Source organism: Pinus tabuliformis, chromosome X (assembly GCF_031772625.1).
Source record: "Pinus tabuliformis cultivar Carrire ecotype Pingquan chromosome X, CPIR1, whole genome shotgun sequence".
Classification (NCBI taxonomy): Eukaryota; Viridiplantae; Streptophyta; class Pinopsida; order Pinales; family Pinaceae; genus Pinus; species Pinus tabuliformis.
The window spans coordinates 1,611,711,031-1,611,999,388 of NC_142308.1; the positions used below are offsets into that span (position 1 = coordinate 1,611,711,031).

The window sequence follows — 288,358 nt, forward strand, 5'->3', positions numbered from 1 at the left end:
CGTTAGCGGGGGTATGGGGTAGATGACGTGGAGGGTGATGTCAGCAAAAGGGTGAATGACATCAGCGGGGGGTGACGACAGTAGAAGGACGGATGATGGTGGTAAGCGGTTTGGCCCGCACCGCTTTTGGGGTTGGGCGGTTTCGGGCCAGGGAGGAGCAAGCAGGTTAAGCAGGTGACGCATGGCAGAGTACAATGGCAAAACCACCCTGTCCCCACAAGCTAACGTTTGGTGATGGAAGGGGTCGTGAAATGATCGTCTCCCATTAGATGGATGGGTGAAGATCTGACGGCGGACAGGTTTCAGAGATGGCGGGAGGTTAACACTATGCGGGCCCAATATAATTAACGTTGATAAATTATATCGGGCGCATTTCTATTGGTTCAGGATGGTTTGGCTATTAATTGACCAGAGGTTAATTGATCCCATTTGTGCGTGGTGGGTTTAGGTTATTAATAAATTCCAAATAAATCTATTAATCCCCGGCAAAACGTTTACAGTTATATTTCAACCGGGGGAGGGAATATTAATAATACAGGGTTTTTGTTATATATTTACATAGTACGGGATGGGAATATAGCAAAGGATTTATATAATAAAAGTTAGTATTAATATGACTTATGAAAATGAACCAGCGCTAAGTTAAAATGTTTAGGAGTTACACTTTAAAACTTAGGCTGTAGTGGGAAAAAAGGGATTTATGGGAAAAACTTGCCAATTTCCTAAGCAAAATAGGGTTTTACTTAGGCATTTGATGAAATGGAATGAATGGCTTGTGAGTGATATTAAGCAAATCTTAATATTTGAGGGGGGAATTAATAAGTGATTTAGGCAAAAGTATGTAGGAGACTTAGTTATGAAATCTGCCTCGCTTGAGTTGCATCAAAAAATATCTGCCTTGCACTTGTGATGGGAGTGAAAGTTAACACACATTTTTAGAAACATAATCCATCACAAGTCTAATTCTGCAACACCAATCTACCTACCCTGCCTACTTTGCCTAGCATTTTTTCCTTCTTTCTTTGGGTGCATTTAGACTAGCAAATCCTCATCAACTTTTATTTTCTTTTCATGGTAAGCCTACCTAAGTCTGCACTTATTACATCGAATGGCTCAGATTAAACTGTTGAGCTCCTTTGCTTCTCTACCTATCTACTTATCTGCCAAGATTGAACAGTTTGGTCAGATTTTATTCTCCATCTCTAAAACAGGAAATTCAAAACATGAACTAGCCAAGATTAAGCTGTTTGGCCATTCAACACTTGTGGCATAAAATAACAAGTTGTGCACAATGCTTTATTTACAGAAAATGAAAAAGTAGTGGAATTTTGGACTTGCACACTTTCCCGGTCTTTCTTTGTTTGGGGTTCATTTCTTTCACTTTTTTCTTTTGACCATTTTATTCATTTTACCCTTTGATTTTTCTTTTAGGGTATACCCTCTTTAAATTTTTTACATTTTTTGATTTTTTGATAATATGGAAACCTTTGCAACAAGGAAAGGGATGAACATATTACAGAGCTCAACCAGTCAATCATGAAATATGACACCTATGGGTATAGGAGTATAACACTTTCCACTTCTACTTTATTTTCTCCTTGCTCTTGCTTACAATGGGTTGGGATGGTCCCCCAACTTCTGGATTTCCATTCTTTCCTATAGCTTCTAGATGAGTAGCTTGTACAAATACCTCATCTATACTAGTGGGATTGAACATGAGGATGGTATGCCTCATGTAGCTGTGTAGACCCCCAATGTACTTCAAAAGAGTCTCTGGTGAGTCTAATGAGATACCCAACATCAATGCTCTCTTTCTGAATTCTTGAGTATACCCTTGCACACTTTTCCCTTTCAACTATCGAAGAGTTTTCCAACTCATCATGGCTTGTTGCATGTAGGCCAATGGATAGAACTGCTTTTTGATTGCAGAAACAAATTCACTCCAGACAGAGATAGTCTTACCACGTCTTTTCATATCAGCTTGGGTTCTTCCTTCCCACTAAACCCAGGCAGTGCCTCCTAGGCATAGGCTTGCCAGCTGAATCTTATTCTTTTCTGAGTCTATGTTCTATACACTACAATACATATCAAGTTGTCTAATCCAATTGTCCAACTTTTCAGCATTTAGCTCTCCATAATATATGGTCAAATCAAATTTAACATATAACTTGATCAAAGATGCTTTCTTATTATGCACAGGGCTATTAGGAGGTGTGAGAAAGCTTTCCTCTTCCCCTTTTCCCTTGGAGTTGTCGTGGAAGTGAGACTCATCTTCTTCTTTATCTTGTTTAGAACCTGAGGAGTCTTCAACCTTATGCTTTCTAAAGTCCTTATACATTTCTTCTACCATAGACTTTATAGCTAGGAAACTTTCTAGGAATTGAGGGTTTGGCCCCACAGAACCTTCCTTTGACATTGTCTTCCGAGGATAGACTCTCCCGATTTCAGGATTAGTTTCCACCAACTCTCCTTCTCCTAATTTGAGCTTTGATCTAGTGAGCATTCAACAACTAAACCAACAAAAGCTTGTCTAACCTTACAACCTAAAGCTCTGATACCACTTGATCTGATAATCACCCTATGAGTGACATCAGTTAAAGATTTATTGAACAAGGTATTACAGACTCATGTGTTGGTGTGTGTTCTGTGTTATTTAAGCAACGGATCGATCAGATTGCCAATACATAGACATTTAAATGGAAAGACAATAGAGAAATACAGTAAGAAAATACAAGAACACAAGAAATTAATATGGAGTTCACCCTATTCTCCAGGGCTACGTCTCCAGTCCAACTTTCAGTGGTGGCCTTGTTTTATTATGTCTTAAGCAGAGAATTACAATGCAGGAGCTCAATATGAGTCACTTGAAGCAGATTTTCTTGGCAGGGTGGTTCTTGGATTCCCCACGCCACTGGTGTGCATAGACTATGTTCTCCCACCAGCTCTATGACCTTCTGGTCTACAATGGAGAGAGCCCAATGTGGTGCTCAGTCCGGACAGATCCTCTCTAGGATGGCTTGGATCTCTCAAGCCTCTGGTGCTCGACGCTGCCTCTGGTCAGCTCGGCCCTCTATCCTCCTTCTGCTTTTCTTTGCTTCACTGTCTTCTTCTCTATGTTTCGATCTCCTCTCGGGATTCTGGTTCCTCTGTCTCTCGGGGTTCTCTATCCCTCTTTCTGACTAACTGATTGACTGACCATGTATTTTGTCTATGTTCATGGCTTAAAGCCACTTGTTTCCATGTCTGTTTGGTTCCTCTTCCACCTCCATCGAATCACCTTCTACAGCTGCTTGGAGTTCCCTGGCTCAGCGTCATCATCAACTCGCAGGGAGTGGCCACATGTCCTCCTATAACTCGCGCCAGCCTGCTTCGTCGGTTGAATTCTTCAATTACATTCGTGGAATGAGTCTTCCTCCACCGTGGCGGTCAAAATGGACCTCAAATCTTTACAAACAGCGGCTTAATCCCTCATCGATTCCACTTCTCCATCGGGCGCGATCTCGGCTGTTAGATCTGGGGCCTCTAGATCCGATGCCATACGCACATTTCGCGCGGTTGACTTGCTCAATCGTTAGCGCACAATCAATGGCGGTTTTCTCTCTCCTCCGCTTGCCACATGTCGATCGTTGAGTGGGATCGCTCCACTTTCACCCAAAATCGCTTACCGTTTGAGGGCACCCTGATCAATACTGCTGGTTTTTCAAAGCGCGGGTCCCGCCTTGTCCTTTAGTGCTTTTTCACTTTTCGCCCTACGGTTCTCCGACTCTCCACATGACCAAACACTCAGGGCTACTCCATTTCATCCCTTTTTGCCCAGCAATTGCGCATCAAAAACCTCCTCTATTTCCCGATCTGGGCCTCCCACGCAGTTTCCATGGGCCTCGGTTAGCGCACTTTGACCAGGGTCCTCGTCGTTCCACGTTGGCTTCCATCACCACTGGTTTAGGGTGTTTTGATCGTTGTTTTGGAATTCTTTGATGTTTGTCCCGACCTGATACAGTCATGGTTCCTTTGACAATTCTTTATGGATCCAATTCAGATCATCCTAACATCCCCCCTTAAGAACAACTTAGGATAGGATTGAATTATGTACAAATATGACACAATAGGAGAAGGAAGGAGGCATTAGAACCTATCCCCCCTTAGTGACAACTTCCTCAAATCCAACTATAAATCGAAGTTTAGTAAACTTCGTCTCTGTGAGAGCCTTTGAAAAGATGTTTGCAACTTGATCATCAGTTGAACAATATTTCACTTCAAGAACATGGTCATGAATGAGCTTTCTAATGAAGCACATGCGTAGTTCAATGTGTTTAATGCGCTGATGTTGGATTGGGTCTTTGCATAGTTGAATGGCACTTTGATTATCACACCAAAGTGTAGTCGAACGCTGTTGTTGAAAGCCAAACTCTGACAGGATCTGACAAAGCCACAGGGCTTCCTTACTATCTTCTATGGCGCCACGATACTCTAATTTTGCTGAAGAAATAGAAATGGCACTTTGTTTCTTGCAAGCCCACGTAATAGGTCCAGAACCAAGAGTGAAGACATAACCTACAGTAGACTTCTGATCATCAGGGTCACCAACCCAACCAGAATTAGTGAAACCAACCAATAGAGGAGATGCTTTTGCACTGTAATGAATCCAAAACTGAACTATACCTCGAACATAACGTAGTATTCTTTTAGATGCTTTCCAATGATTTTCATGTGGGTCTTACATAAACTGAGCAATAAGGCCAACAACAAAGAAAAGGTTAGGACGGGTATAGGTCAAATACAAAAGTTTTCCTACAAGCTGACGGTATAAGGTAGCATCAATTTCAGGGGAAGTACAAGTGACTGAAAGTTTGGCTCTGGATTGAAAGGGAGAAGGGGATGGCTCACAGTCTTCCATGTGAAAGTGGCATAGAAGATCACATGCATACTTGGGCTGAGAAAGGGAAATACCTTCCTTGGATTACAAGACTTGAAGACCAAGAAAATAATGCAAGTATCCTAAGTCTGTCATTTCAAACTGCTTTTTAAGGTTGGACTTCACATGGTCTATAAGGTTGGGATCGCTACTAGTAAGGATAAGATCATCAACATAAAGAACAAGAATAATAAGAGACTTACCCACTTTCTTGGTGTAGACAGTATTGTCAGAATAACACCTAGAAAAGCTAGTATCTAAAAGAAAGCTATCCATTTTGGCATACCAAGCCCGAGGGGCTTGCCCGAGACCATAAAGGGATTTCTTAAGCCGACATACAAGGCTGGAGTTTGTTTGTATAAATCTAGGAGGTCGTTCCATATAGATTCCTTCATCCAAGTCCCCATGCAAGAAGGCAGATTTAACATCCATCTGATGGACTTCCCATTTGAAAGAGGCATCAAGGGAAAGAACAAGGTGGATGGAGTTCATTTTGGCAACTGGGGAGAAGGTTTCAGTATAGTCAATGCCCAACTTGTGAAAAACCCTTAGCAACAAGACAAGCTTTATGTTTATCAACTTTTCCATCTGGTCCAAACTTGGTTTTGTAAACCCATTTACATCTAACAAGTTTTTGTCCCTTTGGAAGAGGAACAATATCCCACGTATCATTTGCCAATAATGAACGATATTCTTCATTCATAGTTGTGTCCCACTTTGGATGGCCTGAAGATTCTGCAAAGGTGTCAGGATCATAATTCGTTGAAGCTTGAGCCAGTAAAGAAGAGTCTCTATCGAAATGAGAACGTGTACGTCGCTGATCTATAAGATCACTTGTTGTATCTCGAGTAGCACAGACCCATTTTGGAAGTTGAGGAGTTGAAGGAGGATCCTAAGAAAGTGGGGGAGGATTGTCATCCTTCTTGTCATCATTTGAAAAAGAAACATTTTCAGAAGTAGAAGGGATAGAGAGAGGTGGCACATCCGCCGAACTAGGCTCATAGGCCGATATATTTTCAGCAAACTTTACATCTCTTCTAATGATAACATTTTTGGATTTAGGTGGAAGAAGTTTATATCCTGTGACATATTTAGAATATCCAACAAAAATACATTTTCCACTCTTAGGTTCCAAGGCTTTATGTTTCTCATCAGGAATATGGGCCCATGCTTCACTTCCAAAAACACGAAAGTGACTTACATCAGGTTTAATTGAGCTCCATGCTTCTTATGGAGTGATATTCTTTAAAACCTACTAGGAGTGTGATTTACTATGTAATTTGCACAGTTAATTGCTTCTACCAAAAAGCTAAGACTAAGTCCTTTAGATTGAAGCATACAATTAGCCATTTCCTTTAAGGTGCAATTCTTCCTTTCAGCTACACCAATTTGTTGTGGAGTATATGGAATAGTATGTTGCATTTGAATTCCATGCTCAGTGCAAAAGTTGATGAATTTGTTGTTAACATATTCTCCGCCATTATCAAATCTTAGCTTAATAATTTGATGTCCAGATTGTTTCTCAGCAAAGGCCTTAAAGGCCAAGAACATGTTGAAGACTTCACTCTTGAGTTTTAAGAAGTATACCCAAGTGCGTCGGGAGAAATCATCAATAAAGTTAAGAAATACTTGTAGCCAGAGAATGAAACAACTGAAAGTGGACCACATAAATGACTGTGCACAAGCTGTAAAGGGGCTGAGGCATGCCAAGAGGCACGTTTTTCAAAACTATTCCGATGATGTTTTATGAGTACACATCCGGAACAAACACCATCTCTACAAGATACCATAGGAAGACTTGTCACCATATTTTCTTTACATAGATTTTGAAGGGAGTGATAATTTAAGTGACCAAATCACGCATGCCAAAGTTTGCTCACTTAATCATTATGAGCAACAAATATCGAGGGAAGAGTTGATGACCCAAAGTTGTTAAACTTATACAACCTTGTATAATCATCAATAATTCCAGTAGCTAAAATCTGTCTAGGATCTCTTAGGTCCTTAATTACAACATCGTGGAGTGAGAATTCAACGATTTTACCTTCACCTGAATGATTTATTTGATATACAGATAGAAGGTTGTAGGATAAGGTTGGAACACATAATACATCAATAAATTGACCATTATCTAGATGAATAGTTCCAGTCCCTACAACACTAAGAGATATATCATCACCAACATATATATTTTTGGTGTTACCATCATTTAAAGAAGAAAACATGGCTTTGTTTTTGGCCATGTGATAAGAAACTCTAGAATCAATGAGTCACTCATGAGAATGAGAAGAAGAAAATACATTTAGTGCATAACGAGACCGAGATGCTTGACAACCACATGCAGAAAGTGTTATTCCTGAAGATGAAGGTGAAGTTGAAGAGTGCTCCAAATGGAGGTTATGCTTCTTCATTGCTTCTTCCAAGGCTTCCATCTTCTTAAAGCATTTGGATTCTAAGTGGCCATCTAGATTACAAAAGTTGCAATGTCTATCAGTCTTCTTCCCTTTGTTTTTATTTGCCTTATCATTTTGTTGAATTGATTTTTCATTTTGAGACTGAAAGTGCTTAGGACCCTTGGTTGGTTTAGGACCATTCTTTTTAGGATACTGCTTCATAGGATTTTTTGAACTTGGTTGTTGTTGGGCAGCTGAGCCTTTCTTAGAAGAGTTTCCAAGATTAAGAAGATCAAGATGTAAGAGTTTTTCTTGTTCTATTATTAAAGAATCACAAAAGGCATCAAAAGAGGGCAACTTGTAGTCTTGTCCTTGAGAAATAAAGGCTTCTCTAGTAGAATGGAAGGTGGAAACAAACACATAGTAGGCTGGTCCCAACTTAGTAAAAATGGAATAGATAAGGCTATCATCTTCTTTCTCAACCTTAACACCTTCCAATAAAAGTCTAAGGGTCTTGAACTTGGACCAAAAACCTTCAATGGAAGTAAAATTATTGGGGTTCAACGTAAGCAACTCATTTTCGAGTTGATGGGCTCTAATTTCATTTTTAATTCCAAAAACTTTATTGAGTTGTTTAATTGTTTCATCAGGGGTATCAAGTTCCGCGATTGGAATCTAAGGTCTCGAGAAATAGACATCCCTATCAACCCACGTGCTTGATCTTGCCTATTTTCCCATTTGGCTTGCTTATCTTCATCTTTACTTGTCCTAAGTCTATTCTATAAAGACATTTACTTATAAGTAAATCCTCCATGTAGGACACCCATTGAAAGTAGTTGGTGTTGTCAATAATAACTTGGCATGGACTTTCCATTTTAACAGAAACTGAAGCTATAGATATTATAACTAAGTGTTCCAATGGAAAGATCTTGAGAAATTAGACCAATTAAAAAAAAAACGTCTCTTAAAATGACTTTCGAATGAAGAAGTTAATGTTTTTTGAAGAAAAATTGTTAAAGATGCCGACGAAATACGTGAATGTTCGGAAGTGATTGATAATGTTATATTTATAAAAAACATCTCCCCTATTTCCAAACTTAATCTAATTAGCTCACTTTAAAAAAAGATTTTATGTGACCAACTTTTATAAATAACTGAAAGTCACGTTTACAATGGTACTTTATGAGCTACCCGCTATATTGTAACTTAAATAAAAGATAAAGTGACTTTAGAATTATAATTGATTCACTTTTTATAATGGGTGGGAACATTTTTACATAAAATAACTTTAAAACATAAGTTACATGTGTTTTTTGAAAAAATAACTCAACAAAAAGAAAGACTTGAACCCAAGACCTCTATTCTCATAAAGTAATTGTGGACCAAGTGAGCTAGTTTAAAAAGTTAGTAATTTTTGGGAAAGATGAAGTTCCTTTTTTTTAGTCACTGAAGCTTTGGAGTGCATGTTTATTTGAAAAAACAATTTTTTCCTTCAAAACAAAAAACCACACAACCCAACACAGACATGCAAAAAAAACAAACCTTATGGCTTGAAGTTGGCTTTCGTCGGAAACTAAATATTTTCCTCAATGTTTATGATTTGCCTAGATCGTACAGAGTCGCGGGGAAAAGAACATACGTGGAAATTAAATGTATAGATCCGATAATAAAAAACAGAGAGATAAATAAACCGAAATAAACAGAGAGATAAATAACTAAAAACTGCAAATAAACATTGTATACCTCCAAATCTTAAAAAAGACGTAGCTAGGGCTACCGGAAACCTTTTCGTGTAAAATGAAAAGGGTTCCTCACTACAACAGATGATCCTAACACAACAGAGCAGTCCTCTTGGCCCGAAAGCGGCCAGAAACAGTAGATTTAGGAAATGACAGTCGGATGCAGTTGTATCAGCTTCAGATTTGGATCACCAACGAATGTTGCCCTCAACTTGGCTTTGATACCATGTAGGAATTTACAGAGTAAGTTCCTCAGATAGAACACCAAATGACACCGCTCACAAACATATCACATATCAATACACCAATATTCTTGACGTAGTTAAAACCCTCAAAGAGGGAAACATTCCACAGCCTGAGCCAAGAATACTGTTGTATTGATATGTGATCTGTTTGTGAGCGGTGTCCTTTGGTGTTCTATCTGAGGAACTTACCCTGTAAATTCCTACAACTTTATATTTAGAACCCAATCAATTTGTATGGTATCGATGGCTTTATTCTCGTAAACCACTTATCATTTGGTTAATTTTTACGAAGGAAATGATAACACATTATGAGGATAAAAATAGCAACACCTTCTTTAGCCAGATGATAAATCTCAAACAAAAGGGTTCAATAACAGAGCACATTGAGGACTTCCTAAAATTGAATATAAGGGTAAATTATATTCCATAGGAGCATAGGATTGATGTGTTCCTAGGGACTTTAAAGGATAACATCCAACATGAGGTTTGCCTTTGGGAACTTGATTCAATGGAGAAGGCATTCAGGTTGGCAAGAAAAATTATGACAAAGAAGCCTACTAATCACAACTATAAAGATGGAAGTGTTGTTGCCCCTAGTCTTCCACAACCTATAAGGTTGACACCACAATAATTGGAACAAAAAAGAGAAAATTTAGGGCTTTGCTACAGTTGTGATAGAAAATACACTAAAGGTCATAAGTGTGTTGAGAAGAAATTATTTTACATAGATTGTGAAGATGAGGAAGAAAATGAACAAGAAAGTTCAAAACAAGAGGATATACACCAGGAACCAACCCTAGATAAAGAAGAAATGAATTTGACCATATCATATAATGCATTGGCAGGAATTACCACTCCTCAAACTCTCAAGAGAGAAGGACATAACAAGAAGAAAAAAGTAATAATGCTGATTAATTCGGGTAGTACCCATAATTTTATTCATTGTAAGATAGCCAAGGAATTGAATTGCTTCCTATACCCAACACTAGAGTGTCAAGTGATGGTTGCAAATGGAGGAACTATAAATTGCTCTAAAAAGTGTCATAATATCATGTTAACTATGGGGAAATATGTATTGAGTATTCCAATGTTCTCCATTCCAATGGGCGATGTTGATGTTGTACTAGGAGTCCAATGGTTACAATCTTTGGGTATGATAGATTTTAATTTTCAAGGACTTTTTTTGAATTTTTTTTGGGAAGGAAAGGAAGTTGAATTAAGGGGTATCGCAGGAAACCAGGAAAGATAATTAGCTCTAATAGCATAACAAAGCTTCTAAAGAAATAACAACGGGACATAATTGCACAATTATGCTCACTAGAGGTTCAAACATCGAAATTATCTATTTCTCCAGCTCTCCAAAAAGTCTTACACAATCATTCCAAGGTATCTGAGACTCCCAAAGGCCTCCCACCTATTCGTGACCATGATCATTCTATTCATTTTATTCCAGGAAGTGTTCCTCCAAACATCAGGCCTTACAGATATCCCTATACCCAAAAAAGTGAAATTGAACGTATGTTTGTAAAAATGCTAGAGGTCGGTATAATTCAACCTAGTCAAAGTTCTTTTTCAGGTTCAGCAGTATTGGTGCACAAGAAGGATGGATCATGGCGCATGTGTCTAAATTATAAGGAGCTCAACCAGCTCACTATTAAAGATAAATCTACCATTCATGTCATTGATGAATTATTGGACGAATTACATGGAGCAAATTAATTAACCAAGTTGGATCTTCATTCAGGATATCATCAAATTAGAATGAAGACTGAAGACATTCCGAAAACAACATTTAGTTCTCATGAGGGTCATTATGAATTTTTTGTCATGCCTTTTGGCCTTACCAATGCACCTCATACATTTCAAGGTTTGATGAATTCCATTTTCAAAACCTTCCTTAGAAAATTTGTTTTAGTATTTTTTGATGATATACTAATCTACAACAAGTCTTGGAAGGATCATGTTCAACAAGTTAACAGGGTGCTCAAACTATTGGAGGAGATATAATTATATGCAAAAACCTCTAAATATTTCTTTAGAGTACATGAGGTGGAATATCTGGGTTATATTATATCTCATGAGGGTGTTAAGGTAGACACTAACAAAATTAAATCCATTAAGGAATGGAAAATCCCCACAACCATAAATCATCTATGAGGATTTCTCGGGTTGATAGGGTATTATCGCAAGTTTTTTAAGAATTATGGGAGAATAACAGCATCCATAACAATATTACTAAGGAAATATGCATTTTGTTGGACTCTAGAAGCAACTAAGGCCTTTGAAAATCTTAAAGAGGCAATGTTCTAAGCACCATGCTTAGCTACACCAGACTTCACAAAAACCTTTATTTTGGAATGTGATGCCTCGGGGAATGGAATTGGTGTTGTTTTAATGCAAGAAGGAAGACTCGTTGCTTTTGAAATTCATCTAATCAAAGAGAAGTATTTACACAAACCTATTTGTGAGAAGGAAATGTCGGCAATACTACATGCACTAAAGCAATGGCGAACTTACTTAATGGGAAGACACTTCAAGGTAAAACAGATCATGACAGTCTTAAATATTTTTTGGAACAAATATTAGCTTCACAAGAGAAGCGAAAATGGGTCACAAAAATGCTGGGTTATGATTTTGAAATCATCTACAAAAAAGGGAAGCAAAATGTTGTTGCAGATGCACTCTCAAGAAAGGATGAGGATTTGGAAGCATTGCTTTATGTCATTTCTACTATCCAACCAGATTTTATAACCGTAGCAAGGGATGAATGGAAGAATGACAAAAAAGTGTGGACACTAATTCAAAAATTGCAGCAAGATCCTAGTACATCTGATAGATTTAGCTGGAAAGATCATTCATTATGGTACAAAGATCGCTTATACCTTTCTAAGAATTCCCAACTCAAACAAAAGATTCTTTTGGAATTGCACACCTCTCCCTTAGGAGGTCACTCAGGATTTTTAAAAACTTACCACAGGGTCAAGAAGGAATTTTTTAGGGATGACCTTAAATCTAATATTCAAAAGTTTGTGGTGGAATGTTTGGTTTTCCAATAAAATAAAGTTGAGACAATTAAGACCCCAGATCTATTACAACCTTTATCCATTCCAAGTCAACGTTGGGAGGAGGTTTCAATGGATTTTATCACAAGTCTACCCAAGTCCAAAGGAAAGAATTTCATCATGGTGGTAATTTATAGATTTACCAAGTATGCACACTTTTGTGCATTATCTCATCCATTTAAAGCTAGTGCAATTGCTACTACGTTTACGGAAACAATTCAAAAGCTACATGGAAACCCAAAGATTTTGTAAGCGATAGAGATCCCATTTTCACTGGAAATTTTTGGATGGAATTTTTTTCTTTCCTAGGTACTCAATTAGCTCATAGCTCATCTTATCATCCTCAATTTGACGGGCAAACTGAGATAGTAAACAAATGTTTGAAAGGATATCTTTGTTGCTTTGTATCTGATAAGAAAACACAATAGGTCAAGTGGTTACTTCTAGCTGAATGGTGGTATAACACTTCCTTCCATACAACAACAAAAATGACCCCATTTATGGAAATTTATGGATATCGTCCACCGTCTGTCACATCATCTTTAAGAGAAAATTCTAAGGTTCAAGAAGTGTAAGATCACATCGATCATCAACAACAAGTTCTCCGACTCTTAAAGGATAACCTCACTTTGGCGCAGAATCAAATGAAACAACAGGAAGATCATCATCACAGCGAAATAAGTTGTGATGTAGGCGACTAGGTATTTTTATGGCTACAACCATACAAACAAATGTCCCTCAAGAAGGCTAAGAATGATAATAAATCATCGCCAAAGTACTATGGTCCTTACAAGGTGTTGCAAAATATTGGTACTGTGGCATACAAATTGGATCTTCCTGCATCTTCCCGAGTGCACACAATTTTCCATGTTTCATGCTTAAAGAAGGTTATAGGTGACAAGCTCCGAGTTCAAACAATATCGCCAAAACTTGACGAGGAAGGAAAAATCATATTGGAACCTGAAGCAGTCACGGAAACAAGAACTCGACAGCTACGAAATCGATCAATTTCAGAGTATCTCATCAAGTGGAAGAACTTACCTACTGAAGATTCCACATGAGAGGATGAGAATTTTATACAAAAGCATCCAGAACTACTCAAGCGTTGAGGACAACACTTTTTTGAGGGAGAGGGGCATGTTAGGTCCCTATAATACTATTGTAGCCCCTTATTGTTATTTTTGTGCCCATGTAGTCCTCATATTGTTATTGTTGTGTCCCATAAAAGCCCACTATTGTTATTTTTGTGCTCTTACATTATTAATTTTATGTAGGCTCGGATTATATTGTGACCCCTTAGACTCCTATATATAGAGAGGAGGTTTTGTCATTTGAATCATCAAAAAAATGTTCATTTATGTAATGTAAAGGAGGTTTCCCCCTTGAAGAGGAAATTTTTTAAGTCGTTGATGTATCAATTGTTCTTGATGATTTTCAGATAAGTATGAGACCCCCATGCTCAGATATGTGGTTATGACCTGTAGATTACATGTTTGTGATATGTTTGATGAAATTCTTGTCTTGGCTAGCAGGGGTCAAGTTAATTCCTTGTACCAACATTTGCATTATTAGATTTCATTAATTGTTATTTATCATTTCTATAAGTTTCATGAAGTTCTAGATAGAGGCCTTAGACCTAGCCCTGAAAAAGTGGCACATAATCTAGGGTCGCTAGCTGGGAGTGAAAGGAGGGTCTCAGTCGCATGCATGGCTTGTCATGGGAGCGACTGGGGTCCAACTTAGCAAAATGAAAAGTTGTCTCAAGGGTTGGGCACCTAGAATGGTTGGTTGTCTCCTGAAGGTTTCGTAGCTCCTGAGAAAGGTCATGTTAGTTTTGCTTGGTTGGTTCCACTTCCTTAACTATACATGGGGAGTTGAATCACATCATAGTAACTCTTCGTCACATGTTTACCCCAGTGGACCAATTAGCTTGGGTAAAGGTGGGAGGAATGTGTTACAGTAAAAAAGGTAAAACACGAAAGATGAGTCCATATTCCATTAAGAGTGGGATTTATGAAGGTTGATTTTTTCCAATGCTCTATGGTATTAGGGATGTTGCTTTGATTGTGATTTGATTAATGCAATGTGGCTATTGTAACTGACCAAATACATTTTGCAAAGGGTCACCCTTAAACTTATGCTTTAAATATTCAAATTCATATTTAAAGGTGTGACACTAAGAGGGACCATATAATCCTTCTTCAAGTAGCTTGTCCAAGCAAGAGTTTTGCCTTGGACCATAAGCCATAGAAAGAAGGAGATCATTGGCCATAGATTCTGACAGCATATGTGTTTCATATTTCCTCTTCAGGATGCTCTTATGTACTTGCCTCTAAATGGTAAGCTTCCTTAATGTTAAAGGAGTCATTGGACCTATGATCGCATCTGATCTTGTTTGTCTCTTGAGATAAGGGGTTGCTGCGAAGCTGAAGATTATGCCAAATTGATTACCATTTTCTTCCTTCTAGCTATAGATGCCAAGATTCTTGAGGGACCCATTGCCTCCATTGGATGTGATGATTGTGAGGAGTCCAACAATCCACCACCTTATGCTTGTAAATAGCCTTCATATTGGTTCTTAATTACTTTAAATCAATTAATTTAGAGAGTTTTGGGAGTTGTTGCCAATAGTCCTGTCAGGAAAGGGTTGTATGGCAATTCCAGGTTCCCAAAAACAATGTCGTTGGATTAGGTGCATGGCCTTTTAGGCTAGGTTCCAAATGGATGATTAAGGCTAAGTGAATCTCATTCGGATGAGAAGATTTGTGGGCATATTGTTGCCATAGTTGCGGTCCAGATATGTCTCCATAAAGCTAACCCACCATGTTTCCACCTCCACCATATCCGCCCCACCCCCCCGATAATAATGCTTATAATGCTAGGATCTCACATCCCTAAACTTCCACAAAGTTTAGGAAGGTATATTTTATCCCATGCTATTAGAGGTCACTTATGCTCCCCTTTCGACCCTCTACAAAGAACATATCTATAAATGCTTCTTAAGGTATAGAGTATTGAGTGGGAAGCCACCAATGTTGGGAGGAGATAGAATGGAAGAGCATGTATGAGGGGATTTTACAACATTGTTAACCAAACATTTTGGCTATATGAATCTACACTGTAAGAGGAGTGTTAAAAAAAAAAACAAACTAAGAATTAGATTGATTAATTTACATAACTAAGGCATTTAAGAAATCATCTAATGCTCTGTGTATGGCTCAAGCTTCTTGGATTGTTGGGATGCCCAAACACATAGTGTCATCCACTAACTGTTGATGGATGATAGGAAGATCTTCTCCATAAAGTTTGTTTCCTTTCACTTTTTTTTTAGATGCTAATTTGAGGACACATCCTAGTACTTCAATTGTTGGAATGAATAGGAAGGGAGGAAGGGGGTCACCTTGATGAATGCCTCTTGAAAGGGAGAATGCTTTGGAGGGTAATCCATTCAACAACACCAAAAATAAGGTTGAGGAGAATAGTGCTTTGATCCATTTAATCTAGTCACTAGAAAAACCAAATGCAGAAAGAGTCTAAAAGATGAAGGACCAATTGAGTTTGTCAAAATCTATATATATATATATATATATATATATATATATATATATATATATATATATATATATATATATATATATATATATATATAGATATAGATATCTTAATGAGCATTCTTGGTTTTTTGGTATTCTTTAAAGAGTGGATGAATTCATGAGCTACCAAGATCCTACCAAGAATTATCTTGCTTTCTACATAAACCATTTTCTTTAGTGGTGCAAGTTAGGGAAGTATCGGCTTCAATCTATTGGTTATCACCTTGGAAATGACTTTGTAGACCACATTGCATAAAGAAATGTGCCAGAAGCCACTCAAATCATCTACTCACTCCATTTTGGGGCTAAGGTGAGAAAGGTAGCATCTAAACCCAGGAGGATAGAAAAAGAACTACAATATCCCTCAATTACTTTCCAAAGGTCCTTTGCCACTATAGGCTAACATGTTCGAAAGAAGTATGAGGTGAAGCCATATAAGTAAGTTGCCTTGTTCTCAAGCATTGATTTGACCACAACTTCCACCTCTTCACTAGAAATTCTTCTTAATAAAGTGTCACTTTGTTTTGGAGGAACCATAGACGGGATATGCTAGGTGATTCTTTTAATATCATCGTCCCTATATGGATGTAGGTTTGATAGAAAATCTTCATAATATCATACTAACCTAGCTTCGATTTCTTGCATGATAAGATTTGTGTCTTATGCAAGCTCCTTTATTAGAGGTACATGAGAAGCTAGTGGATCTAGATCCGCTAATGGATCAAAACTATTTCTGGTTTTGGGCCTCTCACTAAAGTGTGGGGGCAAAGGAATTTTGATATTTCTCCTCTGAGGCTGAAGTTTGGTAAACCCATATGAATCTTTGTTTTCCTATTGTGGTTGAGGCACAACACGAGCCATTAGTAAACATTCTCTTAATAAGTGCTCATATTCAAGACATCTCCTGCATTTGAAGGGGATGTTCTCGTAGTCTAGATTTTGCTTCCCGACTATGTCCTGATAGTATAATATCAATTGATTATGGAAATGGATCTACTATATTCACATATACACCTATCCTTTCATAGGAGATATATCATGCTTGTTTAGTGGCTTCGGAAATTTTGACAATATCTCCTAGAGCATTTCTAATGCCTTCAATGTCTCTTCGTCTCAGAAATTCCTGTGTAGGGAGTACATCCAAATCCAAACAAGGGTTTCTTTGAAATCTTATTTTTTCCATAATAAAGTGATTTGTCCAGAAATATAAATATAGAACTACTGAATTATAAAAGTGGGGGTTGCTTTCAAAGATCCACATTTTATCTTTTATATTGGAAAATATTACTATGAAGAAACCTTTTGCCCTTGGTTCAAGCTTAATATGACCTTTTGGTTTCCATTTCTACTGGATCCACTAGTTGAGACTTTCTTTATAGGCCATGTCCCCAAAAAATTCCTAATCAACACATGGTCCTTCATTTATTGGATATAGTCTCTAGTTTTATTCTATTTTACTTCAAATTTTAGGTCTACCACTGCCTTAGGACAACAATTTCTTGATGATTTCCATTGAAAGTACAGATTTGTGGGAGCGGAGGCTTCTTTGTTGGTGCCTTCATCCTTGCTAAACAAGTGAGAGGTTTTTTTTTTTTTTTTGGAGCTGTTAAACACACATGGGTAGTAAGAAGCATATGAAAGATAAATCATGCAGTACGATTTTATTAATAAATGGTTTACATTTATAGTACATGTAGTGACCGTTGGGTTTCACATCCCAAGGTCTCTTGGACTCCTTTTGTCCATTCGGCTTCCACACTAACCCATTTAGGATTAGGTGTCCAACATTCCCCCCCTTAATCCGAAGGGTTATGTATGAGTCTAAGAAGAGAGCTGTAATACAAAATGTGCAAAAAATGCATGGCAGCACTAGGCTGAATGTGCTCTATGAAATGTTGGTATAAAGGGCGGTGGTTTAAGGATGACCACCAACACTGGAACGCTTAGTGCAGTTCCCAGAACTCTTCCAAAACTGGCAAGAAACTGAAGTTTTCTGCTGGAGGAAGTGATCCTATTGTTTTAAAGAGGGAAACCTTCAACCATAAAAGGGAGGTCTCACCCCGCATAAAAGGTAAAACTTCAACCTGAAAAGGGAAGTCTCAACCTGTGATGGTTTAAGGATGACCAACAACTCTGGAATGCTTAATGCAATTCCTGGAACTCTTCCAAATCTAGCAAGAAGCTGGTGTCTTCTGCTAGAGGAAGTGTTCTCAATTGTGTTCCTGGAATTCTTCCAAAACTGGCAAGAAGCTGAAGTCTTTTGCTAGAGGAAGTGTCCCAGATTGCCAACTGAAGGCATGTTCACGGGCATCTTAGTCTCTGGCTACAACTCTGAAACTGGTGTGGCAGGTTGTGGCTCAGGCTCGCTTGATGTGGCTTTGAAGCTTGTAGATGACCATCATTCCCCCCCTGTCAGATACAAGGTGAGATGATGGAGAAAACTCAACTGCAAGACTGTTCAATACTCTGGAACAAGTTCTGACATGTGTTTGGAATATCTTCTTGGCTGTTGATGCCCATTGCCAAGAAGCGATCCATCCAAGATGAATCTTTGTTCTTGCAGGACGTTTATTTCTGAAGCATCTGTGTGAAGAATGGCTGGTTTTATGACAGTGCTTACATGGATGAAGATCAAAACAGTGATCTTTCAAATGGCCAACTCGGTCACAGTGTTGGCATTTCACAATGTGTTTTTGTTGTTGTTGTTGTTGCTGTGGAAGAAGGGTAGAGTCTGGAACAGCTGAAGCTGAACTGTCATGAGGAGCAGCTGAACTGTCATGAATGAATCCAGCACTCTGAAACTGAATGGGCTTTGAGTAGTGTGGAATATGAAAAGACAAGTCCTTGTCATATCCAAGACCAGTGCTGTGCTTGTTGTGGACAAGTTGTTCCCAAGGTCTGATGATGGGCTTGGGAAGTGCAGACTGAGTTTCTGCATCTGCATGTACAACTGCTGCTTTATGGGAGTCTGTTTCAATCTTCTGAACAGAAACAGGTTCAGAATGATGACTCCTCTGTTTTAATTCTTCTTGTTGTAGCTGAGTTTCGAGCTGCAAAAATTCTATCTTCTCTTGTGCATTTTGCAGACAAATTCTAATGTCAGCTAGAGAGGATTTGTTGATTTTTACTGTGTCATTAGTAGTAGACTGTATCAGAATTTTCAAAAACTCTAATACTTCATAAGCTTTCCCCATTTTCTCCAGTTCAAGAGTGCCAAGAAAAGCGCAGAATAATGACAACAAATTTAAGCACTTGAATTCTCTAGAAAGAAATATGTAGACACTTGCAGCAGGGTCGATATAAAACAATCTTGTGCCCTTTGAAATAATTCCCTTCCTCCTTAATTTAATGGCTTCATATTTCGAGTATTTGAAGGAAATGAACTGCTTGAAGGAGACATCATGCGGAGACTGAAGTGAACTGCTAATACATTGGATGCACGCTGTAACAAAAACTTTTGCTGCAAAATTTTACTCTTAATGGGAGAAAATATAATTCTGATATGACTGGTCAGCAAATTCAACTGGACAGCAAATGTCAATACCCGAGACTACAAAATTGTACAGCGTACTGAACTGAGGTATATATAGCGCTTAACATTTGCTAATATATAAATAAGCAATTACAATTGTACAAGAATTAACATGCTTATGTTTTCATCCAAACATAAAATGTTATCTAGCAACTCCCTTTGACTGCATTCAACATTTTCAACGCCAATTCAACGTAATACTCAAAAACTGATCACCGTAAATGTATGTATGGAGCAACGTTAAAGATAATCAATCGAGAGCAATGTGGGTGTATACCAACAGCGTGCAAATGCGAGATGCATCTTTACATTTCATTAGTCGATATCATAATTCAATTGCAATCACTGGAATCAGGCGTATACTTTCCTCTTTCAGGGTTCGAACCCTCAACCTTTTACTGTCTGATACCAAAACTAGCGGTACAATTACAATGTCAGTTTGCACTGTAGTGGTCGGCCATTTTCTGGGTGTCCAGCTGATGACGGCTCAACGAAATCTAGAACAGGAGCAGCCTCACTCAGCCTCACTGTCAGATGGAAATCTTGATAGTATGGACACAGGAGCGTATCCACCAAACAAAATTATATATATATACCACCGCCTTTTTATAATAAGATTTGACATTTAATGAAGGATGTAAACAATTGTACGCATCATTCTTCAAAATATGTGCCACTACAACATGGAATTCTCACCGCTAAACTATGAATTATTTCAGCCGCCTAAAAATTCGAGAGTTGACAGGTAAGATACCAAATAGTAATTGGGATTACCATTTACGACCCTTCAGCTATCCTGCGCACGGGGATCCTGTAAGCGCATTGGTCATAGCACATGATATGATATTTGTTGTTTTTGTTGAAGGCAACGAATCGTATATTATTCCATTCGGCCAAAAGTTTCAAAGCACAGTTTACGGTCTTCAAAACACATTCAACACATTGCGAATATCAGTGAGCAGGTTGTCGTCAGATTCGTGTTCGTTCCAGCGAAAATTTCGAAGGGTTTTATTTCTGCTTGGCTAAGACGAAATGGCTACTGTAGCTTCTGCAAAGAGTAATGACTTGAAATCGATAGTTCCAGCCGTCAAGAAATGCCTGTTGCCTTCGGCCCGTCCAGGGGATTTCTGCTGCCTTTGTAATGTGTCGGGGCTTGTCAACGGAGGCAGTGAAATACAGGCCTGAGGACGATTCGTCGATTCAAGTTGACAGAGAAGGGCGTCAGGCTCCGGAAATCCGCCGCGGGAGTTGGCCTAATATTCTTGAGGATTCGTTTTTCTTTCTGAGGAGCTTGGACAGAGGATGTGATCAGAGGCGGGCCGAGAAAGCCGTGGGAAGCTGTTGAAGATAAAGAAGCTCTGTATCTGCGGGTGGACATGCTGAGGAAAATGCCCTGGTGATAAAAGGGGAATCCCTCTCAGAGGCAGAATTGGACGGCAGTAAACAGAAATACAGTAGCCGCATCGAACTTCCCCCAAAAGTGTACAAGCTGGATCAAATCAAAGCGCAAATGAAGAATGGCGTGCTTAAGGTCATTGTCCCCAAGTTTACAGAAAAGAAGAGCTTAGAAATGAGGAAGCAGTTTCAGCGACACAACTTGGGGCATTCTTTGCTGGAATGACAATACGAGCTAATGCTTTCCCTGGAGGAGAAACACGAGCAATGGGACTGTGACAGTGGATTGTGAGGGCCGAGGGAGCATTAATACCAACGTTCATACAATCCAGGCCAAGATAAACTCATAACTACGTCCGTTCGATTCTTCTGCTACAGCTTTGAAGTGCGCTCAATGCAAAAATGGGTATTGATTTGACACAGAGAGAATCAGGCAGAGCTGTCAGATACGTTAGGGTGGCAAGGAGAATTTTGGTGTATCTGAGCGACAGAAGTCAGAGAGAAGGAACGCTAATGGAACGCTGACAACACTGTAGGAGCAGGTATTCGATGGGAATACCAAGCGTTACCCATTATCACGCAGAGGGCAGACTCTGATTATCATGCAGAGGGCAGATGTGTCAGGCTACAAAAATGCACAGCATGGGCAGAATAGGTAGGAGTGCAGGTGCGTGTCAGCCAGACAGTTTGCAGCATGAAATAGGCATGCACACAATAATGACAATTCTATCTGCAGAAATACAGAACTGACATGCACAGAGAGGCCACAACAAGTGGCTCAAATTTGGGCAGGGCAGAAATTCGCCTGCAGCTCTGATACCATGTTAAACACACATGGGTAGTAAGAAGCATATGAAAGATAAATCATGCAGTACGATTTTATTAATAAATGGTTTACATTTATAGTACATGTAGTGACCGTTGGGTTTCACATCCCAAGGTCTCTTGGACTCCTTTTGTCCATTCGGCTTCCACACTAACCCATTTAGGATTAGGTGTCCAACAGGAGCCATAGGTGGCATGATGTTGATTTAGGTTAATATGCCTATAACAATGTCAAAATGCTTGTTATCATACATATAAAAATGATTGCATATGTTTTTTTTTGTATTTTTTGTTTGTAATAAGCTTATTTTTATTAAATTGATACCAAAATATATGGTCTTCATTGGGAATCAAACCAATGAAAAAAGTTAATGTCTTTTGTCCCAAATGTCCATATACTAACCACATACATACAAAAAGGTTTATTAACCAAGACTTCATTATGCAAGACATTATGCCATGATACTGGTAAATTCCAATTGAAGTGGAAACACCATAAGTTAATTGAAACCATCAAGACCATACGGAAATATTAATAGTGCCCAGAATGGTTGGAGTGATTGAAGGTGTGTGATTTGGGTTGTTATAGAGTTGCTCCTTAATTCAAGCAAGTTCTTTATGTTATTCCATCCCCAATGGGGTTAACATTAAAGGAGGAAACATGGTGGGATTTAAACCAATTATGTGTGCACGAGTGAATAAACCATTTAATATGGTTTTTCTTGGTGCAACCACACATTTGACTACTACCTCAAGGTGCCCCCATGTCCCTAGGTTAAACCTCATGGGAATTGAACCTTGCCCAATGGTGAAAAACTCCCCGCTTTTCACCATTGGATCCAACCTCTTTGGATAATAAATATTTTATATATTACTATTATTAACCGATCTAATTTTATTTTAACTTTTTAGTTTTTTAACTGGAATGAGTATTTGTATTTTATAATTTTGTGCTTGGTTCACAACAAATAGATTATGCATTAGAAAGCTAATTCATCAAATTTTTCCAATTGTTTTCTCCTTTCCAATAGGAATACATGATTTTCCTGAGGAGAATATATCTGAGCAACAAAAAGAGGGGTTTTGTAGGTGAATACCTTACAAAATTTCCCCAACAAAACACAAAATTTACAACACATAACCGTATTATTTGTTTATGAAATCTTTCATGACAATTTGTTTGCATACATGTGTTTCCTCGAGGTTGCCACGAAGTCACTTGGGTCCCCTAATTTTCCATTTTTATATTTTCTTGTATCAACCAATTTAACTAATTTTTTTAATAAACTTCATCCACCATTAAGGAATTATAACATGCTTGATTTGGCCATTAATCTTTAATTCACCTATCTTCAATTTACACCCCTCGTTAGCATACTTGTCTGCTTCTTTGTTGAAGTCTCTTAGGACATGGAAATATGCTTTGGATGAGATATCTTCGCAATTTTCCTGATTCTTTTCATGATGTTTTCCATAAATTTTTCCTTTGGTAAGGAGCCTTTGACCAGATGCAAGATTATGAGATAATCTCAGTTCCCATAATTATAAGTGTGTCCACCTGATGTTGTTTGGCTAACAAAAGTCCTTAGTAGAGACCATATATCTCTACCCCATGAGTACTTAAACACTTTTTCCCCCTCGGGACCATAGAGTACCCCTCCCCCTCCTACCACTCTTTATTTTTAATTTTTAATTAAAAATAATTTAATTAAGTCATTTCTAATTCTTTTCATAATATTAAATACTAAATTAAATTTGTTACTAATATATATATATATATATATATATATATATATATATATATATTGCTTTAATTTTCAATTTTTATTTAACTAGCTTAGATCCATCTTAACTCTGGATCTACCAAGAGTCTAGAGGGATCAAATCTCTTTTCACTTTAGAAGAGATTTGCATCTCAAGAAATTTAGGCCCTTGGTAGATCAGGAGTTAAGATGGATCTAAGCTCGTTTAATTATTATTTATAATTATAATTATAAATATAAATATAATTATTAATTTTATGTTTTTTATTTTATTTTTACCAAGTCAAAATGTTAAAGATTACAATATCTCTACCATACTGGGATCAAATGTTTACATAGGAGTTAAGTTTACTTATGAACCTCAAATATAAATAATTTTTTTAATAAAAAGTGAATTGGGTGAGGGGAAATCTTGGATAAAATATAATATTACAATATTTATTACCACCCCCACCCAATAAAAAGTGGAAAGGGATGAGGAGAAATACTAATTAAATTAATATTATTACATTTTACCTAATATTTCCGGACACACCTAACCCTAAATATTACATTTTACACAATATTTCCCCTCACCCTCAAACTTCAAATATAAAGAAAATTTACAATAAGAAATAGATAAGTTGAGGGGAAATATTGGGTAAAATGTAATATCATAAAATTATATTTTACCTAATATAACCTAGTAAAAAGTTGATGGAGGTAGGCAAAAATATTAGATAAAATGTGGTGTTATGCCCAGGGCTAACATATCAATAAAAAAGTTTTACCTTTACAGGCTATATGGATTCATTGCTATAATTTTCTACAGCTAATTGTGTATATCTAAATACAACATCAAACTAAGATGGATCAAGACTACTTTAATTCCCCCTAAAATATGCTATATTCCACATGAATACCATGGGTCAATAACATGGATTATTAAAATCGTGAGTTTTTTTTTTTTTTTTTTTAGGGTTATTTTATTTTGCAATTTTGTTATTTTTATTTTATTTTTCACTAGTTAAAATATTTACATTACATTGCACATTTATAACATACTATAGGCATTAGATTGAATTACATATATCTTTCATTCTAAAAAGTAATATATATATTTTTTTACATTGAATTTTAAAGTAACGTATAACTTTATTATTATTTTTAAGTAAGTTACACACAATATCTCTCTCATATACATATATTAGCCGACACACATAGTGTGTCTGCTTATATATGTATATGTGAGAGATATTATGTGTAAGGTTACTTTAAAAATAAATAATAAAAACGTTATTTTAAAATTTAATGTAAAAAAAAAATTTACTTTTTAGTATGAGAAATATATGTAATTCCTTTATTGAAAAGAGATCTAATATCTATAATATACTATAAATGTGCAATATAATATATATAAAAAATGCAAAATTAAAATTTACAAAATAAAGTATATTTTTTTTCCAAGGAAAAAGGCGCAATTTTCATTAATAATATTAAGAAAATTACATGTTGTATCATTCAGCATGTATGAAATGCATTCACTGTTGAAACAATTCATAAGAGTTCGAGACCATATATACAAGCTACAACATAGTTGCAAAGAGAAAATTATAAACAACAGAGATAACTTAAATACGTAGCAGTGTCAAAAAAAAAATTGATAAAGACATAAACAAAAATAACCATGGAATGATCAAGGTGATCATTCTGAGTGATTCCCATTCATCTCAATGAATGGACGGTGGAAAAACTGATAGAAAGCACCATCTCTGAATTCCTGAATTAACCATTGACCCCTGTTCAGCTGCGCGGCCTCTTTGGATAGACGATCAGCGATCTCATTCCTTTCCCTGTATATATGAGAGCATACAATAAAATCAAATTGTGATTTTAGAGTAATGACATCATCTAGTGTGTCCCTGAGTGTGTGCAAGTGACAATGATATGCATCGTTTATCCAATTTATAACAAGTTGTGAATCCCCAAAGATCTGAATCTTTTGACAATTTTGTTCCCGCGCAAATAAGAGAAGGTGTTTTAAACTGTGAAGCTCAGCAAAATTATTTGTGCCCCTGCCAAGACCAACTTTGATTCTGAAAGAAAAATGTTCGTTGATGTGAAGGAAAACTCCCCCCTACAACCCTCGACTTGGGCAGAGCCATCAAAATAACCCCACGAGAAACTGGTATCAAAGAGTTCTGGAGTGATGACCCAAGGAGGTTTGTTGTCCGGGGTGTCTGGAATCATATTGAAAATGGCAACAGAGTTGGTACAGGTGGTTAACTAGTTGATCGGAGCATCCTAGAAGATCAGTCGGTTCCTGTTTAACCAAATGCCCCAACAAACAATCAGGGGCAGATTTCTGTCTTTTTGAGTATGAGCCTCAAACCACCAACGGTGCCATGCTTCCTCTAAATTTTGGCCAGACCAATTTGTATTTAAGTTAAGGGAAGAAATTATATAGGACCAAAACTATGTCGTAACCGGGTAGAGGAGGAAGAGATGGTTCGTATCTTCAACATTGGATTTGCAGAAACAACATCTGGAGGGACCGTGAAAAGCCCATTTCATGAGGTTTAATTCAGTTGGGGCTTTGTTTGTGAGAATACACCACATGAACAACTTTGTTTTCAGGGGGGCTTTTAGTTTCCAAAGGTGGCGCCACCACCAGCTGATTATGCCATTTTCCCAGGCTGTCATAAGAGTCGCATAACCTACTTTTGGGGAGTATTGCCCATGAGGGACAGTGGCCCAGATGAGCTCGTCCTCTTTCTCAGTTAGCCTGATATTGGCTTCCTCTAGTGCCCCAATGAAACGATTCCAGACCCTATACCATCTGTCCAGAATGTTCAATTCTTTGTGATCCAGCCATCGCTAAGGCACCCAGAGGTCGTAACCGACAACAACAATATGGGCGATCTTTGTGATTCCTGTCCCAGAGAGGAAATGTCGAAGGGCCCTTGGTAGGATATGGGCATTCCCACACCCGGTCTAGGCATTTGTGCCTAAACGCACCTGCGCTCCATTTCCAATTTGCCATGCTAGCTCATTCTTGATAATACTGAAAGATTGGGAGATTGCCTTCTAGATGATGGAAGCACCAACAAAGGATATACTGGGACTGTGAATCCAATCCATAATTGAGAGGGGGTGGATGTATTTGAAATAAATTACCTCTTGCCAAAGGCTTTTGGATTTGATTAAATGCCAACCCATTTTTGTCGCGAGAGCCATTGCAAAGGACTGAAGGTCTTTTAAACCCCAACCACCCAGTTTTTTAGGCTTCCCAATCTTGTCCCAGCGGACCCAGGCAAAATTCCTCCCCGTATTCTGACCCCTCCAAAGGAATCTACAACATATTTGTTGTATCCTGTTGAGAATACCTTTTGGGATCCAAGCGAGAGTCATCCAGTATACCGGAATGGCCTCGAGCACCAATTTTATCAGAGTGAGCTTGCCCGCCTTGGAGAGCCAACGTTGCTGCCAAATGTTTATTCTGCTTTCAATTTTTGCAATGAATCATGCCCAATTACGATGTGATAACCATTTGGTTTCAATCTGAACCCCAGGTATTTTAGGCCAGCATCCAGTTCTTGTCTGACAAAGGCAAATTGTTGGGACACGTACCTTTCCTCATTTTGGAGACAGGTCACAAAGATGATCGTGGATTTCCCATAATTTGGTTCCATACCTATTTCTTTGCAAAAGAGAGATAATATGTTCTTGAAAACATATGAGTCACGAAACGAACCATTTAGAAATATAAGTACATCATCAACAAACAAAAGATGCGAGAGAGTAGTCATATCCAATATCCAGACTCCCCCCAGGTCACCAGCCTCACGAGCATTTTTTATCAGTCTTCTTAGACCTTCCATGATTAGAAGAAAAAGGAGGGGGGAGAGAGGGCACCCCTATCTCAGACCACGCTCAACATGAAAAAAAGCTGCACCATTGATAAGGATACTAAAGGAGGCAGAAGAGAAGCAACACATAATCCAGGAGATAAAGGAGTGGGGGAAGCCGATATGAGTGAGGATGAGCTGAAGGTAGGACCAACTAGCCCGATCAAAGGCTTTGGAGAGATCAATCTTTAGAATGATGGACTTTTTGTTCTGTTTTTTGATCGAATGGAGGCCTTCCTGGGCAGTCCCTATAGCTTCGTGAATCTGACGATGACTAAGGAAAGAAAATTGTTCCTTGGAGATCATCCTAGAGAGGATAGGTTTAACACGAAGGGCGATGGTTTTGGATATGATTTTGTAGATGTTGTTGCAGAGGGAGATTGGACGATAATCATCAAAGGTAAGGGGTTTGTCAATTTTGGGGATGAGGGCCAGGAATGTCGCATTAAACCCCTCATACATTCTGCCTGTGATTCTGCAATCCTCAATAGCCTTAAGAAGATCTGACCCAATAAGCTCAATGAAGGTGCTATAGAATTCCACCGGCCACCCATCCGACCCGAGGCTTTTATATTTTTTGAAACATTTCAGCACAGCTTCAAGTTCCCCCTGCGAAACCGGTGCAATTAAGGCCTCCACCTCTTCTAGCTCGACAAATCTAGGGAGTGCCTCTGCAATGTGGATGATGTCAGGGAGGGTAACACCCCTTGGGGCCTTGTATATTTTTGAAAAATGACGAACACCCATATCTGCCAGTTGATTGTAGGTGTTTGCCTCCCTGCCTTCTTGATCATGTAGCTCCCAAATAGTGTTGATAGACTTTCTCCCTCGGGCATATTGTTGAAAAAACTTGGAATTCTCATCCCAGCTTTTAGCCATAATGCTCTACTTTTTAAATGTCAGGACTCCTCTTTCTGTCTCAATAGTCTAATCTTTTCCGATTCTAGATGGATTAATTGTGCCTTCATTTTAGTCGAAGAAAAACTAGTAAGCCTAGAGGCTTCCAATAATTTGAGGTCTTCTTCAATCCTTTGAAGATCGGCCTCATCCTTTCATTGTTTTTCCTTCACCCAATCAATGGTTTTTTATTTTAGGCAAGCCAAATTTTTTGCAATTACCTCGGCTAGGGAGATAAGATCGCTCGGGCTACAATGTATTCAAGAGTCAATGATTATTTTGGGGAAATCGACTTCTGATAATCATGTCGAGTTGAATTTAAAAGGCACCTGGGGTTTGAGATTGTCATCCCTAATCTCCAAAAAATTGGGGAGTGGTTAGATATCCCTCCCAAACCCACCCACTAGCGAAAACGATCCAATCTGGATAGAAGAGGGGCCTTTATCATAAAGCGGTCCAGCCTTCTGGCCAAAGCATCCTCCCCTGTCCTTCTATTCCTCCAGGTTGGCATAAGCTTAGTTGAAACAATGTTCAGTAGGTCGTGGGAATCCAACAAAGTTTAAAAAAAACCAAGAGGGGATCACATTAGGCTCTGCTGCCCCAGGATTCCGCCAGCCCAAGTGAGAAATTTAAATCTCCCCCAATGATCAATTTTTTTGTTTGCATAAAATCGGCTTCTAGTAGTCTACCCCATAATAGTTCCCTGTTATGGCATGGCCCATAAATGTTGACGAGCCTGAGAGGGAAATTGAAATCTGAGGATGAAATGTCGGCACCCAAGAAACCCTCGCCCCCCCATACATTGTGTAATTTTATTGTTCTTTTATTGAAGCCCATGGCGCAACCACCTGAACGCCCTCGAACATCCAAGAAGTGGAAAACCCAGTCCGGAAGGAAATTCATGAGCAATTTGTTTACCAGGCTCCCTTCCCCCAAAGTTTCTTGCAAAAAAATAACATCTAGTCTCTCTGAATTACATAACCTCTTTAGAGCTAGTTTTTTGTTCGGGCTGGCCAGGCCCCTGCAGTTGAAGGAGAGACACTTCATGGGGTAACTTTTTGTGGGTTGCCCTTTTCTCTAAGGACCCAGTCAATGGGGGTTTGTATGCCCGAAGCCACTTCGATGCCAGCCCTCTTAATGGCTTTAGAAAGATGAGATTTTCTACCATGGGGGGTTTTAAGGGGATGGAAGGGAGGGGATCCTCATCCAATCCATAGGCTAGGGTCTGAGAGGCAAGGAGGGAGCGAAGGTAATAGCGGTGAGAACCACTAGAGGTTGGGCTGCCTCCAAGAGTCGGAGAGGGTGGAATCGGGATAGTAGAGGGGTTTGTACTGAGGGGAGGGGGAGGGGTTGTTAAAACAGGGCAAATAAGGGAACACAACTTGCTAACCTCAAAAATCGAACCAGACAAAAACATAGATGCAGAAGCAAATTCAGATATCAAACATTCATTTGAAAACAGAGGAGGAGGGGGAGGAGTACCTGAGAAAGCTGATTCTCTGGCTTGAGCTCTAGTGAGAGGTGTCATGGATGTCACAGAGTCTAGTTGCGATGATGACACCCCAAAATCGTGTTGTTGAGGCCCCGTAACCTCAAGAGGGTCCGCCTGTGGATGAAAATCTGCCTCCATCGTTTGTGTACTTGCTGAAACCAGAGACCTTGGAGGTTCCTGCTGCTTCCCAAACAACAAGGGACAGTCTTTGTACAAATGTCCCACCTCATGGCACTGCCGAAAATGAAAGGGGATACCCTCGTAATCGAGAATTTGTCTCCTGGTGATCTCTCCCATCTGAAGTAGATAGCTCTCCACTAGGCCCTCTCTAGTGTCAAGATACACCAGTATTCTGGCTAAAGCCATACAACCTGTATCCTGATATGCCCTATCATGGTCAAGATACACCCCCATGTCATCTCCAATAACCTTGAATATGTCCTCAGCCCAAAATTGGAGCGGAAGACTAGGAAGGCGAACCCAAATCGGACCAACTCCCATGTTTTCTTTCTCAGGATCAAAAAGCGGTGTCCACCTCTTAAGCAGGACTAGAGTCATTTCAATATGCCAGTACCTCATCAAGACCCAATCCACCTAGTCCAGTTGCGGGAAGATGAGTGCGAACCACCCCCTAGACAGAGTGATGACACCAGGTAGTTGCACCATCAGGTTCCCCCAGACCTCCGCGGTCCATTCCGTAGTCGAGCAGGGGTATAATTTCTACCCCGAACCTAACCAACTAGAATAGTGCTCTCTGTTAGGGTCGCTTGAGCCATTGAAATTCCATCCCCAAACACTAGTCGATGGTATCGTTCCCGAACTTTTGAGTGTTTTGATTTTTTCTTATCCCCCAAACCTTTTTGTTGATCTGCAAGAGCACCCTCATCTTGTGGGTTGATGGCAATCCCGAGACGGTTGCATGGCAAGATTTTCGTGGCAGCTGACCCATCCTTGGTCCTTCCCGTGCTGGCAAACACCGAGGTTTGGTGAGGGTTTATGGTGCCTTCAATGCGCATCCGGCCTGAGGTTGGTCTCATTTTGTGTGAGCACGACGTCTATGGTATGGCTCGACCTGGGCTCATTTGTGTTGTTGTTCGTTTGAGTTATGCTTCTGTTCCTCTATGGCTCGTCTGGTTCGGCTCTGGAAGAAAATGGGTCTCTGTTTCTCGCTATCCTCTTGGTTCTTCTCTGGTTCCGATCCTCTATCGTTTTCTAATTATATGAATGTTTTTCGTTGGACCTAGTGGCTGTTGTACACCTGGTTTTCCGTGGAGGTCTCAGGTTTGGTTTGTCATTCTGGGTATGCCTTATTTCGACTATCTATGAACGATTCTTTTACAACTTGCAGGTGATGTTTTCTAACTGGGTTTTGGTCGCATTTCACAGGCCCTCTGCCTGTTACACTCGTCGATGGCTTGGCTGCTTATTTTACAGGTAAAAACCCTGTTATAATTCCATTGTTTCGCCTTCATGTAGTTTTTATTAACGACCTTGCTCCTGGTGAGTAGGTTGTGGTATCATGGCACTTCGGCCGTTGGTTGCGCTTAGGTTGGGGTTTCAACTTGTGGCTCGATTGTGGAGTCTGGCCTTCCCTTCAGGTATTCGTCGTGGATCAAGTTCCTTGTTTTTTCTCTGGTGTTGTTGTGTGTTATATAGCTATGCTTCCTCTCTGACAATCTTCTTGTCACTGTGCAGGTATCCCTCTCCTCTTTGTTGTGGCTGCAAGGGGTTGGCTCTTGGGGATGAAACATCGTGGTCTCGTCCTTGAAGATTCGGGTCCAATCTGCTTAAATCGGGTAGGGTCCTTCCTTGACTACACTCTGTGGTTGCATTTTGGTTTCGGGATATAGTTGTTTAATCCTTGGGGTTTTAGTTTGTTGGTTTGTCGATACTTGGTTGCCTCTTATGCAATGAGCCCATCTTGTCCATTTTGTTTTCTGTTTTGGGAATGTGTTTCGGCCTTCTGCTATTGGTTGTCATGTCTGTTGTTTCGTCTGTGTATTTCTTTCGTCTATCTGGGTTGCGGAAACCCTCCTCGGCCTATCTCATTTGCATGAAGGACTGTTGGTTATTTTTTTAGGGCTCTATGTCTTGAGGCCTGTGTGGAATTTGGAAGTTTTATCTTGTACTTCCGTGGACTCGATGAATATATATATATATATATATATATATATATACTGTAAATTTCTAATTTAAATCAAATAGTATGTATTTGGTAATGTACCTAGATGGTTTGGCTCTGTCGTATTTGATCCTTTCAATCTTGGTGCACAGTTTGACTGTTAATCACACAATTTGTTGTCTAATTGCTATGCACAATAATTTATACTTGTTGCATCTGAAACAGTGGATACCTGTAAGCTTTCTTTAAATTCATTAAAAAAATAAAATTGTGCAGAGTTATGCTTTCTTTATTTTTTTCATCTAGATGGTAGCAACCCTACTTTTGATTCTAGGTTGCCTATTTATGCTTGCTGGAAGCCTCATACCGTTGAGGAACCACCCTCAGTTACATTATAGTTATTTTCCAATTTCATTCAGTTTCATTTATAACTTATTTTAAACTAATCCTATTCTAGCTACTATTCAGTTTATAAATAAAAACATTGGTTGTAACAACCTTCATTTAAAAATAAAAATAAAACTAACTAAAAGTGAACTTAATCAAAACAACTTATCCAGCTGTCGCCTCCCTAGTTGAATGCTCATGCATCAGGCTCCCGGGGTGAATGAATCTCATGGCTCCTGTCCATGAGCTCTTCAATCGAGTACCCAGTGCTTTGAATCCGGCCTGCATCCAACCAAGAACTGTCCTTAATTGGACGATCCTTCCATTTGAGCAGGTACTATAAGTACTCTTGCCATCGAGTCCACCTGGCCACCTGAGTATCCAAGATTTGTTCGATCCCTAGAGGTTTGGCCGGAGGCATTTGTTTGACTTATGACTCAGTCTCTCCCTAGGTGTCTTGTGTGTGTTCTGTCGAACAATCCTCCACATTAGTAGTAATGTAAGGGTACAGGTCTGCCACATTGAAGATCGGTGAGATTCCTATACCCGGGGGTAGTTGCAGTTCATATGCATTTGCAAAGAACTTTCACAGTATCTTGCAAGGTCCTATTTTTTTCAATTTCAGTTTGTTATATTCACCTTTAGGAAACCTTTCTTTGCGTAGATGTGCCAGTACCAGGTCCCCTACATTGAATTGCACTTCCCGCCGTTTTAAATCTGCCTTTTGTTTATACCTTTGGCTGTTGTCCTGTAATTTGGATTTCACTTGTTCATGAAGTTCGCTGATCACCTTCACGAAGTCTTCACCATCAACACTCCTTCGTTCCAACCGACCCAAATCTCGTAACTCGTGCACACCATGGGGGTGCATCCCATATAGGATCTGGAAAGGACTTATGCCCGTACTCCTGTTGGGTGAATCATTATAAGCAAACTCTGCTTGTGCAAGTATGTGATCCCATTGTTGTGAATTTTCACCAACCAGACTACGTAACAGATTCCCCAGACTTCGGTTCACCACCTCAGTCTACCCATCAGTCTGTGGGTGATAAGCTAAGCTGAAGTTTAGTTTGGTATCTAGCTTTTTCCACAAAGTCCGCCAAAAATGACCTGTGAACTTCACGTCCCGATCTGAAACAATAGACTTCGGCAAGCCATGTAATCTAACAATCTCTGTGAAGAACAAGTGTGCTACATGTGTGGCATCGTTGGTCTTCCTACATGGAATGAAATGCGCCATCTTGGTGAAGCAATCCACCACCACCATGATTGAATCGAACCCCTTCTATGTTCTTGGCAAACCTAAGACAAAGTCTAAACTGATTGAGTCCCATGGTCTGTCCGAAATAGGCAGGGGTGTATATAATCTTGTATTTTGACTGTGTCCCTTCGCAAGCTGACACATCTTACACCTAGCCACAAATCTTTGTACGTCTCTACGCATTTTCGGCCAATAATAGAAGTGGCTCACTTGATCCAAAGTCTTATCAATGCCAAAATGTCCGGCTAAACCCCCACTATGTTTTTCCTGGATTAAGTTTTCCCTCATCGAACATTCCGGAATACACAACTGTCCTCCCCTGAACAACAATCCTTCCTGTATGTTATAGTCTAGCCATGAACTGTTGTCTCTCAACAGCGGATTCTGGCAAGCTTCGTACGCTTCCTTAAAGTCTGCATCTGTTTCATACAGATCCTTAAGATGCTCAAATCCTAACACCTGCACTCTGCTTTCCTGTAAAATCAAATTTCTCCTGCTTAACGCATCTGCCACTTTGTTGGCTTGACCGCTAATGTGTTTCAATACAAATGTAAAACTCTGGAGGTACTCCACCCACTTCGCATGTTTATGGTTTAGCTTGTGTTGTTGCATAACATACTGCAATGCAGAATTGTCTGAAAACAAAACAAATTCATTCACCATCAAGTAATATCTCCAATGTTTCAGTGCTTGGACCACTACATAAAATTCCTTGTTGTAAGACATATACTTATGCCTACTCTCATTCAATTTCTCACTGAAAATAGGCCACTAGCTTGTCCTCTTGGCTGAGTACTCCTCCAATGGCTGTCCCACTAGCATCGCAAAGAACTTGAAAAAGTTTATTGAAATCTGACAACCTCAAAATTGTTCTTTCGGTGATCTTCTTTTTCAGCAGCTGAAAACTCTTTTCCGCTAAATCTGTCCAATGAAAAGGTTGATTTGCCTTTTTAACAGTATCCACCATGGGTGCACAAATCCCACTGAAATCTTTTATAAATTTTCGATAAAAACTCACCAACCCATGAAAACTCCGCACTTCAAACAAACTCCTGGGGGATGGCCAGCTAACTATGGCTGCAACCTTTTCCGGATCCATCTTTAATTCGTTTTCTGAAATCACAAATCCTAAATAAATCAATTCTTTCTTTAAAAAAGTACACTTCTTCAAATTTAACAACAATTTGTTTTGCTGCAACTTTTCCAGGACATACCTGACATGTCAGAAATGTTCTTCCTCCATCTTACTGAAAATAAGGATATCATCTAGATATACAATCACGAACTTTCCAATGTATTCCTTCAACATCTCGTTCATCAAGCGCATGAATGTGCTGGGTGCGTTGCTCAGTCCAAATGGCATGACCAGCCATTCATACAGGCCTTCATTGGTCTTGAAAGTTGTCTTCCATTTGTCCCCTTCACGAATCCGAATTTGGTGATATCCGCTTTTCAAATCAATCTTTGAAAAATATGCCACTCCACTCAAATAGTCCATCATGTCATCTATCTGCGGTAAAGGAAACCTGAACCTAGTAGTGATCTTGTTAATTGCTCGAGAATAAATACACATCTGCCATTCACCTCCTTTATTGGGAGCTAAAACAGTTGGGACCACACAAGGACTTAAACTCTCCCGAATCAACCCTTTATCCAACAACTCCTATACCTACTTCCTGATCTCTTCATTGTCCTTTGGACTCATCCGATAAGCAACTTTGTTTGGTAAACTAGCCCTTGGAATGAAATCAATATGATGAATGATACTCCTTTCTGGTGGCAAGTTATCTGGTAGATAATCCATCACAAAGTCACTAAACTCCTGCAACATATCTTGTATCTCCTCAGGTAAGTCAGTAATCTCAGTATGGATTAACACCGCTCTTGGCCTTCGCACAATTGCATATTTTACCTCATCATCTCCAATCTGCTGTAGAAACTCTTTTCCTCCTAACAGTAATCCTTTTGTTCCACCATTTTCTGCCGTATCCTCCTCTTTCATTGGTATTAGTGTATGATTTATCCCATCCTTAGCAAACTTGTAACAGTTTGTCTTCCCATCGTGGACAAATTTCCTGTCATACTGCCATGGTCTGCCCAGCAGTATATGGCACACATCCATCGGCATGATATCACAAGTTACTTTATCCTTATACCTACCAATGTGAAACTCCACTTCGCACTGCTCATCAACCAGCAGTTGGTGTCCTTTTTGTAACTAAGACACCCTACATGGTGTTGGGTGCTTCAATCTTTTTAAACCCAGTTTTTCTACCATTTTAGTGGCTACCAAGTTGTCAGTGCTCTCACTGTCAATAATCAATTTGCAGCATTTCCCATGTGATTTACACACAGTTCGGAACAGTGCTTTCCGCTGTGTCTGGTCCGCTAACTCTTTAGCCGGTTTCAACAATACCTTGTTTAAAACTAAGGCTTCTCCCGTTTTAGGCATGTTCTCCACTTCTTATGGTGGTGCCTCTTCTTCTTCTGTTTGAGCAACATATTCTCCTCTTTGCCCTGCTTGATCACTTTCAAGACATTCAAAAGACCTGTGTCCCCATTTGTGACACTTGTAACACTGATAAGCATTTCCTTTGCCTATGCCATTACCTCTTCCTCGTTGGTAAGGCCTTCCTCATCTAGTGTTACCTTCTTTTTCAGTTGGTCCTGCAGTTTTTGAATTGTTTCCCTCTTCATTGCTGTTGACAGTTCTGCCTCTGCCAAAAGACTATCCTCTTCCTCTGCCAGATCCACGTCCTCTTCTGGCATTCTGCTTTCTGGTGATCTTTTCTTTTGCCTTCAAAGCACTTTGATAGGCTTCCTCTATGGACTTGGGGGAAATAATACTAATCTCATCTAGTATCTCCATCCGTAAGCCATTCACAAACCTTGTTGTCTTTTCCGGGGTATCTTCAACATAACCTGCTCGCAGGTTCACTCTGTAGAATTCTTTCGTATACTCCTTCACAGTCATTTCTCTTTGCTTCAGGTTCTGCACCTGCCTATACAAAGCAATCTAATAATCTTTGGGTAGAAACTTACTCTTCATCTTGGCAATCATCCTGTTCCACTTTTTGATCAATGGTTTATTTGACCTTCTCCTTTCTGCCTACACACTGTCCCACCACAGTGCTGCATGTCCCTTCAGTTTGGTGGCTGCAAACATGACCTTCTTATCTTCACTGATTTCTTCACACTCGAAATATTTATCCAGCTCACTAATCCAGTCCAACAATACCTTCGTAGATAAACTACCATCATAATTCGAAAGCTCTGGCTTCGGCTTGCTACCTGCCAACAAAACTGATCTCAATAATTTTATCTCTGGTCCTGCTTTGTCTGACCCATCCGTTGTGGCTGCAACTTCTTCTTCACTGTCATCACCACCTTTTGGATCCCTACGCCTCCCTACTTCCACTGCTGCCAATCGGGCACTTAGGATCTTGATTTCTTCTCGCAACCCTTCATCGGCTACTCTCTTGATAGCTCTACCTCGACCTCTTCTTCCTACCATTTTTTTCTTTTGAGAAAAGAACTGGCTCTGATACCAAAATTTGATGGCAATCCCGAGACAGTTGCGTGGCAAGACTTACGTGGCAGCTGGCCCGTCCTTGGTCCTTCCCGCGCTGGCACACACCGAGGTTTGGTGAGGGTTTATGGCGCCTTCAATGCGCATCCAGCCCGAGGTTGGTCTTGTTTTGTGTGAGCACGACGTTTATGGTATGGCTCGACTTGGGCTCATTTGTGTTGTTGTTCATTTGAGTTATGCTTTCGTTCCTCTATGGCTCGTCTGGTTCGGCTCTAGAAGAAGATGGGTCTCTGTTTCCCTCTATCCTCTTGGTTCTTATCTGGTTTCGGTCCTCTATCATTTGCTAGTTATATGAATGTTTTTAGTTGGATCTGGTGGCTATTGTACACCTAGTTTTCCTTGAAGGTCTCAGGTTTGGTTTGTCATTCTAGGTATGCCTTATTTTGACTGTCTGTGAACGATTCTTTTACAATTTGCAGGTGATGTTTTCTAACTAGGTTTTGGTCACATTTCACAAGCCCTCCACCTGTTACTCTCGTCGATGGCTTGGCTGCTTATTTGACAGGTAAAAACCCTGTTCCAATTCCACTATTTCACCTTCCTGTAGTTTTTATTAACGGCCTTGCTCCTAGTGAGTAGGTTGTGGTATCATGGCACTTCAACCATTGGTTGCGCTTAGGTTGGGGTTTCAACTCGTGGCTCGGTTGTGGAGTCTGGCCTCCCCTTCAGGTATTCGTCGTGGGTCAAGTTCCTTGTTTCTTCTCTGGTGTTGTTGTGTGCTATATAGCTATGCTTCCTCTCTACAAATCTTCTTGTCACTGTGCAGGTATCCCTCTCCTCTTTGTTGTGGCTGCAAGGGGCTGGCTCTCGGGGATGAAACGTCATGGTCTCGTCCTTGAAGATTTGGGTCCAATGTGCTTAAATCAAGTAGGGTCCTTCCTTGACTGTGCTCTATGGTTGCATTTTGGTTTCGGGCTATAGTTGTTTAATCCTTGGGGTTTTAGTTTGTTGGTCTGTCGATACTTGGTTGCCTCCTGTGCAACGAGCCCATCCTATCGATTTTGTTTTCTGTTCTGGGAATGTGTTTTGGCCTTCTGCTATTGGTTGTTGTGTCTGTTGTTTTGTCTGTGTACTGCTTTGGTCTATCTGGGTTGTGGAAACCCTCCTTGGCCTATCTCATTTGTATGAAGGACTGTTGGTTATTTTTTGAGGGCTCTGTGTCTTGAGGCCTGTGTGGAATCTGGAAGTTCTATCCTGTACTTCCGTGGACCTGATGAATATATATATATATATATATATATATATATACTGTAAATTTCTAATTTAAATCAAATAGTATGTATTTGGTAATGTACCTGGATGGTTTGGCTTTGTTGTATTTGATCCTTTCAGTCTCGGTGCGCAGTTTGAATGTTAATCACACAATTTGTTGTTTAATTGCTATGCACAGTAATTTATAATTGTTGCTTCTGAAATAGTGGATACCTGTAAGCTTTCTTTTAAATTCATAAAAAAATATAATTGTTCAAATTTATGCTTTCTTTCTTTTTTTCATCTAGATGGTAGCAACCCCACTTTTGTATGGGTTGCCTATTTATGCTTGCTAGCAGCCTCGTATCGTTGAGGAACCACCCTTAGTTACATTATAGTTATTTTCCAGTTTCATTTCTAACTTATTTTAAACAAATCCTATTCTAACTACTGTTCAATTTATAAATAAAAACATTGGCTGTAACAACCTTCATTTAAAAATAAAAATAAAACTAACTAAAAGTGAACTTAATCAAAACAGCTTGTCTAGTTGTCGCCTCCCTAGTCGGATGCTCTTGCATCATGGGTTCTCGTCCGAATCCGAGGATCTATTTTCGTCCAAACTCGTGTCTTATCTGGAGATACCGTCAAAGTAGCTAGAAGGATGAGTAGAAGCAGAGACCTGGTGGGCGGAGCCCTCAGGCGCAGTATCGAGAATACCGAGATGGGGAGGAGAAAAGCCCCACCCTTCGGGGAGCAAACCACTGAAATCAGCCATAGGGACGCCAAAACCACCTTGTGTGAAAGCAAAACTCTTATGTGCCTGAGACGAGGCTTGAAATTCTGATGGAGATGGGATGGAGAGGAATGGTGATTCAGAGCCCTCACCCAGACAAAACAAACCCTCAGAAATGACAGTAGCCAGTCGTGTATTACCCAAACCCTGGAGTGTGACCTCCATATCATCCATTAAAGAGGAGAGTTCCGCAACCTACGTAGTCGGTAGACTGTTGTTGTCTGGTTCTTCCCCAGCTTTTGATGGGTGTTTGTCCTCGACCCATATGTCTACTAGGGTCAATGAGTCAGAGGAATAGTCTAGGAGGTCCTCTTCCATTCAGACACCAGAGGTTGTTTGTATAAATAAATTGTTCTAAGGAAAACGGCCAAAACCCTTCCCAGTCCGCTAACCCCTGTCAAAACCGCCTCAGAACCCGAAGACTGGCTGGTAAAAACCCCTTTCACTGCAGCCTAAACACCCGTAACCGTCCTCGTAAAAAACCTCCGGCACAAATGGTGCCTTCCAACCGCTGACAGTGCTCGGGAAGAAACCCGTGGAGGTAATAATGTCTATAAAATAAACAACCAAACTTGAAAAAAACAACTTTAAAAACGCCACACCTGATGACCATGAGCAAGATAAAACAAATACAGCATCGGGTGTAGGGTCAAGTTATGGAGTGAGTCGCATAATATCCATGAAAAAAACCAGTGGATGTCACTACCTCAAAGCACTAAGACTCAGGTTTTACAGTAAACTACAAACCCTAACCCAACCATCGAAACCACCAAGGTTCTTCCTCCATTCCACTCCTATCGAATTCACACATAATGTTTTATCAAATAAAGTATATTTTTATATTATATAAGTAAAGTATATTTATCTCACACCATCAAAGTATATGTAAACAATCTTTTATGTTTCATTATTCATTATTGAAAGTAGAGTATTTATATAAGGTTTGATTTTCAAAAAAGTGATTGAAGGTAAGGTGTTGTTATTCAACAATGACTTTTCTGGATGGTTAAGATAGTCACAATTAAAAATGTTGTTATTTAATAGCTAAGTTTTCTTGATGGTAAGTTAGATAGTTATTATACTAAATTATAATTATAATTTTCAAACCTTATATAATGCTTTACTTTTATCACCTATTTATGATACTATTCTTTCTCGCAAACTGAAATATTTAAATTGTAAAATGTAATATATGTATGTTTTTTTTTTTTAAATATTTTATTGTGTAAAATTGTACTCTTATATATATATGACATAAAACTATTTTATTTTGTAAATTTTATTTGTTAGACACAAAATATGTGTTTATTATATTTTCCAATAATTATTAATGAAATAGTTAACGAGATCATGTGAGTTGTTAGTTTTGAGATAATTAACATTTCTAACCTGTGGTTTGAGTAGTTATGGCGCAGGGGTATCTCCATCAAAATCAGCCGCTGTGGCACAGGGTATCTCCATCAAAATCAGTCGAAGATTGCACTCGATCTTGACCCTTAGCATGGATGAATTTTTGCCCACAGAGATTTGAACTAGTGATCTTTACACCATAAAGTGCCTTAACATAACACCATGTCATCGTCTATTCTACGCCCGTTAGCTTTTATTTGAATTTTTTATAATTAAATTAAAAATTATAATTTTATAATTACAAAAAATAATAATAATAATAATTTAAAAAAAAAAAAAAACAATATTTTATTATAATATAATTAACAGTGTTGGGCCTGGAGTATGTCCTAAAACTACTTTTGCTTGGCTAAGAGCACGCCTTCCTTAGACGTAAGGGAACAGGTTAATGGTTCAAGACCTAGAGCCATTTGGCAAGAGTGAAAGCTTACCACCTTCTGGACTACTGGCGGGTAGTTCTAGGTAGCATGGTTTTCCTAGAATAACAATGATGAATCAACCTGCATTCATTAATAACAACCAATGATAGTTATCCTCTTTAACAACTAAATTATAATAACTTTTCCCGTTGTTTAAAAAAATGTAATTTTTTCCCCAAGGATAAATTGTAATTTTGATCAAGGTTACTTGGGAGCAGGATTGTCATTTTCAAAAGCTCTGAGGCTGGGAGTGAACTTTTATATAATAGATATTTTTATATATTTTGATGCATATGTGTCAACAAAAGCATGTAGTATGATGAATTCTTTAAAAAAACGGATTAAACCATATAACGTTAAGTTATAATCTTCATCAACCACAACCACAAGTTACAAGTTCTCATTTATATAGCATGTAAGGGTGCACATAACCAAAATAACATCGAGTCCAATCCATTTCTGAATCGAAAATACATCAACAAATAGGCTCTAGATGGCTTCAAATATCCAAAAAAATCATGCTACAACAAATAGCTATAGATCATCAAAATCACTGCCTATATTGGGATCTTTATCATTAATATTACCCTCTAAGCAATTAACATAAGATCGAAAAATTGTAGCATGTCAAGTAAAGATTTTGTTTGAATGTTGGGTACATTTTTAAGAGGGGCATGATAGAGGAGTTCAACAACCAATGTCACTAACATCAAGGTACATAGAGGGCTTGGTGCTCTTGATTAAATATGAGTCCCATACCCTAATACATGACGAAATCCAATGGAAACATTGCAATTCGCCCAATCCCGAATTCCTGAAAAAATTGATAAATCTGTTGGATTTTGAGTGAGATCTGAAATTCTACTTTCTCCATATGAATATGAAATCCAATGAGGTTGGAACCACTCTCAAACATCCTGAGTCATTTGATGGTAATGTTAAAAATTTAAGTAAAATGATGAAAATGAAAGATAAAGGAGAATGCCACTTTTACTTTAAGAATTTAACATTACCATGAATTTCATATCAATAGTAGGGCCATAAGCTTGAATATTAGGCTGCCCTACTCAAAGGCTCCTGTTTTTTTGAAAAAAAAATCGTGTTTGCAACATCTCTTTGACAATTTTTTTTTTTTTTTTTTGGCGGGAGTGCACTCCTAGGTTGCTCCTGATTCGTTCCCGCTCGGAGCTCACTCCAAGAGTGATTCGAAGGGGGGAGCCGCTCCCCCGCAACCTTGATTTTGATTAAAAAATCATAAAATTACATGTTGCAGATGCCCACTGACATATCAGAAAAATACGTATGACTACCATCAATGGTAGTATCAAAACCAAAGTTCCAGTACTATCAAGCCAAATGAACAAACAACAAAGGTCATGTTAGTATTAGCGTGTGTAACAAATTAACTTAGATCAACAATATTTTAGAGTCTTCTTAGCTTAAAAAATATGATAAACATTTTCTTCTTTGCCAAAACCATTAAAATTGAGTTGTGTATAAGTTTTTAGTCCTTGACATCAATCGCCTATAGAAAGAAAGAAAGAAAGAAAATTATTTTAATGTCCACGAGGCTAAAGATAGCCTATGGACAGATTGCTTCTTCATCTGCTTGATATATTCGACCCTTTTTCTATGAAGCCTCACAATAAATGCTCCCAGCGTCTCGACAAACCCCTCGCTAAATAGATTATCCCAAGAGCTAGCTGCGAGCATATCTACATAACTTTCCCTGTTGTCTTTGAAGGCCTCACATTCTAAAATGAAATGCTTTTATGTTTCCACTTTTCTGGAAGAAAAAAAAATGCATACTCTTTCCTCCCACACTTCTTTTGGCCTTTTCCAGCACCCTATTTCACAACAGAGTTGATAAGAATTAGTCCTTAATTGAGTAATAAGAATTTTGGCTCTCCAAGAGATATTGGCTGCTATGTATGCTTTTGGTTGATGACTATGAGTGAGATTAAACACTTCAATATAATACTTTTTCTTTCTTCCTAGCTCCATATCTCAAGTACGCTTGTGGAATTTATCCATAACAAAAGCTTTTAACTCTTTGTTGTTTATGGGACACGTGTTCAAGAAAATACCCCATTTACTAAACCATTTGTTATTTTGATGCATCCAACGCTTTTTTTTGTTGCATGATATGTCATTAAAGACAACCTTAGGCCATCTACCCTCTTCCATTTGCTCAATTTTCTTTAAATACCTTATGACTCGCACTATAGCAATTGCTTCAATAGAAACAACCCCTGTTTCACTTAATAAGATAGCATAAGGAACTGCACTTTTAATCTTGAATTTGTTTGTAATCAAATGATTCTGAATTTTCTCAATTTGTTTCCATTGCATGTTGGATGTATTATTGGCCCATAGTTCACAACCATAGAGAATCACTGGAATCACTAGAAGTCCAAAAAGAGTTTAAGTGGTTTTCTAGTCCCAGAACTCTGAATCTCTACACCTATTTTGAAAAGCATAAAATGCTTTCCAACCCCCCAAATTTCTTTTCTTTCTACAACCATCCCAACTTAGATTTTTGTTGAAGTCAATTCCAAGGTATTTGTAATCCGCAACTTCTTCCAGAATGTTGCCTTCAAAGTAAAACTTATGTTGGTTATGTTTTCTTTTTTTAGAGAAAACCACTACTTTCGTTTTGTTGATATTGACTTGCATCCCCACACTTCTACAAAAATGCTCAAGGGATAGTAAGTGCTCTTGCAAACCAAGAGCCGATTTAGCAATCAGAATAAGGTCATCTGCATACAAAAGAATCCTTATAACAAACTTGCCCAAATAGATACCATCATCCCCTTACAAATTTAACCACTCCTCAAGCTTTTCAATATATAAACCAAAAAGGGTAAGAGAGTGGGAAACCTTGCTTGACCCCGATATCGCTTCTACAACTTTCAGAAATGCCTACTGAAGTTCTAATTTCGACTTTCACCTCTTCATACAGCCTATGCAGAACTTCTCTCAAGTGTTTAGGAACCCCAGTTTCCTCCATTATGTGCCAAAGCTTATCCCTAAGAACCGTGTCAAACGCTTTTCTGAAATCAACAAAGCAACAAAAGACTTCTTCCTTTTTCTCCCAAACTTTTTCAATGATGTGCCTTAAAGTAATACAATGACCAATTGCGGAATGTTTAGGTCTAAAACCTGCTTGCCCTTTAGCACGCTTATCTCTTTCTTTTTCCCACTTGCTATTTTTATTTTCTAGCACACTTCTAAATAGCTTTGCAAACAAAGGGTTTATCATTATGATCCTATAATTAGATGGATTATTGACGTCACCACTCTTGAAAAGAGGTATTGCCAGACTAGTAGTCCAATCTGTGAGGAGCCCTTGTTGTATGATGTTGTTGAAATTTTTTGTAATGTGAGGTGCAAGAATATTTGAGCCCCACTTTAGATATTCTGCTTGGAGTTCAGCGAAGTCTTTTGCTTTTCCAACACCCAACTTCTTGATACCCATCTCTACCTCTTGCATCGTAAAGAGTTCAATATCAGTGTTGACCAAGGGGGGAGAGTCAACTTTGGGATCGTGCTCATAGAGTTGTCTTGCATAGTCAAACCATTTAGAAGCTGTAATACTATTTCCAGTTTGTATCTTTCTCGGTTGGAGCTCTTTCCAAAATAATTTGGGATTATTTTTCCCAAGGAAGTTTAGTTCTTCCCTCCTTGAAACCATGAAATCAACATTTTTCTTGTTTAATATATGCTTGTAAGCTTTGAGCTTTATGTTATCCTTGTTTGACTCATTCCACATTCTCCTTGCCTTTTTGCATTCCTCATCAAACAAAACATTAACCAAAAAGAAATTTGTTTCAGACTTCTTAATTTTTGCTCATTTGCACTCTGCAAGTGCCAATTGAATTAAATGTGTTAATTCATGACTATGAAGGCAGTGAATTGTGATTTTCTACTTCTTGAAGAGCCTCCCTAGTGCCATTTTGAAGGTACTACAATTTTTTGGAGTCAAAAGAATTATGCCCTTTGGGAGATTTTGTTGGACATGTTGAATTTTTTACTCTAATTGTTTTTTCCCAGTCCAAGAGAAACTTAAATAAATTGGCTTGTGATCTGGATTTTAGGTCCCAAAGCCGATCTCCAATCCATTTTCTCACAAAAACCATGCGAGCAAATTACATAACCTACTACACTTGCTCCATTGTAAGTATTGCAAGTGAAATTACCGGACTTTGCCCATCTAGTTAAGCCATTACAAAAGAATAAATCAAAGGCCCCACATAGAGTAAGCAATTGTTCACCAAAGAGATTGCAACCCTTGTCCTCTGAAATTCTTTCCCATTGATGATTACTCTCTTCTGTAAGCCAAATAGGTTCGCAGTCTTCTTTACAGCAAAGAATGCTAGCTTGCTCACTTGCAGTCCTAACATTGAATCACCTACTATAAGGACTTCACCTAGCTGAGAATATGTTGCAATATTTTCTTTTAAGGCTGCAAAGGGATCTTTGTGGTTAAGCCCTCTACCTTTGTAGATTTTTGAAACTTGCGGCATAAAATAACACGTGGCAATTATGATGTGGTTTCCATTTTTTGCAATTTTAAACCAAATGAACTTTTTATTTGAGTCTTCTTTTTCTAACTGAATGAGACGAACTTCTTTATCCCTCACTAAAACCATGGTACCCTTGTGCCCTTTGTCATTCCCTATTGCCTTGTTCCACATTGCCATCTTCCAGTATCCTTCAAATAGAGGTGCCTTGCACCCTTCATGCTCATGTGTTTATATGAGGCAAATTATGTCTCTATCTTCTGCAATAGGCCCTGACCCAAGTCCTCGTCTCCATGGGTAACCTCTGCAGTTCCAACAGACTAATCTTAAGGAAACCTGGGTATGACTTAAATGCTATTTATTTTGACATGCAAGACTCACATTTGAGTCTTTGCCTCTGCTTTCCCATACTAACATTGCTTCCTGATTTCCTATTGAAGAGTTTGTTGCCTCTTCTTTATTACCATCTTGCTGCTTTGCTTTGGAAGGAGGTCCAAATCGCGATATCACAACTTTACCTTTATAAATCCATGCTCTCTTGCCTTCATCTCTTGATGCCCTAACCTTTAACATTTCCTCCCTCCTTTCCTCTTATTGTCTTACAGTGAAATATTCTTCTAGAAAAAAGTGAGAACCCCTTAAGAGATGCTTCTTGCCTAGAATGATATATTTATCACGCAACCTAAGCATGATGACGTTTATGGGCCTCGCTCTCCCACCGTTAAACTTACCCACCCTCCATGCTTGGCATATTTTGATCCAGGTGGATATTGGTGGCCACCTGCCAAGTCCACCTGGACCCCCACCATTGTCTTTCTCAGCATTTTCAGTTTCCTTAATTGTAGCACAACTTACTATTTTTAGCAGTTTTTCGGGTCCTGAACTTCCAGAGCCGTTTTGAGGCCCTAAACGACGTTTTTTGGGGAATCCGGAGGCAACACGAGTCCATGCAATGGACTGGTGTTGCCCGTTCCAACAATGATAGTGCTCGGATAGATCTTTCTAATGAGCTATTGTACGCGTCAAACGGAGATCATATGCCAAAGTTACGACCCCGGGAAGTTGATGTACCAACTTACCCCCAAACGGGGCCCACAGTTTGGCGTTTCATCTCCTAGGGTTAGGTTTTGGAATGTTAAGGGGTTTTCCATTGTTTCTCAACAATAAATAGGCCTTCGAGCCTCATTGTAACACAGTTTAGAGGCATGTAGCCATCACATCTCTTCTCAGAGATAAGCTACCATCGCCCTAGCTAGTTTATTGTCATTTCTGTTTGTAAGCATATTTCAGTATTTTCCATTAATGAAATGAAGTATTATTTCCGCTGCATCTTTGTGTATATGGTTATCTCTGTAATTTGTTGCGTTCCTGTTTAAATCCGGATCAGTGGTATCAGAGCGGTCTGCTTTTTCTTTGTTTTTCTTTGCATGTCCCCAACAAGGTCGGGATATAAGGAGTTAGGGCTTGAACTGGTTGAACCTTTGCAAGACCAGCCTCACAAATCCCGACGGCCTCCCATGGCGGACGAGAAGAAAGACGAGGGGGCAGGAGATCCCATCAAAATCTTGCTCGAAGAAGCGCTCGAGCGACAACGGAATGCGATGATGGACAGCTTTGCGCAGATCCTTCAGCGGCTACCCAGAAGCGGCGCATCGGCTTCCAGCAGCTCCTCTGGAAACGCCACACCCTTTAAGGTACAAGTTAATTTTGAAATCCCCATATTCGAGGGTCAGATAGACGCCGATGCCGTAGATAAATGGTTAAATCTGCTAGAGGGTTATTTTTCTGTTCATGAATTTTCGAGTTGGGAAAAGATTGTTTTTGCTCTTCTCAAAGCAGCCCCCCACGTCAAGGACTGGTGGGAAACCTACTGCGAGCAGAAGGATGAAAGTACTGGCTCACTATTTTCAGCCGCACCCACCTGGGATTCGTTCCGGGATGTCATCAAGGAGCAGTACTACCCTGTCGGAAGCTATGAGGATGAATACATAAAGTGGACCACGCTGCGGCAGGGAAGGGACCAAGACGTGCCGGAGTTCACCAATCTTTTCCATACCTTTCGCACAAAGTTGGGTATCAAGGATTCAGAGCAACATTTGATACTCAAATACTGTGGCTGCCTGCACAAGTACATCCAGGAAGAAATACAGTTCCTAAACATCCCCTCGCTCGGCGCAGCATACCGGTATGCCGTCAAGGTCGAGCAGAAGTTTAAACAAAAGAAGCGAGACTTTGGATCTGCGAATCCAAAGCAGGGGAAAGGTGCCCCTAAACCACAGAACAAAGGACAAAGCCAAGGTGGGACAACCCAAGACAACCAGCCGAAGCTGCAAGCAAAGAGCAACGCCGCGAAGCCGAGAAAGGACACTGGAAAATGGTGCGAGTTCCATAAGAGCTCCACTCACAACACAAGTGAGTGTCGGGCCAAGCAGTCACTGGTGGCTGAGCTAAAGGTTTCAGAATCAGATGCATGTTCCGACTCTGAGTCAGAACCCGATAAGGGGTATGAAAAAGGGAAGCAGATCATTGATGCGGATCCCAGCGCCACTGTTGCTACCGCAAAGATCCAGAAAAATGAACCCAAAGATCCAGAGGAGGAGGAGCGTCTCTTCCACTCCCAGATGTGGGTAAAGGGCTCTCCGATACAGTTCATTGTTGATAGCGGGAGTCAAAAGAACCTCATTTCGGCAGAGGTTGTGAAGCGGTTGGGCTTACCGACCACATCACATCCACAACCATACACCATTGGGTGGCTTCACCAAGGGCGAGATCTTCGCGTGAGCCAGCAATGTCGCCTTCCATAGAACATCAAGCCCTTCACGGATGAGGTATTGTGTGACATTGCTCCCCTTGAAGTTTGTGATGTATTACTAGGACAACCATACTTGTGGAAGCGACATGTTGTGTATGAATCAAGGCCCCATGCTGTTATTATTACATTGGGAAATAAGTTGTTCAGGATACCAAGGTAGCACCACCTGCCGCCATCTCTTTGATTACTGCAAAACAATGCAGTAAGATCATTTCCAAAACCAGGAAATTTGTTTTCCTGATGATACGCCCTCAAGGGAAGAAGAAGACAGTGGCCGCGGCCTCCAAACGGGGTCCCTCTGCACGGCAGCTACAGATGGACAAGATTGTGGAGGAGTACGAAGACATCTTCACCTCCCCGGCAGGGGTTCCTCTGCACTGTCAAGTCAAGCACTCCATCGATCTGACCCCAGGTGCGCCGCTACCCAATGGACCAATTTATCGGCGCTCCGTTCTGGAGAACAATGAAATCAAGAGGCAGATTCAGGAGCTCCTGCAGAAAGGTCACATCCGTCCGAGTTCTTCGCCCTGTGGGAGCCCGATAGTGTTGGTACAGAAGAAGGATGGGACGTGGAGACTCTGTATTGACTATCGGGCGCTGAACAAGATCACTGTCCGTAATAGGTACCCGATCCCGCGGATTGATGACCTCCTAGACCAACTAAAGGGGGCGAAATATTTCAGCAAGATCGATCTGAAGTCAGGATATCACCAGGTACCAATTGAACCCTCAGATGTGTGGAAGACTGCCTTCAAATCCAAGGAGGGCCTCTTCGAATGGTTGGTCATGCCTTTCGAATTGACGAATGCTCCTGCAACCTTTATGAGGCTAATGGATGACATCTTGCGGCCATTCACCAACTCCTTTGTAGTAGTATACTTGGATGACATTCTGATCTTCAGCCAGAGTTGGGAAGAGCACCTCCACCACATCCGACAGGTTCTCCAAACACTGCGGCAACACAAGCTATGTGCCAATTTGGAGAAATGCACTTTTGGCATGACCGAGGTTCAGTATCTGGGATACATCATTGATGAACAGGGGGTGCATGTCGATCCAGCCAAGGTCCAAGTCATTCGGGATTGGCCCTCTCCAACCACTCTAACAGAGCTCCGCAGCTTTCTAGGTCTTGCCAACTTCTACCGCAGGTTTGTGTTGGGATTTTCTCATATTTCTTGGCCCTTGAGTCAAGTCACCAAGGGCGGGGCGAAAGCAAAATTCTTTTGGTCTGAATCTCAACAGAAGGCATTCAGGGAGTTGAAGGATCGCCTCTGCACGGCACCAGTGCTCGCGTTACCAGATTTACAACAACCATTTGAGGTCGAGACAGATGCCTCTGACTATGCTATTGGGGCAGTCCTTACTCAACATGGACATCCAGTGGCATATCACAGTGAAACACTTTCAGACACAGTCCGGAAGTACCCCACTTATGATAAAGAGATGTATTCCATTGTACAGGCCTGCCGACAATGGAAGCATTACATTTTGGGGAAGGAAACGGTCATCCACACAGACCACCGACCTCTGCAGTTCATACAGACCCAAGGGAAATTGCAGAATGATCGCCATCAGAAGTGGTCTACATACCTGCAACAGTTTCACTTGAATATCAAGTATAAAAAGGGCAGCACCAATAATGTTGCAGATTGCCTCAGTCGACCACCGATCATGGCGCTAACCACCGTGCTCAACTCTTGCGGGCACGAGACTTCTGATTGGCCACTTCTCTACAAAAGCGACCCAGAATTCGGCCACACATACCAGACACTCTTGGAGGGTCGGCAGGTTGCAGATTTTCACCTCCAGGATGCCCTATTATGCCACCTCGGTCACCTTTGTGTTCCTTCAAGCGAGCGTGCCAAGATGATTTGGGAAGCACACTACAGTCGGGCTGCTGGGCATTTCGGGGTCGAGAAAACAGTGGCAGTACTGCAAAACTATTTCTATTGGCCGAATCTTCGACAGGATGTTGGGAAGTACATCCGATCATGTACTGCCTGTGCCATTGCCAAACCGACCATTAAGAAGCAAGGCCTCTATACCCCGTTGCCTACCCCTAGTCGACCTTGGGAATCCATCTCCATGGATTACATGTCAGGCCTTCCTTCCACTAAGCATGGAAATGACTGTGTTTTTGTGGTCGTCGACAGGTTCTCAAAGATGGCCATTATGATGGCCTGCAAGAAGAATATCACAGCAGAAGCCACTGCTAAACTCTTCTTTGAACGAGTGTGGGTGCACTTTGGGATCCCACAGTCTATCATCTCAGATCGGGACAGTCGGTTTCTCAGCACATTTTGGTCCAGTCTCTGGTCAATGTTGGACACCAAACTCACGAAGTCCACAGCCTTCCATCCTCAAACTGATGGCCAGACAGAGGTTGTCAATAGGATGATTGTGCACATTCTGCGCATGTATAACTCAAAGCATCCACGCACATGGGACGAGAGCCTCCCCTACGTTTAGCACAGCTACAACCGAGCTCTTCACAGCTCCACTGGCCATAGCCCTTTTCAGGTGGGTTTGGGATTCCAGCCACTATGCCCCATTGATGTGGCCATGCCACTTGCAGCTACTCACATGAATTCAGCTCATGTCCAGTCCGAAACAGATAAGGCCACCAGCTTCATTGAGCGCATCCAACATATTCGCCAGCAGGTCCATGACATTCTTGAGAAATCAAATGCCAAGTACAAGCAGCGACATGATCAACATCGGGTGCCACACAAGTTTCAGGTGGGCGACAAAGTTTGGTTGCATTTGCAAAAGGAACGCCTTACTGGAGCCTATCGGAAATTGAGACCACTCCGATATGGTCCTTACACCATTACTAAGGCTATGGGAGACAATGCATTTGAGCTCAGCATTCCCCCATTCCTTGGCCTGCACCCAGTATTTAATGTGGACCGCCTTCGGCCATACTTTCCACCATTGCTAGACACATCCGACATTGCAGAACAGCTCAAACCCACAGAATTAAATCCAGATTGCATGGAACAAGCTGCAACTGATCGGATCATGGACACACAGATCAAGAACACTCGCCAACAGAATATCCAACTGTATCGAGTTGTCAAAGCGGGCCAACTCCTTCAGCAGGGCAAGTGGCTCACCAGGGAACAAGTTCAGCAGAAGTTTCCTCATCTCATGGAGGAGCTCAACGCAATGGGGACCATTGCTTCCTAAGGGGGGAGGAATGATCCAGGTGGATATTGGTGGCCACCTGCCAAGTCCACCTGGACCCCCACCATTGTCTTTCTCAGCATTTTCAGTTTCCTTAATTGTAGCACAACTTACTATTTTTAGCAGTTTTTCGGGTCCTGAACTTCCGGAGCCGTTTTGAGGCCCTAAACGACGTTTTTTGGGGAATCCGGGGGCAACACGAGTCCATGGAATGGACTCGTGTTTCCCGTTCCAACAATGATAGTGCTCGGATAGATCTTTCTAATGAGCTATTGTACGCGTCAAACAGAGATCATATGCCAAAGTTACGACCCCGGGAAGTTGATGTACCAACTTACCCCCAAATGGGGCCCACAGTTTGGCGTTTCATCTCCTAGGGTTAAGTTTTGGAATGTTAAGGGTTTTTCCATTGTTTCTCAACAATAAATAGGCCTTCGAGCCTCATTGTAACACAGTTCAGAGGCATGTAGCCATCACATCTCTTCTCAGAGATAAGCTACCATCGCCCTAGCTAGTTTATTGCCATTTCTGTTTGTAAGCATATTTCAGTATTTTCCATTAATGAAATGAAGTATTATTTCTGCTGCATCTTTGTCTATATGGTTATCTCTATAATTTGTTGCGTTCCTGTTTAAATCCGGATCATATTTTTCCTTGCCATAGCAACTTATCTTTCATGAAGTCTCTTGCAGGGTCAAGAGTACATTCATTTTTCCCATAGTCTTTCACCCCTTTAATAATTATGTTTGCTGCTCTATTTTGTCTTTCCTTGCCTGCTCTATCTTGCATGTTGTCAACCTGAATGTTTGTTTCTCCTTCCTTATTAGCAGAATTGCTAATAAATTGAGCCCATGTTTTGGAAACTTTGGTGGAATCTCCTTTCTTTTCTTCTCTTGCTTTCTCTTCATGGTTGTTTATTTGGGCAACCATTTTCCCTGTATCCTAGGATGATTTTGCATTCACCACCTTTGTACTTTCCACTAAAGATTTCTTTATGTTTTGGACATCCACCTTCATGTGTTGCCATTTTGTCTTCCCTATCAGGGGAGCTTCCTGTAGCAATGCCACTTGTTCTTTCAAAACTTTATTGCTTTCTACTAAAGCCTTGTTCTCAACTGTTATTATATGAATTTTATGATCTCTTTCCTGCTCTTTAGCTTCTAAAACCTCCAACCTTTGTTTTGCATTTAACAATTCTTTCACATAAAGATCAGATGACCAAGTGAGAGGTGTGGATGTGGGACTATATAAGGCAGAATCATCAATGACTTTTCCTCTGGACTTCTTGTTGCCACGTGCTTGTAGAGGGGACTTGTTTGAGTGCTTATTGCAAAGGGCTCGAGTACTTTCCTTTTGAGACCGTTTTTTCCTTGTCTGCTCCCATTTTAGATGGGCTAGTCTTCATTTTAAAATGCCCTGATATTGTTTGGCATTGACCCAAACCCACTTCCCAGCTTTGGCGGATGAGGCAATTTTCACTTGTCCTAAATCATTTGTCTCCACATGTTCTGAAATTTCTTGTCCCATTGTCATGTTTGAATGCATTTTCCATCCAACTTGTTCCGAGAAAGATGTAGGTCTATAAAATGCCAAGATTACTTCACACTACTCCTTGTAGTTCAAGTTATCGCTACTCCTTGCTTAAGCTACGGACTAAAGTATATTTATCTCACACAAGCAAAGTAGATGTAAACAATCTTTTATACCGATTACTTTCCCGCGCTAACCTTTTCACAAATTTATTATAACATATATTCTTAATATTTCACTATTCATTATTGAAAGTAGAGTATTTATATAAGGTTTGATTTTTCAAAAAGGTGATTGAAGGTAAAGTGTTGTTATAATTTATTATAACATATATTCTTAATATTTCACTATTCATTATTGAAAGTAGAGTATTTATATAAGGTTTGATTTTTCAAAAAGGTGATTGAAGGTAAAGTGTTGTTATTCAACATTTCAGTTTTCTTGATTGTTGAGATAGTCACAATTAAAAATGTTTTTATTTAATAGCTAAGTTTTCTTAATTGTGAAGTTAGATAGTTACTCTATTAAATTATACTTATAATTTTCAAACCTGATCATATTGCTTTACTTTTATCATCTATTTATGATAATATTCTTTTTGGAACAATGAAATATTTAAATGGTAAAACAATAATAAATGTATTTTTTTCAAAGAAAAATATTTTATTGTGTAAATTTTTATTTTTATCTCATATATAATATTCATATGACATACATATATATATATTTTGTAAATTTTGCTTTTTTAGACTTAAGATGGGTGGTTATTATATTTTTCAATAATTAATAATGAAATATTTAACAAAATCATGTTAGTTGTTAGTTTTGAGATAATCGACATGTCTAACTTGTGGTTGGGTCCATATTTTGTGGTTATCACATTTTTCAACAATTAATAATGATATATTTAAGGAGATCATGTTATAATAGAGTTGTTAGTTTTGAGATAATTGACATGCCTAACTTGTGGCTTGAGTAGCCATGACGCCGGGGTATCTAAGCCATCAAAATCAACCAGAGATTGCACCCGGTCTGGGCCACACTAGCCCTTAGTATGGTTGAATTTTTGCACACGGAGTTTCAAACTAGTGACCTTTACACCTCAGAGTACCTTAACATAACACCCTATCATTGTCTACTCTATGCACTGTGAACTTTTATTTTGAAATTTTTATAATTAAATAAAAAATTTATAATTTTATAATTAAAATAAAAATTAAAATAAATTTAAAAAACAATATTCTATTATAATACAATTAACAATTTTGCCCTTGGAGTATGTCCTAAAACTACTTCTACTTGGCTAAGAGCATGTCTTCCTCGGACATAAGAGAATAGGTCAATGGCTCAAGACCCAAAGGCATTTGGCAAGAGTGAAAGCTTTACCACCTTCTCGACTACTAGCGAGTAGTTCTAGGTAGCGTGATTTTCCTAGAATAATAATGATGAATCAACCTGCTTTCACTGATAACGACTAGTGATAGTTGTCCTATTTAACAACTAAATTACAATAGCTTTTCACATTGTTTAAAAAAACATAATTTTTTCCCCAGGGATAAATCGTAATTTTGATCAAGGTTACTTGGGAGCGGGAGCAACATTTTCAAAAGCTCTCAGGCTGGGAGTGAATTTTTATATAATATATATATTTATATATTTTGATGCATATATGTCAACAAAAGCATGTAGTATGATGAATTATATGTAAAAAACGTAAAAACATGGATTAAACCATATAACATCAATCATCTAGAAGTTACAATCTTCATCAACCACGGCCACAAGTTACAAGTTCTCATTTATATAGCATGTAAAGGTGCACATAACCAAAATAACATCGAGTGCAATCCATTTCTGAACAAAAAATACATCAACAAATAGACTCTAGATGGCTTAAAGCATAAAAAAAAACATGCTACAACAAATAGCTACATATAATCAAAATCATTGCCTATCTTGAGATCTTTGTCATTAATATTACCCTTTAAGCAATTAACATAAGATAGAAAAAATGTAGCATGTCAAGTCAAGATTTTATTTGAATGATGGGTACATTTTAGTAGGGGCATGATAGAGGAGTTCGACAACCAATGTCACTAACATAAAGGTACATAGATGGCTTGGTGCTCTTGATTAAATATGAGTCCCATACCCTAATACATGACAAAATCCAATGGAAACATTGCAATCCCCAATCCCAAATTCCTAAAAAACTGATAAATCCATTGGATTTTGAGTGAGATCTAAAATTCTACTCAGTCTGAAAATGATTCGAAGAGAAGAACCGCTCCCCACAACCCTGATTTTGATTAAAAAAAATGAAAATTATATATTACAGATTCCTATAACACATTAGGAAAAAAACATCCCATTACCATTAGTAGTGGTATCAAAACCAAAGTTCCATTTCTATGAAGCCAAATGAACCAACAACAAAGATCATGTCAGTGATCAGCGTGTGTAACAAAATAACTTAAATCAAGAGTATTTTAGAGTCTTCTTAGTGTAAAAAATATGATAAACATGTATGCCAAAACCATCAAAATTGAATTGGGAATAAGTTTTCTGTCCCTGCCTGTATGATTTCTATCAATGGCCCGCCCATCTTATAAAAAAATATAATTAACCAATCCAATTTTATTATTTTATATTACAATTTTTTTAAAATAATTTAATTAAATTATTTTTTAATTTAAAATTAAAATTAAAATTATTTGTTTTTCAAAATCTTTTCATGGTTTTGTTGTACATCTTTGAATATAAATCCGATCACGAAATTGAAATTGAAGTAAAGTCAACAAACGCATTAACCCCATAAAATATGCTGTCTAAAAATTATGTATAACAATGTAATCTGACAGACAGCCCTGACAGACAGCCCTGTTTGACAATCTCGCAGTGTTCAACAGAGGAGCCTTGTTTGACAATCTCACGAACGGAGCCGGAACTGTGTTCAGTATAAATATAGCAAATACGGCGGAACGCTAGAGCCCTTTAGGTAAATGTAATGCGAATCTCTGTTATACAGTTATTTCAATGAATCTCATATTTTTTAGGTTCTGTTGAATTCACTCTCTATAGCCCATGAATAGCAATGAAAATTGTAGTTTGTCTGAAGTTTTGCATACCAGTGATTGTAATATTAATTTCTTCACCCTCCCACAATTTTCCCAGCCTCCGCACTGTTCACGACCTGATCCGAAGCACTTTGTTTTTCGGGGTTCTTGGTAGCGAACAGGCTCCAGAAAGCCACTCTCCACTTTGGGCTGCGAACAATGCTCAGAATTAGGGCTTTTTCTTTTGGCCATTAGTATAACGGAAAATCATGTTCAGTTTTATTCCATCCTCACCCCCATTATGACCAGCCACTTTTAATAGTATATGCCGGGAGATTGTAGGCCGATGACAAGGAGGAAAAGCTCGAAGCTCTAAATCCTGGAGGTTTTTCGTGAGAAATTTGAGAGGTTTAGAAGAAGACTCATTTGCCTTGGAATTGCATTGTGGTGCCCGCTAAATCTTAATTATCTGGTGCAAATGGCTGGGAACAGCACGCCTTTCATTCCCAAGGTAAAATTCTTCCGAATTGTCAGCATTAGATCTCGAATTTCGAGCTGGGAATTGCGTTCCAGAGTTTGAATTTGGGGTTTTGTGGAGGATTTTAGCGTTAATTTACGCATTTTACCCATCCTTTGCCACAAATTCTCAGCGTTTGTGGGAAATTGGGGATGAAAAATCTCTTCTTCGGAGAAATGAAGGGTTTAAGGCCGAGAATTCAGAGAATTCGCCATTTAAATGTAACCCGTGACTCCATTGGATGTCTGTCCATTTGGCCATTGTGAAATTATTGTGAATTTTCTTTTTGCTATGGTTCCAATTCTGCTTCCCTTAGTTTAGAATTCAAAGATTTTTGCCATCGGTTGTCTTGTCCATCTGAAAGCCCGAGAATCTAATATGCAAGGTCCTCATACTCTACAAGATCATTGATCTATTCTACAAGAAAAATGCACATAAGCTCGCATTGAACCAGATTGTGGAATGCATATGATGGGCAGCATATAGGAAAACCTGATACTGTATAGGTTGTCTTGTCCATCTGAAAGCCCGAGAATCTAATATGCAAGGTCTTCATACTCTACAAGATCATTGATCTATTCTACAAGAAGAATGCACATAAACTCGCATTGAACCAGATTGTTGAGTGCATATATGATGGGCAGCATATAGGAAAACCCGATATTGTATAAGCTATGATAGCGTTACTCCAAATTAATTTAAAGCTGATCAAATATAACCCCTAAAACCTTCAAAGATGTTTAACTGACCGAACTCGTGGGGTTTATAAGCTGTAACCATCTACTCAAAATTATTTTCTATAGACTGCCCTCGCTGAGTGTGCAGAGTGATTATAGAGATTTAATCCTGCAAGCTTATCCTTTATTTCAGGAAAAGAAGCTTCTTTTTAATGTTGTAAATTGAAATCAAATTCATAAACAAAAATGTTCTGAAACATAAAGATAAATTACTTAAATTCAAGGGCGAGAGTTTTAATCAACAATGAGATTTTGAAGGTATGCGATATCATTCTAATGCATGGTAGAGAATCTAATTATTAGTTCTCCACAAAATAACCAAGGCATTTGCAAGGGATGAATCCAACCGAAATAGAAATTAAGAGGGCATTACTTACTTCGAAGTGAAGGTAATGCAATTCTTGAAATTCTATCATTTTCTATTTTTGAGTTTCCCAGAAAATTTAAATCAAATTCAATTTGTGATTTCTGGAATTGTGATGGTTTATTATTTTTATTATTACAATAATATCATCAAAGTATACCCTAATGTATCTTTGTCATTTCCATTACGATGACCAGTTAACCGTCGCAATCAGAGAGAAGAAAAACAAAATTCCAAAAAATTATTATTTTGTTTGTATAAAAAGGAACATCTTCTGAATTATTAATTTATTGGTATAAAAAGGAACATCCTTGAATAAAATGTTAAATCTTTTTGACCGGTGAGACCTCTTCAAGCTGCTCCCTATTCCATTAAAAGGTATAGTCTCCTAGCTGTGATCCAAGTTTTCCAGCATCATTAGACATCATTAGCACTTATGTCTTGTAACCCTCCTAAAGGTATGATACCAAACTTCCAAATCCGAAATCTCCGTACAACTATTGAGCAACAATCTGCACATGCATGTCTCATAACCCCAATGAAGTATAGTTTCTCCAATTCACAATCATCCTGGAATATTGCACAACTGTCTTTCTTCCACTGCTTCTCTCCTTGTCTTCAAAGTGAGGCCTTATAAAAACACTATTTCTCCTGCAAAGTCCTCATCATTGTTTGTATCCGGTGGATCTTCAGTAATGACTATATTTCCTGATTCCTTAAGTGTCTCTTTTCGAAGTTCATTGGCATGAATTTTACAATTAATTGCTGTATGGCCCATTTTACGCCAGTAGAAACATTCTATCTTCGTCTTTAGCTGATTTGTTATGATTGTTTCTTGAGTAAAAATGACATCTCATGTTGAATATCGCCTTCTGTATGTCCTGCAATGGCTTTCCTTTCTTCAGCTAAGAGTACAACAAATATATTTCAATCATTGCAAGCCCAGAACTGTTGTAACTTTTGCAGATCGATTCTTTGGATCTAATTTGACTGTCCCATATATGTCCTGAGGTTCTTAACTGAATATTTGGCTGTTTATATTCATGTGCATGGTCCATGCAATTTATTTAATTACTATTTTATTCTTTGAAAAGTATTTTTTTATTTGCATGCTTTTATTTATTTTTACTGGATATTTAAGAATTTTACCCTCCTTTTCTTTCAAGGATATTTTTTCTTGTTCCAAACCCCATTTATTTTCTGGCAAAGTTAATAGTTTAGAGGAGCACAATATTTTCTTATAAATAGAGTAGGAGTTTGGCAACATACATCTCATAGTTTCTGTTGAGATTTGGTAGCTTGGGAGGTACTCCAAGCCCTAGGGTTCGGGGTTTGGAGGTTGGAGCAACACAAAAGTGCTTTGTGGGCTTGGAACCCAAGCTCAAGGTTTTGTATCGAAAGGTGTGGGGCCAGAACCATGAGGAGATTTTGACATGTGATGATTTGAGATGATAGAGGTCCTTTAGACGAGCAAGGGGCAATGCAAATCTTCCAAATCGGAGGTCTAGAAGTTGAGATATGAATTTTTGAAGTTATGTGTGGGTGAAAGTGGCTAAAGAAGAAGGGTCGGCTTAGCTTAAGGAAGACCCTAGACGGGCTAGAGGTTGCCCTAGAGAAAGGTATATAAAGAGATGAGGAGGAGACCTCATTCTTACATCCAATGTGCAACTACATTAAGATACACCTCTGAAAATTACAGCGAAGTCTGAGGCTAGTGTGGAGGCAAGGAAGATGAGTTTTGGAGTGTTCTTGTCACTGTTTGTGAAGTGAATTTCTTGCAGAGCTAGGCCGTAGATCTGAGGTGAGTTTGGGACTGTTCTGTGCTTGTTTTGGTACTCTGTTCTGGGCCGCATTGAAAGGCTGCTACAGCAGTGTGTTGGAGGCATAGTTTGAAGGGCCAAGGGGCCTAGTGAGGGCTCTCTCACCCAGCCGCAGACATTAGGTGCAGGCTGAAGTCAGAACAGGGGTGTTTTCCCTTTGAACAGAGGTCAGATTCTTTGTTGTTGCGGGACAAAGTGCTGTAGGGTGCCTTGAGGAGGTTTCTTGGGCCCAAAACAGTGATTTGGAGGCCTAGACATGACAGCGAAGTAGGGCAGCCAGTTTGGAAGGGAAAATGCAGTATTTGAGGAGTGGTTTAGGGCTGCTGGTGTGCCCTAACCAGACTGCTAGAAGCACAGAACCCGAGGCAGGAGGACGACAACAATGTGTTGCAAATGATCTCTTGTTGATGGTGGTTGCTAGTGGGTGTAGAGGTCCAGGTTGGACAGTTTGGTTGTTTTTGTATTGGACACTTGTGGACTGATGGAGTGTAGCGTGAAAGTGTCCATATCTGAGCCCTAAGTGCAGTGACCTAAGAAGGACTTTAGGCCTGCTAGAAGTGGCAGAGTTGGAGCAGCCTAAAGAACAACTTGTGGAGGGTTGTAGAGGCTTGCTTCAAGCCCTAAGAAACAAGTCTCTTGAAGGACTAAGGGATTGTTAGAAGTGGCAAAAGAAGAGCTCATAGGTCTGATCAGCCAGGAGCAATTTGTAGCCCTAGACTTGCCTTGTGGAGAAGGACATCTACAACAAAAGTTGGGTAGTCCTCCATGCCCTAAGTTCATTGTTGGAGAAGGACATTCGACAGTGATAGTGGGAAGCCCTCTGGCCCTAAGTGTGTCTTCATTGAGCAGCACAGGAAGGCACTAGTGGGAAGAAAGTCCCAAAAGAGCTGAGGAGCAACAGTGGGCAGTTGAGAGTTGTTCACAAATGGAGTTGTGAACAACTCGATAGGAGTCTTGATGTGTTGATGCGTTGAAGGACTAATGGTCAACGAGAGAGCAGGTGGAGCCGAGTTTAGTGACCTAATGGAGCTGGTTTATTGATAGAGGCAGATTAGAGTTGCTACAGATCGAGAGCCGAAGGACTAGACAGATGTGAACAGTGTACGACTAAGACAACTGCGAAGTTGACCACATCAGCTAGACGGTCAATGTATCTTGTTCAGGGTAGATTGGTTGTCGAAGTGACCAACCCCAAATGAGGGCCATTATCCCTGGTACGGGAGCCCTATACTGTTGTATTATCAATTTGATTAATATAACGAAGTTGAATTGTTGTATAAATTTGTAAAAAGTTGTATATAGTTTGTGTACTAGTAGATTTACTGCTGTACAGTGTATATTGTTCGACTGTTTAAGGTAGTCTTGTTGTGATACTTGGATTAGTAGCATCAGTGATTTAAGATTCTATCCTAGACTAGTGTTGTGGAAAAACAACATGCAATCAAAGCTACTTTGAAGGGCTAGTAAATCAGAGTGTGCACAACGAAGTGAATCAGAGGGAGCTAAGATTTTCTAGATCATGGAGTAGAGGGTTCAACTGAAGACATGGAGATGTGGTCTTGATTGGTTTGGCAGTGAGATTGGTTGGGAGTTTTGGTGGATTGGTGGTGAGCTTGGTGAACAACTCAGACTGGCTTTGTAGGACACGAGATTAGTGACAGGTTGAACCAGTGGAGATCATAGAGACTTAGAGGGAGTCTAGCTTCAGAGGGAGCAACCCTATGGAAGTGTTGAGGTCTTCAGGTTCATATGAGATGAGGCAGAGGCACTACCGAGATTGTGTGATTTGTTCTACAAAGTATGCTGAAGTGATGGACTCCAGATGGGCAAGTGTCACCGGTGATGATGATGATGGACACTTCCTAGTGTTGGAAGTACCACCCTCGCTAAGAGGGAGTGTTGAGATTTGGTAGCTTGGGAGGTACTCCAAGCCCTAGGGTTTGGGGTTTGGAGGTTGGAGCACCACAAAATTGCCTTGTGGGCTTGGAACCCAAGCTTGGGGTTTTGTACCCAAAGGTGTGGGGCCAAAACCATGAGGATATTTTGACATGTGATAAACTGAGATGATAGAGGACCCTTAGAGGAGGAAGGGGCAACGATAATCATCCAAATCGGAGGTCTAGAAGTTGAGATATGAAATTTTGAATTTATGTGTGGGCAAAAGTGGCTCAAGAAGAAGGGTCAACTGAACTTAAGGAAGATCCTAGATGGGCTAGATGTTTCCCTAGAAAAAAAGGTATATAAAGAGTTGAGGAGGAGACCTCATTTTTACATCTAATGTGCAAGTACATCAAAGATTTACAGTTAAGTCAGAGGCTAGCATGGAGGCAAAGAAGACGAGTTTTGGAGTGTTCTTGGCACTATTTGTGGAGTGAATTTCTTGCAGAGTTAGGCGTAAATCTGAGGTGAATTTGGCACTGTTCTGTGTTTGTTTTGGTACTTTGTTTTGGGCTGCATGGAAACGCTGCTACAACAATGTGTTGGAGGCATAGTTTGAAGGGTTGAGAGGCCTAATGAGGGATCTATCACCCAATTGTAGACATTAGGAGCAGGGCATAGTCAGAACAAGGGTGTTTTCCCTTTGAACAAAGGTCAGATTCTTTGTTGTTGCAGGACAGAGTGCTGTAGGGTGTCTTGAGGAGGTTCCTTAGGCCCAAAACAATGCTGTGGAGGCCTAAAGATGACAACAAAGTAGGGAAGCCAATTTGGAAGGGAAAACACAGTATTTGAGCAATGGTTTAGGGCTGTTGGTGTGCCATAACTAGACTGCTAGAACCACAGATCCCGAGGCAGGAGGACAACAACAATGTGTTGTAGATGATCTCTTGTTGACGGTGGTTGCTAGTGGGTGTAGAGGTCCAGGTTGGATAGTTTGGTTGGTTTTGTATTGGACACTTGTGGACTGATGGTAGGCAACGTGAGGTGTTAGAAGTGGCATAAGAAGAGCTCATAGGTCTGATCAGGGAAGAGCAGTTTGAGTTGCCCTAGACTTTCCTTGTGGAGAAGGATGTCTACAACAGAAGTTGGGAAGTCCTCCATGCCCTAAGTTCATTGTTGGAGGACATTCGACAGTGATAGTGGGAAGCCCCTGACCCTAAGTGTGTCTTCATCAAGCAACACAGGAAGGCACTTGTGGGAAGAAAGTCTTGAAAGAGCCGAGGAGCAGCAGTGGGCAGATGAGAGTTGTTCACAAACGAAGTTGTGAACAACTTGACATGAGTCTCGATGTGTTGATGCGTTGAAGGACTAACGGTTAGTGAGAGAGCAGGTGGGGCCGAGTTTAGTGCCGAGTTTAGTGACCTAGTGGAGCTGGTTCATTGATAGAGGTAGATTAGAGTTGTTGCAGATCAAGAGCCAAAGGACCAGGCAGATGTGAACAAGGTACGACCAAGGCAACTGTGAAGTTGACTACATCAGCTAGGTGGTTAGTGTATCTTGTTCAGGGTAGTTTGGTTGTCAAAGTGACCGACACCAAACCCTAGTTGTATATTTTTGTATCAATGGCTGTATGAGGGCCATTATCCCCGGTATGGGAGCCCTAGACTGTTGTATTATTGGTTTGATTAATATAACAAAGTTGGGTGGTTGTATAAATTTGTAAAAAGTTGTGTATTTGCACACTAGTAGATTTACTATTGTATACTGTTCCATTGTTCAAATTAGTCTTGTTGTGATACTTGGATTGGTGGTGTCAAATTCTACCCTAGTCTCCTGTGTCGTGGAAAAACAACAATTTCTACAACATGAGTTCTCACCATGCAGATAATATTAAACAAAAATATTACAGGGAACCAACAGTTGAATCTCCATAAGCAGTAAAATTTGGGTTCACAAACTATGTTATCATGTACATATGTCAGTAGTCTATATAAGGAAATCTTACTCCAATGCAAACAAACATGGAGGTAGTCTAATTTTAAAATTCACAATGTGATACACACTTCACTCTTAATTTTGTTGATTCTAGGCTTCCAACTTTTTATTGCCAATTTGTTGTCAATTTTTTTGTTCCATTGTACTAAAATGCATATTTTATTCCTTCCATACAATCTGTTTTTTCCAGGTAACATATTTTGGGGATAACCCTTGGGCACTTCTTATGGGAATAAAACATTTGTGGGAAACATAACACTCCATTCCACAACTACTCGGGTTGGATGCAATGGTATGCAATTTTAGTTAACAATGGTATGTTCTATGCTTAGCACAATTACTTAAATGTTCCTTTAGCAACCCAATGACAATTTCCAATTTAGATTTCCAATAACAATCACATTAACCATAAATCACGATAGTAACTGTAGATAGAACATAAAATAAAATGCAGAAGACAAGCCAAGACAAGAGGACACCAGATTTGGCGGATGTTAGGGAAAAACCCCAATGTGGGGAAAACTCTTTGATCAATTCTTCTTATTATTATATCAAATGTTTAGTAGAGAGAGAGAGAGTACAAAAAGTCAAAGTTGACTTGCCAAATCAAAGTCAAAACAACCCTGTCAAATTTGCAGTCAACTACAGTCAAATTCAACCCTAACTAGAAAGTCAAAGATGGTCAACGTAGCAACAAAATTTCCCCTTTGAAGCTCAGTCAAAGGTAGTCAAACTCGGCCTCCAGAAGTGGTCAAAGTCAACCCAAAACAATCATAAAATCTGCGGTCAAACTTGGTCAACCTGAAGTCAGCCCTGTGGTCAATGCAAGTCAATGCAAGTCAAACAACCCAAAAAATCTTGGTTTCTATGCCAATCAATGCAACTGTCAAATAGAGTCAAACCCTCCAAAATTGTAGTTAAACTTGGTCAAACAGTTCCTGGTCAACGTTGGTCAAACTTCAGTTAACTCCTGAAATTTTCGGCCCTGTACTTATGTCTAAAATTCGTCCTTGCCACATGTGTGAGAGAAAGAGAATGCCCAATAGCTGTTGATCCAAAATGGATCATAGAACCTCTAAGTCTAAGTCTTTAAAACTATCGGAAAACACTATTGTAGAGAAAAACCATGAAGAATGGCGGAAAACAGAGTAAAGCGAAGGTTGAAGTATCATTGAATTAGAGTCGTCGGATCGGACCGATCAACGGTCCAGATCAAATTGGCGGATCGCATCGGAGGGTTCGCCGATATTGCATCGACGGAGTATATCGGAGGCAGCCTTATGGGAAATGCGACTGCGACCCAGCGACACAACGTGGACCGTTGATCGAGCGCGCAAATCAACGGCCGAGATTACATTATCGTGTCGGAGGTTTCCAAGGGAAGGACTTACTAAAGGCTCGAAGACCACGCGATATGTGATTGCGATATGTCGCATAGCAACAATACAAAGGGGCGAAGACTCATAGCCCGTGTGATTTGCGATAGCGATCAAGGCGGACCCGAAAGGGTTTATAAATGCGGCTCTATAAATTTTGAGTTCCAATATAAAAGTGTTTGTCGGGCTTTTTCTATGTATTGATGTATTTTTGTTATAAAATTGAAATACAAAGGAGACATGGCATATGGCCCTACAACGATAAAACACGGACCCGAAAGGATTTATGAATGCAACTTTATGTTATTTGGGTTCCGTGGTAAAAGGTATTTCGGGCGGGCTTCAGGCGGTAAGTGGTATTGGATGGGCTTCGCTCGATCCCATACACTGACCGACACGTAGCACGCAACAAGGAGAGAGAAAACCGCTTTTTTGGGTGGGTGATCTCCGCGCAAGTAAGTCATGCGAAATGCACATCAGCCGTTAGATCAAATGGTCGCAGATCAACGGTGCAGAATGCACAAGTAGGTTGGATGGTCGGGACGGATGTGAACCGTCGAATGAGAACAGATCTACGGTGTGGGATGCCAAAGGACCAATAACGGACGAGGCATAACAGTCGTTCGATTCCTCTGTTTTAGAGTTTTTCCTGTGTATTTCTCTATGTAAACAAAGAAGCAATTCTTTGGGGTTTTTCACCGCGCCAGTCTTTCTGTTTGAAAACAGGTGGCCACCATACCTTAGAGCGTTTTGCAATGATTGTTTAACGCTCAATAGGGATTTGAACGGACAGCGGCCGGGAGTCAGAGAGCCCGAAAAGGAATGCAAACCGACAACGCTGATAGGCTTAAAAGCCATTCAATGGCAGCACATAAAGGAGGTCAGTTGAAGACAGTCAGTCAGTTAGATTGAGGCAGATTGAATAGAGGAACAGGATAGAGGGAGAGTCTGTGCACTCTTTTAGACTCGAGGTTTTCAAGCAGATCCCTCTTTGATGTCACTGTTGATTGAGACTCTGTTTTGAGCTCACCCTTGTAATAATCTGTTCTTAAAGACTTAATATAGAGGTCGATACTGAAAGCTGGACCAGGAGACGTAGCCAGGAAGTCTAGTGAACTCCTTGATTATTTGCTGTGTTGATGTGTGTGTCTGTTATGTTTTCTAACTTCTCATTGTTTATATTATTCGCAATCTTTTTGATCTGTTGCACTAAGTAATATAGGCATTCCTGCACATGAGTCTGTAATACCTTAATATTGATTTAAGATCTCATTTTCAGATCAAGTGGTATCAGAGCATTTGGTTTTGGTTTTGTTAAGGTTAGACAAGCTTGTGCTGGATTTTGAATGCTAACTAGATTAAAGCGCAGACTACGAGAAGGAGAACTTGTTGAGGCTAATCTAGAGATTGGAAGAGTCTATTCTCAGAGGAGAATGGCAGAAGAAGATCCATTGGGATCATAATCTCAGTTTATAGAAAGTTTTATGACAATCTGAGCCATGGTGGAAGAGATGTATCTAGTATTTAAGAAGGGTCGAGGTGAAAGCACTTCAACACCCAAACCAGACAAAGGAGCAGAGGAACCTTTTCTAGTGGCCTATCCAGAAGGCAAAGGAAAAGGAGAAATACCTCCTCCACTATCTCCTCCATCATCACCTTCATCATCCTCGTCATCTTCTAGCTCTTCTAAGAAAAAGAAGAAAACTTCCTTAATTAAATTAGATGTGAAGTTTGATTTGCCAATTTATGATGGAAAACTTAATGCAGAAAAGCTAGATAATTGGATAAGACAAATTGATGTATATTGGAGGGTACAAAACGTTGATTCAGAAAGGAAGAAGATTCAGCTAGCTAGCCTTCGACTTGGAGGAACTGCACTAATATGGTGGGAAGGCAAGACACAAGCTGATCTGCAAAAACATGGTAAAATCATTTCTACCTGGAATGAATTTGTTTCTGCTATCAAAAAGCAATTCTATCCTTTAGCTTACATGCAGTAGGCAATGATGAGTTGGCAAACTCTTCGTCAGTTGAAGGGTCAGAGTGTACAGAGTTATACTCAGGAATTTAGAAAGAGAGCTTTAACTCTAGGCATATCATTAGATTCACCTGAGACTTTATTGAAGTATATAGGTGGTCCTCATAGCTATTTAAAGCATACTATTCTCATGTTTAATCCCACTAGCTTAGATGATGTATCAGTTCAAGCCACACATCTAGAGGCTAGAGGTAAGAATGTAAACCCAGAGATTGGGGGATCATCTAAATATTCTGTAAGCAAGAGTAAGGAAAAGAAGAAACTGAAATGGAAGGAGAGGAAAACAAACACTGTAAAGAAGGATAAACCTTCATGCACTCATTGCAAGAAAGAAGGACACGATGAGGCACATTGCTGGTTTTTGCATCCAGAACGGAGACCTAAGAAGTTCGGTGGAAAGAAGAAAAAGAATGCTATTGCTATTCAGCAGGACTTGGGATCAGATTTAGGCGATGAAACAACAGTTACAACCACAGATATTAAAGGTAAAGATTCTGAAGCATCCACAAGTAATTCTGCATAATCTGTTGACAATGAAAGTAATGAGAGGGAAAGAAACGAGCTTTTTCGTATTAGAGTAATTTCCAAGCACAATAAGATTTATACTTTATTTGATAGTGGATCACAAGTAAATTTGATTTCTGAAACAATTGTAAAGAAGTTGGGATTACAAACAAAACCTCATGAGAAGCCATATCCATTAGGTTGGGTGTGTGATAAAACAAAGCTACAAGTAATGAGACAATGTAAACTTAGGTTTGCTATTGGATCAACATTTGTAGATGAGGTTGAGTTAGATATAGTTCCATTGGATATATGTGGTATTGTTTTGGGAAGTCCATACTTGTATGATAGGAAAGCTATTTTCTATAGAGTTGAGAATAAGTATCAACTCACTAAAGATGGAATAGAATATATTGTAAGAGTTCATAAACTCAAAGATAACTATTCTCTCATAAATTTAGGATAGATGAAAAGAATTGTGAATTCAAGTAAGAAGTTTTTACTAATGGTTGTAAAGGCAAAGGATCCTGAAAAATCCAACGCATTTGAAGGCTGTGATCCTAAACAGAATGCTGATTTAGTTAAAGTTGTTTTAGAGTATGATGTTCTCTTTCAAGAACCAAAAGGTCTGCCACCCAAGCGAGAAATAGTACATGACATTTGTTTGCAGCAAGATGCTCCATTACCTAACATTGGAATGTACAGGTTGTCAGCGTTAGAGAATGCAGAGATAAAGGAGCAGGTACAGGAGTTGCTCAATAAAGGGTTTATACGACCAAGCACATCACCATGTGGATCTCCAATCGTGCTGGTGAGAAAGAAAGATGGTTCATGGAGAATGTGCATTGATTATAGAGCACTAAATAAAATAATGATCAAGAATCATTATCCTTCCTCGTATTGGTGATTTATTAGATCAATTAAAAGAAGCAATTTACTTTTCTAAGTTAGACTTGCGAAGTGGTTATCATCAGGTCAGAGTTGCAGAACGGGATGCATGGAAGACTGCTTTCAAGACAAAGCAAGGACTTTATGAATGGTTGGTTATGCCTTTTGGCTTAATTAATGCTCCTGCTACATTTATGAGAGTTTTGAATGATGTACTCAGACCATTTATTGATGACTTTGTAATTGTTTATTTAGATGACATTCTTGTTTTTAGTAGGACATGGGAAGACCATGTAAAGCATGTGAAGCAGACTTTAGATGTTTTAAAAGGAGAAAATCTCTATGTAAAACTGTCAAAATGTGAATTTGGCAGAACATCTTTAAATTATTTGGGTCATATTGTAGGTGGTGGTGAATTGTAGATAGATCCCTCTAAGGTTGAAGTCATTGTGAATTGGCCTAAACCCAAATCTGCTACAGAGGTTAGGAGTTTCCTAGGGGCAGGACAATACTGGAGAAAGTTTATTGCTAACTTTTCATTGATTGCAGCTCCATTACATGCTTTAACAGGATTGAAACAGGTGTTTCAGTGGGGAGGCAAACAGCATAAAGCCTTCGACACCTTAAAAGAGAAAATCAGTACAACACCAGTACTACCACTGCCAGATCTTCAACATCCATTTGAGATTGAGACAGATGCTAGTGACTATGCCATGGGAGCAGTGTTGATGCAACACGGGAAACCCATATGCTATCATTCTGAGACATTTACTTCTGCAGTAGTTAATTATCCCACATATGATAAAGAATTGTATGCATTAGTACAAAGTGTGAAAAAGTGGAAACATTACCTAATGGGTAAAGAAACAATCATACATATAGATCATCAACCACTTCAATATTTGCACTCACAAACTAAATTGCAGCAATCAAGAAATTATAGGTGGATGGGTTTTTTACAGCAATTTCATCTTGTCATCAGATATAAGAAGGGCATACACAATAAGGTTGCAGACATGTTGTCAAGACCAATCATAAATGCATCTACTATACTTGAGCATAACTCAGTAATGCATGAAAGTTACATTGAACAATATGCTCAAGATGTAGATTTTAAAGATGTATATGCAACTTTAAGTCATGGCAAGCAAGTAGAAGAATTGGATTATTATGTAAAGGACCAACTCTTATATCATTTGGGAAAGTTATGCATTCCACAAACTGAAAGAGTTAACATAATCCGAGAAGCACATACTTCTCTAATATCAGGTCATTTTGGTGTAAGTAAAACAGTTGCACAATTGCAAAGGTTCTGTTATTGGCCAAGAATGCATGAGACAATTTCTAGATATATCAAAGGGTGTACTATGTGTGCTACAAGCAAGCCCAGTAATAGAAAATTAGGCTTGTACACTCCACTTCCAATTCCTTCTCGTCCTTGGGAAAGTGTGTCCATGGACTTTGTTGGGGATTACCAAAATCTAGGAAAGGTCATGATTATTTGTATGTTGTTATGGATAGGTTCAATAAAATGTGTATTTTGATACCTTGTAACAAACATGTTACAGCTGAACAAACAACAAAGTTGTTCTTTTAGAATGTATGGATTCATTTTGGGTTACCCACTTATATTGTATCTGATCGAGATTCTCAATTTGTTGGGAAGTTTTGGTCAAATCTATGGGAGTTGATGGACACCAGGTTGAAGAAGAGCACAACATTTCATCCACAAACAGATGGTCAGACAAAGGTGGTCAACAGGACAGTGATCCAGTTGCTCAAAGGCTATTGCAGCAAGCATCCCAAGCTTTGGGATGAGCATTTGTGTTATGTGCAGCATGCTTACAATCGTGCCAAGCACTCTTCTACTCAGAGATCTCCTTTTGAGACTTGTTTTGGTTTTATACCAAAGTCTCCCTTGGATTTTGTCTTTGGTAAAGACATAGCAGTTGATGGACACAGTGATGTGGACAAAGCAACCAAGTTCATTGAACAAATCCGAGAAATTCACCAGGCAGTACAGGAACAATGGGAAAGAAGTCAAGCCAAGTACAAGGCAAGACATGACAAGCATCGGGTTGAGCACAATTTTCAAGTTGGTGATCAAGTCTGGTTGTACATTAGCAAAGATAGAATGCAGGGTGAAGGTAAGAAGCTAAAACCAATAAGGTATGGACCTTTCAAGATACTTTATAAAATTGGTGAAAATGCTTTTCGCCTTGATTTTCCAGCTTATATGCAGATCTATTCAGTCGTTAATGCAGAAAACTTGAGATTGTATGAACCTTCATTGATTGAAGATCCTGAAGAGAAAATTTAGTTGCCTTCTAATGGGGATTTGTTGCCTGAGTATCTCAATGAGTTACAGGAGGACACAGTTTTGGACAGGAAGGTGAGAACTATGCGTCGAGGGGATGTTGAGTACCTGAGAGTGGGACTCAAAGGTTCAAATCCAAGCAAAGCACGATGGATAGAAGTTAAACAAGTGAGGGAGTTGTATCCTCACTTGATCGATGTTTAAAACCAACTTTTGGTGGTCCAAAAGCTTTTCAGTGGGAAGGCGTGATCTAAAATGGATCCTAGAACCTCTAAGTCTTTAAAACTATCGGAAAACACTATCGCAGAGAAAAACCATGAAGAATGGCGGAAAACAAAGTAAAGCGAAGGTTGAAGTATCGTTGAATTAGAGCCGTCGGATCGGACCGATCAACGGTCCAGATCAAATTGGCGGATTGCATAGGAGGGTTCGGCGATATCGCATCAGCGGAGTGTATCAGAGGCAACCTTATGGGAAATGCGACTGTGACCCAACGACACAACGTGGACTGTTGATCAAGCACGGAGATCAAAGGACTCACCAAAGCCCGAAGACCATGCGATATGCGATTGGGATATATCGCATTGCAATATCTCATCGCAACAATACAAAGGGGCGAAGGCCCATAGCTCGTGCGATTTGCGATAGCGATCAAGGCAGACTCAAAAGGGTTTATAAATGCGGCTTTATAAATTTTGAGTTCCGATATGAAAGTGTTTGTCAGGCTTTTTCTTTGTATTGATGTATTTTCGTTATAAAACCGAAATACAAAGGAGACATGGCATATGGCGCTATAGCGATAAAACACAGACCCGAAAGGATTTATGAATGCAACTTTATGTTATTTGGGTTCTGTGGTAAATGGTATTTCGGGCGGGCTTCAGGCGGTAAGTGGTATTGGACGGGCTCTGCCCGATCCCATACACTGACCGACACGTAGCACGCAACAAGGAGAGAGAAAACCGCTTTTTCGGGTGGGTGATCTCCGCGCAAGTAAGTCATGCGAAATGCACATCAGCCGTTAGATCAAATGGTCGCAGATCAACGGTGCAGAATGCACGAGCAGGTTGGATGATCGGGATGGATGTGAACCATCGGATGAGAACAGATCTACGGTGTGGGATGCCAAAGGACCGATAACGGACGAGGCATAATAGCCGTCCGATTCCTTTGTTTTAGAGTTTTTCCTGTGTATTTCTCTATGTAAACAAAGAAGCAATTCTTTGGGGTTTTTCACCGCGCCAGTTTTTCCGTTTGAAAAAAGGGGGCCACCATACCTTAGAGCGTTTTGCAATGATTGTTTAACTCTCAACAGGGATTTGAACGGACAGCGGCCGGGAGCCAGAGAGCCCGAAAAGGAATGCAAACCGACAACGTCGATAGGCTTAAAAGCCATTCAATGGCAGCACAGAAAGGAGGTCAGTTGAAGACAGTCACAGAAAGACAGTCAGTCAGTCAGATTGAGGCAGATTGAATAGAGGAACAGGATAGAGGGAGAGTCTGTGCACTCTTTTAGACTCAAGGTTTTCGAGCAGATCCCTCTTTGATGTCACTGTTGGTTGAGACTCTGTTTTGAGCTCACCCTTGTAATAATCTGTTCTTAAAGACTTAATATAGAGGTTGACACTGAAAGCTGGACCAGGAGACGTAGCCAGGAAGTCTGGTGAACTCCTTGATTATTTGCTGTGTTGATGTGTGTGTCTGTTATGTTTTCTAACTGCTCATTGTCTATATTATTCGCAATCTTTTCGATCCATTGCACTAAGTAATATAAGCATTCCTGCACATGAGTCTGTAATACCTTAATATTGATTTAAGATCTCATTTTTAGATCAGCTGTACGAACCAATGAGAGAAGGAGAGAGAAGAATGTGTGAGTGATGATGATGCCAAATGAGGTGAGAGGTCACTTGTATTTATACAAGTCATTGAGGGTGAATTGATATGTCTCTTGGGTTTCATGAGCCTGCATGATGATGTGGCTGACCTTGACAATTTACACGTGTGGGCATAATTTCAAAAACACATTTCTGCTTGTCCAATTTAGATGATCTTTAGATAATTTTGGTCCTCTCGAATAAGGGAATTCAATGCAATCATCATCTCCATCAAACAAGTTATCCAAAGTGGATTTTGGCCCTAGTTGCCAATTTTAAAACTCCTCTCAACTAGGGGGAATTCCACCTACCAATCCATCTGTCATCATCGATCATCATGCCATCATCATGTACCATCTCTGCATCTCATCTCAACTTTGCTTTGCTGAACACTGATATGAATAATGAAGAAGAATCGATCGAGAGTGAGTCACAAGACCTTACCGCTCTCCACTGACAAAAGTCAGTCCAGAGGTGGAACCTCAATCAGACTTGATCCTTTAAAGTTGTTAAACACCATGCATGCTAGACATAGGGAGTACGACAGTACACGATGTGTCCATCAATAGTGCTATGGTCCCTATCCACTCTTCCCAACTCATTGGCCATATGAGAGGTACTTACCATGAGTCCTACACTACATGGGTAGGATGTATGCATGGGCACCAACAGGAGAAGGTGAACCACTCATCTTGCTCATATGCCATAGGAGAAGGTGAACCACTCATCCTATGCATATGCTAATTGTAGGGGAAGGTGAACCACTCACCCTACACACATGTCAACCATCATGGGGGAAGGTGAACCACTCACCTTGTACACAGTGCACCAATAGGGGAAGGTGAATTACTCACCCTATGGTCGCTCATAGCTCCCAGAAGTACCCCAATCGCCCAGGAGCTCCCAAAGCTCAATGTCCAACTCAAGCGGGACCCTCATGGGAGTGTCTTTTCACGACTCCAGGTCTCTCTCGGAAGGCTAAGAATTTGACCTTCCCTAAGGGCTTGGTGAGGATGTTTGCGACTTGCTCATCAGTCTTGATGTGTTGGAGCCTTATTGCTCCCGGTTGTACCTGATATCATGTGCTAGGAGCGGTTGTGGAACATAGGATTCTCTAAAAGGTGAATCCCACTCTGGCTGTCGCAGAAGATCATGGTGGTATCCAGTAGGTGCTGAAACAGCTCACTAAAGAGCTTGCTCAACCAAACAACCTCACAACAGGCCATATTAGCTGCAATGTATTCGACCTCAACGGTGCTTAGAGCCACTGATTTCTGCTTCCTGCTCATCCAAGAAATTGAAGCAGACCCCAATGAGAAGCAACATCCATATGTGATTTTTCAATCCACCACGCTGCCAACCGAGTCAACATTAGTATATCATGTAACCTCAAATTCCTGGCAGTGTATCTCAGTCCATAGTTGATTGTGTCATGGAGATATCTCAAGAGATTCTTAGTAGCGATCCATTGTATGTGATGAGTACAACGAAGCATATATCCGGACAAGAGTTTACCAAGAACATCAGGGTCCCCACAAGTTGTCTATATTTAGAAGGGTTTGCTAATTCGGGCCCAACAATACTTCCACATAGCTTCTTGAAGTGAAGTTCCATCGAAGTAGACACAAACTTGCAATCCACCATCCCACATCTCTCGAGCATCTTCACAATGTATTTTCCTTGAGAAAGGAAAATCTCACTTGGCTTTTGCCAGATCTCCATGCCTAGGAAGTAGTGCATCAATCCTAGGTCCTTCATCTCGAACTCGGAAGCCAACTCCCTCTTGCATTGATAAATGAGAGGGTCTGTACTTGTCAGAAAGAGATCATTTACATAAAGGACCAAAATGAGAGGATTGTCCTTTTCAACCTTGAAGTATAGGTTAGGATCAGCATCGCTCCTTATAAATCCCAACTTCATAAGATAGCTCTCAATCCTCTCATATCAAGCCCTAGGGGTTCGCTTCAACCCATAGTTGGCTTTCTTCTCAATAACTGCTCCTTTTAAGGATAAGGTGATGTGTGATGTGGTAAAACTAGATACTTGTGGAATGGTCTTGGGTAGCCCGTATTTATATGATCGGAAAGCGATATTTTTCAGGGAACAATATCAATATCACTTGTTCAAAAAAGGAATTGAATATATTGTACATTATGACCCCATAAAAGCAGATAAATCTCTTTTTACAATGAAACAGTTAAAACAAGTAGCTTATGCTAGTAAAAATGTTGTATAACCTAACGTACCTAAGCATGAGATCATTAAAGTTAATCACAAACAGAGAGACATGCTTAAGGAATCCAAAATTGTACATCGACAAGAGTTGCAACATGATAAGTTGAGTTTTGTTTCAGCTATGAAGAAAAAGCAGGGTATGGTTTCATCTATGTCAATACTTTCAATGTTGTTAATGGGTTTATTACTGTTTAGTGGTGCGTGGATATTAGTAGCAAAAATGAATGTAGATATGGGTGAAAAAGGATTCGATATACTTTGCAGTTTGTGTGTTTTACTGACGATTGTATGGATGAGTAAAGTGTACAAATTCAGAAAAGGGTGGACAAATATCGACCAAGTGGAAAAACAATACCCACATTTGTTTTATGGAATTTAAGACTTTTGGTGGTCCAAAAGGTCTTAGCGAGGAGGAAATGATCTGAAATTGATCAATGTATGATCAAGGATCTTTGAAATGCTCAGGATTTTACAATCTCAGATGCTCGCAAAACCAGCGCCAAGTTGAAGAGCTCGTCGCGCTGATTCTGGTGGTATATTTGGTTTCGAAAATACCCTCCGTATGAAGGAGAAAACGAGTTCTGAAGTTTATGGCAAACAAGTAAAAAAATGGGCCTTTGTAGGCCAAGTGGCAACCACACATCATGACACGTGGCAGGTCAAAGTCAACGCATGTGCTCAAAGTCAATGTAGGTACAGGTCAAAGGTCGGATGGGTAGGATTGAGGTCGAACCCGCGACCTCTGCCAACATATTACAAAACTTTACCACTACACCATCGTATTGCCTTTGTATTACATAGGGCACATTATTATATTTAAGTTGATGAAATATGGCAAGTGGGGGGTAGGGTTGGCGGAGCCCGCCACATTCGGTGGCCCCTCCAACCCAAAGTTGTGGTTATGGGCGCTAATAACAGTTCACATATAGCAGAGGTCTCATTAAATACCATGGTGCGGAGTATTGATATGTGGCAATAGAGGTATGGCAAGGGAGATATTTAATGCCATGTCATATGCCACGAGTTTTTGACTGAGACCACTGCTGATATGGTTACGACTTATACCATATTGATAACGCGCCAACCCATAGTATTAATACCATCAGTCATAAATATATATGAAATGCGCCATATTTAAAGCCTGTTATAACGTATTGCAAAATTATCATATGGTTTTTAACCATAAAGCACCGAGACTTATATTTGTTAAAATGATTTGCCAAGTAAAGCCTGAGAGGTCTGCAGGTTTGACCCCGGGACCTACTCATAGCCCTATAAAAACTTGCCAATGCGCCCAGGCCATAGGAGTTGTATTTTTGGTGCAACAGAGAAGCTTTGGAGCAGGTATAGGCAACGAGACTTAAACTTTGAAGGCACTTTTTGGGAGATCTGGGAAGCCTTTTTCAGAACCGAGAGTTGCTACAGGATCCTGAGACAGAGCAAATTGCAACAGGATTGTTCAGGATTGTATTTGAAGCAATTTTATTTTATGTATTTATGGTTTTGAAGTTTTAATATAAAGGCCTCCCTGCTGAAGATCAGGGCCCGAAGATGTAGGCTTGAAGATAGCCGAACTCCGTTAACAAACTTTTGGTGTCATTGTGTTAATGTGCTTGCTGTTATATTCTTTGAATTGTTGCAATTTCTATTTTCAATTTTAAGTTTTAAAGCAATTTAAATGGTGTTTTAAAAGTCAAGCATTAACACTTTTTAAAGGATAATAAATCACATTTCAATGAAAGATCGGATCTGGGATCATTTGGTACCAGAGGTAATTAATAATTGTGATTGGTAAGTGTGCATGATCACTAGGAGAAAATCAAAGCTTGGTGAAGGAGAACTTGTTGAAGGAGATCCAGAAGCTGGCTCGAGAAGGACAACTTAAGGAGAAGAGATGGTTGAAGAAGGAAGCGATGATCATCCTTTTGGATCTGATGCAGGCTTTGTGGATGCTTTCATGAGTTTGCGAGCCATGGTCAAAGAAATGTATCGAGAGTTTAAGAAAGCAAAAGAGAAGACGTAAAACCTAAAGACGAAGAGGGATAACCATCACAATATGGAAAAGAAGATGAAAGTGATCAAAAATACCCTATCACTTCTCTCTTGACTCCATGTGAAACTTCGAAACCGGTGTTGAAGCTCGATGTTAAGTTTGAGTTACCCATGTACAATGGAGAAGGTGATGCTGAGAAGCTTCACAACTGGGTCAGGCAAATGGAGGTTTATTGTAGCGTGCAATGGATCATTGAAGATGAAATCAAAATTAGGCTAGCATCGCTTCGTTTAGAAGGCACAACTTTCATCTGGTGGCAGAGTAAGTTACAAAAGGCACTCAACATATCAGTAGGATTTTGCCATCATGGTCTGATTTTATTACTACACTTAAAAAACAATTCTATCCATTGGGATATAAGGAGAAAGCTTTAATAGAATGGCAAGGACTAAAAGTTAGGAAAGGTCATTTAGTGCAGGAATATACAGATGAGTTTCGTAAGAAGGCGTGATGCTAGATATTTTTTTGTATACTCAAGAAACTCTAATGAAATACATAGGAGGATTACCTAAGTATATTCATAATACTGTATTTATGTTCAGTCCTACTAACTTGGATGAAGTGGCAGTACAAGCAACTTACATTGAAGCAGGTAAGTTAGGAGTTGGGGTATATTTGTCAAAATATATTTTTATTATTATTTAAATTGACTTATTAAAGCATGGGTTTCATGCTTGGGTCAATAGTTCATAGGTCATAGCACCCATTGTCTGCTTTAGGATTTTTCTTATTGAATAAAAGTCATTATTTTGTGTCAAAGAATCTCCTCCACCAAGTCAGCTCCTTCTCATACAAATGACAACCACCTATCCTTCAAGCCGACCTCCAAACAATTGATGAAAGGTGAACAAGTCAGCCTCAAAACAAGTTGACAAGTCGGCTCCTATGAACTGCTCATGTCGGCCTATTAAAGGACAGTCAAACCACTATATATACCCCAGTGAAGTCGACCAAATGAACAACAAGAAGAACAAGTTCGTATAGACTACAAGAGCGAAGTTAAAGTGCATAAAAGTTTGTTTTTGGATCACATTTTGGACAATGAAGTACTGGAGCATAAGGCCGAATTTCTTCACAATTACTAAGACCGAAATTTTTATGTAATCTTGAAGTAGACTACAACGATCGAGATTTAAAGTTGTAGAAGTTGCATAGAAGCAGAGGACAAGAACATGTTTGAATAAAGACTAGCTTGGTGGATGGAATGAGTCTATGTCTTTGGTATAAGGTTAGGAATGTCTCACTGTGATTTGAATCTCTTGAACGAAGAGTTCTTGACTTGGTTTTCCCCTACCTAGGGGTTTTGCCTTGGTTGAGTGCCTATATGTTGTGTTCTCTTGTGTTTTTGTGCTCTGGCAATTGTCTTGATGATAATAATGTAATAACTAAGAAGATGAAGAAATACCTAATCACACAAAATTGTCAAGTAATAGAGAAATCAAATTAATAAGAAGCCCTATCAGTATTGCCCTAGATTTCTCAACATGGTGTCAGAGCTTGGTTTGATGGCATAAGGGTAGCTAGAAGACTTATATCATGAAAGTATATTATCTAAGGATTTGTAACTGAAGTCTAGGGTTTATGACAAACCCTAGCAAATTGTTAAAGTCTAAAAAGATGTAACCTTTGTTGATTATGAACCTAACTAGGTTTAAGTATCTAAAGTATGAATGTTTTGATGACTTAATTTTGATATAGTTAATATCATGCTTTGTATATTTGCTTTTGGTTTTACTCGCTATTTAAGTTTTGCAGGTACATAATCTTCAAGATATTGAAGACATTCGTAATTGAAAATAATGATAAGCATGATGATCAAAATGACCTTGACACTGTAAGAAAGAATGAAATCGTAAAAGGTTGAAGTTTCTCTGATATTATAGAAAAGGAAAATTGTTGATCTCCCTAAGTTAAGAGGGAGCATAAAAAGAGTACATCTCCCCAGTTAAGAGGGGGGGCATGTTATGATAATCACAACGGATACCTTGAAGAAGAAATTGGAGACTAAATGAAAGGACCACAAAATAGATTTGCAATGTACTTGATATTGTTGAAGAAGTGAAAGAGGAAGAAAGCTTCTGACAATTTGTATATAAATAAGCGGCATCAAGATGATTGAGGACCTCAAAGGTTTGTGTTTACTTGTATGTATATTTGAAAGTTTATTGCTAATTGGGGTTTGTGTTTGTATAGGTAAATCTCTCCATAAGAAGGTTGAACACTTGGGAAGCATGCTTGGACAAATGGATATATCTAGTTTATTAAGGAGAGATGAAGCATCTAATGGCAGATGCTTGGGAGGACATCTGTCTGGCTTATGTTGATGTCTACATCCCAAAGAGAGAGGGTGGTGTTGGTCATGGAGCTCTAACCTTGGATATGCACCTAGATCCCTGGGTTGATGGTTAGCAAGTAAGCATGATGGTACCTAGAGTGGTTGAAAGCTTGAGTCCATCTTAGTCCCACCCGAATAGATTACCTTGGTCAGGTATCTAGTCCACAACACTGAGTGTGCTTGAACTCTTTGTAGTTCATTTTGAGATCTTCCATGTACCTCCATATACATGTAATTATGAATACCTCTCTAGTTAAGAGGGAGTGTTGAAGAATGTAACTAGTGTCGGTCTTCATAATTATACTTGAGTCATGATGTAATATATTTGTCAAAAGATATTTTTATTATAATTTAAATTGACTTATTATTTAAATTGACTGGGATTTTACATCATGTATTCATCTAGAAGAGTTAACATAGTCATGGGTCTCCTAAAATGTTATTTATACATATCATCCTTATTTTTTTGTAAGTTCACGTGTTATTCCAAAATGAAAATTATATCAAAGCATGAAGATTTTCAAAGTTAGTGATATTGCACTCAAAAATTTTTGGAAGAAAAATGTGTTATGTTTTTGAAACGTTCAATGCTTCGAGTGGACACTCCCCCAATCATCAGGGGCAAATAAAGCTGGAGTGTTCTGCTGATTGGTGGAGTGTCCTGCTTTATTTGCTGCTGATGATGGGTGGAGTGTCCACTCGAAACTTTGGACATTTCGAAAACACAACACTGTTTTCTTCCAAAAGTATTTGATGATAAAATTATATATCTTTTTTTTATATTTTTATATACTGTGTTTTCCTTGTGTACCCATTTAGGGGAGTGGTATTCCCAGGTATTTCCATTTTGGAAACTTGTTCATGTTTCCACATTTTGTGCAACTTAGGTTCATGACCTTGGCCATGGTTTCCCCAACTTTGTTACCCTTGTACTTTTCTTATTAAAACAGTGCGAAAACAAGCATATAGATTTCAATGAATGAATGAATTGATTTACATGAGCAAATGAAGCTCAATAAGTAATACAAAGATATTCACAGAAATAGAAACATCAATTTTCTATTAGGAAATAGAAACAACCAGTTTCTTCTAAGAAACTGTTAAAAAGATAAAAATAGAAACAGCTAATAAGAATGAGCATTAAACACTAAATATCATTATTCTAATACCCTCCCTTAATGCTCAATCTATTTACAACACCGATAGACCCTCTGAATTTTACAAACTTATCAGGACCAAGAGGCTCAGTGAAGATGTTGGCGGGCTGCTTCGTTGTGGGAACATATCGCAACTGAACGGATCCGTCTTCAACAAGCTGGCGAATGTAGTGACAATGGGTTTCTACATGCTTTGTTCGTTAATGAAAGACTGGATTCTTGGCAAGTTTGAGCACTCCCTGATTATCACAGAACAAGGGAGTAGGACCTGTCTGGAAAACATGCATATCCGCAAGCATACGTCGAAGCCAAACTGCCTCACAAGATGCCTTAAATGCTGCCCGATACTCTGCTTCTGTTGAGGAGAGAGCCACTGCCTGCTGCTTCTTACTAGTCCAGGTGACAACACTGGATCCTAGACTAAACACATACCCAGCTGTAGATTTACGGTCATCAACCGAACCAGCCCAGTGAGAATCTGTGTAACCACTAAGTATAGGATCGGAACTTCGAGTGTACAGAAGTCCATAATCAGGAGTGCCATGCACATAACGCAGCACACGCTTCGCTGCTATCCAATGATCAGCCTTAGGAGTTGACATGAAGCGGGAAATGTAGCTCACTGCAAAACTGATGTCAGGTCTAGTGGCAGTAAGGTAGATGAGGCTGCCCACTAATTGCTTGAATAAAGTTTCATCCACAAGGGGTGAGGATGATTGCGCTGAAAGTTTGAGCCCTCGTTCCATAAGAGTCGTGGCAGGTTTGCAATCCGACATTCTGAATCTGTCCACAAGATTTTTGGCATATTTGGACTGAGAGAGAAAGATGTTGTTCTCAGTTTGCTAGACTTCAACCCCCAAACAGTAATGAAGAAGTCCTAAATCTGTCATATCAAAAGTGTTGCACAAATCCTGTTTGATCCCATGGATCAAATGTGTTGAGCTGCCAGTAATGATAAGGTCATCCACATAGACAACCACAAACAGAATATCATCACCAGTGTGCTTGATATACAGGTTTGTATCAGATGGACTCAACTGAAAACCATGATCTGTGAGATACTGGTCAATTTTCATGTACCAAGCCCGAGGAGCTTGTTTCAGACCATAGAGTGCTTTGACTAATCTATAGACTTTCTGTTCTTGGCCGGCAACCTTGAATCCTGGAGGCTGCGTCATGTAGACTTCTTCCTGTAAGTCAACATTTAGAAAAGAACTCTTTACATCCATCTGATGGACTTGCCAATTGAACTGAGCTGCTAAGGCAAGGACAAGCCGTATGGTACTCATCTTGGCTGTAGGAGCAAAGGTCTCCTCGTAGTCAATGCCTTCCTTTTGTGAGAACCCTTGAGCAACAAGGCGAGCTTTCTACTTGTCTAGGGTTTCGTCTGCTTTGTGTTTCACTTTATACACCCATTTGCAGCTAATGGGCTTTTTCCTGCAGGAAGATCAGAAAGGGTCCAAGTGTGATTCTTCTGAAGACTCTGGAATTCAACTTCCATAGCCTGTTCCCACTCAGGTGTACCCTTAGCCTCTGAATAGGTTTGAGGCTCAAAAATACTGTGCAGGTTAGCCATAAGAGCAAAATTTACTGTAGACTGTTGTTTGCTCTTATGTCTAGAAGTTCTACCTTCAAGGAGCTCATTATCCCGAAGATCACCAATGGTTTTAGCCCACCATTTAGGCCGAAGAGTAGAGGAACCAATATCAGGAGGAGATGGAGAAGGCTCAGGAACAATAGGAGCAACAAGAGGAGGGTTATCTTTTGGAGGAAGCTCAGGTAGTGCATCATCAAATACTGATGCTGCATCATCCCTCCCATCAGGTGGACCTACCGGAAGAAAAACATTGTGAGGCTGATCCTCAGAACACTGCTTAGAAGGAGGAGACTGAAAGAATCCTCTGTCTTCATCAAATACTACATCACGACTGAAGCTAAGACGACTAGTGGCTATATCTATCAACCTATAGGCCTTGTGATGATCACTGTACCCTGTCATCATGAGTTTCTGGCTTTTGGAGTCCAAGATAGAGCGCTTAGCAGCTGGAATCCAAACATATGCAACTGAGCCAAATACTTTGAGGTGACTGATCTTAGGCTTACGGCCAGACCAAACCTCTTCGAGAGTCTTCCCCTTAACAGCCTGAGTAGGTGAACGGTTAAGAAGATAGACAACAGTAAATACTGCTTCAGCCCAGAATTTGTTCGGAACATTCCTGTGTTGTAACATGGAACGAGCCATTTCAACAACCGTACGGTTGCGATGTTCGACAACATTGTTCTGCTGAGGAGTGTAGGGTGTAGTTAACTGATGTTTGATGCCATGAGTATCACAGAAGTTGGAGAAGCAGAAGAACAAAATCCCCCCCGTTATCCATCCTAAGAGTTATGATATTATAGCCAGACTCTTTTTCAACTAAGGATTTAAACTTCTGAAAGATACTAAATACATTAGATTTATATTTTAGAAAATACACCCACATCTTTCTACTGAAATCATCTACAATAAGCAAAAAATATTTGCAACCAGTAATAGAAGATGTATGCATAGGACCACAAATATTAGCATGAATTAACTGGAGTACCTTAGATGGGCGCCAGGATTCTCCATCCTTGAATGAAGACCGATGTTGCTTGCCAGCTTGATAGGCGCCGCATACTCCCAATTGCCAAGTTTGAATATCAGGTAACCCTGACACATGTCCCTCTCGAGAGAGCTGAGAGAGATACTGCATGTTTAGATGCCCATATCGCTGATGCCACAAAGTGCTGATGGGAGAAACACGAGCTACTAGAGCCACTTCTGGAGAATCACCAGTATCAAGAAGCCTGTATAGACCATGATCCTTTAGGCCAGCAGCAACTGTAAAACTATTCTCCTTGTCGATAATGGAGCACTTGTGCACACTGAACACTACATCAAGTTGAGGAGAGTTCCTCATAATCTGGCTGACGGACAACAGATTAATTTCCATACCAGGAACATAGTACACATTCAGGAAGATGAGTGTGCGCCCACTAGACTGGATTTGAACTGTACCTCTGCCAACCACTGTGTACTCTTAACCTCCGCCGAATACCACGGAATCACTGAAAGGTGAGAAGTCAATAAACCAGTGACGCCTGTGAGAGAAATGGCGTGATGCACCAGAGTCAATGTACCAGGCCGAAGACGGGACATGATCTGAAGACCTTTTAGCCATAAAGGCGTAAAAGGCAAATTTTGTCTGCTCAGAATGTTCTGCAACATTCGCTGTCTGATGGGGCCCTCCCTGTTTCTTCTGTTCAGAAGCAATCCTCTGTCGGCAATCTTTCTTCATGTGGCCGAGTTTGTGACAGTAATTACACTAGACATTTTTCTTCCTAGCAGGATCAAAAAGCTGAGAAGAACCTTTCTGCTGAAAGGACTGAGACGACTGATATTTGGCAGCAAAAGCATTTTCTGAGGAGGCTGATGAAGCACCACTACCACACTGTTGTTTCCAACGATCCTGCCGCATGAGTTTGGTGCATAACTTCGGAAACATCAGATCAACATTAGTGGAGGTAATGTTGAGTGTTTCTATGAAGTGCTCATAAGGTTTTGGTAAACTTTTCAGAGTGATGACTACCATATCTTCTTCCTCCATGGTCCGACCAATGGCTTCGAGCTGATTTCGAATGTCTTTAATCTTGTTAAGATGTTCTTGTAAAGACATATGTTCGTCCATCATGACGGAGAACAACTCTTTCTTGAGAAAGAAAGCTCTGCTCTTGTCGGATGTCTCATGCAATTCCTTCAAATGTTGCCAGATTTCAGCAACTGTCTTGCCGGAAGGAATTTTTGGTAACTGATCATCAGTCACAGAGAGTTTGAGAAGCATAACAACCTCTCGATTTCGATCATCAAACTTATCTTGATCGGTACCAGTTGTACCAGGACTGAGCTCTTTGCCCAAAACGAGCTGGTCAAGACGCCTATATTAAAAAATGGTCAACATTCTCTGCTTCCAGATGTTATAATTGTTGCCATTAAAGTGTTGATTGCCTTCCAACATCAGATTGGTTAACGAGGCCATCAGCACATTTTTCCAAGACACGGAAAACAACAAAGGAGTCTGGCACGGATTTCAATGTAGATGCTTGCTGATCCGGACAAAAACTGACAGGTGCTGGAAACAAAATTCAAACCTGCTGACTCGAAAAAAAACAAGGTACGGAAAACGATGCACCCAAAAAAATTTTGGCGACTACCCAGTTGAGATATCACAAAACCCACATCAAATCTGTAATCAGAAAAATTTTTCGACAAAAAAATAAAATACCTGATTCCGACTGCAAACAGAACCGAGAAAAAAAAATTAGTCGAATTTTCTGATGATCAATATAATTTCCGCGTGACGCTCGCGGGTCTACTAAAGTTCACGGGCAATCTCTAGTCGTGCTGTCCACCGCTGGATTCCCGGCTTTCAAATGCCCAAATCTCGTGACTGTGACTGTGACGGAGGATCGAACCTCTTACCAGACAGAAGAAACAAAACGCCTGAACGGAGACTGGTGGCCCCTTTTAAGCCTTAAAATAAAAAACAAAACGAAGGCAATTTTCGCTTTCCGCAGGTCAATAATGACTATCTCGACCAATAGTAAGATGGCCTCCTGAACAGAACAGCAAGAAGCGTCCCTACGACGCGCAACTTCGCCCCAGGTTTCGAATCTCTGGGCCTTCCGAGACAGGGAAAGCGTAAACACCAGACGACTGCAAACGAGAATTTAGAGGGTAATTAACGGTTGATCATACGGAAATATTCAGTGCAATGTCCTCGGATGTCTGATGTCTCAGAGTATTCCAGTGACGGGTATCAAAGACCTCGATGGCCCTAATCAAGTGTCTCTAGTGTCTGTGCAGGGAGAGTTCGTCTCTTGACACGAAGAACAGGTGGACGTGCCGTCTCCAGCCACTGCTTCGCGAGTAAGAGTTGGCAAGCGGTGTGGCCAATCGTGACGCCCAGTAAACAACCACAATTTTTCTCAAAATCCACGAAATTATTCAAACAACAAAATTTTTTCCGAAAAAAATAGAACCTAAGCTCCGATACCATAAAACAGTGCGAAAACACGCATATAGATTTCAATGAATGAATGAATTGAATTACATGAGCAAATGAAGCTCAATAAGTAATACAGAGATATTTACAGAAATAGAAACATCAAGTTTCTATTAGGAAATAGAAACAACCAATTTCTTCTAAGAAACTGCTAAAAAGATTAAAATAGAAACAGCTAATAAGAATGAGCATTAAACACTAAATAGCATTATTCTAATACTTATGTGTGTCTTTCCTTTTTCAGGGATTGATCTAGTGCTTTACCTATACCTAATAAACCTGACCTTTAAACTCGCTGCACCTATAATTGTACCTGTCTCTGCACTTTCTCCTGCAGTCCTTGGTGATTATGCACAAAATCTCAATATATTGAAATTTTCAATTAAATTTCAATAGATGAAATGTTATTTGTATGGAATTCATACATTATTGTTTTTATAAAATAGATGAAGAATTAAAAAAATAGCAAACACAAAACAATATATTAAGTTATTAACTATGAATGTTATGCTTTTAATCCAGTCTTCTGTCATGTTTATAATGCAGTAATCTTAACTTTGTGCCTAATATCTGATTTGCTTTTCCTATATTTTATTTGTTATTATATAGAGAAGGCTATGTCGTGAGTTTATGTGACCCTTATTTACTAATTGGAATTAAACAAAAAGAGATGTTTTTGTTCCATTTTATATACAAAATATCTTGTGGACGCAACAATTGGAGTAGAATATTCATTTTAATTCATTCCATGTCCGACAGAAGAAAGTTACGAATATCACAATGCACGGGAGGCCCCGGAAACCCTTAAGCGATGGAGGATCTCAAGAAAAAGACATGGCAAAGGCCGCTGGTCTTCAATCTTTGCAAACACAGTTCTTCAAGAACCACCATGAGAAAATGTAAGTGCTCTATGCATTATAATCTAATGCAAATTTCATAAACTTCAATTTTTTTAATCAAATAGAATGTGCCGTGCATTTAACCTTCTAAAAATGGGTGCAATCTCGTGAATTAATAATTGTATGAATGGAAAATGTCCTTTAGTTTGAAAAAAACACCAGCCTCAATGCCATTTATGAATGTTGCTGATTTCATGAGATAATAATGCTTATATAAATGGAATTTTTGATCCCTTCTTGAATGAAAATTCCAGAGATAAATATTATTTTTCAAATTAGATGAGTTTCTTGATTATTCTAATCATATAGCTTCTTGCATTACCAAAAGATTGATTTCTTTTTTATGGCAAATCTCGAGGCTAAATAATTTTTCAAAAAAGCTTTCTTTTGTTTTTGATTTTATTTTATCATGGATACATTATTGAGGGTAGTTACTTGATGATAAATATCTGATAATTGAAGTATTTTGGTTTGCAAATATATTAAAGAAGCTCTCCAGATAAATGCTTTTCGAAATTAGATGAGAGCCTTGTTTGTTCTCATATATTAGCTTCTTGTATTACCAAAATCCTGGTGTCTCTTTTATGTCAAATCTTGAGGTTAATTTTTTTTTTTTTCAAAAAAAAGTTTTATTGAATTTTTATTTTTAGTTTATGAGGATATGATTATTGAGGGCAATTAACCAATGACAAATGTCTGATATTGGAAGAATTTTGATTGGCAGATATACTAAAGAAGCTCTCCAGTTGAATGCCAAACTTCTTGAAATCAACCCTGAAATTTACACTGCCTGGAATTATCGGAAACTTGCTATCAAACAACTTTTGGAATCTGAATCAGACAGTGCTGTGATCAAGCAGACTCTCGATGAAGAACTTCGAGTGGTACTTTTTTACATCCATTTGTATGACAGAAAGAAAGAAATAAATCATATTAATATCCAGTCATGACCAAAGAAAGGTGAATGTGACTCAAAAGTGCATTCACTACAGGTACAAAAATAAAGAGTGCCTAGCATATCTCTTAAAAAATAACAAATCTAGGCTAACAACAATACAGAAAATTAGTAGTAGAAATTCTATGGGTTTGAACCTATGTAAGCCATTGCCTATTTGCATTTTTTCAATATATATAGTTTCATTTGTTGAGATAGTTTAGCACTCTGATGTACTGCAGTGATCTTTGTTATGTCATTCAGTTTGCTGTAGCAGTTGTAGTGGATTTTTATTTTATTGGCAGGTGTATAATGCATTATTCGTAGCCTCGTTTTTCTTCTTTATGTGGCGAAGGGCAGGTGGAGAGAGCTTTGAAAAGAAACCATAAGTCATATGGTGCATGGCACCACCGCAAATGGGTGATAAACATGGGCTATTCCTCTTTAGATCACGAGTTCCAGCTTTTAGATCAGTTGCTTAAAGCTGATTCACGCAATTTTCATGGATGGAATTACCGCAGGTGAGAGATGTTACTTAAGTTATACGCAAGGGCATTTAATATCTATATATGCTCGAGTTATCTGTTTTCTTGGAATTACTTTTATTTTTTAATATTTGACCACTACCTACCTGCATATAAGGGCTGACCTGATGCTTGTCAAGATCACCTTATTCACGAACCCATTGATTTTTGGTGTTTTCTAGATTTGTTGCAGACAAGAAAAAGTCTCATGATGAAGATGAGTTAAAATTTACAACAAAGAAGATCAATGAGAATTTTAGCAACTATTCAGCATGGCATAACCGAAGGTAAGTGTGACGGCAAATTTTCTCTTTATTTTTGATTCAATTGATATCAGCTAGCTTGCCCTTACTTCCCACATTTACATTTCTGCTAGAAGCAATCATCAAAGACGTTTGTTCTGACACCAAAATTACTCAAGATGCCATGAAATGCTTTTGAGTAGAATAATCTTAGATACATAAAACAGTGCACAGATGTAAGACTGGTGAATCCTTAAGATTCCTGGTGTAATATTTGGAATCTAATAATCAAGTATCCAACAAAACAACGTATGGCATACAATTTAGTAGCTAGTCCAGTTCTGAAGTACCCCACAGCAACCAAAATAGTTCATCATGACTTCCTGTTAACATTGCCCCAAATAGACTCTGAACAATGGGGTTTCAGTATACTTTATCAATTCTGGATAGAGGTTCACTTGTTTTTTCCCCATGGTCATTTGATGATGTTATACAAGGGAATGCATCATTTTTTTTATAGAGATTTATGAAACAAAAAGAAACTTCCCCCTTGAGATGCTATTTATGGTTATCAATACATAGACTGGCATTCTATCATGGAATTAAAGGTTCAGGTGGGATTTCTTGTCTATTTCAGGATAGCCTATTGCCCTTGATATGAATTATGGGACCCAATATTATGGTAAATTCTTTTGGATATCTTTTAAGAGAAACCCTCCCTTGAATCAACTTTATGTTGCAGGCTGCAGCTTGCTACATTCATCTGGTATTCATCTTATGCCTTGACCATAAATGGAGACAATCTCTCTGTCGACTTGCATCCAGAACTCATAAAGTTCTTTGCAGAAGTGGATCTTCTCTTAATTAGTGACTTCAATGCTGGGACTGGTCAAACTCAATGATCTATTTCTGTGATACCTTGGTAGTTTACTTGCTGCTCAGAGAATGTTTTAGAGGGATCAATCAGAGGGAGAGATCTCATGAGGGTGAATTGTCTCATAGCCCCTTTTTATCTATGTTGTTGACAGTTAGAGTTACTTGGACTAGGAAGGCAAACTACTTTTGTTGTTGCTTAAAAATATGTAGAATAGGTTCTTGGCATATATGTGAGGCACACTACTTGAGTTAATTACTTGGAGAAGCATGTCTGCAGCTAGTTGTCATGCATCTGGGCCTTGGCTTATGCAAATCATTGTTGTTGGCTTATGTTACTTAAGTTTTTTGAATAGTACGAGGTTCATTTGTCTTGGCTTGACCTTCAAAGTTGGAAATGAATAGTAGACCGCAAAGAGCCCTGCAATACAAAGAGACCTTTCACTTCAAATCTCCGCATTGGAATACAAACAATCAACAAGCTTTATATATAAACGATGCTTTTTTGAATGGTAGAGCTGCTAGTGAATTGAATTCTGTGAGAACAAGTTCATGAATTGCTTGGTAAAGAGAGAAAGAGGAAGAGGAGCAAAAGTGAATCATAATTGAGGAAGAGGAGCAGAGGAGGTAAACAACTGTAAAGGGAGTAGAGACAGAGTACAGAATAGAGCCAAAGAAAAAGAAGAACTCAGAATCCAAGGATCAGGTAAACCAAGTAAATTTATAATCTTGTCAAGGGATTGGTGTCTCCTTTCAAGTAGTAGCCTGAAAAAGAAAAGGTTTTTAGCCTGTAAGAAGAGGGAGTGGGTGCTCCCAACAAGTTGTAGCTTGCAGAAGAAACAAGAGGTTGAAGCCTCCTGTAGGTAGAAGGCTACAAAATTGATGTAAAGGAGGAAATGGGTGCTTGCCTTTACATCACAATTTTTTTTGTGTGGTTTTCTCCCTTTATGGGTTTCCGCTTATATATGGTGTCTACATGTGCTGAATGTATTGCTTGCGTGTATGCTTGTGAATTCATTGTTACCTGATGAACATCTATATAACTTTGCTATCTGTAAAAGAAAAGATTAAAAGGTTGTTAAAATAATTTGAAATTGGTAATTTAAAAAGACAATTAATGATTCACTCCCCCTCTCAGTAATTTCCTAGTTTTCAACAAACCAAAGATAGGGGAGTGCTTCAAACATCTTCATTATAAAATGAAAGACAAGAAAAGGAAACATAAATTTGGCTTCTTAGTGATCTCTAGTATTTACATTCACTATATAAGATCAAAACCTAAGATATAGTGGTCACAAAATCTCAGTTATAAGGTTAAGAAAAAGTTGGTGATAAGAGTTGTTAAGGTATTATGTATTGTTGTATATATTCGACACCACCTACTGGATTTAGAGTTTGGAGTATCATGGGTTTCTCCTTATCTCTTGTTTCCCATGATTAGATGGGACAATCGAGAAGTATGAGTTGATCCTCCGACAAGTCTCTATTGAGGATGGATAGACAAAAAATAAGATATGTCTTTGGACTCTAAACACTTCTCTCATGTAGAGAGAAAGGCATCTCTGGAAGGGATAGTGACAAAAAGGTGGAAAGGGTGCTCCTCTAGTCCTAAAAATATGTAGTAGTTTCTCTCTTTGATCTCATAGTAGATGAGGCATTAGAAGATGAGATGCATCTCTATCTCTAGTTTCTGTAGATGATATAGGTAACTATTAATTTTAGGCAACAATGGTATGTTCTATGCTTTAGAGCAATTTTACTTCAATTTCTTTATTAGCCTAGTACCAATATTCAGATTAACAATCACATCAACATGATAGTAACATGCAAATAGAACATAAACATAAACAATAGAAGACAAGCCAAGACAAGAGGACACAAGATGTGGCACCAGCCAAGGACAAACCCCAATGTGGGGAAACCCTTGATCAAATCTTCTTTTAGTCTTCTATAGTTCAGCAGAGAGAGAGAGAGTAAATTTTACAAATCTGATAATTTATAACAGAAGCAAAAGAGCCATAACCAAAAAAGTCAACGTTGGTCAATAGGGCAGATTTGACCCTCAACAAATCGGTCAACTTCGGCCTCCAAACAACAAGATAAAACAACACTCAAAACAGTCAAATTCAGCCCAATCAAAGTCTGATGAAACAACCCACATGCGGTCAACCCTAGCTGCAGTCAACGTTGGTTAAACTGTCCAGAAATTCGGTCTCTCGAAATTTCGCTCTCCTGAAATTTCGAATGTGTGGAGAGAGAGGCCTAGAAATCCGTACCCAATCAATGAGGAGAGAGAGAGAGAAGTGTGAAGATGAGTGTGTCCAAATGAGGCTAAGTCACCTTCTATTTATATGCAACGTTGAGAATGAATAGACGTGACTGTGGGCTTCTGAGCCTACATAAGTCTGCTAGTCGACCTTGACAATTTGACCATAATCAAAACAAATTCATAACTTAATTTGTGCATGCCAGAATCCGATGATCTTTAGATAAGTCCTACACCTCTCGGAGAGAGGAATCCAAGAAAAAAATATCAGCTGTCATAAATAAGATGACCCATGTGGAGTTTGGCCCTAGTTGCCAATTTTAACACTCCCTCTCAACTAGAGATAACTCCATTTGCTAATCCATCTGCCAATCTGTACTATCTCTGCCATCAATTCACTGCCCTGCACTACTCTGCTCTGCTCTGCTAAACTATGAAGAAGAGGTGATTGAGAATGTATCATACCATTCTCTACTGACCCAAAGTCAGTCCCAATCAAAGGAGAGTGTGTCATACCACTCTTACTGACTCGAAGTCAGTTTCAATTGATCCCAGATCAATATTGGTCATCCTAGCATAGGGAGTACGGTAGTACACAATGCGCCCATCGATAGTACTATGGTCCCTATCTTCATTTCCCTACTCATTGGCCAAATGAGAGGTACTTCCCATGAGTCCCAAACTCCATGGGTAGGATGTCTCAGCAGGTGAAGGATGAACCACTCATCCTGCCTACATGTCGCCGAGGGGTATCGCAGGGGAAAGCTGAACCATTCACCCTGTACACAACAAACCACTAGGGGAAGGCTGAACTACTCACCTTATGGTTGCTCATCGCTCCAAGAAGTACCCCAAGCCCCCGGAGCTCCCATAGCTCAATGTCCATCTCATACAGGACCCTCATAAGAGGGTCTGTCCACGACTCCAAGTCGTTCTCAGAAGGCCAAGAACTTGACGTTCCCCAAGGGCTTTGTTAAAAAATCGGCGACCTGCTCATCAGTCCCAATGTGATGGAGCCTTATTGCTCCTCGTTGTACCATATCCTGGATAAAGTGGTACCTGATATCTATATGCTTGGAGCGATCATGAAACACGAGATTCTCTGATAATCAGATCCCACTCTGGTTGTCGCAGAGGATCACGGTAGTATCCAGCACATGTCCAAACAGCTCACTGAAGAGCTTCCTCAACCAGACAACTTCACAAGAGGCCATACTAGCAGCTATGTATTTGGCCTCGGCGGTGCTCAAGGCAACCGATTTTTGCTTCCTGCTTATCCAAGATATTGAAGCAAAAACCAAAGAAAAACAACATCCAAAAGTGCTCTTGCGATCCACCACACTGCAAGCCCAATCAACATCAGAATAACCAAGCAGCCTCATATCTTCAGCAGTGTATCTCATTCCATGAGTGATTGTGCCCCGAAGATATCTCAGAAGATTCTTGGCACCAATCCAATGTATATGATGAGGCTCAACCATATATTGGCTCAATGTGTTAAATGCAAAACATATGTCATGACGGGAATTCACCAAGAACATCAATGCTCCTATGAGTTGACGATACTCAAAGGCATTTCCCAATTCAGGTTCAACAAACTAGCTTTTGCCAGACCTCCAACCCTAGGAAATAGTGCATCGGTCCTAGGTCCTTCATTTCAAATTCACAAGCCAACTCCCCCTTACATTTGTGAATGAGAGGGTTTGCACCTGTCAGAAAGAGGTCGTCCACATAAAGTACCAGAATGAGAGGTTTATCATTTTCAACCTTGAAGTAAAGGTTCAGATTGACTTAACTTCTAGTGAATCCCAACTTCATCAGATAGCTATTGATCCTCTCATACCAAGCCCGAGGTGCTTGCTTCAATCCATAGAGAGATTTCTTCAACCTGCATACATCAGATTCCCGATCATGAACCTCAAACCCCTCGGGTTGTTCCACAAAGACATCCTCTTTGATTGAACCATGCAAGAAAGCGGTCTTGACATCCATCGAGTGGATCATGGTGTATCGGGCAACAGGTGCAAATATCTCATCGTAATCTACACCTTCCTTTCGAGAGAAGCCTCGAGCAACAAAGCGAGCCTTGAACTTTTTTGCACTTCCATTAACACCATGCTTGATTTTGTAGAGCCACTTAGAGGTGACAACCGATTTGTCCTGGGGTCTAGGGACCACATCCAGACATCATTTTGCATAATTGACTCGTATTCTTCATTCATAGCATCCTTCCATACTCGATGCTTCACGGCTTCTTCGAATGATGAAGGCTTATTTTGAATGATAGCTCATGGTGGTCAAATATCCTTGATACCTATTCGGCTTCTTGCTTTCACAGAAAGTCCCCCTTGGTGCAATGTGTCTCTCGACATCTTCGAGAGTCTCCCTAAGTCATGAGGGTCTCCTTTTGCAGGAGGAGGGCTCACGAGGAGGAGGATCAATAGGATCCATAGGTTCATCAACATCAGACATCGTTTCGTCTTATTTTGCACCCTGATTTTGCGGTGTCAGCTTCTTTGTCCTTCCTTAGGATAGGAAGGTTGTTGATCTTCTCGAGGGCCATATCTTTGTCGAAGGTGACATCATGACTTATCTCAACTTCCTTTTGACCAGCCACATAAATTCTATATCCCTTAGAATTTTCACTATAGCCCACAAAGATTCCTTTCTTCCCAGATGCACCCAATTTACTTCTTTTCTCTTTCGGCACATGAAAATATACGGGACTTCCAAAAATTCTAAAATGAGAGACATCGGGTTTCTTACCAGTGAACATTTCTTCGGGAGCCTTGGAGTCTAGTGCTTGATGAGGGCATCAGTTTTGAACATACACGACGATATTTGCATCTTCAGCGCATAGTAACTTCGGAAGGCCTTGATCATGAAGCATGGCACAAACTACTTCTACAATAGAGCGATTCTTCCTTTCAGCCACAACATTCTGCTTAGGAGTGTATGGTGTTGTAGTCTTCCTCTTAATGCTAGCTTCTTTGCAATAATCTTGGAATTCATTGGATTCGTACAAAGTTCCATTATTAGTCCTCAATATCTTGATTTTCTTCTCGGATTGGTTTTCGATCAAGGCTTTGAAGTGTCGAAACCATGTGAACACTTCATCCTTCTTCTTCAAGAAGTAGATCCAGGTCTTGCGAGAATAATCATCCGTAAAGGTGAGATAATATAAGTATCCCCCCAAAGTGTTTACGGACATCATACCAGATATGTCGGAGTGGATCAATTGCAATATATCCGTGGTCTTGCTATTACTTGAGGGGAATGGTCCCCTTGTAAGTTTTCCTTCGGCGCATTCTGGACATACACCTTCATGCTCTACTTTGAACTCGGGCATACCTGTCACCATCTGTCTCACATCGGGTAGGGCATTATAATGAAGATGGGCAAACCTCCGGTGCCATAGTTCAGATTGTAGAGATGTGTCGCAAGACATGGTCCCCAATGGACTTCCTCCAACTTGATACAAAGTGTCAACCTTGAACCCAAGAGTAAAAGCATGTTTAAAATTTATTTTCCAAACACGTACCTTTCCATCAATGTATGCCACCTTGAATCCTTTGTCCTCCATCACTGAAATGGACACCAGGTTCTTCTTGAGATCAGGTACATACAGTACTTCTTGCAGATGAATAATGTTACCTTGATTCAATTGAAGGGTAACATTCCCTACTCCCTTCATGGGATAGGTGGCATCGTCTCCAAGGATGATCTCCAAGTTTGTCTCCTTTTCTACCAGATTAGAGAGTGCTTCCTTATATCCAGTGAAGTGCCTTGAGGCACCATTATCAATCAACCAATTTCCTAAAGTGTCCGGAGGAGAGGTAGTGGAGAGGGCCGATATAAGATAGTACTCTTTTTGCTTATTGTTAACAACATTTGATTCTTCATACCTGGAGTTCCTTGATTTCTTGGAGGGTTGACCATTTCCTTGATGTCCCACATTCCTTTTTCCTTTGCCATTGGACCTGCAATTCCTTTGATCGTTGTTGCTGAAGTTGCCCCTGGAATGATTTTGATCATCATCATGCGATGTGTCCCTTATATTTGGACACTCCCTCGCATAGTGGCCAAACTTATTGCAAACAAAGCACCTTCCCTTCCTTCCTCCCTTAGATCCAATGCTCCATGGAAATGACCTTTAGACCTTGCATTATTTCTCCTTTTGGCATGAGTGGAGAATGCAGTGGGGTTGCTTCTATTAGAAGGCATTTCTTGCTCCACCATTCTTGTTTCTTCTTGAATGCATCTCGACATCAATTCTTCAAACCCTGGAATTTGATCATTGTTGAGGACGATGGTTCTAAATACATACCACTCAAGTGGGAGTCCTCCAAGGGTGGTGAGAGTAAGTTCCCTATCAGGAATGACTTCTCCATTCGAGAGTAGATCACTCTTGATCTCACTAATCCTCAAGAAATAGGATTGAATATCCTCGTCCTTTCCCTTCTTAATATCCTTCAACTTATTCTTGAGAAATAGAATTTGATTAGTATTACTAACCTTCAACATGTCGACCAACCTGTCGTAGATCTCCTTGGAGGTCTTCAATTCAGAGATGTAGGCCACCAGATGCTTGTCAATGGAATCCTTGAAAATCTTCTTTGCTTTGACTTCAACCCTATTGTACTTGGGCTTCGCAACAGCCGGTGCATTTGAATGAGGTTCATGGATTTTACCATGCACATAGTCCATCAATTGTTTTTCTTCCAAGGTCAAATCAAGAGATCTATTCCATCCATGATAGTTAGATTTATCATGGAGCTTGTCTTCAGCCGGGAAGTAGGATGAGGAACCCATTGAACCTTTTGTCCTTGTCAAATTGTCTTTGGTGATTGCTCTTTCACTCTTTCTTGGGCTTTGTCTTTACCTCAACTTTGATACAATTTAATTTTAGGCAACAATGGTATGTTCTATGCTTTAGAGCAATTTTACTTCAATTTCTTTATTAGCCCAGTATCAATATTCATATTAGCAATCACATAAACATGATAGTAAAATGTAGATAGAACATACACATAAACAGTAGAAGACAAGCCAGGACAAGAGGACACAAGATGTGGCACTAGCCAGGGACAAACCCCAATGTGGGGAAACCCTTGATCAAATCTTCTTTTAGTCTTCAATAGTTCAGCAGAGAGCGTACAATTCAAAAATCTGATAATTTATAACAGAAGCAAAAGAGCCCTAACCAGTTAGAATTTGCCCAAACCATTTCTGGGTCTTGGAGATCTCATGTGCTTTAGCCTCTCCACCAATTCCCATGGATAGAGCACATTCGATGCCACCCCAAATCAATAGGCCGAGGACCCTATGAGGGCTCTAGACCTCATGGCTAGAGCTTAGGAGGGAGGATGGCTAAGCCTTGGGGCCTAATTTTTTTATTTTTTTTATTTTTTATTTTTATAATTTTTAATTTTATTTATTTTTATTTTTATTTTTTTATTATTTATTATTTATTATTTATTTTTTATTTTTTTATGAACCCTGCAATTGCCAAAAAATGCCAAAAAGCTGGACGACTTCCCCTCTTCAGCAAGATGTTGAGTTGCTCAACACTGAGGAGGCTAGATCTTACCCACAAGGGCCTAGATCAACCTTCCTTGCTTGGTTGAATAGCCTAGAAAAATTTATTGTTTCAAATCCTTGAGCTATCACTTACAAAATAAATCAAAGAATGCCAAACACCAAATGTATATACAAAAGTATAAAACCCCAAATGCCCTAGTGTTGCAAAAATAAAATGGGTTAGGAAATGATTTACAAAATTATTTACAATTGTGCAATATTTACAAAATAAGAATTTTGGAGATATTTTTTGAGTAAATAACAATGGATGAATTAATTTCGGAAAATATCGATCTTGGCTAGAAACCCTTTTGCAAAATCAATTACCACAATGAAATCTCAAAGACCAAACATAGTCGGCTCTTCCCCACAGTTTGTGAACTTGGAGCCCAAGGGCTAGTGTACTTGTAAATCTCTATAATTTTCTGAAAGTAAAATTGTTAGATCATATGGTAAATCGGATCACCTAAGATAGCATGTACCAATAAAATGTTCTTAACACTGACAAATGAAATAACAATTTTTTAAACAATATTCAGCACAATATAGCATCATACATACCTAACACATACCACAAATCAACAGAAGAAGAACACCATGAATTGAACCCCAAAGTTTTTCTATTATGATAAAATAATGTTCCCAGCAGAGCAACAACTCAATACTAGCGTTCAAGAATTACATCATCCAAATATATGAAATAGAAGCTAAATGGCTTCTTTATATAGAGAAACCCCTCCAAGTGGAAAATAATGGCTAGTTGGCTTGATCCTCGTCAAAATAATCTCGACCATCGAAAATAACTTGATCATCTTTTAATTTTCACCGTTGAATTTTTAATTTTGAGGAAAAATTCGAATTTTTCTTAAAACCCACTTTTAATTAATCCAAAATTTAATATTTTTGATTAATTTCCTCAAAAATTTGACTTTGATTTAATGACCAAGGTCCGAGAGCTCAAATTTTCTTAAAATATCCATTTTTCCCTTGGTGGGGGACATCCAAAAATTGACTTCTCTTTGACCCACGAATTTTAGATTATTTTCCACTTAAAGAGAAATTAATTTCTCTATAATTATTTTTTGACCCAAATTAATTAATTTTCTAGCTTGGGGCTTTTATTTAATTTAGTCAAAAAAATTAATTGACACTAGAGGGGATTTAATGATTTTTCCAGCCTCAAATATTTTAGCCATAGTGTCTAACGATGAGTAACCATGCAATAAAATATTTTTTACTTCAAATTATCACAACATCAACCTTTGAAAGGGGAAATATAGATTTAGACTTAGACCCTCAACAATTTACACAATTCTGTGACACAATATGATCTAGTATGAAACCAATTGTGCTTGTAATAAAATAATTTAGCCAAATGTGCTAAATTTATTCACAAACACACTTTTACGAAGACTTGATATAACACTAGGACTCACCTAAGACCTTGTCAATGAATTCCACCCTAGCTTTGCGGTTTAAGTTGGAAGAAAAACTCTACCGATTATCCGTGTTTAGAAATACACATAATTCAGTGAGGTTAAAAAACTTCGTAGGATGAAATCCTTTTCCAAAATCAGAGGCTTACGTAGGTTTTGTTACATAATTAAATAGTCACACTGGCATCATTTACAATATAACTTGTAGAAATTGGGTTTACAATGATATAATTGTTTGGTTGATGACTTTAAATTTTAAAAATATTTCTTCACATCTTTGTATTCTGCTTCCTTGGACTGTTGACAAAGTGTGGTCAACATATGGCTCTATTTGGGGACACGTTGCTTTGATCAAGGAATGTCAAAATCCAAAATCTTCTATCCAAGAAAACCAATGTTCCACCAATACTCCGGGAAAATAAATTTTGCTGAAAACACAAATTCTAGAAATTTTACAGAACGCTGGAAAATGCAGAAATATAAAAATCAGCACATACAAACAGCGATTTAACTCATTTAAACAGAGTGATTTTTGGTCAAGGTGACCCTTGGAAAACCCCCTACAACTCTTGGGGAAAACCAGTTCGAGAGCTCTTTCTTATTTCTGAAAAATGCTTTTTACAGTGAGAAATATTCCGCAAAAAATCAACAAGCAAATTTTACAACTTATCTCGTTTTTCGTGCCTCACAACCAACTGGAAAACTTGCCAACAGCAATAAATGCTGTACGGCCTCCTAGAAAAGCGTGCAAGCTGCCATTAAATACTCTGTACAGATTTCCTCGATTTGCGTGCAGAAAAACCAGCGATCCAGCTTTACAGATTTGCTTCGATTTGCGTGCTAAGGTACATCCACTTGCTGTACGGATTTCTGTTCCTCGATTTCTGTGCACTTGCTGTACGGATTTCTAGAAAATTGTGCCCAATATCTGCCTTTCACTGTGTGCTCACTCAGCTGTACAGATTTGCTAAAATGCTCTGCCTTGGAATGTGTGCCAAGCTGCTGCCGCCTTCTCCTCCCTGTCCAGAAATCTCCCTTGCTCTCTTGCTCTCTCTGTCTCAATCTACTCATGAAAGAATGAATGACCTTTTCCTCTTTTTCCTCATTTTCCTCCCTTAATATAACCCTAAGTGACTTTTGGGTAATCCCTAAATCCAATGGCTGAAATAGATTGAGATCTAGGGCTGAGATTAAATGCTCATTTAAATCTCACTTTCTATTTTTTAATTCACCCCACTTTAATAAAGACCCACTTAGTCATTTATTTCCAAAGTCACTTTTCCTTTCTAATTTTACATTGACTTTATTAAATTCACTTTAAAATTAGACTCTAGTAACTTTATCACTTAAAGTCACTTTTCAAATTAGATTTGACTTTATAAAAATTATAAAGTCACTTTAGGAGAAAAATTAAATTCTTTTGGACACTTTTCCCTAGGCCAAAGATCAAAGCCTTAGGGAACCGCCTGTCCTCTAGTACCAAATTTCAACATCCTGTGCTACGTGTCGGCTGCTAAGTGGAATTGCGTGAATTTTCAAAATACAAACTTACCACCTTGAGACTGCGCGAGAAACAACTTTCCGCTATGAAGGCCGCCTTTCTATTCTGTTTAACTTCTGCGCTTGTTAGCACGCGAAAACCATTAGATCTATTGGATTTGTCGATCGGATGGTTCAGACCTTTTCCTGGGTTTCTTGCGCATATATCAGGTTTTCTTCATTCCGCCAAGGTTTTAGCGCTTCTGCCAAGTTTAAACTATGTCTAAGTTATATTCAGGATATCGCTAAGTAAACTTTATGGGTTCGAAATACATCTCGATTAACTCAATACACAATGAATGAAGATTTAAACGCGATAACACAAGATTATATAAAATCTAGTTTTTAAAGGGCCAAACTGGAAATAAACAACATTCAAAAATATTTCGAAGGAACTTCAAACCTCCGGGATTGACCATTCATGCGCAGAATACACAGAAATACAGAGAGACTTCAAATTTTACAGTCTAATCCTCCACAGCCAAATCCCTTTACATTAATTCAAAACTTACATAAATACCATTACATACAATCAGATCCTCAATCAATGGATCGAAACTGCCTAATCCTATTTAATCTGCATGATATTCTCCTCGAGAATCTCAACTAAGCCTAACTACTTGAATTTATTAAAAGATAATTCAAATCCCTGAATTCTAGCTCAAATCCTATCTAGAAAGCTTTGTAAATTGATAGCTAAAGGATCCCACTCCTTTGGTTGTAAACTTTTTTTGTATTTTTGGAATAAAATCGAAGTCTTTTGTTTTCAAGCCTCATGTTCCTGCATCAGACTCCTGAGGACAAAATTCTTCATGGGCTCCTGTCCATGAGCTCTTCTACAGAACTGCCCAACTTCTGTAGCATGGCATTTGTCATCTAGGTAGCATCAACAATTGGTTGATCCTTCCATTTGACCAAATACTGAAAATACTCCTGTCCCCTTGTCTTTTTAAACACTCTTTTGTCTAAAATCTGTTTTGGCTGCAATGCCTTTGCTGTAGGTAGCTGTTTTACCCAATCAACCTCTTGTTCTTCCTTATCTTCTGCTGTATCCTCTGCATTTCCACTTTCATACCTGTACAAATCAGCAACATTGAAAATTGGAGATATTCCAATATTAGGGGGTAATTCAATCTCATATGCATTTGCAGAAAATTTCCTCAAGACTCTGCATGGTCCAATTTTCTTAAATTTTAACTTGTTATACTCCCTTTTTGGAAATCTTTCCTTCCTCAGGTGTGCTAAAACCAAATCTCCAACCTCAAAATTAACTTCTCTCTTCTTCAAATCTGCTCTGCTCTTGTACTTTATGTTGCTATCCTGTAATAGCTGTTTTACCTATTCATGTATTGGTTGAATCTCTGAAGCAAAATCTTCTCCCTTAGCACTTCTCATTTTAGCTTTGCCTAAGTCTCTTAATTCAGACACTTCTCTTGGGTGCATTCCATAAACTATATTGAATGGACTCTGCCCTGTACTCCTGTTAGGAGAATCATTATAAGCATATTTAGCTTGTGCCAAACTTTGATCCCACTATTTTGGATGTTCACCTGCAGGACTTCTCAGAAGATTACCCAAGCTTATGTTTACAACTTCAGTCTATCCATCAGTCTGAGGATGATAAGTTGAATTGAAAGTCAGTTTAGTACCAAGCGTCTTCCATGATGTCCTTCAGAAATGACCAACAAATCTGGTGTCTCTGTCTGAAACAATGCTCTTAGGTAACACATGCAATCTTACAATCTCCTTAAAAAACATAATAGCAATGTGAGTAGCATCACTGGTTTTATAACATGGAACAAAATGTGCCATTTTAGAAAATTTGTCAACCACACCATAAATTGAATCATTTCCTCTTTGAGTTTTTGGTAAACCCAAAACAAAATCCATACTTACCATATCTCAAGGTCTATCTGGAATAGGTAATGGAACATACAAAGCTGTGATCAGAGAAAGGCTCCTTCCCTTTGCATACTGATAGACTTTACAAATTTTTACATACTTCTCCACTTCAGATCTCATCTTTGGCCAGAGATAAAACCGACTCACCTGCTCATAAGTCTTGTTTGCACCAAAATGTCCTCCACGTCCACCACTATGTTTCTCCTTGATTAAATTTGATCTCATAGAACAATTTGTTTTGCACAACTGATTTCTTCTAAACAACAATCCTTCTTGCAAGAAAAAATCTAGCCACTTACTTCTGTGTAACAAAACATGATTTTTACAAGCTTCAGATGCCTCTTTAAAATCTAAATCTTTCTCATACAATTCTTTAAGAAAATCAAAACCAACACTTGAATTTGGCTTTCCTGAACTAAAATGTTTTTTCTGCTTAAGGCATTTGCGACTTTGTTTGATTGGCCAGTTATATGCTTAAATACAAAATTAAAACTTTGAAGATATTCTACCCATTTTGCATGTTTCTGACTAAGCTTTGGCTGTTGCATAATGTATTGCAATGCATGATTGTCTGAATAAAGTATAAACTCCTTAGACATCAAGTAATGTCTCCACTTCTTGAATGACTGCACAACTGCATAAAATTTCTTATCATAAGAAGAATATTTCTTCTTTGACTCATTTAGTTTTTCACTGAAATAAGCTACAGGGTTGTCCTCCTGACTTAAAACACCGCCAATAGCTTCTCCACTAGCATCACATTTCACTTGAAAAGGTTTATTAAAATCAGGCAAAATTAAAATAGGTTTTTCAGTGATCTTTCTTTTCAACAGTTGGAAGTTCTTTTCTGCTTCAACAATCCATTTAAATCGCTGTTTATCCTTCTTTATAGTGTCAATGATAGAAGCATTGATCTTACTAAAATTCCTTATGAACTTTCTATAAAAACTAGCAAGACCATGAGAACTTACCTCAAAAACACTTTTCGGTGAAGGCCACTCTATGATTACCTTAATCTTCTCTGGATCCATCTTTAATCCGTTAGCAAAAACAACAAAGCCCAAATATACCAACTCTTCCTTCATGAATGAACATTTCTTTAGATTTAACAGTAACATTTCTTGTTGCAGCTTCTGTAAGACATAACTCAAATGTCTCATATGTTCCTCTTTAGATTTGCTGTAAACTAATATATCATCCAAATATACTATTACAAATTTACCAATAAATTCTTCCAAAACTTCATTCATAAGCCTCATAAATGTACTAGGAGCATTGGATAACCCAAAAGGCATCACCATCCATTCATACAGTCCTTCATTTGTTTTAAAAGCAGTTTTCCATTCATCACCTTCTCTAATCCTTATTTGATGATAACCACTTTTTAAATCCAGCTTTGTAAAATATCTTGCTCCACTCAAACAATCCATCAAATCTTCAATTCTAGGTAAAGGAAATCTGTACCTGATTGTTATTTTGTTGATTTCTCTTGAATCAGTGCACATTCTCCAGCCTCCATCTTTCTTTGGACTCAACACTGTTGGCATTGCACAAGGACTCAAACTCTCTCTAACCAGTGCTTTATCTAACAGTTCCTGAACCTGTTTCCTGATTTCTTCATTTTCTGTGGGAGTCATCCTGTAAGCTGCTTCTTGGTATAAACGATCTCTTCTAGTTCAGGTGGGACTTCTTCTCGGGTTTCCTTTGGAATATCAGTCATCAACCTCTAATTTTAGATATTCTGCTAAAACAACAGAACTGTTGAATTTACCTGAAATAAGGCAAACCTTCACTTTTCCCACGGAATCAAAAAGAATTAAAACTTTGGTTTATAACCTTGTCACGTCTGTCATTCCACAAACCTTTATCGCGTTAATTCTCTGCCGTCGATCTCAACACTCAATCCGACGGTTATCGCTTTCCCTGCTTGCAAACTAGCCGGATGATCTCCACCGTTGATCAATCCCGCTTGATCCAACGGTTGACACGTAATCTCGTGTGGATTCTTGCGCGATGTTTAACGAGCCGAGAGCACGCGAGAAAAGAAGTTTTCCCGTGCTACGTGTTGGCTGCTAAGTGGAATTGCGTGAATTTTCAAAATACAACTTACCACCTTGAGACCGCGCGAGAAACAACTTTCTCCTACGAAGACAACCTTTCTATTCTGTTTAACTTTTGCGCTTGTTAGCACGCGATAACCATTAGATCTATTGGATCTGTCGATCGGATGGTTCAGACCTTTTCCTCGGTTTCTTGCGCGTTTATTAGGTTTTCCTCATTCCGCCAAGGTTTTAGCGCTTCTGCCAAGTTTAAACTATGTTTAAGTTATATTCAGGATATCGCTAAGTAAACTTTATGGGTTCGAAATACATCTCGATTAACTCAATACACAGTGAATGAAGATTTAAACGCGATAACACAAGATTATATAAAATCTAGTTTTAAAGGGCCAAACTGGAAATCAACAACATTTAGAAATATTTCGAAGGAACTTCAAACCTCTGGGATTGACCATTCATGCACAGAATACACAGAATTACAGAGAGACTTCAAATTTTACAGTATAATCCTCCACAGCCAAATCCCTTTACATTAATTCAAAACTTACATAAATACCATTACATACAACAACGAGATCCTCAATCAATGGATCGAAACTGCCTAATCCTATCTAATCTGCATGATATTCTCCTCGAGAATCTCAACTAAGCCTAACTACTTGAATTCATTACAAGATAATTAAAATACCTGAATTCTAGCTCAAATCCTATCTAGAAAGCTTTGTAAATTGACAGCTAAAGGATCCCACTCCTTTGGTTGTAAACTTTTTTTGTATTTTTCGAATAAAATCAAAGTCTTTTGTCTTCAAGCCTCATGCTCCTGCATCAAGTTGAAACCTTAGATTGTGTTGTGATTGGTTTTGATTGTTGACATCTAAGGCTTAGTGTCTCAAAGATGGAATCTAGGGTTTCGATTAAATCCTAGTAGAAGTCTAACATATGAAGTCTAAAGTTGTTGGATGCATTGTAGAACTATACTTGTTTGAATTGCTTGTAGGGTTTGCAATATATTAGAGTATGTTAGAAATATTAAGGCCCTAGATATAATGACACTGATATCTTGATTGAGTTACTGATGTGATCTAGGGGTTATAACCTAACCCTGTTGATTTGGGGTGGCAATAAATGTGCTCTAGGCCTCAAAATTTGCAAGGAGGCTTAGACACAAGCATTCTCCAATACCCAGAAATCGTTTTGGGAAATTCCACTTGGAGACAATTTTATTAAAATAATTAATATTTTTTAATGGGACTTTAAGTCTAAACTTACGAAAATTAAAAATGTTAATGGGTATTAATCTAATTGTGGGTGTAACTTCTAGAAGAAGTCAAGGATCAAGCTAAAATGATCTTAGCCATTGATTAGCTTTTAATCTGGACTGTTGAATGTCAACGAGAAGATTATTTAAGGGAGCTTGAGAGTCATTTGGAAAACACACCGAGAGATCAAGAGATCGACTGTCTGAAGTGAGAAGTTTTTAGGAGGAAATTCTGCTCGAGTAGATTTCTTGCAGTTGAGGGGCATGGATAGTTGGGTTGGAGTATCTTCTCTAGAGCCCAGGATATGCAACAGAGAGAGGCAGAGAGACACCATAGGGGTTGATGCTGATCTAGAAGGGCTCACACAGAGACAACTCAGTCACCCATGTAGAAGTCTGAGTTTTGCAGAGGTGCTGACATTTCTGAGCTGGGAGGGCTGGAAACTGCTCTAGAAGGCAAGACATTTCCCAGTTGAGCTAACGCAGAGCTCCATGCAGGCCCACATAGTGATTGCGCAGGGGCAACTTAATTTTAGCAGAGGGCAGTTGATTCAGCTGCCGGAACAACCAGGATTTGCCAGGTAGAGTGTGGTAATCTCACAATTCTTCTCTGCCAGTTGTATTTCTCTGTAACTGGATTTGTTGAATTTTGTTGACCAAAAAAAAGTTTCCTGCAATCCCAACCCGGTCTTAATTTCACCTTATCACTCCCATTTAGTTAAATGCCCTTTCCCATAAACATACATTCAACATATAAACACATGAGACTGTCAACACATGCTAAAAATAAATATGGACATAACCAGACCAGCAACACACATAAAAATACGCACAGATTTTTGGTCAACTTAGACCCAGAAAACCCCTTCAATCTTCTCCGGGGAAAACCTGTTAGGGAGCTCTTCAAATTTATTTATCTTTCAAGTTCAGGAAAAATACATTTGCAGACAAAACAAAACAACAAAATACAACTTATCTCTTCAGCGCAAAACTCCTTGAAAACCGTGCCCACTTTGCCTCGATTTCTGTGGCCACTTGAAGTTGAAAATATGTACTGTACGGATACCATTGTATGAATTGAATTGTACGGACTCCTTACGGACTGTATAGATTTCCGTACCGCTGTACGGATTGTACAATTTTTTTCAAAAACTTATCTCGAACGGCATGCAACTCACAACATCTAATGATGTTTGTACTGTACCTTCTGCTGTCTTCTATGCCTTGATTTCCATGCCCAACTTTGCCCAGAAATCACTCCAACTTGCTGCGACAAATTTCTCCTTCAGAACTTTTCTCTAGCTCTCAGCCTCCTTTCTCCAATCTACTCATGAAGAATGAATGCCGTCTCTCTTTCTTTTTCCCCTTTTTGTTTCCCCAAACGACTTTCGAGCAACCCTAAGATCTAATGGTTCAGATTCATTTAGATCAAGGGATGAGAATAAATGTGCATGTAATTCTCACTTTCTATTTTTTAACTCACCCATTAAATAAAGTACCCACATTGTACTTTGTCTAAAGTCACTTTCCACTTTAAAATTCAACGTTGACGTTACCACTTATAAAGTCACTTTCACTTTATAAATTCACACTTAGGAAAAGAATTATTTTGGACACTTTTCCCTAGGTAGAGACTAACCCATGGGAAACCATTTGTCCAAGGTACATTAAAAATCAACAGGATTGCCGGGAGGGCATCCAGAGTTGTATTCAGAAACTATTGCTTAATAATATAAAACCCTTAGAGCTGCTGCACTGGTTTTCCTGCATTGGGTTTTTCTGGGGACATTTGTCCAAAAATAACGGTGTCCATTGTGTTGTATTTTGTATTTTCTTTCTTGCTCAGTCTCTTGTTTTTGCATAATATTTAATTAAGTGAAGGCTGCATTGTATGTATTACGATATTTGCCGTAGGAAACTGCAAGTAATTTGTTTAAAAGAATTTAACAAATAGGTGTAATATCATCAGTTGCTGCAGTAGGGATTCCGGTGTAGGAATTTTCACAAACCTGAGCAAAAAGTTGAAGTTTAAAAGTATGTGTCTCTTGCTGACTATGAACCTAACTAAGTTTACGTATTTGATGTCTAAAGTCTAATACTTCCATGATTTTGATATAGTTAAGTTCATTTTTCTATATATGTATTTGGTGGTTCTTGCTGTCTAAGTTGTGCGGGGACATAATCTTCAAGATGTTGAAGATATTCGCAAGTAAAGATGATTTGATTAATAAGCATGATTAAGGAAATGTTATGATTCTATGAATGATGATGATCAAAGAAGGATGGAAGCCATGAAAGATTCTCCAATGTCATAGAAGGAAGTTGATCTCCCTAGGTTAAGAGGGAACCTGGATAAAAGAAAGGGCATATCTCCCAAGTTGAGAGGGAGGGCATATTATAGTCATGATGGATACCTTGAAGAAGCAATTGGTGAATGTATCTTAAGGAGCTACTAAAAGAAGGAAAGCACGATACGGTTTTAGAATATGTTGCTGCATGTGAAGTAGGAAAGGAAGTGGTATGATTGAGGAAACTTCTATCAAGATTTGTTTGGGAAGCTTCTAAGTCCTATTGTGATAAATTGTGAATCAACATCAAGATGAGTGAAGACATCAAAAGTTTGTGTTCACTTATTTGAAAGTTTGTTACTGATTGGTGTTTGTGATTGTTTAGGTAAATCTCTCGAAGTTTTTGGAAGCATGCTTGATGTTACTGATCTGTTTGATTGGGAGAGATTGACGTGTTGAGGCATTGTGTGTAAAATGCCTGGGAGGACATTTGGCCAGCTTGTGTGTTGATGTCTAGTTCCCAAAGCAAGGAGGATGGCGTTGGTCATAGAGCTTTGACCTTGCATTACACACCTAGCTCCATAGGTTGATGGTTAGTAAGTAAGCTTAATGGTACCTAGAGAGGCTGAAAGCTTTAGTCCATCTTAGTCCCACCTGGATAAATTGCCCTGGTCAGGAATCTAGTCCGTGGCACTATAAGTGCCTAAATTCTTCATGGTTCATGTGTTTTGAGATCTTCCATGTACTTGAATACTTCCCTAGTTAAGAGGGAGTGTTGAAGAATGTAACCAGTTTCGGTCTTCATAAATTGCATTGAAGTCATAATAAAATGTATTTATCAAAAGAAAAAAAAGGAATTATTATTATTATTATTATTATGACTTATTAAAGTATGGGTTTCATGCTTGGGTCATCATGTTTTAGGTCAAAGTCCCCATTGAGGACTTTCTCCATTTTATGAGACCCTTCTTGGGCTTTTGAATCATGTAAAAATAGTGATTATTGAGTAAAATAAGTCATTTTTCACCTCTACACCATGTTGGCCCTTACCTGATCAAGTCGGCCTACATGAGGGTAATTCAAACTCTAGGAGAGGCTATATATACAGTGCAGTTCGGTTCATTTGGAGATCATACACACAAGTTTGATATCCAAGAAAAAGAGGCAGAAGAATACGAAATTGCAGAAGAAACAAAAGGAGATTTGTTGGGGAAGAAAATCGAAGTTTCTAGGTTGTCTCTCTCTCACACGTGTGGATTTACTGGGCTATTTACTGGGTTGAAGTTCTGCTGCTAGTAAGGGTAAGGTCAAAGTTCGGGATTTTCTGGGTCGAAGTTTTGCTGCTGGGAAGGTCGAAGTTCTGCTGCTAGTAAGGGTAAGGTCGAAGTTCGGGATTTTCTGGGTCGAAGTTTTGCTGCTGGGAAGGTCGAAGTTCTGCTGCTAGGGAGGTCGAAATTCTGTTGTTGCTTCTAGGTCGAAGTGCTGCTTCAAAATCAAAGTGTTTCCTCCAGGTTGAAGTTCAGTTGCTGCTACTAGTTGTTGCTACAAGGTCGAAGTTCAGTTGCTGCTACTAGTTGTTGCTACAAGGTCGAAGTTGTTATTAGAAGGACATCATCAGCAGAAGAAGGGAATGGCTGACTTGCTAATTGGAGGAAGTCTGTGTCTAGGTCAAGGAGTCTTGTGTCATCTCGTGAAACTAATAAAGGAAGAGTTGTTGACTGCGTTTTCCCCTAGATGGGGTTTTGCCTTGGCTGTTTGCCTACATCTGGTGTCTTGATCTTCATGTTATGGTTATTGATAATTGCTTGATGAATTAAGTTAAAAGAAGAACACAAGAAAGATAATAAGAACATAAGAATATCACAAGTAATTATCAACACAAAGAAAATCTTTCTGCCTTTCTGAATTTCCAACACAATGTGATAAAGATTTTCATCTGCTTCACTTTTGGTGATTCCCAGTCTTCTGAGATAACAATCAATCCGAGTGTACCATGCTCGGGCGCCTGTTTGAGACCATATAATGCTCTCTTGAGTCTGCACACATGCGACTCTCGATCATATGTCTCAAATCCTTCTGGCTGCTCTATGTAAATTTCCTCCTCAATAACACTGTTGAGAAAGGCGGTCTTCACATCCATCTGGTGGATTTTCCACCCCATCTGTGCAACCAATGCTAGAATGGATTTGATTGAGGAATATCTTGCAACTGGTGCAAAAGTTTCCTCATAGTCCACTCCCTCTATTTGAGAGAATCCTTTGGCCACAAATCTAGCCTTGTACTTCTCGATGCTCCTGTCAACTACATGCTTCACTTTGTAGATCCATCTCGAACCAACCACTGATTTCCCTTCTGGTCTCAACACCACCTCCCATACACTGTTCTTCATGATGGATTCATATTCTTCCACCATGGCATCAACCCAAACAGGTTGAGAAACTGCTTCCTCAAATGAGGAAGGTTCTGTCTTAATGAGCTTTGTCATGAGAGCCATGTAACCAATGTACCTATCAGGTGACCTCCTCTGTCTGTGTTGTGATGTGGGGGCTCCCACATTCTCCCTAACATCTTGCAACAATCTATCAACTTCTCTGGTTCTCTTTCTCCCCTCTCTAGAAGATTCTGGTTGAGTGGGTGCCTCCACTCTGCCTCCTGTCTGCTCCATTGCATGTGGCTGCTCCACAACCTCCTGAAGCTCATCTTGAGGCTCCTCCTTTGGAGCTAAAAGCTCCTGCTCCGATGGGATACTCAACTCTTGTTCCAGAGAGCATCTCATAGCCTTCTCCTCATCGAACTTGACATCTCTCCTCACAACTGTCATCCTCAGTGAAGGAAAATACACCTGGTAATTGTGTGGAGTTTCGGTGTATCCTACAAAAACTCCCAACTCTGTTGTAGGCTCAAGTTTCTTCCTCAAATCCTTGGAGACATGACAATAAACTAAAGCTCCAAAAATTCTGAAATGAGACACATCAGGCTTTCTCCCAGAGAAATCTTCCTCCGGTGTGATCATACCAAGTATTTTATGAGGACTCCAGTTTTGCAAGTAGACTGTTGTGTTGCATGCTTCTGCCCATAGATGTAATGGCAGCCCCTGATCATGCAACATGGCCCTTGCTGCTCCCACTATGCTCTTGTTCTTCCTCTCAGCTACCCCATTTTGCTGTGGGTTATGGGGTACTGTTATCTCTCTTCGAATACCTTCTTTGACACAAAAATCCTTGAAGGCATGTGAAACAAATTCTCCTCCATTGTCGCTCTTGAGAGTGTTCACTTTCCTACTAGTCTCCTTCTCAACCAATGCCTTGAATTCAACAAATTTTGAGAAAACTTCATCCTTTTTCCGCATGAATAAGATCCAACATTTCCTAGAGAAATCATCAAAATATCATAGTACTTATGTTTTGTTGTGGAGGCTGTAGAAAAGGGTCCACAAACATCATAGTGGACTCGCTCCAAGATTGCATCTGCTCTGCTATCTCGGCCATTGAAAGTGGATTTGACATATTTCCCCAATGTGCAACCCTTGCAGACATCCTGTTGGTCAAGGGAGCCTTTAGGGAGACCAGTGGTAATTTGCTGCATGATTTTTAAGGCACCATGGTGTAGATGACCTAATCTCTTGTGCCAGAGTTCTCCAACATCTCAACTCTGCACTTTTTCTGCCTTGCTGGTCAATGCAACACAATCTCCCACCTCAAGTTTGTATAGGTTCTTGACTCGAACTCCAATCTGCTTCACTTGCTCGATAGCTATGTGTCTCAAAAAGGCTTTATCTTTTCTGAAAATAACATCATAGTCACGATCCTCCAATATTGCTACAGAGGTCAGGTTATTCTTCAGCCCAGGTACAAACATAACATCTTTGAGGCGAGGAGGAGAGGCTTTCTCCCTCTCAAAGGTGACAATGCTAATACGTGTAGCACTGTACCTCCCATCATCCCCCAATTCGATATGCATCTGGAGATCCTTCTCCCCCAAGTTGCTGAAAAACTCCTTGCACCTTGTCATATGCAATGAGGCACTAGAATCAAGGTACCACACACTCCCCATAATAGTGTTGGCCATGCACGCTATTAGGGTTAAGTCTAATTCGAATTGTGAAGACAGTGCTTCATTTGCTGCTCCTCCCTAAGGCTTCTTGTTAGACCTTTTGTGTGGACATTTTGTTGCATAGTACCCGTATTCGTGGTAGTGGAAGCATTTTCTCTTGCTCAAGTCTTTCTTCTTGCCATTATTTTGGCTGGATTTAGGTTTGCTATGGGTCTTCTTCCCTTTGCCCTTCTTCCCCCTTCCAACCAATGCAAAAGTCTCTTCACCCTTAGCTTTGGATGATGTTCCATCTCTTTTATTTCTCATAAACTCTTCTTGAATCAAATCAAACGACAACCTTTCCCAATTTGGTAATTTTTCCCTTCCATTCACAAAGTCCTGGCAGGTGTGCCAGGATTTTGGAAGGCTTAGAAGAGCTAGGTTCACAAGGACATCTTTTGCTACATTCACCCCAACCCCTCCAAGCTCATCTCGAACTTGTGTAAATTTGGAGAGACACTACATATTAGTGTCATTTTTCTGCATCCTGATGTTTCTAAGTTTGTCTTTTAGGGCCAATTTTCTATGGTCACTACTATTTTCGAATAGATCAGTTAGTGTCTTCCACATAGCAAATGGTGTCTCTTTGCCATGGAGATTTGAGACCACTGGGTTAACTGTTGTGGATTCCACTGTGGAGATTTTGCAATATTAGTTTTAACATATTCTAACACACCATTGTCATCAAGCACTGCTTCCATTCGATCCTTCCAAGCTATGAAATTTGAGCTACCCTCTAGGGCATACTCCAATCTCAAACCATTGAAAGACATTCTCTCGATCTTGAAGAAAAACTGCTGCACTGAAGCTGCTACTTCAAAATTCCTGAGAGACAAGTTCGAAATACTGGTTCTAATGTGATTTCAGGGCTTTGATACCATGTAGAAATTTAATAGAAATTGCAAATGCTCAAGATCTTGACCTGAAAACAAGAAACACAATTCTACTCTACTGATCTGCGAATGAAAATCACGATTAGAACAACATGCATAGACATGCAATAAGCAAAACCACAAATACACAGTGATTTCTAGGGGAACCCAACTGGGAAAAACCCCTCAAGCCTCTTTGCATTAATCAGTTGAATAGAGAAACTATTACAATTGCTAGCTCCAACTCTGAGCTCAACCTGCAAAAGAATAATTGTTCTCTCTACTCAATGAGAAACTCTGGCCAACACTTAGCCAATTATTTTCTCATCAAGCCTCCTATTTCCTTGCGCAAATCTTGAGGAAATTGGCCCCTAAAAGATAGAAATTTCCTCCAAATTGATTGCACAATTCCCAAGGATTGATCATTGACTGCATGCAACACCTGTACACTCAAAACTAGTTTACAACTGATGTTACATTGCCTTGTCATCTCCACTTCAACTGAGGAATTCAAATTCCTTGCATGCACTAGCTATTTTGGGCTGATTGATCAGTTAACTGACAAATATTTGAGTTAGACTGCTATCCCACTGCACCACTGACCTTCCACTGACTCTATCAATAGCTGGAGGTCAGCTAACTAAATACAACTGAAAATAACTAAACTGGATTACTAAAATTTAGCAATCACACATGCATAATTGAACTCCAAGCCCTCTAACTTGAATTTACTGAGCTAACTGAGTGACAAGATCCATGTCACACTAGTTAATTGCCTCCAAGTTGTCCTGCTGATGTGGAAATTCGATTTACTCAATTTGATTAAGCCTAAAGTCAAATTGAGCCTTTCTTGCTACATGTTTTCAACATTTTTCAACTTTGCTTAATTAATTCCTATTAATTAACTAGTTTTCCTAAGTTACTTAGGAAGAATTTAAATGGTGGTTAATTAATTTAATTAATTCGTTTCGCAAGTTTATCTCGCGAAACCTTTTCTGGGTTTTGAAGATCTCGTGTTCCTTAGTCTCTTAGAGACAAACCGATACTAGAACACTTGTCTGATGCTACAAAAACTAATAGAAATTTGGTAGCTCAGGGAGAAATCCCCTCCTTTGGGAAGCCCTCCTCACCCTCTGAAGACCCTACTAACCCTTGGAAGAATTTAATTTGCACAAGGGAAAATATTATTTTTAATGTGAAACCCACATCTACACAATGTAGTACAAGTTAGTCTGGGCAAGGAAATTTGACTTCATCAAACACATATAAATATACATCACTTGGAATCACTTGGAGGCATCATCACATCATCATCTCTTCTCTTGATTGGTTCGACTCCTTCTGAAAATTGCAGGTCTGAGTTCAGACGTGCGAAGGAGAGTGCGTGTTTCTGTTGACCAACATTGACTTTCTGTTTGGGATTGTTTTGACCAGCATTGACTCAGGGATGGTTGACTTCGTTTGAATTGGATTTTGACCTGTTTTGGGAGACCGAGAATACTGACATTTGGACCAAAGTTTTTTGGGCACGTTGACTGTCTTTAACTGCAGACTTGAGCAGGGTTTGACCGCAGATTTGATCTCTCCTTTGGCCGAGAGTTTTGGGGCTACTTTGATAGGGTTTGACTGAAGAAAGAAGGCTGCATATTTTGATTGGTTGACCGAGCTCTTTAGAGGTTGATTTGATCATTGACCAGGTTTGGTTAGGGTTGCATTGAATACGATTGAGTTTGACCTGAAATTGCAGATTTGACTTTTGGGCTCATCTTTGATTGGATATTGGATGGTTGGTTTGGATAGTCAAGGCTTTGACCTTTGACTTGTTATTGATGTACTTGGACTATGTATCTCTCTGCTAAACATTTGATGACAATCTAATAGAAGAAGAATTTGAAAAGGGTTTCCCCCCTTGTGGGGTTTTCCCTTGGTCTTTGACCAAATCTCTGTGTCTCTATTGTTACTGGATGTCTTCTATTTTGCATTTGGTTTACTGTTCTATCTACAATTGCTTACTGTCATTGGAAGATTAAAATTATTGGATAAAGTGATTGCTATTGAATGAAGAAATTGATTGATTGTTATAGCATAGAACACTGAAAAAATTAACACAAGCTTGGAGTGATTGAGCATGTCTGTCTCAGCGAGAGGGAGTGATAAAATTGCAGCATCCAGGATAGTTATTCTCCTTGGGTTAGGTTAACCGGGATCAGGGAAAATGGTCCAGAGTGATAACATCAGGGACGAATATTCTCCTTGTGTCAACTGTGTCGACCAGATTAGGGAGAATGGTCCAACAGACGACAATCATTCTTCTTGCGTCAAGTATATTGACCAGAATTAGGAAGAATGGTCCTAGAGGCCTAGGATCACTTAGTTGAGTGGGTGCCTTTTAGCATCAGGCTTGTTGAAGAAAGTGTAACTAGGTTCGGTCTTCATAAATGTAATTTTGATCTTTGTATGTATAAAAGAAAATAAATATTATTTTTGTTATTTATATCAATGAGTTTCTTGTTCATTACATAGGTCTAGCACATGTCTAAGTCACAAGTCTCCTCCATGCAATGACATCATTAAAGGAAGCAATTCGAAGTTTAAATGTCAAGTCGGCCTAAAGGAGGGACAGACCTCTATATATAGAGGCTGTCCACTCCTCCAACAACAAGTGGAATCACCTCTGAAATCAGCAAGATAAGAAGATGAGTTAAGGGTGAAAAAGAAGCATCGAAAGGAGCCTCTAGTGCAGCAAAGGAAGAAGGAAATATACCGAGCCTTAGAGGACTGTCCTAAGGCCTACTACAGCCACACGTGCGAAGATATAGAGGGTCTCTCTGCTGTCATAGCAGCCCTCTACTGCAGTCATCCATATCTCATTGTTTGGGCTAGATAACTAGGCCTATAAGGCCTCTCACTCAAGCGAAGAAGGAAGAGGACAATCACATAAGGAATCCTCTCACACGTGTGAAGAAATAGGGCTGCACTGCTGTCATATCAAGTCTGCAACTATATCTCAAGAAAGAGCTCGGTTGGGCAAGAGATAAGGTTCTCCTCATATGTGAAAGAGTCCACTAAGGACCAAGGAGAAGTATCTCTTCTAGAGCTAGCATAACAAGGACTATCATCAGTTGCCAAAAGAAGAACGAAGTGCCGGAAGACAAAGTGCCAGAAGAAGGAGAACAAAGGGCTTGACTTGTGCTTGGAGGATATTCTTGTCAAGGGTCTAGGGTTTGGCATTGTTCAATAGAAGCTTCAATAAGAGAAATTTGAGAAAGGGTTTTCCTCTCTAAGAGAGAGAGGTTTTGCCCTGGCAGAGAGCCAACATCTTGTGTTCTTGTCTTTTGTATTTTGGTAGCAGTTTGATGAAGTAAAAGAACATACACTAATAACAAGAAGAAGATCAAGCTAACAAGAAAAAGTAAAAGTGCTTCACAAATTGTTATCATTCATAGAAGAATCCTATCATAACTACTTTGCCCTAGATTCTTCAACAAGGCTCAGATTACTCTCCAGACAGGTAGAGTGAGCCCATTTAGTGTCATGGCTAAGCGTGAGGCCTTTGGATTTTGGACTAGATTTCTCAAATGGATTGACTTTGTCCCTACGGTTTTATCAGGAGTCAAAGAGATTGACCAGGATGATAGTGCAATAGGACTAATCAGTATACCATGGGTTGGAGGCGCCGACCAGAATCATGGTGACTAGTTGATGCTAAGTGATGTACCATGTGTCAGGAGTATTGACTAGGATAATAGTGATGATGCACCATAGGTAACTCGATGCTAATGATTTACCATGTGTTACAGTTGTTGACCACGATTATGGTAATTGAATGATGTTGATGCTGATGATGAATTGTTATAACTTATAACCTTTTCTTAGCGAAATTTGTGAACATGAGAACCTCTGGATAGTCATTATGAATAACTCCCTAGCTAAGAGGGAGTGTTGAATTTTGTAGCTATGGTCGGTATTCATAATCAATATTTTAGCCCTTGAAATATATAATGAAAATGTAAGACATGTTCTTCATGTCATTCTATTGATTAGCCCTTGAAATGATTAATATGTGACATGTTCTTCATGTCAGCCTCAAAAAAAGGGAATTTGAATTTTCAAATTATATTGAATTTGCCTCTAAATTGTAAAGTCGGCGCTCCAAAATTTTAGGTCAGCCTGCCCTCTTAGACACACCCATTCGGTCACCATGATCACTATATATATGTGTCATTTATTTCTCCTCTTGGCAACCAATTTGGATCCTCTGTACATTAGCGAAGGAGCAGAAGGGAGGCCGAATTCCTCCAAAAAGAAGTATTCTGTGGCAGTTAAATTCATTCTCTGGACAGACCGAAATTGTGGGCAGATCCAAGTTCTGATCAGACCGAATTCTGAGGCAAGGAGGTGAACTCTGAGGCAGGAAAAGGGCTGAATTCTGAGGCAGGCAGGAGGCCGAGTTCTGAGCAGACCAGGCAGAATTGTTTGACGAAAATATTGACTTGTCTAGGAGGGCAGTTTGACCAGGTGTGGCCAGGGCTATGCTACTAGTCAGTTTAGCTTTATGACGTGATGCATCTCTGTTGAACTTAATGATTTCTCTAAGAAAATGGTTGCTTGGTTTTTCCCCATGTGAGTTTTAACTTTTCCCAGGGTAAAATGCTTTGTGTTTCTTGTCTGGTTGTCTCATTATGATCCTACTGTTATTCTTGTTCTAATGTTGAAGATCTTCTGTGTAATTGCTTAATGATAAATATGAATTCAAGTGAACTTAAATGAAAATCATTACAAGTAATGATCAGTTAAGAAGATTACGAAAAATCAACATTATGGAGGCAAAATAAAAGACTGGTGGCATAGTAAGCATTGCACAGAGTGTACAATGGAAAGAAGAATGAATGAATGGAACAAGAAGGCTAGCTGCTGCTCTGTGGAATAACTCTCTCACTCTCTTCGTCATGCTTTCCTATAGAACCTTACAATTCTAAATCTACTCACCTAATGCATGCATTGGTTAATTTCTGCCATGTTGCTGTTTAGTGGGTTGACCGTTGAACCACTCCAACTATGCTTCAAACCAGCCATAAATCAGTCCAAAATTGCTTAATAACATTAACGTATAAGTGGAAGAATGGCTGGTAGCCAACTAGCTTAAGACAAAACTGTTGAAAACTTAAGTCATTTAATACGATGACATAGGACATGGAGGACATGGAATACGAGTGTCTGACATGAGACACAATGACCCTGGAAATAGGACAAATAGAAAATGTTTTATCTATATATATGTGTGTGCATCTAAAATAGCAAATTACACACACAAAAATGAAATATAGTGTTAAATTTGGACAACTAGGTCCAAACTCCATGTTCTGATGCTCAGATTAAGAGGCTAATATTTTTGTTGGATTCCTCTTTCTAAGAGGTGTAAAATCCATATAAAAATAGTCTTAATCCGATGAGCAGAACTTATATTTTGAATTTATTATTCTTAATAAATTATATGTGCAAAGGTCAGCCAGTTTTGTAATGTAGGCTCACATGCCCAACAGATGTGTCACACACCCTCATTGATGGATATATATATACAGGAAAAGTTGGAGAGAATTTGATCACAAAAACAACTCACATCTTCCTCTCTCATCCTAAAAAGTACGAGCTACCTGGAGGACGAATTTCAGCCACACGTGGGAAGGACGAAGAGGATTTTTCTGCTGCTAGGGTTTCTGCTGCTAGGGTTTCGCAGAAGTTTGACCAGCGTTGACTTTGGTCAACGCTTGGTCCAAACAAGCTGAAAACTTGTGGGAGGTTCGATTTTTGAAGGCCATACTACCTGGCACAAAAATCGAGGTCAAAGGGTTGACCGTTTTGCTGCTGCGTTGACTTTTAGCTTGCTGCCCCTGCGTTGACTTTTCAGGACAGCGTTGACTTTTGTAGAACTGACTTGGGTTGACTCATCTACTGGTTGGAGGGTTGTTGTGACACATGCTGGGCTGGCTGACCAAAGGAGACTTTGCTGGTTGAAGCATCCTGTTGACCGCCAAAACAAACACATACATTTTTCTTGTTTCTGATTTGTCTTCTGTAAGATCTGCTTGTATGTTCTATCTGCATTTTGCTTATCTACTTGTATGATTGCTGTGAGAAAAGTGAAATTGCTCTTAGCATAGAACATCTACAAAACTTTACATGGTATCAGAGCTGAGGTGAAGACAAACTCTATCTATAGCAATCATCATCGAAGGAAATGGATTCCTCTAAGCTTGAATTCAGGGAGAATGACAAGCTGACTGGAAGTGATGACTTCCATGCCTGGAAGATGTTATTAGATCTCAAATTAGAAGATCATGATCTCCTAGATCATGTGACAGGGAAGATTCAAGAACCTCCATCAAATGCCTCTGCTGCTGTTAAACACAAGTATAAGAAGGGAGAAATCAGAGCAAAACTGCTGATCAGGGAATCCATAAATAAGAGTCTGGTTGCCTACATATCTGAACTAGGCACATCCAAGGAGATGTATGACAAACTGATACTTATGTTCCGAGTAAACAATGTGAACCAAGTGCTATTCCTCAAGAACAAGTTGAAGAATATGAAGAAGGGCCGAGACGAGTCTATTCAAACTTTCTTTATGAAGTTGACCGAAACCAGGAACAATCTGCTAGCTATTGGGGAGACAATAGCTGATCATGAGATGGTTCTCACCGCACTTGGAGGACTTCCATATGAATGGCAAGTATTCACAACTACCATTCTCAACAATAATACCATCCCTAACTTTGATGAGCTTCTGTCTAGATGTATGCAAGAAGAAACAAGGATGAAGGAATTTGATAATGAAAAAAATGCTGCCGATGTTGCTCATTCTCGAAAGAAGAACTCTGGTGGTTCCAAGGACAAAGGAAGGACTAAGACTCAAAAGAAGAAGGGTAAATGTTTCACCTGCCATAGGACTGGACACTATGCTAGAGAATGCCCCTTCCAGAAGAATTCTCCCGATAGTGACGACAACAACAACAACCGAAGGAATGGGAATCAAAGAAGTGACAAATCCAAAGGAAAGAGGAAGGCTCACTTTGAAGGAAACCATCCACCTTCTAAAAGGACCAGAAATACCAGGTATGAGGAGTCTAATGTTGTTGATAAAAGAAATGAGTATATTCTAATATCTGCTCTCTCAGCTGCATCTCCGCCCGACACTATGGATGTCTGGCTAATCGATAGTGGTGCCTCAAGACACATCACCGGATTCAAGGAAGCACTTTCTGACATGGTTGAAAGGGATACTAATCTAGAAATTACCCTTGGGGATAATGCCACTTATCCTGTGAAAGGGACCGGGACTGTGACCCTCCACTTGTCTCAAGGACAAGTCCTCCATCTACAAGATGTACTCTATGTACCCAAATTGAAGAAGAACCTTGTCTCTGTATCTGCCATGGAAGACAAAGGATTCAATGTAACTTTCTCTGATGGAAAGGTACTCATGTGGAAGAAGAGCTTCAAGGAAGCTATCTCAATTGGTTTTAGAGTTGGTACACTCTACCAGGTTGGAGGGAGTTCGTTGGGAGCTATGACTTGTGATACTATCCGTCAAACCGAACTATGGCACCGAAGATTTGGACACCTTCATTACAAGGCTCTTCCCGAAGCAAGGAAGGTGGTGACAGGGATGCCTGATTTTGGAAATAATCATAAAGGTGTATGTAAGGGCTGTGCTGAAGGAAAACATACAAGGGGACCTTTCCCCTCAAGTGTCACAAAGACATCTGAGATATTGCAACTGGTCCATTCTGATCTTTCCGGTATGTTGCCTGTAACATCCCTGGGGGGATGTTCTTACTATATGACATTTACTGATGACTTCTCTCGCAAAACCTGGATATACTTCTTGAAGAAGAAGGATGAGGCTTTCATGTGGTTCCGTACCTTCAAAGCCTTGGTGGAAAATATGATCGGAAAGAAGATCAAGATTTTGAGGACTGACAATGGCACTGAATATGAGTCAAATGAGTTCAAAGACTTTTGCAGAGAAGCTGGCATTAAGAGGGAGACTACCACTGCATATACTCCTGAGCAGAATGATGTTGCTGAACGCAAGAATAGGACTATTGTGGAAGCTGCCCGTGCCATGCTATGTGACCAGGGTCTTCCAAAGTTTCTGTGGGGAGAAGCTGCAAATACTGCTGTGTACATTCAAAACCGATGCCCTCATTCCGCTTTGGACTCCAAAATTCCCGAAGAGGTTTTCTCTGGTAAGAAACCTGATGTCTCACATTTTAGAATTTTTGGATGTCCTGTCTATTTTCATGTGCCGAAAGAAAAGAGAAGTAAGCTGGACGCTACTGGGAAGAAAGGAATGTTTGTGGGTTACAGTGAGACTTCTAAGGCATATAGAGTCTATGTACCTGGTCAAAGGGAAGTAGAGATAAGCCATGATGTCACTTTTGACGAAGATGCTTCCCTGAAGAAAGTAGTAGATCTTCCTAGATCTGAAGAAAACCATGAAGAAAGACCTGGAAATCTGGAAGAACCCCAGGATGAGACTATGCCTGATGTTGAAGAGCCAATGGACCCTATTGATCCTTCCCCTTCTCTAGGAAAGAGGCCATCATGGCTCAGGGACACCCTCGAAGATGCTGAGGGTCATGCTGCCCCAAGGGGAACATTCCGAGAAAGCAAGAAGCCGTGTAGATACCAAGGGTATCTAGCTGCCATTAGTACTATTATACAATCTGAACCTGGATCTTTTGAAGAAGCCATCAAGCATCAAGTCTGGAAGGATGCTATGCATAAAGAATATGAGGCTATTATGAAGAATGATGTCTGGGATGTGGTCCCGAGACCGAAGGACAAATCTGTTGTCACCGCTAAATGGCTCTACAAGATTAAACATGGATCTGATGGGAGTGCTGAAAAGTTTAAGGCAAGATTTGTGGCCCGTGGCTTCTCTCAAAAGGAAGGAATTGACTATGACGATATATTTGCACCTGTGGCTCGATATACCACCATCCGATCCATCATAGCCCTTGCTGCTACGCAAGGATGGAGTCTTCATCAGATGGATGTCAAGACTGCTTTTCTGCATGGTGCAATAAAGGAAGAGGTGTATGTAGAACAACCTCTGAGATTTGAAGTTCAAGATCGAGACATTTATGTCTGCAGGTTGAAGAAAGCCCTCTATGGGTTAAAGCAAGCACCCAGAGCTTGGTATGAGAGGATGGATAGTTACTTGATGAAGCTGGGCTTCACTCGAAGCAATGCTGACCCAAACCTTTACTTTAAGGTTGAGGAAGGAAAGCCTCTCATTCTAGTGCTGTATGTGGACGACCTCTTCCTGACAGGTGATGACCCTCTCATTCATCAATGTAAGAGGGAGCTTGCTGCTGAGTTCGAGATGAAAGACCTAGGACTGATGCACTATTTCCTAGGCCTGGAGGTCTGGCAGAGACCTGGAGAGATTTTCCTTTCTCAAGGAAAGTATATTGTGAAGCTTCTGGAAAGATTTGGGATGGTGGACTGTAAGTCCGTGTCGACACCAATGGAACTCAACTTTAAGAAGTTGAGTGGCAGCGCTGCAGGGCCTATCTTGGCCAATCCTACTGAGTATCGTTAACTCATAGGAGCTTTGATGTTCTTAGTGAACACCCGTCCGGACATATGTTTTGCAGTGAATACTTTGAGTCAACAGATGGTTGAGCCTCATCATTTTCACTGGGTTGGTGCCAAGAATCTTTTGAGATATCTTCGGGGCACGATAAACCATGGGCTGAGATACACTGCCGGGAGTGTGATACTCCGGGGATATACTGATGCCGATTGGGCTGGCAGTGTGGTGGATCGTAAGAGCACATCTGGATGCTGTTTCAATCTTGGTTCTGCTTCGATCTCATGGATGAGCAGGAAGCAGAAGTCGGTGGCTTTGAGCACCGCGGAGGCCGAATACATTGCTGCTAGTATGGCCTGTTGTGAAGCAGTTTGGTTGAGGAAGCTCTTTAGTGAGCTGTTCCAACATGTGCTAGATACCACTGTAATACTCTGTGATAATCAGAGTGGGATTCGTATGACTGAGAATCCTGTGTTCCATGACCGATCCAAGCATATTGATATCAGGTACCACTTTATCCGGGATATGGTACAGCGAGGCGCCGTAAGGCTCGATCATATAGGAACTGATGAGCAGGTCGCGGATATTCTCACTAAGCCCCTGGGGAAGGTCAAGTTCCTAACCTTCCGTGAGAGTCTTGGTGTCGTGGAAAGACCCTATGATGTGGGTCCTGTTGGACAATGAGCTCTGGGAGCTCTGGGGGGCTTTGGGGATAGCTTCTCGGAGCTATAAGCACTCATAATGCTTCTGCCCCACCCTTGTGATTATTGAGCTGGTTCGCCACTCATTTAATCTGTGCCCCGTATGCATCCTACCCATTGAGTTCAGGGCTCATGGGAAGTACCTCTCATTTGGCCAATGAGGTGTGGAAAAGCTAGAGACTATTAGCAAAGACTGATGGACGCATCAGAGATTGCCGTACTCTCTATCTAGGATGGCATGGTACAACCACTTGATCTGGGATCAAGATTTGTGAGGTCTGGGACCTCTGGACTGATTATGTCAGTCGGGGAATGATGTCTTTGTGACTGACCCACTTCTGTTCTGAAATAAAGAAGCCAACAAAGCAAGTTTCGGCGGGATGACTCACGATGTTAATTGCACTAATAGATGGAGTTCTCCCTAGTTGAGAGGGAGTGTTAAATTTGGACAACTAGGTCCAAACTCCATGTTCTGATGCTCAGATTAAGAGGCTAATATTTTTGTTGGATTCCTCTTTCTGAGAGGTGTAAAATCCATATAAAAATAGTCTTAATCCGATGAGCAGAACTTATATTTTGAATTTATTATTCTTAATAAATTATATGTGCAAAGGTCAGCCAGTTTTGTAATGTAGGCTCACATGCCCAACAGATGTGTCACACACCCTCATTGATGGATATATATATACAGGAAAAGTTGGAGAGAATTTGATCACAAAAACAACTCACATCTTCCTCTCTCATCCTAAAAAGTACGAGCTACCTGGAGGACGAATTTCAGCCACACGTGGGAAGGACGAAGAGGATTTTTCTGCTAGCTGCTGCTAGGGTTTCGCAGAAGTTTGACCAGCGTTGACTTTGGTCAACGCTTGGTCCAAACAAGCTGAAAACTTGTGGGAGGTTCGATTTTTGAAGGCCATACTACCTGGCACAAAAATCGAGGTCAAAGGGTTGACCGTTTTGCTGCTGCGTTGACTTTTAGCTTGCTGCCCCTGCGTTGACTTTTCAGGACAGCGTTGACTTTTGTAGAACTGACTTGGGTTGACTCATCTACTGGTTGGAGGGTTGTTGTGACACATGCTGGGTTGGCTGACCAAAGGAGACTTTGCTGGTTGAAGCATCCTGTTGACCGCCGAAACAAACACATACATTTTTCTTGTTTCTGATTTGTCTTCTGTAAGATCTGCTTATATGTTCTATCTGCATTTTGCTTATCTACTTGTATGATTGCTGTGAGAAAAGTGAAATTGCTCTTAGCATAGAACATCTACAAAACTTTACATATAGACATAAAGATTCAAATTTTGTTAGAAACTAGAACATTTACATGATACAAATTCAATCATACAACTACTTACTAGTACTACATCAATGATGATCAAATGACAAACATACAAGAAATTAAAACCATAAATTATAATTTTCTCATTAAGTCATCAAAAATCAAAATGTATTACATAGAAACTAAGTCACTGCTACTATATCTAGATCTTATTGTTTTGCTTTTCGCGTTGTCTCCATAAATTTTGCTGTCCTGTCATTTGGTGGGTAAGACATTTCACGATGCAATATCGGTCCTGTTTTTACCATTTCCAGGGCTTCATGAACGCTGACTGGCTTCTACCATTGACGTGGTGTCTTTAGCTATATTTGTATATAACATGAGCTGCAGGACTACCAAAAATTAACTTATACCCATTAGTCACTTTTACCATATAAGACTTTTGCCAGGAGATCAAAGATAAGTAGTTTCATTGTGAAGTTCAATGATACTAGTAATTTTGTTAATGTGAAAATTTTGTTGGTTTTGTTAAAGGTCTGATTAAGGTAAGTTTTTGCAGTGCAATCTTATCACACATGCTAAAGAACAAATATGGAGGAATCAGTGCAAAAGAACAGGAAATGACTGAGGAATATGAACTTGTTCGACAAGCACTATTCACAGATTCAGAAGATCAGAGTGGTTGGTTCTATCATTTATGGCTTCTTGGACAAACAATTGCCCCAATTGGTCCAAAATTAGAGATGTCATGGCCTTGCAATGGTTCACAACTGGTTATAGATTTTAACGAGCAGTCACATGCATATGTGTCTGATTTTGATACTCCCTTTGGTACAGATCGTTGCATGTTTTCAGAAGGCATCCCTTTAGTTCTTCATTTCAGTGAGCCAGTAAAAGGGGTAAATGCATCTACTGTTAGTGTAAATTCATTGCTACTTGAGAGTGAAAGTCTTGTCTGGAGGCCAATTTCCCCTCATGGGTTACAAGCTAAAACATGGGTTACACTGCTGAAACTTCCAAGTACAAATTTTAGGGTTGGTGAAACCTATACAGTTCAGATTAGAGTGGCAGATACACTTGGAATAATTTCATTGAATGGATACAATTTTGCTTGCCCCACTGTATTGAATTTTAGTTTGGATATCCACACAAGAACAATAAGAAGCACTGGAGGGAACTTTGAAACAGTTCCACTTGCTTGGGAAGGTGAAAATTATTCTCCTTTGTTTATTGATGAGAACAAGTTTCCCATAGAGCTACATTTGGGTAGCTTATCCATTGACGGGAGTGCGAGTCAGGAAAATACCAGATGGCAACAGGAAACATTGGACAGGGAGATTAAGGTTTGCAGGGAGCTACTTGAGATAGAAATGGACAGGTAAGATCAAAGTGGAGCTTTAGTGGTTCCAAATTTGTTTATGTTGTTACTTCTGTTTCTTGAGTTCTATGGAACCTTGAGGTTTATTGGATCAATATAGTTCCATCGTACCGTTCTCTGTTTTGTTCTATCTAAAAATATATTCTGTTTATGATTTATATTATGTTTCTTTATTGTATTTGCAGTAAATGGGCAAAGATTACACTTGCGAGATTGTTGATAGCACAGGACATGCTGTTCGGTGGTTCCATACTCAGAAGTAAAAGAATGCATACAGATGAGGTTTTGCAGTTATTTAATGACTTGATTGAAATTGACCCCTCACATGCCGAGTATTATAAGGACCAGTTCAGCTTGATTCTCCTTGATAAGGTATATCAATCAAATTCTTATTCCTAAGAATTCACTATCAGTATTACCATTCTTACATTCAATGCCAGATATTTAGAACTAAGAGTTCTCATTTGTTAATAAATATAATGCACTACAGGCCAAGAGACACAAGGTCTCAAGCCATATGTACGAATAGATAATACTGTATACATGATTGAAACTGCCTCAATTTCTCTTACATTGACACCTCATCAAGAGATAAGACAAGGAGAGGCAAAGGAGCAATCTAGATATATACTAGGATGGTGTCCTAGGACTTCATGATTGTATAGGAGTCACAGACTAACATCATCTATATAATGTTGTAGGCCCATTTAGTAGATCAGTTTTTATAGTTGGTACCTTTGCTAGGGATAGATATTGATGTAGCAGCTATTCTGATGGGCAACTTAGTTTTGGTGCTTATCATCTTAATTAAAAATATTAAAATAAACTGATTCCTATTTATTCCTAACAGAGCAAGTATTCTCTTATGCATTTGTGAATTTATGCTTGTTTCAAATCTTGCTGTCCAAATTCAGTCCAATGAAAAAAAGGGAACTACTGATTGCAGGATCCATATCACCATAAACAAAAGATTTGTGCATGAATCATCTATATTTTAGAATTTTGATATCAGAGCATGAGATCTCTGTTCCTGTATGGCATTGGAACAGAGATTCCTTATGCGAGTTGCATTTGGTCTAATACAATGGTGCTTAGTGCTGCAATAACCATCATTTTCTTGGTATAAGAAAGTATCCATCCTTGTGTTATTATTTTGAATTAAAAAGCTTGATTCTACCTATAGGAACTGGAGCTTGGTGCTATCATAATACAGGAAACTTCTACAGTTAGTTTACTGATAGTGAGTGGGATGCAGCAAGCCATTTGTGTTGGGGATCATTTAATCCATTCGTCCTGAACCTTTTATAGCTTCAAATGCTCAAAAATAAGGTTGTAGAGCTGTAAAAAATTCTTAATAATGAGACCCAAGCACTGCATAAGTACTGTCACACTACATATGCACATTTTCACGGTATGGGGGTCTCTCTTTCTTTTATGTTTGATGTTTACAAAGTGCTTATATTAACAAAGATGCCATTACCAATGTTTGATAGCATTCTCTTGTGAGAAAGAATGAATATACGACTCTAAATTTCAATAGTTTGAAGTTTTCTATGCCTGCAGTATAAGATTTGATATTTATAATGATAATGCCTGAATATATTAATCACTGATGATGAGATGATTTTTAAAGTCATTCTCTTTAAAAACATCGTCGAAATTGATGAAGCCTTGGTGTCCTTATCATTGGAATCCAAGTTTGCTTCAATACTTCGCTTCTAATTGATAGCCCTAATAGTTTTAGTTCCTGAAAACTTATCAATTGAACAGTTTTAACAAGAACAGATCAAACATACTTTATTATCATAAAATTAGTGAGAACGGGAACCAGTTTACCCCCTAATTACAAACTGGACTGGAATTGATTCAATAAATACATTAAATATTCGGATTTTCAATCCAAACCATTATATACCATATATGGAAAATTTTCTGATTTATATTGCATGTAAGGGTGCAAATAACAAATGCCGAATTTACATTGAGATATAAGTTCTGAGAGACATAAAATTAAAATTATGAGCGAAAATATGTAAATATTTGCTTCTAGAGTCCAAAAATCTTCATACAATCATCAAATGAGTACATAGCTAATCTGAAGTCTGGCTCATTAGACCTACTCAACTGAGTCTAGGAATCTGAAGTTTGCGTTCTCTTGCTCAATGTCTTGAATAGTTCTGCCATTTGATTTTTTAAATCAATTGGCACCATTGGGAAGCATATACCCCTTCTAGGTTTCAATCCTAGAATCCCACAATTCCTAGTTCAAGGCGTGGGAAGAAGGGGTTTAAGGTCCTATTCTGCATATATGCTGAAAAATTTGCAAAGTGACTTGAAAAGTGGAAAACACCTCAATTTGTATCTTCTCCATGTGAGGTCTTATGAGTCTAATTCCATTATGAATAATGAAACACACATGAAATGGGGGTGCCACTTAATTTTTAATGTTAAAATTTAAGTTGAAAGGAAAATGTAAGGTAAATGTCAAAAAATTAAAATACAATTTCTAAAATGAGGTTGACTGGTCAACATAGCTAGCTTGAAGGTGACCCACCAAGCAACCAAGGGGGCTAGGTTTCATTTTTGCTGCCTAGGAGCCTTTTACTTCCATTTTTTTTGAGGCTGAATTGGCTCACAGGATTGATTGATTGGACCAATTCTCACCAACACCAACCGATTTACATCAGAGCCAATACTGGTTCAGGCCAGAACTAGTTCGGCTGGTTTTGTGCCAAATTAATGCTGAACCAACCAGTTGTAGTCACATAGATTATTGGTAGTGAGAGACAAACGGTAATGTTATACAGCTTGAGTGGGCCTAGTGGTTAAGAGCATATGTTTCCTTTTAAGAGGTCAGAGGTTTGAACCCAGATGGGGGTAGAGTATGTACACCTCCATAGACTTTAGCAGTAAAGTCGCTGCACAGCAGTTGGTTCTTCTCCCACAACAAGGAGGTCTCATACACCAATTTGGTTTCTGGCTTGGCCATGACCTTAAAATTAGATTATTCTTATTGTTGTTACAAACTGTCATTTCTTTGAGAAGACAAAAACCAGGAAGGCATACTTATTCTTCTATTAACTAGAGTAGAGGTAAGGGGATGGATATAACAACGAGAATGAGATATACTCAATTTAATGTTTAAACACCCCAATATACTGCCATTTCTTTGAGAAGAGAAAAGCCAGTAAGGTATACTTATTATTGTTCTATTGATTAGAATAGAGGTATTGGAATAGAGATAACAAGCCAAATCGAGATATTTTCCATCTAATGTTAAAATGCCCCAAATTACTGTCATTTCTTTGAGAAGACCAAAACCAATAAGGCATCCTTCTTATTGTTCTGTTGACTAGAGTAGAGGTATTGGAATGGAGATAACAAGCCAAAACGAGATATTTTCCATCTAATGTTAAATTTAAAAATTCCCCAAGTTACTGTGATTTCTTTGAGAAGACAGAAACCAATAAAGCATACGTCTTATTGTTCTATTGACTAGGATAGAGGTATTACCATATTGGAATAGAGAAAACAAGCCAAAACGAGATACACTCCATCTGATGTTCAAATGTCCCAGATTACTGAAAGAATTACATCAAAAAGTGTCTTCCATGCAATAATCGTGTGCTACAAGCTATCTACTCCAGATTTTATACTCATAAAAATAACTCCAAATCAAATTAAATCATGTTGTATCTTGAACAATGACTTAAATATCAAATGGGCTTTGTTAAGCGTCACAATTTTCCTTCTCTATGCATGTAAGTCTGTATTGTCTTCCACATGAATATATAAATTGACAGCATGAGCATGCCAATGATCTCATAGTGCTAATTTTTTTAAGCTGAAATGGTTATCTTTTGTATTGGAAATCTGCTGCAGTTGTACTGTACATCAGGTTAATATAAAGCAGGGCTCTTCCAGATTACAGAAAAAATTTCAAGAAGTCCCAAAAACACAAAATTACTCCTTAGCAGCTGACGAATTCTTGCTGTTCTATATCTATACGAATTCTTGTGTATGGTCTAACGAACTGTACCGATGAAGGATTATGGTCACTCAAACAAGCCTCCAAATTGGCTCCCACAGGCTGCTAGATAATCTGATCCAAATCTGCCCCAAGGACAAGGATCCAACACACATCACACTGCTGTTTCAGGTCTGCAATATTGCTGTTGTGACTGTGACTGGTTAGGGCATCTTGGACTGCTGCAACAGCCCCTAAATAGTCACCCAAACAGCCCTCCTTGGCTGCAGCCTACACTTGGAGAGATGCTCACCTGATTTGATGCTGTTCTGGGCATGAACAGCCCTCAATATACCCTACGCTGCCCTCCAACAGTGAGGTAGGGCCTGCGGCCCACCCACAGCAATCTACGCTGCCTCTCCCAAGGCTTCTCCACCCAAGAACCACCTCAAACAGCCCTGAAACACATCCTCCCTGTTTCGGCCTTCAAGAACAGATCCTCGGCCCTGCAACCAGCACTTTGGCCTCCCTAAAACAAGCCTCAAACTGTCCTTCGCCCTCCTGTCCTTTGTCCTCTTGTGCTGCGGCCCAAAACAGAGCTATGTCTCTCCTCCAACAAGTTCTTGTTGGCTGTGTGTGTTGCACTTTTTGGATGATTAAAATAACATGCCATCACCCTCTTTTTATAGCCTAAAGAGGGGCTCCAACGAATAGATGAAGAGACACATCTATTGGACTAATTTACATCAGGCCTACACGACTTGAAAATCAATAATTAATTGTCAACTTCATGAATTCATTTCTCCACTTCTACATTTCGGAATGTGATGATTCTCGAAGCGTTGGATTCTCCTTTCTGCCCTCTATCGTCTCATGCCATCACATGTAGAAATGTGCCTCCGGAATTGCCCCAAACACGATTGGGTGCAAAACCCCATACTTGGGTTCCAAGCCCACAAGTGACTCTTGTGGCGCTTTTCCCTCCAAACCCTGAACCCTAGGGTTTGGAGTACCTCCCAAGCTACACAAATCAACACTCCCTCTTAGCGAGTGAAGCAGGAACTTATTGATAAACAGATTTATTTGTATAAATATTTTATTAAAAGATGAATTGACAGATGATGACTGATTACAATGGGGTTCCTGGCTTATATATCGCCATGGGCACCCTTTGGGGAAAGGGCATGATCTTATGATCATGCCCTTTCGTCTAATTTAATTTAAAATTAAATAATAAACCTAAAACTAATTAATTTTTACATAACATTGCCTTCCTCTCGAAAGAATGCTTTGTCCTCAAAGCATACGTAACGAAGGATGTTGTTGACAAAATGCTTCATTCTCCCAAGAAGCTTCTTCTTCGGGTAAGTCCTTCCACTTGATCAGATATTCCTTGATAGTACGATATCGAAGCTTTATTTCTCTAGTAGACAAAATACCTTCTGGTTCTAAAATTACTCTTCCCTCATCATCTAAGGATGGGAGCGTTGTTTGCGCTGTTTGGTTGTTACCTAGTGCCCCTTTAAGGCAAGATACGTGGAAGACGTTGTGAACACGACTTGTCTCTGGAAGGCTTAAACCATACGCAACTTGGCTAATCTTTTTGTTGATCTGATAAGGTCCATAAAAATTCGGTGCCAATTTATTTTTTCCTTTCTGTTTTAAGGATAATTGTTTGTATGGTTGGAGCTTAACAAATACCCATTCTCCAACTTCAAACACTCTTTCGGTTTTGTTACGGTTTGCTTGTTGCTTCATACGATTCCTAGCATTATTCAGGTTTTCTTTTAATATTTGGACGATTTTTTGGGTTTCTTCTAGTTGATCTTTAACGGCAGGTAAATTTGTTTGGAGTCTGGACAATAGCTAGATCCTTTCATTTCGGGGGTTCATACCCATATAGAGCTTGAAATGGCGTCATTTTTGCTGATGTATGATAAGTGGAATTATACCACCACTTAGCAAGATGTAACCATTGAGCCCACTTATTTTGTTTTTTTGTAGCATAGCAACGTAGGTAGGTCTCGAAACATTTATTGACAACTTTTGTTTGGCCATCTGTTTGAGGGTTCCTATATGGCTGAACAATTCCTTCTAGAAATTACCTTTGAACTTGGCATCTCTATCACTCACAATGACTTTCGGAAAACTGTGTAACTCACATATATTTTTGCAAAATATTTCAGTGATTTCTTTTGTTGAGTATGATTTCTTTATTGCCATAAAGTGAGCATATTTGGTGAGTCTGTCGACTACTACGAAAATATCGTATTTGCCTTCAGATACTAGTAATCCTTCGATAAAGTCCATCGAGATTTCTTCCCATTTATGATTTGGAATGTTTAAAGGGTGAAGTAATCCTGGAGTCGTAATATTTTCACTTTTATTCCTTTGACATGTGTCACATTCTGCTACGTACCTCTGAATATCACGATTCATTACCTTCCAAAAGAAGGATTGACGTGCATTGTAGTAAGTCTTAAAGAATCCTACATGTCCAGCTGACGGTGAGTCATGTGATTCCTTGAGTATCCTAAACTTAAACTTAGAATTTGTATTTAGATAGATTCTTCCCTTGTACCATAGGATATCATTCTTCCACTCAAATTTTGAGTTGTTGGGAAGGTTATTGATTATTGCCGTTATTTCTGGATCCTTGGCATACTCACTTCAAATTTCGTTAAGTCACTCAGGAACAACAACCGAAATTGCAAGTAGTGTTGCTTCTTCATCTTTCCTGGATAAGGCATATGCTACTACATTGTCTTTACCTCTTTTATGTAGTATTTCCAAGTCAAAAGCGACAATTTTTTCAATCCATTTTTGTTGTTCTTCGGAGAGTGTTTTTTGTTGAAGGAGATGCTGGAGACTGTTATGGGCTGTTCGGATAGAAAACTTACTTCCCAAAAGATATTGCCTCCACTTAGCTAGTGTGTGCATGATAGCGAGCATTTCTTGGTTGTATGTGGATTTGAGGCGTTTTCTTTTGTTGAGCTTCCTACTTTCAAAAGCTATTGGATGTCCTTGTTGCATTAATATTGCACCTATACCGAATCCGGAAGCATCACACTCAATGATAAATGGTTTAGAAAAATATGGTGTTGCTAATATGGGAGCATTAGACATAATTTCTTTTAATTTTTCAAAACACCTGCCCGCTTCTTCATCCCATAGAAACGAATTCTTCTTTAAAAGATTTGTTAGAGGTGCAGTTATATGTGCATAGTTTTTAATAAATCTTCGGTAATATCCAGTCAAACCTAAGAACCCTCTTAGCTTGGATATATTAGCAAGTTTGGTCCATTCTTTTATAGATTTGATTTTATTAGGATCCACCTTTACGCCTTCATGGGATATAATGTGTCCAAGGTATTCTACTTCTTCCTTTCCGAAGGTGCATTTGGATTTTTTTGCGTAAAATTGGTGTTCTTTAAGTAATGTAAGAACTTTGTCCAAATGTTGCAAGTGCTCCTTCCAAGTTTTACTGTAAATTAGAATATCGTCAAAAAATACTAATACAAACTTTCTAAGATGTGGACGAAATAATTCGTTCTTGAAATGTTGTTGGAGAATTGGTTAATCCAAACGACATTAATTTAAATTCATAGTGACCTTTGTGTGTTCGGAATGCCGTTTTTGGTATGTCCTCTAATCTGATTCTAATTTGATAGTAGCCTGATCTTAAGTCCAATTTTGAGAAATACTTTGCGCCATGTAACTCATCCAACATTTCGTCGATAAAGGGAATTGGGAACTTGTTTTTGATTATTATTTTGTTTAATCCTCTATAATCAATGCATAGCTTGAATGAACCATCTTTCTTCCTTACCAACACTACTGGAGCAGCATAAGGACTTTTACTTTTCGAGATGATCCCACACTTTAAGAGGTCTTGGATTAATCTCTCGATTTCTGTTTTTTGGTGATGTGGATATCGGTATGGCTTGATGTTGACCGGGTTTGATCCTGCCTTGACTTCTATTGTGTGCTCAATTTCCCTATTAGGCGACATCTTCATAGGTAGGTCTTGAAATACTTTTTCATGCTTCCGAATTAGATCTTGTATCTCGGGTGACTCTTCACTGGTCATATTTGCAGATAACATTTCTAACTGATGACATTGTACTACATAAGCGGGTGCTCCCTTTTGAATCATCTTCATCATCTGAGATGATGATACAATTTGATTTTCTGGTGCTTGGAATCCGTGTAATTTGTACTTTTGACCTCCCCATTTGAATTTTATAAATTGTACGTGGTGGTTGGCGGCATAAGTACCCAAAGCTCGTAGCCATTGGATACCTAGGACTACATCTACTCCTCCTAACGGTACTGTGAAAAACAGAGACTCTAAACTGAAGTCTTGAATCTGCAATTTAACCTTATGGAATTTCCCCACCTTTTCAATCTTCTTACCGTCAGCCACCATCACCTTCATGTTTGGTAAGGGAAATGAAAAAATATTGAGTCTCTTTGCCACGGTTGCATCTAAAAAATTGTGTGTGCTACCAGAGTCTATGAGAACCACCACATTGTTCTTCTTTATGTGTCCTTTTAACTTTAAAGTCTGAGGTTGTGATATACCTGTCATAGCTGATAATGACACTTGCGGTATACTTTCGTCATCTAATTCTGGTGAGAATTCTGGGGCATCTTCTGTATCTTCTATGTCAGAATCTTCACTGTTTGAATCATTGGTTGCTTGACAATTATATAGGTTCTTTGGTTCTTTTCCTTTAGCACACCTATGTTTGGGGTCGCACTTCTCACCACAACGCTTGCATTTACCCTCTTTTATCCTTTGTGTTTCCACATTAGATTTTTCATTTTCACGTCGATGTGGTGGAACCTATCTTGTATTTTTTACGTCTGCATACTGAGGTGTTCTTCGTCTTGAATATGTTTTTTCGGATTTTGACCAAAATATTTGTTCGAATTTCTTTTCGGCTGTTTTTGCTTTTCGTCTTGCTACTTCTATTGATGAAATGTCATGCATCTCAAGTTCTACTTGTAAATGGGTTTTGAGTCTCGAGACGTATGATTGAATTAGACGAGATTCTGATAACCCAGGTATTCGTGTTACTAAGGTCTCCCATTCTTGAGTGTATTCGTCCACACTTCCTTTTTGTCGTAACTTGATGAGTTTTGAAAAGAACTCTTCTTCTCTTACACCTTGGAATCTTTTAAAGAATGCATCTTTAAATTTTCTCCAGCTAATGACGTGTGTTGTTTTTTTCCACCACATATACCAATTATATGCTTCTCCTTCCATTTTCATGGATGCGTGCCTGAGCTTTTCGTCATCGTCATTGATGTCATATATCTCAAAGTATTCCTCTGCTTTATTTATCCATGCAACATTGTTTTTTTCGTTTCCATTGAATTTAGGCATCTCGACTTTTGCCCTTCGCTGGTATGTTGCTAATGGTTGAGCGAAAAAGGGGTGTTGATTGGTAAAGGTATCCTAGAGTTGCTTGTTTGTAAACGCTGTGTTACTCACTTCTTGGTGGGGTGTCGCTGATTTTTTTGGGGATTCAACTTTTTCATGAGAGTCTGTTGACTTTGTTGAATCTGATGAGATGTGCTCTTGATTTTCTTCATTTTCTTTTAGTAGTTGTGCGGGTGTACAATTTTCCTTTTTACACAGAAGTTTCAGCATTGTTAAAGCCTCACTGGTTTCTACTTCTGTTTGGGCATGTTGGTTTTCCATCTTTATTTCTATTCGATTTGTCGTATCTTGAAGATTTTTGATTTTGTCAGCTTGATTTTTGATATCGTCAGCCTGCCTCTCAAGCCTGATATGGAATTCATCTAATCTTTTACTGACCTCATCGTGGTTGCTATTTACCTTATGCTCTGTGTCAATCAATTTTTTTCTGAAAATCAGCCATTGTCATTGACATTGAGCGAGTATGTGGAGGCGTGTATTTATCTGCCAGCTTAAATTTTTTTATTTTATTTTATTTTTTAAATAATTAAATTAAATTAATTAATTTAGTTATATGACATAGGTTTTTGTTGTTGTTGTTTAATTTTTATTTAAATTAATTAAATTCACGTTATATATCTATATATATATATATATATATATATATACTTATATTAGATTAAGTTATATAATTTATATAACATATATATAAATTAATGTTATATATAATAATATAAAGATATATTATATATAATTAACTGAACAGGTATGTTGATTGATTGCTGGACTTTCGACGATTCAAAAACTTGAAGAATATTATCGCAGATGTGGTCGGACGGTGGTGTATAACAGGGAACGATGGAGCCACGAATGACGCCCGACAGGGAGGCAACGGGAGACGCGGATGGACATAGTGGTAAAATAAAAATGATGGGAGAGCAGCGTGGAAGGGGTCGTGGAACAAACGGAGTGGCGACGGGTTAACGGTGGGGATGAGTACAACAGAATGGCAAGGAATATCGGATGGAGTTGATGAACAACGACTTGGTGAAAGATGACCGATTGCAAAACAACAAAGAAACTGTGCAGCGGAGTGTCCAGAGAACCGACCGGCTCCGATACCAGATGAAGCAGGAACTTCTTGATAAATAGATTTATTTGTATAAATATTTTATTAAAAGATGAATTGATAGATGATGACTGATTACAATGGGGTTCCTGGCTTATATATCGCCATGGGCACCCTTTGGGGAAAGGGCATGATCTTATGATCGTGCCCTTTCGTCTAATTTAATTTAAAATTAAATAATAAACCTAAAACTAATTAATTTTTACATAACAGCGAGAGAGGTACTTCCAAGACTAGGAAGTAACTCGTCATCGTCATCACTGCTCGCAAGACTTGCCCAACTCCTAGTGCTCACAATAGCAGCCATCCCTATACGGTGAACTGTGCCCTTCTCGAAAGTGTCGTTGTCACTGTTGGAAGCACCCTGCTTCTTCTTCTTATCCTGTAGCGTCTTCCACTCTCTCCATGATTCCTTCTTGGTAGTTGTAGGAACACCCTTGCTCCCGACTGACCACATGCTCTTTTTGGATTGCAGAGTCTCCCTCTGAATCTGCAAGCTCCCTCTCGAACTTGACTCCCTCTCGAACTTGACTCCCTCGGAGTCTCTGGAACCTAGACCTTCTCGGGAAGGTGTACCTTCTTCTCGGGAAGCTATACCTGCTCCTCTGAAGTTTGCACCTGCTTTTGCTTCTCTGGAACCTGCACCTGCTTTTGCTTCTCTGGAACCTGCACCTGCTCCACCTGCTTCTTTCCATGATCCACAGGCTTTCCCGTCAACCTGTAGAGACCATGCTCTCTGTTAAATTTAGGTATGTTCTATGCTAGAGCAATTTATTTCAATTTTCACAATTATCTTTTTCCAAATTAGCAATCACATTAGCATTAAAGTAAACTGCAGATAGAACACAAATATAAATCGCAGAAGACAAGCCAAGACAAGAGGACACAAGATGTGGTGCTAGCCAGGGACAAACCCCAATGTGGGGAAACCCTTCGTCAATTCTTCTTATATGATCTTCAATAGTTTAGCAGAGAGAGAGATAGTACATATACATCAGAAGTCAACATTTTGACTTATCAAAATAAGAGTAGAGATCTTCTCTAAGAAGATGTCACATGAGGTAGCTGATTTGAACTTAGGTGAAGGCAGAGTGCTTCAACAGATCCTCTAAGGTGACTCCATCACCATACTGCACCTCACTGTGCTGCACCACATCATCATGTTGCACCCGTCACTGTGCTGCACCCATTCATTGAGCTTCTCTTGTCACTGAGATGCAACCAGTCATGGTTGTACCCATCATGGTGCACTATGTTGCATCACTCACAGTTGTACCCATACATGCTGCTGTACATACTGCCTCCACTATGTTGCAATCATTACAGTTGTACCTATACATGCTGCTATACATACTGTCATCATGTTGCTGCACTAATTGTCACCTACAGCCAACCAAAACAGCTTTTTCCCTTACCTTAAAACTACCCACATCAAACTCGGCCTAGTTGTAGCATTTAACAACCCTCCACCCAGTCACTAAGAAACCCTTGCTATGATGTTATGGCCTATGGCCTAGCACAGAGCAACTTTGAAGTAAATGTCCTCAAAATAGTTACATAAACATCATTAACGCAACAACATTAAGGAGCAGACTTAAACGCTTTCCTTTACTGTATAACTATGGCTTATCAAACAGTCCTTAAGGCATGCCTATATCAGCTTCCTTTATCACATAGTCACATACAACAAACATGCATCTTAATGTTGTGATAAGACATTTCCTTGTTGTGTTATAGGGCTAACTTTGTTGCTTCATTGACAGTGGATGAATGCTCCCTTAGGATTGTGGATAAGCGCTGCTTCAGGCAGCGTATTAGGGCCTTCATTAACAACATATTAAGGCTTCTTCTGGACTGCGTATAAGTATCTCTTTGACAGCGTATTAGGACCTTCCCTAACTACGGATTAGGGCCTATATTAGCTGTGCATAGAACCTCCTCTTAGTTGCGTATTAGGGCCCAGTTGTTGCGGAATAGGATCACTGTTTAGCTGTGAATCAGGGCTCAACAAACTGCGGATTAGGGCACCTTAGGACATCGTATAAGGGCCTATTTAACAATGAATTAGGGCCACACTTAACTGCGGATAGAGCTACCTCGTTGACTGCGTAGAGCCTTCTCTTTTAACTGTGCCTTGATCTCGTATAGAATAGTGGTTAGGGCATCTCCCTTTAGGTCAGCGTTTAGACTTCTTCTCTCCTCAATGACAACGTTAAGGTCTCTCTCAGAATGCGGATTAGGGCATGGCATATTTCATTTGACTGCGTCCAGATGTTCCTCCTTTGACTGCTGCCAGACTGCTGCTAGGGCATCCTCCTTACTGCGGCTAGGGCATCATAAGACTTAGGCCAACATATACTCTTAGGATCTCTCCTCCCACCAAAACCTAAAGACAAGTGGAGAGGAAGAGATCACAAGAAGAGTGTGTCCAAATGACTTGCAAGCCATCCCTTTTTATACTAAAGTGTTGAGCACAAGTGGGGTTTATTTGGTTGCTGGCTAAACTTGATGAATTGCCTTATAACACAAATAAATTCATAACTCTATGAATACTTATCGGAATCGGATGATCTTTAGATCAATCCTACACCTCTCGATGAGAAGGATCCAAGAAAAATATCAGTGGCCATTAATAAGATGACCCACATGGAGTTTGGCCCTAGTTGCCAATTTTAACACTCTCTAACTCCAAGCACAATCCCGTTGGAGCTAGAGCCTCTGGGCCTGAGTCTTGCCTTTCCATCTTGGAAGAAGACCTCAAACCCCTTCCTCTCGATCATTGAGATGGAAATCACTCTATATCTGAGTCTTGGTACAAACAACACATCTGTTATGAAACTAGCTCAAGAAAAAGATAGAAAAGATAGATCCACGCCTTAGAATTTAGCCTCTTCGAGGGGGCAACCTCCTTTACATTACATAAATGAACAATTCTTGGATGATACAAATGAAAAGACCTCATATCTATATATAGGAGTCTAAGGGGTCATAACATAATCAGAACCGACATAACAATAATAATGTAAGGGCACAATAATAACAATAGTGGGCTTCTATGGGGCACAATAGTAACAATATGGGCACTACATGGGTACATCAATATAATAAGTGGGTTGTACTAATAACAATAAGGGGTTACACTAGTAGTATAGGGGCCTAACATGCCCTTCTCCTTCAAAAAGCATTGTCCTCAACGCTTGACTAGTTCTTGATGCTTATGTATAAAATTTTTGTCCTCCCATGTGGAATCTTCAACGGGTAAGTTCTTCGACTTGATGAGATACTCTGAAATTGATCGATTTTGTAGCTGTCGGGTTCTTGTTTCTGTGACTGCTCCAGGTTCCAATATGATGTTTCCTTCCTTTTCAATTTCTGGCAATATTGTTTGAATTGGGATATTTTGCAACTTTTGAATAAGTGGCCATACTTCTTCATTCTTCTTCCATTCATCCCTTGCTTCGTTTATCCAATCTGGTTGGATAATAGAAATAGCACAAAACAATGCTTCCACATCCTCATCCTTGAAGAATCTTCCCATTCGGTAAGGTCGCCATTTTTTAAGTGCATGTAGTATTTCCAACATTTCCTTCTCATAAATAGCTTGCTTGAGATGTAGTAGTAAAAATACCCAATCACCTACATCAAAATCTTTTTCACTACGATGTTGATCTACCTGTTGTTTCGTTTGATTTTGCACCAAAGTGGCGTTATCCTTTAAAAGTTGGAGAACTTGTTGTTGATGCTCGATGTGATCTTTCATTGCTTGAACCTTTTTCTTCTTGATATGTCTTTCTATCTCTAGAGTTTGAGGAGTGGCAATTTCTTCCAATCCTTTACAAGATATGGTCAGATTCATTTCTTGATGCTCGATGTGATCTTTCACTTGAACATTTTTCTTCTTGATATGTCCTTCTATCTTGATAGTTTGAGGAGTGGTAATTTCGACCAATGAATTACAAGATATGGTTGGATTCATTTCTTCTTTCTTGATGTGATCTTTCACTTCTTGCACCTTTTTCTTCTTGATATGTCCTTCTATCTTGAGAGTTTGAGGAGTGGTAATTCTTGCCAATGCTTTACAAGATATGGTCTGATTCATTTCGTCTTTCTCTGGGGTGGGGTCCTGGCGTATATCCTCTTCTTTTGGTGTTTCTTGATCCTTTTCTTCCTCCTCTTCATATTCTATGTAAAATAATTTCTTCTCAGCACACTTATGACCTTTAGTGCATTTGCTATCACAATTGTAACAAAGCCCTTTTTCTCTTTTTTCTTCCAATTGTTGTGGTGTAACCCTTGTAGGTTGTGGAAGGCTAGGAGAAACAACATTTCCATCTTTATAGTTGTGAGGGGTATGCTTCCCGGTTTCCATAATTTTTCTTTCCAATATGTCACAAAGCCCTTTTAGTCTTTCCAATTGTTGTGGTGTTGCTCTCAAGAAGGTGTTGCTCTTTGTATCCTCATAATGTGCTACCATTTCCTTCGTGAAAATTGACCACGTAACAAGTTGTTTACGAGAACAAAGCCCTTCATATTATAAAAATTGATTCGGTTCTAAATATGAAGATGCAATACATACCTTTTGTAACAGTGGTACACCATGTAGATCAAAATATTGCTCCATCTGAAGTATTCAATTTACCGGATCCTTGCCATCAAACTTCCTCATCTTGCTTTTTCTTGATTTTAGGAGCTTGATCTTGAAACGACTGTAACTCTGTACTTTTGAATCTTTACTTTTTGAAATTGCGACCTGTAGGAGCCCTATGCGTCCTCTTTCCAATGCCACCAGTCTGATCCAAATTGGATTCTCCAAGAAAGAGTTATGCACAATCTCCCAAGATGACCTGATTATAGACCCTTCCAGAAGAGCGAACTTGTATGAAGTGCCACGTGTCACTGTTTCAACCTTTAGCTCTGAAAAATATATACAAGAAACTACAATCCGTCCTCTTTCTGTACCTTCTTACGAAATTTCAATCTGATGCTCAGAGAGAAAGTTGAGACGATTTTCCCCAGGTCACCTGTTTGGAATGTAATTCAGGAGTCTGCAAAAAGACCAACTTCCTCAGATCATATCTCCGAAAATATAGCGCGAAAAGCTCTGAAATTTGGACCCGAGGTTCAACGCGATGTCTTCTCAAATGGGTTTTTTTCCAACTTCTGAAACGTAGTAGAAAAAAAGTTATAGCAAAAATGCCGCGATGACTTATTTGGAGCAGCGAAACCCTAGAATCCACAGCTCTGATACCAAATGTTATGAAACCAGCTCAAAAAAAAGATAGAAAAGATAGATCCACGCCTTAGAATTCAGCTTCTTCGAGGGGGCAACCTCCTTTACATTTACATAAATGAACAATTCTTGGATGATACAAATGAAAAGACCTCCTTTCTATATATAGGAGTCTAAGGGGTCATAACATAATCAGAACCGACATAACAATAATAATGTAAGGGCACAATAATAACAATAGTGGGCTTCTATGGGGCACAATAGTAACAATATGGGCACTACATGGGTACATCAATATAATAAGTGGGTTGTACTAATAACAATAAGGGGTTACACTAGTAGTATAGGGGCCTAACAGAATTACAATGTTAATTCACAATTTAATTCAAGGAAAAATTAAATTGGAATTTTTGGATTCTATTTTTAACATTTCTTGTTGCTATTTTCAACACTACCTCTCAACAAGAAAGGAATTCAACTTGATCCCGACCCTGAAACTTTGGAATGTTCTGCATGCAACACTTCTCTCTAGTGTTGTTTCTACATCAATTCCAGAAACAAAAAAACATCCAACTTGAATTGATCTAAAGATCATCCAATTTCGATAAGTATTCATGGAGTTATGAATTTAGTTGTGTTATAAGACAATTCGTCAAGGTCGACCAACAACCAAATAAACCCCACATGTGCTCAACGATTTTGTATGAAAGGAGATGACTTGAGAGTCATTTCTCACGCACACTTCTATCTTGATTTCTCTCCACTTGTCTTGGGTTTTAGTGGAAGAGAAATCTAGGAGTGGAAGCCCAAGACGTTGGAGGAAAAGAGGCAACCCTAGACGCAGATGGAAGGCAATCCTAGACGCAGATAGAAGGCAGCCCTAACGCTATCTTAAGGCAGCCCTAGACGCATATGGAAGGCAGCCCTAACACTATCCTAAGGCAGCCCTAACCTACGTTATCTCAAGGGTAACCTAGCTGCAGTCAAGAAAAGGATATACACTGCCCTAATAGGTCCTAGCCGCAGCAAAGTCATGTGTATTTCAGAGGATTGAGTTGCTGTTAGGAGGACCTAGGAGCTGGGCTAGAAGGCAGCAATACAAGGCCTACTTCAGCGAAGGAGAAGGGACGTTAAGGTCACCCTTGTGACTACTTGAAGAGGCAGCAAGGTCCGTGTGAAAGCCGCAGGCCTGTAAGTATTGTTTTGATGGTTAAAACAACCCTCTACATGGAGCTGTAGGTGTCTCCTCATCCAGCGAGGTCACCTACATTGTAAAGAAGGGGAGGCCGCATAATTCAAGGTAAGTTATGCGCTGATCGTTGGACTGCTATAGGTTACAAGAGAGTACCCTAACCAGTGACTGAATTCTATCCATGAACAATAGTACAGAGGTGTTGGATACTGCCACATAGGAGCTGCAATGTCACTAACAAATAGGACAATGGGACAGCAACATGTTGGGACGACAACTTTGATGGGACAACACCAATGACATGGGACAACAAGGTGACATAGTGCTGCCAAGATGCATGGGACAACAAGGTGACAGAGGGCTGGTAAGATGCATGGGACAACAAGGTGACATAGTGCTGCTTAGATGCATGGGACAGCAAGGTGACATAGTGCTGCCAAGATGCATGGGACAACTGGGCTACATAGTGCTGCTAAGACTATTGGGACAACAACAAGGTATAGCAAGCTGTGATGGGACAACAACAGAACCATGATACGACAATGGCACATGGGATAGCAGAGCATCATAAGGTGCAATAGTATGATGTGTACAACATGGTCATGAGGTCCAACATTGTGATGATGGGTGCAGAATGGTACAGCACGGTGAGGTGCAACATGATGACGAGATGCAACACAGTGATAGGTGAAGGAGTCACCTTGGAGAATCAGTTGAAGCAACATGTCTTCAACTGATCTCATGTATCTTCTTAGAGATGATCTATGCTCTCATCTAGATAAGTCAAAGTGTTGACTTCTGTTGTAAATGTACTATCTCTCGCTCTCTCTCTCTGCTGAACTATTGAAGAACATATAAGAAGAATTGCTCAAGGGTTTCCCCACATTGGGGTTTGTCCCTTGCTAGCGCCACATCTTGTGTCCTCTTGCCTTGGCTTATCTTCTGCGATTGATGTTTATGTTCTATCTGCAGTTTACTTTAATGTTGATGTGATTGCTAATCTGGAAAAGCTATTGAGCTAACTGTGAAAATTGAAATAAATTGCTCTAAGCATAGAACATACCTAAAGTTAACATGGTATCAGAGCTGAGGTGAAGACAAAGCCCAAGCAAGAGTGAAAGAGCAATCACCGAAGACTGTTGGGAAAGGGCAAAAGGCTCAATGGGTTCCTGATCCCTCTTCAAATTCACCATGGGTGAAGTCGAAGCAGAGAATATTATCTGAGTGGCGCAACGAAAGCATCTGATGGCCTACCTAAAGATCACTTCAATGGGAAGTCCGGATCTAAGGGTGGAAGGAAAGGCAGATGCCTTGTTTGTAATAAGTTCAACCATTATGCGAAGGAGTGTCCGAATGGTAGGGACACATCACTTGATGATGATAACAATCATTCCAGGGACATCTTCAATGATCGGAGGAATGATAGGTAATGCAGGTCATCAAGGAAACAACCGACTCTTCAAAGAAAGCAAGGAACTCCAGGTATGAAGAATCAAATGATGTTTTTGGTAAGATAAAGCAACATTATCTTATATTGGCTCTCTACTCCAAACTCTTTGGGAATTTGGCTTATTGTAGTGCTTCAAGGCACTTCATCGGATAGAAGGGTGCACTCTCTAATTTGGTAGAGATGGAAACGATCATGGGATTATACTTGGAGTCAATGCCACCTATTTCGAAAAGGGTGTAGGGAATGTTACCCCTCAATTGAATGAGGGTAAATCGATTCATTTACAAGAATCTCTTTATGTACCTGATCGCAAGAAGAACCTGGTGTCCATTTCGGCAATGGAAGTCAATGGTTTCATGGTGGCATTCATTGATGGAAAGGTACGTGTTTGAAAATAGAATTTTCAAAGATGCTTTTACTCATGGGTTCAGGGTTGGCAATTTGTATCAAGTTGCTGGAAGTCTATTGGGGACCATGTCAGTTGACAAATCTCATCTATAGCACCAGAGGTCTACTTATTATGAGGCCCTACTCGATGTGAGTCAGATGGTGACAGGGATGCCTAAATTCAAGAAGAGCATGAAGGTACATGTCTGAGATGTACCGAAGGAAAAATCTTACAAGGGGATCATTCCCCTCATGTAGCAGGTCAATAGATTTGGAACAACCCGAGGGGTTTGAGATTCATGATCGGGAATCTCATGTATACAGGTGGAAGAAAGCCCTCTATGGCTTGAAGCAAACACCCCGGTCTTGATATGAGAGGATTGACAGCTGTCTGATGAAGTTGAGATTCACTAGGAGTGAAGCCAATCCAAACCATTGCTTGAAGGTTGTGGATGATAGACCTCTCATACCGACACCTTCTGAGGACGATCTCTTTCTGGCAGGTGCAGACCCTCTCATTTGCAAAAGTAAGAGGGAGTTGGATTCCAGATTGGGAATGGTGAATTGCAAGCTCGTGACTACCTCGATGGAGCTTAACTTTAAGAAGTTATGTGGCAGTGATGTCGAACCAGATTTGCGAAATGCCTCTGAGTTTCATAAACTCATTCGCATTGATGTTCTTGGTAAACTTCTGTCTAGATATATGTTTTGCAGTTAGCATGTTGGGCTCATATTTGGTTGAGCTTCACTGGATTGGTGCCAAGAATCTTCCGAGATATCTTTAGGGCATAATCTCTCATGGATTGAGATACACTGCAAGAAATGTGAAGCTGCATGACTATTCGAATGCTGACTGGGCAGGCAGTGTGGAGGATTGCAAGAGCACTTCTGGGTGCTGGTTCTCTTTGGGTTTTGCTCGATATCTTGGATGAGCAGGAAGCAGAAGACGGTTGCTTTGAGCATCGTTGAGACCGAATACATAGCTACGAGTATGACCTCATGTAAAACTGCCTGGCTATGGAAGCTCCTCAGTAAGCTGTTTGACACATGATGGATACCACCGTGATCTTCTGTGACAACCAGAGGGGTATTTGTTTGTTGAGGAATCCTGTATTTTATGATTGCTCTAGCATATAGACATCAGACACTACCTTATCTGGGATATGGTACATTGATGAGCAAGAAGGCTCCGTCGCATTGGGATTGATGTGCAGGTTGCAAACATTCTGTCAAAGCCCCGGGTAAAGGTCAAATTGGTGACTTTTCCGAATGACCTGGAGTCGTTGAGAGACCTTCTTATGAGGGCCCTGCATGTTGCATGCATTGAGCTTTGGGAGCTTCGGGGGGCTTGGGGTACTTACTGGAGCAACACGCGACCATAGGGCGACTCACCCTCCCCTAATGGTGTGTTGTGTACAGGGTGAATGGCTCAACCTTCCCTTGTGATACCCTGCAACGACTTAGGGACAGGATGAGTGGTTCCCTTGTCGAGGCATCCTACCCATGCAGTCTGGGACTCATGGGAAGTACCTCTCATCTGGCCAACGAGCAGGGAAATGGGGTTAGGGACCATAGTAGTACTATCGATGGACGCATCGTTGTATCTACTATACTCCCTATGCTAGGATGACCTCCATTGATTTGGGATCAGTATGAGTGGTTTGAGACACTCTCTTGTGATATTGATTTGGGATCAATAAAACTGACTTCGGGTCAGTAAGAGTGATATGGCACACTCTTTTCATATGGAATTGACTTCGGGTCAGTAGAGAATGGTATGAGACATTCTCGATCAATTCTTCTTCTTCATGGTTCAGCAAAGCAGAGCAGAGTTCAGTAGAGCAGAGTAGTGCAGAGCACTAATGGTAGAGATAGTACAGTTGGACAGATGGATCAGTGGATGGAGTTCTCCCTAGTTGAGAGGGAGTGTTAAAATTGGCAACTAGGGCCAAACTCTATGTGGGTCATTTTATTTATGGCAGTTGATATTTTTCTTGGATCCCTCTCATCGAGAGGTGTAGGATTGATCTAAAGATCATCCGATTCCAATAAGTATTCATGGAGTTATGAATTTATTTGTGTTATAAGACAATTCGTCAAGGTTGGCCAACAACCAAATAAACCCCACATGTGCTCAACGTTTTAGTATAAAAGGAGATGACTTGAGAGTCATTTTTCTCACACACTTCTATCTTGATTTCTCTCCACTTGTCTTGGGTTTTAGTGGAAGAGAAATCTAGGAGTGGAAGCCGTAGGCATTGGAGGGAAGGAGGTAGCCCTAGACGCAGATGGAAGGCAGCCCTAGACGCAGATAGAAGACAACCCTAATGCTATCTTAAGGCATCTCTAACGTAGTCCTAGAAGGAAGCCTTAGACGCAGATGGAAGGCAACCCTAACACTATCCTAAGGCAGGCCTAACCTACGCTATCTTAAGGGTAACCTAGATGCAGTCAAGAAAAGGATATATGCTGTCCAAATAGGTCCTAGCTGCAGCAAAGTCATGGGTCTTTTGGAGGACTGAGCTGCTGTTAGGAGGACCTAGGAGCTGGGCTAGAAGGAAGCAATACAAGGCCTACTTCAGTGAAGGAGAAGGGACATTAAGGTCACCCTTGTGACTACTTGAAGAGGCAACAAGGTCCGTGTGAAAGTCGCAGGCCTATAAGTATTGTTTTGATGGTCAAAACAACCCTCTACGTGGAGCTGTAGGTGTCTCCTCATCTAGCGAGGTCACCTACCTTGTAAAGAAGGGGAGGCCGCATAATTCAAGGTAAATTATGGGCTGATCGTTGGATTGCTGTAGGTCAGTGTTTTACAACCAGGCCGAGTTGACTCGGAAACGGCCTGGTCAAACCGAGCCGATAAAAAAAATTACGACCAGGCCAAGTAACCGGCTAGGTTGGCCGAGTCAGCTATGACTCGGCCTAGTCATCCAATGACCAGGCCGAGTCATAGCTGACTCGGTCAACCAGGCCGAGTCCGTATTGACCAGGCCGGGTCAATAAAAAGCGGCTGGGCAGCGTAAATCATGTTTTTTTTTTCACTTTTTTGGTGTTTTTTGGTAAAGTTAATAGGGTTTGTGGATTCCAAAGGGTAATGGTAAATTGTTAAATGCTTTTGGGGTCCATTTCCCCCTCCCAAACTCTATTTAAGACAGCCAAATGCTCTCATTTCACTCACAGCAGTCTTATGCATTTGAGTGAGAGTCTTCTTTGAGAGTTAGTGAGCAGTTCTTGAGCTTGTTTTGGAGCAGCAGTGAGGAGTCTTGGAGGAGCATTGTAGCTGGAGTGAGGAGCTTCTTGGGCAGCCATTTGGAGCAGCATTGAGGAGCTGATTCTTGGAGCAAGCTTGAGGAGGCAGTTTGTGCCTGGAGGTATTTTTTTCCACCCTTACAAATCTGTTTTTGCTTAGTAAATTTTAGGTGCATATCAAGAAAGCTTAGAGAGTGTTTTTTGTCAAATAAATGAACATTGAATCAATTTTTTTTTTTTTTTTTTCATTTTCAGATTGTTTTCCTAGTCAAAAAATGGCACCTAGAGCAAAAGATCCTGCTTGGGCATATGTTGAAATGGTTGATAGTCAAATGCAATGCAAATTTTGCCATAAGAAAATTAAGGCAGGTCCTGGGGGGATTCATAGGCTGAAACAACACTTGGCAGGGATTAAAGGCCAAATTACCGCATGTCCCTCTGATCAAATTGGGGAGATTAGAAAGAATTTGGTGGAAAGCTTTGAAAAATTTAAAGAAGATAAGGCTAGGCAAAAAGAGATACAGGATGAAATTGGGAGGAAGAGGGAGATACAAAGAATGATGGCTACCAACCCCCACTATGATTTTGAGGGTTCTTCCTCTATCCCTCAAACTGAGGCATCCAACCCTTTCCGTTATGTTCCTCCCTCTTTTGGTTCAGTTCAAGATAAGGGAAAGGGTAGAATGAAGGGTAATGTGACTATCAAAAGTTATTTCACTCCCTCCTCTCCATCAGATGCACATGGTCCTGAAGTTAGTAAAGGTCAAATTCAACCCACTTTAGATGACCATTGGAAGAAAGAATTGAGGGAGACTGCTTGCGACTACATAGCTAGATGGTGGTATGATGCTGATATCCCCTTTAATGCTGCTCGTTCACCATATTATGAGCCTATGTTTGATGCCATACATGCTGCTGGAAAAGGCTTCAAAGGCCCTACTATGCAAGAGCTAAGGGGGGTTCGTTTGCAGAAAGAAATTCAATCCATGAATGAGTATTTGCAAGAGTTCAAAGACTCATGGGCAAGAACAGGGTGTACCATCATGTCAGATGGATGGACTGATCAAAGAAACCGTACCATCATAAACTTTCTTGTCTTCTGCCCACAGGGAACCATGTTTTTAAAATCAGTTGATGCATCTGATAAGGTAAAAGATGGCCACTTGTTGTTTCAGCTATTGGATGAGGTTATTGAGGATGTGGGGGTGGCTAATGTTGTTCAAATCATCACTGACAATGCCTCTAACTATGTTCTTGCTGGTAAACTGTTAGAGGAAAAACACAAGACCATCTTTTGGACCCCATGCGCTGCATATTGCATAGACCTCATGCTTGAGGATATTGGAAAATTAGATTGGGTCAGAAACACTGTAGATAATGCCAAAAGCATAACAAAATTTATCTACAATCATACACTGGTTTTGAGTCTCATGAGGAAACACACTGGAGGCAAGGATATTATTAGGCCTGCCATCACTAGATTTGCTACACATTTTTTGACATTGCAATCTATGCTTTCCCAACATAGAAACTTGCAAAAGATGTTTTCCAGTGATGAATGGAATCAAACCAATTGGTCTAACAAACCAGAAGGCAGAGAATTGAAAAGGAAAGTCCATGATGAAACTTTTTGGAGAAAGGCAGCAGAGATTGTGAAGCTTGCTGAGCCACTGGTTAAGGTGTTGCGGTTGGTGGATGGGGAAAGGTTGGCTATGGGCTTCATTTATGAGGCTATGGATCAAGCAAAGGAGCAAATAAAGACAACATACAAGGATAGAGTGGCAAAGTATGGGCCCATTTGGGCAATCATTGATGAAAGATGGAACAATCAACTCCATCGCCCTATACATGCAGCTGGGTATTTTTTGAACCCACGGTATCATTATAGAGCTAAGGAGTCAGGAGCTTTGAGCGGGGAGGTCAGAGATGGACTGGTTGATTGCATTGAACGCATGATCCCATCGGAGTCTGATTAGCTGCAGATACATCAACAGGTCACATCCTTCAGCAATGCAACAGGTACCTTTGGGAAGAACCTAGCAAAGATTGCAAGAGAAGCAGATGAGCCAGGTAAACAAAAATTTCAATTTTCAATTTCTTAACGGTTTTACAGTTTTACTTTTTTTATTAAAGACTAAAGTTTGTTAAATCATTTATAATTTGAAAGTTAGATATAATTTGTAATTTTGTTGAGCTTCAGCCTTCATCTAACTCATAATTCATTACACTCCTATGTTTTTTGCAGCACAATGGTGGGAGGCCTTTGGTGGCCAGTGCCCTCAATTGCAAAAGTTTGCAATTCGTATTTTGAGTCAAACTTGCAGTGCATCTGGGTGTGAGCGTAATTGGTCTGTCTTTGAGAGGATTCACACAAAGAAGAGAAACCGTTTGGAGCAAAAACGGTTGAATGATCTAGTTTTTGTCCAATACAACCTTCGGCTCAGACGGAACCAATTGCTGAACAAAAGACCTGATTCAGATCCCATTGTGTTGGAAGACATTGATCCAACATCAGATTGGGTAGTGGAGAGTCGTGCACCAGAGTTTGATCCTGATGAGGATCTTGATGAACTTGACCTGGGTCTGGAACATCAACTTCAGCCTGTTCAGTTGAATGCAGATCCCGATCCACCAGCCTCAGTCTCACAGCGAGCAAGGACTCCGAGGAGTAGGACTCCAGTTGTAGGTGCTTCCTCTGCTCAGCCACGACAGAAGCACAGCCGCATATCTACTCTATCTCAGCTTGCATCTGCTAGTGGTACTGGCACCACTTCTACAGTTGCAGTTGGAGACGATGATGATGAGGAGGCATGGGGCCCCTTGTCTGACTCTGATGATGATGATGAGTCTGATTCAGAGATTGGTCGATATGATCTTGGCTCCTCTGGCAGTAGCCAGTAGTACTAGTATTGGAGTCTGGTCAGCATCACAGTTTACTTTTGTTGTAGAGGCCATTTCTAGCCTCCTTGGTTATTTGTATTTTGTTTTGAGTCTTTCACTTTGATCATGTATGACAGTTGACTATGTAGCCATTGGGTACCATTTTGATATAATGGATTGGTTCATGAGCCTACTTTGATCATATGTTGTCTTCCATCTATATTATAATGCTATGTGTTTGGAAACATGAATGAAAATCTTTAAAATTATGTTTTTTTGTAAAAAAAATAAATATTTAATGTATTTTTTACAACGACCGAGTCATTGAAATCGACTAGGCCGAGTCATTACCGATTCGGAGTCGGAGTCGGAGTCGATCCTCGGCCGAGTCGGAGTCCTGGTCGGAGTCGTAAAACACTGCTGTAGGTTACAGGAGAGTGCCCTAACCAGTGGCCGAATTCTGTCCATGAACAACAGTACAGAGGTGTTGGATACTGCCACATAGGAGCTGCAATGTCACTAACAAATAGGACAATGAGACAACAACATGTTGGGACGGCAACTTTGATGGGACAGCCCAATGACATGGGACAGCAAGGTGACATAGTGCTGCCAAGATGCATGGGACAACTGGGCTACGTAGTGCTGGTAAGACTTTTGGGAGAACAGCAAGGTATAGCAAGCTGTGATGGGAAAGCAACAAAACCATGATACAACAATGGCACATGAGACATTAGTGCAGCGGTATGATGTGTACAACATGGTCATGAGGTCCAACATTGTGATGATGGGTGTAGCATGGTGTAGCACGGTGAGGTGCAGCACGATGACGAGATGCAACACAATGATAGGTGAAGGAGTCACCTTGGAGAATCAGTTGAAGCAGCATGTCTTCAACTGATCTCATGTATCATCTTCTTAGAGATGATCTATGCTCTCATCTAGATAAGTCAAAGTGTTGACTTCTGTTGTAAATGTACCATCTCTCTCTCTCTGTTGAACTATTGAAGAACATATAAGAATAATTGATCAAGTGTTTCCCCACATTGGGTTTTGTCCCTGGCTAGCGCCACATCTTGTGTCCTCTTGTCTTGGCTTGTCTTCTGCGATTTATGTTTATGTTCTATCTGCAGTTTACTTTAATGCTGATGTGATTGCTAATCTGGAAAGCTATTGAGCTAACTGTGAAAATTGAAATAAATTGCTCTAAGCATAGAACACACCTTAAATTAACACGCACCAACAAAGGTCCTTCTTGTATGCTGCTCTAGGGCTACTTTGGGTAGCCAACGCACTGCCCTCCAATCAGATCAATGGTACCCAATCCAATCACTGTGGAATCTTCACTGATGAAGGCTTATGGTCACTCAAACAAGCCTCCAAATTGGCTCCCACAGGCTGCTAGATAATCTGATCCAAATCTGACCCAAAGACAAGGATCCAACACACATCACACTGCTGTTTCAGGTCTGCAATATTGCTGTTGTGACTGTGACTGGTTAGGGCATCTTGGACTGCTGCAACAGCCCCTAAACAGTCACCCAAACAGCCCTCCTTGGCTGCGGCCTACACTTCGAGAGATGCTCACCTGATTTGATGCTGTTCTGGGCATGAACAGCCCTCAATATACCCTACGCTGCTCTTCAGTGAGAGGTAGGGCCTGCGGCCTAACCACAACAATCTACGCTGCCTCTCCCAAGGCTTCTCTACCCAAGAACCACCTCAAACAGCCCTGAAACACATCCTCCCTGTCTTGGCCTTCAAGAACAAATCCTCAGCCCTCCAACCAGCACTTCGGCCACCCTAAAACAAGCCCCAAACTGTCCTCGGCTCTCCTGTTCTTGTCCTCTTGTGCTGCGGCCCAAAACAGAGCTATGTCTCTCCTCCAACGAGTTCTTGTTGGCTATGCGTGTTGCACTTTTTGGATGATTAAAACATGCCATGACCATCTTTTTATAGCCTAAAGAGGGGCTCCAATGAATAGATGAAGAGACACATCTATTGGACTAATTTACATCAAGCCTACATGACTTGAAAACCAATAATTAATTGTCAACTTAAAAAGTTCATTTCTCCACTTCTACAACTCGGAATTCGACGATTCTCGAAGTGTTGGATTTTCCTTTCCGCCCTCTATTGTTTCATGCCATCACATGTAGAAATGTGCCTCCAGAATTGCCCCAAACATGATTGGGTGCAAAACCCCATACTTGGGTTCCAAGCCCCCAAGTGACCCTTGTGGCGCTTTGCCCTCCAAACCCTGAACCCTTCACAGCTACCTCCCAAGCTACACAAATCAACACCTGGATGGCAAACCCTTGCTGCTTGATCGAGTCTCTGTGGCTGGCAGATGATAGAAAGACTTTGCTGTTCAAGTTAATACCTGTGGTATGCCAAAGTTTTCTTTTATTATGCGAGCCCTGATCAGAGTGCCACAGGCTACGCCCTCGCTCAGACGGAAATACCTCCTTTAATCTGCCGCAGGTTTAATCCACAAATGCCTCTGTTAGTTTAGATCACGTTCCGCAGAGTTGACTGCAGATCTTCAACAGAAATTTAATCAAGCTGGAATAGCACCCTCGCTCTTCTTGTAAAAAACTCTACACCTTAGCGCAGTCCCAGGCAATCCAATGGAAGGCCTTTCACCCGAACAAGGATAGGTATGAGCCTCGGATGAATTCTTAAGGGGGGACCGCAAGTTCTAGGCTGGCCTCAGGACACGTGACCAGTCCTTCGCTCGCTGCTCCAGAATAGGTCCTGTCTTTGATAGTCAGCCAAATCTTGTCGTCTCAGATTCTTATCTTTGTTTGGATAGGTAAGCTGTCACCGAGTGCTCTGATCCTAAGAATTCCTTGCTTCCCAAAATAGTTCACAGAGATTATGCCAAACAGATCAATAGACGAGATTTCTTCTTTGCTGGCCAGAACAGAAACCAAGTTCCTACAAGAGAATATGCTGTACAGGACAAAGAAAAAAAAAGACTTGCTAGGGTGGGATCACCTCCACCGAAACTAGACAAAGAAAATGGGGTCTTATAACCCTCAGAGCCTGAAGCTCAAAGAAAACAGATCTAATTCAAACCAATTTGATGATGAGAAGATGATTCTAACTCTCTCATATTTATAGATATATTTGTGAGGGTCTTGACTCTTTATCCTCAATTTAATGTGAGGGGTTACAAGTGTGGTACCTAATTTCGGCTTTTTGCCCCAGCTACCCCAAAATTTACCCAATGTTGCCCCAGAACATTGGATAATGGGTTCCCCCTTTATCAAAGACTATATCCTACGGGGTTGGATAGGCTACTTTTCCTTCCCTTGGGCAATTAATCCATAGGGTACATTACAGTCCTCCCTTCTTGACATTGCTTGTCCTCAAGCTATTGCACGTCTGGGTGCTGCTCAACTTGAATTTTCAAGAATGAAATGCTTCTTTCAACCCATATGGCTGCCATGTCGAGAACACCAGCACCTTCTTTTTCTTCCTGCAGCCCGATAAACATAATGTTGGTGGGTGATGTCATTGTGCAATAGTTGCTGCATCCTCTTACTAGATCATAGGTTAAAAAAGTATAGCTGTGTGCTACTGCTAATTAAATTTTACTTCAGACAAAGTTTCTTCTCCTGGTATAGTAGCAACCTTCCATAGTTCTAACACTAAGCTTCAGAAAATTGATCCCTTTGCTGGAGGTAATAAGGTCACAATAGTTTTCACAAGCTGCCTCTATTTTGCTGCTGTCTTCACATTATTTGGAGGTGATCTGTTTTCATTTTTTGAGGTATTTTTTTCTTCACATAATTTCACCCTTGTATGAGTAAAGATCTAATCAATCTTGGGAGGATCAATTGAAGCCTTTGAAGCAATTGAGTCTAGAACAATCCAAGGTAAGAATGTTTTGGCAGTCTGTAATACAATAATGAGATTTTTCCAGCTTTGAATTAAACTTGAGATGAAAAACAACTTATTCTTAGGGACCAGATTTTCCTTTTCCACAGCTTTTGTTATCCCAAGATAATTTGCAGCACAGCAAATTGCATCAACATTGTAAGCATTGAGTGCAATATCAATCCCATAACAGAATTTGGCACATAGTTCAAGGGCATGAGACCCTCCTGGAAAATCAACAGTTTTTGCTACCAAATTTTGTAAGCTGCAACTGTTACACAGGATAGGGAATTTGTCCAGATAAAACTTTGCATTTCCCACAATTATGACAATGCTGCTTACCATTTCTGTTGCTACACATCCTTTTCCACGCTTTTTACGGTGCTTCTTACAGCCAATATGTCTTGTGCTTCCCACTTTTACAAGACTCTCATGAATTTCAGGAGAATCCACTGCTGCAATCAGATTTTCTTTGTGGTCCTTGTCATCAGTCTGTGACCTGCTTTTGCAAAATGTCTGTTCCATATTTGTGCAATGCCTGGCTTGAGGGTAAGATTCTAATGTGATTTCTGCTGGTCTGTTATGTGTAGTTCTGAGGAGCCTTTTCCTGAGTGTAGATTTGGGGACAAAATATATCTGGTCTTCATAGAAAATGATCTCATCTTCTACCTTGTACCTATCATCATGGATGAGACCATCCAACAATTCGCAGGCAAACTTATTTTTGGAGTACTCTACTAAGAGGTGGGCTCTCCAATCTCTCATGCACGTGCATATGTCAGGTCCAACGTTCTTCTTGCATTCCAACTCATAAGCTTGTAAGCTGCTACTTGACGATCTGGGGCTTGTACTCCTACAAGCTGCCATGCAAATTACTTCATCCTACTTAGGTATGACCTCCATTTGCTTGGTTGTTACAACTCAGGGGCCACCATTGGTCATGCCTCTTAATACTACCTTGCTGCCATTTGGGTCTTGGAATTCCATTTCCATCACTTGGTAGTTCATTACGAATCTTCCTAGCGAGTACAACCATTGTACTCCCAGCACCACATTAGTATCTGCCAATTCTATCACATAAAAATCATCAGTAAGTGTATAATTACCTAATGTGATGCTCAAACGTGGAACTACCTGTGTGCATGTCATATTATACCCATCAACTACCCTCACTTCAAAACCTTCAAATTCTTGGGTAGGGATGCCTCTCCTTACCACCACGACTGCATCAATGAAGTTGTACGTTGCTCCACCATCAATCAATGCTATGATTCGTTGTCCTTGTATGACACCCTTGATTTTGAAGGTACGATATTTAGGGACTTTAGAAAGGGTAGTGATAGTACCTCCTTCAATTCTTGGATGGGGCTTCTTGTCTTTCTTAGCCTCTTCTAGGGATGTTACTTCTTTGGAAATGCTAGCCCCATACTTGGTGCCGGTGTTGTATCATTTTCATTGTCGCTATCAGACACTACTTCAATGTAGTGAATCTTTCCCTTTCCCAAACATCAATGACTAGGTTCCCATGGCTCCTTGCAAGTGAAACCGAGTTTCTTTCTTCTAAGCCCGTTTCGAGTTTCTTCATGCAACTGATCCTTCTTGGTTTTGTCCTTCTGAGATGTTTTCTTGTCCTTGGCCTTCGGAGGTTGTTTTGATTGCGTTGACCTGTTTTTGGTGTGTTTTTGGATGGAGGAATTCTGTCCTAGCAGGCCGCAAATCTAGGAACAAGAACATAGGCGATCTGACCTCCTGTTTGACCAGTGTTGACTGTACTAGGGCTGGTCGTAGGGTTGAATTTCGTTGACCAGTTTTGACTGGACTTTTTTCGGATTGTTTTGCGCTGACTAGAATTGCTGTTGGTATCAGAAGTTGACTGGGTTTGATTGAGCTGAATTGAGGAAGAAGTCTGCCCTGTTGACCAACATTGACTTTTCTGGTTAGGGCTCTTTTGCTGCTGTTATAAATGATCAGAATTTGTAAATTGTACTATCTCTCTCTATTGAATTATTAAAGACTAAAAGAAGATTTAATCAAGAGTTTCCCCACATTGGGGTTTGTCCCTGGCTGGTGACACATCTTGTGTCCTCTTGCCTTGGCTTGTCTTCTACTGTTTATGTTTATGTTCTATCAACATTTTGCTTACATGTTTATGTGATTGCTAAACTGAAACTAATATTGGGCTCATAAAGAAATTGAAGTAAAATTGCTCTAAAGCATAAAACATACCATTTTTTCCTAAAATTATCATGGTATCAGGGCTGAGGTGAAGACAAAGCCTAAGCAAGAGTGAAAGAGCAATCACCAAAGACAGTTGGATGAGGACAAAAGACTTAATGGGTTCCTCATCCTACTTCCTCGCTGAAGACAAGCTCCATGCTAAATCTGACTATCATGGATGGAAGATGTCTCTTGATTTGACCTTGGAAGAAAAGGAAGTGATGGATTATGTGCAGGGTAAAATCCTCGAGCCTCCATCAAATGCACCCACTGCTGCGAAGACCAAGTACAATAAGGCTGAAGTCAAAGCGAAGAAGATTATCAGGGATTCCATTGACAAGCATTTGGTGGCCTATATCTCCGAATTGAAGACCTCCAAGGAGATATACGACAAGTTGGTCGGCATGTTCAAGGTTAGTAATGCTAATCAAATTCTCTTTCTCAAGAATAAGTTGGAGGATATTAAGAAGGGAAAGGACGAGGATATTCAATCCTATTTCTTGAGTATTACTGAGATCAAGAATGATCTACTCTCGATTGGAAAAGTCATTCCTGACAAGGAACTTACTCTCACCACCCTTGGAGGACTCCCACCTGAGTGGTATGTATTTAGAACCACTATACTCAACAATGATCAAATTCCAGGGTTTGAAGAATTGATGTCGAGATGCATTCAAGAAGAAACAAGAATGGTGGAGCAAGAAATGCCTTCTAATAGAAGCAACCCCAGTGCATTCTCTGCTCATGCGAATAATGCAGGGTCTAAAGGTCCTTTTCATGAAAAGCCTGGATCTAAGGGAGGAAGGAAGGGCAGGTGCTTTGTTTGCAATAAGTTTGGCCACTATGCAAGGGAGTGTCCTAATAAAAGGGATACACCTCGAGATGATGACTATCATAACAACTCCAGGGGCAACTTCAACAACAACAACAACAACGATCAAAGGAATGACAGGTCCAATGGCAAAGGAAAAAGGAATGCGGGACATCAAGGAAATGGTCGACCCTCCAAGAAATCAAGGAACTCTAGGTATGATGAATCCAATGTTGTTAACAATAAGCAAAAAGAGTACTATCTTATATCGGCCCTCTCCACTGCCTCTCCTCCTGACACTTTGGGTAATTGGCTAATCGATAGTGGTGCCTCAAGGCACTTCACCGGATACAAGGAAGCCCTCTCTAATGTGAGAAAAGGAGACAAACTTGGAGGTCATCCTTGGAGACGATGTCACCTATCTCTTCAATTGAATCAAGGTAACACTAGTAATTTGCAAGAAGTAGTATATGTACCCGATCTCAAGAAGAACCTGGTGTCCATTTCAGCAATGGAAGATAAAGGATTCAAGGTGGCTTTTATCGATGGAAAGGTACGTGTTTGGAAAAGAAATTTCAAGGATGCTTTTACTCTTAGGTTCAGGGTCGAGAGTTTGTATCAAGTTGGAGGAAGTTCATTGGGAGCCATGTCTTGCGACACATCTGTACAATCTGAACTATGGCACCGGAGGTTCGCCAATCTTCATTATAAGGCCCTACCTGATGTGAGACAGATGGTGATAGGTATGCCCGAGTTCAAAGTAGAGCATGAAGGTGTATGTCCGAGATGTGCCGAAGGAAAACTTACAAGGGGACCATTCCCCTCTAATAATAGCAAGACCACAGACATATTGCAATTGATCCACTCCGACATATTTGGTATGATGCCCATAAACTCCTTGGGAGGATACTTATATTATCTCACCTTTTTGGATTATTATTCTCGCAAGACTTGGATCTACTTCTTGAAGAAGAAGGATGAAGTGTTCACCTGGTTTCGACATTTCAAAGCCTTGATTGAAAACCAATTTGAGAAGAAAATCAAGATATTGAGGACTGATAATGGGACCGAGTATGAATCCAATGAATTCCAAGATTATTGCAGAGAAGCTGGCATACACTCCCGAGCAGAATGGTGTGGCTGAAAGGAATACTCACTCTATTATAGAAGCTGTCCGTGCCATGCTTCATGATCAAGGCCTTCCGAAGTTTCTATGGGGTGAAGCTACAAATACCACCATGTATGTTCAAAACCAATGCCCTCATCAAGCATTGGACTCCAAGACTTCCGAAGAAATGTTCACTGGTAAGAAACCCAATGTCTATCATTTTAGAATTTTTGGAAGCCCCGTATATTTTCATGTGCCGAAAGAGAAAAGAAGCAAATTGGGTGCATCTGGGAAGAAAGGAATTTTTGTGGGCTATAGTGAAAATTCTAAGGGATATAGAATTTATGTGGCTGGTCAAAAGGAAGTTGAGATAAGTCATGATGTCACCTTCGACGAAGGTATGGCCCTCAGGAAGATCAACAACCTACCTATCTTAAGGAAGGACAAAGAAGCTGACACATGAAATCAAGGTGTAAAAGAGGACGAAACGATGCCTGATGTTGATGAACCTATGGATCCTATTGATCCACTCCCTCATGAGCCTTCCTCCTCCAAGAGGAGACCCTCATGGCTTAGGGAGACTCTCGAAGACGCTGAGAGGCACATTGCACCAAGGAGGACTTTCCGTGAAAGTAAGAAGCCGAACAGGTACCAAGGATATTTGACTGCGATGAGCACTATCATTCAATATGAGCCTTCATCATTCGAAGAAGTTGTGAAGAAACATTTATGGAAGGATGCTATGGATGAAGAATATGATTCAATTATGAAGAATGATATCTGGTATGTGGTCCCTAGACCCATGACAAATCGGTTGCCACTTCGAAGTGGCTCTACAAAATCAAGCATGGGGCTGATGGAAATGCAGAAAAGTTCAAGGCTCGCTTTGTTGCTCGAGGCTTCTCTCAAAAGGAAGGTGTAGATTACGATGAGATATTTGCACCTGTTGCCCGATACACTACCATCCGCTCAATCATAGCCCTTGCGGCCTCCCAAGGATGGAACCTACATCAAATGGATGGCAAGACTGCCTTCCTGCATGGTTCAATCAAAGAGGAAATCTATGTGGAACAACACGAGGGATTTGAAGTTCATGATCGAGAATCTCATGTACGCAGGTTGAAGAAAGCTCTCTGTGGATTGAAGCAAGCACCTCGGGCTTGGTATGAGAGGATCGATAGCTATCTGATGAAGTTGGGATTCACTTGAAGTGAAGCCGGTCTGAACCTTTACTTTAAGGTTGAAAATGATAAACCTCTCATTCTGGTACTTTATGTGGACGATCTCTTTCTGACAGGTGCAGACCCTCTCATTCAAAAATGTAAGAGGGAGTTGGCTTCTGAATTTGAGATGAAGGACCTAGGACCGATGCACTATTTCCTAGGGTTGGAGGTCTGGCAAAAGCCAGGTGAAATTTTCCTCTCTCAAGGAAAATATGTTGTGAAGATACTAGAAAGATTTGGGATGGTGGACTACAAGCCTGTGACTACTCCGTTGGAACTTAACTTTAAGAAGTTATGTGGTAGTGCTACTGGACTTGAATTGGGAAATGCCTCTGAGTATCGTCAACTCATAGGAGAAGTGATGTTCTTAGTGAACTCCCATCCGAACATATGTTTTGCAGTTAACACATTGAGTCAGTTTATGGTTGAGTCTCATCATATACATTGGATTGCTGCCAAGAATCTCTTGAGATATCTCTGGGGCACAATCACTTATGGACTGAGATTCACTGCCGGGAATGTGAGGCTCCATGGTTACTCTGATGCAGACTGGGTTTGCAGTGTGGTGGATCGCTAAAGCACATCAGGATGTTCCTTCTCTCTAGGTTCTGCTTCATTATCATGGATGAGCAGGAAGCAGAAGTCGGTTGCTTTAAGCACCGTTGAGGCTGAATACATTGCTGCTAGTTTGGCCTCTTGTGAAGCTGTCTGGTTGAGGAAGCTCTTTAGTGAGCTATTTGGACATGTGTTGGATACGACCGTGATCTTCTGTGACAACCAGAGTGGGGTTCGTCTTTTTGAGAATCCCGTGTTTCATGATCGCTCCAAGCATATTGATATTAGGTACCAATTTATCTGGGATATGGTACAACAAGGAGCAATAAGGCTCCATCACATTGGGACTGATGAGCAGGTCGCTGATATTCTGACAAAGCGCTGGGGAAGGTCAAATTCTTGGCCTTCCGAGAACGACTTGTTGTCGCAGAGAGACCCTCTTATGAGGGTCCTGTATTGTTGAAGTGTCTAAGTCTACCAGTTAGAAACCCTCCATGCACTTTACTGATTTATTCCTACCTACTTGTTTCGTTATTTAACAAGTTATTTACAATGTAAATACTGAAAATAAACACTAGTGCATGCTCAACATATTACAGATCATCAACTGAAGGAAACAAAAACAATCACACCAAATGACACCGTTATTTTTGGACCAATGTCCCCAGAAAAACCCAATGCGGGAAAACCGGTGCAACTATCTGAGGGTTTTCTTATTAAGCAATTTCAGAGTACAATCTGGGTGCCAAATCCGGCTTACCTAACAGAGAATTTCCTTGGCAGTAGTACCTCTCAGTCTGAGACAAATGTCTCGGTTGAAACCCCGGATAAACCCTCCGGCAGCTCCTCAGCTCCAATCTGCCCCAGAAACTCTAGCGTTTGCCTTTCTGGATTGTGTCAGCCTCTCTTTGCTCAGCGTTGGCCCTGCGTCACCCTGAAATGGTCTGTGTCAGCCTCAGGAGGCCTTGCGTTAGCCTTCTGGCCCTCTGCGTCAGCAACATTGGCCTCTTTGAAGCATTGCGTAGCTCCTAGCTACCTTTGCGTGGCCTTGCGTGAGCCCTGGTTGCTACTGTGTCACTCTCTCTGGCTCCTGCGCTGCTCTCCCGACACTATATCTGCCTCTCTGTCTCTTTGTACTCAATGCCCTTCAACTGCAACTCCGATCACTGATTCTATCTCTCTTAGCAAACCTCGCTCTAGAGAATAGAATGACTGATCATCTGGTCTGTTCTCCAAGCGACCCTCAAGCCCCCTCTTATACTTTTCTCGTTGACATATCAACGGTCGAGATTAAGTCCCTAATCAACGACTAGGATTAGATCTGGCTTGATCCATGTCTTTTGGACCATTCTAACACAGTTTTATATTAATCCACATTAATATTTTAATTTCCTTAAGTTTAGACTTAGGAACTCCATTAAAAATATTAATTATTTTAATGTCTCCTGAACTGTTTAGAATCTGCCCAAACCCTTTCTAGGTATTGGGGATCTCATGTGCCCTAACCTCTCCACCAAATTTCGTGGCTAGAGCACATCCGATGCTACCCCAAATCAACATGTATGAGATGGACATTGAGCTCTGGGAGGCTTGGGGTACTTCTTGGAGCAGTTAGCAACCATAAGGTGAGTGGTTCAACCTTCCCCTAGTGGATTGTTGTGTACAGGGTGAGTGGTTCATCCTTCCCCTGTGATACCCCTTTGTGACATGTGCAGGACGAGTGGTTCATCCTTCTCCTGCTGGGACATCCTACCCGTGCAGTTTGGGACTCATGGGAAGTACCTCTCATCCGGCCAATGAGTAGGGAAATGAGGATAGGGACCATAGTACTACCGATGGACGTATCGTGTACTATCGTACTTCCTATGCTAGGATGTCCGATATTGATCTGGGTTCAATGGGAACTGACTTCGAGTCAGTATGATGCAGGGTAAAAACCCGCACACACCCATAGTATGCATAACAATGCATAAACACAACTGTCCCAGGCAATTTACTCACAAAGGAGTCAAATCTTCATAATATCAATGGTTGAGGCCCTACATAACAGTGCCTTGTTATCGGAACTCAATCACTCCGCCAATACCTCCTATTGGGACTTTAGACTCTTTATAATCCTTCCTCCTTTCTAGCGGGACCTTATCATCCCGTAACAACCTTCGTTAACCTTTATTTCCCTTAAACCACACACACACATATATATATATATATATATATATATCCTTCCCTTTTCTAAACCTTCGTTTATATATGTTACAACGCTTAAAATGCTCTATTGGCGCTATTCCTTATAAAATCCATTTATAAAGGAAAATGCCCCCAAACATACCTTCCTTCGCCTTTCGTACGGGTTCTGCACAATCCCCGAGGTTAAACGGTACTTAAACCTCATCGCAATCGGCCATCGCATTCTCCCCCAGCCTTACCACATATGTGGTTCATCACCCCTCCGACTCCGATATGCGACTATTGGAGTCGTTACATCTATGTTCTAGCCTTACACACTCGGCGCAACTCTTTAACACCATACAAAGGAATTACCTTAAACTTCCGCCCGAACCAATATAAGGCGGACTTCAAAGTTTATATACTTTAGCTCAAAGCGACGTTGGGTCTGTTCATCCATTGGCCCTTTGTATTATCGCCAGCCTCGTTCCATACGCCGATTCTCGATCTTCACTCGATGCGATCATATCTTCGGACCCAATAGGGATTTAAATCCGTCGTTATGGAACTTCGGTTCCGGTTATATCGCCCTATCGGAGTTCAGCAGTTCCATAGGCCGGTCCCTCTTCCACTTGAACTGATGCGATGCGATATTTTGGGCCGATTCGATCTCAGCCGTTGATCTTCCCAGATCTAACGGTTCCTGAGCATCAATCTTCACTCCTCTGTTCAATCCTTTTACTTAGAAATTTTCCGCGTTTCTTCAACTCTTCGATGATTTGGGGTTTTCTTCAGGTTTCAGCCTTCCGTTCTTCTGCTGTTCCATTCGTTCTCGCTTGAACTTAACTCCACAACTCCATTAACCAACGTCCTTCCAGAGCATTACTCGATCCTTTGAATGGATTCAACAATCCATTACGATTTCTTCGAATTGTTCTGCACCTCTACGCAGTCTCGCTTCACTATTTCTTCAGAGCTTCACTTTGTCCATCAATTGGATTCAATGACCCATTGTGATTCCTCTGAATCACTCCGTTTCTCTGCATCCTTCAGAATTCTGCCTGCAACCTATTACAAAGCCTACGAATTCAATTAATTCATTCATGAAAACACTCTTCAATACTCTGACACAGTCAGGAACAAACTCTGCATATATTAATGTAAAAGCAAAGATTACATTTGAGACTCCTTGGTCTCGCACAGGCGTATTTTTCAATGTCAGTGGCCTCTCCTCTTTCTGACTCTGCCCGTAGGCTTACATATATGCCAGTGGTTCTGTTGAATTGTCCTGGTTCGACTCCTATATCTACTAAACTGACTCCTAAATCCTCTGTTCACTATGTTCACTTCAATTAATTCCTAAAATCTCTCTCTCATCCTCGAATCATGGACTGTTTTAAGAGTTCTGATTGACTTTGGACTCTTGTCATTTATTTCCACTCATGTTCTCATTTATTTGAGAGCACTTACAATTCCTTCCATTATCTAATTAGTTCCTATTCTATGGTCAAAAGCCTAATATTACATTAATTTATCACTTAGGAATCCAACTTCCTAAAAATACATGACCCCCCTATGTCTACTTAATTACAATGATTTTCTTTGGGTGAATGCTCCTGCATCAGACTTCCAAAGTAGAAAATATTCATGATCTCTTGATCATGTGTCCTCTGATCTTTGTCTTCCTGGATCCCACACTCTATTCTGTAACTGTCCACATGCTTTATTCCCTTGTTGTTGCTGCACTTCTGCTGTCTTTTGCTCCATCTTCTTCTTCTTGTCAATTAGGTTCAAGTTCTGATTGATATTGCTTCCGCTGTTACCATTTTCCTCCATTTGAACTGCTTCATCATTAGCTCCCACATTTCTTCAATCTCTGTTTCCAGCATATCTTTGAACTGGTTCATGTTCTGCTTCATATTTCTTCTTCTTTCTCCTTGCTTCAGGTTGCTGTTGTGCACTAATTCTTCAATCTGCTGCTGGTTTCCTTTACTTGCTCCAACATTTGCCTTGGTTGCTTTGCTGACTTCTATGTTGAGTTTAACTTTGTTTGCTGCCTCCTTATCATCCTTACCCTCTTTCATGATTGAATCATGCTTGTTCAACACATTCTCCAGTAAATTAACTTCTTTGTTCCATGGGTTGAGTTCTTCCATAGAATTCTCTTCTTTCACCTTTATTTCACTGTTCACTCGTGCCAGCTCTCCTCCAGCAATTGTAACAAAACCTGCATTCACAAAACACTTGTTAAATTTAAAAACACAAGGCTGCTGTGCCTTATTTCCCTTTGGCAACAATTCAGTTTGCTGCTCTGTTTCTTCCTCCTCTGTTAGCACATCAGTATGTTGATTTGAACTCTCAAAATAATTCCTGAGACTGTCCATTAGTCTCTCTTCCACACCATCTATCCTAATGATGTTTTCCTGCCCTTGTCCACTGTAGTGAACTCCTTTTTCTGCAATCATACTGTCATACTCTGAATTCTCTAGCAAATATTCCAGCAATGCAATTTCTCTGTGACACTTTGCCAGTATTTCATCATCACTTATGTTTCCTGCATTTACACACAAATTATTAGTTTGGAAATCATAAGGTTCAACAGTCTCAACTGTTGCTTCACATATCAGCTCTTCAGATTGAACTTCATCTCCTTCTTCCGCAAGAACTTGTTCCCGTGTTGTCACATCTTCACACACTCATGCATTATTAAGTTCCTTTTGCTGCAATAAATCACTGTTTCTCTCATTTAAGAGACATTCTTCATCCTCCTTTACTTCAGAGTTTTTATCTTCTAAAAGATACTTCTCCATACTTCTGACAGCTTCAAAAGATTGTTTATCCTCTGCAAAACATTCTTTTGTTAATGTTCTTTCTCCCTTTGCTAAGTCTTTTGCATAGACTTCTTCCTCCTTAACATCTTTCAGTAGATGTCCTTCTTCTTCACTGACTATTTCAACAACTCCCATGGCTATTTCCACTGTGCCTATCATCATGGTGAATTGATGATCCTTTACTATGTTTTCAGCTAACATAGTCTCTTCTTCTTCAGTACATTTTGTCTTTGCTGTCCTTCTGTAACTCTTTTCCCAGAGTTAACCTTGTCTCATCATCTTCATGAACATTCTCCTGCATTTGATTTTCATCAATAACATTAATCAAACTCATTTGATTACCTTTCTGAGACTATTTCTTCATTCTTCATCAGAATAAGATCTTGATTCCTCATCTCCATGACAGCTTCTATAGACTCATCCATAGACTTTCCCTTCTGTATGCAGTCAAATTTCTCCTCTTCTGAAAAGTTTTCTTTGTCACCTTTTGCTTCTATATCTTCCTCTCCTCTGAAGATATCTTCAAAAGGCTGCTTTTCTCCTGCAATATCTACCATCATACACAAACTCTCAGTTTTAAAACATAATACCCTGTGGTCTCACTTGATGGTTCAACCATCATATCTCCTTGCTATTCTAAATCCTTCATATGATTCAGAAATTCTTCGATGGTCTCCTCTTCAATTTCCTCAAGCCCTTGACTTGGTTTGATGGTCTCCTCTATCTATCACATCTTCTTCCAAAACAGAATTTAGATTCTGCTGGTCTTCTTCCTGTTCTATGACAATATCAACAAATTGTCCTTCCTTAGATGTTTTATCTGTAAACATACACAATTTGTCAGTTTTAAAGCCATGTGACCTTTTGGCCTGACTTGAAGTTTCAGTCTTCAAGTCTTCATCTTCACTCTCTCCCAGAATTTCTTCTTGTTCTGGTTCACAAATGTACTCTTCCATTTCTAACTCAACTTCTTTGAGTTTTCCCATCAGCCACTTTACTTGCATTTGCCGTAGCCTTCTCTGTATCTCTTGCCATTTTACTGGCTTCCTCCTCAAGACCCAACCTAGTCTCTGGCTTCCTCAAGCATTCTCCTTAATACATTGAGTTGTTCTTTTAACTCTGCAATCTCTTTGTCAATTTCTTCTTGACTCATCTTCTTGCCATTTGCTTTGGCATTCTCTTTCTTCATCTTTCTTCTGCTGTGGCTTCTTTCTGAACCTCTGCTATGACTATCAGTAGTCGTCTTCTTCTCTTCTTTCTTCATGAGTTTCTCACTCATCTGCAACAAGCCTTTGCTACAACTAGTCCTTCTGGTTGCAATCTTACCTCACTAAGCTCTCCTGACTCAGTATTTTGGTAATCATAGGTCCTCTATCTGGAACCTCTTCTTGAGCAACATCTTTGCCCCTTCTAGGCTTCTGCAATTTCTCATTCTCTCTTGAGAACAATTCAACTGTCCTCTCTCTATTCAATCTCTTGTTGGATTGTTCAGGTTCACTGCTTCTTTTCTTTAGAATGTTTTCCTTACTCTGTCTTCAAGAACACATCTAGTTCTCCTCTCACAACTTCTCTTGCTGTCACCTGTGCATTAATATAAAAACACACATTCTCAATTTAAAACAGAACATACTACCTCACCTTGAAGATCTCAGCATGATCTTGTTTCACCATTCCACTTGTGCTTTGAATGGATTGTCTTCTGTCTTATCTCCAAGTCCTCTTTCCTTCAGAACTTGCATTAAGTAATCTTGCTTTTTCTTTCCTTCAAGAAATTCTCTATTCCTATTTACTCCAAGCCTCTGCTGGAACTGCTACAGTCTTCCAGAACTTCAAAGTTCTCCTTACAGTGTTCTGCTGTAATCTATGCACATTACCTTCCTTAGTGTGCAACCTCCTTTTCATAGAACTCTCTTCCTCGCTCTGATACCACTAATGATGCAGGGTAAAAACTCGCACATACCCACAGTGTGCATAACAATGCATAAACACAACTATCCCAGGCAATTTACTCACAAAGGAGTCAAATCTTCATAATATCAATGGTTAAGGCCCTACATAACAGTTCCTTGTTATCAGAACTCAATCACCCCGCCAATACATCCTATTAGGACTTTAGACTCTTTATAATCCTTCCTCCTTTCTATCGAGACCTTATCACTCCGTAACAACCTTCATTAACCTTTATTTCCCTTAAACCACACATATATATATCCTTCCCTTTTCTAAACCTTCGTTTATATATGTTACAACGCTTAAAATGCTCTATTGGCGCTATTCCTTATAAAATCCATTTATAAAGGAAAATGCCCCCAAACATACCTTCCTTCGCCTTTCGTACGGGTTCTGCACAATCCTCGAGGTTAAACCTCATCACAATCGGCCATCGCATTCTCCCCCAGCCTTATCACATATGTGGTTCATCACCCCTCCGACTCCGATATGCGACTATCAGAGTCGTTACATCTATGTTCTAGCCTTTACACACTCGGCACAACTCTTTAACACCATACAAAGGAATTACCTTAAACTTCCGCCCGAACCAATATAAGGCGGACTTCAAAGTTTATATACTATAGCTCAAAGCGACGTCGGTTCTGTTCATCCATTGGCCCTTTGTATTATTGCCAACCTCGTTCCGTACGCTGATTCTCGATCTTCACTTGATGCGATCATACCTTTGGACCCGATAGGGATTTAATTCTGCCGTTATGGAACGTCAGTTCTGGTTATATCGCCCTATCGGAGTTCGGCAGTTCCATAGGCCAGTTCCTCTTCCACTTGAACTGATGCAATGTGATATTTTGGGCGAATTCGATCTCTGCCGTTGATCTTCCCAGATCTAACGGTTCTTGAGCTTCAATCTTCACGCCTCTGTTCAATCCTTTTACTTAGAAATTTTCCACATTTCTTCAACTCTTCGATGATTTGGGGTTTTCTTCAGGTTTTAGCGTTCCGTTCTTCTGCTGTTCCATTCGTTCTCTCTTGAACTTAAGTCCACAACTCCATTAACCAACGTCCTTCCAGAGCATTACTCGACCCTTTGAATGGATTCAACAATCCATTACGATTTCTTCGAATCGTTCTGCACCTCTGCGCAGTCTCACTTCACTATTTCTTCAGAGCTTCACTCTGTCCATCAATTGGATTCAATGACCCATTGTGATTCCTCTGAATCACTTCGTTCCTTTGCGTCCTTCAGAATTCTGCCTGCAACCTATCACAGGGCCTACGAATTCAAGTAATTCATTCATGAAAACACTCTTCAATACTCTGACACAGTCAGGAACAAACTCTGCATATATTAATGTAAAAGCAAAGAGTACATTCGAGACTCCTCGGTCTCGCACATGCCTATTTTTCAATGTCAGTGGCCTCTCCTCTTTCTGACTCTGCTCGTAGGCTTTCATATATGCCAGGAGTTCTGTTGAACTGTCCTGGTTCGACTCCTATATCTACTGAACCGACTCCTAAATCCTCTGTCCACTATGTTCACTTCAATTAATTCCTAAAAGCTCTCTCTCGTCCTCGAATCATGGACTATTTTAAGAGTTCTGATTGACTTTGGACTCTTGTCATTTATTCCCACTCATGTTCTCATTTATTTGAGAGCACTTACAATTCCTTCCATTATCTAATTAATTCCTATTCTATGGTCAAAAGCTTAATATTACATTAATTTATCACTTAGGAATCCAACTTCCTAAAAATACATGACCCCCCTCTGTCTACTTAATTATAATGATTTTCTCTGGGTGAATGCCCCTGCATCACAGTAAGAGTGGTATGAGACACTCTCTTTTGATTGGCACTGACTGCGGGTCAGTAGAGAATGGTATGATACATTCTCGATCACTTCTTCTTCTTCATAGTTCAGCAGAGCAATGCATAGATGGTAGAGATAGTACATATTGGTAGATGGATTAGCAGGTGGAGTTCTTCCTAGTTGAGACAGAGTGTTAAAATTGGCAACTAGGGCCAAACTCCACATGGGTCATCTTATTTATGACAACTTCTATTTTTCTTGGATTCCTCTCTTCGAGAGGTGTAGGATTGATCTAGAGATCATTCGATTCTGACATGTACAAATGAAGTTATGAATTTATTTTGATTATGGACAAATTGTCAAGGTCAGCTAGCAAACTCATATAGGCTCAAAAGCCCAACAATCACGTCTATTCATCCTCAATGTTTGCCTATAAATATACACGATGCCTCCTCCTCAGTTGGACAGACTTCACTTCTCACACATCTCTCTCCCCTCATCTGATTGGGTACGAATTTCTGGGCAGCCTCTCTCTCCACACGTGCGAAGGAAAGGACAACGTTTTGTTCCAGTCGATGACCAGCGTTGACCGAATTTGCAGGGGGTTGTTTTGACTGCGTTGACCTGTTTTTGGTGTGTTTTTGGATGGAGGAATTCTGTCCTAGCAGGCCGCAAATCTAGGAACAAGAATAGAGGCAATCTGACCTCCTGTTTAACCAGTGTTGACTGTACTGGGGTTGGTCGTAGGGTTGACTTTCGTTGACCAGTTTTGACTGGACTTTTTTCGGACTGTTTTGCGCTGACTAGACTTGCTGTTGGAGGCCGAAGTTGACTGGGTTTGACTGAGCTGAATTGAGGAAGAAGTCTGCCCTGTTGACCAACATTGACTTTTCTGGTTAGGGCTCTTTTGCTGCTGTTATAAATGATCAGAATTTGTAAATTGTACTATCTCTCTCTGTTGAATTATTAAAGACTAAAAGAAGATTTGATCAAGAGTTTCCCCACATCGGGGTTTGTCCTTGGCTGGTGCCACATCTTGTGGCCTCTTGCCTTGGCTTGTCTTCTTCTGTTTATGTTTATGTTCTATCAACATTTTACTTACATGTTTATGTGATTGCTAAATTGAAATTGATATTGGGCTCATAAAGAAATTGAAGTAAAATTGCTCTAAAGCATAGAACATACCATTGTTACCTAAAATTATCAAAAAAACATAACTAACCTCTGTTCATAAATATGTATCACCATGATTGCCAACTACTGGAATTCTATGATGTAGGATTCCGACGACCCAGTCTGCTTGAGCTATGCCTAGCTCTCTGAAGTGTATATCAGGATCCTCCCGGTCAAAACATTCTACCAATCTTTGAGTGAATTCCACATATGAGGCTATGGTAGAGTGTCCCAGTGTGACTAGTACTTGGCAATGTTTTAAAACTCCGACTCCAGTTTGGAAACAGTCGAGGGTCGACTCTGACTCCGACTTTGACTTGGTATCGACTCAGCCGATTTGATTTCAGTGACTCGGTCATTGTAAAAAATACGTTAAATACTTTTTATTATAATAAAAAACATAATTTTAAAGATTTTCATTCATGTTTCCAAACACAGTTTTAGAATATAGAGAGAAGACAACATATGATCAAAGTAGGCTCATGAATATATCCATTATATCAAAATGTAACCCATTGCACTGTCCAATACAAAGTTCATACTTAGCCACCAATGCCAGGATTCTTTTTTGCCTTAGCCTAAGGACAATCACTAGACTACAACAACAATAATACCAATTCTCTACAACCAATCATAGCTTCCCAAATGATAAGCCAATGAACTGATCAACATATGTCTTCAAATTTGTGCCTTTTCTATAGGACGGTTTGGCTCATGCTTCTACCTAGACTGCTGGAGATGATTTCAAGAAATCTGCCCTTAATGAAGTCTCAAAATCCCTGATTTAATTCTGGTCAAGCTCCAGAGGAACTAGAGGTAAATATGTATCTATTAGTCCATTGCCACAACGTTTTCGTTTTTAAAAAAAATTGTATGGCTCAATGCATTGTTTCAATTTTCTAATTCATGTCACTAGGATAACCATACTTCGGCCTTGTAATTTTCAAAACTTTCTCATAGTGATAGATTACTTTAGGGCCATAAATATGCAATAAACAACAACCCAATTGTTGATATGTAGGAGGTGGAACAACTTTTGACAAATGTGCTTTAGGATCTTTTTCAAAGAGCCGAGCTGATCGAGTTGTTACCGCGCTGGCCGAGTCGGTGACGCTCGATAACAACCTGGCTAGCCGTTCCGTTTCGACCACCGAGTTGACTCGGCCAAGCATTGGCTCGGTCTGGTTCCGCCGAGTCGAAGTCGGCTCGACCGCTTTATAAAACACTAGTCCATGGTACCACCATTCATGTGCCTTCCCTTCCAAATGTAATGTGGCAAATTGGATAGCATTTTCTTCCTGCATGGGATTAAGTCGGAAATAGGTGTCCAACGTTTGTACTCAAGCCCTTGCTGAGCATTTAGATGATCTATTAAGGGAGTGGATGGGTAGCTTTCCTACATTTTGCATCAAATATTGATTCTGTTGCTCCTTGGGTCTCTTTTTGTATTTGATGTTGCTGTATTCTTGAAAAGATATGGTTGCTCATGTGTTTTCTTCTAGTGCTGCATACTCCTAAAAGTACTCATTAAAGAGTCCATTATACTCTACTGCTCCTTGCGCTGTCGTTCGCTGGTTGTCTAAAAATTGAGGAAGGGTCTATGATTACTTCCATTGGTTGCCCTGGCGTTAGATTGTGCAAAAGTATTGAAGGGGCCAAGATTATGGCTGTTGCTCTCTTCAGCCTAGTCCTGTTACCAACATTCAAACCATTAGCAATAATGTTACCTAGATTGTTTATGGCTTGCATGAGCTGCATCATTTGCTGTTGTCTCTGGGTTAACTATTACTTCCCTTGCACTAGCAAATTTTTTATTTCTATCTGCCCATGGATTATCACATGCAAGAGGTCATTAGTATCCAGTCCCCCTCATCCTTCTGATCCTCTGTAGTTGTATTATGGATAACCATTTTCTTTGACTGTAAGGTTACTTGTATCCTCAAGGCTCATACATTGACAAGCTGGAAGGATTCACAACTCTGATACCATTGTAATGTCCCAAGGGAATTTTTTCCCTTAGGGTTCTTTTTTTTGTCTAGGGTTTCCAACAAATCAGAGAGAATTATACAACAACAATGCACATTCATATGACAATGAGTATGTTTCTATGCAATGCACAAATATAGAGATTTTAACAACAATATGGGTTCACTTTGACCTTTGTTTTTCCACCCATTTTTACTTGCCTTTTTCCCTTTTCTTGATTTTTTTCTTTGTATTACTGCTCGGGGTTCCAGGAAATGAGAGCATGCTGTGTATGATGTAAAACAATTATTACCCACTTAAGGTGGGGCAGTTCATCGCCCACCAGGGGTTGGGACATGCATGGGTTCCTTTACGATGTGGGGGCACTCATGGGGCCCAGGAACCAAGGTGACAGCCATGATAAGGGGCATAGCTCATGTTTGGCTTTTGCCCACGTGCTATATTGAATGTCCCGACCATCTTTTTCATTTTATAATATTCTTTTATTTTATTTCTTGCTTGAGGCCATGATATGCTTTTAATTTTTTTTCGCAGCATCAATCTTCGGGGTAACATTTCTAGGCCTGACCCAAACATATGGACAAGGGGAGAGGGTGTGCCAGTGCCTTGTGGACCCAATGGTCATGTGGATCCAAAGAAGGAAAATGATGAAATAGGGCTTGTAATGTGCGGAGGGGAGTGAAAAATGTGGAACTGGAAAATGAGACCACACTACCAAAATCTCGGTTTCCCAAGTAGTGCCCTTCCTAAAACCAATGGTCAATAGGGGAGATTGCACAAGCACCCAAGTGCACAATGAAAAACATACCTTTTGGGTTGGGTTGCCTACCTTCTAACATATGATCTTGACGGATGGGCGAGGGGACATATGACTGATGTAGGGAGCGGAGATCAAATGGCACAATATATCGACTACATCGGTGGCTGTCAGGGGCTACTGACTGCCAACTGAAGAGATATCTAGGAGAAAAATTCTCCTATGGGGTCCACCCACATTTGGTGGGTAACACGTTCTAACTTCTACTACAACATTAATGTGGACATCACTTGCACAAGCACCCAAGTGCACAATGAAAAACATACCTTTTGGGTTGGATTGCCCACCTTCTAGCATATGATCTTGATGGATGGGCGAGGGGACATATGACTGATGCAGGTAGCAGAGATCAAATGGCACAATATATTGGCTACATCGGTGGCTGTCAGGGGCTGCTGACTGCCGACTGAAGAGATATCTAGGAGAAAAATTCTGCTATGGGGTCACCCACATTTGGTGGGTAACACCTTCTACTACAACATTAATGTGGACATTGCTTTCACTTTCTCTCCCATGATTCCTGGATGCCAATGCTTTTTCTCTTCCAACAAATTGTTTTCTTCTCTCATTTTTCCAAACATTGGGGATGCCAAATGATTTGCTTTAACTTCCCTCCATCAATTACCCTTTCCTCTGACCAAAACTGGTTTGGATGCCCAGTCAATTTTCTCAAGCTGCCACTGAAATTGTCTCATCCACGATTATTCATCATGCCCTGGTAATCAATGTTTGGGAGGCCATTTAACTTCTCTTCCTCGGGGACAGAGGTTAGAGGTTAGAGGTAAGTCTTTCTTTTTGTTATAGCTTTGTTTCCTTACACATTGGGTCCAAGTCCCCTTTAGTTGGGGTGAAGGGTGGAGAAGTATCACTCTCCCCTTTACCTCCTACATGCTTTGTGCTGCATTGTCTCCACCCTTCCAGCCTGCTGAGTGCCAACACTTACAAAGGGCTTCACTCCACCTTATAAAGCCTTTAAATATGCAGAGGGTGGGTGTTGGACCTCATGTGCCTCAAATTATCTGCTTGTAGACTTTAAAAGGCTTCAATGCCAAGACTTTAACAAGGCTTTCTCAAGACTTTGGCAAGACTTTGTAACACTTTCTTAACCTGACTTTTTGATGAAAAATATTTCTTTTCTAAATCATATTTTACTCTGTACAACCTTTTCATTCAACATCAATTTGTTTCAGATCACTCTCTAAGAGTCCATATAAAATTTGTACCTTCTTGTTTTATTCTCTTTATCTGATATGAAATTGCAAATTCCTTGGTGCCATAGGATTCCACATTGGCTTTGTTTATCAAGATATACAGTAATGTTGGGCACCTTATGAGCTGCACTCTTGTTTTCTTTTATTCATATGCTATGCTATTGTCAGTTCTAAAGTGAATGATATTGTTTGAGCTTGTTCTACAGTAATGGGACAAGATATATTTGGAAGGCATAAAGAAATTAAATTTTTATGTGCAGGAGAACTAAATGATTAATGTTCTTATGTATGAATTTCCTGCTCTGCAAATCACTTAGTCCGTGGTATTTTCAGTATGTGATTAACCCTGTTTTAATATCACTGGCAAGGCTGTATGAAGAGTTTCTATGCTTTTCTGGATTAGTGTGGTGAAAAGTCTTGGTGGCTTCCTTCTCTGTTGAAAAGTAGGGATAACCTTCACCTGTTAAATAAAATGTTCGTGAAACAAATTCATATTTTTGTCAATTTCTGATTCGGCAGGTAAGTAGCAGAAAACAAAATCTCCAGGAATATTGCTGGGATTCAAAAGGTACAGGTTCTTTTTCAAATGGAGAACGAAACAAATGGTTAAGATTGCATGGCTTGTCATTATCCAGAATTGGGTCTCTAGAGAAATTATTATGGGTGCAGAGGCTGGATATTAGTCATAACAGGCTCCGGTCAATAGATGGTTAGTGTTTACTGTAATTTTATTTAGTTTTTGTTTTTGTTTTTTGCATTGTACATTTACTTCGATATTGTTGAACAGTGAACACCATTTAAGTTTCTGTGTCATATCTAGAAGAAACATCGATTATGTTCAAATTTGGAAAATATTATCAGGCAAGGTCAAGATACGTGGAAAGGAAGAGTAATCTCTTCTGAGAGAAAATAAAGGATGTTAATGATGAATAATGGTTCCATCAGTCTTAAAAATTAAGAATAACAATATCTTCTTATTAATGTCTACATCATAATGCCATAAAAATATCCTCATATGTAGAATGCATATCCCATTTTCTTAGGGTGCATTATTGGTGATTGTTATGAATATAAAATAACATATACAAATTTACAAATATAGGGATATAGAACTTGGGTTATAATATAAATCTTATATAATTATTAGAATGAGCAATTGTAAAGACATGATTGTATGTGAAGTGTCACCATAGGCATATAAAGGCCAACACCTTCATTCATATATATATATATATCAATTGGTCTTGCCTCGGGTGGTTGGGAGAAATGTTATTATCCTCCCCGCCTAGTTTCAATTTCCACATGTGACATGTTGAGCTCATAATGAATATTTCTGTTAATGGCTTTGAGCCTTGTTCTTTGAACAGTACCTCAAGGACCGAAACATGTATATTCCTCATATGGAATATAAATATGTTTCTCATGGAAACAGACACACACACACCCATCCGTTTTTATTCCAAACTGGAACAGTCAAATATAATAGAGAGTTTTATACTCCATTTGGTATCAAAGCCAACTTATTGGCCTATTCATGGGTTAAATCCCTCAAGCCACTAGGATGTACCCCTTTGTTGCACATACCCACTCAGTGGTCTTATTCTTCTGTACATTTCATCCCATCAGCTAGGGGCACCAAGAGACTGGCTGATGATAGCATTGCTTCAGGCTCCAGATCAATGTGGACTTAGAGGGATCATTCTGCCTTCTGAGAGACCTCAAAGACACCGCCACAACATTTCCATTTTGAAGATAGTCTTAATCCGAAAAGGGCATAACAAAATTTGCCTAAATGATGTGTTGGGGAACCATCAAATTGCATTTGATAAAGTGATGAAGCAAGAGGGTGTAAAATCTCTTTGACCAGATCTAATGTGACTCAAGTAGGTTAGGCCCCCACACCTTTGAACTGTACGAAACTGTGTCTAATGATGGTGAACCAGGTGGATATTGGTGGCCACTGCCTATTCCACTTGGACCCTCACCATTGTTCTTTTAGTTTTTTCCAGTTTCCTTAATTGTAGCACAATTTACTATTTTTGGCATTTTTTCTGGTCCTAAACTTCCGGAGCCGTTTTGAGGCCCTAAACGACGTTTTTTTGCTGAAAATGCTTGAGGATATTGCGTCAGCAGCTGTAGTCCTCGGAGAGATCTTTCCAATGAGATATCATACGCGTCAAACAGAGATAATATGACCAAGTTACGACCCCGGGAAGTTGGCTGCCCAACTAACCCCAACGGGGCCCATAAACTCTTGGTGTTACATCTCCTCAGGTTAGGGTTTTCTCTTATTGTTCAATAATAAAAAGGCCCTTGAGCCTCATTGTAACTCAGTTCAGAGGCATGTAGCTGCCACATCTCTTCTTAGAGATAAGCTACCATTGCCTGAGCTAGTCTTATTTCCATTCTGTTTGTAAGCATATTTCGGTATTTGATATTAATGAAATGAAGTGTCATTTCTGCTGCGTCTCTATATTTATGGTTATATCTGTAATTTGTTGTGTTCCTGTTTAAATTTAGATCGGTGGTATCAGAGCGGTTTGCTCTTTCTCTGTTTTTCTTTGCATGTCCCCAACGAGGTCGGGATATAAGGAGTTAGGGCTCGATCTAGTTGAACCTTTGCAAGATCAGCCTTGCAAACCCCGACGATTGCCCATGGGGGAAGAAAAGAAAGACGAGGGAGCAGGAGATCCTATCAAAATATTGCTCGAGGAGGCCCTCGAGAAACAAAGGAATGCGATAATGGATAACTTTGCCCAGATCCTTCAACGGTTGTCCATCGACGGTGCATCCACATCCAGCAACCACTCTGGAGGCTCCACACCTTTTAAGGTACAAGTAAACTTTGACATTCCCATATTTGAGGGCCAAATAGATGCGGACACCGTAGATAAATACTTAAATATGCTAGAAGGATATTTTTCTGTTCATGATTTTCCCAGCCGAGATAAGATTACTTTTTTCTCTTCTCAAAGCCGCCCCTCCACGTCAAGGATTGGTGGGAAACTTACTGTGAGTAGAAGGATGAAAGTACGACCTACTGTTTTCAGTCGCTCCCGCTTGGAATTCATTCCGGGACGCCATCAAGGAGTAGTACTACCTTGTTGGGAGCTATGAGGACAAATACATAAAGTGGACCACGTTGCGGCAGGGGAGGGACCAAGATGTGTCGGATTTTACCAATGTTTTTAATACCCTTTGCACGAAGTTGGGTATCAAGGACTCTAAGAAACATTTGGTATTCGAGTGCCGCGGCTGCCTGCACAGATACATCCGGGACGAGATGGAGCTCCTAGACATCTCCTCGCTTGGCACGGCGTATTGATATGCTGTCAAGATTGAGCAGAAGTTTAAACAGAAGAAGCGAGACTTTGGATCTGCGAATCCGAAGCAAGGGAAAGGTGCCCTCAAATCACAGAACAAAGGACAAAGCCAAGGCGGGACGACCCAGGACAACCCGTCGAAGCTACAAGCAAAGGACAACACTACGAAGCTGAAGAAGGACACGAGAAAGTGGTGTGAGTTCCATAAGAGCTCCAGTCGCAACACAAGTGAGTGTCAAGCCAAGCAGTCATTGGTGGCCGAGCTGAAGGCTTCAGAATCCAATGCATGTTCCGACTCTGAGTCAGAACCTGACAAAGGGAAGTAGAGTATCGATGCGGAGCCCAACACCACCATTGCCACCACGAAGATCCAGAAGGAGGAACCAAAGATCTAGAGGAGGAGCGTCTCTTCCACTCCCAGATGTGGGTAAAGGGTTCCCGCTACAGTTCATTGTCGATAGCGGGAGCCAAAAGAACCTCATTGCAGCAGAGGTCGTGAAGCGGCTGGGCTTACCGACCACAACACACCCACAACCGTACATCATCGGGTGGCTTCACCAAGGACGGGATCTTCACGTGAGCCAACAGTGTCACCTTCCATACAACATCAAGCCCTTCACGGATGAGGTATTATGTGACGTTGCTCCCCTTGATGTTTGTGATGTATTATTAGGCCAACCATACTTGTGGAAGCGATATGCTGTGTATGAGTCAAGGCCTCACGTTGTTATTATTAGCTTGAGAAATAAGTTTTACAGGATACCGGAGGTAGCATCACCTACCGCCATCTCTCTAGTTACTGCAAAACAATGTAGTAAGCTCATTTCCAAAATTGAGAAATTTGTTTTCTTGATGATACACCCTGAGGGAGAGAAGAAGACGGTAGCCACGACCTCTAGACAGGGCCCCTCCGCATGACAACAACAAATGGACAAGGTCGTGGAGGAGTATGAGGAAATCTTCACCTCCCCCGAAGGGGTGCCTCTGAATTGTCAGGTCAAACACTCCATTGATCTGACCCCAGGTGCGCCGTTGCCCAATGGACCAATCTATCGGTGCTCTGTTCTGGAGAACGATGAAATCAAGAGGCAGGTTCAGGCACTGTTGTAGAAAGGTCACATCCGACCAAGTTCATCGCCTTGTGGGAGCCCAATCGTGTTGGTACAGAAGAAGGATGGGACTTGGAGACACTGTATTGACTATCTGGCGCTGAACAAGATCACTGTCCGAAATAGGTACCTGATCCCACGGATTGATGACCTTCTGGACCAACTCAAGATGGACTTGAAGTTCGAATATGACTAGGTACCAATCGAACCCTCCGATGTGTGGAAGACTGCCTTCAAAGCCAAGGAGGGCCTTTTTGAATAGTTGGTTATGCCTTTCGGGTTGACGAATGCTCCTGTAAACTTCATGAGGCTGATGGATGACATCTTGCAGCCATTCACCAACTCATTGTAATGGTATACTTTGATGACATCCTGATCTTTAGCAAGAGTTGGGAAGAGCACCTCCACCACATTCGACAGGTTCTCCAAACCCTGCGGCAACACAAGCTGTGTTCCAATTTGAAGAAATGCACTTTTGGCATGACCCAGGTTCAGCATCTGGGTTACAATATTGATGAACGGGGGGGCGGGGGCCGGGGGGGGTGCATGTGGATCTAGCCAAGATCCAAGCTATTCGGGATTGGCCAGCCCCAATCACTCCGACAGAGCCCCACAACTTTTTGGGTCTTGCTAATTTCTATCGCAAGTTCATGTTGGGGTTCTTTCATATCACTTGGCCCTTGAGTCAAGTCACCAAGGGAGGAGCGAAAGCAAAATTCTTTTGGTCTGAATCTCAACAGAAGGCATTCACAGAGTTGAAACATCGCCTCTGCTCTGCACCAGTGCTCACATTACTAGACTTGTAACAACCATTTGAAATCGAGACAGATGCCTCTGACTATGCTATTGGGGCAGTCCTTACTCAACAGGGAAATCCAGTGGCATATCACAATGAGACACTTTCAGACACAATCCAAAAGTATCCCACTTACGACAAAGAGATTTATTCCATTGTGCAGGCTTGCTGACAATGGAAGCATTACAGGGAAGAAAACGGTCATCCACAAAGACCACCGACCCCTGCAGTTCATAGAGATGCATTAATTTTAGGTATGTTCTATGCTTAGAGCAATTTATTTCAATTTTCACAGTTAGCTCAATATCTTTTCCAGATTAGCAATCACATTAGCATTAAAGTAAATTGCAGATAGAACATAAACATAGATTGCAGAAGACAAGCCAAGACAAGAGGACACAAGATGTGGAGCTAGCTAGGGACAAACCCCAATGTGGGGAAACCCTTGATCAATTCTTCTTATATGTTCTTCAATAGTTCAGCAGAGAGAGAGAGAGAGATAGTACATATACAACAAAAATCAACACTTTGACTTATCTAACTAAGATCATAGATCATCTCTAAGAAGATGATACATGAGGTAGCTGAACTCAGTTGAAGACATGCTGCTTCAACTGATTCTGCCAGGTGACTTCATCGCCCATCATAGTGCTGCACCTCATTGCGCTGCACCATGTAGCACCCATCATCACTATGCTGTACTTCATTATCATACTGCTGCACACATCATACTGCTACACCTTATGCTGCACCTTTCGATACTGCAACATCTCGCTGTACCTTATCATCTTGTTGCACTCACCGGTGCTGCCTCATCCTGTACAACAATTCGGACCCCAAAACAGTGCTCCTATTCCACACTGTTCTAGCCTCCTTATGCTGCGGCTAGGGCATGTTATAACCCTCCTTGACTATGGGTAGGTACAACTCGTTTAGGGCCTCCTCTATAGCGTTATTTCTCCATCCTAGGACTGCGGCTAGGCTCCTTTAGGCAACATATAGAAGTAGGGTCTCTTCTCTTGAATTGCTGCTAGATCATCCTCCTTAGGACTGCGTTAGGGCATCCTCCTTAGGATTGCGTTAGGGCTTGTAGAGGGCAGCGTGTAGGCCTCCTTCCCTCCTCCGTCTTAGGGCTACTTCCTTCTAGATTTATCTCACACTAAAACCCAAGACAAGTGGAGAGAAATCAAGAGAGAAGTGTGTGTGAAATGACTCTCAAGTCATCTCCCTTTATACTAAAACGTTGAGCACATGTGGGTGTTATTTAGTTGCTGGCCGACCTTGACGAATTGTCTTATAACACAAATAAATTCATAACTCCATGAATACTTATCGGAATGGGATGATCTTTAGATCAATCCTACATCTCTTGATGAGAGGGATCCAAGAAAAATATCAGCCACCATAAATAAGATGATCCACATGGAGTTTGGCCCTAGTTGCCAACTTTAACAAGATGCAAGGGAAGTTGCAGAATGATCGCCATCAGAAGTGGTCCACATACCTGCAACAGTTCCATTTGAATATCAAGTACAAGAAGGGCAACACCAATAATGTTGCAAAATGCCTCAGCCAACCATTGATCATGGTGTTAACCACTGTGCTCAACTCTTGTGGGCACGAGACTTCTGATTGGCCACTTCTCTACAAAAGTGACCCAGAATTCAGCCACACATACCATACGCTCTTGGAGGGTCAGTGAGTTCCCGATTTTCACCCCCAGGATGCCCTATTATGCCACTTGGGACACCTTTGTGTTCCTTAAAGCGAGCGTGCCAGGATGATTTGGGAAGCACCCTATAGTCGGGCCACTGGGCATTTCGGGGTCGAGAAAACAGTGGCAGTACTGTAGAAGTATTTCTATTGGCCGAATCTTCGACAAGATGTCGGTAAGTACATCAGATCCTACATTGCCTGCGCCATTACCAAACCGACCATCAAGAAGTAAGGCCTCTATACTCCACTGCCTACCCCTAGTCAACCTTGGGAATCCATCTCCATGAATTACATGTCGGGCCTTCCTTCTACTAAGCATGACAATGACTGTTTTTGTGGTCGTCGACAGTTTCTCGAAGATGGCCATTATGGTGGCTTGCAAGAAGAATAGAAGAATATCACAGCAGAAGCCACTGCTAAACTCTTCTTTGAACAAGTGTGGGTACACTTTGGGATCCCACAGACTATCATCTCAAATCGAGACAACAGGGTCCTTAGCACATTTTGGTCCAGTCTTTGGTCGATGTTGGGCACCAAGCTCACTAAATCCACAATTTTCCATTCCCAAACTGATGGCCAGACAGAGGTCATCAACATGATGATCGTACACATTATGTGCATGTACAACTCAAAGCATCCACACACATGGGATGAGAGCCTCCCCTATGTCTAGCACGGCTATAACTGGGCTCTCCACAGCTCGACTGTCCACAACCCTTTCCAGGTGGGCCTGGGATTCCAGCCACTATGTCCCATTGATGTGGCCATACCATTTGTAGCGACCCAGGCAGGTTCGGCTCATGTCCAATCCAAAGTCGACAAGCCAAATAACTTCATTGAGCACATTCAACACATCCGCCAACAGGTCCATGACATATTGGACAAAGCCAATGCTAAGTACAAGCAGTGACATGATCAACATTGGGTGCCACACAAGTTCTAGGTGGGCAACAAAGTTTGGCTACATTTTTAGAAGGAGTGCCTCGGTGGGCCGCATCGCAAGATTCACCCGCTTTGATATGGGCCATACACCATCACCAAGGCTGTGGGAGATAATGCTTTTGAGCTTAGTATTCCCCCATTCCTTGGCTTGCACCTAGTGTTCAATGTGGATCGCCTTCGGCCATACTTTCCACACTTACTGGACACATCCGACATTGCAAAACAACTCACACCAACAGAGTTAAATCCAGACTGCATGGAACAAGCTGCAACTAATCGGATCATGGACACGCAGATCAAGAACAATCGCTAGTAGAAGATCCAATTGTATCGATTTGTCAAAGCCGACCAACTCCTGCACCAAGGCAAATGGCTCACCAGGGATCAAGTTTAGCAGAAATTTTCTCATCTCATGGAGGAACTCAATGCAATGGAGACCATTGCTTCCTAAGGGGGGAGCACTGATCTAGGTGGATATTGGTGGCCACCGCCTATTCCACTTGGACCCTCACCATTGTTCTTTCAGTTTATTTTTTCAGTTTCCTTAATTATAGCACAATTTACTATTTTTGGTAGTTTTTCGGGTCTTGAACTTCCGAAGTCGTTTTGAGGCCCTAAACGACATTTTTTGGGCAAAATGTCTTTGGCGATTGTCCACAGTTGTAGTCCTCAGAGAGATCTTTCCAACAAGGTATCATACGCGTCAAACGAAGATAATATGACCAAGTTACGACCCCAGGAAGTTGGTTGCCCAACTAACCCCAACGGGTCCCATAAACTCTTGGTGTTACATCTCCTCGGGTTAGGGTTTTGGTTGTTTAGGGTTTTCTCTTATTGTTCAATAATAAAAAGGTCCTTGGGCCTCATTGTAGCTCAGTCCAGAGGCATGTAGCCGCCACATCTCTTCTCAGAGATAAACTACCATCGCCCGAGCTAGTCTTATTTCCATTCTGTTTGCAAGCATATATCAATATTTGATATTAATGAAATGAAGTGTTATTTCTGCTGCATCTTTGTATTTATGGTTATATCTGTAATTTGTTGTGTTCCTGTTTAAATTCGAATCAGATGGAGTCCATGAGGTCCAACTTGGATGAGATAGCTTAAAAATGGTGTTCGAAACATTGTCTCTCTAGAAGGGCAAGGAAGCCATACGCCTTATTACTCTACAATTGGAGAGCTTCCCTTAGTCCAAATTTGGGCCCTTAAAAATAAACCCCTAGATAGGTGTATGCTATGGTAATCTCAATCTCCTTCCTTTGAAGTAGAAATGATACCCTGGGAGGGTCTTCTTCGAGCTATTGGGAATCATAATTTTGGACTGTCAACTGTTGAAGATTGCAAAAGCTTGAAAGAGAATTCAACTATATCTACAAACCCTCAAGGGTGGAGGCCGAAAAAACCTCATCATCAACAAATAAAAGTGTGGAAATCAAGACATAAGTTATTGTTTGGTTGGATGTTCTGATGCAAGAATGACAACAACTCGTCTATGTAAATCCCAAATGTGGTGGGTGAGAGAGGGCACCCTTGCTTCATCTCCTTAGTGCTCGTGATGAAATTTGATAGTGCATAGGTGACCAAGGATGACCTTGTAGAAGATCATAAAATAGTGATGAGGGTTTTTGAGATATCAATGTCTCCAAGCCTCTGGAACAAGGCATCCCTCAGTTGAGTTAAAATCTTTCCAAAAGTCTACAATGTAGCATAAGAATTTCGAAGAGCGGTGCTTTGCATCCTCAATGATGACTTGTAGAGTGAGGATATGATCCATAGTTTGATACTCTAGCCTAGACCTTGCCTCTATTTTGAAGGTATCTCAGCTCAAGTTCCTTTTATAGTGACAAATGAAGGATAGTGACATGGAGCTTGAGAAGGTGTGTTACACCATAATCATTCTGTAGTTGTTCAGAATCTCAGATTAGCACTAGACCTTGATTTGTGGACTGGGCGGATAGTATGGTGTGGGTAGACCAGTTGCAATGCCAAGCGTATATCATGGTTAAATAAATCAACAATGTGATGCACAAATGAGTATATACATTTTTGAAGAGCTCTACCTAGAACCACTACTCATCTGCACCGTTTCTAGTGTTCATCTCCTAGATTCCCATTTGGAATTTTGCATACCTTCTAGGAACCCCAGAAACCGTCCCCTTGCCTACCATCCCTAAATGTCAACTTTCGTGTTTTCCATTGGCATGTTCCCAAATTTTCTGCATGTAAAATCACTTAGGAGTTTTGCAATTTTGGAAATAATTAACAAGGAGACTTTATTAAAGAAGGATGAAGGATGATATTTCCCAGGCAAGTTGGATGTCACTTTAAATTTATAAAGTGGAGCATAATAAAGTGACTTTATAAAAGTGAATTTAGTAAAAAGAAAAAAAATAATAAAGAGAGGAAAGTGAAGGTGTAGATGAAAAGACAAAAGGGAAGGCGAAGATGAAAAGACAATCCTAAACTCATTAAAGAAGGGAGTTGAGGAGACTAATTCATTCGAGCATTGTGTGAGTTTGAAGAGAGAGCTCTTGGAGAGAGTTGGAAGAGGAAGTTGAGGGCTTTGGAGCCCTAGCTGCAATAGCAGACTTCGGTGTTGCAATGAGACCCCCTAGTCTGAGAGTGAAGTCACTCAGATTTCACTGTAGAGCTTCAATGGAGAATGAGATTTGCAAGAAAAACCGAGGTATCCAAGTTCTATCTGTTAATTTTAAAAGTTATTTGGTATTTTCTGTATCTCTTTTGCAGATGCGGAAGCTACCAGAAAATCTGAATCAAAGCCAACACTATGGGAAGACATTCCCTCCATTCTGTCATTCAAGGCATTACGAAAGGGAGTACGAGAGGATAAATGTGCACAAGGAATGAGCTTCTGTCATAATAACTCGAGTTTCCTTAATTCTGGAAGAGCACCTTCTTTCTTCACTAGTTCGAAGACTAGGGACAAGGTGGCACAATTATACTTATGTGGAGGCCGAGTTGTATACATTATATTGTTGGGACAGAAACATTGTTCACAGAACCGAGTTTCGTTGCTTCTTGAGCTGCGTTTTTGTGACAGACACGAGTGAAATAGTCGTGGGGCCTGCCTAATGTCATAATAAAGCCGTGTAGACATCTTCTGGGGCTGCGAATTGAAATCTGGGTGGAGTATATACACAGTGGAGCCCAACCACACTCAAGGTAGGGTCGTGTTGCTGACTGTTGAGCGTGCCAAGCAGTTTTGTCTTCTTTTGAACGTGAACACCTTCCAGAACAGTCTATGCGTATTGTAGAAAGGACGTGTATGCTTGGAGTGGTCCGATTCATTTTTGCTGGGGGTGACAAAGGGTTCTATCACCAATGTCCCAAGTAATTGGAGCAAAGGGGTGGAGGCGTTGTACAGGCGGGGATCACGAATAATAGCTGCTGGGTTATAAATTGATTTGAGGGCCCACGTTACCCATCTCTCACTGTTGAATGTACTTGTGGAAGTTTTATATATTTCAGGTGGTTGTATTTACTCTTGGTTGGAAAGCGTGTTATCTGCTGCTGCAAATATTCTCTGGGACCCATTCGAGCCACTACAGGAGACCAGGTTCCACTACATCCTCAATTGATGTAATTCTGAGATTAAATATTAGTAGAAATTATATGCATTGGCCACTCATTCTAAAGATAATATATGTTCCAGCTCCTTTAAGTGTTTCTGAAATTAAATAAAATAATCAGTGGTTGGGAATAAGTTGGATTCTCCTGGTATTTATCACTGTATTTCTCACTGAGAAAAAAATAGAAATTAAACTTGGTTGCTACAACAACACATTTTAAAGGGACTGTCATAACACCATCCACACAGTTAGCACCACAGACCCAGAAAAACTTTGAATATCTTGGGAAATTTATAGTCGGAATCTTACAGTGGTATCAGAGCCCTAATCTTGGCTCAGCCTGTGGGAAACCCTCCATTTTATGACACCATAGCATGACTCTGGCCAGCTGTGGGTGATATCAAGGAGAAAAATTCCAGGACCGGAATTAAAGGCTAAAGGTAACTAAGAGAAATGCTTCCCACTCAAAAATTCGAAAATTACAGTCAAGCTTTCACAAAAGTGACAGAACTTATAGAGGCTTGGGTCCGGTCAAAGAAAGCAAGAAAGGAAAAGGAAGGTTGTAAACTCGAAGATAAATCAGTGGCCACAAACCCGGAAGAATGTGGAGAAGGATATGAAGTTGGCCTCCCCAGAGATCATCCTCAAGATGGTGATGAAGCACTATGCAAGCCCATAGATGATTCTTTGACAAATAACAAAGAAACATAAAAGATCAAATTTCGCCAGGAAAATGTTGATTTAGTTTGTCAACCATCTGTTCATGTATGGGATGTGGATGGCACTAATGCTGAAGATTGCTCCATCATTGTCGATGAAATTATTGCTATTCCACTGCAGAATGACAGGACACTTGCCCAAAGATTAGAGAAGGACAAAACTATGAAAGAGGCTTTTTCCAATTCTTGTAATGTTTGGTGGTGACATGAGTAGAATTGGAAAGATAGACAGTGGCAGAATTGGCCTAGCAGTAAATAAATTACTGTCCACTGATGTCTATAATATTGGGCCTCAACATATCATGGGAAGCCTCATGGATCATATTCTTTTATTTACAAATGAACCACTTCTATCATATGCCACTGTGTTTGATCGAGGCAAGAATAAGGAGGTTGGCATGGTACAGGAGTTTTACGAATCAACCTTAGGTGATGAGTTTGCCAATGTAATACACTTCAAAAATCTTTCTGAAGAAAAACACCGTAAGTATATTCACTGGGGTTTTCGTAGGTCCTTCGCAAGCAAGTCTTTAAATGTTTTAGCAGATTTGGAAAAAATGGCAGATGAAGCATTGCACCCTACAGGGTTTAATTACAGTAAAAGAACGTCTGGTCTTAAATCGGAACTAGAAGCTGACAATGATCTGCAGAGGGAAGTTGGTGGCTATGAGAGTTTGGTTGATTTCCGACCTATTAAGGCTGTTGATGAGGATCTTCTTGAAGCCTTGAACAGGTTACCAAGAGGAATGGTTCTAGGTGATTTTTTGGATGCCATAGTAGTTGGAATAGACTTGCTGATAAACGAACTTGGAAGAAAGAGTGCAGGAAATAAATGCCTTTTTTAATTACAAGTGCTCAATCCTTGATCAAAGAACCTAAAGAAGGAACAAAATAGGGCCAGGTAGACATAATTGCTAACTAGATGGAAGGGCATGATATCCAACTTGACATTGTAATTTTCCGACAGAGGATGCCTAGACGAACTAAATCAAAGTTATTCTGTGAGGGTCTTTCCCTTTTAAACAGATTTTTGAAGCAAACACAAGCATAAGTGATAGTTGTTTAAAGATCAACCTCACTATTGGGTGCTATGGAAGCCATGAACATTTTTCCAGGTAATTTGGAGCTGACTCCTATGATGAGAATTCAGGTGTGGGTTTATAAGAAGACAAGGAAAGAAAGTATCCCTCCTTTAAAGAGATATTCAGACATGGCACCTCCAAATGATCGAAATGCAACACGAGAAGTGAAGGTGGATGTTGTGTACCAAGGTAGGGAAGATCCTGACAAGAAAATTCCTCCAAATCAAAGGATCAAGGGTTTTCAGTATGGACCACAAATGGCTCCTATTTCCACTGCAGAAGAAGAAGCACTCAAATTCAAGCCTGAGAAGGGCCTGAAGCTTTTGGGCTTTACAGATGCATCAAACATTCTGAGGCACTACTATATGAGAGATACAAATATTTTTATCGCAGCACCAGGTAATACCGTGGCCATTTTTGCAGTGGCCAAGGCAATGCAAACAACAAAGAATGTTTCCATTTTGCGTTGTGTGTGGAGGAAAGGACAATCAAACATTGTGCTTGGTATTTTGACCCCCAACATATCTAACACAGACAATGTTATGCTTGACTTGGTGCCCCCTGGAAGAGAGGAGGCAATGAAACTGGAGCTAACATTGAATCCTATTTTAGAGTGGTTCTACAATTTTCTTCATTTAAAATCAAGAAGATCAGATGCTGATGTGCCTCCAATTGATGTTGGTAAGAGGATAACTGGGTTGTTTGCAAAAAAAGAACTTAAGAGGTTTTGTAGCCTATTCCAATTGAAAAAGAATCAAAAGACAGAGAAGGTCTCCAATAGATTTTGGAGGGACAAACCATTATTATCTGAAGAACCAGCAGGGAAAGATGCAGGAGATAATGTGCACAGTGGCATCTCCTTCGACAGTCTTGCAATAAGGAAAGCAGAACAAGTTGGAAGATTGACACCAGTTGCAGATTTTGAGGTTATGTTGGCATGCAGAGACAGTGATGAATGGGTTCCCAAGGCTATTAAAGAAATGAAAAAGCTTATCATTGATCTGTTGGATTCTTCTTACAGAGGAAACACATACCATAAAATGATGGATTGCTTAGCAGCACTACGAACTGGATGGATACAACAAGAGGAGGCAATGGAATTCAACAATTTCATGCATGGGTTAGCAAATAGGTGCCAGGGTAAAAGACTGAATGAGTTTTGGGAATTACTTGTTCCCAAGAATGTCAGTTTGATAAACAAGGACGAAGTTGTTGACAGTGATGTGACTGAAGTACAAGCGAAAGCAATTCTATTCAAATCTAATGGAGCACATGAGAAAGCACCAGAAATAGATGTAGATGAGATGGAACATTTGGAAAGATCATTGTTGGGTGCCTTAGCCATCGTTTCTGCCGGCTTAAAAAGACAGTTTGCATGGTACTTGAACACATGGCCTCAAAACCATGTTTTGATTTGGCTAGTGTCAATAGACTCTTTGGTGAAAAAGGAAACTCAAGGCAGTGCTTTGGTAATCAGTACTCCTGATAGGCACAGTCGTTTGAAACCTGAAAAGGACAATAATTCTTTGGTGCATCAAGGAGTTGACACTTTACTGACAGATGAAAACAAGGAATTTGAACATAGGAACCATGGAGATATTGGTTACATCACTCAAAGCGCTAAAGATTTAAAGATCAAAGACACCATTGAGCATAGCATCATAAAAAACCAGAGAGATGCAGAAGGTAACAGGGGTGTTTTGCCTAACATGCTGATCGTTGAACAGAAGGGCCATTTGAAACTGGCCAGCCAGATACTTCCTTGAAGGTTGATAGAACAACTACTCCAGCAGGCACAGCGGGTTCATCAATACAAGAAATTACTAAGCAGATGGGGTTCAGTTGTACAAAGGCATTCAACAGGTGGATTTGGGATCCTGGCATAGATATGCAGATTCTGAATCATTTACAACTAGAGTTTCCCAGGTATGTGTGGGATCTGGGAATACAATTCCAATTGCTTGAGGACAAACAATTTTTGGCGGGGAGGACTGTAATGTTCCCAAATTTTGTGCATGCAAAATCACTTAGGAGTTTTGCAATTTTGGAAATAATTAACAATGAGACTTTATTAAAGAAGGAGAAAAGATGATATTTCCCATACAAGTTGGATGTCACTTTATAAAGTGGAGTATCATAAAGTGACTTTAATAAAAAGAAAAAAAATAATAAAGAGAGAAAAGGGAAGGTGAAGATGAAAAGACAAAAGGGAAGGTGAAGATGAAAAGACAATCCTAAACTCATTAAAGAAGGGAATTGAGGAGACTCTAATTCATTGGTGCATTGTGTGAGTTTGAAGAGAGAGCTCTTGGAGAGAGTTGGAAGAGGAAGCTGAGGGCTTTGGAGCCCTAGCTGCCATAGCAGACTTCGGTGTTGCAACGAGACCCCCTAGTCTGAGAGTGAAGTCACTCAGATTTCACCGTAGAACTTCAATGGAGAACGAGATTTGCAAAAAAAAAACTGAGGTATCCAAGTTCTATTTGTTGATTTTAAAAGTTATTTGGTATTTTCTATATCTCTTTTGCAGATGGGGAAGCTACCAGAAAATCTGAATCAAAGCCAACACTATGGGAAGACATTCCCTCCATTCTGTCATTCAAGCCATTAAGAAAAGGGAGTACGAGAGGATAAATGTGCATTAGGAATGAGCTCCTGTCATAATAACTTGAGTTTCCTTAATTGTGGAAGAGCACCTTCTTTCTTCACTAGTTCCAAGACTAGGAGCGAGGTGGCACGATTATACTTCTGTGGAGGCCAAGTTATATACATTATTTTGTTGGGACGGAAACATTGTTCACAGAACCGAGTTTCATTGTTTCTTGAGCTGCGTATTGGTGACAGACATCAGTGAAATAGTCGTGGGGCCTGCCTAATGTCATAATAAAGCCGTGTAGAAATCTTCTGGGGCTGCGAATGAAATCTGGGCGGAGTATATACACAGTGGAGCCCAACCACACTCAAGGTAGGGTTGTGTTGCTGACTGTTGAGCATGCCAAGCAGTTTTGTCTTCTTTTGAATGTGAACACCTTCCAGAACAATCTATGCGTATTGTAGAAAGGACGTGTATGTTTGGAGTGGTCCAATTCATTTTTGCTGGGGGTGACAAAGGGTTCTATCAGCAACGTCCCAAGTAATTGGAGCAAAGGGTTGGAGGTGTTGTACAGACGGGGATCACGAATAGTAGCTGCTGGGCTATAAATTGATTTGAGGGCCCACGTTAACCATCTCTCACTGTTGAATGTACCTGTGGAAGGTTTATATATTTCACGTGGTTGTATTTACTCTTGGTTGGAAAGCGTGTTATCTGCTGCTGCAAATATTCTCTGGGATCCATTTGAGCCACTACAGGAGACCAGGTTCCACTACATCCTCGATGTAATTCTGAGATTAAGTAATAGTAGAAATTATATGCATTGGCCACTCATTCTAAAGATAATATATGTTCCAGCTCCTTTAAGTGTTTCTGAAATCAAATAAAATAATCAGTGGTTGGGAATAAGTTGGATTCTCCTGGTATTTATCATTGTATTTCTCACTGAGAAAAAAATAGAAATTAAACTTGGTTGCTACAGCAACACATTTTAAAGGGACTGTGATAACACCATCCACACAGTTAACACCACAGAGCCAGAAAAACTGAATATCTTGGGAAATTTATAGTCAGAATCTTACATTCATGATACTCTATAAGTTAATTGTTATGCATTTGAAAGATTAAATAGAATATAAAAGATGCTATGCCAGATAACATAGAATTGGAAAATAAAGTATGTTCATGATAACTTTATTATTCTTATTCTCAATGGTAAAAGTCTGGATGCGTTCAAAAGAATGCTTAGCATCTCAACTAATGTAATAGGATTCACAAGTTTGACTCGGGTCAGGAGAGAAATTATTTTTCTAAACTTGGGCCAAGTCAAACTTGGGTTGACTGAATTTGACTCATGTCAGTTGACTGACTCAAGGTTAATTGCAACTAAATCAGTTTGACAAAGTCAAATTGATCCGGATTTCTACAAAAATCCCAGAACACTGCTGTTTATAGAATACAAATTTTTTTTTTTTTTTTTTTTTTTCACTATATGTGTGTTTCTTTATATATTTGTACTCGCTGAGTTTCTCCCGAGTCTAGATCCAAGATAAACTCTAGTGCTTTTTTTTCCTCACCAAGATTTTCCTGATTCCAAGTCTGGGAAACTGAATCACAGATTACTTACGATGGAAAGATGAGGGGGCCAATTTCAGCGACATGTTTGTCATCATATGCCATTAGTAAATACTAATAGCTATATTGACAAAATGTGATGAAAGCCCTCTGAAATTCTTCACAGTTTAACGTAGGAACTTGCCTTCAAGAATCAAATATGTTTCTTCACTATTTATATTTTAAAAACAACTGCCACATGGCTCCCCTGTTCTTTGGAACGTACAATCGGCAACCGTTTGCTGACTATAATTTTACATTGGTGTAATTGGCCATTTTTTCCAAAAAATATTGTTAGAATTTCTCTTTATAATTGTTGTAATGCCACCTGTCATTGAGTTGCCAAGCAATGAATAGTTCTCGTACAATGGTGAGCCCCAAAACCTTTTGTAATATGAAAAGACACATCAATAATGAACAAAATGTCTGTCGAACTTGCCAAACAGATAACCGACAGTCCTTTTTCCTACAAGTGAGATGCTCAGAGCACCTCAACCCTGTAATGGATTCTGAGTAACATTCAGTGCCCAACAACTCCTAATTTGCTTAGACAGTACTTACATCTGTTTCTTTTCTATCATCTAGAACTAGATGTGAGATCTTATTTTGTCAGTGATAGATTGCACATTTTAACTCAATTTTACTTTTCAGGACTGGAGGCTTTGCAGCTGCTGGGTTGCTTGAATCTCAGTCACAATCTGCTTGCCAATTTTACAGCTTTGGGACCTTTGAGACAGATCAAGACGTTAAGGGCATTGAATATTGCATACAACAAAATTGGAGCACATACTGTGAACTCCACAAGGTTTTCTTTTCCTTCTGCACTGAATAATTCCTCTATCAGCAATGGAGACACCACCAGAGATGCAGACGAGGAGAATCTGGAAATTTCGTGGGAAATCACAGTAGCATTCAAAGGCCTGCATTTGAGACAGCTTGATATTGCAGGCAATCCTGCTAATGATGAAAAATGTAGGAGGCTGTTGATGAAAACACTTCCTTCACTTAAATGGTTCGATGGCACCTCCATAAATTGATGCAGTTTGTCTCAGTATAGCATATTTTCAGCCTGTAGATGAAGTTCTGTTTATGATAAAGCTTGCTTGAAAGTGATGCCTTGGGACTCCTTCCACTTGCAGGCAATTGAAACCCTGTTGAAATGGTGATAATGATTAATTAAGAATTTGCAACTTACATTGAAGACAAAATTTGATCTTTACAATTTGGTGGCTAGCTGCATGGTTCCATCTGTCATACTGGCACAGTCAGCTATAGTGTTCAGTAATTTGTATTGGTCTAACAATGTTCAAGTGGAAGTACCAATGTAACAACTACTGACGTTCTGCACAAAGTTATAGGTCGAGGCCATGGTATTGGTTCTGCATTACTTGCGCTGACATTTCATTAATTAGATTAATCTATATTTCTTTATCAATTTGAGTATTACTAGAATACCAGAAACAGTTACAACAATAACATAATATCTTAAAGTAATTCCCCTCAAGAATATCAAGTGAAGTTTTGTTGCATGCTGAATATATGTATATCAATTCAGCATGGAAGAATATTCCTTACACATTAGTGGCCATAAAAAAGCAAACATTAATATGAAATTTGTTCAATTCTCAAGCATTTTATATTTTTATTCATTTCCAGATTAAGTGCAAGCCTCTCTGACAACCTTTTAAGCTATTGTCTTGTGGGCTTTTCCTTTAGAGATTGTTAACTGCTAGCCAATATAAGTGATATCAACACAACAGTCTAAACGTTCAAGCGATTTTATTATTTATGCTGTTCAGAACAGTACGTCGTAAGTGCATTTCTAAATGAACTCCTTATAAATGACTCGAGTCGCTAACTTAAATGGAAGCATACAAAGTTCACTAACAAATTCAAATAGATTTAGAATGTCACTGAGTACGATGTTAATATGGCTTAGATGTTGATTGTGAAGTATCTGCATTACTCTTATTAATAGGACTTAGGGCTACTCCTGTGAATCCATAGTAGAAGCAAATGGTGTAAGTGCTTGTTCTTGGGAATTAGTATTAGTAGTAGAAACAACAGTGGTTCTCATCTAGCAATGTAGTTTCAAAATATTAAAGCGAATAAGAATAAAAATGTCATGCCCATGCTTACTAAGTCCACCCAATATGTAACCCATCTATCAAAGTGACTTGAGACCACTACTTTGAGCATGTTTCTCAAAATTAGGAGAAGACAAATTATGAGTAATAAACAATGCATGAAAAGTAGTACCAAAAAAGGATTGAGTTATCTTTTTGCAAGGTGTTAAGCCAAAGTCATCGTGTTTGGTGAACTTAAAGGTTCAAGTTTTAACTTCATCAAGCTTCAAGCCTATTTGAATTTGTTCATTCAAGTTCATTGAATTTAAAACTAAACTTCAAGGAAAATCTCAATTCAAACAAATTCATTGAGATTTTTTAGTTCACTTAAATCTGAACAAATTGACTCTATATTTGTTGAGATTCATTTTACATTTTTTTATATAAAAAGTGAAAACGAAAACTAATGTCCTAATCTTGTGTTCTAGTGCATGTTTATCCCTGATACCTCTACTCAGCGCAGCATTCTGATCTCAATTTTCTCATATTGATACCTCCATGCTCACATACCAATGATAGTGGTAACACCTTCATTGTTAAGGTTTAGGCTATATTGGTAGGCTGTAGCACCTCCTTCGAATGCACATTATAGACTTTGGCTTCCTCTCTACAACAATAACTTCCAGCCCCTGTGTACATTACAAATCATAACTACAATGAATTGGTGACGTACTAATTGTTAATGAACATCAATTGTTTCAAAGATTCTGCAAGCCATTGCTGGTGTTGGTCTTCCCATCTCCAACTCCATCTTGATCGCCTAAATGATCCATTTTGTGCCTTCACATAATCAAAAGGAAAGGAGTCTACCCTCTTTATCTCATAATGTTCTCATTCATTTTATGTTCCTATCATTGTTATTGCGACATGGCTTATCTCATTGATCTCTTATGAGTCTAAAGCAAAAGAAGGAAAATGGAAGAGTATATGGGTAGTTGTCATAAAGAACATGTCTTTATTGAACACCTCACCCTATGTTGTTTTAAATCTTACATAATGGTGTCTATGGTCCCTTCTTACCATTGTCAAAGCTCTCAAAAATTTCATGCCTATCATCCATGGGGTCCTTTTTAATCTAGAAATATTCACCTTTTGCCATTGTAAAAGTGTTCATAAAAGAGCTCTATGTTCTTTTTGGCCTATTTTAAAGTTTATTTTTACATATATGTGGTCCAAACCCCAGGGGAAAATGTGAATCAAATCGTGTTATCAAAAGGCCTTATAAAAAATGATGGAGCCTTCACCCTCTCGGCCTTATTTAATGTTATGAAAGCCCCATATACCCCTCATGACTATCCACATTACATATTAAAGTGTATATTTCGTTGAAAATGTAACTAGTTTCAGTCTTCATAATTGTTGTACTCATTTCAATATGTATCTTATGTAACAAACAAAAGAAGAAAATAAAAAGTCATTATTTTTAAAGCACAGGTTTCATGCTCATTATTGATGGTCTTCTAGGTAAAAGCATGTTTTTCATGCTTCTAGGGTTTGTTAGGTCTTAGGATCTATCATCACGAATCAAAGGAGTCAACATCATGTTTATAAGACCCTTTAGGGAAAATTGTAATTGTAAAAAGAATTTATTTTGAGTCTAAAAAGTCTTGGAAACTCCAAAAGTACAAGTCGACCATGGTAGCTTCAAGTCGGCCTGAAGGTGGGAATTCGACCCCTTGGAAAGGCTATATAAAGAAGCAGTTTGACCTCATTTGGCATCCACTCACTGCCAAGTTCGATCTCAAGAAGGAAGTTTGATCTGTAACGGGGAAGCAAAGAAGAAGAGAGTGAAGGTCTAGAAGGCAAGAGGAATACAAGGAGGAAGCAAACTTTTTGTTTTTGGGCTCCATCTCTCTCACACGTGCAAAATCTAGGGTTTTTGCAACTTCCCAAAAGGGCCGAAATTGCATATTCGAGGTACATGTGCAACGTCAGGGTGCAAGAAGAACAAGTATTATGTTTGGACCTCATTGACTTTGGGAAGACTTGTTTTGCTCAAAGGAAGATTGCAGGAAGAGTTGTCTTAGGGTTTTTGTGCAGCTGGTGTAGGATCAAAGTTGCAAAAGAGTTGTAGTATTGAAGTTGGTAGGTCAAAGTTGTAGTTTTGAAGCTGGTTGGAGCAAGATCAAGGAAGGACTTGTTGGAAGGAAGAATTTGACTTAAGGATGTGTTGTCCTCTAAGATGACTCTAGGTCAGTTAGTCATGCAAGAGCATCTAAAATGTTTTGTTTGTTTTTAAAATTTTTGGATGACCAATGTTATGAATAATTTGAAAACAAGTGCTTAAGCTTTAACAAATACTAAGTTGGATGAAAGCGCTGATGTTTGTCTAGGTATAGATAATTGATTTAAAATGGGTGAATAACATAGTCTTGATGAAATATAACTTGCTAAATATTCATACAAAATATTTGATTGGTTATAAGAAAAGAATACGAGCAAAAAATAGTCTTGATGAAATATAACTTGCTAAATATTCATACACAATATTTGATTGGTTATAAGAAAAGAATACGAGCAAAAAATGTTTCCTGTAGAACAAAATATACTTAAACGAATGCAGATGGGTGTGACAATTAATTGATACAGAGGAGTTTATAATAACATATAATCTTATAAACTAGTCCCTAATTATTGTTTATAACTTCACAGGGGATTTAAGACTGACTAATACTCAGTATGATCCTACCCAGATCTCTGCATAAAGACTTAAATACATGAAGAAAGACATAATGAAATAAGCACATAAGAAAAACTTACTAGGAGACAAACTATAGAAGGCAAATTCAAAATCCTTTCATCAACTTGAAGCAAATCTCCAGCTCGGTTAAAATTCTGTTCTCAAAGCTCATCCAAGGGTTCAACCATTAATAACTCGAAGGAGTTATTTATACAAAAAGTTCTTCTAGATATTTTTAAAACAAAAATACAAGAATAGTACAAAACTATAGGAATTTCAACACTGCTAAGTGCTAACACTATCCTTTAGGAATCTGTTGATGATGTGGTCCCCAAAAAGTGTTGCCCAACTGTCTGTCAGTTGTTGATGAAAGTTACTCAAATAACTTCACACAAGTGATCCCATATGTCTTCACTTGGTATAAAAATATTTACCAATTCCCTGTAAATTTCATCAACCTCGGTGTACTTCTCAAAAGTGGGCTTATTTACAAAAATGTGTTTAATCTCATGCTTAATTGTCAAGTCAAAATCTAAAGCTTCTAACATTTGTTTTCCTGTAATATGACCCTTTATGCCTGCAAAATTTGCTTTATCAGTTGCTATAGTATAAAGCTTTTGGCAATATTCTTCCAAACTAATCAACCTGTCATTTGGGGCCACTAATCCTGGCAATCCTCTCTGATTGAGTAAATTAAACTTAAAATGAAACCTTTGAACAAAAGTCTTCAAGGTTTGGCACTTAGTTTCTAACTGAGTCATAAGGTTCTTTTTCTGCAAAACCTTCTTGATCTCCAAAATGGTTTCTGTTCTGTCCAGAATCTCAATCTGCTCCAACTCGGCCCTGGTTTTTGAATTAAGAACTTTGATCATGTCTATAGCTTCACTCGGTTTGTCTTTAAGAAGTTGCTTAACTTCATTAATAGCTATTTGACATCTAAGGCCTCCATACTTCTAAAATGATTTGAATGGAGGACCATACTTCAATTATGGCCTGACTAATATATGCCCAAATGCTTTCCTTGGCTTGGGCCAAGGTTTGAGCCATTAATGACTCACTCTGCAACTCTTCTATCCTTCTGGTCAACCTGTGGGTCTTCTGCATTTCTTCAACATACAGAGTGTCATTTTTTATCTTCTAAACTTCTAGATTCTTAAATTTCTTGTGAAGCCTTTCATTTTCTTGTTTTTGGTGAGTCAGCTTCTGTAAGAGTTTGTTCAAATCTCCTGTTGTTGATGTAGATTCTGCTGTGGTTGATGTCGATTCCCCTATTGTTCTGGACACTGTAATAGGAATATCTGTGATAGGAGCTATGGCTAACTGAGCAGATTTCTCTTTTTCCTTAAGCAATTTCTCAATTTGCTCCTCCATGGTCTTTATCTGTACATTCTGCTCAATGATCAGCTTGAGCATTTCTTCCTTGTGCTGTTCACTTTCTGCTATCTCCTTGGTCTGAGGGTCCTTTGTAGAAGGCAGTTTGAGTTGCTTCCTCAATGCTGTAATATCTGCATTTTTCTTTTTGATAATATCTTCTGCAACTTTAACATCAATAGGGTCATATCCAATTTTAATCACTAAGTCTTCTAATGACTTGACTTTGTTATCCTTTGCTAAAGATGATATCTTTTCAATCTTCAATTGTGACTACACATTTGACAGAGCAGTTCTGAGTTTTGACAATGCCATAACAGTATTGGTCATGGTAGAGAAAAGCATCTCACCAGACTGCCTATGCATGTCCATTTGATCAATTGGGTGTATCTGATTAGCATCAAAAGAAAATACAGTCTTCTTGTAATCAGAAGAAGCCTTGGGAAAAGGCACTTGAGCCTGTAGAAATGCCATTTGCATTCTACCCTTTTCGTTGTCAAAAGCTGTCAACAACCTGTGCTATGAAGTAGAAGTCTGCTTCCAAAACTGTGCATAAACATTTGCCTTTAAAGCTTCATTCTTCTGCTTAATTTCAAGGAAATTAGTGAAGATGTTTGGCTCCTCTGTTTCACTTGCTCCTGCAGATTGAGTGATTTCTAACAAATTCTGTGAAGCTGAAGAAGAAGATGGAGTAGTGATTACAGGTTCTTCTATCCCTATAGAAACCTATGAATCATCCAAATTGATGATGATAGGCTCCTTTTGACCCTTAGTAGTAGTAGTGCCTTTGGAGTCAATCCTTTATTACTTCTGATAATGAATGAATTCTTTTTTTCCAACTGCTGATGATGAAGATCCTTCTCTGGGCCTCTTGTCCTGCGTGGTGTGAGAAGTTGAAGAGTAGAAGGAGGTAAAACCTATTCTTCTGCTTCTTGAAGAAAACTTCTCCTACTGTTCTTGATTTCTATACTTCTCAATCTCTGGTCTTGGTGTATGATTGTAAGGTGTGGTTTTGAGTTCCACTGTGGTTTTGAGTTCCACTTTTAAGTTTGAAATAAAACTGAATGGGTCATAAGACCAAGGGAAGCTTGGTTGAAAACCCATCTGTTTGAGGATTGCATCTTCTTCTAAACCTGCTGATCTAGTATTACAAATGAATGATGCTACTTGTGACTTTATCTTAAACTGAGATTTCCTCTTCCCTGAAATAAAATGAAATTCATCGATATTAATCATTTGGCTATATATTCTACAGAAAAAATTCTCATTGGAACATAGTTGGGCAATTTATATTGAGCTAATTCGCAGCCATATACTCTAATCTCTGTATAGTTCTGATAAAGATACCAGTCTCCTGTTCTAGCTTGATCATTAAGATGCAAGATCCTTTTGATTTCTGCACTGATCATAGGTTCACTCTGGCTGCTGAGAAGCTGTGCAACTGGGTGAATGAAACAATCAATGAATTCTGAAAATTTGAATTCAGTTGAGTTCTTCATAATCAATGAGGTCCACAGTGTCACTGCTTGATTCACTTACTAATCATTATGCTTGTGTAGAACAATAGGTAACTTGTCTCCTTGCTGAAAAATAATCATATGTACTAGCACAAAGGAGTATTTAAACACTCCTTCAGTAGTAATATTCATCAATTTCTCATGCATAGTTTCAGCCAAGAATTGACTGTAATTATACATGAAGGCATGTTTGTTTTCTTTAGAGAAAATAGATAGATAACCTAGGATAGCTTCATCTACCCATTGATCTGTTTGGTAGCCTAACAAGCAAGAAACTAGGGAAATTATGTGTTTAGCTCTCTCAGGGAACATGGATGTTGGATAAGGAGGATTCTTTTTAGGGAGTTCAGCATCTTTAGGGAGAAAGATCTCAAAAATCTGAGCTCTTTGAGGGAAGGTGAGCTTTTGATATAGGTCCATTAATATTGCAGTGGAGAAAAAGCTAAGGGAATCGTTTTTAGGGATCAGAAGCATTTTGTTGATAATTTCTGGGGTGATAGATATTAGAATGTCTCCATTCTGAGCTACCACGGTTCTCTGCAAAGGGTTATACTTAGCTTGGCACCACATGACTAGATCAGGAAAAGAATAGGTTTGAGGAAACATGTACAAGGGAAAAAGGGATTCCCATAGATTTATTTCATCTTTAGAGTCAATATAGGTCTGTTTAAGCCAATTATGTAATTCGAACATGTCAAATTCACACTCTATGTCTATGATTTTGAAATACTAGTCAGCTAATGGAATGTGGTCCAGGTCTAAGGCATCGAAGGATTTTAGGTTTTCCCGTAATGAAGAAGAACTGATAGATGGCTTATCTATCTTCTTAGGAGCCATGAAAACAGAACTGTAATGAAAGATAACAAAAAAAGGAGCAGTGATACCTTAAGGTGACGCGTACTGGTTGTAAGTTTGGCAGTGGCATAGAATGTGAAACATGAACATTGAAATCAAATAGTGAAAATAACAGTTTTAGTAAACTAGGCGTAACAGGGCAAGGGGATTATTTATAATCGAGATTAGTCTATCGTTACGAGAAGGTCGTTACTGATCGAGGAAATGGGCATTTAATGTAGAGGAAGAACAGTAACGGGAGGAAACAGATAGTGGCAACGGATCGACGACAATGTCTAGGGAGACGTGGCATGCAACGGTTGGAGGTGGTGGGTGCGGGAAGATATTACCGTTGGTGCGGTATCGGGTGGGAAGGGAAACCAGGTAGGTGGATTTTGAAGGGGGGGTGGTGATAAGTGGCAATGTGTGAGGGGGGTACGAAGCGTGGAGAAGGTGACACATAGCGGGGGGCCCAACGTGGATAAAACTGCTTTTCGCACCCCCTTGCCGTTATCACATATCATAGCGAGGGGGTGCGAAGTGGCTTCCCTGCTGTTGATTTGGGTGGGGGAAGCATATCACCGTTGATTTTTGCTTGACCTTTAGCGCTTGACGACAAAATCACATTTGTCGTTTATTGACTTTAACTAAAAATCATATGAATGTTTATTTACAAAAAAAATCACCATTTTAAAGGTAATTAAATCCTAATTAAAAATTATTCTAACTTTGGCGCATTTAGACTAGCAACTATTATTTGTCGAATTCACTTGTAATCCTAATCTAATACAACTTTGGCCAAACTTTGAGCATATTAAGCCATTAATTTATCCTATTTAATCCTATCTTCTAGTATTCGACCAAGATTAAAGAGTTTGGTGAATTTTTTCTCTAATCTAAAACATAAATTTAAATGATTTCATCAAGATCAAACTATATGATTCAAATCATAAGAAAATGTTGTGGCATGTAAATGTGAAAATTCTATCACTGCAACAACTGATTTACTTTTCGTACTTATTTCATCATAAGTTATTCATGAAATTACTTCAAGAAACATTAAAATAAATACTGTTGCAGATATCACATTGTAATACAGAAACAAAAATATGCACACATTGACACAGTTATTTTGGACTAATGTCCTCGGAAAAACCCAATGTCAAAAAACCAGTGTAGCAAGGGAGGATTTTATTATTCAACAATTTTCTTGTACAACAGGGTGCCAAACTAGTTTACCCACAGATAGAAAAACTTCCAACGCTTTCCGAAACCCGACGTAGGCCCTACTGACCTCTTCTACAGCCTGAAAACCTCTGCATCAGCCTACTGAGGCTCTACGCAACCTCTCTGGGCTTCTGCGTCAGCCTACTGAGGCTCTACGCAACCTCTCTGGGCTTCTGCGTCACTCCTGCAGCCTCTGCGTGGATGACGTAGGCCCTTCCGGCTCTGCGCAATCTCTGTTGCCTCTGCATGGCTTCCTCTGGTTCTGCGTCTGCCTCTTCTGTGCTGATCTCCCATCTCTGTGTTCTGTACTTGCTGCGTCCTCACTGCTCTCCAGACCACTGGTTCAATTTCTTAGAAACCCCTGCTCCAAAAATTGTACTGACTGGTCTCTCTCAGTGTGTTCTCCAAGTGCCCCTCAAGCCTCCTCTCATACTTTTTTTGTTGACATCTCAACGACCGAGATTAAGTCCCAAATCAACGGTTAAGATTAGATCTGGCTCGATCCATGTCTTTTCTACCATTCTAACACATATTCATATTAATACACATTAATATTTTATTTTCCCTAAGTTTAGACTTAGGGACTCCGTTAAAAGTATTAATTATTTTAATATCTCCTGATCTGTTTAGAATCTGCCCAAACCCTTTCTAGGTATTCGATATCTCATGTGCCCCAACATTTCCACCAAATTTCGTGGCTAGAGCACATCCGATGCTACCCCAAATCAACAGTAAACAAGCTACACACAAAACCTTGATTTATTACAATGCAATTTATTTTTATGAAGTGGCATTTAAATAGACACATTTATAGAAATTTGATTTTCTTTTGATGGGGTTTTATTTCATTTTTATTTTTTTTCATATTTCCATTTTTTTTCTTTATTTTTTGCATACCCTCTTTTATAAGTAAAAACTAACTTATCAAAAATAAAGCATGTTACAACATGATGTATAAAATATTAAGACTTTTTAGAATATGCAAAATAATGATTAACTTCCAGTATAATCTCTGAAAGAAAAAGTTGTAACTTGGTAATTAAGTTTGATCCTTGGGCACTTTGATGCATGAAGGAAGATTCAAGTGCAGATGGACCGTGAAGCTGTTGATAGAACGAGAAGGTCATCATGATGAGGTAAGTCTGATTTTCATTATTGTTGGTTATCTGGTTAACATACTATTTTGCTACTTGGAAGAATGTTGGAAAAATACACGATGATAGTTGAGGTCAACTGTATGAAAATGTAAGAGGAATGTTGACGGAAGCTCAATATTTGGTACTTGGACACTGTGAAGTCAAGATATGTCCATCTTGGGATTGAAAGGTAGCAATGTGAGAAAATAACCTAAAGGTGAAAGGATATCACTTTCATAAGGAGGCTATGATCAACATGAAGTTTGGAAAGGCTCAATGTAATGCTTTCATCCATGATGTCAAGATGAAAGTGATGAGCGAGAGAGATGACTTGGATCCTGTCACAAGATTGAAGAGTGAATATGGCTCCATGATACCTCGAAAGAAAGCAAGCTCGATGCGAAGGAAAGAGGAAGCCATGTAGCTATGAAGAATAATTAGCCGATACACTTATGAAGACAAGTTGTAAGGCTTGTGGTGTTGACTTCCAAAATAGAAAGGAAGTTTGGAATCTCCCCTAGATTCAAGAGGGAGTAATTTAGGAGTCTCCTTGAATAGGAGCAATGATCTATTCCTTAGTCAAGAAGGAATAGGGTTATCCTCTCTGGTTGAAAGGGAGTGATGTTGGAAATCACATGTGCATTCTCTTTTTCACGTAATGAAGAAAGAATGTTGGAGAATTAGATAAGCATATGCCGTTTTCTTGAGGATATAGAATTCAAGAAAGGAAAGGTACCGACACTCTTTGAGGATAGGACAGGTATCCAAGAGAAGAGTGGTCGAAGAGGACCCATATTCTTTGAGGGCTCTGGGTTGGAGATACAAGATAAGAATAGTCCTTAAATGACATACGTTGTAGACATCTGGATGGGGTATGTGTCTTGTAGAGGTAATGTGGTATCACACGTAAAGTCTCGCATCATAACACTCTCAATTGAAGTTGAGCTTGTCAAGTTAGGCCTCAATGACAGTGCTGGAAATTATAATGATGATGTTTACAATTTGGCTTATCAATCCGACTCTTCTTATGAGAACTCTTCAGTTTGAGAACGCTGTTGCACTGGTTGTACAATTATGAATACCTCTCTAATTAAGACGGAGTGTTGAAAATATAATTGGTTTCAATCTTCATAATTGTTGTACTCATTTCAATATGTATCGTTTGTAACAAACAAAAGAAGAAAAGAAAAAGTTATTATTTTTGAAGTATGGATTTCATGCTCATTATTGATGGTCTTCTAGATAAAAGCATGTTCTTCATTCTTCTAGGGTTTGTTAGGTCTTAGGATTTATGTCATGAGTCAAAGGAGTCAACATCATGTTTATAAGACCCTTTCAGGCAAATTATAATTGGAAAAGTAATTTATTTTGAATCTAAAATGTCCTAGAAATTCCAAAAGTACAAGTCAGCCCTATATAAAGAAGCAGTTCAACCTCATTTTGCATCCACTCAGTGAAAAGTTTGATCTCAATAAGTAAGTTTGATCTGTAACTAGGAAGAAAAAGAAGAAGAGAGCAAAGGTCTAGAAGGATAGAGGAATCCAAGGAGGAAGCAAAATTTATGTTTTTGGGCTCCATCTCTCTCACACATGCGAAATCTAGGGTTTTTGCAGTGTCCTAGAAACACTGAAATTGCAGATTCGAGTTACAGGTGTAGCATCAGGTTGCAGGAAGAGAGAGTACTCAGTGTGGACCCTGTTGACCTTAGGAAGACTTGTTTTTCTCAAAGGAAGATTGCAATAAGAGTTGTCTTAGGGCTTTTGTGCAGCTGCTGTAGAATCAAAGTTGCAAAATAGTAACAATATTGAAGTTAGCAGGTCAAGTTTGCAGTTTTGAATTGGAGCAAGATCAAGGAAGGACTTGTTGGAAGGGCTGACTTGGTACTTGGAGGAAGACTTAGGTCCTTGTGTCTCATTTGAAGCAGATTCTATAAGAAGAGGAGTTTTTCGAGTTTTCCCCTTGGAGGGGTTTTTCCTTCACTGAGAGCTTAATTTTTGTTTCCTCTATTGTCATTGTTTCGTTCTTGATATTTGTTTGATGATAATATCTAACTAAAAAACATAATAAAAATTTCAAGCTTAGCCACAACCTGCAATGGTCACGACAAAGAGATGAGTTTCACATCTACATCAATGGTCACGACAAAGAGACGAGTCTCACACCTACATCAATCACCATGGGGCAACCACCTTTGAAACTTCAATCATCATACACAAAGAACTACTCACGACAAGACAAGTCCAAGACCCATCGACCCACAAAAGGACTTGGCTATCATCAGATTACAATGAGAAGGGATGTGGCATATCTAAGTTTATCTTTAGGTCCTGAATGTGGGATAATATTCCCTTATCTTTAAAGGGTTTATGCAAAATACAACATGTCGCCAGCGCACATGCAGGCACCAAGGATGCCTCACTGGGTCGTTAGGGTTTATGCAAAATCCACCACGTCGCCAGCGCACATGCAGACACCAAGGATGCCACACTGGGTCGTTTGTAAGCCCGACATTAACTAAGGCTCTTCCAGTGTGGTTATATAAATACAAAACGCGCAAATTATCTACAACTTCCCATGTGGGATATCTCTCACACATTTTCTTTGAAAAGTATATAAAATTATATTGTGTTCAACACAAGCTCACAGTGAAAGGAGGTTGATACCACGTATTCCAAAGCGCCACCGTCAACAACGGTCTCACATCATTGAATCTGTCGGCGACAAATGAAAATGACTTATTACATCCACCAACATACATCTTGGCGACTTACATTATTCATTCCAATGCTCGTAACCATCATCTATTGTCGAAATTATCATGGTAGAGGGTACACTATGCAAAGTTTCACATGAAAAAAGAGATATGTTGGACACAACACATAAATGCTTGACGTGATCATGTTCAAAGTGACGACATTTCCATGACAGTGCACAAAGAACAAACAATGTTATATGTAAAAAAACTGAGCACACAAAGTGTAATCCAGAGTCCATTTTTCTTCAAATTCGAAGAGTGAATCTTAAATATAATATGCCAGATGTCAAATCTGCTATTTTAGAAGCAGAATCTCGAGTTACAGGAGATGGAGCTGGTGGGGAAGTGATTGATGAATTGGGTGACAGCAAAGTCTGCACTAGGATTGTTTTAAACTAAAGTTCAAGTTTTACCCCTAGGATTGTTTGAAACTAAAGTTCAATGCTCCTCCTCCACCTGGATGGAACTGCCCTTCTTGCCTTTGCAGAACTTGTCTCACTGATGAGAGAGATGAGTGTGTTCTTCTCTGTGATGGTTGCGATGAAGGGTATCATACCTACTGTCTGGATCCTCCTTTGAATCAAGTACCACGAGGAAAATGGTATTGTCAGACCTGTCAGCCCAAACAGAAATTGCAGAGAGGCAAGAAATCAAGTGCAGTGCCCAAATGCCCAAAAAGCAAAACAAAAACAGGGAGGAAAACTAAGAAGATTTGAGCGACAAATTCTGGAGATTGTAACAAGGGCGAGTTCCAAAAATTGTCAGTTTTGCTCTTTTTCAATGTGATTTGAACTTTGCGAAGTTTATAGATAGAAGTTGTATGTGGTGGTAACATTTGAATCTATCCAGCAAAAGTCAAAACTAAGATGCTTTTATGTGTTCTCTCTTGTTTATTTGGCATATCAGGTGGAGTTCATTGAAATTCGTCATATGAGTATTCAATATAAGATATTATTATTTATTATAAACCTAAAAAAAAGTCACTGGAGGCAGATGGATAAACGAATGTATTTATGGGCACCATATGTACGCATCTATTCATGAAGTTTGAACAAAGTGAAAATTAAAATATTGGAGACAGACAATTTGTAAACCGACGAAACAAATTCAACTGTTTGACATTCATCCTATGGCCATTAAGCAACAATTGAGACAATTTATTTACAAGATCTGTATAAGGCAACAAATTATACAATACAACTGATTCGCACTTGCCATATACCTACATGCTTCCAGAATAGTAAGTGAGGGTGTTGGCTCGTGTTGTGAGGTTTCCCTTTTATTGCTTTTTTCCCTTATTTCTTGCATCTGATCTTTGTGAGCTAATGAAGATTGCTAGACTGTAGACTTCTTCCTAGGAGAATTCTAGGGTGCAAAGGCAGAGGTCTATAGGTTAAGTCTCAATGAAAGTATTTTTAAGCTCCCTTTACATTTTCCTAACTGCCGCCTACAATTACGGAAGTAAACTGCAGTCATTTCCTTCAATCATGGGAAACCAACTATACTCATTTTCTAAAATTGCGGAAATTAACTGCAGTTAATTAATTTCTTGTTGGGAGCTCCTGGAGTGGTCCATTATTCCCTCTGCAGTTCTCTACCATGATCTGTGGAACACTTGACACATAGCCAACAGAACCTTGATGGAAGCTTGGCTATAAATACTTTTGTTTGGTCCCCAAGCTCACTAACTCAATCCCCTTCAGTTTTACACCATCAAGTTAGAGCGAGCAGAGCTTGGAAGTGCCAAGAGGAAGAGAGATTTTGGGTGTTTTTTGTTTGCAAAGCTGGTTCTATCTCTTGCGCGGTCAGTGGAGCTCTGTATTTTTTGCTTCTCTATTTTAGGGGCTGCGCCTGTTGTTATTCATGTTTTACAAAAGGAAGTTGTGTGCCAAATTAAACTTGAGTGGAAATCCTTGTGGAGTATGCCTTGTTCACTGTTGTTGCGAATCGTGTGCTCTATGCCAGGAATACAAAGAACTAAAGGACAGAGGATTAAATCCCAATCTCCGTGTACTCACGTTTTAGAAAATAGGGCTCTGCTATAGCAGGCCTCTACTTCTCATGAAGTCAAATCTGTTTGCTATGATTATTAACAGTTTTGTTTCAAATTGTTGGTTTGCTATTTATAGACCAGCTACATGATCGCATAAAGCATTTCACTAGACTAGCAGTTTTATTTAATATTTGCCTTGCCTTCATAGTGTGCAGGTTAGAAACTATAAAATTTTCAGAAAGAAGAAACAATATTTAGAAACAACGTGTTTGGTACAAACAAATTTCAAGAAAGGCTTTTACTAGCAATTTGGCAGAGCAAAAGCCCGTCATTTTGTCATCTGCTTAGAAAAGGAAAGAAGAGAGGCCTACAGTTGCATTGGATATTTACAGACATTCTTGCTTTATTGAACAACCATCAATCGCCGGAGGTATGTTTTCTTGGGCATTAAAGTTTATTCCGCATTAAAGTTCAGATTTAACATTGTTAAAGTTTTCGATTATTTTTAAGTGTTTATTCTGCATTAAGAATCGTTATTAACCTAACATTTGGTATCAGAGCCAATTTTTATCTTTGCCTTGGTGTTTATAGATATGCTATGTTTTGCTAAATGCCATATTTTGAGGATTTTCTGAATTAAAGCATTTATTTGGAAATATGTCTAATTTTTGCTTAATTTTTATGCTTATAATATTTATTTGGTTATATGCAATTTGGATAATTGTTGTGCAAATTTATTAATTATGTTCATATTTAATTTGCATGAATTGATTAATTTCTGCTCTAATTAATACATTCTGTTTTGGATGAGTATACTCGTTGAATGTTATGCATAAATACTATAGTTTTATTTATGCAATTTATAATTATTCTCATATCAAGTTAATTTTTATGCATAAAAGAAATAATGTCTAAGTGATCCATATAATTTTTAATTGATTAGAGAATAGCCACAACATCTCTAATTAAATAATATTATATGTTATGACTGATTAGGATCACATAAAGAATATTTAGACATTAATTGTAATTAATTATACTAGATATAATAAATTTTTTCCCACAGGAATTTTTATTATATTTAGATAATTAATTAGGATAAAATATTAAAATATTCATAACTTACCCACAGGAATTATGAATTAGTAGTTTTATCATAAAGTTCAAATCTAAGATAGAATTTATATCGAATTATAATCATAATATACCCTTTAGAATTATGAATTAAGTGAATAATTTGATCAATTTTATCATAAAGAATAATTGAATCTGCTTGAATTGAAAATTTAAGCCACAGACAAATTTTATGTCATTAGATTCAATTTTAAGCATGATTTACATTGGTAAAGCATGCAATTTTATTTTTTAGGCCTCATTTTTTAACATAAGCATATGATCTTTAATTTTATGCAGTTGTACAACCTGCAAATTTCTCTGAAATTCGTTTTGATATCCCTGAACTTAAGGGAGATAACTATAAGGTTTGGAAGGAGAGAATTCTCCTTCATTTGGGGTGGATGGGCATAGACTATGCTATTAGGAAAGATGAACCACCGGCACTCACTAATACCAGCACTACATCGGACTTCACGCTTTATGAACGATGGGAACGATCTAATCGCTTAAGCATGATGTTCATTAAGATTAAAATTTCAGCGGGTATTCGTGGTTCCGTTGATCAGCATGAAAAGGTCTGAGACTTGCTGAAAGCCATTGATGAACAATTCGTCACTTCAGACAAGGCACTAGCAAGCACCCTAATCATGAAGTTCTCATCCCTAAGGCTCACCAGTGTGAAAGGTGTGTGCGAGCACATCATGCAAATGTGGGACACTGTGGCTCAATTAAAGAAACTCGAGGTTGAAATATCGGATTTCTTCCTAGTGCACTACATTCTGAACACCCTTCCGCACCAATACGGACCCTTCAAAATCTCATACAACACACATAAGGATAAATGGTCAATTAATGAACTCATGACTATGTGTGTTCAAGAGGAAGAGAGACTGGTGATGGAACTGGGAGAAAGTGCAATGCTGGTAACATGTGGAAAGGGAAAATCTCAAGCCAATCGGAAAGGGAAAGGTAAAGTACCTCCCCAAGCCGATATCAAGAAGGATTCCAAGTATTTATTCTGTAAAAAGAAGGGACACATGAAGAAGGAATGCGCCAAATTTCAGAAATGGCTTGTAGACAAAGGTAATCCAATCTCGTTTGTTTGTTATGAATCTAATATGGTTAATGTCAATATTGACACCTGGTGGATTGATTCTGGATCAACAATTCACATTTCGAATTCCTTGTAGGGTTTGCAAAACCTAAGGATGCCAGTGGGAAGTGAGCAAAGCATTTTATCAGGAAACAAGATGGGCTTGCATGTGGAAGCTATAGGAACATGCTATTTAACTTTACGTAGTGGCTTTGTTTTAGAATTAGAAAAGACCCTTTATGTTCCAAGTTTTTCTAGAAACTTGATTTAAGTTTCAAGGCTTGTACCTTTTGGATATTCCTTTAACTTTTCAAAAACATCTTTCAGTTTATTTTATAAATCTGATTGTGTTGGGAATGGTATTTTGTCTAATGGTCTTTACTGCATTAATTTACAAAACAATGTCACTTATGATTCAATGCATGTTCACACTGGCACTAAAAGATGTGTTATTAATGAAGATTCCTCTAAATTATGGCACCGAAGACTAGGTCATGTCTCCATAGAAAGAATTAAAAAATTAGTAAATGAAGGGGTACTTAATACTCTAGATTTTACTGATTTTGAGACTTGTGTGGACTGCATAAAGGGAAAGTAGACCAACAAGTCAAAGAAAGGTGCCAATAGGAGTTCAGACATATTAGAGATCATACATACTGATATATGTAGTCTAGACATGGACTCACATGGTCAGAGATACTTCATCTCTTTTATAGATGATTACTCACGATATATGTATATCTACATGCTTCATAAAAAAAGCGAAGCGTTAGATGCCTTTAAGATCTTTAAGGTTGAAGTAGAGAAACAATGCGGGAAGCAAATTAAGATTGTGAGATCAGATGGAGGTGGAGAATATTATGGTAGATACACAGAGGATGGACAAGCACCTGGGCCATTCGAAAAATTTCTTCAAGAGCATGGCATTGTTGCCCAATACACCATGCCTGGTTCACCCGACCAGAATGGTGTAGCAGAGAAAAGAAACTGAACATTATTGGACATGGTGCGAAGTATGCTTAGCAGCTCCAATCTTCCCAAATCCTTGTGGATTGAAGCACTTAAGACGACAATGTATATATTAAACTGAGTTCCAACCAAGGCTGTTCCTAAAATGCCATTTGAATTATGGAAAGGTTGGAAACCGAGTTTTCGACATATGCGCGTTTGGGGATGCCCGTCTGAAGTAAGAATATATAATCCACAAGAGAAGAAGCTCGAACCAAGGACCATTAGTGAGTATTTCATTGGATATGCTGAAAGGTCTAAAGGTTATAGATTTTATTGTCCATCTCACAACACTAGGATTGTGAATCAAGAAATGCAAAGTTTCTTGAAAATGACTTGATCAGTGGGAGTGATAAAATTAGGAACATAGTTTCTGAGAAGGATCATTCAGAATCTCAACCTTCCACCTCAAGTGATAGATTGGTTATTGTTCACAACACCCCTCAAGTACAAACTAGTGTTGAACAACCAATTGTTGAAGTTCCACAAGCTGCTAACGACATTCCAGTAGATCAGGTAGTTCAAGAGTTGCCAAGAACTTTTGAACAATGAGTTGAACCACATACTTTTCAGGAAGATGATGATACAACATTAAGAAGATCTACTAGACCAAAGAGATCAACAATTCCTGATGATTATGTTGTGTATCTGCAAGAATCTGACTATAACATTGGAGCTGAAAAAGATCCCGAGTCCTTTTCACAAGCCATGAGTTGCAAAGAATCAGAATTATGGTACGATGCCATGAAGGAAGAGATGAATTATATAAAGAGTAACGAAGTCTGGGATCTTGTTGAGTTTCCTAATGGTGCAAAAGCCATTGGATGTAAATGGGTCTTTAAGACAAAGAAAGACTCATTGGGCAACATTGAGAGATACAAGGCAAGACCCGTTGCTAAGGGATTCACTCAAAAAGAAGGAATTGATTACACAGAGACTTTTTCTCTTGTATCTAAGAAAGATTCCTTGCGCGTTATTATGGCATTAGTAGCCCATTTTGACTTGGAGTTGCAACAAATGGATGTGAAAATGACATTTCTCAATGGAGATCTAGAGGAGGAGGTTTACATCAAACAACCTGAAGGATTTCCCTCTAGTGATGGTGAGCAATTGGTTTGCAAGCTCAAGAAATCCTTATATGGTTTAACACAAGCATCCCGCCAATGGTATTTGAAATTCCATAATTTAATTTCTTCTTTCAGTTTTGTAGAAAACATTATGGATCAATGTATATACCTGAAAATCAACGGGAGTAAAATTTGTTTTCTTGTTTTATATGTGGATGACATTTTGCTAACAACCAATGATAAGGGTTTGCTACATGAGGTGAAACAATTCCTCTCTAAAAATTTCGATATGAAGGATATGGGTGAGACATCTTATGTCATTGGCATTAAGATCCATAGAGACAGATTTCGAGGCATCTTGGGTTTGTCTCAGGAAACCTATATTAATAAAATTTTAGAGAGATTTCGGATGAAGGATTGTTCACCAAGTGTCGCTTGCATTGTAAAGGGTGATAGGTTCAATTTGAACCAATGCCCGAAGAACGACTTTGAAAGGGAACAAATGAAGAACATTCCATATGTTTCTATTGTCGGAAGCCTAATGTATGCTCAGGTCTGCACAAGACCTAACATTGCATTTGTTGTGGGAATGTTGGGATGATATCAGAGTGATCCAGGTTTAGACCACTGGAGAGCTGCAAAGAAAGTAATGAGGTACCTTCAAGGAACCAAAAACTACATGCTTATGTATAGAAGGACGGACAATTTGGAAGTAACTGGCTACTCAGATTATGACTTTGCCGGATGTGTTGATTCACGCAAATCAACATCAGGATACATTTTTATGATGGTCGGTGGAGTTGTATCATGTAGGAGTGCCAAGCAGACCTTGATTGCCACTTCCACTATGGAAGTCGAGTTCGTCTCCCGTTTTGAGGCTACTTTACATGGTGTATGGCTTAAGAGTTTCATTTCTGGGCTTAGAATTATGGATTCTATCTCTAAGCCATTGAGAATATATTGCGACAATTCAACTGCTGCTTTTATGGCTTAAAACAAAAAAAGTGGGAGTCGAAATAAACACATTGACATTAAGTATTTAGCTATAAGGGAACGTGTTAAAGAAAAGAAAGTGGTCATTGAGCACGTCAGCACTGAGTTGATGATCGCTGATCCTTTGACTAAGGGCATGCCACCGTTTAAATTCAAGGATCATGTAATGAATATGGGACTTGGTTCCATTATGTAGTTTCTCATTGTATGGACAATGTTATTTTATTGAAATTCTTAATTATTGTGATGTTTTCCTCATATTTATGTGCACCTTAATTTGATTTGAGAGAATTCATCTGTGTAGGACCAAGAATAAACATAGGGTTTATTCATTAAGAAATTGTTTCCACATAAATTATAATAAGAATAAATACATACTAATACATGGAAGATAATACTCGTCATTAGAGGACTTATCGCCATAATTCATGTATCTATTACTTAATATAAATTATCAATGGGTTTTAAGATGAGACATTAAGATTGGAAGTATGGACCAAGTGGGAGAATGTTAAGCTCCCTTTACGTTTTCCCAACTGCCACCTACAATTACGGAAGTAAACTGCAATGATTTCCTTCAATCATGGGAAACCAACTGCAATCATTTCCTAAAATTACAGAAATTAACTGCAGTTAATTAATTTCTTGTTGGGAGCTCCTGGAGTGGTCCATTACTCCCTCTGCAGTTCTCTACCATGATTTGTGGAACACTTGACACATAGCCAACAGAACCTTGATGGAAGCTTGGCTATAAATACTTCTGTTTGGTCCCCAAGCTCACTAACTCAATCCCCTTCAGTTTTACACCATCAAGTTAGAGTGACCAGAGCTTGGAAGTGCCAAGCAGAAGAGAGATTTTGGGTGTTTTTTGTTTGCAAAGCTGGTTCTACCTCTTGCGCGGTCAATGGATCTTTGTATTTTTTGCTGCTCTATTTTACGGGCTGCACCTGTTGTTATTCATGTTTTACAAAAGGAAGCTGCGCGCCAAATTAAACTTGAGTGGAAATCCTTGTGGAGTCTGCCTTGTTCACTATTATTGTGAATCGTGTGCTCTACGCCAGGAATATAGAGAACTAAAGGACAGAGGATTAAATCCCAATCTCCGTGTACTCACGTTTTAGAAAATAGGGCTCTGCTATAGCAGGCCTCTGCTTCTCATGAAGTCAAATCTGTTTGCTGTGATTATTAACAGTTCTGTTTCAAATTGTTGGTTTGCTATTTATAGACCAGCTACATGATCGCATGAAGCATTTCACTAGACTAGCAGTTTTATTTAATATTTGCCTTGCCTTCATAGTGTGCAGGTTAGAAACTGTAGAATTTTCAGAAAGAAGAAACAATATTCAGAAACAGCGTGTCTGGTACAAACAAATTTCAGGAAATGCTTTTACTAGCAATTTGGCAGAGCAAAAGATTGTCATTTTGTCATCTGCTTAGAAAAGGAAAGAAGAGAGGCCTACAGTTGCATTGGACATTTACAGGCATTCTTGCTTTTATTGAGCAAGCATCAATGGCCGGAGGTATGTTTTCTTGAGCATTAAAGTTTATTCCGCATTAAAGTTCAGATTTAACATTGTTAAAGTTTTCAATTCTTTTTAAGTGTTTATTCCACATTAAGAATCATTATTAAGCTAACAGGTATCATATTTATTTTCTATTCGATTTTCCACTCTTCACTATTCATAGGTACTGATGATGTGATGATTGTGCAGGAGTTTGGTGATCCCTTTAGACCATTGATTTGTTTAAAAGTGACTTTGTCCGCTCTTCCATATTTTACGAACCGTTTTCCACAGAGTTGTATTCACATATTGAAGTAATAAAAGAACGTTCTTTTACCAGTCTTAATTCCTCCATGTTTTGCAACATTTCATTTTCCCTTCACAACATTTGTTTTCATTTTTTTTCTTTTCTTTACTACAAAATTTACTGCGCAAGTGTTCTGTAAATAAATTTGCGTAGGTGCTCTGTAAATAAATTTTATTACATGAATGTTTACTTGTATTGTTTATTTAATCTTTGTTTAGGTTTTAGTTGTTTTAATCTCAACTTTCCTTTCTTTTAGATTTAATTTTTGTTAAGTTATTTCACTTTTTATTTTTTTTACTTGTTTTTGTTTTGTTTTGTTTATGTTAAAAAAAAAGAAATAAAAATAATATAATTTATAAAATACAAAAAAATAATATAATATAAAAAACAAAAAAGAAGCACTCACTTGTGACTCATAACCTTATGCAATAGATTATTCACATATAAATTCAAGATTGGATTTGGTTGTAATGAATCTTATTGTTTAATTGTTGTTTCACTAGTATTCATAAGAGACTTATTAATTTGTTTTATTCACTTAATAAGATTTCTTATTCTCATTAAACAACACATACACAACATTTTAAGTACACATTTAAAGAGTTAATTCACATAAGTCATGTATTTGCCATAGTGGTAAAGTTATTAGTTATGCAACTCATGGTCACAAGTTCAAACCCCAATGTGTTCATTTTTCTCAACTAAAATTATATTAAAGAAGGGGCCAATTAACTCTATTGTATAATAAAGTCTTATCACCTTCAAACAACAATTACATCAATGTTAAATATACGATATGCCTTCGTTTATTTGCTCTTTCACTTATGCATATAATATTTAATATAATAGGATGCTATTATCTATTTAATTGTTTATGCATAAAGGATGCGCTGGTCAATTTCATTTCTTTCATTTATAAGTTACAACAACTTATGCTCCACTAGACTATAAGCCTTTTAGCTTAAGTTTTGACTAGCTCGCTGCCTTTCTTATATTAAAGAAGGGGCCAATTAACTCTCTCTTGTCATATCTAATTATTGTATAATAAAGTCTTATCACCTTCAAACAACAATTAAAGGCAATGTTAAGTATGTGATATACCTTCGTTTATTTTCTCTTTCACTTATGCATATAATATTTAATATAATAGGATGCTATTATCTATTTAATTGTTTATGCATAAAGGGTGCCATGGTCAATTTCATTTCTTTCATTTATAAGTTACAACAACTTATGCTCTATTGGACATTAAGCCTTTTAGCCTAAGTTTTGACTAGCTTGCTGCCTTTTTGTATTTATGCAACTTATGCCCAACATTTCTCCAAGGTCCAAACCTCGAGAACTACCCGACTCATTGTTTTGTATATAACTTTGCATTTAAGGTTGGGGTTAGCTTAGTGAGATGTTCTTTTATTTTACAAATGAGATAGTCACTCCAAGACTCTTCCTTGCAAGCGGTGACTCTCATCTTAGTGGCGACAGGTCTGGGTTGCGTCAGTCTTGGAGTTGACCCTACCTCGATTGTGAAGCTTAAATCAACAGGGTGACTGCTCCTATTACCTCTCGCAAGCTGCCGAGAGGTTCGAAGTGTTCTTATCCAGAGAATTCCATTCAAAAACATCAACACTAACCACTATCACTAGGAACCTAAGTCATTTGCAATTATGCACCATTCTTCACCATTTGCACATTTGGCTGCCCTTATGTGTCAAAATTTTTGTAAAAGGTTTTTAAGATTATGTATAACATTAATGCCAGTTAAAACATTTTAATGTTATGTTTAGCATTAATGCTATGCAAAACATAAAACATTTCAATATATAGTTTTACCATTGATGTGTGAGCTCCATATCATATATTTTTAACTCAGAACACATTCAATTTTATTCTATATAATTTTTAAATTTCAAAAGTTTAACGTGTTGTAGTTTGTTGAACTTAATGTCTAATTTTATTTTCTATTTTAGCATTATTGAATTTTTGTTGAAATTTAAGGTCATTGTACTTGAACATAAACACAAACTAGGTGACTCAGGTGTCAAGTACCTCTTCCTCGTCACCTATTCATCCATTGGTTATTGGCATGGAATATCTCAAGTTTCTTCTATTTCTTGTGCAAACTCTTGATGGAGGTTGTGTGGATTCTAGATAAACATGTCCTTTTTGTCCAGTTGTAAAAGTATGGGATCATTATCATTCTTCGCATCTTGAGACTTTTCAAACAAAGTGTTTAATAATATCACTCTTGACATATTTTTTCTTAGCAACTTATCCTAAAATTGACATCTTTGTTGTGGATTAGGTGAATGTGTATTTAATGATTTATAGGAGATCCTAATTATTGGAGATGTTATAGTTGTTAAAAATATTTGACTTGGACTTTTCATAGTTATGAATGCAATAACATCTTATGAACATAACTACGTATTTGTCCTCGATAATATTTTTAGGATGTTTAACTCATGTGGAAGATTTATTACTTTGAATATTATGGGTGAATTACACCACTTTCCCCACTCCCCACCTGATAGGAAGCCCATTCAAATGTTGCCTCAATACCTCTTAAATTTGAGTCTAATTGGTGTAAAGGAGAATACTTGAAATCCTCTAAGAAGAAAAGAGTCATACATGACTATCAATACAAGGAGGACCATTCCGTTAAGTCTTGTCTTGTTCGGAAAATAAAGGTTACGTGAATTGAGTGTATAGATATGTTCAAGTTAAATCGTTACGAAGGAGGAGCGAAAATGGGCCGAGAGCACGCAGGGGTTCTATTCGAATTTTTTTCCCGCGCGGCCTTCCATGGCGGCCATGACTGAGTTTCTGGAGTTTGGCGCAGTGGGACCGAAGGCGATAGCATCTAGGGCTTTTGTTTTTTCTGTCTGGCAAAGATGGCGTTGGGTGCAGGTGAAAGGCGGTTGTGCTTCTTACAAAAGGAATCTCTGGATATCGATTCGTCTCCCGAGGACCTCCTTGCATGTTGGGGTCTGGAAGATTCAGAGGAGAACCTGCAACACTTCTTCCTGATGCATGCACTGTTGTTAGGAATCGTGGATAGGTCAGCGGATGAGGGAGTTAAGGCATCAAATGCCATCGCCCGGAGTCCTGGGGGAAAAATAATGAGGGAAGGGCAACTTCCTAGCCTTGCGGGGCCCGAAAAGTTGGGATCAGATGCTAAAGCTGCAGGAAAAGAAAGACAAAATCCAAGTTACCTGGAAGGATCGGCGGGTGGGGTTTCCAGGTGGGCTGAGGAACCAAACGAAGGCAGCTATCTACAGTCTGAAAAGCGCTCTGTGTCTTTCGAGGCTGTAGAGGAAGGAGATAAGCCGAACCCAAAATTTGCAGGAAAAAAGAGGCAAGGCCCAGTTGTGTCTTTGGAGTGGATATCCACATAGACAGGGCGTTGGAAGCATCAGAAACCCTTCTTGTCGGCAGAGTTGGTGGAAGGAAGTTCACGGTGGCCTTCATTAAGAAATGGGCTTTGGCTGAATGGAAAGAAGCTCCTGGACAACCAGAAGAGGTCAAGATTCTTGATAGAGGGTGGTTTTGTCTTCGGTTTAGGCAAAAGGAGCATGTCGAATGGGTGTTGTCAAAGCATTGGAGCCTTGGAAAGAGGCCTGTGTTATTCAGGAAATGGACGCCTCTCTTTGATGCCCAGAAAGAAAAATCAGAGGAGTTTCCAGTCTGGGTCAAACTAATGGGACTTCCTATTCACCTCTGGACCGACTCGGTTTTCTCCTCCATAGGAAATACTCTGGGTAAGTACCTCGACGCTGACAAATCCTATCTACATTCACATGACTGGAGTGCAGCCCGCCTTATGGTAATTTTAAACCCAAAAGAAGGTTTGGCGGGAGATATCCTTCTAAAGTATCGAGGCCAAGAGTTCATCCAGACCCTGGACTACGAAAACCTCCCGTTCAGGTGTCACCGGTGCAAAGTATATGGACATCTGGTTCGGGATTGCCCTCATGGTCATCGTAGACGTCGAAGGCAGAGGAAAAAAGGTTTTAAGACAGAGGAAAAGGAACAAATGAAGATTACTGCTCAGAAGGAAGAGGTTCAGTTCAAGGAGGCCGAAGCTCTGGCAAATACCGAAGAGATAGGATCGGAACCTATGGAGGGCATTGGAATATCTTAGACTGAGGTGATAACGAGTGCTATTGTTTCAAATCAGCTCTCTGCAGCTGGTGTCCCAGCAGCCAGTGCAATGGAAGAACTACTTCAGGCTTGTCCTCCCCCCCCTAATTCCTCATCACCTATCTTATCAAGTGATTTGCATGTGCCGTGTAGTGGTGAGTTAGATCGTTTATTTCAGCTCTCAAAAGGTATAACAGACTTGAAGAAGGGACAAAACACAACTGACAGTGTTTTAATGATGGTGGCATCTCCCCTTTCTCTGACTCCGTTGCATTTCGGAGATGGAGGACGCGAACCTCATTACAATCTAAGGCCTTTAGCAACCAGAAAAGGAAAAGAGCTAGTTGCAGGCGGTTTGGCATTAGATGAGGTGTCCATAGGCCCAAAGAAGTTAAGAGGGAGGAAGTCGGACTTATCGAAAGCTAAGCTGAAGGCTATCATAGATATTGCTGGAGGAAAGCAGTTGTCCCTGCCAGGGGTGCTTAGAGCAAAGAAATCACCTCCCGAAGGTTATAAATGATTATTTTATCTTTCAATTGCAGGGGTCTTGCTAGTACCCCCAAAAAAATAGCTCTGAAGGATCTGGTGAGGGCGAATAAACCTGACATCCTCTTTCTTCAGGAAACGCTTGGGAAAGGAGATGACATTATAGGCTGTCTGCATAAACTTTTGCCGGGATGGAGTTTTCATGCAGTGGATGCTACTGGGCATTCAGGAGGTGCAGCTCTGGGGTTTAATGTGAAGGTAGTGCGTGAAATTTCATCTTGGGGAGCAGAAAATGTTTTGGCGGTGGAACTCTATTCCAACGAACTCTGTATTCCTTTTCTTTTTCTGAATATCTATGGCCCTAATTTGGAGCGGGAGAAGTTCTGGAACTCCTTCTTTGCAAAGTCCTTTTTGGCGCATCCAAATCTTATTATTGGTGGAGATTTCAATTTCTCGTTGGGCCTGGCTGAATCCTGGGGTGTTAATGCTAGAGCGGACCCCCTCTCTGCTTTCATACATCAGAAATTGGCCTTATCGCCTCTTGTTGATGTTAACCCATCAAAGATGCGCCCCTCTTGGAGCAATCGAAGGATTGACGATGATTGGATTGGGAAGAAATTAGACCGCTTCTTAATAAGCGATTTGCTGGCGGAGAAACTTCAGGCGTTTAGGCATTGGGTTGGAGATGGTGGCCTCTTTGATCATTTCCCGGTTCTTTTGGAGGTGAAAGGTAATTTAACTAAGCCAGGTATCCCCTTCAAGTTTAACTCCTCTTGGCTTTTGGATGCATCTTACATTAGTCTTTTTCATAAAACCTGGAGGAAAGCGGTCGTAAATGAGAATGAGAACCGAAGTTAGCTGTTTATGGAAAATTTATTAAGGATGAAGGCTGCTTCAAAAAGCTGGGCACATCAAAAGAAGCTAAGGAGGAATAAATAATGCAAGCGGTGAACGCAGAACTTGCCCTTCTTGAGGATCCAGATAGTCAGGGTTACGGCACAGGTGCATCACGCTCGAGGATACATGAGTTGGAAATGGAAAGAAGGAGAATTCTGCAACTGAGGGAGCAAAGTTGGCGTCTTAAAAGCAGAGCGATCTGGTTACAGGCAGGGGATGAAAATTCCAAGTTTTTTCAGAATTATGCCAAAGGGAGAAAAAATACAAATACAATATGGGAAATGAAGAAAGCAAATGGTGACATAGCGCTCTCTTTTGAAGATTTGGCCACTAAAGGGGTAAACTATTTTAAACACCTCTTTAAAGCCCCAGGTGAAGCCACAATCGCAGAAGTTATAGGGGTTGCCCAGGTTTTTCCTCGGTTCATAGAGGAGGAAGATAATGAATTTCTCATGGCACTTATTATAAAAGAGGAAGTTGAAAGTGTCCTCAAATCGATGCAAAAAGAAAAAAGTCCTGGGCCAGACGGCTGGACTGTTGAATTCTTCCAGCATTTCTTTGAATTCATTGGCGATGAGTTAGTGGAGGTGGTGGAAGAATCCAGACTCTCAGGTTCTATCTATCAACCCTTTAATGCTACATTTCTAACTCTCATTCCCAAATCTGTTATCCCAGGTTCTTTTGCCGATTTTAGGCCCATCTCGTTGTGCACCTGTGTTTATAAAATTATTGCTAAAATCATTGCTGTCAGGATAAAACCCTTCCTTTCTAAAAATGTTTCCCTGGAGCAGTTTGTTTTTTTAGATGGCAGGCAAATCCATGAAGCTGTGGGAGTTGCTCAAGAAATGCTCCACAGTCTCAAAGTTGGAAAGAAAAAAGGAGTCGTTGTAAAAATAGATTTATCGAAGGCTTATGATAGAATCAGCTGGATGTTCCTGAGACTCTTGTTAACCCATCTGGGCTTTAGTTTTGAACTTGTAAGATGGATTATGAGCTGTGTCTCGTCTTCTTCCATAGCTGTTCTTATCAATGGAGCAGCCTCCAGTTTCTTCAGTCCTGAACGTGGCCTGCGCCAAGGCTGCCCACTATCTCCCCTCTTGTTTTTGTTGGCAGCAGACGGAATCAGTCGTTTGATCCATGAAGCAAAAAGTCAAGGTTTATTGAAAGGAATTGAAGTTGCTCCAAATTTTTGGGTCACTCACCTTCTATTTGTGGACGATATTATAATCTTCAGCAACGACAGCCTTGATGATTGCAGGATGCTCAAGAGGACCTTGGACCTCTTTTTGAAAGTGAATGGCCTCTGTATAAATGAGAGAAAATCTACTGTTACCTGTTCAGGTCTGGCTAGAGAGGAGGTGCGTCGGGTGTCCTTAGTTCTGAACTTTGAAGTTAAAACGCTTGAGGATCCTTTCAAATATCTGGGGTTCTATCTAAAGCCAGACAATTACAGGATAAAAGACTGGCAGTGGATCCTTGTAAAATTGGAATCGAAACTGAAGCATTGGAGCCACAAGTGGCTCTCTCGGGCAGGTAGGCTTGTTTTAATAAAATCTGTTTTAATGGCTATTCCAGTCTATTGGGAGAGCTTGACTTGGGTGCCCAAAGGTATTATAAACTCAATTGAGAAACTTTGCAGCAACTTTCTGTGGGCAGGGTCTAAGTCTGAGAGAGTTACCCCGTGGATCGCATGGGACAAAATTACCCGCCCTAAAGAGTGGGGGGGTTGGGGTATAAAAAACCTTGTCAGCTTCTCCCAATCCCTTGCAGCAAAGTTGGCTTGGAGGATCATTACAGCGGAGAATCTATGGACTGCAGTGACTAAAAGGAAATATATAGATCCATTATCAACGCTAGATTGGATCCGCTTGCCGCAAAAGTCGTCCAAAAATTCCTCGGTGGTCTGGAAAGCAGTGATCGCTTCTGTTAACATCATTGAGAAGGGGTTGGCTTGGTATGTAGGAGATGGAACTCAGATCCGCTTGGGCTACGATCCTTGGATTGGCTGTTCTGAGGGTTTTCATCTATCACAAGATTTGGTGGCAGTTTTAAAAGACAGAGGATTACTCACTTTAAACCAGATTGCTGACCCCAGGGCCTCTTCCATTTGGAATCAAGGGTGGCTTAAAGGACGAGACTTAGATTTGATTGATGACAGGTTGGAGGAATGGGACAGGTACATAAGGAATCTCGTCATCTCTTCGGTGCGGCTTTCAGACTCTCCGGATGAGTTAAAATGGGTTTTTGCTCAGAATGGCTTTTATTCCCCAAAGGAAGGTTACAAATGGATGATGTCTCAAAAGGGGTGGGAAATTCCGGGCTGGTGGGCTAAACCCTTATGGAAGTTAAAAGGACCTGCTAAAACGAAACTTTTCTTCTGGTGTGTCCTTTTCCAGAAAGTTCCTACGTGGGATTTTCTTCAAAGAAGAGGCAGAATTGGTCCTGGTAGATGTCCTCTGTGTAAAGAAAACGCCGAAACTGCCCAACATTTATTTCTCTTTTGCCCTTTCAATTCTAGTCTTTGGGCAGCTACGCTATGCTTAATAAACGTTCCTCATAGATGGGAAGGGCAGGGACTGTTAGAGGCCTGGCAGAGCTGGTGGAATTCTTCATTAAACGAAAGGGAACGATCCATTCCTTTAATCATTACATGGGGGACTTGGCTGGCCAGGAACCTAGCCATTTTCAAGGACTCTGCTTTCCCTATTGGAAGACTTGCAGCTGAGGGAGCGGCCATCTATGAAAGCATTCCTATTCCTCAAGATCCTGCCTCCTCCAGAGCTGTTTGTCAAGAAGTCATAAGACAGTCTATGTCGTGGGCTTATTTTGATGGGGCGTCGAATATCAATGGTCGGTGTGGGGCTGGCTTGATCATACATTTTTCAGAAGTAAAGATTCTTAAAGCCTCAGTAGGTCTGGGACAGGGTTCAAATAATTTTGCCGAATTGAAAGCCCTTCATCTCCTCCTCAGCTGGCTTATCCTCCGAGATGTGTGAGAATTTCAGCTTTTTGGGGATTCTATGAATGTGCTTCAATGGTTCAATGGGACTCATCGCTGTCATAATCTTACTCTGCTTCCTCTGTTTAAAGAAGTTTATCGGCTCAGGAATTGTTTTATGGAGATTTCTCTAAGTCATATATACCGGGAAAGGAATTCTGAAGCGGATCGTCTTTCTAAAGAAGGAGTAGCCCGTGAGATGGGGTTGTGGACTGTCTCGGAGGTTGATAACGGGTCTGTTCGGCCTGTTGAACAACCCATCTTCGCTTAATCTTCCTTCATGCTTCCTCTGTTCCTGTAAATATTTGTGTGTGTTTTCGTTTCTTTTTTCCATGTCTCCACTCTCTCATATTTCTCCTCTGCCATCTTTCTTGGGTTGTTTTCCCAGTCTGTGGATGCCCGGGCAGAGTTCCTTGTTTTCTCATAGCGGCTTCCTTTTCCTCCAATATCTGTGGAGGGTTTTTTGTTATGGATCCGTGCAGTCCCTCGTTTCATCGCTGTTGACGGTTGGGTGCTATCCCCTTGCAGTGGCTCTTCACTGTTTAGCTGCGTGGACGTTAGGACGTTGCTCAAATGCTTTGAGTGTCCAGGGAGGTTCTCCCCTCTTGGGATGGGATCTCTGTCAGAGAGCGTTTTTGATTGCTGAGTCGCGCCTATTTTCATGGCAGTTTCTGGCTTGGTGTCATCCTTACATAATTATGTAACCCTTTTTATAAATAAAAGGTTGGAATTTTTTTTGTGAAAAAAAAGTCTTGTCTTGTTCATTTTTGGAAAATTGAAGAGCTTGCAAGCTCTATAATAGGCACCAACGTCCTTTTTGATAAGAATGTTGGATCCTCTAATAGTGTGCATTTATTTATACACTTTGCAATTTGGTCCTCTTCTTCTTCGTAGGAGTGGGTTATTGATTTCTATGCTACTTGACATATGACCAAACACAAACATTGTCTCTCTAATTATGGACAACAACAAGTTGGAGAGGAGGTATTGATTCGTGACAATTCAACCCTACAAGGTTCAAGATGCATGATTTCATCATAGATAAAACTAAGTTTGGAGACGTTCTTCATTCCAGGTATGGACCAAATTTTCTTTCTATTTACAACATTAATGTGAAAATTTGGCTAGATTAGTGGGTTGCGAAGGACATGAATGATGGGTTCAAGGTGATTAATCGCCTTTGGAAATTGTGATAAATTTAGTCATATGTACAAGTCAGGGAAAGCTACACCTGTCATAAAGAGATGAGGGATTGTTTCTACAATTGCTTATGTCAATGACACCAACTTTCTATGCCATCAACATCTTGGTCACATCAGTTAGATCCTCGTGATATTCTACAAAGTGAATGTTATCTCCTAGTTTCAACCTTTTGGGAACTCTGAACTTGAATTACATATATGTTGTAAATGTGATTTTCATTGTTATGTTTTGCTTCATGTCATGAGGTAGAATTTCCATGGTAAATATGCAAGACATATACACATTGTCATTTTGAATTTTAACTAAAGGTTCACAAACTAATTGTGATGAGCATTGAAGGGTCTATGAGTCCATATGGGGGGAAAGGAAAGGGGGTCTAAGGGGATTGAAGTATACCTCATGTTATTTCCATATACTATCTACAACCCTCTTCCATGTGTGTATTATATTTTTCATTCCTAAATGTTTATACAAATTAATTAGGAGTCATTAGAGAAATTTTGAGGTCTAAAATGAGCCTCAAAACAAAACTATACAACCAAAATCAATTTTATAAGAACCAATAGATTCAATATGATGATGTCAACCATGGGAGATGATTCACAATTTTTGGAGTAGAAAAGTAAAAAGATTAAAAAATAAAAATAAAAAATCTACTTTTTTTCAACTCGTATTTTGAATTTATATCCCTAAGGTTTTTCTCAAATTTCGAGAGGGAGCACTCATTGGATGAAGAATTTAATTCCTCACCCAAGGAGTACCCATGTTGCATACTTTTGACGGACATTTCTATACGAAAAATGAGAAATACATGAAAAACGTTATTGCAATCACACTTTTTCATGTGTTTATCATTTTTTGTGTAGTAGGGTCCATCGAAAGTATGTAACATGGGTACTCCTTGAATGAGGAATTCAATTCCACATCCAACGAATGCTCCCACTCAAAATTTGAGTAAAATTGTAGGGATATAAGTTTAAAATACGAGTTGAAAAAGTAGTTTTTTTCTTTGTTCCCTCTAAAAGTTGATGATGTAATTTAATCTTATTTTATTATTTTCACTATTATGTTATAATATTTTTTAGGAGGCCCATTTTAGACCTCAAAATTTCTCTAATGTTAGTGAAATGATGTATTTTCTTCAAGTAATTATCTCCTATATTGAACCCATGACCTATGTTGAAGAAACCACCTCCCACCATCATGTTGAAAAATGTAACTAGGTTCGGTCTTCATAAAATGTATTTGTTAGACGGATTTTTATTATTGTTACATTGACTTATTAAATCATGGGTTTCATGCTTGGGTCATCATTTTATTAGTCAAAGTCCCCATTGAGTACTCATAGGATTAATAAGGAGTCAATAGAGTCATTGTATATTTTATGAGACCCTTCTTGGGCTTTCGAACGATGTAAAAAGAATTATTTTTGAGTAAAAAATAAATAATGTAACCTCCACACCAAGTCGGCCTCAAGAAGATCAAGTCGGCCTTAAGGAAGTAAATTCGATCTCATTTGAAGACTATATATACAATGCAGTTTGACTTCATTTGAGCATCTCACTCTCTCAAGCATAGTTCGATCTTTGGAAGCTAGAAGTTGGGAAGAAGTGCGAAGTTGAAGATAGTGTCCCAGAGGAGTGCGAGTTTGGTCAATGTGAAAGAGAAGAATAAAATCGAAATTTTGGCGTCTCTCTCTCTCTCTCTTGTGTGGGTTGGTTTAGGATATCGTGTTGAAATTTGGTACCAGAGGACAGGTGGTTCCCTTAGGCTTTGATTTTTGGCCTAGGGAAAAGTGTCCAAAAGAATTTAATTTTTCTCCTAAAGTGACTTTATAATTTTATAAAGTTAAATCTAATTCAAAAGTGACTTTAAGTGATAAAGTTACTAAGTCTAATTTTAAAGTGACTTTTATAAAGTCAATGAAAAATTAGAAAGGAAAAGTGACTTTGGAAATAAATGACTAAGTGGGTCTTTATTAAAGTGGGGTGAATTAAAAATAAAAAGTGAGATTTAAATGAACATTTAATCTCAGCCATTGATCTAAATCTATTTCAGCCATTAGATTTAGAGATCACCCAAAAGTCACTTGGATCACCCAAGAGTCACTTGGAGTTATGTTAAGGGAGGAAAAGGAGGAAAAGATCACACACATTCGATTCAATTCTTTCATGAGCAGATTGAGATAAGGAGAGAAAGAGAGCAAGGGAGATTTTTGGGCGGTGTATCAGCAACAGCAGCGGTGTATCAGCAACAGCTGCGAAGTATCAGCAGCTGTGTATCAGCAACAACAGCTGTGTATCAGCAACAGCAGCGGTGTATCAGCAGCTGTGTATCAGCAACAACAACGGTGTATCAGCAGCGATGTATCAGCAACAGCAGCGGTGTATCAGCAGCTGTGTATCAGCAACAGCAACAGTGTATCAGCAACAACAGCAGTGTATCAGCAACTGTGTATCAATAACAACAGCGGTGTATCAGCAGCTGTGTATCAGCAACAGCAGCGGTGTATAAGCAGCTGTGTATCAACAACAACAACGGTGTATCAGCAACAACAGCGGTGTATCAACAACTGTGTATCAGCAACAGCAGCGGTGTATCAGCAGCTGTGTATCAGCAACAGCAGCGGTGTATCAGCAGCGGTGTAACAGCTGTGGAGTATCAGCAGCGGTGTATCAGCAAGGCTGAGATAAGTTGTAAAAGTCTGTTTGCTGATTTTTTGCTGAACATTTCTCTTACTGTAAAAAGGCATTTTCCAGAAATAAAGAAGAACTCTCAAACTGGTTTTCCCCAAGAGTTGTAGGGGGTTTTTCCAGGGTCACATTGACCAAAAATCTCAGTGTTTAAATGTGTTTTAATGGCTGTTTGTTACTGCTGATTTTTATTTCTGCAATTTCCAGCATTCTGTAAAATTTCCAGAATTTGTGTTTTCAGCAAATTTATTTTTTTCAGCTTGTTAAATGTATGGTTATGGGAAAGGGAATTTAACTATATGGGAGAAATAAGAAGAAACTGAAAACCGGGGTGGGAAATAAGAAATTTCTACATGGTATCAGAGCTTGAGTGCTGAAGGGTAGTTTGGGACGGCAAAATGGAAAAATTACAGTTGCTGATTTTTCACTCAGAAAATTCCAACAAGCTGATTTTTTCATAAACAACAGTTTTATCTTTACCACAACAGTGCTATTTTTCAGTTTTAGGACAACAGGATGTCATTGGGATTGAGGGTGGAGGATAGGCTGGATGGGCATACAAATTACAGCGTTTGGAAGGAGAGAATGCAGAGTATCTTTGAGGAGGCAGAAGTCTGGGATATCATGGTGCATACCACACAGAACCCTGTTGTTGTGCCTACTGATGCTACTCAGTTGGCTGCTTATAATAAAAAGAACAACAAGGGTAAGAGGCTGATTCTAGACGGAATCAAATACCATTGCATTCCTCATGTGAGAGGAAAGAGCAATGCCCATGAGATGTGGACAACATTGTCCAATCTCTACCAGAGTACCAATGAGAACCGGAAGATGGTCCTGAAGGAGAAGCTGAGGAACATTAAGATGGGTAATGATAGTGCAGCTGGATATCTCACAAATATTACTAATGTGAGAGATGAGTTGACAGCGATTGGAGAGGCCATTCCACCCACTGAGTTGGTGCGGATTGCAGTGAATGGCCTCCCCCGTTCATGGTTGAACTTTGCTGATGGGGTTTGTGCACGTGACCCTTCTCACATGGGAGAGGTTTTGGGATGATTGCATTCAGACAGAGATCAGGAAAGGTCAGCTTGGGGCAGCCAAGCCAGTTGAGCAGGATGAGGATGTAGCACTGGTGGCAGGATGCAAGAAAGGCAAAGGGAAGAAGCAGGCTTCCACAAGCAGTGGTGGGGGCAAAGGCAAAGGTAAAGGTAAACAGGGGAACACACAGAAGGACTATTCCAAGGTGAAGTGTTGGAATTGTCAAAAGATGGGACACTATGCAGTTGTGTGTCCAGAGAAGAAGAAGAAGAAGGGGAAGAACCAGGACGTGGCAGCTTCAGCAGAGATTGAGGACTTTGCTGGTCGCTTTGACCGAGAGTTTGCGTTCACTGCATGTGAGTCCTCTAGTGCAGGATCACCTGCCACACAGGTTCAGAGGGAGCATGCTTTTCCCTCGATTAGCGGATCATCTTCAGGTATCTGGTATGTGGACAATGGGGCTTCACGTCATATGACAGGAGTCCGTGAGTACTTATCAGAGCTTTCAGAGAGTGGCACTGATATTGAGGTAGTACTCGGTGATGACAGAGTTGTTAGAGCAGTCGAGGTGGGGACAGTGACATTTCAGAGGGAGTCCAAACCTCCCTTGAAGGTGTCAGAGGTTCTTTATGTGCCAGGGATGAGGAAGAACTTCATATCCGTCTCAGCTTTGGAGGACAGAGGATATGTGGTACTATTCAGGGGAGGACAGGTGTTGATGTATCCCAGGGGCATTCCAGCTGATTCAGCTAGAGTGATAGGTGTACGCCATGCAAAGGTGTACAAGTTTGCATTCCAGCCCCTTTTGGCATTGAGCAGTAGTACCGACAGCAGAGCTAGCAGTTCTGAGCTGTGTGAGATTTGGCACCGTAGGATGGGACATATGTATCATGGAGCCTTGAGGACATTGCGGGAGATCACTACAGGTGTGCCAGATTTCAGTACTGATCACTTTGATACTTGCAGAGGTTGTGCGATGGGCAAGTTTGTCTCCCCTTTTCCCAGCAGTGACAGCAGAGCGACGGGGATACTTGATTTGATTCATTCCGATGTGAGCGGTCGGATATCTCATGTTTCCTTGAGTGGATATGAGTACTATGTTTTATTCATCGATGATCACTCCAGGAGGACTTGGATTTATTTTTTGAAGACCAAGAGTGAGGTCTTCAAGCGGTTTCAGGAGTTCAGAACTCTTGTGGAGACTCAGACAAGTCGAAAGAACAAGTCCTTGAGGTCAGACAATGGAGGAGAGTACAACCTTGGAGAGTTTGTTGACTATTGTGCGGAGGCAGTCTTTAGGAGGGAGTTCACTGTTCCTTACAACCCCCAGCAGAACGGGGTTGCAGAGAGGAAGAACAGATCCATCATAGGGGCTGCCAAAGCCATGTTACATGATCAGGGGTTGCCATTGTTCTTGTGGGCAGAGGCCTGCAACACAACTGTTTACTTGCAGAACAGGAGTTCGCATCGTGCCTTGGGGCACATGACTCCGGAGGAGGCTTTCTCTGGGAAGAAGCCTGATATTGGTCATCTTCATATCTTTGGATGCATTACATACTCCTATATACCCAAGGAGAAGAGGACCAAACTAGAGCCCACTGCAGAGAAGGGTATCTTTGTGGGCTACAGTGAGACCTCAAAGGCCTTTCGGATTTACATTCCTGCACAGTGGAGAGTTGTTGTCAGACGGGATGTGAAGTTTGAGGAGGACAGGGCCTTTAGGAGGTCACGGGAGTTAGAGTATCTGGATCAGCCAGACCCTCAACAGCAGTTGAGTCAGTCGCAGGGATCCAATGGGCAGGCATCAGGAGGATACGGAGGTACATCTATGAGGATGTCAGGTCCATCAGTGAGCAGTGGCTTGCCGAGCCAGAGGGGTGGTGCTCCGGGCAGCATGCAGAGCAGTTTACTAGGGAGTCCATTGATGGACAGTTTACACGGTGCCTCAGCTTCTACAGGTTCAGGTGCAGGCAGGAGGACAACAGACAGACAGTCAGGAGTTCAGGCTACTGATGGTGATGAGGAGGAGGAGTTTCATTCTCCTATGGGAGAAGCATTCTCAGGGAACAGAAAGCCCAAGTGGCTTCAGGACACCTTGAGAGATGCCACATCTGTCGCTGAGCCGAAGAGGCCGGTCAGAGAGAGTAGACCACCTGAGAGGTTTTGTAGCTATATGGCGATGGTTACCAGCATCCTTGACTCTGAGCCTTCTAGCTATGAGGAGGCAGCTAGCCAGCAGGTCTGGAGAGAGGCCATGCAGGAGGAGTATTCTTCTATCATGAAGAATGATGTTTGGGAGGTGGTGCCGAGGCCTGAGGGAAAATCCGTGGTTACTTCCAGATGGCTTTACAAGGTAAAGCATGCTACAGATGGCAGCATTGAGAAATTCAAAGCGAGGTTTGTGGCTAGAGGGTTCTCCCAGGTAGAGGGAGTTGATTATGAGGAGACCTTCGCTCCCGTGGCTCGATATACTTCGATTCGCTCCATTATATCGATAGCAGCAGAGATGGGTTGGAAGATCCACCAGATGGATGTGAAGACCGCATTTATCAATGGCTTCATACAGGAGGAGGTGTACATTGAGAAGCCACAGGGCTTTGAGGTGCATGGGAAGGAGTCCCATGTGTGCAGACCGAAGAAGGCCCTTTATGGCATGAAGTAAGCTCCCAGAGCTTGGTACTCCAGGATAGATACATCTTTGCAGGGGATGGGTTTCACAATGAGTGAGGCAGATCCGAACCTTTACTTTATTGTGATTGGTGAGGAGCCTCTCATTCTGGTGCTGTATGTGGATGACTTGATCATTACAGGTGCAGAGAGACTCATAGAGCACTGCAAGAGAGATCTTACGACGGAGTTTGAGATGAAGGACATCGGCTTGATGCATTACTTTTTGGGTTTGGAGGTGTGGCAGGAGGAGGGGCATTTTTTCCTGGGGCAGGGGAAGTATATTGTGGACATCCTTAGCAGATTCCACATGGAGGATTGTAGACCCATGTCGACACCGATGATCACCAACTAGAAGAAGCTTCATGCTTCGGATTCCGAGTTGGTAGATCCCACATTGTACAGGCAGCTGATTGGTTCCTTGATGTATTTGGTCAACACTAGACCAGATATCTGTTTTGCATTCAACACGATGAGTCAGTTTATGTGTGAGCCTAGGAAGGTTCACTGGGTGGCTGCAAAACACATTTTGCGGTACTTGCAGGGGACAGTGGATTATGGTCTGGACTACAGGCAGGGAGATGGAGTGAGATTGGCAGGATACACTGATTCTAATTGGGCAGGTTGTGCTTCTGATAGGAAGAGCACTTCAGGGTGCTGCTTTGGGTTGGGTTCAGCAGTAGTGTCATGGTTCAGCCGGAAGCAGAAGTCAGTAGCACTGAGTTCAGCGGAAGCAGAGTATATGGCAGCCAGTCTAGCTAGTTGTGAGGCTATCTGGCTTCGCAAGATGTTGTTTGGCTTATTTGGTCAGCCATTGAGACCTTCAGTGATTTACTGTGATAATCAGAGTTGCATTAAACTCACGGAGAATCCAGTATTTCATGACAGGTCAAAGCATATCAGGATCAGATATCATTTCATTTCATTTCATTTCATTTCAATGAAAAATTAGAAAGGAAAAGTGACTTTGGAAATAAATGACTAAGTGGGTCTTTATTAAAGTGGGGTGAATTAAAAATAAAAAGTGAGATTTAAATGAGCATTTAATCTCAGCCATTGATCTAAATCTATTTCAGCCATTGGATTTAGAGATCACCCAAAAGTCACTTGGATCACCCAAGAGTCACTTGGAGTTATATTAAGGGAGGAAAAGGAGGAAAAGATCACACACATTCGATTCAATTCTTTCATGAGCAGATTGAGAGAAGGAGAGAAAGAGAGCAAGGGAGATTTCTGGGCGGTGTATCAGCACCAGCAACAGTGTATCAGCAACAGTTGCGAAGTATCAGCAGCGGTGTATCAGCAGCTGTGTATCAGCAACAACAACGGTGTATCAGCAACAGCAGCGGTGTATCAGCAGCTGTGTATCAACAACAGCAGCGGTGTATCAGCAACAACAGCGGTGTATCAGCAACAGCAGCGGTGTATCAGCAACCGTGTATCAGCAACAGCAGTAGTGTATCAGCAACAGCAGCGGTGTATCAGCAGCTGTGTATCAGCAACAACAGCGGTGTATAAGCAGCTGTGTATCAACAACAACAGCGGTGTATCAGCAGCTGTGTATTATCAACAGCAGCGGTGTATCAGCAACAACAGCGGTGTATCAGCAGCTGTGTCTCAGCAACAGCAGCGGTGTAACAACTGCGGAGTATCAACAGCGGTGTATCAACAAGGCTGGGTTTCAGCAAGGCTAAGATAAGTTGTAAAAGTCTGTTTGCTGATTTTTTGCTGAACATTTCTCTTACTGTAAAAAGGCATTTTCCAGAAATAAAGAAGAGCTCTCAAACTGGTTTTCCCCAAGAGTTGTAGGGGGTTTTTCCAGGGTCACATTGACCTAAAATCTCAGTGTTTAAATGTGTTTTAATGGCTGTTTATTACTGCTGATTTTTATTTCTGCAATTTCCAGCATTCTGTAAAATTTCCAGAATTTGTGTTTTCAGCAAATTTATTTTTTTCAGCTTGTTAAATGTATGGTTATGGGAAAGGGCATTTAACTATATGGGAGAAATAAGGAGAAACTGAAAATCGGGGTGGGAAATGAGAAATTTCTACATATCGAAGTCTCCTAGTCTAGGTCAAAGCCGCTGTTGATGTAGAAAGTTGCCAACTTGAAGTTGTTAAGGTCGAAGTGTTGCTACTACTAGGTTGAAGGTTGGATCGAAGAAGGAGAGGTTGGCTTGGTGTGGAGGAGATCTTTGTATAGGTAGAAGAGTTTCAAGGAAAATTATTGAAGGAAGATATTTTGACTGGGTTTTCCCCTAAATATGGGTTTTACCTTGGCAAAGTGCCTACATCTCGTGTCTTGTGTTTTTGTGATATTAATACACACATAATTTGATAATTTCTTGATGAAAGATAATATAACAAATAAGTAAAATAAGGCAACATAATTCACAAGTAATTATAAAGAAAGAGAAATCTAACCCTAATCCTACAAGCATTGATTTATCAACATGGTTTCAGAGGTAAGGCCGAAGAAGATTGAAGATCACCTCGTTGGCTTAAAAGAAATAATTTCTCCCTCTATGATAATAATGGGATTCATTTCTATAGGAAGATGGATCAAGAATATTGTCTACTACTTATTCAATAAGGTGATAAGTCAAGGGTTTTTAGCTACACTTACAGGATCCCTCAATGATGGTAATGCATGGATCATTGACAGTGGAGCATCAAGGCATATGACAAGGGAAAGTAAGCAACTGCAAACTCTATCAAAGGAACCATCCTCTCATGTAGTGGAATTGGGAGACAACAAAAGCTATGATGTTAGAGACCTGGGATCTACATATTTGAAGTGGAGAATGGAGAAAAACTACTTCTCAACAAAATACTATATGTTCCAAGTTTGAAAAAGAATTTTATTTCAATCTCGTGCTTAGAAGAGGGCTTTCTCACACCTTCTAATCCTTGTTCTTACCTCATCCAACTCACATGGGATTCACTTATAAAATTGTACAACAGGAAGACTAAAACATGCTTTCAAAAGCTCACACGCAACCCTGAAACTTCTTGTTGTAGGCTTTGCGAAATAATTTCGTAGCGCAGTAAAAAACCTGTAGGTGCTGCGAAATAATTTTATAGTGCCTCAAAAAATTGTATTTTCAAATTCCAGTAAGGTGAAACGATGCGTATTTGTTCCACTTGACTTCCCAATCAACTATACATGACCTTAACTTTCCTCCTAACATTACACATGACTTCATATGCCTTCCTTTTCCTAGATTGCAAAGCTAATGCGAACCTATCAGTCGAGACCAAATCTAACAGGTTTTGGAGAACATTCAAACATGGTACTATGTTTTATTTGACAACGCTATATTCGCTGTAAGTTCTACACATTCACTACTCCAGCACACAGGGAAAATTACTCATGGGTATGGAAGCAATTACAACACAATGCCAAAGTTGCATTATTAATGCACCAAGGGATATGGACCAACACACACACATATACCACAAAACCATACATGTGCTACACAAACCATCCCTACGCAGCACGTTCATGGTCTTCAAGATAAACAACTACAACGTGGGGTATAATGTCTGATAGACATACAACATCTTAGAAATGGTCACAACCCACATACGACACTACCATATACCAACAGTAATACCACACAATAATAGACCAACAACATACATTCTAAATACTTCAACAACAATCGACAACCATATGAAGTTACAACTTCATACGCATAAGGGTAAATAGGTTCAATGCCAAATTACATTTTAACAAAGAATCAATCTTGTTCCAAAGGTGTACAACCACCACATTTCTCAGCATATTTATATTCTTACCATAAATTAACTCAACAAGTGCAACCCTCAAAAAATCAAATTAACAGTATACATACAAAGAAATAAACAAACACAAAGGAATCTAAATGAGCTACTCATTAATCAAATTCAAGATAGATCATTGAATCTTTGTTGTCCACTAAAACCCTAGTATTCTTTGCAGATATAACACACAATCTAGTACCAAATAGAATTGGCCACTTTTGTGCCATATTCTCTTTTATAATTTGACCTGGACCCCACAATCTCTCTTAATGGTTGAGATTAAAACTTGGTGAAGGGATGAAATTAAATCATAAGTTGAATTTAGGAATTTAATCAACTTAATCAAATTCATTGCGACTGTACCATTCACACGAAGGCACAAATAGGCCGAGTTATCCGTTCATACAACACATATAGGGTGTAGGAAGGCCATATTGTGCAGCCGTACAATAGAGAAAATGCATAGGAGGGTGTTTGATTTTCCTTGGGGAGCTGATAAGAGGTTTTTGTTGTGAAAGGGAAGTGTTCTCTTGTCGTAAATTTTATGAAGATAGCATTTTGCTGAGATAATAGAAAACACACACAATTTGCAGGTTTTTCTCGGAGTTATTTATGGTGTCTTATGTGTTGAATATGCTTTGTCTTCAACTTTATTTATTTATGTTGTGCATGCCATAGTTAGTGTATTTGTAATTTAGGTTTCCAAAACAACAATTATTTATATTTTTGGTTTCACACTTAGAAAATTGCAAGTAGTTGCTACGTTTTAAAGAAAACTAACATGGTATCAGAGTTTAACCTTTGATTGAAGACCAAACACTTATTTATCTTCAGGAGCATGTTTTGCGATTTAGAGGGAGTGAGTTCACCAGTTCGACTTGGCCACAAGGGTTTCTGGACAATGCGAATTTGCAGTATGGCTTATCAACATCTTATATTTGAGGATATAGGTTGGACGGTGCATCCAAATTCTTCTCATGGCATGAGAGAATTGGTGTGTTTTTGGAGGAACATCGGGTGTGGGAGTTTGTGGATAATGTCCCATCCACCCTCAATGACCCCCAATAATTGGATCAACATAATAGAAGAGATGCCAATGTGAAGAGAATCATCTTGGAAGGAGTCACATACCACATCATCTCCCACTTTATCGGGAAGAAGTCAACCCAGGCCATGTGGACAACCATTATTGGCCTATATCAAGGTTCGAGTGAGACCAAAAAGTTAGTGCTGAAGGATAAACTGAGAACCATCGAAATGAACAAGTTAGATTATGTGGTGTCTTACCTCACCAAGTTTTACCCAAGTAAGGGATGAGTTGGCTAGTATGGGTGAGATAGTTCCAGATAGAGGCTTGGTGAGTGTTTCCCAGGTGGATTTCACCAAAGCTTGGGAAAAATTTATGGATGGAATATGTGCCAAAGAGAAGCTTCCAGAATGGGAGTGACTATGGGACGACTGTGTCCAAGAATAAATTCATAGACATGCTCAGTCAGGGTCTTGCACCAAGAATGAAGATGAAGAAAACTTTATTGGAAGAAATTGTCATTGATGTCAAAGGGTGAATGGGATAGCATTTGTTTGATGTTTTGTGTGCAGCAATTAGTGAAATTGGATGCAAGAAACTTCTAGATTGGTATCCCTTGTCACATCATTTGTTTGATATGTAGCACATCCTATGGGTCCTCTTGGTTGGAGAGATATTTTTATTTGAATATTGGTGCTCCAATGGATGGGTTTAGCACCAACATATTGCCCCAAAATTCATGACCCTAATGTTTATTGCTTCCCCTAGAAGGAGGTCAAATTTGTCATTTAAACTAGCTTAAATTCATGTCTCATAGTCAACCTTGAAAGGAGATTCTATGAAAGAAAAAAAATGTTTTTTAAGTTGTTCTAAGACTCCTCTTAGTAGGTCAACTTGATGGAAAACATTTGGTTGGTAAGGTTAGCTCCAGCAAAGTGACATGCCTGTTTAAGGAAAAATATTATAATTTGTTCAGGTCAGCCCTAATATAGGGCTTCCTCCAAACAACGTCTATAACTTACTCATGGAACATCAAAAGATCATCAAATTCATGCATATGTCATATAAAGGTGATTTGAAGAGCATTTCGAAGTAACAAAAGGTAAAATCTAGGGATATGAAGCATAATGATCAAGGCTAAGAGATCGAATCCTTGAATTTTTTTCTAAGATAGATTTTGTGGAAGTCAGCATGGCTGATCAGAGTATTTTGAGGCAAACCAAATTCCTTTTTCTAGAAAGGATGAGTTTTGTGACATAACCACAAGCTTGTTCTAAGGCCCTACTTAAGGTCAACCATGGAAATCTATGAGGTTTCTCCTAAGAAAATATTCAACTTGTTTGAGGCTTGATTGAGGGAAACTATGAGTCGAATCAAAGTCTCTTTCTTGAGCCAAAAGTCAGCCCCATATTCTATGGAGAACTCACTGAGGTTGTGGAAGTTTCTTGAGGATATTATTTGTTTATTCAAGGCATAAAGTCTAAGAAAATTTGAATTGAAAGGAGGAAAAACTTGATGGATTTATCTTGTACTTGTGGAAAATTATAGGCCTATTATAAGGCCCTTGTTTGGCTTCTTCGAGGCCCCATCTGAGGTTCTCCATGGCAGAGAATTTCGACCCTCCCGAGGTCCCTTCCTATAGCATACTGTGGCTGTCTTAGAGGCCAAATTTCAGTCCCCTTCCTCATGCTATCTTTGATAATAATCCAAGGCAGATCAAACATTTGAATAAGGTTAAATTTGTGGTAATTCGTAGGCTTGTAGAAAACATTTTGAGGAAGCTGTATGAGATATATTTTAGGTCTATATGAGGCTCTTTTGAAACAACTCTGTGTTTGTGACTTCTAAGGTATGGGGCAACATAAGTCCTTGAAGCAACCCAAATATCTAAGGTAGATTGTAGCCCCGTGTTTGTGGCAGATTCTCCTAAGGAAAGAAATTTGAAGAAAACCTAAAGCAACCTTTAATAACTTTTTTTGAAGCATACCTTGATATTAGTCTTATAGAAGTTTGGAAGAATATTGTTGAAGAAAATCCAAGTTACCTTTTCATCCAAATAAACAATCTTGTTTGACGGAGAATTTATGAGGGATATATGAGCCATCTAAGGTCTATTCTAATGCACGTCTAGAGTCATTGATTAGAGGTATGAATTAGAGTTCCTTTTGTTGTTGGATTGAATACTTTTGAAGATCACTATAGTAGCAACAAGTTTGTCATGACAATGGGCAAACCTAAAGTTGTTGATGACTTAAAGGGATATTATCTATTTGTTAGAACAATCATGATCATATATGACATGGCATTAGGATGGTAAGAGGTTGAGTTTGAGGTAGATAGGAGATGGTCGAAGGGAAAACCAAAGGCACATTGAGTCATGTTTGAGAAAGAAGCCGAAGGACATGAATCTGTGTGGGTACAAGTTCATTAATGATGATACAATGAAATGACAGTTGATGAGAAAAAATGGTTGAGTAAGAGGATAGTGACTAGATTTTTTGATTATTGAAATTGTTGAGTATTGTTGTAATTGGTTCATTATCCTTGGTACCGAGCCTAAGTGTTTTGTTTTATCTTTTATTATTAATGGTGGTAGGTTGGTGCTAGGGAAGGAAGTTGTAGCTTCCTTCAGGAGGTTGTCACCTCCTTACAGTGGATGTTGGTAAACTAGGGGCTGTAGCTCCTTCTAGTAGTGTCTAGTTAATATCTTGGTGGTGTATTCCTTCTAGTTGTAGCTGGTAAACCAGAGGTTGTAGCTTCCATTGTAATATAAATAATTTTTTCATATAATTCTCATGTATCTTTTGATGTCTCCTTCGTTTCAATGACACCGAAACATACTAAATTCATTAATGAAGATAAAGTTGACTCAATGGTCATGTCTCCACCACTTCTTGTGTTTGATGGAACAAACTATGAGTCATGGATCATGTCTATGGAGATCTATTTGAAAACCATAAATTATATATGGTTCAAATTTTTTACCAAAGATATAATCACAAAGGAGTCAAAATAGGATGATGAAAGAGAAATGGATACCATTCTAAGAGGCTTATTAGATCATGTAAAATACAAAGTCGGGCAATGCTCCTAAACTAAAGATCATTGGGAAAGGCTAAAACAGATTTATGAAAAACAAGCTGAAAAGGAAGTTGCTCGCTTAAAGATCAAGGTACAAGATGAAAAACAAAGAGAAGAAATTTTGAAAAATCATCTTCAAGAAAAATATGATCAGGACTTGATTAAGCTACAAACTTAATTTGATCAATAAGAGAGAAGGATTAAAGAAAAAATTATCTCCTTGAAAACCCTGCTTGAAGAAGCAATAATAATTGAAGAAGTGACCAAATTCTAACTAAAGAATAATGAAGAAGATTGCGAGAAGCGTGAAGAATAAATTGTATTATTAAAGGTTGAAGTCAACAAGCTCAATAAAAAAATGAAATGCTTGCAAGGGCTAGATAATGCCTTCAACTGCAATAAAAAAAGTCCAGGTGAACCTTCATGCAAAGAATATGCAAGCAACAAGTCCCCAAAGGAGAAATTTGAAGAAAAACTTAAAAGAGGAAGATTTTCCTCAAAATGCCGAGTGAGAACCAGAAGAGCATGGCGTTGATAATCCAATAAGTTATGCTAATATTATTAAGAAGACACCTTACCAAGAAAAGCAACATAATACTATACCTCTGTTGGAAATACTGAGAGAGGGGGATGAATCAGTATTCCTTTTCAATTGTTACTTTTACTAGTTAAATCAATTATATTTAGAACACAAAATAAGCAATAGGAATAAATTATTTTATTAATATAATATTTATAATGAATCAAGTACAATATATAGGTTTGCAACCCTTGATTAAGGCACCGATCTTCAATTCCACAGGCTCCAACCTGTTGCCAAGCACCAAATTGGTATTTTGTGAGGCTCCAACCTCTAGGGCACCGGCCCTATATTCTCAAGGCACCGGCCTTGCGTTTAGAGGCTCCAACCCCTAGGGAACCAACCCTTCTCTGGTACAGGATCTGACGTGGTTCCTTGAGGACACTGATCCTCTAGGGCTCCAATCCTATCCTTCAAGGCACCTACCTTGTTTGTTCGAGGCTCCAACCTTCAGGGCACCAACCCTCTAGGCTCCAACCCACTGCTATACTTTCTCTAGATATGTTTTATAGTAATTTGCAACTCCCAAAATCTTCTTCACTGAGTTCTTGTCAATATACGACTTCCCTATAGTATCTGTGCTACTTCATCAATGACAACTTGTCTTCATATGAAGGAGTCTTCACAATTCTTCATATTGCCCAACAGAGTTTGCAAATTTTACCTCATGATGATTTCAACAATGCATCATGATATTCAAGATCTGTTGATGCTTATTAACAATATATCTACGCTAGGCCTCATTGTCTTTCCAAAACAACTCTCTGTTTCAACCCTCTATTCTCATTGTCACAATGACTGCTTCACAAGTGACCGCTTCAGGAGTAACTGCTTCAGGAGTGACTTCTTCAGAGGAGTGACTGGTGCGGTTTCATATTCTGCGTTCAATTAAAAACAACCCTGTTCATACTCAGATAATCTTCTTAGATCCGCAGAGCATCCTTTTGAACTGCTACTTGAATCGCTGTCAAACACAGGCCTGAGCCTTTTAATAAATATCGAAGAGACCCTTTTTTTAATATTCATCCAATAGACTTATTATTTATGGAAATCACATAGGAGAGGCTATACCCACATGGAGGTCCCACATGCAACATTATCACATTAATGACAATCACAACATTCATGAAAATCATAGTTATTCCTTTAATCCTGCAATCACAACTTTCAGAGGTTTACACATAACATAACGATTCCCCTACTGTCGATGGAGTGGATGAGATATGGTATTAAATAATAGCTAATAAATCCATTGGGTCCAAAACTTCATCACAATCGATGGTCCTTTGGGTCTATCGCAATCGGAAGTTCGGGGTCCACGCCCTTATCGCAATCGGCGGTCCACAATACTATCGCAATTGGTAGTTTGGCTGTGTCAACCCTTAAGACTTGTGATATGACTCCCGATGAGGCGGACTTGATATAACATAATAAACTTTATGGTTTGTGATTATGCAACGGATGCGATATTTTATTAAGGCGTATTGTAATGGAACCATCGGGTCTGCAATACATATCACAATCAGAGGATTTGAATGTAACAAGGCTTCAAGACTTGTGATGTGGTGGATACGATATTTCAGTAAAGGCGTATTGTAACAGAACCATCGAGTCTGCAATTCCCTCTACTGTTTTATTCCTTTCGATTCTTACTCTTGGCTTGGCTTTCCTGTGGATTTTCAATGGCTATTCTTTGATGGCTCCTGTTCTTGACTTCTAATGGCTTCCCCGATGGCTTTTCTCCTTGGGTTTACTGCTTCTATTCTATCTGTATCTATCTATCTATCTATCTATCTATATATATATATATATATATATATATATATATATATATTCAATCCACTTGGGTCCTCCATCTTATCATATCATCATATATCAAACTTTCATCACTATGAGCATTATGATCAATGGGCATCAATGGGCAACATCACGTATCACAAGAATTTTCCATCACAAACACTGCCATATTAACATCAATGACAAGCTTGATTAACAATCTCCCCCTTTTTCATTGATGGAAATATTCTTTCCCTTTCAACATTCTCTCCCCCTTTGACATTAGTGGCAAACGGGGTGCCCAAGAACTCCCCCTGTCAAGCTGCTTCTCTTCTTCATGAATAGTAGATATTCATGGGTATGTTACTCCCCCTGTCATGGTGCTCTTATTTTTGTTCAAGATAGAAATATTGCTACCTTATCATCAGCTAGCACATTATCCCCTCTTCATGTCTCAAAAACTACTTCATTCTGGCTTCAACAATGTTCCTCCAAGAATGTCACCAAATAGACTCCAAATAGCCACACACCAAATATACAAGTCCAAGTTTCTATGCTTCTACAATCTGTATTATATTGTCTCCACAGTCATAATTAAGAGGCCTTCATGGTATGAATCAAGAGAAAATGCCACTGGAATTGTCTTTCTCACTATCTCTCTTCAGATCCGAGTTCCTATGTATCTCTGTGCTTCCCCTTAAGTCACTGCCATCCAACATTTCAACATCATTGCATTTGGATGAAATGGTGAAAGGTTGTCTCTCACTGTTTCTATTTTATAAGTGGCCAACATCATCCTGATCTATATTCGACTGCACAATATTCTCCTTTCTATAGTCCTTTTGATGAGCCATCTTTTCCTAGTGTTCTTGTAAAAGTCTCTGCAAGTTATCTCCACTAGCAGATTTTGATATCCAATCTGTCACTGTCTTTTTAAATTCTTTCTATTGATTGACAACTTTTTTCAATGCTTCAATTATTTTAGATGTTGCCAACTTCTCTTGCTTGTGTAGTGAAAAAAAACATTCAAGCTCCATTCCCAGATGTATCTGTTTGTTTTAATGTGGCCTCTACTTGTGTCCACAATTTACCTGTTCTCACATCATATCCCCAAGCGAGATATTCAACTTCTGTAATAACAGCACCATAGCTATTTACCCTATTTCTCTAGCATTAGATGGCCTTCTCTACTACTCCAATTTCTTCTTAGTGATCAAGTGGAAAACATCTTCAACAACAGTCCATTGGATAGATAAGAGATCATGTTCTTCAATGGAGTGTTCCTGATGTTAGCCTCTCTCATAAAACAATAATAAATCCAAAAATAAATAAATAAATTAAATATTCCAAGTTAGGAATTTGTGCCTAACTCTTGGGTTGTTCCTCTAAGATAGGAGTTAGTTTAGGTAACTCCTATATTGGTGTGTGTCTGGAAAGAAATTATCTCAACCAAAGGAGAAATTATCTCAACCAAAAGTGTCTAAGATAGCACGCACTATCTTGAGAACACTATCTCTCATCTATTTATTTGTAACACTATATTCAATTATTTTAAGGAATGAAAGTGAGAGAGAAGCATGAGGCTTAAGCCTTTTTCTGCCAATATTGTGTGTCTGGTTTTTATGTGTGTTTTTCTGTAATTTGTCTTAGTTAATCTCATTTTCAATATGTGGTATCAGAGCGATTTTGGTTCTTAGGTCCTGTTAAGCAAAGCGCATGCAGCGTAGGGATATGTCGATCTTGTGTGGATCATATCAGTGTGAAGATTTTTGATTTTGTTGTGATGAGTTCCAATGGTGAAGACTTCGATTGTGCATATGGCAGATCAATCTTTCACGTGGAGTAACCGAGAAGCGTAGAAAAACAGATCTGCGTGGAACGTAAGTCGTAAAACTATGGTGCATCAGACTCCGGGAGAAACTATTGCATGAGTGTTCTGGAGACGCTCTTGTTGATGACAAAAGCACTTGCAAAGACAACAGTCGTTGTTCGAGGTCCTGCCCCAATTATTAGTGATCCAGTTGACTCAGCAGCTTATGCAGTTGATTCTTATCTGTATTTTCAGAAGTGTTGGGGGCAGCCCCGCCCTTATAGTTTAGAGATCGAGATCGAGATAAAGACCCAGCTTATCTTAGTACCGAGGGGCAGATCAGGAGAGGCTAGCTTGTGGATTGCAGGAAGTTCTGTGGTGTGCTTGAAGTTCATATATGTTTTTCGGCGCCAATTAATGCACCCCAGGAAGTGAAGGTCAGGGTAACCGAATGCACCCAGGAAGTAGTTTTGTGAGACCGGTTTGTGGAGAAGGGACCCGTCGGGTTAGATTTATCTATAAAGGACTCACTTTGAGTCTGCGGCAAAACATTCGACCTGCATTTGAACTGGATTATCCCATGGATTCCCCAACCCGAGCAGACTCCGTCTGTGCGTATTGGTGACTGTAGTATTCAGCCAGCGAGCACATTGGATAGAGCAGCAGAGAAGGATAGGAAACAATTCTATTTGTTTTTTTCCTTGCAGATTTGACTGCGAAGATTCTGAGCGCGGCACTCCGAAAATCTGCAAGTGTTGGTGACTGGATTTATGAACAGAGACAAGAAGTTGCTGCACAGGTACCTAAGGATCCTCTTGTCGATACTACAATACCTGTAGCAGTTCTTGCTCCATATCTTCAGAATCTTTTGCAGCAAACTATCTCCCAGCAAGAGAAAATTGTTAATTTGATGACAAGCGTATATCAATCCTGGTCAGTGTTATAGACATTTTTGTGCCTCGCGTCAAGGAGCATGGAATGTCAATAATTACAGGGATCCTCAGTCCCTAAATATGTTGTTCTTACCCCTAAAAGAACAAGGTCATCAAACAACAGCACTTCCAATCAGTTCTCCACCTGAAAACACTTCAAAACAGGCTTATTTTGGATCATGTCAGCTGCTTAACTGAGCATCTGCGCTGTATTGCAACTGTCCCACTCTGTACCTGCGCTGGAAGTCAAAAACAATGAAGGCTACCTGCGCTGGGCGAGATTGGCCAAGTGGCACAGTCATCCTGCAAGGTGTCAATTGCCCAGGAAGCTTCCAAAATGACACTTGGTTCATGAGATTCGCCCTGTGATGAGTAAGAGGTACTTGATCACCATGTGTAAGCAAGGATCTCCAAGTGGACACACGAACTGAAGATTAACTGAAGATGGAGAGGACACTAGTCAGCTATATGCCAGCCTCCAGCTGACTCATCCTTTCCTCTTCCCTCCTATATATAGAGCTCTTCTATGAGGTCTAAGGAGGCTAGAATTTTGTATAAGCAAGGAGGTGCTGTTGGTATACCGCCAGGATTATTGGGTGATTGTTTTACTAGAGGTGAAGAGGAGAGTTCTTGCTGCCGAGGAAGTGCTGCTGGATTGGATCCAACATCATTGGTTGTAACTTCCTCTGGAACCCTGTTACTTTCTATCAATAAAGTTTGCATGTTCTCCTATATACTTGTTTTACATAGATGCTTTGTGTTTACATGTATATTTGATGCACCCTAATCCATGCTTCAGTTATGAGTACATGTATCTTGTAGTCCGCTCTCTTGTTTTGTGCAGGATCTGTATGTAGCTGGATCGGCTAGGAGAGCAAAGAGCTGGGAGCAGGATACAAAGAGAGAAGGACAAGGATCGACTAAGCGCAAGACACCAGGTTGGTTGACCTTCTTACTATTTTCTCTGTACTTTCATAAAGTGGAACATGAAAACTTTATCATTCAGTTGTTGCTAAAGACTGTCACCTTTATAAGGGTTAGTGTCATCCGCATCGGATTCTTTTCCCCACAACAAACTGGCGACTCCGCTGGGGAGCCTAGTATCTTGTTGTTGTTTGTAGTATTTTGCTATTCATTTCTTGAAGAAAAGAGTACCAAATCGAAAAGCTTTTGACTATATCAAAAGCGAAGTAGAGGGACTGCTACTCTTGCTCCTTTGCTGAGCAAATTCAAGATTTAAAGAGCTAATCTACAGATGAATCTTTACTCTTTGTGATAGATCTTTATCCTCTTGATCATCCCTTAGCCTGTACTTGACCTATAGCTTTTTATTTCAGCAAATACAGTGCATTTTTTAGCTTTTTATGACCCGGAATTCTTAGCAGACGTAACTCTCGTAAGTCAGTGCAGGCTGTCCACAGGCAGTCTGCATTACAGCGCAGGTGCTCCCTTCGGGAACTGCGCTGAGAGTGAGATTGGCAGACTAGAACCTGCGCTGGTCCAGTTAGCCCTTGTCTTGCTCAGTCTTCCTATTGTGTCTTGGCCCTGTTTGCACTTGTTTTTGGCTGATTGCTTGCTGGTCATTGTATTTGCTGTAGACCACTTCTCCTTGACTTTATTCCGCCTCAGTTGTGTGATGAAACTGTGAATGTTCTTTCAGTATTTCTTACTTCAGTTACAGTTTCCCATTGTGAAAAGCGAACCAGTATAGCTGTGACCTCTTAGATCCTGAACTGTAAAAGTGTCTTTGTGATCTTATGAGCTAGTTTTATTACTGTTCATGGCTGTTTGAGTTTGTTTGCTTTTCACTTTTATGGTTTGAATCTATACTTTTCCTGTGTTTAAACAAGTCTATCATAAGGTGTCTTTTTGATTGTGGACAAACTTGTTTATTTCTACTTGAAAGTTGATTCAAAAATCATACAACAGTTTCCTTTTGTTAGCATCAACATTAAGGATAACGAAAAGAAATACATGCATTGTGCATTTTGCATTTGACTGTGTGCTTGACGATTTAGGAAAATGTGCATTTTAGTGTGTGTTCTTTGATCTGTGGAAAAAGTTGTGTCTTTCTTTTCCCTCAAGTAGATTAAGGTTTTCAAAAGTTGAAAGATTGAAAAGATTTGCTTCTCATTCTTAGATTGCATATAGGAAGTTGTATATATACATCTCGTGGCGAACCTGAAAGGCAAACTGTTAAGAAAGATCAACATTAAAATAAACTCAATTTACATAACAACGCTTTGGAATTTAAAGCAAACATCTAGAGGTCTAGGTAGAGACGTGTTCCGGCATCGTTAAACATAGTGACTGTCGATCTCTACGAAGGTGGGTGATTCCTCCTGAGAGTCGGTGGCACTAACACGGACTTGAGCTCCCGCGTACCGTCGCGTATATTGGGAGACCCCTATAGGCTTTTATCCTTTATCCTTAGGAAACCGTGTCGGCCGCCCTACTGATCGCGATGCAGTGAACACAGCATTCACGAAGATCGACCACCCGTACCGTAAAACGTATTCTATGGTTTCGCGAAAGGTTTGGCACACCCTCTGCCTAGATCTCCAGAGCAGTTTCTTTTGGCCCTTTTCAAACTCTATAACTGAAAAGGTCCAACCGAGCATTTGTCACTTCGGGCTCGTTAATACATCGAAGGCGACTAGAGTCATCTTTAGCTTTTTCTCGACTCTTAAAACATGAAAAAGCAAGTTTGTGTCTAAAAGCGTCATAAATAAAATTTATTTTAAAGCGGAACATAATCACCTGTTATTCCCACGTTGATCTTTCAGTTGAAAAGTATGGAGCCTACCAACCAAGGAAGTAACCTTGGCGGAAATCCAAATCCCTTCTCCTCTTGGGGAGATGTTGGTGCGCCTCATATGGCTACATTGTCGCTTCTAGGATTGACAATCGGCCTCCCTGTATGGCTCTTTTCAACTAATGTAGTCCAGATCGCCACTAATCCTGAGCATTCGAATCAACAGTCAGAACAATCTAGAACTACCCACCAGCCTTCCACTTCTTGTGATACTTCCTCTGATCCTTCTTCTTCGCAAGGTAGAGCTGGCAAAAGTCAGCCTCCCAAGGAGAAGAAGGAAAAGAAGAAGAGAGAAAAGAAGCAGAAGGAGCCTCTGGCGAAGGCGACTGGGGGCAAGCAGAAGAAAGCTGACAAAAACCCACACACTGCACCGACCGGGCCTAAAACGCCATGTGTCATTTGCAAAGGGATCCACTTCCATCGTGATTGTCCTTGTATTCCCCGGATACTAAGGGACTGGTCCCCAAGGTTGCACAATCCGGTAGCATCAACCTCTGGTTGTCAAGTTGATTGCATTCCGTCAACTAGCGAGAGTGAAGGACAAAGAAGGGGACCAAGATCACCCTGTCTATTGTGTGAAGGTCATCATGCCATCCACAAATGTCCATTCTTAGATGAGGCCAAGAGAGTTTTGGAAGATCGCCCGGTGTCACCGGTGCAACTTCCTCCTGGATACCGAAAACTCGCGCCTAATCCCTCGATAGTTGAAAATCCAGTTGAACCACTCAGGTGGTCAGCTGAAGTGTCGGTCATTGAGAATGAACCTACCGAATCTAGACCAGACGAAAGTCTAAAGGTCGATACGGCAGTCGGCCCGGTTCTTCCTTCAGAGGTTCTATCGTCCAATGACCCCGTCATTGAAGACCCGTCTTCAAATGACACCGTCGCCGAAGAGTCATCTTCATGCGACACCCTCACTGATGAGAACAAGGATGACACCATCCAGGTTCTTTTCATCAGCACCGACTCAGATAAGCATCAGGGCAATGCGCCCATTCCTTTATCGCAGGAAGGAACATCATCAGAGTCGTATCCGGCCGTATATTCGGTCCCACCACCAAGCAACCTGGTTGTATCCTTTGATTGGAATCAACTAGGCAGACCCCGGTTACCAGCCAGTGTTCCATTCAGAATCATTGTCCAGATCTATAGAATGATTATGGCTGGTACTATCATTGATGAAGGAGCATCTGTGAGTATCCTTTCCTCTGTTGCTTGGAAAGCACTGGGTTCCCCAGCGCTTTTACCTGAGTTGAGAAATCTCTCAGGTTTTGATAAAGGAACCAGTCGACCATTAGGGATCCTCCCCGATGTACCTGTTACATTGAAAGGGAAGACCGTCAGGATGAACGTGTTGGTAGTTCAAGGACCCTTGGATTATAACCTACTCCTTGGACGCGACTATATTTATTGCATGGGAGCGATAGTCTCCTCACTCTTTAGAGTAATGTGTTTTCCGCACGAAGGAAGGGTGGTCAAGCTCGTAGACCAACTTTCATTTCCGGGATCTCGCATCGCAAATAGTCAAATACCAATCCTAAATGGTCTGTTCACTCAAGATTCGCCTCCGCCCCCAGTCCTCCTTCCCAATGAGCGCGAGTAATTCGGAAAGAAAGACTAGGACCCAGGGGGCATGCACCCTGGTCTGCTTCGGGCAGAAGAAACTCCGGGTATAAGGAAGAATTTCCGCAGAAGAACATGACTAGTCCGTACCCCGTCCGAAGGAAGTGGGGTTGTTCTGGAATAATGATCTTTTGTTAAAGTTATGTGTTTGGGAATCATTCACCTTTGTCTAAAAAAGTGGGCAATGCCCAAGTAGGAATTCCCTTATTGTAACAAGTAGTCACCATCTTTAAATTCAAGCCTCGCCCATCGAAACATATGTTTTGAAGGATAAGCAGGGGCAGTCAACTAAGAAGGAGACCGTATTGTTGTAACAGAGGGTAACCATCTTTGGACAACCCAATGATAGACACCGCCGAAGAAAGAGATGGATTTGCGGCAGCGAATAGAAACACTCTTCGGATAATAAGAAAGAGGCAAGCCTCCCTCAATAATACCAATGTTTTATCTTTGAGTAGTGTTCTTCTATTGTCACAAATAGCTGTTTGTTCAAAGTGGGCCGACAGGAAGTCTGAGTACTGCGTAAGACCCCTTAAAATAACGAGAAGACAAGTATCGTTAACATTAGATTAGCAAGATGACAAATAAGTAAGAACACCCAAAGAAAAACAGAAGTAGGGGAGAGGAGGGGCAGCCTCGAAATTCTATCCTATACCTGGGGGCATGCAAACTTTCTGGAGTGCAAGCTAGGGGCGGTTATTTATCTGGTTTTAAGATTAGCCGTTTCCGAACTTGCATGAAAGAAAGCCTGTGGGGCAGAAGTAAAATTTGCCAAAAGTGAGCACAGCTGTGGTAAGGCATAAGCTCTATAAAAATTGGTCCTTACAAGAGGCGTTCTTCAAATGACTGGTATATCGAGCAGTTTTAGCATATAGTTCATGCTCGTTAAAAAATAAACGCAAATCCGAGCAGTTTTAGGCCTGAATTTAAGCTCGTTAAAAAATAGAAAAGTGTGAGCAAAAGTTTCCCCCAGAGTTCAAGCTCATGGAAAAAATGAACCGGTAAATGACCTTTTGAGATCGTAAATTCATCAGCCATAAGAACCTTGATCGTGTTTTCATCCATCACCTCCACTGTTCATTTGGTCGATCATTCACTTCCATTTGTGTGTTTACCTCTTTTGAGAAACAGCTGCGAAGAGTGATTTCACCTAGCCATCCTTGTGACACTACCGTGATTGGAAAATTCCAACCTGTACCTGGAATCTGTAGCTATCCCTGTTTATCACTCGTTCCTCAAAAGACGAGTCTTCTTTCAGCTCTTTTCACTGACTCGTAAAATATGAAAAGTTTGCCGAGTTTTGGCCTTCCAGCTCGTTAAATGACCGGAACGCTATCCCTCCTCTAAATTTTAATCTTTTTGGACCTGAGGGATTATTGCACAAAAGGATCGAGCGCTTGTCTTGTTCGGCTCGTTAAAAGTACCGAACAGCCATCCCTTCTGTATTGTTTTATACTTTTTCGGACTTAAGGGATTTGCTGACGAAAAAGGAATTATGGAGTTAACTTTCTGTACCTTTTTAGACTCTCTAAAAATGAAAAGGACCGAGTTTTCTTTGTCGTTAGACTCGTTAAAATGATTAAATAGCGACAAACTTGTCTTTAGACGAGAACGAGTTTCCCTATCGCTAGGCTCGTTAAATCATAGCGATGGGCTTGCCCGAAGGGCAGGTTATAGAACAAGCATATGTTATCCTCCTCAAGCTTGACAAAAATAAAGAGGTACTGGTCAGAAATGACTGGGGAAAAATTGGGAGAACATCAAAGTTTAAAGGTAGCAAGTCACTCTTGGACATGACACTTTTCCTCCGTACCATATCGGGTTGGGTTGTTTCATTCACCGGTCTCATCACCATGGTCCTCGCCACACCATCCACATTTGGGGTAATGCTACCGATCCATCGCATCAGTGTCGTTATATGTTCAAGAGGGGTCATTCTGGAAGTGTCAACCGTGTCCCATCCACTACCATACATTATCCTTCATCCATTCATGATCGCCACCCTGAATCATATTTCACAGTTTGTTTTCACCTCCACTAAAGTCATTAGCTCCGTTCCGTGTCATTGATGTGGGATTCATTAAGGCCCTCCCTTGACGGATCGCTTCTTGTCGACTTCAGCTCATTATCCAAGAAGTTGATCTAGGAACACCCCCATCAGTACTTTGAAGCTTGCATGCCTCAATGGCAAGTTTCTCACTTCCGGCGACAGGTATACATCAATGACCTTCGACCAGAAGATTTTGCGTGGCGTTCGACGCCAAGTCCTTTTTCACGCCACGTGAATTGTACTGCAGTACCTTGAGGGTCATCGTCATTATTGGTGATCCCTCTCGCGCTTGTTAACGGTTTTCATTATTGACCGGTAATCAAGCGATGTCTTTCCATGTTCGACTTCAACGCAATTCTCACATGGATCGACTTGTACTTAGAGTGAAGATCGAACGAGTTTGAAGACCCCGGATCTAGTTTCATCCATCCGGGCTGCGATATATATTCAGGAAATATAAAAACATTTGCCATGTACATCATTGCAGCAGATGATCATCCTATTCAAAGGATGATAGTTTCAGCAGAAAATTATCAGTCTATCTTCAGACGATCGTCTGTCATATGTACCAAAATGTATTTATAGAAAGCTGAGCATGGGAATGCCTGCCTCAGCTAGATCATGAGAATAATTATGAATGAAAAATAATGTATTGTATTGTATTGTATTACAGGGCACTCTCCTCAGCACTGGAACGAACTTCGGATCCTCTAGCTAAAGCATTTCACCCGATAAACGGCCTCATACTTTAGGGGGCAACTGTTATAGACATTTTTGTGCCTCGCGTCAAGGAGCATGGAATGTCAATAATTACAGGGATCCTCAGTCCCTAAATATGTTGTTCTTACCCCTAAAAGAACAAGGTCATCAAACAACAACACTTCCAATCAGTTCTCCACCTGAAAACACTTCAAAACAGGCTTATTTTGGATCATGTCAGCTGCTTAACTGAGCATCTGCGCTGTATTGCAACTGTCCCACTCTGTACCTGCGCTGGAAGTCAAAAACAATGAAGGCTACCTGCGCTGGGCGAGATTGGCCAAGTGGCACAGTCATCCTGCAAGGTGTCAATTGCCCAGGAAGCTTCCAAAATGACACTTGGTTCATGAGATTCGCCCTGTGATGAGTAAGAGGTACTTGATCACCATGTGTAAGCAAGGATCTCCAAGTGGACACACGAACTGAAGATTAACTGAAGATGGAGAGGACACTAGTCAGCTATATGCCAGCCTCCAGCTGACTCATCCTTTCCTCTTCCCTCCTATATATAGAGCTCTTCTATGAGGTCTAAGGAGGCTGGAATTTTGTATAAGCAAGGAGGTGCTGTTGGTATACCGCCAGGATTATTGGGTGATTGTTTTACTAGAGGTGAAGAGGAGAGTTCTTGCTGCCGAGGAAGTGCTGCTGGATTGGATCCAACATCATTGGTTGTAACTTCCTCTGGAACCCTGTTACTTTCTATCAATAAAGTTTGCATGTTCTCCTATATACTTGTTTTACATAGATGCTTTGTGTTTACATGTATATTTGATGCACCCTAATCCATGCTTCAGTTATGAGTACATGTATCTTGTAGTTCGCTCTCTTGTTTTGTGCAGGATCTGTATGTAGCTGGATCGGCTAGGAGAGCAAAGAGCTGGGAGCAGGATACAAAGAGAGAAGGACAAGGATCGACTAAGCGCAAGACACCAGGTTGGTTGACCTTCTTACTATTTTCTCTGTACTTTCATAAAGTGGAACATGAAAACTTTATCATTCAGTTGTTGCTAAAGACTGTCACCTTTAGAAGGGTTAGTGTCATCCGCATCGGATACTTTTCCCCACAACAGTCAGCAATCAGGAAAATGGTCTACACAAATCAGAAATGGCATCAATGAGTCTGCAGTTGAGACAACAACAGAAAGAGAGCGACTATTACTAGCAAAAATAGCGGAACTGCAATCCAAGATCGTAAGTTTAACAGAGGAACTGCATGCAGTCAGACTAAAATCTACTCAGTTACAGTGGCAGTTGAGTTTTGTTTCCAGTCGGGAGGAAGAAGATAGGATTCAAAAAGAGCGAAAAGAAAAGTAGACACCTGATTCATTTGCAAATTCTTCATATTCCTGCCATTTGTGAAGGAAGCTAAAGTTGTAGGGCTGTGTTGAAAATCTGGATACAATGGTCCACTAAAAATGTTTCACTTCTTAGTGGTGTTTTAACTCTGTATTACCCTTCATTATTTGGTAAACATGAATGGACCAAAAAGCAGAGCACCATGCACGGGAGCCTATGTTTTCATTTATATCAGCTAGGCAGTAATGATGGCTTTATACATCAAGATCGCCAAGCATTTACCTTATGGAATGGTGTGGCTACTGTAGTGTCCTGAGCGTTTGTTTGTGCACTGCGCCAGCGTGGAATATGGTTAAGTGATATTTCAACATGTGATAAATTATTTTTTATGTTTGGGAGTAATAAGGTGATAAAGTGTGATTTTTAGGAGAGATAAGGAGTGAATAAAATCATTTATTTGTAATAGAGAGATACGTGAATGTTTTTTTCCAGAAGGCTGAGTCACTAGTTATTTAGTTCTTGAAGACAAGTTATTTCAAAAGTGGATTCTCTTTACTTGAGAAGTCTTAATGATGATGTTGTAAAGATAAAGTGCTGATGTGCTTAATGCTTAATAAAGACATTTTTTTTGTGTGGTGCTTGTGTGCTAGATCCGCCGGAAATTGAATAAGGGGATCTTAGGTACACGAATAGTGTGTTTATGATGGTGTATGCTTTTTGATTTGTGTCTAGACATAAATGATCTCATTTAACACACATAAAGCAAGCACAACACTTGTAATGAAATCGCTGCAAGGAAGGATAATTAAACTCAACACATGCATTTGCGTCACTACAACAAATAATCAAAGTTTTCAACATCAGCATTCTACCTCAACAAACAAATTCACTCAAATACAATCAAGTTCATGAATCTGCAGACTACAACATTTCAAAGCAAAGTCTACATCACTACAATCAAGTTAATGAATCTGTAAACTTCAACGATTCAGCGCACAGTCTACATCAACATTATTGAACTTGTAATCAAACTCAAATTACATTGAATTGTAAGGGTGCATTCTCGGTTGAAACCGACACCCAAGTCTTGAATTGAGTCAAATTGAATTCATTGTAGTGAGTCATTAAAATCATTGTAAGCTTTTTTGGGTGCATTTTCGACAGTGTTCGACACCATTCCTTTAAAGCACAATCAAGTGAGTGCATGAATTTTAACTCTAACGCAAACAAACAACAAGTTCACATCTACTGCAAGCGAGCGTGATTATTCATTCAAGCAATTTGCGTCAAAACAGTACAAAGTTCAAACTTTCAAGTGAGCCAGAGTGAAGATCATTGTAGCAACCATCAAAGCAACCAAACAAGTTCAACTCTAACACCAATCAAGCAAGTTGAGATCGACATCAAGCGAGCATAGCTATTCATTCAAGTGAGCGTGAAGTCATTAACTAAGGCAAGTGAGCATTCATGCAAACACAATCGTCATCAAGCGAGCGTGAATTCCAGAGTTGAAGCAAGAAATTTCTACAACTCTAGCAAGTGTTCTCAGCAAGTGCAATAAGCAACAAATCAAGCGAGCGTGCCATTCAAGTCCCATAGCAAGCAAGCCTGTCATTCAAGTAACAAAATCAAGTGAAACAGTTCAAAGCACGACATCTACGACAAGAGAGCCTGATTTCAAGTGAGCAAGTTCAGATGGCGCAACATATTCAGTTGTTAAACATTTTTCACAGTTTGACCATCTCCAGTGATGAAGACATGGTGCACATCAGCAAAGAAACTCTTGCTGATCTTTCACGGCATCTACGACAAACACATGAAACAATTGAGTTCCTTCAACTAGAGTCTCAACTACAAAGAGATGAGCTGCAACAGAAGAGTGCTTCTTCCAAGTCATTCAACCATACAGATGAAGATAATGATGTTGACTCCAAATCACTCATCCAAAAAACTTCAAGTGTCGAAGTTGTTCATGATCAAATTCAAATTTCTTCCAAACCCATCATTAAGCCCTGGGAAGAAATTCAAAATAACAAGAATCGACGAGGCTTAGGATATGTCTCTGATGACACCAACTTACATATCCCAGATTATTCCAAGCCAATTAAGTTTGTGAGTGCAGGATTTCTTGAACAACTCACCTCAATAGGTTCTGAGAAAGTTGCAGACAAACAGAATTGCACGCAACCTGAAGTTGAAGTCCAACTGAAATGTTCTCATTGTCAAAGAACCGGTCATATGGAAGATCAGTGTTTTGATCTCCATCCTTGTTGCCATTGTGGCAAGCCCAATCATTCCTCAGAAAAATGTCGCAACCAACAAAAATCAGCCAGATTGAAGATACATTATGAATGGATTGATCCTTGGGAATGGTCATCCACAGTCAAAAGATTGTCTCAGTTCTACAACCGACTACAATCACACATAGTACTGCCAGCAGTGAACCGATGATGGTACTCTCATGCCGTTGAATGAGTGAGTACGACAGTGAAACTCTCCTACACCTGAAGGGGGGGAGTTCAAATATATTTTGGAGAAGATTGTCTCTCCTTTCAGCTGACAAAGGGGGGAAAATGTCAATGAAATTGACAAGTGATTGTCAGACTGAAAGTCTCGACAACATCAGCGAAGCAGCCAGTGGGTATCTTCATCAGCCAGTGGGCATTTGTCATCAGCAGCGAGCATCAGCAAATTCGCCAGTGGGCGATCGACAGCCAAAGCAGTAGTGAGCAGCTTTCATCATAGCAAAAGCAACATTGAGTTGTTTTTCGACATCTTCAACCAATGGGCAATCATCAGCAAATACGCCAGTGGGCGTTCATCAAATTGTGTCAGTGGACACCGGATGTTGTTTTCAAGCAAAGGACAGTTGGATCCTTTTGCGGCTTGGCACATGATGGAGTTGTCAAGCATCCTTTAGAGATGAATCAAGCATGCAGTTGATTCATGTTCTCTTCAGATTTGAGTTTTTTTCCAGCATCCAGTTTTGGCGGTTTTTTCAGGCAATGTTTTTGAGGATCAACATGAGAACTTGGAAGATGGTTCCTCGTTCTTATTTTGGATTTATCATTGAAGGGGGAATGTTAGCCTCTCTCATAAAACAATAATAAATCCAAAATTAAATAAATTAATTAAATATTCCAAGTTAGGAATTTGTGCCTAACTCTTGGGTTGTTCCTCTAAGATAGGAGTTAGTTTAGGTAACTCCTATATTGGTGTGTGTCTGGTGAGAAATTATCTCAACCAAAGGAGAAATTATCTCAACCAAAAGTGTCTAAGATAGCACGCACTATCTTGAGAACACTATCTCTCATCTATTTATTTGTAACACTATATTCAATTATTTTGATGAGTATGAATGAGAGATAATACATGAGGAAGCATGGGGCTTCAGCCTTTTTCCGCCAATATTGTGTGTTTGGTTTTTATGTGTGTTTTTCTATAATTTGTCTTAGTTAATCTCATTTTCAATACCTGAGAAATGATTTATCAAAGAATGATTGTCAATATAGCTCATCAAGGATTTCATAAGGCCCATTAACAGATGGCTTCTTCAAGAATTCTTAATCATCATAAGCTCCCCCTAACTATATGCATGATCTTCCTTTTGGCAGAGTCTCCCCATCAAATGCTTATATTGTTGAAGATCAGGTCAACAACATGTGTTGTTAGCTGGAGAGTTCAGGAGATTTTCAGATTGTATTTGCTTCCTTCTCCATACTTGTGTAACATTCTTCTCTGGCATGGTTCTAGCTTGTGTAGGAGGCTAAGTCAAGTTACAATCATGTGCCATATCACCAATGTTATGACACTTGAAGCATTCTATGTTGCTCATGAATAAGCATTCTATTTTGTTTTCTTCCTTTCGACTCTTACTCTTGGCTTGGCTTTCCTGTGGATTTCTGATGGCTATTCTTTGATGGCTCTTGTTCTCGACTTCCAATGGCTTCCCTTATGGCTTTCCTAATTGGGTCTACTGCTTCTATTATATATATATATTCAATCCACTTGGGTCCTCCATCTTATCATATCATCATATATCAAACTTTCATCACTATGAGCATTATGATCAATGGGAATCAATGGGAAACATCACGTATCACAAGAATTTTCCATCACAAACATTGCCATATTGACGTTAATGACAACCTTGATTAAAAATCTCCCCCTTTGTCATTGATGGAAATATTCTTTCCTTTTCAACATTCTCTCCCCCTTTTACATCAATGGAAAACGGGGCGCACAAGAACTCCCCCTATCAAGCTGCTTCTCTTCTTCATGAATAGTAGATCTTCATGGGTATGTTACTCCCCCTGTCATGGTGCTCTTATTTTTTCTCAAGATAGAAATATTGTTTCCTTATCATTAGCTAGCACGTTATACCCTCTTCATGTCTCAAAAACTACTTCATTCTGGCTTCAACAATGTTCCTCCAAGAATGTCCCAAACAGACTCCAAATAGCCACACACCAAATGTACATGTCCAAGTTTTAATGCTTCTACAATCCGTATTCTGTTGTCTCCACAGTTAGAATTAAGAGGCCTTCATAGTCCGAATCAAGAGAAAATTCCACTGAAATTTTCTTTCTCACTATCTCTCTTCAGATCCTAGTTCCTTTGTATCTTTGTGCTTCCCCTTAAGTCACTGCCATCCAGCATTTCAACATCATTGCATTCGAATGAAATGGTGAAAGGTTGTGCCTTACTATTTCTATTTTATAAGTGGCCAGCATCATCCCGAGCTATATTCGACTGCACAACATTCTCCTTTCTATAGTCCTTTTGATGAGCCATATTTTCCTAGTGTTCGTGTAAAAGTCTCTGCAAATTATCTCCACTAGCATATTTTGATATCCAATATGTGACTGTCTTTTTAAATCCTTTCTACTAATTGAAAACTTTTTGCAATGCTTCAATTATTTTAGATGTTTCCAACTTCTCTTTCTTGTGTAGTGAAGAAAAACATTTAAGCTCCATTCCTAGATGTATATGTTTGTTTGAAGGTGACCTCTATTTGTGTCCACAATTTACCTGTTCTCACATCATATCCCTGAGTCGAGACATTCAACTTCTATAATAACAACAAGATAGCTATTTGCCCTATTTCTCTAGCATTAGATGGCCTTCTCTGCTGCTCCAATTTATGCTTAGTGATCAAGTGGAAAACATCTTCAACAACAATGCATTGGATAGATAAGAGATCATGTTATTCAATGGAGTTTTCTTGAGAAATGATCTATCAAAGAATAATTGTCAATATAGCTCATCAAGGATTTCATAAGGCCCATTCACAGATGGCTTCTACAAGAATTCTTAATCATCATAAGCTCCCCCTAACTGTATTCATGATCTTCCTTTTGGCAGAGTCTTCACATCAAATGCTTAGATTGTCGAAGATCAGGTCAACAACATGTGTTGTTGGCTGGAGAGTTCAGGAGATTTTCATATTGTATTTCCTTCCTTAACTTTCTTCTCTGGCATGGTTCTAGCTTTTGTAGGAGCCCAAGTCAAGTTACAATCATGTGCCATATGACCAACGTTATGACACTTGAAGCATTCTATGTTTTTCATGAATAAAAATTCTTGACTTCTTGCAAAATTGCTTCTCAGAGATAGACGGGGACCATAATATTTATCTTTGTGATATGCCCTACAATCTTTTGCCATGTTTCCAAAGTTTGTACAAGCATAACAATAACCAAGAAATAAATTTTGGTACCTGGGAGATGGAGATTTCCTTGATGTACTTCTGAAGTATTTTTGCCTTGAGATCCTTTAATGATTACCATTGCTTCTTGCATCCTTGACATCATCTGCATTTCTTCTTGGAGTAGGATTTCTTCCAATGTCAAATTGACTCTTGCCTTTGTTGGAACTGGGAGTATCAACATTGATTTCTAGCTTCCTCACATCCTTGTTGTTTGAAGCATTATCATTATTTCTTGAGGATTCACCTTCATAGCCAAGACCTGATTGATCAAATGGAGATCTTTAATGGCTGAGAATATCATCCAAGGCTTGAGAGCTCTTCAAGATTTTGTCAATTCCTTCAACCTTTTTCTTGAGGGAGACAATCTCTTCTTCCAATCTTTCGCAATCATTATTCTTCTTAGCAAGTTGTTTCTCAAACTCTTCCTTGATACGTATTGCCTCACTTGCTTCTATTTTAAGGGAGATGATATCTAACTTCATTTTGAATATTTCTTCATTTTCTTTTGCTAGACTACTCTCCATTTCTTCCTTGATCCTAGTAGTGTCACATGTTTCGGACTTGAGAAGGTTGATGTGAGATTTTGGTTTGAAGATTTCTTCATCCTTTGATTTTAGTTGACATATCATGGTGTTTCTTTCCTTTTCTTCTTCATCAACCTGTCCTTCCATGATTGCCAATGCTTCCATTGTCTTCTGTTGATGCCTCTAAAATCGTAGCACCAACATTGGGGGATAACCACCCGGTCCGGACCTTAGTGCAGCTCCTTATCCGTTTGGTATGGTGGCTCCGACTGGATATTATGGGACCAGTTTCCCAATAAAGTATGATTTGATGAATGGGTGTTTTAAATGTATAAAAAGATGATAGGTGGTTTAATATATAAGCTCTAAAATATATAAATATATCTATATAACCCGGGTGATCTCATAATAATGCGATTCTTGATGATTCCTAGCAGACAAATGATAATATAGATTATTCACTTATCTACAGAAAGATGCATTTAAATAATGATTACTTTGTTTAAGAAATTAAACAAAGTAATGTGAAAACATATCGCATAACATACTAATATTTATCGTTGACATATGTATACAATATAACAATTCTAGATCATTCAGAAGTGAAATAATACAGAGTTGTTTGAAACATAGGAATACATCAACAATAACAAATCAATGGAATGCTAATTACATAAAACAAGACAAAAGAACAGTGATAGAAGTACCAAATGCATTTGAGTCTCGTTATGCAAGTAACACTCTGGTTCAATCTTCTTATTCTGGAAACTCCAAGGAGATACAAAAATGCAAGTCTTTATGAAGCTCTTTCACAACAAGTCTGAACCTCGATCCACGGCTTATAAAAAATAAATTAAGAAGTTCAAAAGTGCAAACTTCTCAAGTCTAGTTTTATACAAATTGATGACCCTTTCTAAAATGACATGAAAGGGTCTTTATAGTAAAATTAAAAACAAACTGTCCATAAGCATTGCTGAGAGTTGTTGGAACTGCCTTCATCAACATATGGGATTTTAATTTCAAAAATAGTATCGCGATATCCTGTGAAGAGATTCATCGCATCTATGCTTTCTCTTGCATCTTCAACCAACAAATTGAGAGCATGGTTTGGATCTCTGGAGGATGACTCATCTTGGAGTGTAATTGTCCTGTGTATGTGGCATCTGATAGCTCGAGCATCATGCGATCAATGGAATCAACAAGGCACTTGATCGTCATCTATTGGCTGTATGGCTTGACCAAAAAGGACCAATGCGCATCCCGGTTAAGACCTTGTACTCTGTTGAGCTGCTCCTCCTTGGTGTCCAAATCTTGCTTCCATTGCTTCTCTAAAACTTTCGCCTTTGGAAGTTTTCCTGGGGAACAATCGGAAATTAAATTGGCACCATTTAAGTTATCATTCACCAGCTCAATAACATTATTCATTATAGCCCTGGCCCTGGAGGTAGCTCTCTCTGCTTTTATCAACTGTGTTTACCATTCTGAAAACAATATCTCTTTATGAGACTCTTCAATCTTAGGTAGTTTAGCAGCTCTTCCATCTTCTGTGCTTTGCCAGGAGAGATAATTTGTGACTTTATCATCTGCATCTTCAAATTCTAACCTGGTATTAACTGCTTGGTCAATTAGTGATGTCGTTATGATTCATAATGGATCAATAGGAGATATTTTCTGATAGAGTAGATTCAGCTGTTGAGATAAGGCCTTATTTGCCTCTAAGGCTTCCTTTTTAAACTCTTCAACCTTGGGATAATCTTTGAATTGTCCCAAAGAGAGTTATAACTGTGTGATTTTCTCTTCTTTAGATTTAATCTCTTGCTGATGCGTCAATTTAAGCTTCTCGAGCTCTTGAGACAGCTATTACTATCTCTGAATGGCCTGCTGGTCAATTTTATGCTTTTCCATGTTTAATTGTTCTTCAAGCTACTCATTCCTCTATTTCTCTGTTGTTAATTGTTCCTTAAGTTGATTAATCTTTTGCTGCTCTACTGCCAACTGTTCTTCAAGCTGATTAATCTATTGATCCTTTTCTTTGATCAATTGATTCACTTCAGTTGCCTTATCAAATGTAGTAGCTATGTATGTGCCTGCAAATTGAGATAACTTAGTCAAGTCCTCATAAGGATTGACCTCTGAATCTTTCCATATGACGTTCATAAATTCAGATTGAGGAGTTGTGGATGATGTTTGATCTATTTTCCTCTTTTTCCTCTGCCCCTTGACTACAGCCCTATGTTTTGGGCTATAAAACACATCCAAGGGTGGAATCTCCTTAATATTCAATGTAATCTCCCCTTAAGGATTTTTAGGGATTATTTCTGTCTCTTTTCTAGTTGTTTCTTTGTTGGGTGTCTCTTCAATCAAAATATCAGGAATAATGGGCCGTTGTGTTTCAGGAGGTGCAGATATGATAATGTTTGGAGGATCATTCTAACTTTTGATCTGTTGATCAAATTGCTCCCATTCTTTAATCAATATGGGATCAATGTGAACATCAGTGTTTAGTTGTTCACTGGCCTTATCACTTGTCTCAACTTCTCTAGAAACCTTCTCTATTACTTGCTCTTCGCTGTGTTCTGCCTGCTGAATGATTGGTGTAGTACTTAACAAATCCATAGGTACTGTCAGTAACCTCTGTGTCTTATATTTAATGAATTTGCGAATTTTCTCAGCACTCAATTTGAATTTTTTGAGATGACTTACTGTTGAGAATAATTTTGCTGAAGCAAATAAGTCATTAAACTCATCTTCCTCATGCAAGAATTTATTAACTTTCATCTGAGTGGTGAAATTGAAAGCAACCTTCTTTGGGTCATATTGTCTTTTAGGGATAACGACTAGACTTAGATCCTTTGTCTTGTTTGCTTCTTTCTCGACATGTTTAAAATCATGTAATGAGTAAGTGCCATAGTGAAGAGGAAAGGCTGGCCACAACTGTTTCTTGGAGTCTTTAATATTTCTAGACATCCCTATTTCTACTATCTGGTAGGCTACCTCCCTGGCTAATAGTTTATCTGGAATGTTGTTAAATTGGAAACTAGGGCCAAACTCCATGTGGGTTAGCTTATTTCTGGCAGCTGATATTTTTATTGGATCCCTCTCGTCGAGAGGTGTAGGATTGATCCAAAGATCATCCGATTCCGATAAGTATTTATGGAGATATTTATGGAGCTAGCAGAGCTGAGCTGAACAGAGCAGAGCCAGTAGAGCTGAGCAGAGTAGAGCTAGCAGCACTGAGCAGAGCAGAGCTAGCAGAGCCAACAGAGCAAAGCTAGCAGAGCTGAGCTGAAAAGAGCAGAGCCAGTAGAGCTGAGCAGAGTAGAGCCAGCAGCGCTGAGCAGAGCAGAGCTAGCAGAGCCAGCAGCGCTGAGCAGAGCAGAGCCGAGCCAGCAGAGCTGAGCAGAGCAGAGCAAAGCCAGCAGAGCTGAGTAGAGCCAACAAAGCTAGGTAGAGTAGTGCAAGGCACTAATGGCAGAGATAGTACAGTCGTACATATGGATCAGCGGATGGAGTTCTCCTTAGTTGAGAGGGAGTGTTAAATTGGCAACTAGGGCCAAACTCCATGTGGGTTAGCTTATTTCTGGCAGCTGATATTTTTATTGGATCCCTCTCGTCGAGAGGTGTAGGATTGATCCAAAGATCATCCGATTCCGATAAGTATTTATGGAGATATGAATTTATTTTGTTTATGTAATTATTATCAAGCCGACGAGCTCTTGAGTAGGCTCAGAAGCCCATTAGACGTGTCTATTCATCATCCTTGTTTTAGTATAAATAGAAGAAGACTTTAAGTCATTCGACACTCACTCTCTCATGATCTCTCTTCATCCTGTTTTGGGTTTGATGGAGAAGAGATCTAAAAGGAGTGCCCTAATATCTACGATGCCCTAATGGAGAATGCAGTCATGAGTAATCTACGACTTAAGGCGCAGAGGTAGAAGTAGACGCAGTCAATACGCTGTCATAGAAAGCCTTACACACAGTTATGCTGAACGCAGGATATAAAGTTATTAATACGCAGTTATGATGCTACCCTTACACGTTGTTCATATTATATATATATACGCCGTCAGCTACAGTAAGATGAGGAATACAACGTGGATGGAACACAGTTATATACAAAATATACATACGCTATTCAGAAACTCGCAGTCAAGTAATGAACGTAGTCAAGGGAGCACCGTTGTCCAGAAACACACAGTTAGATTATATACGGACATAGCAAATCTATGCATTGGATATATGTACGCATTACAACGCAGCAAGATTCACGGGCAATGACTGAACGCGGAAATATATATATATATATATATATATATATATATATATATGCAGTTATTTATGAAACACAGGTCATATATGGAACCTGCAGTTGGAACACACCTGCAATATTGAAACGTTGTTATTTATGGAACGCAGGTCATATACGATACTTGCAGTTATGAGTCTGAACCCGCAGTTGGAACGCACCCGCAATATTGAAACGTTGTTATTTATGGATCGCAGGTCATATACGATACTTGCAGTTATGAGACTGAACCCGCAGTTGGAAAACACCCGCAATATTGAAACGTTGTTATTTATGGATCACAGGTCATATACGATACTTGCAGTTATGAGACTGAACCTGCAGTTGGAACACACCCACAATGTTGAAACGTTATTATTTATGGAACACAGGTCATATACGGTATTTTCAGTTATGAAACGCTGTTAGCCGCAGTCTCATATAGAGGAACCGCAGTAGGGTCTGACTGCACGTAGGGTTTCGGTGCAGCCAGAACCTTGATGCCAGAAGCAATAACGTCATCGCAGTGAAGAAAAGTCTCAGCATTGGAGCAGATCCGCTCTACAGGATTTATCATATTGTTTGGTACAAATGATAAAGGAATGATTTAGTCTCAGCAACATAAAGGTTACATAATAAAGCAGTAATGAGAATCACTGTCTCAACAAATATACAGTGATGACAAGGTATATTGCAACAGTCCACATAATGATGACTTCAATGAAGAGCTCATTGACATAATGTAATGACTGTCTTAGTGCATCCATGAAAGTATAGAGATCATAGTGAGTGGATCATGTTGATATGAAGCAACAGTAAAGATCTCTGTAATGATGGCTTCAATGGCGCTGAAATGAGGAGGATCTCAGCAGTGATGGAAAAGAGGATTAAAGATCTGGTATATGGATCTCCATGACATGCAGCAGTGACTTGGAGAACAACATGATGTATGGGTAGCGCAGTGATGAGATCATGAGCAGCATGATGGTGCTCCATGGTAAGGTGCAACAAATGAATGAAATGGATTGAAGCCATCATCTTGAGAATCAGTTGAAGCAAAATGTCTTCAACTGATCTCATCGTTATACGAAATGATCTAATGCTAGATCTAGATAAGTCAAAGTGTTGACTTATGTTGTAAATGTACTATCTCTCTCTCTTTCTCTGCTGAACTTTGAATAAAATAAAATAAGAATTGATCAAGGGTTTCCCTACGCATTGTGGGGTTTGTCCCTGGCTTGCGCCATATCTTGTGTCCTCTTGTCTTGGCTTGTCTTCTGCATATTATATTTATGTTCTATCTACAGTTTATCGTAATGCTGATGTGATTGCTAACTGTGAAAATTTAAATAAATTGCTCTAGCATAGAACATACCAAAATTAACATGGTATCAGAGCTGAGGTGAAGACAATGCCCAAGCAGGAGTGAAAGAGCAACCACCGAAGATAGTTGGGACAAGACAGAAGGATCAATGGGTTCCTCATAATTCACCTAGGGTGAAGTCAAAGAAGAGAATGTTATCAGAATGACGCAACGGAAGATTCTGATGGTCCATCTTAGAATCAGTTCATTGGGAAGTTCAGATCTAAGGGTGGAAGGAAAGGCGGATGCCTTGTTGAAATAAGTTCGGTCGTTATGCAAAGGAGTGTTCGAATGGCAGAAACTCATCTCTTGATGAAGATAACAATCATTCTTGGGACATCTTCAAATGATCAAAAGAATGACTGGTAATGCAGGTCATCAAGGAAATGGTTGACTCTTCCACGAAAGCAAGGAACCCCAAAATCTCTTTTATGTACCTGATCAAACTTGATGTCCATCTCGGAAATGGGAGTCAAAGGTTACAGGGTGGCACTTATCGATGGAAAAGTACGTGTTTGAACATAGATCTTTTAAAGATGTTTTTGAGTTCAGGGTTGTATCAAGTTGCAGGAAGTCCACTGGGGACCATGTCCATTGACTCAGCACCGGAGGTCTATGAGTCAGATGGTGTCTAGGATGCCTGAATTCAAAAAGAAGCATGAAGGTACATATCTAGTACCGAAGGAAAGTATTATAAGGGGACCATTCCCCTCATGCAGCAGGTTCACAGGTTTGGAACAACCCGAGGAATTTGAGAATCATGATCAAGGAATCTCATGTATACAGGTGGAAGAAAGCCCTCTATGGCTTGAAGGAAAACACCTCAGGCATAGTATGAGAGGATTGATAGCTGTCTAATGCAACTGAGATTCACTAGGAGTGAAACCGATCCAAACCATTACTTGAAGGTTGTGGATGATAAACCTCTCGTACCGGCACCTATGTCTGACAGGTGCAGACCCTCTCATTTATAGAAGACAGAGGGAGCTGGATTCTGAATGTGAGAAGATAAGCTGCAAGCTTGTGACTGCCTCGAGGATCTTAACTTTCAGAAGTTATATGGTAATGATGTCGAACCAGATTTGGGAAATGCCTCTGAGTTTCATAAACTCATTCGCGTTGATGTTCTTGGAGAACCTCCGTCCGGACATTTGTGTTGCAGTTAGCATGGTGAGCTCATATTTGGTTGAGCCTCACTAGATTGGTGCCAAGAATCTTCTAAGATATCTTCAGGGCACAATCTCTCATGAATTGAGATACACTGCCGGAAATATGAAACCACATGATTATTCGAATGATGAATGGGCAAGAAGTATGGAGGATCACTAGAGCACTTCTCAGTGCTGTTTGGAATCTGCCTTGATATCCTGGATGAGCAGGAAGCAGAAGTTGGTGACTCTGAGCATCACCAAGGCAGAATACATTGCTGATAGTATGGCCTTCTGTGAGGCAGTCTGGTTGCTGAAGCTCTTCAGTGAGCTGTTTGTACACATGATGAATACCACTGTGAATCTCTGTGACAACCAGAGATGGGATTCGATTATTGAGGAATCCCGTATTTGACAATTGCTCCAGCAGATAGACATCAATTACTGCCTTATCTGGGATATGGTAAGTCGATGATCAAGGAGGCTCCATCACACTGAGATGATTTACAGGACAGAGCCCTGAGGAAAGATCAAATTTGTGATTTTCCCGAACGACTTGGAGTCGTCGAGAGACCTTTGTAAAAGGGTCCTGCATGCTACATACATTGAGCTCTAGGAGCTTTGGGGGGCTTGCAGTTCTATTGGAGCAACATACGACCACAGGGTGACTCACCCTCCCCTGGTGGTGCGCACTGAAACAAGATGATTCGCTCTCTTGTGTAGCAGGATTGATGTGTTCTCCTGTGAGGCCTGGATTGATGTGTTCTCCATGGCGATTGTAGCAGGATTGATGTGTTCTCCTGTGAGGCCTGGATTGATGTGTTCTCCATGGCAGCCTAGATTGATGTGTTCTCCATGGCGATTGTAGCACGATTGATGTGTTCTCCTGTGAGGACAGGATTGATTAAGTTCTCTTGTCGAGGAATCCTACCCATGTAGTCTGGGACTCATGGGAAGTACCTCTCATCTGATCAATGAGCAGGGAAATGAAGTTAGGGACCATAGTAGTACCGATGGCCGCATCGTTGTATCTACCGTACTCCCTACACTAGGATGTCCTCCATTGATATGGGATCAATGATACTGGTCTGGGACCAGTGGTAGGAGTTGTAAATGCTATGACGCTGACTTCGGGTCGGCTGAGACTGGTCTGGGACGTGTGTTACATACTATGACGCTGACTTCGGGTCGGCTGAGACTGGTCTGGGACGAGTGTTACATACTATGACGCTGTCTTCGGGTCGGTTGAGACTGGTCTGGGACCAGTGGTACACTCTCTGAGACTGCGATACTGGTCTGGGACCAGTGGTAGGAGTGGTACTTACTATGACGCTGACTTCGGGTCAGTTGAGACTGGTCTGAGACTAGTGGTATGCACTCTGAGACTGACTTCAGGTCAGTGGAGAATGATATGACTCATTCTCGATCAATTCTTCTTCTTCATAGTTCAGCAGAGATGAGCAGAGCCAGCAGAGCAAAGCTAGCAGAGCTGAGCTGAGCAGAGTAGAGCCAGTAGAGCTGAGCTGAGCAGAGCTAGCAGAGCCAGCAGCGCTGAGGAGAGCAGAGCTAGCAGAGCCAGTAGCGCTGAGCAGAGCTGAGCAAAGCAGAGCAAAGCCAGTAGAGCTGAGTAGAGCCAGCAGAGTTAGGCAGAGTAGTGCAAGGCACTAATGACAGAGATAGTACAGTCGTACATATGGATCAGCGGATGGAGTTCTCCCTAGTTGAGAGGGAGTGTTAAATTGGCAACTAGGGCCAAACTCCATGTGGGTTAGCTTATTTCTGGCAGCTGATATTTTTATTGGATCCCTCTCGTCGAGAGGTGTAGGATTGATCCAAAGATCATCCGATTCCAATAAGTATTTATGGAGATATGAGTTTATTTTGTTTATGTAATTATTATCAAGCTGACCAGCTCTTGAGTAGGCTCAGAAGCCCATTAGACGTGTCTATTCATCATCCTTGTTTTAGTATAAATAGAAGAAGACTTTAAGTCATTCGAAACTCACTCTCTCATGATCTCTCTTCATCCTGTTTTGGGTTTGATGGAGAAGAGATCTAAAAGGAGTGCCCTAATATCTACGATGCCCTAATGGAGAATGCAGTCATGAGTAATCTACGACTTAAGGTGCAGAGATAGAAGTAGACACAGTCAATACGCTGTCATGGAAAGCCTTACACACAGTTATGCTGAACGCAGGATATAAAGTTATTAATACGCAGTTATGATGCTACCCTTACACGTTGTTCATATTATATATATACGCCGTCAGCTACAGTAAGATAAGGAATACAACGTGGATGGAACACAATTATATACAAAATATACATACGCTTTCCAGAAACTCGCAGTCAAGTAATGAACGTAGTCAAGGGAGCACCGTTGTCCAGAAACACACAGTTAGATTATATATGGACGTAGCAAATCTATGCATTGGATATATGTACGCATTACAACGCAGCAAGATTCACGGGCAATGACTCAATGCGTAAATATATATATATATATACGCAGTTATTTATGAAACACAGGTCATATATGGAACCTGCAGTTGGAACACACCCGCAATATTGAAACGTTGTTATTTATGGAACGCAGGTCATATACGATACTTGCAGTTATGAGACTGAACCCGCAGTTGGAACACACCCACAATATTGAAATGTTGTTAATGGATCGCAGGTCATATACGATTCTTGCAGTTATGAGACTGAACCCGCAGTTGGAACACACCCGCAATATTGAAACGTTGTTATTTATGGATCGCAGGTCATATACGATACTTGTAGTTATGAGACTGAACCCGCAGTTGGAACACACCCGCAATATTGAAACGTTATTATTTATGGAACACAGGTCATATACGGTATTTTCAGTTATGAAACGCTGTTAGCCGCAGTCTCATATAGAGGAACCGCAGTAGGGTTTGACTGCACCTAGGGTTTCGGTGCAGTCACAACCTTGATGCCAGAAGCAATAACGTCATCGCAGTGAAGAAGAGTCTCAGCATTGGAGCAGATCCGCTCTACAGGATTTATCATATTGTTTGGTACAAATGATAAAGGAATGATGTAGTCTCAGCAGCATAAAGGTTACATAATAAAGCAGTAATGAGAATCACTGTCTCAACAAATATACAGTGATGACAAGGTATATTGCAACAGTCCACATAATGATGACTTCCATATACTATCTACAACCCTCTTCCATGTGTGTATTATATTTTTCATTCCTAAATGTTTATACAAATTAATTAGGAGTCATTAGAGAAATTTTGAGGTCTAAAATGAGCCTCAAAACAAAACTATACAACCAAAATCAATTTTATAAGAACCAATAGATTCAATATGATGATGTCAACCATGGGAGATGATTCACAATTTTTGGAGTAGAAAAGTAAAAAGATTAAAAAATAAAAATAAAAAATCTACTTTTTTTCAACTCGTATTTTGAATTTATATCCCTAAGGTTTTTCTCAAATTTCGAGAGGGAGCACTCATTGGATGAAGAATTTAATTCCTCACCCAAGGAGTACCCATGTTGCATACTTTTGACGGACATTTCTATACGAAAAATGAGAAATACATGAAAAACGTTATTGCAATCACATTTTTTCATGTGTTTATCATTTTTTGTGTAGTAGGGTCCATCGAAAGTATGTAACACGGGTACTCCTTGAATGAGGAATTCAATTCCACATCCAACGAATGCTCCCACTCAAAATTTGAGTAAAATTGTAGGGATATAAGTTTAAAATACGAGTTGAAAAAATAGTTTTTTTCTTTGTTCCCTCTAAAAATTGATGATGTAATTTAATCTTATTTTATTATTTTCACTATTATGTTATAATATTTCTTAGGAGGCCCATTTTAGACCTCAAAATTTCTCTAATGTTAGTGAAATGATGTATTTTCTTCAAGTAATTATCTCCTATATTGAACCCATGACCTATGTTGAAGAAACCACCTCCCACCATCATGTTGAAAAATGTAACTAGGTTCGGTCTTCATAAAATGTATTTGTTAGACGGATTTTTATTATTGTTACATTGACTTATTAAATCATGGGTTTCATGCTTGGGTCATCATTTTATTAGTCAAAGTCCCCATTGAGTACTCATAGGATTAATAAGGAGTCAATAGAGTCATTGTATATTTTATGAGACCCTTCTTGGGCTTTCGAACGATGTAAAAAGAATTATTTTTGAGTAAAAAATAAATAATGTAACCTCCACACCAAGTCGGCCTCAAGAAGATCAAGTCGGCCTTAAGGAAGTAAATTCGATCTCATTTGAAGACTATATATACAATGCAGTTTGACTTCATTTGAGCATCTCACTCTCTCAAGCATAGTTCGATCTTTGGAATCTAGAAGGTGGGAAGAAGTGCGAAGTTGAAGGAAGTGTCCCAGAGGAGTGCGAGTTTGATCAATGTGAAAGAGAAGAATAAAATCGAAATTTTGGCGTCTCTCTCTCTCTCTCTCTTGTGTGGGTTGGTTTAGGATATCGTGTTGAAATTTGGTACTGAAGGACAGGTGGTTCCCTTAGGCTTTGATTTTTGGCCTAGGGAAAAGTGTCCAAAAGAATTTAATTTTTCTCCTAAAGTGACTTTATAATTTTATAAAGTTAAATCTAATTCAAAAGTGACTTTAAGTGATAAAGTTACTAAGTCTAATTTTAAAGTGACTTTTATAAAGTCAATGAAAAATTAGAAAGGAAAAGTGACTTTGGAAATAAATGACTAAGTGGGTCTTTATTAAAGTGGGGTGAATTAAAAATAAAAAGTGAGATTTAAATGAGCATTTAATCTCAGCCATTGATCTAAATCTATTTCAGCCATTGGATTTAGAGATCACCCAAAAGTCACTTGGATCACCCAAGAGTCACTTGGAGTTATGTTAAGGGAGGAAAAGGAGGAAAAGATCACACACATTCGATTCAATTCTTTCATGAGCAAATTTAGAGAAGGAGAGAAAGAGAGCAAGGGAGATTTCTGGGCGGTGTATCAGCAACAGCAGCGGTGTATCAGCAACAGCTGCGAAGTATCAGCAGCGGTGTATCAGCAGCAGTGTATCAGCAGCTGTGTATCAGCAACAACATCTGTGTATCAGCAACAGCAGCGGTGTATCAGCAGCTGTGTATCAGCAACAGCAGCGGTGTATCAGCAGCTGTGTATCAGCAACAACAGCGGTGTATCAGCAGCTGTGTATCAGCAACAGCAGCGGTGTATCAGCAGCTGTGTATCAGCAACAGCAACAGTGTATCAGCAACAACAGCAGTGTATCAGCAACTGTGTATCAACAACAGCAGCGGTGTATCAGCAGCTGTGTATCAGCAACAGCAGCGGTGTATAAGCAGCTGTGTATCAGCAACAGCAGCGGTGTATCAGCAACAACAACGGTGTATCAGCAACAGCAGCGGTGTATCAACAACTGTGTATCAGCAACAGCAGCGGTGTATCAGCAGCTGTGTATCAACAACAACAACGGTGTATCAGCAAGGCTGAGATAAGTTGTAAAAGTCTGTTTGCTGATTTTTTGCTGAACATTTCTCTTACTGTAAAAAGGCATTTTCCAGAAATAAAGAAGAGCTCTCAAACTGGTTTTCCCCAAGAGTTGTAGGGGGTTTTTCCAGGGTCACATTGACCAAAAATCTCAGTGTTTAAATGTGTTTTAATGGCTGTTTATTACTGCTGATTTTTATTTCTGCAATTTCCAGCATTCTATAAAATTTCCAGAATTTGTGTTTTCAGCAAATTTATTTTTTTCAGCTTGTTAAATGTATGGTTATGGGAAAGGACATTTAACTATATGGGAGAAATAAGGAGAAACTGAAAACCGGGGTGGGAAATGAGAAATTTCTACATGGTATCAGAGCTTGAGTGCTGAAGGGCAGTTTGGGACGGCAAAAAGGAAAAATTACAGTTGCTGATTTTTCACTCAGAAAATTCCAGCAAGCTGATTTTTTCATAAACAACAGTTTTATCTTTACTACAGCAGTGCTATTTTTCAGTTTTAGGACAACAGGATGTCATTGGGATTGAGGGTGGAGGATAGGCTGGATGGGCATATAAATTACAGCGTTTGGAAGGAGAGAATGCAGAGTATCTTTGAGGAGGCAGAAGTCTGGGATATCATGGTGCATACCACACAGAACCCTGTTGTTGTGCCTACTGATGCTACTCAGTTGGCTGCTTATAATAAAAAGAACAACAAGGGTAAGAGGCTGATTCTAGACGGAATCAAAGACCATTGCATTCCTCATGTGAGAGGAAAGAGCAATGCCCATGAGATGTGGACAACATTGTCCAATCTCTACCAGAGTACCAATGAGAACCAGAAGATGGTCCTGAAGGAGAAGCTGAGGAACATTAAGATGGGTAATGATAGTGCAGCTAGATATCTCACAAAGATTACTAATGTGAGAGATGATTTGGCAGCGATTGGAGAGGCCATTCCACCCACTGAGTTGGTGCGGATTGCAGTGAATGGCCTCCCCCGTTCATGGTTGAACTTTGCTGATGGGGTTTGTGCACGTGACCCTTCTCACATGGGAGAGGTTTTGGGATGATTGCATTCAGACAGAGATCATGAAAGGTCAGCTTGGGGCAGCCAAGCCAGTTGAGCAGGATGAGGATGTAGCACTGGTGGCAGGATGCAAGAAAGGCAAAGGGAAGAAGCAGGCTTCCACAAGCAGTGGTGGGGGCAAAGGCAAAGGTAAAGGTAAACAGGGGAACACACATAAGGACTATTCCAAGGTGAAGTGTTGGAATTGTCAAAAGATGGGACACTATGCAGTTGTGTGTCTGGAGAAGAAGAAGAAGAAGGGGAAGAACCAGGACGTGGCAGCTTCAGCAGAGATTGAGGACTTTGTTGGTCGCTTTGACCGAGAGTTTGCGTTCACTACATGTGAGTCCTCTAGTGCAGGATCACCTGCCACACAGGTTCAGAGGGAGCATGCTTTTCCCTCGATTAGCGGATCATCTTCAGGTATCTGGTATGTGGACAATGGGGCTTCACGTCATATGACAGGAGTCCGTGAGTACTTATCAGAGCTTTCAGAGAGTGGCACTGATATTGAGGTAGTACTCGGTGATGACAGAGTTGTTAGAGCAGTCGGGGTGGGGACAGTGACATTTCAGAGGGAGTCCAAACCTCCCTTGAAGGTGTCAGAGGTTCTTTATGTGCCAGGGATGACGAAGAACCTCATATCCGCTCAGCTTTGGAGGACAGAGGATATGTGTGTACTATTCAGGGGAGGACAGGTGTTGATGTATCCCAGGGGCATTCCAGCTGATTCAGCTAGAGTGATAGGTGTACGCCATGCAAAGGTGTACAAGTTTGCATTCCAGCCCCTTTTGGCATTGAGCAGTAGTACCGACAGCAGAGCTAGCAGTTCTGAGCTGTGTGAGATTTGGCACCGCAGGATGGGACATATGTATCATGGAGCCTTGAGGACATTGCGGGAGATCACTACAGGTGTGCCAGATTTCAGTACTGATCACTTTGATACTTGCAGAGGTTGTGCGATGGGCAAGTTTGTCTCCCCTTTTCCCAGCAGTGACAGCAGAGCGACGGGGATACTTGATTTGATTCATTCCGATGTGAGCGGTCGGATATCTCATGTTTCCTTGAGTGGATATGAGTACTATGTTTTATTCATCGATGATCACTCCAGGAGGACTTGGATTTATTTTTTGAAGACCAAGAGTGAGGTCTTCAAGCGGTTTCAGGAGTTCAGAACTCTTGTGGAGACTCAGACAAGTCGAAAGAACAAGTCCCTGAGGTCGAACAATGGAGGAGAGTACACCCTTGGAGAGTTTGTTGACTATTGTGCGGAGGCAGGCATTAGGAGGGAGTTCACTATTCCTTACAACCCCCAACAGAACAGGGTTGCGGAGAGGAAGAACAGATCCATCATAGGGGCTGCCAAAGCCATGTTACATGATCAGGGGTTGCCATTGTTTTTGTGGGCAGAGGTCTGCAACACAGCTGTTTACTTGCAGAACAGGAGTTCGCATCGTGCCTTGGGGCACATGACTCCGGAGGAGGCTTTCTCTGGGAAGAAGCCTGATATTGGTCATCTTCATATCTTTGGATGCATTACATACTCCTATATACCCAAGGAGAAGAGGACCAAACTAGAGCCCACCGCAGAGAAGAGTATCTTTGTGGGCTACAGTGAGACCTCAAAGGCCTTTCGGATTTACATTCCTGCACAGAGGAGAGTTGTTGTCAGACGGGATGTGAGGTTTGAGGAGGACAGGGCCTTTAGGAGGTCACGGGAGTTAGAGTATCTGGATCAGCCAGACCCTCAACAGCAGTTGAGTCAGTCGCAGGGATCCAATGGGCAGGCATCAGGAGGATATAGAGGTACATCTATGAGGATGTCAGGTCCATCAGTGAGCAGTGGCTTGCCGAGCCAGAGGGGTGGTGCTCCGGGCATCATGCAGAGCAGTTTACTAGGGAGTCCATTGATGGACAGTTTACACGGTGCCTCAGCTTCTACAGGTTCAGGTGCAGGCAGGAGGACAACAGACAGACAGTCAGGAGTTCAGGCTACTGATGGTGATGAGGAGGAGGAGTTTCATTCTCCTATGGGAGAAGCATGCTCAGGGAACAAAAAGCCCAAGTGGCTTCAGGACACCTTGAGAGATGCCACATCTGTCGCTGAGCCGAAGAGGCCGGTCAGAGAGAGTAGACCACCTGAGAGGTTTTGTAGCTATATGGCGACGGTTACCAGCATCCTTGACTCTGAGCCTTCTAGCTATGAGGAGGCAGCTAGCCAGCAGGTCTGGAGAGATGCCATGTAGGAGGAGTATTCTTCTATCATGAAGAATGATGTTTGGGAGGTGGTACCGAGGCCTGAGGGAAAATCCGTGGTTACTTCCAGATGGCTTTACAAGGTAAAGCATGCTGCAGATGGCAGCATTGAGAAATTCAAAGCGAGGTTTGTGGCTAGAGGTTTCTCCCAGGTAGAGGGAGTTGATTATGAGGAGACCTTCGCTCCCGTGGCTCGATATACTTCGATTCGCTCCATTATATCGATAGCAGTAGAGATGGGTTGGAAGATCCACCAGATGGATGTGAAGACCGCATTTATCAATGGCTTCATACAGGAGGAGGTGTACGTTGAGAAGCCACAGGGCTTTGAGGTGCATGGGAAGGAGTCCCATGTGTGCAGACTTAAGAAGGCCCTTTATGGCATGAAGCAAGCTCCCAGAGCTTGGTACTCCAGGATAGATACATATTTACAGGGGATGGGTTTCACAAAGAGTGAGGCAGATCCGAACCTTTACTTTATTGTGATTGGTGAGGAGCCTCTCATTCTGGTGCTGTATGTGGATGACTTGATCATTACAGGTGCAGAGAGACTCATAGAGCACTGCAAGAGAGATCTTACGACGGAGTTTGAGATGAAGGACATCGGCTTGATGCATTACTTTTTGGGTTTGGAGGTGTGGCAGGAGGAGGGGCATTTTTTCCTGGGGCAGGGGAAGTATATTGTGGACATCCTTAGCAGATTCCACATGGAGGATTGTAGACCCATGTCGACACCGATGATCACCAACTAGAAGAAGCTTCATGCTTCGGATTCCGAGTTGGTGGATCCCACATTGTACAGGCAGCTGATTGGTTCCTTGATGTATTTGGTCAACACTAGACCAAATATCTGTTTTGCAGTCAACACGATGAGTCAGTTTATGTGTGAGCCTAGGAAGGTTCACTGGGTGGCTGCAAAACACATTTTGCGGTACTTACAAGGGACAGTGGATTATGGTCTGGAATACAGGCAGGGAGATGGAGTGAGATTGGCAGGATACACTGATTCTGATTGGGCAGGTTGTGCTTCTGATAGGAAGAGCACTTCAGGGTGCTGCTTTGGGTTGGGTTCAGCAGTAGTGTCATGGTTCAGCCGGAAGCAGAAGTCAGTAGCACTGAGTTCAGCGGAAGCAGAGTATATGGCAGCCAGTCTAGCTAGTTGTGAGGCTATCTGGCTTCGCAAGATGTTGTTTGGCTTATTTGGTCAGCCATTGAGACCTTCAGTGATTTACTGTGATAATCAGAGTTGCATTAAACTCACGGAGAATCCAGTATTTCATGACAGGTCAAAGCATATCAGGATCAGATATCATTTCATCAGAGACTATGTTCAGAAGGGAGTTGTGAAGCTTGAGTATATTTCCACTGATGAGCAGGTTGCAAATATCCTTACCAAAGCCTTACCACGGGGCAAGCATGTCTACTTCAGAGACAAGATGGGTGTGGTGAGGAACACCTTCCTCGGTAAGAGGGAGTGTTGAAATTTGGTACCGGAGGACAGGTGGTTCCCTTAGGCTTTGATCTTTGGCCTAGGGAAAAGTATCCAAAAGAATTTAATTTTTCTCCTAAAGTGACTTTATAATTTTATAAAGTTAAATCTAATTTAAAAGTGACTTTAAGTGATAAAGTTACTAAGTCTAATTTTAAAGTGACTTTTATAAAGTCAATGAAAAATTAGAAAGGAAAAGTGACTTTGGAAATAAATGACTAAGTGGGTCTTTATTAAAATGGGGTGAATTAAAAATAAAAAGTGAGATTTAAATGAGCATTTAATCTCAGCCATTGATCTAAATCTATTTCAGCCATTGGATTTAGAGATCACCCAAAAGTCACTTGGATCACCCAAGAGTCACTTGGAGTTATATTAAGGGAGGAAAAGATCACACACATTCGATTCAATTCTTTCATGAGAAGATTGAGAGAAGGAGAGAAAGAGAGCAAGGGAGATTTCTGGGCAGTGTATCAGCACCAGCAACGGTGTATTAGCAACAGCTGCGAAGTATCAGCAGCGTTGTATCAGCAGTTGTGTATCAGCAACTTCAGCGGTGTATCAGCAACAACAGCGGTGTATCAGCAACAGTAGCAGTGTATCAGCAACAACAGCGGTGTATCAGCAACAGCAACAGTGTATCAGCAACAGCAGCGGTGTATCAGCAGCTGTGTATTAGCAACAACAGTGGTGTATAAGCAGCTGTGTATCAGCAACAGCAGCGGTGTATCAGCAGCTGTGTATTAGCAACAACAGCGGTGTATCAGCAACAACAGCGGTGTATCAACAGCTGTGTCTCAGCAACAGCAGCGGTGTATCAACAACGGTGTAACAACTGTGGAGTATCAACAGCGGTGTATCAGCAAGGCTAAGATAAGTTGTAAAAGTCTGTTTGCTGATTTTTTGCTGAACATTTCTCTTACTGTAAAAAGGAATTTTCCAGAAATAAAGAAGAGCTCTCAAACTGGTTTTCCCCAAGAGTTGTAGGGGGTTTTTCCAGGGTCACATTGACCAAAAATCTCAGTGTTTAAATGTGTTTTAATGGCTGTTTATTACTGCTGATTTTTATTTCTGCAATTTCCAGCATTCTGTAAAATTTCCAGAATTTGTGTTTTCAGCAAATTTATTTTTTTCAGCTTGTTAAATGTATGGTTATGGGAAAGGGCATTTAACTATATGGGAGAAATAAGGAGAAACTGAAAATCGGGGTGGGAAATGAGAAATTTCTACATATCGAAGTCTCCTAGTCTAGGTCAAAGCTGCTGATGATGTAGAAAGTTGCCAACTTGAAGTTGTTAAGGTCAAAGTGTTGCTACTACTAGGTTGAAGGTTGGTTCGAAGAAGGAGAGGTTGGCTTGGTGTGGAGGAGGTCTTTGTATAGGTAGAAGAGTTTCAAGGAAAATTATTGAAGGAAGATATTTTGACTGGGTTTTCCCCTAAATATGGGTTTTACCTTGGCAAAGTGCCTACATCTCGTGTCTTGTGTTTTTGTGATATTAATACACACATAATTTGATAATTTCTTGATGAAAGATAATATAACAAATAAGTAAAATAAGGCAACATAATTCACAAGTAATTACAAAGAAAGAGAAATCTAACCCTAATCCTACAAGCATTGATTTATCAACATGGTTTCAGAGGTAAGGCCGAAGAAGATTGAAGATCACCTCGTTGGCTTAAAATAAATAATTTCTCCCTCTATGATAATAATGGGATTCATTTCTATAGGAAGATGGATCAAGAATATTGTCTACTACTTATTCAATAAGGTGATAAGTCAAGGGTTTTTAGCTACACTTACAGGATCCCTCAATGATGGTAATGCATGGATCATTGACAGTGGAGCATCAAGGCATATGACAAGGGAAAGTAAGCAACTGCAAACTCTATCAAAGGAACCATCCTCTCATGTAGTGGAATTGGGAGACAACAAAAGCTATGATGTTAGAGACCTGGGATCTACATATTTGAAGTGGAGAATGGAGCAAAACTACTTCTCAACAAAATACTATATGTTCCAAGTTTGAAAAAGAATTTTATTTCAATCTCGTGCTTAGAAGATAAAAGGGATAGAGTTCATTTTTTTGATGGAAAGGTGTTGGTCTAGGGAAAATATTCTAGTATTGATAAAGCTAGGGTCAGTGGATTTCGCGAGGGAAGTTTGTATAGACTCATTACACCATCTCCGCAAGCCCTAGTTCATATGGAAATATCTCTTATTGAGCTATGGCATAGAAGATATGGTCATATTCACTACAAAGTCATTCCTACTCTTAAACATCTAGTTTATGACACCTTTGATATCAAAGAAGATCGTGAAGGAGTTTGCAAGGGATGCTCTTTGGGAAAACATACAAGAAAACCATTTTCAACTAGTGAAACAAGGTCTAGAGAAATATTAGACCTCATACATTCTGATGTGTGTGGTCCCATGTATGAAAAATCACTTTGAGGTCATCTTTACTATGCAACATTTATTAATTATCACTCTAGAAAGACATGGCTCTATCTTCTCAAGAAAAAAGATGAAGTATTTGAGAAATTCAAGGAGTTTAGATGGGAGGTGGAAACCCTAACCAAAAGAAAGATAAAAACTTTGAGATCTGACAATGTTGGGTTATACACTTCTAAAGAATTAATTTCATATTGTAAAGAAGCAGGAATTAAGAGGGAGATTATTGTTCCTTACTATCCCTAAAAAAATGGAGCGGCCAAAAGAAAGAATAGAACAATTGAAGAAGGTGTACGAGCAATGCTACTTGATCAAGATTTGCCAAAGTTTCTATGGGGAGAAGCAAAAATGAAAACCATATATATTCCAAATAGAATTCCTCATAGAATTATCGATAATATGACACCTGAGGAAGCATTCACAAGAAAGAAGCCAAGTGTGGACCATCTCCGAATCTTTGGGAGCCCTGCATATATCCATGTTCCAAAGGGCAAGCAAAATAAGTTGGATTCTACAAGCATCAAAGGGATCTTCGTTGGCTATAATCTCTCCTCAAAGGCATATATAATCTACATCAATGAAGGGAGACACATTGAAGCAAGAGGGGACGTTATATTTGATGAAAATCAAGCCTACAAAAAGCCGAAGGATATTCCTATTGATTCTGATGACGAAGATCTACCCATATTTGAAGAAGAAGTACAACCTGACAACCCTTCTATAATTCAAGAGGAAGAAGAAGGACCAAGTGAACCTATTAAAGTTGTGGTCATACCAAGCACAAGGAAGAGGCCAAATTGGTTAAAAGCCACTCTTAAAGATGATGAAGGGCATGGAGTTGCGAAAGAAACCTTTAGGGAAAGAAAAAGGCCGAAGATATATTCTGGATATGCTACATATATGACAAGAATAATTGAAGTAGAACCATCTATATTTGAAGAAGTTGCTCATCAAGAAGTATGGAAGAAATCTATGCAGGAAGAACATAAATCCATCATGAAGAATGGGGTTTAGGTAATTGTTCCTAGACCTAGTGACAAATTGGTTGTCACCTCAAAATGGATCTACAATATCAAACATGTCGTTGATGGAAGCATAGATAAATATAAGGCCAGATTTGTTGCAAGGGGTTTCACTCAAAAGGAAGGCATAGATTATGAAGAAAACTTTGCACCCACTGCAAGGTATACTACCATTAGATCTTTGGTTTTGTTGGCTGCTACAATGGGGTGGAACATCCATAAAATGGACGTGAAGACAACATTTCTAAATGGGACCATCAATGATGAAGTATACATTGAGAAACTTGAAGGCTTTGAAGAAAATAGCAGGGACACTCATAGTTGTATACTCAAGAAGGCCCTGTATGGTTTGAAGCAAGCTCCGAGGGCATAATATGCAAGAATGGATGAATACCTTCTGAGAATTGGGCTTGTGAAGAGTTTCGTTGATCCTAATCTCTACATCAAGGTCATGAATAATGAGTCAGTCATTATTATATTGTATGTGGATGATCTATTCATCACAGCTGTAGAGAGAAGAATATAAGAATGTAAGAAGATGTTGGCAACCAAATTTGAGATGAAGGATCTATGACTAATGCATTATTACCTAGGTCTGAAAGTATGGAAAAATCCTGGGGAGATATATTTGGGGCAAGGAAAGTACATCATCAAGTTGTTGCAGAAATTTGGGATGATGGATTCCAAGCCCATGACTACTCCTGATTAACAATCTCAAGAAGTTGAGGAATTCCGACTCAAGTCTCATGGATCCTACCTCCTATCACCAATTGGTAGGCTTTCTGATGTATCTGTTAAATACTAGGCGAGATATATGTTTTGCTGTGAACATCCTCAATCACTTTCAATTGGAGCCTCATCATGATCACTGGATAGCTGCCAATCATATATTAAGGTATCTTCGTGGTACGATACATCAATGCCTAAAGTAAAATAGCAAGGAAGTCAATTTGGTTGACTTCATATATTCAGATTGGGGTGGAAGTGATACCGATGGAAGAAGCACTACCAGGGGATGCTTTAGTTTGGGATATGCCATGATCTCATGGATGAGTAGAAAGAAAGATCTTGTTGCTTTGAGTAGTGTTGAAGCAAAGTACGTGGCTACATGTGAAGTAGAAAAGGAGGCTATATGGTTGAGGAAGATTCTGACAGATTTGTTTGAGAAGCCTCTAGATCCTACTGTGATTAATTGTGATAATTAAAGTTGTATCAAGATGTCTGGAGATCCCGTGTTTCATGCTTGGACAAAGCATATATAAAAAAAGTTCCACTATATTAGGAACTTGGTGCAGGATGGGATCACGAAGCTAAAATATGTCCCAACATAATATAAAGTAGCTGATATACTAACAAAGCCTCTTCCTAATAAGAAGCTTGATTATCTTAGAAGCATGCTTGGTTTAGTTGATATTGCCAATTTTGTTAATAATGATAAAAGTTTGGACGAGATTTGTTGAGGCCTCGTGTGTGAGACACATTGCCCGGGAGGACATCTGGCTGACACTAGGAGTTCATGTCTAGTTCCCGAAGAAGGGAGGGTGGAACTGGACTTGGATCTCTAACCTAGGATACACACCTAGATCCATGCGTTGATGATTAGCAAGTAATCCTGATGGTTCCTAGAAAGGCTAAAATATTTAGTCCATCTTAGTCCCACTTGGATAAATTTCCCTGGTTATGAATCTATTCCATGGCTTTGCGATGCCTAAATTGTTGAGAGACCATGGATAAACTTCCTTGGTCATGAATCTAGTCCATGGAATTATGGGGCCTAAACTCTTCATATTTCATATAGTTTGAGATATTCCGTATGAATACCTCCCTAGTTAAGAGGATTAATAAAGAGTCAATAGAGTCATTGTATATTCTATGAGACCCTTCTTGGGTTTCGGATGATGTAAAAAGAACTATTTTTTAGTCAAAAATAAATTACGTAAGCTCCACACCAAGTCGGCCTCAAGAAGATCAAGTCAGTCTCAAGGAAGGAAATTTGACCTCATTGGAAGGCTATATATACAAGGTAGTTCAACTTCATTTGAGAATCTCACTATCTCAAGCATAGTTTGATCTTTGGAAGCTGGAAGCTATAAGTTGGGAAAAAGTGCGAAGTTGAAGGAAGGGTCCAAAAGGAGTGCGAGTTTGGTCAAGATGAAAGAGACAACTGAAATTTCTCTCTCTCTCTCTCTCTCTCTCTCTCTCATGTGGGCTAGTTTAGTAGATCGAAGTCTCCTAGTCTAGGTCAGAGTTGCTACTGATGCCAGAAGCTGACAAGTCGAAGTTGTTAGGGTCGAAGTGTTTCTGCTGCTAGGTCGAAGGTTAGATTGAAGAAGGAGATGTTGGCTTGCTGTGGAGGAGGTTTTTGTCTAGGTAGAGGAGTCTCAAGGAAAACTATTGAAGGAATATATTTTGACTGGGTTTCCCCTAAATAGGTGTTTTTCCCTGGCAGAGTGCCTACATCTTGTGTCTTGCGTTTTTGTGATCTTCATACACACATAATTTGGTAATTTCTTGATGAAATATAATATAACAAATAAGTAAAATAGGCCAACATAATTCACAAGTAATTATAAAGAAAGAGAAGTCTAACCCTAATCCCGCAAGCATTGATTTCTCAACACATCAAGGAACCATGAAAGAAATGGAGGAAAGACTCTTGATTCTCACCTCTTCATCCAATCTTGGAGGAAGAATTTGAATTAGGGGTGAGTAGCTAGAAGGAAAAAGTATTATTGGAGAAAAATGAAGGTTTTCATGAAAAAATTCTTCTTATCTCTTGTATGAACCATGGGGAAATGAAAGAAGGACCAGTGTGTGATATTAAACACCATTATTGAGTAGTCATGATGGCAGACTGGGTTACCCCGATTGCCAATAACTTAGGATAATCCAATACATAACTCATAACTCTGTCTTTAACCCAATTTTGGAATTTCAAGAACTATGCAGTCAAATAAGAATATGGATTTCGCTTTGATAAATTCCAAGAGAGGGCTTTCTCACACCTTCTAATCCTTGTTCTTACCTCATCCAACTCACATGGGATTCACTTATCAAATTGTACAACAAGAAGACTAAAACAAGCTTTCAAAACCTCACATGCAACCCTGAAACTTCTTGTTGTAGGCTTTGCGAAATAATTTCGTAGCGCAGTAAAAAACCTGTAGGTGCTGCGAAATAATTTTATAGTGCCTCAAAAAATTGTATTTTCAAATTCCAGTAAGGTGAAACGATGCGTATTTGTTCCACTTGACTTCCCAATCAACTATACATGACCTTAACTTTCCTCCTAACATTACACATGACTTCATATGCCTTCCTTTTCCTAGCTTGCAAAGCTAATGCGAACCTATCAGTCGAGACCAAATCTAACAGGTTTTGGAGAACATTCAAACATGGTACTATGTTTTATTTGACAACGCTATATTCGCTGTAAGTTCTACACATTCACTACTCCAGCACACAGGGAAAATTACTCATGGGTATGGAAGCAATTACAACACAATGCCAAAGTTGCATTATTAATGCACCAAGGGATATGGACCAACACACACACATATACCACAAAACCATACATGTGCTACACAAACCATCCCTACGCAGCACGTTCATGGTCTTCAAGATAAACAACTACAACGTGGGGTATAATGTCTGATAGACATACAACATCTTAGAAATGGTCACAACCCACATACGACACTACCATATACCAACAGTAATACCACACAATAATAGACCAACAACATACATTCTAAATACTTCAACAACAATCGACAACCATATGAAGTTACAACTTCATACGCATAAGGGTAAATAGGTTCAATGCCAAATTACATTTTAACAAAGAATCAATCTTGTTCCAAAGGTGTACAACCACCACATTTATATTCTTACCATAAATTAACTCAACAAGTGCAACCCTCAAAAAATCAAATTAACAGTATACATACAAAGAAATAAACAAACACAAAGGAATCTAAATGAGCTACTCATTAATCAAATTCAAGATAGATCATTGAATCTTTGTTGTCCACTAAAACCCTAGTATTCTTTGCAGATATAACACACAATCTAGTACCAAATAGAATTGGCCACTTTTGTGCCATATTCTCTTTTATAATTTGACCTGGACCCCACAATCTCTCTTAATGGTTGAGATTAAAACTTGGTGAAGGGATGAAATTAAATCATAAGTTGAATTTAGGAATTTAATCAACTTAATCAAATTCATCGCGACTGTACCATTCACACGAAGGCACAAATAGGCCGAGTTATCCGTTCATACAACACATATAGGGTGTAGGAAGGCCATATTGTGCAGCCGTACAATAGAGAAAATGCATAGGAGGGTGTTTGATTTTCCTTGGGGAGCTGATAAGAGGTTTTTGTTGTGAAAGGGAAGTGTTCTCTTGTCGTAAATTTTATGAAGATAGCATTTTGCTGAGATAATAGAAAACACACACAATTTGCAGGTTTTTCTCGGAGTTATTTATGGTGTCTTATGTGTTGAATATGCTTTGTCTTCAACTTTATTTATTTATGTTGTGCATGCCATAGTTAGTGTATTTGTAATTTAGGTTTCCAAAACAACAATTATTTATATTTTTGGTTTCACACTTAGAAAATTGCAAGTAGTTGCTACGTTTTAAAGAAAACTAACATGGTATCAGAGTTTAACCTTTGATTGAAGACCAAACACTTATTTATCTTCAGGAGCATGTTTTGCGATTTAGAGGGAGTGAGTTCACCAGTTCGACTTGGCCATAAGGGTTTCTGGACAATGCGAATTTGCAGTATGGCTTATCAACATCTTATATTTGAGGATATAGGTTGGACGGTGCATCCAAATTCTTCTCATGGCATGAGAGAATTGGTGTGTTTTTGGAGGAACATCAGGTGTGGGAGTTTGTGGATAATGTCCCATCCACCCTCAATGACCCCCAATAATTGGATCAACATAATAGAAGAGATGCCAATGTGAAGAGAATCATCTTGGAAGGAGTCACATACCACATCATCTCTCACTTTATCGGGAAGAAGTCAACCCAGGCCATGTGGACAACCATTATCGGCCTATATCAAGGTTCGAGTGAGACTAAAAAGTTAGTGCTGAAGGATAAACTGAGAACCATCGAAATGAACAAGTTAGATTATGTGGTGTCTTACCTCACCAAGTTTTACCCAAGGGACGAGTTGGCTAGTATGGGTGAGATAGTTCCAGATAGAGGCTTGGTGAGTGTTTCCCAGGTGGATTTCACCAAAGCTTGGGAAAAATTTATGGATGGAATATGTGCCAAAGAGAAGCTTCCAGAATGGGAGTGACTATGGGACGACTGTGTCCAAGAATAAATTCATAGACATGCTCAGTCAGGGTCTCGCACCAAGAATGAAGATGAAGAAAACTTTATTGGAAGAAATTGTCATTGATGTCAAAGGGTGAATGGGATAGCATTTGTTTGATGTTTTGTGTGCAGCAATTAGTGAAATTGGATGCAAGAAACTTCTAGATTGGTATCCCTTGTCACATCATTTGTTTGATATGTAGCACATCCTATGGGTCCTCTTGGTTGGAGAGATATTTTTATTTGAATATTGGTGCTCCAATGGATGGGTTTAGCACCAACATATTGCCCCAAAATTCATGACCCTAATGTTTATTGCTTCCCCTAGAAGGAGGTCAAATTTGTCATTTAAACTAGCTTAAATTCATGTCTCATAGTCAACCTTGAAAGGAGATTCTATGAAAGAAAAAAAATGTTTTTTAAGTTGTTCTAAGACTCCTCTTAGTAGGTCAACTTGATGGAAAACATTTGGTTGGTAAGGTTAGCTCTAGCAAAGTGACATGTCTGTTTAAGGAAAAATATTATAATTTGTTCAGGTCAGCCCTATTATAGGGCTTCCTCCAAACAACATCTATAACTTACTCATGGAACATCAAAAGATCATCAAATTCATGCATATGTCATATAAAGGTGATTTGAAGAGCATTTCGAAGTAACAAAAGTTAAAATCTAGGGATATGAAGCATAATGATCAAGGCTAAGAGATCGAATCCTTGAATATTTTTCTAAGATAGATTTTGTGGAAGTCAGCATGGCTGATCAGGGTATTTTGAGGCAAACCAAATTCCTTTTTCTAGAAAGGATGAGTTTTGTGACATAACCACAAGCCTGTTCTAAGGCCCTACTTAAGGTCAACCATGGAAATCTATGAGGTTTCTCCTAAGAAAATATTCAACTTGTTTGAGGCTTGATTGAGGGAAACTATGAGTCGAATCAAAGTCTCTTTCTTGAGCCAAAAGTCAGCCCCATATTCTATGGAGAACTCACTGAGGTTGTGGAAGTTTCTTGAGGATATTATTTGTTTATTCAAGGCATAAAGTCTAAGAAAATTTGAATTGAAAGGAGGAAAAACTCGATGGATTTATCTTGTACTTGTGGAAAATTATAGGCCTATTATAAGGCCCTTGTTTGGCTTCTTCGAGGCCCCATCTGAGGTTCTCCATGGCAGCGAATTTCGACCCTCCCGAGGTCCCTTCCTATAGCATACTATGGCTGTCTTAGAGGCCAAATTTCAGTCCCCTTCCTCATGCTATCTTTGATAATAATCCAAGGCAGATCAAACATTTGAATAAGGTTAAATTTGTGGTAATTCGTAGGCTTGTAGAAAACATTTTGAGGAAGCCGTATGAGATATATTTTAGGTCTATATGAGGCTCTTTTGAAACAACTCTGTGTTTGTGACTTCTAAGGTATGGGGCAACATAAGTCCTTGAAGCAACCCAAATATCTAAGGTAGATTGTAGCCCCGTGTTTGTGGCAGATTCTCCTAAGGAAAGAAATTTGAAGAAAACCTAAAGCAACCTTTAATAACGTTTTTTGAAGCATACCTTGATATTAGTCTTATAGAAGTTTGGAAGAATATTGTTGAAGAAAATCCAAGTTACCTTTTCATCCAAATAAACAATCTTGTTTGACGGAGAATTTATGAGGGATATATGAGCCATCTAAGGTCTATTCTAATGCACGTCTAGAGTCATTGATTAGAGGTATGAATTAGAGTTCCTTTTGTTGTTGGATTGAATACTTTTGAAGATCACTATAGTAGCAAGCAAGTTTGTCATGACAATGGGCAAACCTAAAGTTGTTGATGACTTAAAGGGATATTATCTATTTGTTAGAACAATCATGATCATATATGACAGGGCATTAGGTTGGTAATAGGTTGAGTTTGAGGTAGATAGGAGATGGTCGAAGGGAAAACCAAAGGCACATTGAGTCATGTTTGAGAAAGAAGCCGAAGGACATGAATCTGTGTGGGTACAAGTTCATTAATGATGATACAATGAAATGACAGTTGATGAGAAAAAATGGTTGAGTAAGAGGATAGTGACTAGATTTTTTGATTATTGAAATTGTTGAGTATTGTTGTAATTGGTTCATTATCCTTGGTACCGAGCCTAAGTGTTTTGTTTTATCTTTTATTATTAATGGTGGTAGGTTGGTGCTAGGGAAGGAAGTTGTAGCTTCCTTCAGGAGGTTGTCACCTCCTTACAGTGGATGTTGGTAAACTAGGGGCTGTAGCTCCTTCTAGTAGTGTCTAGTTAATATCTTGGTGGTGTATTCCTTCTAGTTGTAGCTGGTAAACCAGAGGTTGTAGCTTCCATTGTAATATAAATAATTTTTTCATATAATTCTCATGTATCTCTTGATGTCTCCTTCGTTTCAATGACACCGAAACATACTAAATTCATTAATGAAGATAAAGTTGACCCAATGGTCATGTCTCCACCACTTCTTGTGTTTGATGCAACAAAGTATGAGTCATGGATCATGTCTATGGAGATCTATTTGAAAACCATAAATTATATATGGTTCAAATTTTTTACCAAAGATATAATCACAAAGGAGTCAAAATAGGATGATGCAAGAGGAATGGATACCATTCTAAGAGGCTTATTAGATCATGTAAAATACAAAGTCGGGCAATGCTCCTAAACTAAAGATCATTGGGAAAGGCTAAAACAGATTTATGAAAAACAAGCTGAAAAGGAAGTTGCTCGCTTAAAGATCAAGGTACAAGAGGAAAAACAGAGAGAAGAAATTTTGAAAAATCATCTTCAAGAAAAATATGATCAGGACTTGATTAAGCTACAAACTTAATTTGATCAATAAGAGAGAAGGATTAAAGAAAAAATTATCTCCTTGAAAACCCTGCTTGAAGAAGCAATAATAATTGAAGAAGTGACCAAATTCTAACTAAAGAATAATGAAGAAGATTGCGAGAAGCGTGAAGAATAAATTGTATTATTAAAGGTTGAAGTCAACAAGCTCAATAAAAAAATGAAATGCTTGCAAGGGCTAGATAATGCCTTCAACTGCAATAAAAAAAGTCCAGGTGAACCTTCATGCAAAGAATATGCAAGCAACAAGTCCCCAAAGGAGAAATTTGAAGAAAAACTTAAAAGAGGAAGATTTTCCTCAAAATGCCGAGTGAGAACCAGAAGAAGCATGGCGTTGATAATCCAAGAAGTTATGCTAATATTATTAAGAAGACACCTTACCAAGAAAAGCAACATAATACTATACCTCTGTTGGAAATACTGAGAGAGGGGGATGAATCAGTATTCCTTTTCAATTGTTACTTTTACTAGTTAAATCAATTATATTTAGAACACAAAATAAGCAATAGGAATAAATTATTTTATTAATATAATATTTATAATGAATCAAGTACAGTATATAGGTTTGCAACCCTTGATTAAGGCACCGATCTTCAATTCCACAGGCTCCAACCTATTGCCAAGCACCAAATTGGTATTTTGTGAGGCTCCAACCTCTAGGGCACCGGACCTATATTCTCAAGGCACCGGCCTTGCGTTTAGAGGCTCCAACCCATAGGGAACCAACCCTTCTCTGGTACAGGATCTGACGTGGTTCCTTGAGGACACTGATCCTCTAGGGCTCCAATCCTATCGTTCAAGGCACCTACCTTGTTTTTTCGAGGCTCCAACCTTCAGGGCACCAACCCTCTAGGCTCCAACCCACTGCTATACTTTCTCTAGATATGTTTTATAGTAATTTGCAACTCCCAAAATCTTCTTCACTAAGTTCTTGTCAATATACAGCTTCACTGTAGTATCTGTGCTACTTCATCAATGACAACTTGTCTTCATATGAAGGAGTCTTCACAATTCTTCATATTGCCCAACAGAGTTTGCAAATTTTACCTCATGATGATTTCAACAATGCATCATGATATTCAAGATCTGTTGATGCTTATTAACAATATATCTACGCTAGGCCTCATTGTCTTTCCAAAACAACTCTCTGTTTCAACCCTCTATTCTCATTGTCACAGTGACTGCTTCACAAGTGACCGCTTCAAGAGTAACTGCTTCAAGAGTGACTTCTTCAGAGGAGTGACTGTCGCGGTTTCATATTCTGCGTTCAATTAAAAACAACCCTGTTCATACTCAGATAATCTTCTTAGATCCGCAGAGCATCCTTTTGAACTGCTACTTGAATCGCTGTCAAACACATGCCTGAGCCTTTCAATAAATATCGAAGAGACCCTTTTTTTAATATTCATCCAATAGACTTATTATTTATGGAAATCACATAGGAGAGGCTATACCCACATGGAGGTCCCACATGCAACATTATCACATTAATGACAATCACAACATTCATGAAAATCATAGTTATTCCTTTAATCCTGCAATCGCAACTTTCAGAGGTTTACACATAACATAACGATTCCCCTACTGTCGATGGAGTGGATGAGATATGGTATTAAATAATAGCTAATAAATCCATTGGGTCCAAAACTTCATCACAATCGATGGTCCTTTGGGTCTATCGCAATCAGAAGTTCGGGGTCCACGCCCTTATCGCAATCGGCGGTCCGCAATACTATCGCAATTGGTAGTTTGGCTGTGTCAACCCTTAAGACTTGTGATATGACTCCCGATGAGGCGGACGTGATATAACATAATAAACTTTATGGTTTGTGATTATGCAACGGATGCGATATTTTATTAAGGCGTATTGTAATGGAACCATCGAGTCTGCAATACATATCACAATCAGAGGA

The 288,358-nt window shown here is 39.8% G+C and overlaps 4 protein-coding genes and 1 pseudogene across 7 annotated transcripts; all 5 read left to right on the top strand.

Moving 5' to 3' along the window:
• Positions 1-20,511: 20,511 nt before the first annotated feature.
• Positions 20,512-21,100, top strand: LOC149146206 (small heat shock protein, chloroplastic-like; annotated as a pseudogene).
• A 34,712-nt stretch (positions 21,101-55,812) lies between these two features.
• On the top strand, positions 55,813-192,496 carry RGTA1 (RAB geranylgeranyl transferase alpha subunit 1). Of its 4 annotated transcripts, none has more exons than XM_089448724.1 (9): positions 55,813-55,962; positions 85,955-86,094; positions 86,819-86,978; positions 87,389-87,549; positions 87,735-87,839; positions 124,104-124,922; positions 125,108-125,294; positions 174,100-174,289; positions 191,713-192,496. In XM_089448724.1, the coding sequence occupies exons 2-9, from the start codon at positions 85,976-85,978 to the stop codon at positions 192,096-192,098; spliced, it is 2,127 nt and encodes a 708-aa protein (XP_089304850.1). In that variant the 5' UTR covers positions 55,813-55,962; positions 85,955-85,975; the 3' UTR covers positions 192,099-192,496. The 4 variants fall into 4 exon arrangements, with proteins under 4 accessions (XP_089304850.1, XP_089304851.1, XP_089304852.1 ...); XM_089448725.1 differs by having other exon boundaries at positions 55,815-55,962; positions 85,958-86,094; XM_089448726.1 differs by having other exon boundaries at positions 55,822-55,968.
• Positions 185,967-186,620, top strand: LOC149146208 (uncharacterized). Its single transcript, XM_089448729.1, has one exon. The coding sequence runs from the start codon at positions 185,967-185,969 to the stop codon at positions 186,618-186,620; it is 654 nt and encodes a 217-aa protein (XP_089304855.1).
• LOC149146209 (ATP-dependent DNA helicase 2 subunit KU80-like) lies at positions 186,866-190,309 on the top strand. The gene has a single exon (XM_089448728.1). The coding sequence runs from the start codon at positions 186,866-186,868 to the stop codon at positions 188,621-188,623; it is 1,758 nt and encodes a 585-aa protein (XP_089304854.1). The 3' UTR covers positions 188,624-190,309.
• A 25,946-nt stretch (positions 192,497-218,442) lies between the features above and the next one.
• On the top strand, positions 218,443-219,270 carry LOC149146210 (uncharacterized). Its single transcript, XM_089452697.1, has one exon. The coding sequence runs from the start codon at positions 218,443-218,445 to the stop codon at positions 219,268-219,270; it is 828 nt and encodes a 275-aa protein (XP_089308823.1).
• Positions 219,271-288,358: the final 69,088 nt, after the last annotated feature.

Bases quoted from the DNA above. Each gene is read 5' to 3' on its own strand.
- RGTA1 (XM_089448724.1), top strand. From the start codon at position 85,976: ATGCACGGGAGGCCCCGGAAACCCTTAAGCGATGGAGGATCTCAAGAA. The intron at 87,840-124,103 runs GTAAGTGTGACG...AAGTTTTTGCAG, and splicing joins TCAGCATGGCATAACCGAAG to TGCAATCTTATCACACATGC. The intron at 124,923-125,107 runs GTAAGATCAAAG...TTGTATTTGCAG, and splicing joins CTTGAGATAGAAATGGACAG to TAAATGGGCAAAGATTACAC.
- LOC149146208 (XM_089448729.1), top strand. From the start codon at position 185,967: ATGTTTGGTGGTGACATGAGTAGAATTGGAAAGATAGACAGTGGCAGA.
- LOC149146209 (XM_089448728.1), top strand. From the start codon at position 186,866: ATGGAAGCCATGAACATTTTTCCAGGTAATTTGGAGCTGACTCCTATG.
- LOC149146210 (XM_089452697.1), top strand. From the start codon at position 218,443: ATGATTATTTTATCTTTCAATTGCAGGGGTCTTGCTAGTACCCCCAAA.